At 50.6% G+C, this 241,246-nt stretch overlaps 6 protein-coding genes and 1 long non-coding RNA gene across 23 annotated transcripts; 3 read left to right on the top strand and 4 right to left on the bottom strand.

Annotated features, from left to right (window-relative positions):
- The first annotated feature begins 30,223 nt into the window (after positions 1-30,223).
- Positions 30,224-34,243, top strand: TUBB2A (tubulin beta 2A class IIa). Its single transcript, XM_057698404.1, has 4 exons — positions 30,224-30,357; positions 31,740-31,848; positions 32,160-32,270; positions 32,970-34,243. Exons 1-4 carry the CDS (start codon positions 30,301-30,303, stop codon positions 34,028-34,030), a joined length of 1,338 nt encoding a protein of 445 aa, XP_057554387.1. The 5' UTR covers positions 30,224-30,300; the 3' UTR covers positions 34,031-34,243.
- Positions 34,244-34,642: 399 nt separating this feature from the next.
- Positions 34,643-60,221, bottom strand: BPHL (biphenyl hydrolase like). 4 transcript variants are annotated; one of them, XM_057698934.1, is made up of 7 exons: positions 60,102-60,221; positions 54,630-54,733; positions 52,153-52,319; positions 50,721-50,874; positions 45,395-45,526; positions 42,406-42,529; positions 34,643-35,007 (listed from the first exon to the last, which is right to left on the bottom strand). In XM_057698934.1, exons 1-7 carry the CDS (start codon positions 60,206-60,208, stop codon positions 34,920-34,922), a joined length of 876 nt encoding a protein of 291 aa, XP_057554917.1. In that variant the 5' UTR covers positions 60,209-60,221; the 3' UTR covers positions 34,643-34,919. The 4 variants fall into 4 exon arrangements, with proteins under 4 accessions (XP_057554917.1, XP_057554920.1, XP_057554919.1 ...); XM_057698935.1 differs by lacking the exon at positions 34,643-35,007 and adding an exon at positions 39,990-41,916 and having other exon boundaries at positions 60,102-60,216; XM_057698937.1 differs by lacking the exon at positions 42,406-42,529 and having other exon boundaries at positions 60,102-60,216.
- Positions 60,222-61,836: 1,615 nt separating this feature from the next.
- RIPK1 (receptor interacting serine/threonine kinase 1) lies at positions 61,837-108,598 on the bottom strand. 7 transcript variants are annotated; one of them, XM_057698841.1, is made up of 12 exons: positions 108,584-108,598; positions 107,561-107,789; positions 82,739-82,961; positions 81,817-81,973; positions 79,961-80,098; positions 78,434-78,665; positions 76,305-76,454; positions 71,946-72,022; positions 68,947-69,037; positions 67,499-68,068; positions 66,453-66,605; positions 61,837-64,475 (listed from the first exon to the last, which is right to left on the bottom strand). In XM_057698841.1, exons 2-12 carry the CDS (start codon positions 107,568-107,570, stop codon positions 64,189-64,191), a joined length of 2,088 nt encoding a protein of 695 aa, XP_057554824.1. In that variant the 5' UTR covers positions 107,571-107,789; positions 108,584-108,598; the 3' UTR covers positions 61,837-64,188. The 7 variants fall into 7 exon arrangements, with proteins under 7 accessions (XP_057554824.1, XP_057554823.1, XP_057554826.1 ...); XM_057698840.1 differs by lacking the exon at positions 108,584-108,598 and having other exon boundaries at positions 107,561-108,021; XM_057698843.1 differs by lacking the exon at positions 108,584-108,598 and having other exon boundaries at positions 107,565-108,021.
- A 17,346-nt stretch (positions 108,599-125,944) lies between these two features.
- On the bottom strand, positions 125,945-148,387 carry NQO2 (N-ribosyldihydronicotinamide:quinone reductase 2). 6 transcript variants are annotated; one of them, XM_057698297.1, is made up of 7 exons: positions 146,010-148,376; positions 138,241-138,384; positions 136,540-136,704; positions 130,983-131,113; positions 128,938-129,051; positions 128,051-128,152; positions 125,945-126,475 (listed from the first exon to the last, which is right to left on the bottom strand). In XM_057698297.1, exons 2-7 carry the CDS (start codon positions 138,245-138,247, stop codon positions 126,299-126,301), a joined length of 696 nt encoding a protein of 231 aa, XP_057554280.1. In that variant the 5' UTR covers positions 138,248-138,384; positions 146,010-148,376; the 3' UTR covers positions 125,945-126,298. The 6 variants fall into 6 exon arrangements, with proteins under 6 accessions (XP_057554280.1, XP_057554282.1, XP_057554283.1 ...); XM_057698299.1 differs by lacking the exon at positions 146,010-148,376 and adding an exon at positions 139,256-139,383; XM_057698300.1 differs by lacking the exon at positions 146,010-148,376 and adding an exon at positions 138,972-139,245.
- Positions 148,388-153,950: 5,563 nt separating this feature from the next.
- Positions 153,951-169,023, top strand: SERPINB6 (serpin family B member 6). 3 transcript variants are annotated; one of them, XM_057698295.1, is made up of 7 exons: positions 153,951-154,035; positions 162,906-163,080; positions 165,010-165,159; positions 165,905-166,022; positions 166,922-167,064; positions 168,186-168,341; positions 168,492-169,023. In XM_057698295.1, the coding sequence occupies exons 2-7, from the start codon at positions 162,916-162,918 to the stop codon at positions 168,891-168,893; spliced, it is 1,134 nt and encodes a 377-aa protein (XP_057554278.1). In that variant the 5' UTR covers positions 153,951-154,035; positions 162,906-162,915; the 3' UTR covers positions 168,894-169,023. The 3 variants fall into 3 exon arrangements, with proteins under 3 accessions (XP_057554278.1, XP_057554279.1, XP_057554277.1); XM_057698296.1 differs by having other exon boundaries at positions 153,982-154,172; XM_057698294.1 differs by having other exon boundaries at positions 153,982-154,280.
- Positions 169,024-178,143: 9,120 nt separating this feature from the next.
- On the bottom strand, positions 178,144-185,669 carry LOC130832093 (uncharacterized). The gene is made up of 3 exons (XR_009048187.1): positions 185,279-185,669; positions 182,098-183,000; positions 178,144-181,525 (listed from the first exon to the last, which is right to left on the bottom strand). It is a non-coding gene; the product is annotated as an uncharacterized LOC130832093 (long non-coding RNA).
- A 194-nt stretch (positions 185,670-185,863) lies between these two features.
- SERPINB9 (serpin family B member 9) lies at positions 185,864-194,521 on the top strand. The gene is made up of 7 exons (XM_057700644.1): positions 185,864-185,928; positions 187,314-187,491; positions 188,917-189,054; positions 189,409-189,526; positions 190,859-191,001; positions 192,693-192,848; positions 193,671-194,521. The coding sequence occupies exons 2-7, from the start codon at positions 187,324-187,326 to the stop codon at positions 194,073-194,075; spliced, it is 1,128 nt and encodes a 375-aa protein (XP_057556627.1). The 5' UTR covers positions 185,864-185,928; positions 187,314-187,323; the 3' UTR covers positions 194,076-194,521.
- The last annotated feature ends 46,725 nt before the right edge of the window (positions 194,522-241,246 follow it).

Raw genomic sequence — 241,246 nt, 5'->3', positions numbered from 1 at the left:
GAATTGTTTGGTCTACTGCTTTCCAGCAGCTTTTCCCGTTCGTGAGCAGTAGTTTCCGACCTTGCCTGTGCACGTCTGTTCTCCGCCAGAGACTCGGGAGGCCCTCTCTGCAGACCCCCAGAGCGCTCTCTGTGACGCGCCTTCCACTCCCCCCTGCTGCCCTGTGCCTCCGCCTGACTTGGGCCCCTGGATTCTGACGTCTCCTCCTCCACCCACCGAGACCACCAAGAGCCCTGATTGGTTTCCACCCTGCACCCCCACCCGCTACGGCAGCCTGGAAACTGCCTCCAAATGGTCCGATGGGACAATCACATCCCGACTTCATTTCCCTTTCCTCAGCGGCCACTCGTTCGTTCATTGCCTGGCGTCCAACATCTTGAGAACTGTTATTTCATATTTTGCCCAGTTTTTTAGTTGTTTCAGTCAGGAGGGTAAATCCAATTCCTGTTGCCCCCGTCTTGGCTGAAAGTAGAATTCCTCTCTTCACTTCCTTTTGAGTAAAATATGTTTTTCCCGCCTTCCATCTACTAATTATCATGTGGCAGTATCTGTCCTGTGCGTTTGCTCTTGTATTCCTTTTAGTTTGGACTTTTTCACTTATGATTTTTCTTTCTTTTTACCTTTTTTCTCACGCTTCCACTTCTTTACAAATTTTTCCCCCAAGAATCTCATTTCAGAGTTTTTCTAATTTTAGTGCATTTTTTCTTTCATATCTGTTATCCCTTGCTTGATTTTTTTTCTTTTCATAGATATTTTGAAATTTTAGGTTGCAGTTTTCCTCCATCTGGATCTGCTGTCTTTCTGGCATACTTCACTGCCTGCAGAGACGTTGTTCTGCACCTAATTCTCCTTGCTGCCGCTCATCATTTCATATGGGATCTGAGCACGATCTTTTTCTGTTGCCCTGTTTAAAGTGAAATGGGTTTTCCTGTAGTTTTAAAAGAAAGGCCAGGCCGGGAGAGTTTTGAGAGTTGCATGGCTCTATAGTGCCCCCTTATGCTGTTTTCAGAAAGTGACTTTTTTTTTTAAACCGGCTTACTTTCTGAGCTCTGCTTGAATGAGCCTCTCTCCCTCATCTTTATCCAGATCTTCTCTGTCCTTTGCTGCTGTTACTTCCACCTTTCGTACTATATGGGCTCTGCTTCCAGCAGCGTTTCTTACTGTAAGGCTAGTTCTCAAAGGGAGTTTTGATTTTTTAGTTTGATGAGGGTTAGTTTCTTGGTCTGTTTTTTGCGGGGGGAGGTGAAAGATGGCTGAGGGAGACTTAAAGCTGTGGTCCCACCGCCACTATCTTCCAAGGATCCTGGAACCCACTCATGTCTAAAGTCTCAGTTTCTATCATCTTGCTTCTATTTCGTTATCCATTTCCTTCAACAAATACTCATCAGGCCCCTGCTCTGTGTGTGACACAGTGCGAGGAGTACAGATAGGAATAAGCAGGATGCAGCCCTCAAGGAGCTTCCAAGCCGGTGTGGAGACAAACAGAAACACAATTAAGTGCAGTCGGGCTGCGGTAGATGCTGTGAGGACGCCATGGAAACGCAGAGAAGACAGCACCGCACCCTCATTGGTTGAAATCAGGCCAACTTCCACAGAAAAGCAACATTTACATCCCCTCAAACTGGAAGGTCTAATGTGATTCACATATTAATGAGAACTTCTCGCAGGAGGACGGAGGGCTGGTTTAAACAATAGGTCTTGAAACAGCTGAGCTGTTATTACAGAAAACGCGGCTGTATAATTAGCGCCGTCTCCTGTGTGGAGCTGTGCGTCTCACCACCACCGTCACCATCAGCCTGGCCTCCTTTGTCTTTCGTTTGTCTTCCTCTTCCCCCAGTGACCCTGACAGGTGTCTAGAGGAGGCAGGGTGGCTGTGGCTTGGTGTAGATTCTATCTGCTTCCTTCGTGGGAGACAGCCCAGACTGCAGCTTTCCATCCTTCTGCGGGAGGAGGAGTCCTGCCTCCAGTCCGCCTGCATTCCTGACCCGTGACGAGCCTCCCCAGCCTGGCTCCTCCCGTCACCTGGGGGTGGCCACAGGCTGGCTCCTCGCTGGCATTTTGCACTGTCATGCCCCTTTGTTTGGATATTTCTCATAAAAAGCCAGCGGGTGGATGTGCGTGCTGGCAGGGGGAGAGGGAGGCTGCCGCCGGCCCAGCTTCCTCCCAGAGCAGCCTTGTTGGCAGAGCTTCATCATACAGCACCCACGCGTGTGTCTTGCTTCTATTCATTAGAGTGAATTTTTGTTTTCTGCTTTTCTGTGTTGAATCTGGTATTCAATGATGCAAGGTTAAGTTAGAGATTTTAAAGAGACTGAGAAGATGCAGTTCCCTGGGAAACAGCAGCATCTCCTTGGTCCATCCATGATGTCTTCTTACAGATCCAGGAGCTCGGAAGTAACCCCCGAGGCCGGGAGGTGGGAGAAGGATGGTGTGAACAAGACCTTCCCCTGTGTCAGCCCAGCAACGCCATCGAGGAGGGGAGCCCGCTGAGGGGGAAGCTGTTGACTAAAAGGGGGGTGGGGGAGGACCAGAGTCCAAGAGAGAAGGGGTTGGCAGCCCCCCCTCCCCGGCTCAGCCCCCCCTCCCCAGCTCATGCCCAGGCCTTGAGGAAGTCACTGCAGGGCCAGTGCTGCCCCTGGCCTCTAGGGGTTCAGTGACACCCTAAGTCCTCATCCAGTGAGGGGATCCCTTTGCCAGAGAAATTCTGTAACATGAGGTTAGAAACTTCTTGCAGGAAATCATAAATTCTAGGGCTTAGAAGCAAAGGACCTCCAAGCATCAAGATTCTTGTCCTAATTCAACCATCTCCCACACAGGCTCCCCTCCCACCTCCCCTTCCTGACTTCGACCCGGTCTGAGTTGGGTGCCAACCAGACAGATGCGGTCATTCCGACCACCATGGATCTGTGACGGAGCCCCCAGTCCCCACGGCACAGCTCCTCTCTCTCGCATCCCGGGGCATGGCCCCGGCAGTTCTGTTCTGTCCCCTCAGTTACCCCTGGACCACTGAGGTGAAGGCACGTCCCCTCGGGGGCTTCTCAGACAAAGGCCCCGGCCTGCACTCCTCCCCCGCCTCTGCCCGCGTCCCCGTCCTGTCCAGCCATCCTCGCTCACAGCTGTCTGCAATGGTTGTGTCCTTCAGGGGGGTCCCTCCCTTGTCCCAGGCACATGGCCTGACCGCACTGCAGACGGTGGGGGCTCAGGGGGGCCCTCGGTTCCTGGGAACACGTCCACCCGCAGTGCCATGGACGACCAGCTTCTTTTCACGTCCTCGTTTTCGTCACCCACTTTCAGACCACTCACCACGTCTCCGGCTCCTCTGAGCCTTTAGCACGTATACCCAGCAGGAAGGGACCAGAGCCCTCGCGCTGTCGAGCACCAGGCAGCCCTGCCACCGGGGCCCAGACGCGGGCAGGCATCTCCCACTTACGAGCCACGGGGATCAGCAAGTACTTCACGCCCCGGGGATCTGTTTCTGCGCCTGTGAAGCAGGAACGGTCGGCGTTCTGCCTGCCCCGTGGGTCAAATACAGATGCAGCCCCTAACACAGCACCTGGACGCGGCAGCACTTGAAATTATCATCAGTGGTCATCGTAGTTGTTGGTAACGTTCGAGGCATGAGGAGAACTGTCACCTCCTGAACCCGGTGCCCTTCAGGGAGCCCCCCGCCAGCTCCTCAGGAGGCGCGGCAGGTGCCCGGGCCAGCGCGCAGGAGCCGGGGACACCACGCGGTGACTGAGGAGCGGGCCGCGGACACTCCCCAAGTGAGAGGCTGAACCACGGGAAATATCCAGGTCTGGGGAGAAACTCCAGGTTCCTGCAAATGTGACCCCACGTGTGTCCCGAGCGGCGGGGAGCTGGGGACAGCAGGGTCGGGGTCGCAGACGCCGGTCCTCTCCCAGGTACTCCTGATGACTCTTTACAGGGGCTCCTCCCTGGGGATCACGTTCAAATGCAGACTCGGACTCAGTCCGTCTGGAGCGGCGGGGCAGGAAACCCTGCATCCCTAGCCTGCGCCCAGGGACCCGCTGCCGCCCCACCTGCCTAGGAGGGCCAGGGCCCCAGGATGATGTCGGCGGGTGCCGCGTTCTAGCTCTGGAGTTCCCAGAATAAATGTTTTCCGGGCAGCATCAGCATATTAAAAACAAGGTAAGACAAGGGGGCAGCAGAGTCTGTGACACCCGTGTCACATTTCCACACCCCACCTGTCTGAAGGGTTCATGGTCCACCCTTTCTGCTGCCACCCATTTGAGGAGGCCTGTTCAAAATGATGCTTTCCTTCCGTTTCCTCGCTGCCCATTCGCTGCACAGACATTACTGGGCGCCCCCACGTGAGAGAGGCTGGGCTACCGAGTGTGGGAAAAGGTCTCAGTCATTTGGCATCCATGTCTTTTTGCTGAACTGCGTTTTGGTGTAAGTGCTCTGCCAGCCGACAGGCCACCTGCCTGTGGAGATGCTCGTGGATGTGACCTGCTTCCAGGACCTTCACCCTGCCCGGGCTAGAGCCTGAAATGCTCCAGGGGCCTGTGCGTCATCCGGGGAGGTGACTTTTCACAGCCCAGCTGTCGGGATGGCATCCACAAACCCTGTCCTGGTGAGGACACCGAGCTGGCAGAGGTGGGGACAGGACCGACAGCCTGTCACATGTAGAGAGGGAGCCGGCCAGGGCCTCAGCTCTGCTTCCCCCTGGAAACCCCTCAGCTTTGGATATAGTGAGATGAAAAGGGAGTTCCGATGCTCTGTAGCTTCTAAAACTAGTTGTGTCTTGCTTCACCGGATGTTTGGAGCAGCTAATCTTTCCTAATTTGGCAGCTTGGTAGTCTTTGCACTTTTATGTCATTGAACTGCTAAAAACCCATTCTTTCTTTTTATGAGTAAAGGGTTTTAGAAAATATTTGATTTTCTTGTGCTTATTCTGAAATCCTCCATTCACAACCTCCATACACATTCAAAAACCACCCACACATGGAAAAACAAAAGACCCCGAGTAGCCAAAACAATCTTGAGAAAGAAGAACAGAGCTGGAGGAATCATGTTCCCTGGGTTTAGACTAAACTACAAAGCTACAGTCATCAAAACAGTATGGTACTGGCACAAAAACAGACACACAGAACAATGGAACAGGATAGAAAGTCCAGAAATAAACCCACACCCTTATGGTCAATTAATGTACAACAAAGGAGGCAAGAATATACAATGGAGAAAAGAGTCTCTTCAATAAGTGGTGCTGGGAAAACTGGACAGCTACATGTAAAAGAATGAAATTAGAACATTCTCTAATACCGCATACAAAAATAAACTCAAAAATGGATTAAAAACCTACATGTAAGAAATTTAGGAACATCATAAAAACTCCTAGAAGAAAACATAGGCAGAACACTCTGACAAACAGCAGTAATATTTCTTTGGATCTGTCTCCTAAAGCAAAGAAAATGAAGGTAAAAATAAACAAATGAGACTTAATTAAGTTTAAAAGTTTTTGCATATAAAAGGAAACCCTAGACAAAATGAAAAGGCAACCTACTGAACAGGAGAAAATATTTGCAAATGATACGACTGATAAAGGGTTAATATCCAACATATATAAACAGCTCATACAACTTAACATCAAAAAAAAACCCAAACAACTCAATTAAAAAATGGGCAGAAGACCTGAAGAGACATTTTTCCAAAGAGGACATCAGATGGCCAATGGACACATAAAAAGATGCTTAACATCATTAATCATCAGGGAAATGCAAATCAAAACCACAATGAGATCTCACCTCACACCTGTCAGAATGGCCATTGTCAAAAAGAACACTAATAACAAATGTTGGGACTTCCTAGGTGGCACAGCAGTTAAGAACCCGCCTGCCAATGCAGGGGACACAGGTTCGATCCCTGCTCCAGGAAGATCCCACATGCCGTGGAGCAACTAAGCTCATATGCCACAACTATTGAGCCTGCCCTCTAGAGCCCATGAGCCACAACTACTGAAGCCCACATGCCAGAGCCCATGCTCCGCAACAAGGGAAACCATGGCAATGAGGAGCCCGCGCACTACATTGAAGAGTAGCCCCCGTTCACTGCAACTAGAGAAAGCCCGTGTGCAGGAATGAAGACCCAATGCAATGAAGACCCAACATAGCCAATAAATAAATTAATTAATTAACTTAAAGGAAACAACAAATGTTGGCAAGGATGTGGGGAAAAGGGAGCCATTGTGCGCTGTTGTGGAAATGTAAATGGTGCAGCCACTGTGGAAACCAGTAGGGAGGTTTCTCAAAAACCTAAAAATAGAGCTACCATATGACCCAGCAATTCCACTCCTGGGTATGTATCTGAAAATATGAAAACACTAATTTGAAAAGATACATGCACACCAATGTTCACAGCAGCACTGTTTACAATTACTAAGATACGGAAGCAACCTAAGTGTCCATCAACAGGTGAATGGATGAAGAAGATGTGGTGCACACGCACGCACGCACGCACACACACACACACACACAATGGAGTACTACTCAGGCATAAAAAAGAATGAAATTTTGCAACAACATGGATGGACTTGGAGGGTATTATGATAAATGAAATAGGTCAGAGAGAAAGAAATCAATTGTACACTTAAAAATGATTGACAATCCAACAAGCTTTTGTATATGTAGGTTACAGCTATCAAAATTTACCACGTTATTAATTGAAACTGAGAACAGTTAAAAATAAGTATTTATTAATCCATTAAATTAAATGGATAATTAACCCATTATAAAATCTAAAGCCCACTACTATTTCATGGAGGTATAACTGAAATACAACATTATATTAGTTTCAGGGATACGATGTAATGATTCCATATTTGTACACACTGTGAAACCATCACCACAATAAGCCCAGTTTCCTCCAGCACCAAAGTTACAAAACATGCAACTCAGTGTTACTGGCTATAATCACTACACTGTACTTTTTTACATCCCATGACATTTATAATCAGAAGTGTGTACCTCCTGATCCCCTGCTCTCATTTTGCCTACCTCTCAATCCCCTCCCCTCTGGCCACCACCAATCTGTTCTCTGTATCTGTGAGTTTTATTTTGTTTCATGTTGTTTTGTAAAACTCATAACATATTAACATAAATAACATTTTTGGTAAAAATGTTTCATAAAACAAAAAATAAGTAATAGGAGTAATATTGTTTTACATACTTTCAAATCTCTTTGACTGGCTTAATACAAGACAGCTGGATCTCTGCTTTTGAATTCAATCTGTTTTATTATGTTGTTTTGGTTGAAAAACAAAGTCTGGCCTCACCCAGGCATGTTTTGGGAAAAGAGAGTAGTATTTTTAATCCTGTTCAGATAATTGGGGATATTTTTCTTTGATAGTACACCAAAAACTTACTAATTTGTAGTTCCTCAAAGGTATTTGTGATGTAGAATCTGAAACTATCTCCAAAAATGTTTTATACTCTATTAAAGGCCAGGTAGTAAATATTTTTCCCTTTGCGGGCCATGCAGTTTCCGTGACAATTGCTCAGCTCTGCTAGGGCAGCACAAGAGCAGCAAAAGACATAAACAAGTGTGGCTGCATGCCAATAAAACTTACTTTACAGAACCTTTTGTGTAATCAACTTTTTGTAAATAACTGCTGACTTCTGCTCTATTACATTAAAATCCACGTATCTTGCACTTGGAATGGGTGCTTTTGACCACGCAGATGCCTTGAAAGGGTTTTCGGGACCCCCGGGGCTCACTAGACCACACTTCAAGAACTACTGCTCTAAGATTCTTGTTACACAAGGTAATGAGTTTCTTAACATGGAAGCTACTTTCAGTTGGAGCTTTTGTTTCCTGCAACCAAAAGCATCTTCGCTGATAAACTAGCCAGAAATTGGAACAGCAGGTTCCATCTTGGATCCAGGAAACAGCAGATCAACCACGCTTCCTTCCACCAGTTTGCTGTGCCGCCAGGAGACGAGAACTAGCAGAGGCATGTCCAGACTTGAGAGGTCCCGAGAGCCCCCAGGAGCCTCACTGGACCCCAAAACATTGCAAGAGAGCTTCAGAAAGCTCCCATGTTTTCACTGGGATGGGCAGAGGTCGCTGGGAGAAGGCCAGGAGAACCCAAGACCCTGGTTTAGACAACAGGTGTATTGGTCAGGGTTCTCCAGAGAAGAACCAATAGAACAGACATAAAGAGATTTATTACAAGGAATTGGGAGCCAGGGAGGTCCCGCCACCCGCCATCGGCAAGCCCGAGGTGCAGAGAGCCGGTGGTGTGGTTCCAGTCTGAGCTTAAAGGTCTGAGGACCTGGACCGTCGACGGTGTAAGTCCCAGGCTGAGGGCAGAAGACTGATGTCCCAGCTCACACGGTCGGACAGAGAGAGCACGTTCTCCTCCCTCCGTCTTTTTGTTCTATGCAGACCTCCTCGGACTGGGTGTTGTCCCCCACAGTGGGAAGAGCGTCTGCTTCACCCTGTTTGCTGATTCAAATGCTGATCTCGTCCAGAGTCACCACCCCACACCCCCAGAGTCACGTTCAACCAACCACTTGGGAGCCCCGTGGTCCAGGCACGCTGACACACGCAACTAATGGTCACAACAGGACCAGAAGGACAGGCAGCACCAACTCTCTCCTGGGGGACGACAGGAAGGTGGGTACCCGAAAGGTGTGAGCGTGGGAGTGCAAGACCCCCTCTCTAGGCCGCCGTGGCATCACGTACACCGGCTCTAACTTGGAACCAGCCTCAGCGAGGAGAGGGGAGGCAGAAACCCCGAGGTGGCGGAGGGTCTTCTGAATCAACAAAGATCAACTGACATCGACTACGTGGATGTGGTTGTTTCCAACAAACAGAGCTGGGGGCTCTTGAGATAGAAATTAAGGTCGATTTTAGAAAACTGAAGAAATTTTTAAAAATTTTAATAAACATACAGTTTTAGTTTATATGCTAAAAATTCAACTTCTCCAACAATGGACATCATCAAATTAAAAAATTTTGCCAGCCTGATGAAAAATGATCTGTCATTTGTACTTCTTGGTCATCAGCGAGGTTAAGCACCTCGTATGTCACTGGGGCATTGATTTGAATCCACCACAGTGCTTTTGAATTCTGTGCAATTAACGTTCAGAAAATAGGATACTCCAGGATCTGAAGACAAGCCCGCGGGCACAGGCATGGTGCTGCTATTTTTACCCTTAAATTGAGTAGCTTCACAGTTTGCCCAGCATTAAACAGACCGCGTAAGGGGTGAACTCCTCCAGTTCAAGTTGACCGCCCGTCTCTCCGCATGTGACCCTGCTCATCACGGACGCTGAACTTTGCTCTCACACGCGCCCTCCCGTGCCCTGCTCACTCCGTCCGCGCGCGTGCGTGCTGGAGCCAAGGCCGCGGCATCAGGCTGGGTGTGTTCAGGACTCTGCTACTTCCAACGCCTCTCTCCTCTTTCCCAATATTCTAGTAGGATCTAGAATTCTTTGAATCTGGACTCCACAGGGACTGAGGGCAGTAACTCTCCATGTTGGGCTGTGTCTTTTCCATACGGAACACTCCAGTGTGCTTGCCCACAGGGCCCACACTCATTTATAAGTTATTTTTATTAAAAACAAAATGGGGGGCTTCCTAGGTGGCACAGTGGTTAAGAATCCGCCTGCCAATGCGGGGGACACGGGTTCGATCCCTGCTCCAGGAAGATCCCACATGCCACGGAGCAACTAAACCTGTGTGCCACAACTATTGAGCCTGCGCTTTAGAGCCCGTGAGCCACAATTATTGAGCCCATGTGCTGCAACTACTGAAGCCCACATGCCTAGAGCCTGTGCTCCACAACACGAGAAGCCACAGCAATGAGGAGCCTGCGCACCACAACAAAGAGTAGCCCCCACTCAAAACAACTAAAAGAAAGCCCACGCACAGCAAAAAAGACCCAACACAGCCAATAAAATAAATAAGTAAATAAATAAATAAATTTTTAAAAATGGGATAAAGAAGCTGACTCAAACCTCACCGCTCTCACGCAAGAGTTTCGTTGTTTTTTTTAATTTTAGCATCTAACCCTTCCTCAACAGCACAGACTTTCACTTACTGAGGATGCTGTGTCCTTACCCAAGCGTTTTCCCTGTGAGTGTGGACATCCATCTGCTACGTCTCGTCCACAAACATGGTGCGTCCTAAGAGCGGTGGTATCATGATTCTGCACCTTGGCTGCTGTAGAATTCAAACGCGTCACATCTCTTTACTCTCCTTCTCTTGTTTATTTTTCATGTATTTACGTATTATTCATTTTTCACTTATTTATTTATTCATGTGTTTATTCAACAAACTATTTATGGTGTTGGGCAATGAGGGTTCGCATATCAATAAGACAGACACTGTCCCTGTCCTTAAGAACCTCACAGTCTAGGAGGGGAGGCAGACGCCCTCGTGCGATCTCCATGCATTTACCCATTTGCCCCAGACATTCATGTTATATTTGCTCAAGCATCAAAATCGAGAATACCTATTTTTTAAACGATTTGCTGTTTATGTACAAGCAGCCAGAGGTGCGGCAGTTCTGTGTGTGTTTGGCTGACGGAGTTATTTCCTCAAGGCTAGAAAAGCAGAACCACACAAGGGACCTGAAGACTTGCCGTCCACCCCTGTGGTTTAATTGTCAGACACCACTGCCCCCCTTCCTGCCGCAGGACGGCCAGTCAGAAACGTTCTTTTGAATGAGAAAAACAATTAAGCATTGAAAATGTGAGACCAAGAAAGAGTAAGAACAGAACTCACCCGCCGGCTTTGTGAGACGCACGTCTAAGGGGTGGGTCTGAAGGCAGCGTTCTCACCGGAGGCTATTCTTTCTGGACTCTTCCACCTGAATTAAGGAGGACATTGGCAGAACAGTAACAAACCATCACTTATTCCAGCGTTAAACTCTAGGCCCGCCATGAGGAAATCTGTTTCATGTGTCAGGCCTACAGCTAATCATTAACCCTTAAAAAACTCATTTAAAAAATAAAACTTTAAACCAGAAGCTGGAAGAACAGCAGCCAACCCTAGCACGCTTTCCTCTAATTTCAACAGTTACTAATGTTTTGCCCATGTGGTGGCACTGGCCTGTGGGGGTGGTTTTTGCTGAATTCTTTGAACGTAGGTTTCAGACATCACAACACTCCCCCGTACGCGTCGGAGCACACCTCCTGGGGACAAAGACATCTTCCCCCACCAGACCTCAAGGCCACGACCACACCCAGGAAACGTGTCATTAACTCACAGGACCACCTCCCGTCCAGCAGTGCTGCCCAGGGGCCGTGTGCCAGCTGGAACCGGTTGCCGGCCCTGCACCCTGTCCCCGCCCCATCCACGGCCCTCCAGAACAGAAGCCTGACTTGGGGATGACGCTGCCCAGAGATGTGCCGGGCACCTTCGCCCAGCAGCGCTGACCCCTGGTGCAGACGCCCTCCCACACCCCCCTCAGTGAGGCCACGTCCTCCATCCCTGCGGGCCACCCGTGGCCAGGCCGATGCCTCCCCATCCTGACCTGGGGCCGGGCTGCAGCTGTGCCCCAGGCAAGCGGCAGGTGAAGACGTTAATCGTGTGTCACAGGACTGGACACAGACATTCTGACTTGTTCCTGCACAAAACGCTGCCTAGGAAAACGGCTCTCTCGGCACTCAGCGGCAACGCCCGCGGCTTGCATTTCATTAATATTTATGTCAGAAGAGAGGTGCTTGCAACAGCAAATGCATCTCAGCTTCGTGGAAAAGGGCAAGGAAGTGCTCTGAGTGCTGAAGGTGGGGTGGGAGGGGCTGCTCCATTCTCCTGCCCCTCCCTTACTTCCTCCCTCCCTCCCCAAGCCTGTCCAGTGCAGGGGGTCACATTCCTGAGGTCCCTGCGGCCACCTGCAGGGACTGTCACAGGGCAAACACAATGACAAAGACTCAGCTCCAGGATGACTGGCCCCGTGGCACAGACACCTGCTGGCCCTGGACCGTCCTGGTCACTTGCGGGTCAGGGCAGGACGAGGGCTCTGCAGAGCTGCTGCCAGCGGGGAAGAGGTCCTGGGGTCAAGGCCACAGGCTCTTTGGAGTAAGGAGTTCTCACAGGCTGTGGCTGCAGCAAAGGCTGCCTGCCATGAAGACAGAGAGCCTGAGGGGAAGGGAAAGGCAGGGAGTGAATAAAAATAGAAGCAGGCTCACGGCTCTGACAGGCAAGACACTCAATGAATCTGGTCCTTCAGTGAGCAGAAATGTCTTGCTGGAAATTTAATCCCACGGGCAAGCTTTGGGCTTTCTGTTTTCGCCACATTAACGCCCTGGCAAAGGGCTGCAGCATTGCTGATGCCGGAAAAGAGGGAGAGAGTGGACCCTGGACGGACCACCCCCCTCCTTTCATGCAGACAGTCCTGGGTGGTGGTTACCTAGGAAACAGGGTGGATGTGAAACTCCAGGAAATGCGCAGTCAGGCGGCAGGAGAGGCAACTGCTGATTTTTTTTTTCTTTTTTCCTTTTTGCTGGTGTTGTGTGATGCCAGGCTATTTTCTTAACCCCTCTGCACCAGTTTCCTAGTGTCCAAGGAGATCAGATCAACCTCATGTGTGTGCACGTGTTGTGTGAGCATGTGTATGTAAAGCACCCCGGCTGGCTGACAGACATAGGAGGAGCTCGGTGTGGATTTTCTCCTTCTTTCTACGCCCACTCGCCAGGCACCACTGAGTAACTGGGATGCAGCTCTGACAGAGAAACAGCTTAGGTGATAAATGGGAGGTACTGTGAACTGGGGCTCGCCATCTCCACCACACGAAGAAGCATGACTAACCTGATGGGTGATGGACTGCTGGTCCGGCGGACATTAAGCCGGCGGCCAGACAGGATGGGGAGTACGTCACTGGACCCACAAGCTGCTGGCCACCAGCCCTAGTGAAGCTGCCAGGACACTTTATGTCAGAAGAGAGGTGCTGGCTCAGGACAAAGCGCACCAGCCAGCCCGCAAACCTGTGCTTAGTAATAAAAGCTCTGTCTTCATCCGTCAAATGTGGGAGTGGTTGTTACATAACGAAAGATAGCAGAAATAATCACTATAATTAGGGCTTTCTTCCCGAGATGACCATATTCCCCAGAACATCCTGCTCCCAGGCCTGGCCCCAGGACGCTGAGAGCTGAGAGAGGAGAAGCCTGGGGCGGGGGCGGGCGTGGGGCGTTCAGCTTTCCATAGTAAATACTATGTCCCCTAAATACATGAGGCCAACTACAAAGTTTGGGGGCTCTGCGTCCACAAAGAAGACTGCCCTTGCTTCGTCATGACAGGTACAAGTTTGAGGGGGTCCCCAAACCACCCTCAGTTTCAATAATTTGCCAGAAGGACTCACAGAACTCCCTGAAAGCTGCTCTACTCCTGCCTATGGTTTATTACAGGGAAAGCACGTGATTCAGATCAGCCGAGAGAGGAGAAACGCGGGGAGGCATTCAGGAGGGCCCAGCACAGGACCCAGTCGTCCTCTCCCTGTGGGGACACGGACACATTAACCCCCTGGCATCGATGTGTGACAACACGCACAGAGCACTGGCGACCAGGTCGGTGACTTGAGCCTCTGTGCCCAGAGCTCCTCCTGGGGCTTGACCGCCTCCCGCCCACACGGCAGCCTCTTATCCCAGCTCCTCCTGGACGCTGAGACCTTTGGTCTCTAGCTCCTGGGAGGTCTCACCTGGTACCGTGTGGCCCAGAGCCCCAACCACAAGTCACTCTACAGACGGTCAGTGGCCAAAGCCCCTAAGCGAACAAGGCCCTCGTATCAGGCCAGGCATTCCGGGGTCTGGAAATCACCTCCCAGCAGCCGAGGGCAGAGATCAGACCTCTCTCGGGTGAGGTGAATTCTTCACCACACAGGCCACCTCTGGCCTTTGGCCAAGGCTCTCTTACAGTAAAACAATCATCTCTGAGCATCTCTACTTGAGACAGTATCCATTAGACCGAGCATTAGAAAACAACGCATCGACTCACCCTGCAGGGCCAGGACACGCGTTTCCGTCTTTCTGTACTAAGTTGACTGCTCTTTCCCCTTCTTGATCCACGGCTATTTGTACCCTGTGATAAACTTGTACAGAACAACGCAGCCTAAACATTAGCTGACGGTTGGTCCAACCCAGTTCTTCCCCAAGACAGTCATGTTACTACATCCTGAAGCGGCTGTAGCTCCATTTCTCACTGTAATTAATTACCAATATCAGTATTATCACCAGACTTGTTTACATAAGGCGGTGAGTCTCAACAACAAGGCCAGCGTGACCCCGTGTCACTGTGAGGCAGCCTGAACACGAGAGTCACAACATCACACTTCGTCAGAGCCCCACTGAGTCGTCAGCAAAGGGGTCGCGTCACCACAGCCTGCGGTGCCCTCTGATGAGGCCACTCGGTCCCGCAGGCTTCCACTGGGCCACCCAGGCTCCCAAAGCGAGAGCGTGTCAGCAACCGACGGCCCACCCTCTCAGGCGCGCGGTGTCCCCGGGCTAAGCGGCCCCACCACCTTGCGCTCCGAGTCTCTCTCGAGACACCTGTAGATGTTGGATTTCCTTCACTGCACGAGCCATTTACCTGCTCATTCCTTTATCCTCAGCCCCTGTTCCTGCTTCTCCACATTTATCATTTTATTTTTACCCGACTTTCCCAGCTCCGTCTGGAGAGGATGCTAGGCTCAGTCTACATGATGCGTTGGCAGCAGCAACGCTGGTCTGGCAAGTCCCCCTTCGGTCCCCCCTCCTTTCTCGTAGGGGAGGGTTTGCAGGTCCAGAAGCAGGGGTCTTTGTCGCCCAGTAGGCAATACAGCTGCATTCACTGTTAACCCTGGTTTTGCCAGACAAGATCAAGGCACGACCTACTCTCTATGGCCCTTAGGAATTCTGACATAAAGATGGGAGGTGCAGTCAGAGTTTCTTCCTTAGGCATCACTCTTGCTGCCGGCACGTGGCTGCTGCCCTGGTACCAGGACCACTGCGTCCGGGAACAGGAAGCTGAGGTGAAGTGGGGAATGACGGTGCAGTCACATCAGCGTCCCTCCCACCCCAGATGCCACAGAAACGTGGACCGAGCCTGTGGACCCTCCACGGCCCGCTTCATGATGCGTGTGAGCACACACTCACAAGAGCGTGTAAGCTGGCCCTCTGTGCCTGAATCACTGCCTGGTCCAATGATCTATCCAACTACTTCTCGGGATGAAAGTGTGGTCCTCCATCTGAAGCAACAGGACTCCGTGGTCCAAACTGGTACAGTACCTTCTATTCACATCCTTTTACAGCATTTTGTACAACTGCCCCGTTGCATGCAAAACCCAGCCTAGAGTGTCTATTACCATTGGGGTGTGGGGGCGGAGGGGCCGTAAGCATCGTTCCTGCCCGACGGCTGTGGGCAACACCTCCCCGCAGCTTCTGCCCTTCTGTGCACAGACCGTACGGCTGGCGCTTTGTGCCTCAGGAGGAATACCTCTCGATTCAGCCCCTCTCTGCGCTGCCGTGGTACCCACAGTCCACGTATGCGTGGACCCAGGAGGCCACCTCGAGGATGGCCACTGGCCAATCCCAACCTCTCCTGACCCCACAAGGGGGTTCTTCTCCTGGATAGTGAGGTGCCCTATGTTAGTGCACCCCTAAAATTCTCCGAGTGACTTCTGCAGGGCTGTGCCCCGCGCGGGCAGCCCTCTCACAGCCAGGCTCCGCTGCCCGTCTGCCTGACCCTAGGGCCAGGCCATTGGCCACAACCCATGAGTCATTAAAAGCCCAAACATAGAGGCAAACAGCTCGCATTCCAGTCCACTGAGCTGACTGCTTTCTACCTCCTTCCATCAGGCCGGCAGCTCTCCAGACAGGATGCTGTGTGTTCCCTTCACAACTGCCAGCCAGAAGCCAAGCAGCTCTTTGCTGGTCGACAGAGAGTTGTTTACAGGGCACACCGTGCGGCCGTCGGGCCCAGCAGCGCCTCAGGTGGCTGCAGAATCAGTCCTGGGGGAGGAGAGGCGCCCCCCACTTCATGTTCCGTGGGCACCATGTCCTGTACCTACTGTTTCCACCTATCACAGGACTCTCTGGGTGCTCCCCTCCCTACAGAGCACTTCTCTGTAGCTGCCCAAGACATTATGGGTGTTTCAGGTTCCAGGATTAATTACATCCTTCAACTGTAGGGGCCGTTTCAAGTAACGTCCAATAGCAGGCTAGGAACTGTCTTTCAGATGGAAATTTTCTGGAATTCTCCAACGGGAATCCCTGTGGTCACTGTCAGGTGGGCGGGCGACACGCTTCTGTCATAAGCCCCAGTCTGCAGCCGACTCTGCGTCACTGTAAGACTGTCTGCACATCACCCCATCACATGAGCAAGCTGGGTGGCCTCAGGCAATCTTGGTGACGCCCGCCCGCTCAGCTATCAATCAACAAAAAGCCGAAAGGTGGTTCTACCCGCCTTCTAGGCAGGGGAGGCATTCCCCAGTCGGACACGATATCTGTCCCCACGATACATTTGGGTAAAGGACACACAATTTTCATCCAAACTTCCACCTTCATCCTCCGGACCGTTCCATCCCTGTCTCCTCCGAATCTAATGGCAACTTTGGCAGCGGGGTGCACGAGGCCCTGTGTCAAGGATCCCCCAAAACATCTTCTCCACCCCCCCAGCCTCTCCCCCCTCACATGCAGGTGCCCTGGGCCCCCAGGTGCGGGGGTGGGGGCGGAACTGCCCAAGGGACCCAGACCCTTACTTGGTCTGTGCCTTGATTGGACTGTGGGGCCGTCACCTCAGAAAACTCCTGGTCATCTGTGCCTTCCAGCTTTTAAAGCTCCTCCAAGCCAGGGTGAATAAAGCAGATTTAAGGCGCTTCAATGCGGAGGGACCAGCAGAGGCTTGCCCGGGTCCACGTGACTTCTGACGTTGCCGCAGTAAGGTCTCTATTCTGATCCCATCAACACCTGCTTTATCACCCAAGAGCAACCCGTAGATGCGAATCCCACCGGGATGCCCTCTGACGTTCCCACTGTCTTCTCCCCCACTGTCTTGCAGACCCTACTCACCTGTGGCTTTGGCGCAACCATCCCCTTTGGAGGCGGCCCGGAGTGAGCGTGGCTCAGCCTCAAGCTCCAGCGCCACCCGCACTCGGGTTCTTACAGAGAGCCACCACCAGGGCCGGGTGCTCCCCGGGGTCCTGTGACTCCATGTTTTCTCATGCGTCCAGCGAGCTAACGCCTCAGGCGCTGCCAGAGCCATCATTTCGAAATCCTTCTGGTGATTTTACCTGCAGTAACTAAGTGCAGCATGGCTCCAGCTGCACGCCGAGGCTGACTTGTGGTCCCCCAGGAACCACAGGCTCATCACCCCCCGGCCCCATCATCCTCCCTCTTCTTGAAATATGTTTCTGTGAGTCAGGGTCACATGAGCAAAAGCCACTTCTGACACCAACTGTGAAGCATGTGGATCAACTGGGAGGTTAGAGGGAACGGTCTCCAAAACTATTCTTACTTCTGATACCAACTGCAAGGTCAAAGGTCCCTAAGATCACCCTTAGGCCTGCTAATTCACTGGGAGGACTCACAGAACTTTACTGAAAGCTGCTATACTCAGTTACAGTTCTGTTCTGTTTATTTACAGGGAAAGGGTACAGACTAAAACCAGCCAAGGGAAGAATGCAAAGGGCTGAGTCCAGAGACAAACCAAACACAGAGCTTCTGTCGTCCTTCCACGGAGTCAGGACACGTTGCTTTCCCCGCATTCACACGTGACCATGTGCAGGGAGTACTGCCAACATGGGGCGCCACCTGAGGCTCCGTGTGCAGTTTCTCGTGAGCTTCAGGTGCACATTTGTGGACCTGCCAGCCCACACGTCCAAACCCCATCACCCTCCCCACGCACCGCCTCCCCTTGGTCCTAAGGTGCACATCGCAGACATCTTTTTGTACTAAGTTTCAATAGCCTGCCCTCAGGGAGACCCCAGGAGAGAGGCGCATCCATGTGCTAGAAGTGGGCTTGGAGAGGTTTGGGCAGGAGATTCAGACATCCGAGGATGTGGGACACAGTGCAAGCTTTGGTCCATATGACCTCTTGGTTCTACAAATGTCTCCCATGGGGCAGGCATGGCCAAAACAGGGAAGATCACGTCTACGGTGGGAAGAGATCCTATTACTAGCGAACCTTATTGGCCTTATCAAATCTTTAACCAGACTCCCTTCTTTCATCACCATAACTGTACTATTACCTCTGATTTCAGCTTTCAGGTACTAGATGATCCCAAAACTATCTGTGGCTATCTTCATGGAATACAAGCACGCAACAGCTACAAGCCTCTGTGCAGAATCCTGGCTGCAGAAAGACACGCTGACCTTCCGTCCTTGACAGCTTCTCAAGAAGCCTAGAGCGAGAGGCTAAAGGGCTGCGAGGCTGGCTAAAGGCCTGGCTGCTGCAGAGCGCAGTGGACACGTGTGTCTGCAGCGGCTGCCGGTGGGCCCCTCAGCCAGCCTGCCAGAACCCCCACTTTCCGCCTCTGCTTCAGGAAGTGACCAGCACCACGGACAGTCTTACCCAGGACGGTCACATCCTCACCAGAGAACTCCAGGAACTCAGTGGATGGTCCGCGACAGCTGTCTGGCACTGCACACAGTCCCGGCTGCCTGAGGGGCCCCTGGGGCAGAGGTCTGGAGTAACTGCTGTTCCTGTGACCCCATAACCGTCTATGCCACTACCCTGCACATGAGAAACCCACCAGAGGGCCAGTCATTCTCACTCTGCCACTCAGATACACGTCAGGCCCAGCACCTCAGTGCCTCTCAACAACTCCTTCCCAACTTCAAATTGTGTTTTACTCCCTAATTTAACCTGTAATATTTTAAAAAATAAGTAATATTCCCAAGTATTCCTCTTGTGAAACCCCTGGTCTCTAAGACCCACGGACACCTGTCGGTCCAGGACCGTACTCCACAGATGATAACAGCCGGTCCTCAGGGCCAGTGAGGACCCGGAAGCCAGCCCACCCCGGACAGCGGACTGAACCCACGTCAGCCTCACACTGACTGTTACGCATCCCTAGTAGGGTTCAACCGCAGAGTCCGTCTGCATGAAACAACCGGGACAACGACCAGCTGTTCACAACTGCCCGCCTCCTACCAAACTTCGGGCGGGCTCCTGCCTCCACGGACCCCAGGATGAAACAAGCACACAGGTGCACAGCAGAGCACTGCACCCTCAGCGGTCCCGGCTGGGAACCTGCTGACGACAGAGAAACGCCTTCCTGCTGCGGCAAGCTGCTTCCCCACCTGCCGGGCCCACCCCCTCCCTCCCCACCCACAGAGTTCCTGCCGGCCCTGCACGTTCCTCCCGAAGAAAGGCCTAGTCTCTTTGACTTTGGATGCTCACAGATTTCTGAGATCAAAGCATTCTCCCTACAGGAACAGTCTTTTTTATTAAAATTGCTCTATATCTAAGTCTGAATATATTTTACTTGACAGTAGGGTCGCAGCTCCGGCCACTGCCCCTGGGGGTGACCGGTCCATCAGCTGGGACGCGGACACTCAGCCCTGCCTGGGGGCGACAGCCTCCCCAGCATCCAGGCTGTGCCCACCCTCCTCCTCCAGGGCCCCTCCCGGCTCTGCAGTCTGCCGCCAGAATACGGCTGAGGCTCTGCGGAGTCCCCAGCCCCTCAGCAGCTGCTGGAGGGTCGGGGCGGGCAGCTACTGGTCTGTCTGGGTCTCCTCGGCTGTCTGACCCCAGTGCCGCTGTCCCAAGGGCAGGAGAGGAAGAAAAGGGCCATCTTCGCCGATACTTAGGATGCCAGGCCATCACGCGGCTGTCTTGTATTTCCAGTTTTGGGAAGTCATCAGCGATGAGCATGGGATCGACCCCACTGGCAGTTACCATGGAGACAGTGACCTCCAGCTGGAGAGAATCAACGTGTACTACAACGAAGCTGCTGGTGACTACTGGAGCCCTTTCCGCCCCCTCACCTTGCTTTCCTTCCGCACAGACGCAGTGTGCTAGGCACATGCAAGTGACCAAGAGAGGCTTCCTGCATGCATCTCAGATGTCAGCTGCTCCAGGATACACCTCAGAGTCCTGAGGTCTCCTGCATGTCTCCCTCTGTAGAGCAGAAACCGCCTCTCACCTCCTGCTGTCTCTCGTGTGGAATTGTCTCCCATGCATTCTGCCGTGAGAGGCGCGTAGAGCAGGGTGTTGTCCGTGATCCCTTTGCCAACCCTAGGTCTGAGTCCCGCTCTGTCCCCGCAGGTAACAAATACGTGCCTCGGGCCATCCTGGTGGACCTGGAGCCGGGCACCATGGACTCGGTCAGGTCTGGACCCTTCGGCCAGATCTTCAGGCCCGACAACTTCATGTTCGGTAGGTAGCCGTGGTCCGGGGCACTGGCTCCGTGGGCACTTCCCCCTCAGCCCGGGCCAGATCCCAGCTCTCACTGCTGTGTGCCCACAGAGGCCCCGAGTCCCGGCCTCACTGCCCCCGGTCCACAGGCTGTCACTCCTCTGGCCCCTCTCCAAAGAGCTCAACGGCCGGGGTCAGCCTGCAGAGGGCTGCCGCAGCCCTCCCACTGCAGAGCTGCCAGGGGAGGGCAGAGAACAAAGAGCAAAGCAGAGCTCCCAACAGCAGCTCACGGGCGACTGGTCATCTCAGAGGACCAGTGACGACAGGCCACGACTTCCAGTAGCCAAGGCCAAAGACGCAGGTTACGAGCAGAAGCTGAGACAGCTGCTTAGAGCGGCCTCTTCTGATCACGTGCCTCCGCCCTGCCTGTTCTTTGTAGCTGATTTAAGTACTTTAAATACTGAACACAGGCCTGAGCAAACTGGCTGTGAACACAGGGCCCTCCCCCCAGAACCAGGCCCAGGCTCACCCAGTAATGAAACACCCTTCCCCTACGATCCCAGCACTACCAGCCGAGCGGCAGGAAGGGCGAGATGGTTCTTTGCTGCTCCACAAAGAACCCGCACAGCTTCACATGAATCACCCGGGTGAGGCGGCTGCCGGGAAGCTGATGTGGTTGGAGCTGGGCTGGTCACAGCTCTCGGCCGGGAACACCCTAATCGGTTCTGGATCCAGTGTTGTACCCTGCCCGCCGCCCCGATTGTAAAGGACTCAGATTCCTGTTTCATGGGGGTCCAGGAGGAGACTGGAGATGTTCAGCTGGTGAGGAGAACACCTGAGGACCATGAACATTGCAAGTACCTGAAAGGTATGCAGAAGACTGCATCACCAGCTAAGGGGCCAGCCCGGACCCCAGGCACACGGCACATATCACCAGAGGTGGGGAGCGCCTAACGAGAGTCTCTGCAGCTGACACTGTCCTTCCCTGACCCCTTCTGCATGTCCCGCCTATAACACCCTTTTGGAGGGAGGACCAGTCAAGGACGGACTGGAGACTAAACAGCCCAGCTCCCCTGACGCGGGGGGCACCTCGGGTGATGCGGCCTCCTACAGACCCCCGTGTGCAATGCAGCGTCCTTTCTTCCTTTCCTCGCCCCATCTCCACTGCCCTCCCCTGCTTCCTGGGATCAGCCCTCTAACAAACTTCCCTCAAATCCTTGTCTTAGGCTCAGGTATTCAACCACCTACAGTCAGTTAGCCTTCGACAAAGGAGACAGGAATATACAACGGAGAAAAGACAGTCTCTTCAGCAAGTGGTGATGGGAAAACTGGACAGCTGCATGTAAATCAGTGAAGTTAGAACACACCCTCACAGCATACAGAAACATAAACTCAAAATGGCTTAAAGACGTAAAAGTAAGACATGACACCATAAAATTCCTAGAAGAGAACATAGGCAAAACGTTCTCTGACATAAATTGTAGCCGTATTTTCTTAGGTCCGTCTCCCAAGGCAACAGAAATAAAAGCAAAAATAAATAAGTGGGATCTAATCAACCTGAAAAGCAAAGGAAACCATAAACAAAATGAAAAGATAACCTACGGACTGGCAGAAAATATATGCAAATAGTGCAACCGACCAGAGCCTGATTCCCATAAGATGCAAACAGCTCATCCAGCTCAATGTGAACAAACAACCCCGTCAGTCAGTGGGCGGCAGACCTGAACAGGCATTTCTCCAAAGAAGACACACAGGTGACCAACAGGCACGTGAAAAGATGCCTAACACTGCTAAGTACTAGAGAAATGCAAATCAAAACTTACACTGGTAGCATGGCCATCATCAAAAGTCTGCAATGAATAAGTGCTGGAGAGGGTGTGGAGAAAAGGGAACCCTCCTACACTGTGGGTGGGAAGGTAGCTTGGTGCAACCAATATGGAAAACAGTATAGAGGTTCCTCAGAAAACTAAAAATAGAGTTACCATATGATCCAGCAATCCCACTCCTGGGCATATATCCGGAAAAGACAAAAACTCTAATTTAAAAAGGTAACATGCACCCAATGTTGACAGCAGCACTATTTACAATAGCCAAGATACGAAAGCAACCTAAATGTCCATCCATAGATGAATGGATAAGGAAAATGTGGTACACATATACAATGGACTATTACTCAGTTGTAAAGAAGAATGAAATTCTACCATTTGCAGTAGCACGGATGGACTTAAAGGCTATTATGCGAAGTGAAGTAAATCAGACAAAGACAAATACTGTGTGATATCACTTATACGTGGAATCTAAAAAATAATACAAATGAATTTATTTACAAAACAGAAACAGACTCACAGACACAGAAAACAAACTTATGGCTTCCAAAGGGGAAAGGGAGGGGAAGGGATAAATCAGGAGCCTGGAGTAACACACACACGCCACTACATATAAACTTGACAAGCAACGAGGATTTCCTGTGCAGCACAAGGAACCACATTCAACAACTTACAATAACCTCCAATGGAGAAGAATCTGAAACAAATATAAATATATATACACATATAAATAAAACTGAATCACTTTGCTGTTCCCTTCAAACACAATACTGTAAGTTGACTATACTTCAAAAAATAAAAAAATAAAATATTTAAAAAGAGCATTTTATAATTAAAAAAATTAATCAATAAAATCCTTGTTTCAGGCCTGGGGGACCGACCTCAGATCAAAGGGGAGGCAGCGTTGCACTCTTCTACTGCGCTGCATGTAACACGCTACCGCAAGCCCAGCGGCGGGACCCTCAGAATAAACTTACGGTGTCTGGCAGGGCACAGTGGGTCCTCTGTCCAGGGCTGTGCACAGCCCACTGTCCGGGCTCCATCTGCAGCTCAGGGCCCCCTCCACGGGCCTCAGGTGGTAGGTAGAACCCAGTTCCTCGCAGTCCAGGGTCTGGGGTCCCTGTTGGCCTGCTGGCTGCTGGCCAGAGGCCACGCTCGGCTCCTAGAGGTGCCTGCCGACCCCACCACGTGGCCCACAGCACGGCAGGCGAGCCTGCAAGGCCCCTCAGGAGAGGGTCTCCACTGCGTTGAAACGCTGAAGGCTTCTGCCACCACCTGGAAAAAATTCTCTCTTTAAAGGGCTCACGTGGTTAGCAAAGGCCCGCCCAGGTAATCTCCCTAGTTTAAGGTCAACTGATGTGGGACCGTAACTACACCTGCAGAATCCCTTCACGCTGCACTGAGATTAGCGCTTGACTGGACAACTGAGAAAAGGTGTGTGCACCCCGGGCCATGACCCTTGGGGCTCAGAGTTCTGCCTGTCACGAACCGACAGCTTGGGGAGTGAAACAAACGTGGTCTCTGGAACCTCGGTTCCGACAGCCAGACCTGTGTTCACAGAGGACGTGATTTTTCTACTTAGTAGCTGTGGAGCTTTGGGCAAGTATTTTAATCTCTCCGAGCCTTAGTCCTGTTCAGGAAGCTGCTCAGGACAGGCCTTGTAGCTTCTTGTCGATAGGCTAGTCCTGGAATACCTTTTACTGTTTGAATATTTGATTTTCAGGTCCTTTGACCACAGAAGTCTATGCCTCTATGTGATCATCCCTGGAAGAGTTCATATACTTGCTCATGAGAATAAGGCCTCAATGGGTTGGTGTTAAATTATCTTCTTGGTACAGATTTTCATACGGGGTGGAGCCTGTGTGCTCAAGTTGGGGGAAGAGTAGCAAGAGGTGGGACACATGAAAAAGGAAGCTGAGCCACCCTTACCGTTTCCCTCAGAACTGGCTCCGATGCGGGAGTTCAAGTTTGCAAGCTCAGGAAGTCGGGACGGAATCGTCTGTCCTGGGCTGGACTCCCAGCGGCGGCCCTGCAGGGAGAGGCCCCACTGGAACTCAGCCCTGTGCGTCCCGGCTCCCCTGCCACGCTGTCCCGCCACGTCCTTTCTGCCCAGCGGTGAGGCCGGACAGCAGGTCTGCACCTGCATTCACACCGTCGGCCCCGGCACCTCACCGGCGCACCCGCTCCTGACCTGGGGGGCTGGGCCCCATCCTCGGCTCCACTGCCGCGAGCTCAGTCCCCGCATCTCAGGGGACCCAAACGCTGCATGAATTACAAAATTACACAACCTTAAACGTCACCTGCGAATCTGCACGGCATACAGGTATTCCGTGAGTTTACAAAAACGTGACTGTGAAACACCCAGCACACAGAAGTGTCTGGTGGCACACTGCCTCTCTGTCCTGTAATTCACCAAATCTCTCCCCTCTTCCCCCAAAGCAACCAAGCAGTCCTCCGCAAGGCGCCCCCTTCCGGCCAGTGGGGGGAAACGACTCGTCCAAGACCTCTGGTTTCCCCAGGCAAAGTGCACACACCGGCCTCCCTCCCTCCCTCCCTCTCAGGATTCGCAGCTCTGTTACATCTCTCACGGCATCCTTTTCCTACATATGTATCTATTACATATGTATTGTATCTACGTCTTCTTTAATCTGCTTCTTTCTTTCAGTTATCAAAAATTTAAAATTATTCCTTGGTATCCAACAATGATACTAATTGTGAAGCTTTCTAGGTCCAAGTTTAAGGGCTTTGCAGGTCTAAGATACTTCTACTTCTGGAGACACTACCCACAACATATCAAAAATACTTAAATTTCTGTTTTGTAAATGTTCACTTCATTATAATTTGTATGTTATGATATAAAAGTTAAGTTGCACTTGACTAACTGATGTGATATGTTTCATTTAATTAAACATTTCTCAACGTCACTGCTGCGGGTTTCTTTCCCTATTTCGGAGTTGTCGCCCCCACCCCCATCTTCTTAGGTCCTGAAAACTAGCAGGTGCTCTGCTTCCAGTGCCCAGTAAAAACTGGCTTGGCTGATAAGCTTAAAAACGTGGACCTAACAAACAGTTTTTCAAATGAACAAAAACAAGAGAACGTTGGCATCAAGTTACACAAGCATCAGACTATGAGTGTTCAACAAAATTTGGTATCATCAAATCATAAATTCAACAAAATTAATCCACCCCGTGTTTGAAATGATACTCATTACTAGTTTTGTACCACCTGACAATTAGGCAGAGATAATAACTGATGATAAACAAGTGGCAGTATTTCTTCACAGTCGAATCAAGTATGTCTGGGACTTCGTTGGCAAAGGAGGGAACTGTGAACAAAAACTAATTTGGGAGTTTCTCTGAAGACTCCTGGCTGCACAGCTGAGGACTGGATTTTTCCAGAACTTAAATGCTCAAAGGTTGAGTAAACACTGTGAAGAAGTACCTAATTTGACTTTATAATTAAAAAAGGCACTTCGTATTTGAAATGCGTCGTCCCTAGGGGATTTTATAAGGTTGGTGGTAGGTGGTTGCTGCCCCCACTGCAAAGACTATTCTAGAGAAAGCTGTGCAGACCACACGGGGGGGGCCCGGGTGAGCGAGGGAGCCCCCGGAGCACAGAGGGTGGTGACAGAGGGCGCAGGACCGCGGCAGCTAGATGCCCGGCGCCTACTTGCTGTTCGCCGCCGCCCTGCACACTTTCAGCAGGAGACAGAATTATTAGGCTCTGCCCGACCCACTGGCTTTCTCACCCTGGGGAGGGGAACACTGACGTCAGTCTTTCCATAATCTCTGTTTGCCTTGAAAGTGAACCAGAGCAAAGCCTGAACTCTGGAGCTTCTGAGAAAACGACCAGCACCCTTTCCGCACCCGGCGTGGCCCCACGGCCATCAGCACGGCTGGCCTCACCCAAAGCCTCTGGCAACTCAGATTTTGGTGTGAAGAAAGCCTGCGTTCGGAAGACGGCCGGCGAGGGAGCCGGAAAGCTGGAAAGTGGTGGGAACAGGCTCCGCTGGGTCCCACACGTCCTGCGGGGGCCGGTCCGTGCCCTGCCCTCGGGGTGCTGGTGCTCAGGACTGCCCTGCACAGGGCGGGCAGCCCCGCTGACCTGCAACCGTCAGGATCTGGGGGCGGGAAGACCATCCAAACGGGGCCTCAGCGCCCGCTGAGGGGGTCACACGGCACCTCGCCTGGCTGTGCGCAGTCCCCTGGGCTAGGGGCCAGGACTGTAACATGGAGTTGTGTGCGTTGTATGACAAGGCACAAAGGAGGGCACATCATGGAGAGTGACACTGGAGTTAAGCCCTGGTTTATGGAGAAGAGCTCCCAGGAAGGAGGGAAGGCCACAGTAACACCAACAGTAACAGCCAAGATGGCTCTAACACTTACTGTGGGTCGGGGGGGGGGGGGGGGGTAATTCATTCAGTCCTCGAAAACAGCCCCAGGAAGGAGATACTATTATTATTCCCACTTCACAGATGAGGCAACTGAGGCACAGAGAGGTTAAGTCACGTGCCCTTGGTCACACAGCTCGTAAGTGGCAGGGTCGGGATGTGCGCCCACTCCATCCACTCAGGGAATGTGCGGGGGGCTGATGGGGGAACTTCAGTCCAGTCGCACGAACAGCCTCGGCCATGGGAAGCAGAGTCTGCTCAGAGGATCTGGTACGGTCCAGGCACTCTAGGTTACGGGCAGGATGGCAGCAGTTGGGAGAAGGTCACATATATTGGAGAATTTGTGAGATTATATCTCATTTACATCACAGCATAAGCATAACGTCCAAGAAAAAATTGACTGAAACCATATTTCAAAGGAACAAACAAAAACATCTAAATAACCCATGAAAAGGAAAAAAAAGGAAAACATCAAACACGAATAGTGAAAAAAATACAGACTGGAAAGACATATTCGTGTTCTTTAGTATTTCATAAATTTTCTAATTTTGTATTCAGAAAATATGTATATATGCGATGTATTCTTACAATAAAATATATATGCATATGTAATGTATATCCATACTACACACATACACACACACACACACACACACTATATTTATTTTTCAACTATGAAAGGTCCAGACTGACAATTCTAGTAACAGTAATTCATACGGGAACATGAAACATTCCGGAAAGTAGCTGAAAAACATTACTATATATATACTCCAAATTATTACTGTCTGGTGCAAAAACTTATACACTTTGGTGGAGTCGACATCTTCAAAGTAAACTACACTGGGGTTCAGACTGTTTATACTTTAGACCGTCTTTTTAAAAAGGAAGCACCTCAAGTGCTTTAAGCAAAATTCCTCCATCTTCACAAAGAGATGCTTTTATTAAAAACCTGAAAATGTGTGCAAATGGTCAAAGGAGCAGGCAGGGCAATTTTAGATGTTTCAGGGGAAAGAGAGGCTGAGGTGCCTCATCCCTGGGGCCTTCGCTGAGGGCACAAACCAATAGGATGTGAGACCGTTCCAGAGTGACCTATACCATTTTATTGCAGGGATGGTTCCTGGATTTTCGTTATTCTACAGAGGCAACTGATGTTCTCAAAATCCCAGGACCTCAGCTAAATATATTTCAGCGAGATGATGTCCATCACTTAGAGATGCACCGCCTAGCAGTAATTACCACCATCGCAGCGCCAGGCATTCAGAGGGCACTTTCACTGAGAGGCTCTCCGCGAAGGCAGGGGAGGGAGCAGGGCGGGCAGAGAGAGCCCTTTAGTAAGACGCAGGCCCAGCCTTCCACCGGGAACTCACACCTTCCCTCTCCAGTGCCTTAGGGGTGGCGGTGGCGCCAACAGGAAATGACCCGCGGCGGGAGGATGCTGGCTCCCTTCCCCCACCACCCTGCCCAACAGCCAGAAGAGCTGTTCCTTTCTGCACGCAAAGAAAAAGGGGAAAAACCACCTTCTCCCCAGACCTCCTCAGATCCTATCCCAGGGAAGGGAGGCTCCCGGGCCCCACTTCCTCCTGTCGTCTGCACGGGTGCTTTGGGACCCTGTGGTGGTGTTTGGGACACACACGTCGAGGAGGAGAGCAGCTCAGAGTCCTCGGGTGAGTCACCTTAGGTTGGGCAGGCATTAATTTCAAAGTCTGCCTGTGTGCTCCTTTGATTATGCAGGAACAGACACTGGGCGGGCGCTGGGGAGGAAGCAGCTGGGTGCACGCCGGGTGGCAGAGGACACAGTCTTTGCTGCCAGTGATGCCCAGGGGCCTGGGCCTGCTGGAATCAACGCTGACACTTACTTAGTCACTAAACGCCCAGTTCACAGATACTGTCTCTCATCTTTACAGTGTAACAAATACCACTTTCCATTTTCAGATGCAGTAGCAGATGCTGAGAGATTAGGTGACCTTCTTACCTACCCGACCAGGACACAGAGGAGTGGACACCCTCCACACGTAGGGAGATGCCCACCTGTTGGGGCCCCTGTGTCCCCGATACCATCCCTTCCAGGTCTCATCTTTTAGTTCTACTTGGCCCCAAATTCCCACCTTGAATGAAACAACAGAGACCAAGACAGCACTCTCCAGAAAATCTGTGTGGAGCCATGTAATCACAGAAGTTACCTCTGGAGAGGTTCTCTGGAAGAGGTTCCTGAAGAGCCCAGGGCGTGGAAGTTGGGGGTGGTGGTGGTGAGGAGGTGGAGCCCAGCCCTAGGTACGCGGGCACAGCACCAGTCGGATGGGCTGAGCGGATGAAGCCCAGCAGCACCGGGAGGGAGGGAAGAGGAGGGAGTCCAGGAGACCCCCTCCCACCCCTGGAGGAGGCACCGGGCACCTGTCTGCCTGCAGAGTGACCCCGAGGACTGGCTCTCTGCAGCAGGGGTGATGACGCGTGACCGCCCACCACTAACACGGCAAATGGGTTTAATATGTGTAACGACAGCATCACCTTGGGTTTTATGGGGGCATTTTTTTCCCCATAAACTTGACCTGCTTTCATACAGAGCTTCTCATTTCCACTCACAAAGCTGGCTGCAGGGCACCTGTAATTACCGTTTTATAGCTGGAGAAACTGGCCCAGGTGAGGAAGAGAGAGAAGGAAGCCGTCCCCGGTCTCCGCTCACCTGGCCCCCTGCTCAGGATGGTCCCTGCGGATAATTAAGGCTGGGTCTTACCTCACCCTGATCAAGCCTTTAAAACTCACCTGGGCTTTCTCTTTGTAGAAGGAAGCTAGAAGCCTTCACCTACAAGCTTTGTGGCGGGTCAACTCTGAGCCTCCTGTTCCGAGCTGGGAACTTGGGGGGGTGACAATGTTTACTCTAGAACAGTAGAGACAGAATGTGAGCCCTGAACGTCATGTAAAATTTTCTCGTGTCACCAGGAGTCTAGCAGTCATCGAAAACATTTAACAGAAACCAGTGAAATTAATTTCAGAGACACAGCCAAGCTATTCCGCTGATAAGTAATCAGCCACTAGACGAGCCGTGGAACACCTTCCAGTCTTCAGCTCTGTGAGCCCCCGAGACGCGGTGGGCAGGTCACACGAAAGCGCGTTTCGGCGCAGACTCCCGCGGCTCAGGTGCTCGGGGCCCCCCCGCGGCGGCCGGCCCGGCGCGGGGCCTGGAGGCCGGCACGCCGGCTGCGGGGCCCGGAGCGCGCGGAGGGCACGCGCTGCCCCAGGCCACGGCCGCGTCTCCGCCACGCGCGCGCGCGCGCGGCACCGTCCACGTGCAGGCGGCCCTCGCCAGGCCCCGACCGACCGCCGGCACACGGGGGGCAGACCCGGCCCCGCCCCCCTCGCCCGCCCCCAGGACGGCCGCGCTCGCGCCCCCCCGGGACCCCCGCCGGGGACCCCTTGCTCCCCGCCCTGCCCCCTGCCGCCGCGAGTCCCACCCGGGAAAGCGAGCGAGAGACCGGGCGCCCAGGAGCGCGGAGAGCCCGCGGGGCTGGCGGGGCCGCCCCCGCCCCACCCTCCCCGTCCGGGACCCCGCCGCCCCACCCCCCGGCCCGCACCTCGCGCCGCGCCCCGGCTCCCCCTCGCGGTGCCGCAGTCCCTTCGCCCGGCCGCGCCGCCCCGCCCCGCCCCTGACGTCACCGCGCGGGGGCGGGGCCGCCGCTATAAAAGACGCGGCCGGGCGCGGGGGGACGGCAGGTCTCTGCGCCCGAGTCCGCAGCTCCGTGCCGCGCACAGTCCAGGGCCCGCGCCTCCACCCGCACCGCAGCCGGCACCATGCGCGAGATCGTGCACATCCAGGCGGGCCAGTGCGGCAACCAGATCGGCGCCAAGGTGCGCGCCGGGGCGGGCCGGGGAGGGGGCGGCGGCGGGTCCCCAGGGTGCGGGCCGAAGAGGGGGCGGGGAGGGGGTGGCGGCTCCCCAGGGTGCGGGCCGAGGAGGGGTCGCGGGTCCCCAGGGTGAAGACCAGGAGGGGGCGGGGAGCGGGTGGTGGGGTCCCCAGGGTGAAGACCCGGGAAGGGGGCGGCGGGCCCCCAGGATGAAGACCGGGGAGGGGCGGCGGGTCCCCAGGCTGAAGACCGGGGAGGGGCGGCGGGTCCCCAGGATGAAGACCGGGGAGGGGACGGCGGGTCCCCAGGGTGCGCGCCGCGGCGGGAGAGGGACGGGGAGGGGGCCGCCCCGGGGGGGGGGCGTTCTGGGCGCGGGGCCAGGCGGGGCGCAGGGACCACACAACCTGCGCGGATGCGCGCGGCGACGCAGCTGTGTGTTTAATCGAGGCCCCTTTGAAATGTCGTCGGGCCCGGCCCCTCGGGAGACGTGGCTGCTGTTTCCCTGGTGGGTCACGCCGTGAGCTTGGGCCATCACAACCCAGGGGCTTCCTCTGAAGCTTAGTTAGCGTATCTGCCCGTCGTTTGAATGAAAAAAATGCAGTGTCATTGGGTGACATGGTACGGAGACGTCTCGCGGGTCCGACAGACAGCGGCGTGGCATCCCTTGATGCGGCGCGGTCCGGGCAGGATGACACAGGCCGTCGGAGCCTGGTCCCCGCCTGCGCGGCGGCAGGTGGCCGTCCGGGGCTGTGCGTGCCGCCGCAGTGGGCGGGGCGCGGGGGCGGGGGCGGGCGCCTGCACGAGGCCGTGGGCGCCTGCAGCAGCGCCATGTTGCCGCCCAGCCCCCCTTGCCTGCAGATTCTCAGTGCGGCCCGCCCCGCGCCGTGTCCCGGCTCCTGCCTGCCCTCCCCCACCCCTCCGATGCTGCAGTCAGTGGCCGGGGTCAGTGCGGATGTCAGCGCCTAACACTGCGCTGCTTGGTGGGCCGGGTCGGGTTTGTGCCAGGAGACGGCGATCCCTGCAGGCAGCCGCAGGGTGGGGTCCACCTGTCCTGGGTCCTGCCAGGACCCGACCATCAGCTGGGACGCTGACACTCAGCCCTGTCTGGGGGCGACAGCCTCCCCAGCATCCGGGCTGTGCCCACGCTGCTCCTCCAGGGCCCCTCCCGGCTCTGCAGTCTGCCGCCAGAATACGGCTGAGGCTCTGCGGAGTCCCCAGCCCCTCAGCAGCTGCTGGAGGGTCGGGGCGGGCAGCTACTGGTCTGTCTGGGTCTCCTCGGCTGTCTGACCCCAGTGCCGCTGTTCCAAGGGCAGGAGAGGAAGAAAAGGGCCATCTTCACCGATACTTAGGATGCCAGGCCATCACGCGGCTGTCTTGTATTTCCAGTTTTGGGAAGTCATCAGCGATGAGCATGGGATCGACCCCACTGGCAGTTACCATGGAGACAGTGACCTGCAGCTGGAGAGAATCAACGTGTACTACAACGAAGCTGCTGGTGATTACCAGAGCCCTTTCTGCCCCCTCACCTTGCTTTCCTTCTGCACAGACGCAGTGTGCTAGGCACATGCAAGTGACCAAGAGAGGCTTCCTGCATGCATCTCAGATGTCAGCTGCTCCAAGATACACCTCAGAGTCCTGAGGTCTCCTGCATGTCTCCCTCTGTAGAGCAGAAAGCGCCTCTCACCTCCTGCTGTCTCCCGTGTGGAATTGTCTCCCATGCATTCTGCCGTGAGAGGCGCGTAGAGCAGGGTGTTGTCCGTGATTCCTTTGCCAACCCCAGGTCTGAGTCCCGCTCTGTCCCCGCAGGTAACAAATACGTGCCTCGGGCCATCCTGGTGGACCTGGAGCCGGGCACCATGGACTCGGTCAGGTCTGGACCCTTCGGCCAGATCTTCAGGCCCGACAACTTCGTGTTCGGTAGGTAGCCGTGGTCCGGGGCACTGGCTCCGTGGATCCCCTTCCCCCTCAGCCCGGGCCAGATCCCAGCTCTCACTGCTGTGTGCCCACAGAGGCCCCGAGTCCCGGCCTCACTGCCCCCGGTCCACAGGCTGTCACTCCTCTGGCCCCTCTCCAAAGAGCTCAACGGCCGGGGTCAGCCTGCAGAGGGCTGCCGCAGCCCTCCCACTGCAGAGCCGCTGGGGGAGGGCAGAGAACAAAGAGCAAAGGAGAGCTCCCAACAGCAGCTCACAGGCGACTGGTCATCTCAGAGGACCAGTGACAACAGGCCACGACTTCCAGAAGCCAAGGCCAAAGGTGCAGGTTACGAGCAGAAGCTGAGACAGCTGCTTAGAGCGGCCTCTTCTGATCACGTGCCTCCGCCCTGCCTGTTCTTTGTAGCTGATTTAAGTATTTACAGAAGGTTCTTTGTTCTTAGTTTAACAAAACCCAACTAGTTTATCTTCTTAATAACCTCATATGAACTAAACTTAATTTTTGTTGTATTAGATCTCTAGTGTTTTTGAGGTTTGCTGATATAGTGAAAAGTTTCCTGTGGGTAGAAAGGGCTTCTAAAAAAGAAGAATCTGTCATCTCTAAAACTGTTCCAGTCAAAAACGATAGAATTTAGAACTCCTTACTAAAGTTTTAATGTCTGATATTGTCCTTTCCCTCTGGCAGGCCAGAGTGGTGCCGGGAACAACTGGGCCAAGGGCCACTACACAGAGGGTGCCGAGCTGGTGGACTCGGTCCTGGACGTGGTGAGGAAGGAGTCCGAAAGCTGTGACTGTCTGCAGGGCTTCCAGCTGACCCACTCACTGGGGGGCGGCACGGGGTCCGGGATGGGCACCCTCCTCATCAGCAAGATCCGCGAGGAGTACCCCGACCGCATCATGAACACCTTCAGCGTGATGCCCTCGCCCAAAGTGTCGGACACGGTGGTCGAGCCCTACAACGCCACCCTCTCCGTGCACCAGCTGGTGGAGAACACGGACGAGACCTACTCCATTGACAATGAGGCTCTCTATGACATCTGCTTCCGCACCCTGAAACTGACCACCCCCACCTACGGGGACCTCAACCACCTGGTGTCGGCCACCATGAGCGGGGTCACCACGTGCCTGCGCTTCCCGGGCCAGCTCAACGCCGACCTGCGCAAGCTGGCCGTGAACATGGTGCCCTTCCCGCGCCTGCACTTCTTCATGCCCGGCTTCGCGCCGCTGACCAGCCGGGGCAGCCAGCAGTACCGGGCGCTGACGGTGCCCGAGCTCACCCAGCAGATGTTCGACTCCAAGAACATGATGGCCGCCTGCGACCCGCGCCACGGCCGCTACCTGACCGTGGCCGCCATCTTCCGGGGCCGCATGTCCATGAAGGAGGTGGACGAGCAGATGCTCAACGTGCAGAACAAGAACAGCAGCTACTTCGTGGAGTGGATCCCCAACAACGTGAAGACGGCCGTGTGCGACATCCCGCCGCGCGGCCTCAAGATGTCGGCCACCTTCATCGGCAACAGCACGGCCATCCAGGAGCTGTTCAAGCGCATCTCGGAGCAGTTCACGGCCATGTTCCGGCGCAAAGCCTTCCTTCACTGGTACACGGGCGAGGGCATGGACGAGATGGAGTTCACCGAGGCCGAGAGCAACATGAACGACCTGGTGTCCGAGTACCAGCAGTACCAGGACGCCACGGCCGACGAGCAGGGCGAGTTCGAGGAGGAGGAGGGCGAGGACGAGGCCTGAGAACTTCTCAAATAAGTTGTGCACCCTTAGTGAACTTGTTGTTCTCAATCAAGCATGGTCTTTCTATTCGTATACTATGGTGCTCAGTTTTGCCTCTGTCAGAAATTCACACTATTGATGTAATAACGTGGAACTCCTCTGGAAATTGCAGTATTGTCTAAGATATCTATACTAATAAAAAGCATGTGTCCAAAATGTGTGGTCTCGTTATTTTTACTGCAAATAATTTTTATTCTTTCACTACATGTTTCCTAAGTATGTTTCCACGTTTAGTAATTTTAAGAAAATAGGACTTTTACTTTTAAGCAATAGCCTTTCTGCTCTTTTAGTAAAGAGAGACAAAAAGGCATATTTTTTATCTTCACCAGCCCGAAGTGTTGACGGAAAGGCACCCAGGTGTGTGGAGGTGACCAGAGATCTGAGGACAAGGCGCGCCTTCCTTGTGGGGTCCAGGGCCCCAGGCGAGGGCTGTCGTCAGCGTCTCCACTTCTCTGTGAACAATGTGATGACTAGAAAGAGCACTGCACGCTCGTCCCTCAGATAAAAGGCGCCGTGCAACTTCAGCTCCACTTAGAGCCGCGGTCGTGAACAGTACAAATGCTTCACCAAACATTTACCTGAGAGCAAAGTACCCCATGAGAGGAATTTATTTTTTAAGACAATGGTAGAAATTCACAGCAATATTACAAAATCAGATTTAATTTTTGTAGCTATGAAAGAGGATGCTTATGCCATTATTGGTGATGGATTAGGAGCAGTTTGTGGGGAGACGCAAGGGGCCTGGGAAGGCTGGAGAACTGGAGGGTGACCCGTGGGTGGGTTTCAAAGGCAGCACCAGGCTCAAGCCCCAAGCTCAGGAGTCACAGGTCATGTGTCCTCGGAGACACTGTCATTGTAGGAAGTCTTCTACTAACTTGTTGAATTCATCTGCAAAACGTAAATGCAGGTTGTGCTTGCCTTCTGGCATCAGATGCAACCTAAAAAAAAGCTTATAATTAATGACACATCATTAAAAAGCCTGTTACCTCCCTAACATTTCATGAAAACCTCAAGTGAGAAACTGCCGTTTTTTTTTTTTTTCCCTGTGACTCCTGTTAGGGAGAAAGTGTCAGGTACATCTTATGAACGTTCCCAGAATAGACTTACAGCCCAGAGGTTGACTTAACAGTGACAGAGCACAGACACTGTACTTGAAATTGAATCACCTAAGAAATGGTTTGACTGTAAACCTGACTGAGAGTGGGAGATGCGATCTGGCGGTTCCTTAAGAAGAAAATCATTTTAATAACACTGATCTTGAAAAAGGGTTGGAAAAATGTTAAAAATATGAGTGTCCAGAATCCACTGGATTGGAGCTTCTTGGAGTAAGCCACGAGGGTGAGTCAAAAACTATCCGCATTCCAGCTGTAGAATTTACAGAAGTTTTAGCATAACCGGAGTGCGGATAGTTTTTGACTCACCCTCCTACGTAGTGGGAAAACCCAAACCAGGATTCACAGCCCCCGCAGGCCTGTCATTCAAAGTTCCCAATCACCCACCATTTTGGAGGACTGGGTAAGTCTGCATGCAAGCCACCACACAAAGGGCAAGACAGTGCTCCTGAGGCTCCTGAGGGCGGCAGGAGCCTGCGGCAGCCCCTGCCCCACCGCGGCGCGGCAGCCACAGGGACACCGCGCCATCCTTGGGAGGCTGCTTCCTTTCAACAGGGTTTTGCTCAAATGTGGCTGGCCTGCAATTTCTTTAATAAAGGCCGACTTCATTGAGTTCTACATTTTATTTATTGGCTATAGAAGTGCAGGCAAAATAAGTTTTAAACAAAATAAAGGTTCTAGGATGTAAGCACAAGCGTCCACAATCACAATAGGACTACACTGGGGCAAAATGCCAGTTACCGCATTGCCTGCGTCTCTGCTCTTCCCACAGCGGAGGGCTGAGAGCTCTAGGGACCTCAGTGAACATTAGGGAGGACACGTGGTGGTGGCGGGGCTTGGAACAAAGCTGTCCCTGGGCGACGCTGGGCCTCTTGTAACTGACCACATGGTGCGGGGGGTACCCAGCCTATCAAGATCATCAACTTGAGAGGAGGATCTGTTGCTGGCATCTTTCTGAGGCCCTGGGGAAGGTTAATGATGCCATTAACAATAACAGGGCATCCCCAAGTCAACGTTAGTGCTGTTCAGAAAAGGATGAGCTGGGCTTCCTAGGTGGCGCAGTGGTTGGGAATCCGCCTGCCAATGTAGAGGACATGAGTTCAATCCCTGCTCCAGGAAGATCCCACATGCCACGGAGCAACTAAGCCCGTGCGCCCAAAAAAAAAAAAAAAAAGAAAAGGATGAGCTGCACCACCCCGGAGAAAGGACCAGCTGCCCTCCAGAGGGACAGGGCTCACAGCGACACTCATGGCCTCCGCTCTCAGGAGACAGAAGAGACCCAACAGCGAGGATGCTGGCAGACAGAAGGGCACGTCTGGGTGACCCCGCACTGTCCGACGCGGACCGCGCTTGACTCTGAAGCAGAGGCCCCGCCCTGCCGAACCTGCAAGTCCTCCTCTGTGGGAAGCCAGCCCGCTTCTATTACTTGTTCAGACTCCCAAGAGGGAAGGAGAGAGACCAGCTGTGAATCCCGTCTTTTTAGCCTCAGTGCTGTCTGTGCTCTCCAAGTAGTAACCTCAGTCTCAAGGAATAAAAACGAGCCACCTTGTTAAACTATACGGGAGCCCTCTACTGAGGTGCTGACACTGAGAATGGCTCAGGACGGCACGCACAGACAGGTGGACAAGTCAGGGTACGAAAGAACGGGCTCCGCTCCCTAACAGCTGTGGGGTCATTTCGGGTCCTCAGCACAGCCCTCCCTGAGGTCTGACGCAGGAATCCCCACCCCTGAGCTGCTGTGCTCCTCTCCGGACAGCAGCGCCCGCGGCGCGTGTAGACGCGGGGCTGCCGGGGCAGTGTGGCCGCTGGTGCTGACCCAGACTCGCGCCCAGGTAACAAAGGGTCGAATCACACGCTCAGAGGGTGGTTTTCAAACCATCACACTTTCCAGGAAAAGCAGCAGGAAATTCCCCACCGCCAGACACACCGCCCAGCTGGAGAGGACGCACCCCTCGGGGGGAGAGGCCAGATCCTATTTGCCGGGGCAGGTTCCTCGCTGCGTGTGGTACCTTTAGGAAAAGAGATGTGACTCTGGAGCCCCTCTAAGTCTCCCTCCACGTCTGCTTGAGTCCTTGCAGGGTGCTCCCTACAGGCGAGCGGGCGAAGGAGACACAGGCTGAAGGCGCCGCGCTATGGGGCAAGACAAGCCGGTCTCACCAGCGTGGTTCTCTACTGGCGAGTGACGGCATCTCCCTGAACTGAACCACCGCTGCTCTCCTGGGAAGTGGGGACAGTAACAGCGTCCACCCTGCAGGGTTGTTCTGAAGATGAAATTATCTCTGGGTGCACAGTGAACACTGAACACGTCTGCTATTCGTCCACTATGCTATCTGTACTTTGCTTCAGCATACGAGAGTCCTTAGTAAGGTCCAAGGTACACACAGCGGGGTGACAGCCTGCTCCGACTGGGATGCTAATTACACGCGTACTGGCCACTGCCATCAGCTGCAATGGAAGGTTCCTACCAGGCGCAGTGAGGAACCTGCCCCAGCAAACAGGACCTGGCACCTACCCCGAGGGATCCGTCCTCTCCCAGCTGAGGGCTGTGTCTGGCGGTGGGGAACCTCCACCTCACGCCTGCAAGGGCGCAGCTCCCCCAGCCTGCCTTGGAAGTCTAGGGCCATCTTCCCACTGCCAGCCAGACTGGATGAGGCCAGGAAGCCGCAGAGCGAGGCCCTGCTGTGATCAGACAGAGGCCAGCAGCTGGCCCACGACCTAGGAGACCGGGCACCCTTAGCCCTACCACCGCCAGGCCAAGACCTCTGAGGACAGCTCTTGCCAGTCGCCCTCCGGCAGGGTGAGGGTTGGGTTTATGGGTCAGCTGGGCTGGCCGGCAGGTGCCCAGACATTTGGTTGAACACGACGCTGGGTGTGTCTGCGAGGGGGCTGTGGGATGAGATTCACGTTTGCATCATTCGACAGACACCGCAGGTGGCCCTCCCCACGCGGGTGGGCCTCACCCAATCAGCTGAAGGCTCCGAAAGCACAAAAGGCCGGCCCCACCCTGAGCAGAAGGAACGCCTCCTGCCCGCCTGTCTTCAAACTGGGACACTGGGACGCCGGCCTCTTCCTGCCTTCAGACGCGAACGGATACATCCGCTCCCTGTGGTTCTCAGGTCTTCAGAGCCAGACTGAACCTCCCCCTCCGCTCTCCCGGCCTCAGCGGCGGACCCCTCAGCCTCTGCACCCACACGAGCCAGTTCCTGGTTCCTCTAGGAAACCAACCTTCTCTCTCTTTCTAGGTATGTACACACACACTCACACATCAGCATGGACTGGGACCACGGGCATCGCACCTCAGTCCCCGGGCCTGAGCACCCACCCAACCCAGCACGCCCCCCGACGGAGGCGGCCGCTGTGTGCATGTTCTCACTAGTCTACACGTGCACGTGTGTCCCACTCACTCCTCTGAGCTACCCGAGACAACTGGCATCACCACCCCCATGTGACACCCAGGAAACAGGTACAGACACACACCTGCTCACGGGCCCCAACCCGGGGCCATCAGAATCCCTGCTGTGATGCTAGTCACCACGGCTTGGGACCCCCACATCCCGACACGGCTCCACATGACACCCCGTTTCCCACCCAAGGCGCCACCTCTTGGCCCACGTGGACTCGGGCCCTCGTTCTCACCTGCCGGGTCTGCTCTCTGGCCCCAGAGCCGGCAGGTGGACGCTGCACCGCACTTTCTGGGCTTGAGCCACCACTCAGGGCCCCCTGCCACCCGCAGATGTGGCCGTGTGCTGCTCGCATTCTTTCTTTCCACCCGCAGATGTGGCCGTGTGCTGCTCGCATTCTTTCTTTCCACCCGCAGATGTGGCCGTGTGCTGCTCGCATTTTTTCTTTCCATGTGTACCAAGAGCTCTGAGATGCCATACCAGACTGCAACCAGGATAGAGGCTGGCATGCTCACTGCTGCTAAAAAGGTATCCACAGGGGCCATGTGGCTTCAGAAAGGGGAGTGATTGGAAGAGCATAAGGAGGAGACATCTGCGTTGTGACTGGAAGGAGGGGTGCCCCTGGCCAGACAAGGATGGGGCGAGGGGTACAGAAGGTTCCCAGGCAAGGCCTGTCACGTGATCTCCCAGATCCTGACCTCTGTTGGGCCCCCAATTCCCGAGATCTGAGCACCTCCTCAGAAACATGTTAAGGGCTGAACCATGTCCCCCAATTCACTGTGGAAGTCCTAACCCCAGGACCTTGGGGTGTGACCTTGCTTGGATATCAGGTCTTTAAAGAGGTGATTACGATACAATGAGGTCATACAGGTGGGCCCTAACCTAATCTGACAGGTGTCCTTATGAGAACAAATCAGGACACAGACACACACAGAGACGACCGTGTGAGGACACAGGGAGAAGGTGGCGTCTACCAGCCAAGGAGAGCGGCCTGAGAAGGAACCAGCCCTGCACACACCTTGATCTTGGACCTCCAGCCTCCAGACTGAGGGAATAAATGCCTGTGGTTTCAGCTGTTCACCGTGTGGTCTGTGTTACAGCAGCCGGAGCTGATGCACGCACACACACGGCAAGCACCCCGCCTCTTCACTGGCTGTGTGCTCACATCCACTGTGAAGCCCCACCCTCTCCTGAGCCCGTGGGCCCCTCTGCCTCTGGGGGCCCGTCCACTCCAGCCCCGAAGGGTCTGCTCAACGCAAACTCCGACAGCGCACTGGGCTGCCCCGTGGCCCTGTGTGCTGGCAACAGGAGGTGCCCGAGCAGAGGCTGGCCAGCCAGGCAGGTGGCAGCGCCAGAGCCGTGCAACCTAGGAGGGAGGGCTGGCCGGGAGGGGATGCCCAGGGCAGGGACGCCCAGGGCGGGGCAGGGTCTGCTCCCCGCCACCGCTGCAGCCAGAGCAGCCCTTATCTTAGGCCTTGTATCTGGGACTTCTGCACAAGGGCTGTGAGGAGGAAGGGCTCAACTGCCTGAAAACGAATCTTACAATCCATGAACGTCAGTGATCTCTGAGGCCTCTCTGTCTCCAGGAAATGCTGATTCTTCTCCAGCAAAGAGAACAGAGAGAGACAAATGGACACAGGCAGGAAGCGGGCCTGCGGAACGCCCACCCTTCTAGGAGAGAAAGGCATTTGTTTCATACCTGACATCTATTTGTAGTAAAATCTTTGAGGCGACAGACTGCGTCCTTAACTACGAATGTACATGGCCAGGAAACGAAACCCCAAGTTCAACAGAAGCACCCTGCCCTTGGAGTTGCTTCCCTGGGGTCAGAAGGCCTGTGCACAGAGTGGAGGAGGACCTGGCTGCTCAAGAATCAGCCCTCCTTTTGTGGGTCCAAAATCAACCGCCGTGTTTTAGGGCCACGCCCAACATAAAGCGCTCTTCCGCAGAGGAAGGGGGAGAGCGCGACAGGCGGCCAGCTTTACAGTCACTGCAGTGACACGCCACTCTCTGCTCAGTTTCTCCAGAGTCCTGCTCTAAGAAAACGACCTGCCATCAAAGAGCGCACTGAAACCATTAACATCTGAACAGTCAGGGAATATCTTCCTCCCATATTGATGTGTTCTGTTGCTAGGCGATGGGTCCGCAATAGAATTCCTAAATTAAACTTTCTTGCAGACTTTTACTGGACCTGGCTCTCAAAGGGAACACACTGCATGTACCATGAGTGGCCGTGCGCAAACACCTGTCACTTCTGAGGCTAAAGACAATTAACCAGGTCAACAAGTATGCAAGCCAGGCGTCTTATCACAGTAAAATAAGAGTATGTTTATGGGAGGCAGCTGTGCTGGCGGGGGGGCCACTATACTAGGCGGAAAAAAGCCTCACATTTGTCCTTTACTAGCCATGCAGCCCTGGGAGATTACTTAGCACGTCTCAGCCTTGATTTCCCATCTGTAAATCAGGACGAACACTTCTTCCATAAGGCTGGTGTGAAGTATAATTGGGTATCATATGTAAAATGCCTTTTAAAATATAAAATGCTATTTGGACATAGGAATTACACAGGTTTATAAGTAATGATATTTTACTGTAAAATAAGAAGCATGTTCCCTACATTTAAAAATTCTCTGAGAAATTTTTTAAAATTATCATGGAACAAACAGTACGATTAGGAAGTAGAAGAACTGTTTCTGCGTCTACTTTCCCTGCTGGACTGCGGGAACGCTCAGCTCAGGGACCGCTCCCGAGCTGCCGGGCAGCGCTGGCCCGCAGTGGGCATCAGGAGTGGCTCATGGAGGCAGGAAGGATGTTCCCAGGTCACTACTAAAGCCAATTGCCAAAGAATTCTACACAATTCCAAAGATGTCCTGAGTAATGACAGCATCTCTGGAATTAATATACAGTCTCTGAAGGGGTCAAACCTCACTTGGGTGTTTATTTTCCAGTATCTTTGTTCTGAAAAAAACAAACCCAGGCCACTACCTCCTGGTCACACCTGGTTTTCTCCTTCGGGACGTGCATCACTGCTTATCAAGGAAATACTGAGTTTATTCAAGGTGGGAGTCTCATCTTGATATAAGCACCAGCAGAGGCTGGCTCCCGTGTCAGCCCAAGTGTGTACATTAGAAACTGCTGCTTCGCAGCGAAATAAGCGGGATTAGAGAGCAGAACTTCTGCTGACTTGTCTTACTAGGCTCTCCGGCTCCCAGGCTGTTGGCAGAAGCGAGGCTGCGCAGACAAGGAACATGTCTCCGCCGCTTAATCGAATGGGCCACCAACACGGCCGGCCTGGCAGACGCTGCTGTGTTGTGATTCTGAGTAACAGGTTCTCCTTTGACGTGTACATATTTGAGGTTTAAATAACACAGAAAGTTTACAACATAATTTTAAGTGGGGAAAAAAGCAGGAAACAGAATTGCATACCGAGTATGACTGTATCTATGTTAAAAAAATACTAGAAAGGAGAAACACACAAATGCTAAGAACAGGCATTTAGATGGATAGCAAGCAACACTCGATTTGTCTTCTTCCTTTGATTTCACAAACTCTCTTTACTGGGTAGGTGGTGCTTTCACAAAGAAAGCTCCCCAATGACAGGCGACTGTCTAGGCTGACGTGTGCAGCCCCCAGAGCTCCTGCCCTCGGACTCCGGGGCTCCTCAGCCCCGTTCCCCAAATACAGCGGGACGACTGGTGGACACGGGCAAAATGGGGCGGGGTGCACCTTAAAAACCCAACCTCCGTGCTTCTCCCCCTCCTACAGCTTCTCCCGTTTACCTCCCAAGCTCCCAGGGCAGAGCGCTGGCTAGAGCCCGACTCACCGTGACCCTCTCACGTGTCTGTGTATGAAGTCGGCATGGAAACGGGGGACCAGAGGATCCTTCTCGCCGTGCACGATGAGGGTGGGGCACTGAACCAGGGGCAGCAGGTGCCGACAGATGCTACCTGGAAGACACAGAGGCTCTGCTTTGCCGGGACCCTCCTCGGAGTGGGGAGGAGCGGAGCTCGGGCAGGCAGCCCCCGCCCCGCCCCGCCGCCCGCCCCTTAGCATCCATCTCCAAGAGACTGGCCTGGATCAGAGGGGATCTGAGGGCCTTCAGCTCTCACACTCTTTGGGGTTCCTTTTCTGTTTCTCTGCTGGCTTCTTTTAAGCTCTATTCGTGAACAAGCAGTCTTGCCTGATTTAAATTCACACTTCATGTAAAACAGTTAAAACAAAAAACCTACAAGTCTCTACATTACACGGGGCCGTTCCCTGTTTGCCAAACAACAGTAGGTACCTGGCATCTGAAAAGCTTCTCCTTTGAAATAATGTCTTCAGTGGGGCCCATCTGGCCCGCCAGCCTGTGTCCCTCACAGTGAAGCTACGTCAGACACGTAGAAGCTGCTGTCCATCCCTCCTGCCTCCCGGCACCCCTGACCGACAGAGGCCCTCACCCCGATGAACGACAGCATTTCTCAGGCTCATAGGGCACACGCAGGGCTCCAGTTGCTGTCCTGCCATTTCCTGCTGGGGAATCTTGGTGGTTTCTTAACCCCAGGAGTTTCGGCCCTTCTCGGTCAATCAGGGACCATCACAGCTCCCTGGGGTGGCCATGCAGCTAAGAGGCGATGCCTTGCTCCCAGCAGCCACCCTCCGAGCCAGCCCTGTCTTCTTCCCGCCGCCCTGAGAAAGCCGGGGGCCCCCGGGGGCCGTCCCCTCCTCTGGAGGGCGAGGTTGCTGCCTGCTGGCCCTGGGGTGGCCATGCCTGCTACTGGGCAGCCCCACGCGATGATAAACCCCATGTTTCCAAGCCCGCCCCACGTGTCAGGAGCCATGCAAACGACTCGACACCCGCGATACACAGGAGACGCAGCTGTTAACTCATATAACAGATACAATTACTTGTAATCACGTATTTTTACAATAGTGATGACTCTACACTAGGCACTCTGTAGCTGGTGCCACACAGAGCCGAACACACGTCATCACGTGTGATGTAGCCTCATTTAATAATATACACACACCCTCACGCGTGTGACCTCATGCACAGTATATATAAAACTTTACACATATGACCTCACATCATACATATATAAAACCTCACACACACACACACAACACACATAACCTCCCGCTTTATACACACACGTGTATGGATAAAGACACCTCACCTCACATACAAAACCCTCACAGCAGCTTCCCGGGGGGGGGGGTTCCCAGAACGGCCACTCAGAGGGCGAAGTGATCGGCCTGAACCCGCTCAGACAGCAGCCACGGGGCAGAGCCAGAGCCCACCCCGGGCCTGTCTGACTCCAGATCCGGCCACTGAGCCCCAGGGTGAGCTGAGCTGAGCTGAGCAGCCACAGCCCCGAGCACGAGAAAAGGCCTCGCGCCGAGGGGAGCGGAGAGGGCCGCGAGCGAGCAGGCCGGCGGCAGACCAGGCGCACACGGCCAGACCCTCCACGTGACGACATTTTCTCCCTCACGTTTCCTTTTAAACAGACGTCACGTTCTAGAGTTTTGGGTTTACAGCAGAATTGAGCAGAAGGCGCAGCTCCCGTGCAGCCCCGCCCCCACACCCCCTCCCCATCAGACACTTGCGACAACAGATGAGCCTGCACCGACCGCCGCCAGCACCCTGAGCCCGTGGTTCTCCGCAGGCACACGCTCTGGGGCGCACGCTTGGGGGGTCTGGACCAATGCACACGACATGGATGCAATTACGACACGACAGAGCGCCTCGCTGTCCTGAAGCCCCTGCGTGGCCGTGCTCGGAGGGGCCGTGGGATCTCGCCGTCTGGCCCATCTTTTAACCAGGTTGTTTTTTTATTGTTCCGTTTTAAGCGTTTCTGTATATCTGGATACACGTCCTTCAGCAAATACTTTCTCCCAGCCTGTGGCTGCTCTTTTCATTCTGAAACACGTTTCGAGGAGCCGTTTCTATGGACGGACACTACCTCTGAACAGGATATACTTGCTGTTTTGAACTTAAACCAAAAAAGTAACATTCCCAAACGTCCTTCTCATTATGAACGTTTTGACAAATGACTCACTGTGGAAATGACTGCTGAATAGACCAAACTGGTCCCTGAATCACAACAATTTTCTAATTGAATGTGCTTCAAGATTAGACCTTACCTAGTCTCTATTCTTTCAGCAATTAGAAAAGTGAGAGATTACAAATCTAAATAGCTATAAAAAATAGACTTTAATTCAGAATTTCTCTTCAGGATGTCCATTCTTCCCATTATTGGAAATCATGTTAATTTTTCAGATGCAGACAGGAAGACACTGGTCACAGCTGAAGTGACACGACTTAGCTCTGAAGGTGGGAGAGGACTGAACGCTGTTCCTCATACTAACTCTGGGGCTGAAGGTCATGACAGAGGGTCCCTCCTTTCCTGTCCCAGTGACAGAGGAGGTGGTGGGGTGGCACCTGTAAGTGCGAGAAGGGAGAATCTGGTGTATGTTGCAGCTTTCTGTTTTCTAATTACCCATCCTGAAATCAGAAAGTGAAGAGTATCTGAGGCTTCTGCAGAATTATTTTGCCATCACACACACACAGGATTCAAAGGAAAAAAGACAGTCTATTACAAGAGACTCCACAATGCGACCTTCTGCACACACAGTCCACCTCTGGGGCAAGGCGGGTGTGTCACACAAGAATGCATGTTGTACACGATCACCAGCACCCTCTGTTCACACATCAGTGTGCGAGACTGTGGGTGAGCACGTTGATCCCCGAGGAATCCCGAGTGTCGGGGTGGGGGCCTCGAGGGGCCCCTCTCACGGCGCAAAGGGGCGGCTCAGCGGCTCACGAAACCTACCATCCGGAAGATGCTTAAACTGCTTTATGCCATCCACCCACTTCTCACAGGTTCTGGCCAAGTAGTTGAACCCATAGAGGGCTTCCAGAGGCTTCCTCGTCCTCTCACTCCACTGAGAAACGTCTCGGATACCTGAAAGAGAGACGTGTGGGCGAGAACGGGTTTAGTCTGGGACTAGAGCTCGCCTGTAGACACTCAGAGCCGCGGCGCCGGCTGTGCTGCCGGCAGGGAAGGCTCCCGTCCCCACGGGGCTGGGCTGGCTTCGCCCAGGTCGGCCAGGCCTTCCCCGCCCCGCCCTCTGTCCCTCAGCTCAGCGCGGCGCACTCCCAGGGGCTTCTCTGCGCGTCCGTGGTGAGTGCCGGCTCCCGCCAAGACGTGGGCTCCTGGGTGGGGTTTTGCTTTGTTCTGGCGCCCACTGCGGCCCTCGGGCACAAGAGAGGCACCAGCAGACTCTCCGCAAGTACATGAAGTTAGATCTACATGAATGCTTTCAGTTAAAGGTATAAGATAAAAGCAGACACTCCCCCAGTCAGGGTCGTCTGAGCGAAAACGACATTATTTATGCCAGGAGTTTTCTCGGAACTGCATCCGTGTACGTTGAGACAGGCACACACAGCACTCCCTCTAACCTCTGCCACCGTGGACACACGTGTGGGTGTAAATACTGGCTACACACTCCATCACAGGTGACCCTCTGTCAGCAAAGGACATAATGGCTACAAACCGCCTGTGCAACGAAGAAGTGAATTCAATCCCTTAACCCAGTTTTTTCCATACTTCTTTAAACAGACGGTGATAACGTACAGAATCTAACACTCCTGAGCGTATGAAATCTCGCTTATCGAGAGCTGCACACACAGTGCTTCTCCTCCACGACACAGCGTGAAGCCGACCTGATGGCAGCGACTTCACGGCAGGTGGAACGAAGCCACGCAGCGCTCTGGACGGCGCAGGCACCGGGCAGGCGCCCCCCACGCACGGCGAGGGGAAATACGTGCATGGAGTGAAACTGCTCCTCTCCGCCGCCACTGCCGGCCGAGGCGGGCTCACCCGAGAGAGACCGTGCCTGCCTTTCTCCCACGCACGCCTCCAAACCCGCACACGGACCCGCAGGCGGAGGACGGCGCCCTGCTCTGCACTAAGCTGAGAACACTTCACGCGGGGTGGGTGCTGGGGAGGTGGGAGATGCAGAGAAGAAGCCCGACACACCAGAGGTGGGCGGAGATTTGGGAAGGAGAAGGAGTGGTGGAGGGAGGAAGAGGAAAGAGGAGCCGGCCCAGGGGCGCGGAGCCGGCCAGTGAAACATTCCCTGCAGACAGCTCTGCCCTTGGCTGCGTAGCGGACCACACCCTCTGGAAGGCCCTACTGCAGTGGAACAACTCGCTCTTTCATAATGTAAAATTTCTGTTGCATTGCTGGAGTTTGCAGTAACGGATGGAAACTAGAGTATGAGTTTGAGCGTGTTATGTGTGTGTAAGAGAAAGAGAACCCTGAAAACAGACCAAAGCGTGGTAAGAGCACCCAAAGGCAGGGCTGCTCCAGGGGAAGGTGACTGTTGGCTGGGGGAGGGTGGACACGGCTGAACCTGAGATGGAAATGGCCCCAACCTGGTACCCTCTATGGTTCCCAAGAGCAGCAAATGGACCTCCTCTCTGAAGGGAAGTGTTCTCAATTTACCCTTGCTGTCTTTTTTGTTTTCTCCTCATCAAAGATCACAAGGCAATCGGAATCGTTGTAAAGCTAATGGAACAGCAAAAAGTTAGAAGAGAAAGCTTAAGAAATCACACAGAACCCTACACACAGAGACACAGAGATGAACAGAAACAGGGAGATGGAAAGACAGTCTACAAAGTTCAATCACTGCCTGAAGGAGGGAAGGGGAGGGAGGGGGAAGGAGGGAGGGGGAAGGAGGGAGGGGGAAGGAGGGAGGGGGAAGGAGGGAGGGGGAAGGAGGGAGGGGGAAGGAGGGAGGAGGGGAAGGGAGAGGGGGAGAGGGAGAGAGGGAGGGAAGGGACTTCACTGTCAGAGGGAATCAGCAGGTGACAGTGGTTCTCAGAACTGATAAAAGAATCCAGAGGAAAGTTAAAAGTAGCTCAAACAGGATGCATAAAAAGAAATCCGGGGCTTCCTAGGTGGCGCAGAGGTTAGGAATCCGCCTGCCAATGCAGAGGTCACGGGTTTGATCCTAGCTCCAGGAAGATCCCACATGCCGCGGAGCAACTAAGCCCGTGTGCCAAAAAAAAAAAAAAAAAAAGAAATCCGACAGGGAGTAATAAAACAGCCATGTACGGAAGAAAAAGAGCAAATCTGAAAAAACTGCCAGAGATAAGACAGGTCACTCCAAAGGATGGAAAGTCAGACCCACAACAGCAGGTAAGGGAGGCAGAAGACACCATAATCACCAGCAGAAAAAATAAGTTTCCATTTCTACTTCTGAACTCAGCCAAACAATGTTTCAAGAGTGAGGGTGAAATAGACATTTTAAAGTAAAAGCTGAGTTGACAATTAGCAGATCTGCCCTTTAGGAACTTCCCAAGAGCAACTTCAGGGAAGAGAGACAGGCCCTTAGACGGGAGACGTGAGAGGAGAGGAGGAAAGGAGAGCAAAGAGCTGACCGACACGCTGGCAAACGAAAGAGCGGCTCAGCGCCCCCGTCACTTGTACCTCAACTAAACCTCACCCAGGGGATGAGGACAGCCACTGCACCGCTTCCTCACAGTAAACTTCAATACCTCTGTCCATAAAGAAAGCAAACAGACAAGCCACGGACTGCTAACGCAACTACTAACCAGCAAGGGGTGGGTACAGATTCTAAAACCCCAAAACCAAAACACCTTGCAAACCAATCACACTGTGATAACATCAGAAGTGCTCTAGGCTTGAGGTGGGTGGAGAGTCCTGGGTGCTTGTTCTGCAGTCATACTTCAAAACATACACCCGTGAAACATACTGCATTATTTACCTGTATCAAATATGACACAATACAAATGCAGAAATCAATAGAAAGACATGAATAGGTAAAATACAGAAGCAGAAACCTCTATGGTGCATAAGCACATGAAAAGATTCTCAATTCTCATTAATAACAGGAAAATGCAAATTAAGTCACCCAATAAAACCACCTTACACCCATTTGGTGGGCCAGACTAAGAACACTGATGCTTTCAAGTTCTTGGTGAGGACGTCAGTTGAGGTGGTGGAAGATTAAGTTTCTCTTGCTGGAAAGTGATCTGCCGCCTGTAAGTGGCACGTCTGCAAACACGGTGCCCGCCACCCCGGCAAGGGTGTCCTCCTGGGGAGACCACCACGCACAAGGATGTCACAGCACGGCTAAGAGAGGGAGCCTGAAGGGCATCAGGTGTGCCCAGCGGACACAACACCGCGACATCCTCAGAAGTGAATCTTAGAGACAGCACTCTAAGAAAACTATGTGAGAAAAAGGAGACACAAGGTATGAAAAAATGACATAAGGTATGAAGTCACCTTGTTTAGCTCAAAAACAAATAAAACTAAATTATATGTCGTTTAGGAATAGAAACGTGACAACAGTGTTTTCAAAAAGGCACAAGGGAGCTTCCTAGGTGGCGCAGTGGTTGAGAATCCGCCTACCAATGCAGGGGACACGGGTTCGATCCCTGCTCCAGGAAGATCCCACATGCCGCGGAGCAACGAAGCCCATGCGCCACAACTACTGAGCCTGCGCTTTAGAGCCCGTGATCCACAACTATTAAGCCCACGTGTTGCAACTACTGAAGCCCATGCGCCTAGAGCCTGTGCTCCGCAACGAGAAGCCACGGCAATAAGGAGCCTGTGCATCGCAACAAAGAGTAGCCCCCACTCACTGCAACCAAAAAGAAAGCCCGTGCACAGCAAAAAAAGACCCAACACAGCCAATAAAATAAAAAAAAAAATTAAAAAAAAGGCACAGGGACGGCCGGGCCGCTCAGGCCAGAAGCAGCACGTGGGCCAGCAGTACCCCCCACCCCCCATGCGCCTCGCTGGGTCTGAGGGCGTCTCTGTCCACTCACGCCATGTGTGCTGCAGTATGTGGACTAAATAGTATACAATTAAATTAAAAATTCAATTACAAAATGATCTAAAGAAAAATATTATACAATATATGTTATATATTTAATTTATACATATGCTATAAATATATAATTTATATAAAATTTATAAATATATATAACATCATTTGTATGTGTTATATTAGAGTATATGTTCTATTATATACGATATATATTAAAACCATCTGCACTCTGGCTGTAGAATTTATAGAAATTTTAATACAACTGGAGTGCGGATCATTTTTGACTCACCCTCGTATATATTTTAAAGTTTATCCTTTAATGTATATTTAAAAGGGAGCAGAAGCAAATGATGGGACATCCACCTCAGTGAGGAGACCCTCCCAAGGAGGGTTTTGTTTGTTTTTTAGTTTCGTTACGATAAATTCGGACAAACTGGGGCAACGGGGTTCAGGAGTGGTGGTGATACAAAAGAGGGCAGCCTGGGGCAGGGCTGGGGACTGTCACCGCCCTGGTGTCATCTCCTGAAGAGAAAACAGAGGGGCCAAGGGCTGGACACTGGGGGGGGGGGGGGCTGCCAGTTTCACTTTTTTGGCCCCAGGGACCCCCAGATCTCAGTGAGCCCTCCTCCCATCCTGAGGGCCCAGGGGTCTCAATGTGGGCAGCTTGCTGGGGGCTAAGCAACTCCCGAGTTGCCAACTGGAACGCCACGACTGGGTGCCCGGGAGGTGAGACGGCCACCCGTACAGGCCCCGGGCAGCAACCCCAGGGCAGGGGGGGACACCTCCTCGTGGTCCCCAGGACCCGCAGCGCTGGTCTCCTCCATCAGAGCCTCAGCCTCACACAAACAGGCAGTGGCGAGGTCTGCCCACGGGCTGCCCCCTGCCAGCCCCCATTCTCCCGTCTCTAAAAATTCTCAAAGATAAGCTTGAAGGATAACCTGAAAAAACATGAATGGCACAATCACTCTTTATCAACATGTACGGTTTCACATTTGAATACAACGTTCCCTTCGCACTCAGGGTACTTGGAATGAGGCTTCATGAACACTTCACGCCAACCCCTCCTTCCTTGAGGGCCACTATCACAGCAGGAAGTACACGTGACGTAGCCTTTTCCAGAGTCATAAAAAGTGTCCCTTTTGCAAACAGGAAACTTTAAAACACAGCCTAGTTAAACTGTACTACTTTCCTGAGAACTCATCCTCTTCCCATGAGACGTGACATGTCACCACACATCAAAACGAGGCCTGGGAAGGGGCAGGGGAGGGGGCTGCTCTCCAGGGGGGAGGGACCTACCCTGATAAAGCTCCTCATCCTGGTCAGTCACGTAGGCGTTGGCGCCCCAAATCACCATCTTGTGGATGCAGGACGGGTACCTTGCAGCTGCAATGAGGGCTGTTATCCCACCGTCGCTCCACCCCAGCAGGGAGACTTTCTTAAACTTCAGTGCCTGTGACAGATACAACGAAATGCACAGCACAGGTTACGGCTCCTCGATGCTGAGCGAACCTGACGCGTGATGATCAGAATCAACACGGCTGTGGGGTGTGGCGTGTCCACGGGTCATTAAAGAAAAATCCTAGAGTCCACCACTTAGTGACATAAATGTTTCTCTGTTAGCTGTGGTGTAATATGATTGTCATTAAGACCTGAGGACACAGTATTGTTTTGAATGATGATGGAACTACATCTTCCGGTTGGATAAAGTCTCAAGGAACCGGAAACAACGGAGGTCAGCTGTACTTGGACATGACAATGTGCGTGCGTCCACGCGGGCCTGAGCGAAGACTCTGAAGACAGGCGCGCAGATCAGAGAGTCGCTGCCTCTGGTGAAGCCACTGACTGCACCTGTGGGAAGACCTGGCTCGAGGAAGGCCGGGGGAGCAGGAGGATGGGGCGGTGCCGTTAGTCCTCGGGGGAATCAGCCAGGCTCTGAGAATGTGTTTGACACGGAAAACGAGCAAAGATTCCATCTAAGAGACGCTGCTGAGAAGCAAACACTGAACAACTGGGGAAATGGAAGAATGAACAAATGCCAGTCCAGGACATCTGCTGGTGGGACTACAAATAGGCGTCACTACTACAGATAACAGCTGGGCCCTGTCTTGCGAAATGGATATTGGCATCTCCCACTGCCCAGCAAGCCATCTCCTAGATGTGCATGGAGCTCTCTCACACGCACCCCAGGACAGGTCCAGGAAGTCCACACCAGCACTGTTTACAACAGCAAAACACGAGCGCCACAGCGTCCACGCACAGCAGTGTGTTCACTGCACTTCCGTGAGGCAACTCAGAAACTATCGACCATCAGAAGAGAGGGGAACTAAGACAGAGTATGGACTACTAAGTGCCTATTAGAAGACTGAAGTAAATTTGTTTATTGGCTTGGAAGTATCTCCTCGATTGACTGTCCAATGAAACAGTAAGCTGGAATAGCATCAGGTATGGTCGGATGCCATCAACGCAAAGCTGCGTACTTATATATGTAATAAGTGCATATTATACTATATACGCCCAGAAAGGCAGAGCCTCAGTCTTGGTAGCAGTAGCTCTAAATAGTTAGATTGTGGGATACATCTACTTTCCTCTTTATAACTGTCTGAACTCTTTGAATGCTCTACAGAAGTCACGTGGTATTACCCTTGAAGAAGTAACAAACAAAAACAAAATAAATGAAGACAGGCCCAGCTAACCTCCCCCCCGCCGGGCTCTTGCCTAAGGTACCCACCTTCATCAAATCCACTGCATCTTTTGCATCCCTTTCGAAGAATTCCACTGGGAAATCTCTGTCTGGGGGTCTGGAGAGTCCGTACCCTCGGGGGTCCCAGGCAACCACCGTGAAGAGCTTCTTACTCAGGTTCTCAATCTGAGGTCCAAAATCAGTCTCTCCACTGCCTAAAAGTAGTCACTGGGTTACACGCCAGTAAGCACTTTGTTTCAAGCCCACCACAGCAAAACCAGAAACAACTACAATCTTAAAGTAACTAGTTTCTGCTCAAAGTCAGACCTCAGCTGTAACCAGCACAGCAGCCTGGCAGAGCCGGACCCACCACTTCCTTTCCTGCCGGTTCAGACCTGCCCCCTGCCCCCTAGTGGCCACTCTGAGGAGCACAGAGGCCCTGATTCTTTTGGTCCAGTATTATTTCAGCACGTTTGCTCTCTCTTCAGCTTAACGGTCCTTTTTATACATAAAAAAAAAAAAAGAAAGAAAGAAATGAAAAGAAGAATTCATGAGACAGCATAGAAATAAACTTACTGATTGAAACATGCTTCCGGGTTATTTTCTCTTTCTTTTTTTAAAAATGACTGTTACAAATGAGAGAGCTCTTAATATCTATAGACACATTAATGAGATTTGATTCTACTTATTCAAAGCAGAATTCTAAAATCCCAGATGTCTTTTACTAAGCTAATGTGAATAGCCCTGAAGATTTTATTTTCTGGTTATAACTAGAACCAGAAAATTAAACTAACACACTGAAATGAGGGGGGGAAGGCAGGGTGTGGAGGGAAAAAATCAAATCAGTTTGTTTCATGACAACAGTATGCAACAGTGCGTATTAGCAAGTAGAGCCATGTTCTCAAGCCGGGGGTGGACTTGACCGGCAGTCCCCAGCCCGCCCACAGTCACGGCCACCGTGGGCACAGGCAGGGTTGTCTTGGGTGGTCCCCACAGTGTGGAAGGCCAGCCTCCCAAGAAGCCCAGTCCAGGGGCAAGTCAGCATCTCATTTCTAAGCTCTGCTTCATTTCTGAGGACTCAGCTCAGGCCACAAAATGGATACTAAACATCTTGCCTAAAAAACTGGCTATTATTAGATGTCTTTCAAGATGCCGTAGGATCATTTAACGTCATCAAGGATGCTAATGTCACTCTTCCTGACAGGATACATCTTCCTCGACATCAGGTAAATCATCCAGAAAACCCAAGCCACAGACGTAACAGGATTCAAGAGCATGCCTACTGCTCGGACACCTGAAGCTCCTCTCATGATCCCTGAACTGGAGGGTCTTCCAGGGAACTACCCTGAAGGAGGGCCAGGAGCTGAGAAAGGGGAAAAGGCAACAGTAACTCAGGACCGATTTCAGAAATAGTAAGACCCGCCCTTCCCAGCACACGGGTATACATTTGAAGACCAGTGCAAAGAATACTAAAACCTTAACAGAACTATGTTAAGGAATAGTCACCAGCATATGACACCTGAGGAGGAAACGCACCAACACCTGTGCCCATGGACAGGGACTGGGTGCTGGGGACAGTAGTTTGGGGGGGAACTTGCTGTTTGACTTTTGAATCTGGTTAATGTTTTGCACAAGCAAAAATTGCCAAAAGCCTTTTATACCTGGGTCCTGACAGCAACACTGAAATAATGGCAAGCTAAGCGGGCCAACTGTTCACTGCTGCAGCTGTCAGCCACCGGAGCAAGCGTCCTCCTCCACTGCAATAGCTCGGGGGGAGAAAGCCACTAAACACCATCTGGACAGAGCGGCCTCAGTAGCTGCAGCAGCACCTCAACCAGCGGAGGCTACCCTGGCTGGAACCACCACGTGACGGAAACATCTTAGCGTTTTACTTTTAGGAGATAAGTATATACTGGGATTACTTAACTAAATTAAAAATAAAACAATACTAAAACCCTTGAAACCAAATGTGAGATGCCCTGGGATCACTGGAAATTCCCCCCGAACTTTCTACATCTAAACTGCTCGTCTGTGAGAGGAGATCGCCATCCATGCGGCTTTACCACCCTTGTTCACACCAAACTAATCCTGACCTTCAGAAAGGCTACGTTAAGCCCAGGTCTGTTCTTAGCTCTGATCTTAACTGGACATGGAGTCAAGCAGGGCAGGGTAATCAGTCCCACTTTTAGCAGCAGAAGCCTCACACTCTGGAACCCCTCAATTGCAGGCAAACGGGGCCAGCTGGTCACCCACTCCTCTCCTTCCTTCACCCACCCTTTCCTCCCCCACCCGTTTCCTTGACCCGCCATCCTCCCGAGTTGTAAGCAACTAACAGTGTTGGACTTGCATGGGAGAACACCGGATATTTAAAGGAATGAGAACTGCATAAAGTAGCAAGGTATCTTTCCACATCACCTAAAATTGACCGTAGCAAATATTACTTAAATCATCTCAGCAAAGCACTACAGTTCATCATCAAGCTTGGGCATCTAGGATCGCAGGGCATTTGGTAAAAAGCTGCAGACCCAGCATTCCCGGGAGCAGCAGGACCACGTGCTCGCCGTCTCCGGTCCGCAGGTAGTGCAGGTGGACGCCATTCACAGCCACCCTGGCGGAGGTCACGGAGGAGCTGAAAGACACAAGCCCCACCCCCAGAGGACTGCTGAGCGGCACAAACGTGAGGGCAAGGCCGCGCTTCTGCACCCGCCCCGAGCCACGCGGATTACTCTGACACGTGCTTCAGTTTTCCAGACCTAAGAAGGGACCAGTGTGTTTCTTCCCTACCCCACTGCAAATCTGGGCTGTGTCTTCATGTCTGAACAGCCTACAGCACCAGCTCAAGGCTTACCCCACAGAAGCACCAAGAGGCCTGCTGAAGTCAGTGGCTACACAGGCCACCCCACAGGCCCATGCCTGGGAAGCTCCCCAGGGCATCCAGGTGCAGGCTGACACAGGAGCCCTCCAGTGGAACGCAAGATGGGCACTGACACAGACCCTGGAGCCACTCATCAGGGCCTCAGCAGGTCCAGAGGAGCCACCTGGATCTTCGGATGCATTGGCGGCCTTTCCAAGGATGAGGCTGGTTGCAGGGTCCAGAGGGAAGGCCCTGAGCCCAAGGCTGTCCTCTAGCCAGCCACACGAGGGCCGTGGTCAGGAATGCCCGTCTGCACTGACGTGGCCAGGCGGGTTTTAAGATGTTGAAATGTTTCTGTGTTGACTGTTAAGTAGGCGGGTCCATACCAAGAGCCTCCCCACCCCCAGCCCTCCCTGGCCCAAGACCCCCACGTGGCAGCATCCACCCGTGTGCCACGCCAGGGGCTTTGCCCTGGGCGACCTCCCCAGCTGCTCTCCCGGAAGCTCCAGGACAACCATGTGGGGGTGCCCAGCAACACAGCACGTACAAGGCCCTGCGTCAGGCCCGCAGGGCCTCCTGCCAACTCCCCAGTGGGGTGGGTGACACTCAAGGGGACACGACAGCACGCCAGGCTGGATGCTGGGACGAGCGTGCCGGATGCAGGCACATCGAGTCTGAAACACACGATTTCTGGAAAAATACAACAGACCTGACATAACGACAAGCTCATTATCTACAGAAATATTACGGAGGAGCAACGACAGGGCCACCGAGCCATGGTCGCATCACCCAGACCCTGGCGTTACCCGTGATTAACGCCCAGAGCCCCGGGGCAGCTCCAGGATCAAGATAAAGGCGAGTGATGCTTCCGCTGATGGGGTCGTCTCGGGAAAACGCCGCCTTACTGACGCATCTGCTCTGCGCGCCATCCAGCTGGAGAGACGGAGTTGTCCACACACCCTCTGGGAGGGGGAAGCTGTTAGACAGCTGCGTTCAGCACAGGAACGAGGCAGCTCTCTGGACAGACAGAAAGACGCCCAGCGCTCGCTCGCTCAGCTCAGGGAGACTGTGCACCTCTACCACTCATGCCCTCAAGGTTTTCCAGGGGCCCCCTTCCTTGCAGCGTGAAGGACATGCTTGTAGAGGCATTCTGGGCAGTAAGGATGTCATGTACAATGAGAGGGGCCCCCCCACCGTCCAATCTTTCTCGGTGTCCAAGCCAGTGGGTTTCACGACGGGGAGCTGCTGGCTCTCAGGCCTGCATCCCTCCAGGGCTGGGAGCCGCCGGCTCACATGGGCTTCCCTTTCGAGGTCCGTCTGAGGTCTCTCCTGCCAAAAGCCTCTGACTTCCCTCTGTGCTTGGCTATATCTGTGTTTTAATTCCATATTTCTTTTCCTCTAGTTATCCCTCTCCCACATTCTTCTGGCTGCCTAAGAATACAGAAAAAAAAACGGGCAGTCTAGAATTGGGCGTGATGTCAGGGAAGAGTTACTAAGGCCGAGGACTTTGAAGGCAGCGTCAAAGAGAGAGAGATCCCATCAGGTTTGGGTAGAGGTACCTGGAGAAGACTGAAAAACTAGCATTTGAGATGAACTTCCAAGATGGGTAAAATTCTGGAGACAGAATGTGGTGGGGAGGGTACTTCTAGAAGAACTGGCATGATCAAAGGCCCAGGAGCTGGGGACATATGTGGGGACAAGGCAGGTTCAGCCTGGCAGGAGTGTGGGGGCACAGAGGGAGCAAAGGCTGTGGCTGATGGTGAAGGGGTCTGCAGCAGGCTCTCAGGACAGGAAGCAGGCCTGGTGCTTTGTCACCAACCCCATCTGTCATCACCCCAATCTGCCATCCCCCGGGGTTCACGGAGGCCCCCACACCTGGCATCCAACTCCAGGCTGGGCAGACAGCACAGAGAACTGTTCATGAACAAGAGCAGCTCAACGTCAAACACAAGAAAAAAGTTTTCTTTTAAAAAATAATAGTTATTGAATGACCGTCCACATAAATACACTTGAAATGAGTGTTGCATCTTCACTCCAGCTTATCACAGGGCTCTCCGATGACAGTCCTCCGACAAACACTGTTAGAAGAGCACTGAGAGAACCAGGCTGCAGCGGCCAGGCCTCGGAAGGGGCCTGACGTGCTCATCACCTTGAACCCCATTCAAGACACCACATTTTCTAAACTCTCAGGGAGGAAAAAGGATAGATACAAATACTTCAGAAAACGTAACAAAAATGAACCCCTTTCTCTTGGGCTGTCCGTTTACTGTTCACCACTCCCTCCCTCCCATTAATCGCGTCTCTAACCCAGGTGTTCTTAAGCAGGTGTGTTCATGAGAGTCACCTGTGGTATGGAGACACACCTGTCTGGGACAATCCCGGGAGACCACGGGGCGATTCCAGGGTCGCGCCCTGGCGTGTGCCTTCTAACACACCAGACACTGCCACCTGCCACCCTACTCACTCACTCGCGCATATCCTGGGCCCCCACCTTGTGCTGCGCGCCCCATGTTGCCTGGGGGTTGGCAGGCATGACCGTTCAATGCGCAACCGGCAGGACTCCGCAGTGTGCCAAGTATTATGGCAGAAGCTGGGGGAGACGGGAGGCTCCGGGGTGCACGCGGCAGACAACACATTCACCACGTCTCCAGCAAAGCCTTCAGAGCCGCCCACCCGGCCCCTTTTAGGACAGCACTTCCCGCCCCCACGACGCCAGTGGGGCTCCAGCTGAGATCCGAGTCAGCTGGCAAGCCTCCCACTCTCCGCACACCCAGGCTGCGTTAAGCCGCAGTCGGGGGTGGGAGCCAGGCACCCGCACTTTAAACTCCCCGAGACTCCGAGAGACAGCTAAGGCTGACAAAGAGGCTACCGAGCTGGTTCCTGAGAGGAGACAAACGTCCTCTCTGCTTTTCAAACCCAGCCTGGAGGGAGGCCTGCTCAGCCAGGAGAGCCCAGGTTCGCGGTCCCGGATCCCTCCCCTGGGAGCCGGTGGAGCAAGTCTGCGCAGTGGAAGCGGGTCAGCTGCCACGTCCTTCCTGATGAGGGGCTGAGCTGCCTCCTGATGGGGGAGAGATTACGGTGGGCGCAGGCAAGACTCTAACCGCTCCGGGCAAATAATTAAACTAGAACAAACATCTAGTTTAATTGTTAAACTAGATACCGTCCTCTGATAACAGCTCACTCATCTCGTTCATTTTGCTATGTGATGCACATTAGACTTAACCTAATTTTACCGCTGAGGAAGCTCAGGGTTAGAGCTTAGGTTAGGGGCCCCAGTCACTCTGCTGGTAATTGCAAAGTCAAAATGAGCACCTGAATGCCAACACCTGGAATGTCCACATTTTTGCTCAGGAAGAAAAATGGGGGCCACTGAATAAGATGCGTCCTCATTTTGAAAGCCCTACATATTCTCTGTACCTTTATGTTCAGCTGTTTCTTTTGTAAATTTTTTCCAAGTAACCATTAGCTACAATAAAGTATTAGCAACCCCCATGCTTGAATTAACATGAATTTTGTTGACTTATTTTTACATCTTTTATACACTGTATCATTATTGATTATAACTACTAATTACTTAATTCCTACTATGTCCCAGGCCTTCTACACTCAGGCCTCTTCATTCATTGTCTCAAATCCTAGGCTCGGAGAGGGTGAATAACTTGCTCCTGTTCGTGCTTTTTCCGTAACCTCACGGCCGAACAGTCCCCAGCGGGGCCACCCTCACACTCGCTGCCGGACAGAGGCGGGGGCAGGCGCCAGGGGAAGGTGGGTCACTGACTCTCAGGCGGAGCGTCCCCAGGTTGAACCGGAAAACCTCTCTCTTCAGGCAGGCTGTTAGGGTGTGCACGTTATTCATATTGTAACTGCACGTAACACCCAATTTCAGGTAGAAATGGCTTTTCTGACCAGGCCCTGGGATAAACCACTTTCCAAGTTATGAAACATGAAGAGTCAGAGTTCCAAACAGCAGGCTTACAGAGAAGGTTTTGGAACACAACTCAGCTGTAGGCTGGGCACCAAGTGCTCTGAAGCGAAGGTCTTACAGGAGTGCTTTTACCTACTTACTGGGGGCTGGATTCTTGTTTCAGGATTAGCCAATACCACTGCTTGTCTTCCCCATTACAGGTCATATCAATTCGCAACTGCATTTATAAAACAGTAGTTCAAAATCCAGAGAAACCTGTCTCCAGAGATATTTCAGGAGGAATGATCTGCACTGCTTAGTGGATGCTGCAACCCTTACACAGCCTGTTGCAACCGATAAGCAATCACAGCAACCCTGTCAATCCCGTTCTGCAAACAGGAAACTGGATAAATGGGCATTTTCCAAGTTGACTTACAGAGCTGCAGACATTGACATATTTTTCCATCTGTATCAAGAGTCCTGAAAACCTTCTAAAAGACCTAAAATGATAATAAAATCAACTCTGAAACTCAAGAACCAATCACAATATAAAAGCGTAAAGGTGGTCAGACCCTTCCTTTCTCCTAAATGAGACGCTTCCCCACGAGGTAAAGAGACGCTGTGAAGGCCAGGTACCTTCCCAGGCATGAGCGGAACTGACCCATCGGCGGCTAGCGGGACACACGCCGCGCGTGTGCGCAGATCCACATGTTCTGCCCACTACCACTCGGGACCAAGGGCACCCACGTTGAAGACTGGGGGTCAGGGATGAATCCAGATTTTTGCTGTTGCGCTACCTCAAGGTCGGTGGGGATGGGGGTGTCGGTGGAGAGAACCGCAGGCTCTTGGGCGTCTCCACAACCTGCGCCCTCAGCCGCTCGGGGAGCCGGGCCCAGGAATCTGCATTTTCCCCGGCTCCCCAGGGGACGCCCCCGCACGCCGAAGCCCGAGGCGGGCAAGCGGCGGGCGGAAGACCCGGGGCCCGCGACTCCCGGAGCTGATGGGGCGCCGGCACCGCCGGGCTGGCCGGGAGCGCGGGCCTCGGCGCGCAGGACCCCGGGGCCGCCCCGCCGCCCGCGCTCCCGCGGCCGCGCCCGGGTCACGGCTCGAGGGGCGAGGGGCCGGCGAGGCCCCGACCACGCGCGGCCCCAACCCGGGCCCCGGTCAGCGGCTCCCCTCCCGCCGCCCCGAGCGCGCGGACGAGGACGCGGGCACCCCGGGGGGCCGCGGCGCCACTACCTGAGCGCGGCCGCGGGCCCGGGTCGCGGGACGCGGATCCCGGGCTTCAGGGCCGAGAGGAGGAGCCGCAGCCGCCGCGCGCCCCGGCCGCCCAGCGCCGCCGCCATGGTTCCTGGGCGGGTCCGCGCTAGGAGCACGCATGCGCAGGGTCTCCCGGCCGCCTGCGTCCGCCCCGCCCCGCCCCTAACGCGCCTGCGCCGTGCCCGCGGGCCTCCCTGGGCCCGCCCCGCCGCCCCGCCGCCCCGCCGCCCCGCCGCCCCGCCGCCCCGCCGCCCCGCCGCCCCGCCGCCCCGCCCCTAACGCGCCTGCGCCGAGCCCGCGGGCCTCCCTGGGCCCGCCCCGCCGCCCCGCCGCCCCGCCCCTAACGCGCCTGCGCCGAGCCCGCGGGCCTCCCTGGGCCCGCCCCGCCGCCCCGCCGCCCCGCCCCTAACGCGCCTGCGCCGAGCCCGCGGGCCTCCCTGGGCCCGCCCCGCCGCCCCGCCGCCCCGCCCCGCCGCCCCGCCCCGCCCCGCCCCACCGCCCCGCGCACGCCTGCGCCGAGCCCGCCGGCCGCCCTCGTGCGCCCGCGCGTCTCGCTGGTCCCTGACAGGCTCCTGGGGCGCTCGAGGCCGCGGGCGGTGGAGGCTGCGCGCCCCATGCGCGTCTCCCCGGCGCTGGCGTTTCTCCTTCCGATCGCGTGGCTCGCTCCTCTCAGGGCGGACGCGGTCCCCGCGGCCGAAGACTGCGCGGGAGAGATCCGCCCCTTCCGCGGTCGCGGCGCGGCCTCCCTGACCGGAGACAGCGCCCGGGCCCGGCTGCGCGTCCGGCGGCTCCCTCGCGTCCCGGGAGCCGGCGCCCCGCGCTGGCCCGGGCGTCCTGCGCCCTGTCGCTGCCCTGCGGCCCGGGGCGGCACGGCCGTCTCCTGCGCGGGAGGAGGGAGGCGCGCGGGACGTTCCGTCTCCTGCGGTCTGACGTCCAGAATCTGCGGTGGGGTCGCTAGTTCCTTACTTTGTCCTGAAATGGGGATGGTGATTCCTTGTCATAGAGGATGAGGGTTAAAAATAACTGCACAGCTTTCACACCAGGTCCCCTGCTGCTGAGCAGAAATGGGGTCGCTGGGGTCCTAGGCTGTCGGTGTCCCCCTTTGTAAGTGCACCCTTGAGAAGTCGCTCTGTGTATAAAACGACTGTGTCGCTGAAAAAATAACCACTATTTTTCAGAGTCACAGATGTAGAAAACAGTCTTATGGTTGGGGGGGAGGGATAAATGGGGAGATTGGGGTCGACATGTACACACGATTCTACGTAAAACAGATAACAAGGACCCACCACAGAGCACAGGGAACTCTACTCCGTACTCTGTAATGGCCTCTATGGGAAAAGAATCTTAGAAAGAAAGGATATCCGTGTATGTATAACTGAGTCACTTTGCGGTACCCCTGAAACTAACACAACGTTGTAAATCAACTACACTCCAATAAAAATTAATTTAAAAAATACCTACTGTTTTTTGTGCCAGGCACCTTGTGATGCATTATTTTAGTTTAATCCTCACATCAACCTTATGTACTGTTCCCTATTTACAGATGAGGAAACTGAGGCTAAGAGAAGTTAGGAAGCTGGCCCCAGGTATACAGCTAGAGCTGCAGAGGGGAATTTAACCCTGCTCGATTTCAGAACCCTGGGCCTGGATTATATCATAGAACTAGTCCTTCAGTGATCTCTTTGCAATCAGATGCTTCTAAAAACCTTGACCATAAAGACCTATTTTTATTTAATGATTGTTGTAATTAGAAAAACTTTTTAAAATAAACACATTAAAATGTACATCAAAATACTGCTTAAAATGTTTTGTGAGAAATAACTCCTTTTCTTGTTGCTGAAGATCTAACTTCATATTATGGACCCAAAGCAAAGGTCATCACCGTAGCAACAAGTGGAGACACTGCTGAACAGGATGTGGGGCCTGGAAGTGGGTCTTACTTACAAGCATCAACCTTAGGGTCTGAATACCTTTCTCGGAGCCAAGAATGGATTCTCGTGTTGTAGTCTGTGTTGTCTCATTTAGCTGGTTTCTGCCCAAGACTAGTGTTTCTGTGGTGCTTGCACCATGTATTGAAACTCTTCAGATATAAATTTGGCCCTTTTCAGCCAAGTTTTTAGAGAGTAGGGGCTGAAGGAAGGGCCTCTGAGCCAGCTCTGAAGGACAGCAGTGCTGCAGGCTCACGGGGCAGTGGGAGTTTCATCCTGAAAGCCAAAATGCAATGTCCAGAAGCTCCTCTTTTATCACCACCTTCCCCTCTCCTGCCAGTAGCAGGGGTGAAAAAGAAATGCCAACCCACGTGGTACAGTCACAGTGGAGAATCTCAGACTGTTTCATTTATACAAATACATCATTTCAGTGGCTTATATTTCAGGCACAAAATTTTGTATTAAAAAGTCCATTAAAAACACCTTTTTGCCTCTGAACATGGATCATGCGACCTCTTTGGAATTTAGAGAATTCAGAAGAGAGGTACAAGGGATGCACTGAGGAAAGAAACCATCCAGCCCCCGCAGCAAGCCTGGGGCTGTTTCCCTCCAGTTTTCCTTTTGGGCCATGTGACCCAACACTGTGTGGCAGCTCAGCAGCGAGCCTGGACATGAGTGGGGAAGAAAACAGGTTCACTGCTTTATAGCAGTGCTGTCTTCAGCTAGGGCAGGTTTGCCCCTCCAGGGAACATCTGGCAATATCCAGAGAGAGTTCTGTTTGCCACAACTAGGGATGGGAGGAGGGGGAGAACAGCACTACTGGCATCTCGTGGGGAGAGGCCAGGGTTGCTTCCAAACACCCTACAGTGCACAGGATGCCCCCACGACAAAGAATCATCCGGCCCGAGACGCCAATGATGCCAAGGTTGAGAAGTTTTGCTTGGCCGCACCACGTCAGTGGTTGTGTGTGTGTCTGCTGGGACTGGAGGAGATTTAGAATCAGAACCAACGATACTGTTATTGACCCACCAAACACTAGAATCCGTTCTGGCAGCCAGCGGACCGCACTGCACCCTTGTCTGCCTGCCTGCCTGCCTGCCTGCCTCCAGGGAGGGCTGAGCACAGGGGCACACCCCCTCCGTCCAGCAAAGTGCTGCCAGCAATGCCGGGCGACGTGGCCACGCCCGTCTTCCAGCCCTCGAGTTCCTTCACTCGTTCTTGATCTCAGGCGGGCTCGGAAAGGTTGCGTGCTAAAGGCACAACTAGCAGACTCTGCAGGTGTCCTTTTTCGGCCTAGCTCACAGAAAAAAAAAAAAAAATTTCCACAGTACCCTGGGGGAAACTGAGGAAGCTGCTCAACAGTAACCTGCCCTGGGGCTCCCGCCGCAGCCAGGGCTGAAGAGACGGCTATTCCCTGCGCACCTGCTCCCTCTTCAGGGCATGCAGGTTGGAAACATACATAAAGTGTCAGAATGCTTGGAAAGAACCTTTGTACGCGTCGGTCACCGTTAGTGGCAGTTCCGTGCAACGACAGCCTGGGCAAGTCTGCCACCTGTGTCCCCTGTCCCCTGTTTTACCCCCTTCTTCGTCCTCCTTGAGTTCCTTTCCGTTAATTCACACAGTGAAGACTGCATATGATTCTTAAAGTCTGTAGTGACTCGTACAGAATTTGATCCCGAAGTTAAAACAGACTCGACAATTTTGGAATGAACTGTGATACAAAGAAATCCCATTTGGTGAGAACTTAGCATTTTATGGGACTTTGGTTGTAACAGGAGCCCATGTGGAGGAGACACTGCAGAATTAGATAGCTGATTTAGTTTAGATTCTCTGAATTTCTTTTTTCCTTTGCTCCCACAAAACTCCAAGAAACTGAATGAACAGCATCACCGAAGGTTATGGACCAATCTGAAAGAAAACGATTTTCCTCAAATCTCTCTTCCTTTCAAAACCCAATTAGGCTTTTCTGATTGGGCCTTGGCCCTGAATAGGTCTCCCTGGATAGTGGGCTGTTTGCTGCAGGTTCCGTTTCCCATCCTCGCGCTGTGAGAGGCAGGAAGTGATCTTTTCGCACACACAGAACCCACGTCAGGAGGAAAGGATTCCGAGCGGTCCGAGGCAGTGGGCTTCCCACGGGCTTAGCTCTGGCTGAGGCGGATCAAGCAGTTGAGCAGGTCCTTCCTGGAGCACTGGTAGAGCGCGAAGGCCAGCTTCCCCACGGTGGCCCCCTTGCTGCCTTCCCGCATCAGCCACTTCTGGAGCATCTGGTAGACCTTCTCCCTTAGTCCATCTCGCTCGTAGTCATGGTCAATTTCATCAATCTGAGATTCAGAGAAGCCCAGCTTGCGGGCACACTTTTTCCAGTGCTTTCCCAGATTTTCCCGCACCGGGTCCAGGTGTTTATCGGTCACACTCGTGGAATTATCTGCCGAGTGGAGAAGAAAGAAGGCGTCAAGCTAGCTTCAGAGACCTGCATGAGTGAAGAGTACGGGAGGCGCTGAAAAAGAGGCCTCTTCACGGGCCGGCTGCTGGCTCCTCGGATGGGACCCTTCCCGTCTGCCAGCCCAGGTGCAGGAACCTCTTCCTCCCGGGAGGGGCGGCTCCGAGCCACAGCTTAGAGAACAAAGCCCCTCTGGCTGAGAGGCTGTTCTGTACACCCTAAGCCACAGCCCTTGTTTATATTACACCTTCCTGATGTAAAGGGGGAAAACACTATTTTTGTTCCTTTTGGGCATTTTCTGCTTATATCTGGCCAGAATTAAGGTCACTCAACTCAGGATACCCTTCACCCAAGAGTTCGCTTTCCTCTTTTTTTTTTTTTTTAAGAACTTTTATTGAGATACAGTTAGCATACCATAAACTGCATATATTTAGAGTGTACTATTTGGTATCCCAATCTCCCAACTCATTCCCCCCCAACCCTCCCTGCTTTCCCCACGTGGTGTCCATATGTTTGTTCTGTACATCTGTGTCTCTATTTCTGCCTTGCAAACTGGCTGATGTGTGCCATTTTTCTATATTCCACATATATGTGTTAATATATGATATTTGTTTTTCTCTTTCTGAAGAGTTTGCTTTCCTCTTAATCAAGGAAACGGAGACCACCGCGTGTGAGCTGGTTTGATTGCACTGCCTTGCCCTGTCTTTCAATGGATGAGGTGTTTGGGGGCTCATCCCTCCCCCACCCCAAGCGCTGTCCTCTTTTCTCCTATAGCCATAACCTCTCTCTTTCTACTGGTTCCTTCTTCTCAGGCTTTCATAAAAATAATAGAACGAAGCAAAATGAAAGTACAAAACCAGCACCACACCAAAAACAAGCCATATTCCTTGATCCTCATCTGACCTCAGTAAGCTGAACATAAGGAAGAGACACCTCATTTCCCCCCAGCTCCCCACAAGGCAGCTTCCGCCATCACCACTGGACGTCAGCCGTCCAAAATTTTGTCAATACTTCGCCAGAAGAGGGACCCTGGGTTTAATCAGATTCTCAAAGGTACCCGTCACCCCAACAGTTAGGAAACTCTGCTCTAGTATTTTAAAGACTAGTCTTCAAATGGGTTAGACCAGGGATTATCACACCATGGCCCACGGGCTAAACCCGGCCCACTGCTTGTTTTCATAAACAAAGTTTTATTCGAACACAGCCATGACCATTCGTGTACGCACTGTCTGTAGCTGCTGTTGTCCTACAGTGTCAACTGAGAAGCTGCGACAGAGACCTCAGGGCCAGTGAAGCCTAAAACATTTATTATCTGGCCCTTGATTTTAAAAAAATTGCCAATGCTGGGGTTAATTAGAAAGCTGGGTTCTTTTTTTCTGTGTGTGGTGGAGGAAAGTAAGGTATTTACTGCAGGGCTGAGTAAGGAGAACAGCCAGCTAATGAGAAAGCTGGGTTCTTAAACCCCATTGCTTTGGCCTCACGACTGCTCTTCCCAGTCTGTGTTTTGGGATTAGTGTTACAAGGCTGGGTGGTGGAACCCCATAAGAGAAAGCTCTTAACGTTTCCTATGCAAGTGCAGTGGAGGGCACAGTCTTCTATCTTTTCCAGAATCCCCTCTGAGGAGGACCTGAGGGAGCTGCTGCTCCTAGGTCTAGGTGGTAGTATGATGGGACGATGATGGTGATGAGTTTAACACTTCTATAGATCTCACTACGTGCCAGGCAGTGCATGAAGCTCTTTTATTCCCACTGACTCGTTTAACTTTCACAGCAAATCCATGAATTAGATATTCTAATTATCTCCACGGTAAACATAAATAAGTTACAAAGAAATTATATGGAAATTATAGAGCTATTTTAGAAAGGAAAGATAGGGCACTTACAGGAAGAATAATCAGAGAAATATTAGGTGAGTAAGAAAGTTCAAGGTTACCATACGATGGGTCCTTCAAGGGCATCTTACCGAAGATATCTTGGTACTTAGAAGCTGGCTCTTCTTTCAAGTTCACGTACATGCTGTCCACTAATGATGAACCCATTCCTCCAATGTCCATATAATTATTGTCTCCAATCTGAATGCCAGAACTGTTGTATATGGTATATTTCATAGACTCATCTGATTAGAGAGAAACACACAGGTAAGTACATCTAGACCGAAAGCAAGAGAAAAAGGTACTACATGGTAAAGGGGCAGGGCTTTACTGCAAATGCTTAAGTTGCTTATTCTATGCGACCCTTTGAAATTTTCTTCTTTAAAAAGCAGATGAATGGATAAACAGAATGAGGTCCATCCATACAATGGAACGTTATTCAGCCTTAAAAAGGAAGGAAATTCTGACACAGGCTGTAACATGGAGGAACCTTGAGGACACTGTGCTCAGTGAAGTAAGCCAGTCACAAAAGGGCAAACAATGATTCCACTTATATGAGGTCCCTAGAGTCATCAACTTCATAGAGACAGAATGTGGACGGCTGCTGCCAGGGGCTGGGGGAGGAAGGAGAATGGGGAGTTATGGTCTGGTGGGTGCAGTTTCCGTTTGGGAAGAGGAAAGAGCTCTGGAGGTGGACGGTGGTGAGAGGTGCCCAACAATGTGGTTTTCATGACAAACGGCCGGCTTCGGCCTGCATGAGATGAGAAATGGAAGTACCCAAGACTTATTCCTTACCTTCAGAAAATGGCAAGCAAGCGAAAGAACGCGAGCAGATACCTTCACTACATCAGAGCCTGGACAGAGCGGGGCTCCCGAGCTGCGGGCTGGTGCAGAAGGTGCCCGCCACACACAAGGACCTGTGAGCCAGTGCCTGTGGCAGCTGCAGTGACTCCCACCCAAACAGAGCCCAGGCCGAGTGGCCTGCTGGAGGCTATTCCAGGGTGGCGAGGTGCGTCTGGCAGCTGAAGACGCCAAACAACCTGTCCTTTGTCACCTCACACTGTGCGACAGAGCGAATGGCTGCTTTATTTTCAGGAAAATTTAAAAAATAGAATAGTGTGCCTGAAAGGCCTGTTACCTCTTGATGGCAAGGAGCTGAATGGAATGGTGGGTGTGTTTCCCAGCAGGTTGGTCTCAGGCACTGGAGTTTTATACAGGCTTGGCCTGTGGCCTGGATTTCGCCCATACCAAACTCCTGGACCTGCGGCGCCCAGATCCAGTGGTCTTGCTCCAAAAGTGAATGGCCTACATGATCCGTTGCTCCAGTACAGTACCTGGGGCTGGCTGGTCAGCCCTGTCGGTTGCTGTGCTGCGTTACTGCAATTGGTCGCGCCGGAGTAAGTGAGGCCTTTTAGCCCTGGGTTCTGAGCGTTCTCATAAGGTGTCTGCTTTGCAAAAGGGTCATGGGAGACCCTCCGCCTCCTCTCCTCCTCTCTGCTGTAAGCCACGTTTGGCCTGGGCTGCTCTTCTCTCTGCCTGTCCATGCGGCTGCCATACAGGTGGTAGTGGGCCTCCTCCTCGAGTTTCCCGAGCAGGCGGAGGTCGTCCTCCTCCTGCTGGTACTCTGGGGCAGGAGCAAACCAGGAGTCCTCCACAGGACCCATCCCGAAGCCCTGTGAACTATGCAGCGAACCGGGCTGTTCTGTGGCTGAAAAGAAACGAATCAGCGTCGGAAAGAGTCTTGTGAAACATTAAGAACTGAAACAAAACCTGAGCACCATCATGAATCCTTGGAGTAGCACACTGAAAACTTTGAGAACAAATAAAAAGTGTTTACAGGCGGTCTTCCTCCTGCGAGTTCCATAGGTAGGAAGCCGTCGTCCCTGCCTGGCAGTGTGAGAGCACGGGAGTTCTACCCAAGCAGCAGAAAAGGGGGTGTTGCAGGAATGACCAAGGAAGAGGGGCCTGTGTCAGAGCAGAGAAGGTGTCCCCTTGGTGGGACGCAGGCTGGGAAGGAGGAACCGCAGCAGCCCTGTGCTAAGCACTTCCATAGAGTCTTGCATTCTTTAAAAGCCCTGTAAGAGGAGGAGCAATTATTATCACAACGATGGACGAGGCTTACAAGAAGGTAAGTAATGTGCCCCAGAACAGAGAGCTGATGAGTGGCTTCAGTAGCGTATACTCAGCTTTCCCTTCTGTTATAACAAAAAAAGTATCCCTGCTTGAATCTGAGAGCAACCTCTCCGCATGTACCCTGGACCCAGTCCCATCCCGGACCTTCTCAAGGAACTTTGCTCCCACAAATGTTCCTATCTTTTTCCTGAGCTTTCACTTCCTCCCTATCAAATGTATCAGGCCTCTTGTGTTTAGGATACTTTATGATTCTGGTGAACATGTTGTCACCTAATATTTCAAATATATGTATCTTAACTCTGAATATGTTAGAAATTCCTTTAAGGCAGGTGTTAAATTTTATAGCTTCTTCTGTCTCTCAATATACTTGTAAATAGAATTTTAGACAGCAGAGTGAGTGAATGAGCAAACAAACAAGTGAATACACAGATTTTCAACCACAGTATAAGTTACCTGAATTTGACCTGCTTGGAGATACTGCTACGCAGTCAATTTGGAGGGACAGCATCCTCTTCACGACTTCACTCTGGTCCGGATACTCTTTCTAAAATTGAGAGCATGAAGACATACTTCAGTAAGCAGCAGAAAATACTGGGTTGGCAAAAAAGTTCCAGAAAATTGTTATAAGAAGAACGAATTTTTCAGAAGCTAGGAACGTCACATAGCTCTTACAAGCAGTAAATATTTTTTACTGAAATAAGCTTTTTTCCCCTAAATAGCCAAAACAATCTTAAAAAAGAACAAAGTTGGAGGGCTCACCCTTCCTAATTTCAAAACTCACTACACAGCTACAGTCATCAAAACAGTATGGTACTGGCCTAAGGAAAGACACACAGACCAATGGAATATCATGAACCCAGAAAGAAACCCTTGCATATATGGCCAGTTGATTTCTTACTTTTATTTTTATTTATTTATTTAGGCCACATAGCACGTGGGATCCTGTTTCCCCAGCCAGGGACTGAACTCTTGCCCCCTTCAGTGGAAGTACCGAGTCTTAACCACTGGACCCCCAGGGAAGTCCCCGGCCAACTGATTTTTGACAAAGGGGCCAAGATCATTCAATGGGGGAACACTGGTATCTACATGTAAAAGAATGAAGTTAGAGCCTTACCTTTCAACATACACAAACATATATAAAAATTAACTCAAATGGATCAAATACCTAAGCTTAAGAGATAAAACGACATAACTATAAGAAAACGGGGGAAAGCTTCATAACTTTGGATTTGACCATGATTTCTTGAATCTAACACCAAAAGCACAAGAAACAAAATAAAAATAGGTAACTGGACTACAACAAAATTAAAATCTTCTGTACATCAAAGGACACTATCAAGAGAGAGAAAAAACAACCCACAGAATAGGGGAAAATTTTGTAAATCATATAAATATAAGGGATGAATAGCCAGACTATATAAAGAATTCCTGTAATTCAACAACAAAAAACAAACATCCTACTTTAAAAACAGGCAAAGGACTTGAATAGGTATTTCTCCAAAGGAGATATACAGATGGCCAAGAAACACATGAAAAGATGCTCAACATCATTACTCAAAGAGAAATGCAAATCAAAACCACCATTCATCAGAATGGCTATTATCAAAACAAAACAGAAATCCCAGAAAATGAAAGGTGTCAGTGAGAAGGGAGAGAAATCGGGACCCGTGTGGATTGATGGTGGGGATGTAAAATGGGGTCGATGTTATGCGAAACAGTCTGATGGTTTCTCAAATGGTTAACAGATAATTATTGTACAATCCAGCAGCTCCACTGCTAGGTATATACCCAAAACAATTGAAAGCGGGGACTCAAAAAGATATTTGTACACCGATGTTCACAGCAGCATTATTCATTATAGACAAAAGGTGGAAACAACTCAAGTGTCCATCAACAGATGAATGAATAATCAAAATGGGACACATACGTACCACAGAATATTATTCAGCCTTAAAAGGAATGTAGTTCTGATACCTGGTACACAACGGATGAACCTTGAACACATTACGCTAAGGGAAATATGCTAGACACAAAAAAGACAGATATTGTATGATCCCTCGTCTGGGAGGCACCTAGACTAGTCAAATGCATAGAGACAGAAAACAGAACAGAGGCTACCAGCGGTGGGGCAGAGGGAGGAACGGGGAGTTGCTGTCTGGGACAGAGAGTTTCTGTTTGGATGGTAAAAATGCACATGGATACTGGTCGCGGTGGCACAACACTGAGTGTGCTTAATGCCACTGAATCGTATACTTAAAAAGGGGTTAAGATGGTAAATTTTATGTTATGTATATCTGACTACAATAAAAAAAAAGAAAAAACTTTTTCCCCGATGGAAGTGATAATACTCAATATTCCCTCGTATGCGTGCACCACATCTGCTTTATCCATCCACCTGTCGTCGGACGTTTGGGCTGTGTCCACGTCCTGCCTACTGTAAACAGTGCTGCAATGAACAGGCGGTGCAAACCTGTGTTGTTCAAGGGTCAATGTACTTAAAGCTGTTATCGCGTTCCTGGTAAAATGAAACTTTTATCATTATGAAATAGTCCTGATTGCTGCAGTAAAGCTTTTTTGCCTTAGTGACTATCTTTCCTGATGTCCTTTTGATTACTTTCTTGGTTTGCATTGGATACCTCTCTTTTATAGGGTAGGTACCCCTCAGAAGTCTGGCAATTCTTGACTGTCTGATTGTGTATGTGTGTGTGTAGCTTAAAATCTCTGTCTGCCTGCCTGCTGTATTTACTGTAGCCTCCCTTTCATGACTACAGCAGTATGTTGCTGTGAGACTGATGCCAACAGCTTGTTTCCTGAGTGTGTGAGAGGCGAGGTCGCTGTTCCTCTTTGCTGATGGGCCTCTGACTTGCCTCTCTGACCCAGCCACCAGACTCACTGCTCTGGTCCTGGGCACAGGCTGCTCCCATCTGCTGCTCAGCACGAGGAATCAGGGGGAGGAGCCAACGTTTACACCTGACACGACCATGGCCCCCAATGACAACGCCTGCCAAGGTCCCACGTGACCATCTGCTGTTTCTACACACTGGCCCCAGACCTCCTCGTCCAGTACTTCTTGAGCACTAGGTTTGGGTGTGCCTTTTAAAACTTGTTTCTTGTTATATGTCTCAATGGATATAATTCTGTTGGCTTTTCATCCTTCAAGAATTCCTCAAAATGACTGATCCACCTATGGTACTTTCCATCCTATTCCAGTAATCTTGTGCTTTTGTTTTCATATCGCTAGATTTATTTTCTTTCATTTCATTAGTTCTGACAGGGGAATGGGTCTGGTATGCCAACTCAATGATATCTGCATAAAACTGCTCATTTTGTTTTTTTGTGGTTACCAAACTAGGTTACCTCAAATCTCAGTAATAAAGTATAATGCTTTGGTTTTCATGGTGACAACATATATGCTTTAATATGTTAACACTGTGAGCACCTATGTTACCTACCTTTAAACTCTTCACATCCTCCTCTACGTGTTCTTCTAATTGATTTGAATAGAAAGGCCTAAATTTTTCTTCAATGTCTATAGATAAAAAAAAATAGTACTTTAAATTTCTTAAGTATTTTCTAAAATAAAATTAAAAATTAGCCGTCTATTATTTTTGAATTACTTACCTTAATCTGTGGGCAAAGCAGTAAAATATAAATTTAAACACCAAATCACTGACGTTCATAAAGAGACTAAGAAGATTAAGTATTGTGCAGACAGAACAAGGGACAGAATATCACTGGAAGCCAAGGGCTCCTGCCTAATAGTCTGTAGTTTCTTGGCAGCACAACGCCCTACCTAATACACGTTAATTTCCAAATGAAAAAGGATGGGTGGACTCCTTGTTTCTGTCCCTTTGGCATCAGAGTTATTATAGGATGGAATACTCAGAATAAAGATTTGGTATAAAGTTAGCACTGTTAGCCTTAAAAGAAAAGGGTAACTTCCACTTTTGGGAGGATGGAATAGACATACCTCTCCTTATTTCTCCCACTAAGTACAACAAGAACCCCTATACGTTATATTATATATAAAACAAACATAAGGAGACTCTGAAAGGAGGAGAGACAAAGGCAGACAAGCTAGGGACTCTGGGATCTGAGGAGAGACATGGCAGTGAGCTTACTGGATTTTTTTTTTTTTTTTGCCGCACAGATCTCAGATTTGGACCTGAAGAAGCTGGCAACCCGACAAAAAAAGCCCAGTGAAAGCCTGTTCTTTCTGGCCAGAGGGCGAAGCAAGGGGCAGCCTAGCACGACAGAGCGGTTCGTCAGTAAGCACCCTGCAGCCACGTGCCACAGACAAACCTGTGACTCCATCTCCCACCCCGCCAGGAGACCCTGAGTGGGGAGCTGGGACTGCCACCCTCAGAAGACAGTCACAGGGCGCTCCAACACCGCACCAGGGTGACGTCAGAGAAGGCCACACAGGAGGCCAGAGCACTCCTCCTGGCCAGGCGGTGATGAGCCCTCCCTGCTGCCGTGTCGGTGGACAACAAGGGCAGACTGCCCGTGCCTCCTCACCCTGCAGTGGGGAGGTGCTCCCTCCCCCTCCCAGCGGGGAACGAACAGAAGAGGCCGTGGGTGCGGCGGGACCTTCACATCCGTCGCGGTGTCAACAGAGGCCGTGCGGACTCCACTGGAACCCTCAACCTGGACCAGCAGTGGTGAGGAGCCTCCCGCTTCATGTGTCAAAAGGGCCTGGGGGGAACCTGGACGTCCTTCCAGCTCGCACTAACATGGAGACAGTCACCCTTTCTGTGTCAAAGCCATGTCAGGAAGAGCCAGCTAAAAACAGAAGGCTTACAGAAGATCCAGTATCTCATAACATAGTAAGAAAATGTACAAGTTTCAATAAAAAAGCATTCATCATACTGAGACCCAGTAAGGTCACACACTGAATGACAAAAGACAACAGATGCCAACACCCAGGTGACAGAGGTGTTAGGATTATACATCAAAGATTTTTAAACAGCCATGATAAAAATGCTTCAATAAGCAATCATGCATAAGCTTGAAACAAATGAAAACATGGAAAGCATCGATAAAGATGTAGAAGAAGATGTAGAGAACGGACTTGAGGACACGGGCTGGGGGCAAAGGGGAAGCTGGGATGAAGTGAGAGAATAGCATTGACATATATACACCACCAAACGTAAAATAGACAGCTAGTGGGAAGCTGCTGTGTAACACAAGGAGATCAACTCGATGATGGGTGATGACTTAGTGGAGTGGGATAAGGGAGGGTGGGAAGGATATATGTATCGCCGGAGGGAGGGGATATAGGGATACATGTGTAAACACAGCTGATTCACTTCATTGTACAGCAGAAACTGGCACAACAGTGTGAAGCAATTATACTCCAATAAAGAGCTTAAAAAAAAAAGTAGAAGATATGAAAGAAATTTCAATGAAATTTTAGAACTGAAAAATAAAATAAGCCAAATAAAAAGCTCAGTGGGTGAACTCTACCACAGAATGGAGGAGAAAGAGGAAAGTCAGTGAAATGGAAAACAGAACAATAAAAATGAATGGAAATTCTAGCCAGTGCAATAAAGCAAGAAAAGGAAAAAAAAACCAAACAGATCAGAAAGGAATAAATAAAACTGTCTCTATTTGGAGACAACATGAAAATCCAAAAAAATCTCCCAAAAACCTCCTAGAATCAATCAGTGAGTTCAACAAGGTTACAGGATATAAGACTAACATACAAAAAATCAACTCTATTTCTATATCCTAGCAATGAACAAATGACCACCTAAGTTAAAAATACAAACTACTGGTCTTCCCTGGTGGTTAAGAATCCGCCTGCCAATGCAGGGGACATGGGTTCGAGCCCAGGTCTGGGAAGATCCCACATGCTGCAGATCAACTAAGCCCACGCACCACAACTACTGAGCCTGTGCTCTAGAGCCCATGAGCCACAACTACTGAAGTCTGCGCACCTATAGTCCGTGCTCTAGAAGAGAAGCCACTGCAATTTGAAGCCCACACACCACAACAAAGAGTAGCCCCTGCTCTCCACAACTAGAGAAAGCCTGTATGCAGCAATGAAGACCCAATGCAGCCAAACATAAAATAAAATTAAAAAATACAAACTACTTATAACTGCTGAAAAACAAGGAACTGTATATATAGGACTTGTATGCTAAGAACTATACAACACTGATAAAGGAAATCAAAGACAATCTAAAAAAAATGGAGAAATATTGTGTTCATGGATTAGAAGACTCAAGACAGTAAAGATGTCAATTCTCCCCAAATGGATATACAGGTTTAACACAATTCCTATCAAAATCCCAGTAAGATTTTTTTATTTTTAGATATAGACAAGATTTTTCTAAATTTTATACGGAAAGACAGGAACTAAAGTGTTTAAAATAATTTTTTAAATGAAGAAAAAAGTGGAGGAAATCAGTCTGCCCAGTTTCAAGAACTTGCCATCACTAGAGTAATTACGACTGTAGGTACTGGAACAGGGACAGATGCGTCAGTTAATGGACCAGAACACAGAAACCCAGAAACAGACACACACAAACATCCCAACTGATTTCTGACAGAGGAGAAAAAACAATGTAAGGGGAAAAAGGCATCCTTTCAACAAATGGTGTTGGAACAAGGCAGAAAAAAAAAAAGCGAACGTCAACCTAAGTCTCACACCGTATACAAAAATTAACTCAAAATGGATCATGGTATTTTCCCAATAAGATATAAATCAAATAACTGACAAGAAAGACAACCAAATATTTAGTTCTGTGCTATCATTCTTTTGTTAGCAATAATGAATTCCCAGTTTGGCAGTTTCTTAAAACAAACAAACAAAAAACTAAACATGAAACTACCATATGACATAGCTATTTCACTCCTGGGTATTTATTCCAGAGAAATAAACACTTATATTCACACAAAACCCTGTAACATGAATATTTACAGCAGCTTCAGTCCTATAAAAGAGCAACAGGAGGGAGCCTGGGGGTGATGGAAGTATCTGTCTGTGCCAGTGTCAGGAGAAGAGGTACACGGATGTGACAAACATCCGTGTCCCAGTCCCTCTCCTTCCCCTCCTCCTGCTGGCCCAATCCAGATGCCAAATCACATTTCCAGAGATGCCAGCTTCACAAGGGGAGAGAAACGAAGCAAAAGAAGCTAAGAAACAAGAAGGCCATGGAAGCAACCCCAGCATCCACCACCAAATGAACAGATGGACAAAGTGTGGTCTGCGTACCACAGAGAACCACTCGGCAGTGAAAAGGGTGGAGATTCTGACACAGGCTGCAACACGGATGAGCCCTGAAGACACTGTGCGCAGTGAAACAAGCCAGTCACACAGTCAGGACAAGTGCTGCAGGATTCCACTTATATGAGGTACCCAGAGTAGCCAGATTCACAGATACAACAGAATGACGGGGGAGAGGAGCTGGGGGGTTACTGTTTAACGGACACTGTCTCAGTGAGGGAAGATGAGAAAGTGTTGGAGACGGACTGTGGTGATGGGTGCAAACATTGTGAACGTACTGAAATGCCACTGGACTGTACACCTAAAAATGGTTAAAATGGTAAATGATGTCAGGAATATTTTTAACATAATTTTTAAAAATTTAATTATGGGAAAAAACCCCCACAAAGAAACAAGAGGACCTTCTATGCCCTCATACTTTAGGGAGGGATGGCGACTTTTCATCGAACGAAGTGTTTGGAATCTAGAAAATCAGTCTGAAATCACAAGTGGAGCACACTTTTCTGAAAACTCAAAGCCACTTCCTGTCAGCGTCTGGCTAGGAAGGCCACCACGTGGGAGACACGGAAGACGTTCTCACCAGCGAACGTCGGCCGGTCTTCTGGGTTCACCGCCCAGCACTGCTCCATGATGGCGATGACCTCCCGCGGGCAGTGCTCGATGATGTCCTCCACGTCCGGCCTGTTCCCAGACCTGATGCACACTATCAGCTGCTGCTCACAGATAGCATCTAAAACAAAGAGGAACTTCAGTCTGCTCCTGCTCCTCTCAGGCAGGGGTGACAGGAGCTGGACAGAGCCACTGATCGCTCTCTGCCAGGGTACGCTTTCGGTGCAGCTGCCGCAACCGGTAGGCGCAGGATGGCCCTGGGACAGCAAGCTGATGTGTTCCCCTGCAGAGACGACCAAACAGCAGTTTATAGTGTCTGCAGACGAAAGACAGAATCCACAGCAAAGCTGACTCCTGGCAGAACAAACGGAACATGTGAATAAAGCCAATGCCACAGTCCAGATTTTAATGCAAAGACAAAATATGGGACAGCGCTTGCCTTGAAGGAGCTCAGTTTAATAGGAGTGACTTACAACACAGAGTGGTAACGGCTATTCGAGAAGTAAGTACAAAGGGTTCTGGTACCATGACCATGACTGGAAGGTCAGAGCAGGCTTTGTTGAGTCCAGAAAAATAAGCAGGAATTATCCAGGTAAAGAAGTGGGAAGGAGGACTCGGGGAGGAGGATTTCAGGCCAGGAAAGCAGGATATGAATAGACGGTAAGCTGCAGAGATCACGAAGCATCCGAGAAATTACGAACAGTTCAGTGTAACTGGGCTTAGTGACGAGGGGAAGCGAGGGGAGGAATAAGGTCCGAGAGAGAAACAAAGGCCAAATCAGAAAGGGCCCTCTACTCTACCCCGAGGAACCTGAACTTCATCCTGAACGTCAAGGGTGTCTTGGCAGGACTTTAAACAGATGAGTGAGATGGTTCGATCTGCCTTTCAGGACGACTGGTTTGGCTGCAGTGTGAACGGCAGGCGGCATGAGGAGGCTGCCACAGAAATACAGAGGCTTTGACCTAAGAGGGCCTGTGGCGATGGAGTGAAGGGGATGTATCTTGAGTCAGATACACTTTGAGTTCATAGTTTGTTTGTTTGTTTGTTGGTTTGTTTTTCCAGCCACACCTCGAGGCTTGTAGGATCTTAGTCCCCAGCCAGGGACTGAACCCGGGCCCTCAGTGGTGAACTCGCAGAGTCCTAACCACGGGACTGACCGCTAGGGAATTCCCGAACTCATAGGTTTGGATGTGTGATTAGATGCGGGAGATGAGAGGCAGGGTTGAGTCTGGGATGCCTCAGGGTTCAGGCTGGACCGCTCGGTGGGTGGGTGGAGATGCCATTTTCTGAACATAAGAGCAAAGCTGTGCCACAGCCGAAAATCAAACAAACAAACAAACAAATAGCTAGCAAAGCTGAGTGAGCTGCTAGGACAGTGTGGAGAAGATGGACTTGGTTCTGGGGGACGCTGCTCTGGTACGTGGACTGGGTTTGACTAACAGTGGACATCCAGGCCAGAGCTGGAGATTTGGGAGGTGTCGGCAAAGAGGTGATGGTTAACCTTGGGAGCTGATGATCCCCGTGGAAGAATGGCAGGACAATGTCCATTGGTTTAGGTACTTAACAAACTGAAGAATGGCTACTTATGGATGGATCCATGTCCCTTTCATCTTTATATTCTCAATTCCAAGTAAAGTGCCTGCAGTAAGTACTAAAAAGAAACAATTCCTGAAGGAAGCAGCTAGTGGACTCGTGAGCCTACGGAGTGTGTGCCCTGCAAGAGGACCCTCGTAGGCCGAAGCAGCGGGCTGTCCTGTCCGGGAGGGTTCCAGGAGGTTGCAGCACCTCCCAAGCTCAGACGTGTTATCAAGGCTCCTGTCCGTCCTGTGATCCCTGACTCCTGAACTGTGATTACTCGTGCATTCAACAAACACCTCCTGAGCACCTACTATGTTCCAGCACTGTGTGTGCAGACCCTGTGGACAGAGCAGTGAAGGGACTGGATGTGGTCCTGGCCCTCGGGGAGCTTACAGTCCAGTGGGTAAGATAACGTTAAAAGAGCAAACACTGATAAACAGTCTCAGCCGACGTGACCGAGGCCGCTGTTCCACTGAGCCACTCTGATCGGTACCCAGACCCCACCGCCCCGCCCATCCTTACTCTCGTACGGCTCCTTGTTGGCAAAGATGGCCCAGAGCACGATGGCGAAGCTGAACACGTCCGACTTCTCCGAGGGCCGCGAGTTGACGTCGTTCAGGTGCTCGGGAGCCATGTAGTGGAGGGTGCCGCCGTTCTTCTTCTTCGCGGCGCTGTCCACTTCCCTGTGCTCGCGGCGCTCCTCTTTCGTCAGCTTGCTCCACGTCTTAAAGGAAGCCACGCCGAGATCAGCTATCTGCAACAGAGCAAACCAGCGGGATTGTTGAAGGCTATACGCAAGACAGGTTTGTCTTTAAATGTGGGGCTTCTCCAGTAGATGTGAGGTACAGTAACATCTCCAGAAATGGCTGCACTAGGCAGGTTTAAAACAGCTACTCCTGAACAGGCTGGTAGAAACTGCATGTCCTCCGGCCTCTGGAGAATCTCCTTTAAGAGATGTCTGTGTGAAATTCTGGTATTTCAGTTCTTATGCAATAAAACCTGGGGGTGGGGGGGGATGGGGGGGAGAAAAGCAGAAGATGTTTCTGAGATGAACCACAACAAAACATGTTCGTTCTAATTCCTCATTTATTCTGCATGTATTTTCCAATTATTTCTGTGGCTAGGAAAAAACCAGGTACTTTCTTCTCAGCAGGTTTGTATAGCAGGTGGTACCGCACCTTCTATTTTCCCCAAAGGTGTCCGGAAGCCCACGGATGCCAATTTCCGAGGATCCCAAAGGCACACGGAGGATAAGGACTGCGGAGCTACCTGTTCTGAGTTGGGAGCCTGAACCTAAGAGAAAAAGGCATGAGAAGGAGGGAAAAACAGACAAAAAAGCAAAGAAAAAATACCAAGGTCAGACAAAGAACAGAGAGGGAGGTGGCAGGGCAACATGACAGAACGATACAGTTAAGAAATCAGAGGTGACAGTTTCACTTTTGCCTCCAGGAATCCAAGCATTTGGGGATTATTTCTGGCATGTGATGATCTAAAATCCTCAAGTTCTAACCCAGAACACAAGAGATAAGTTACTAATGTAAAGCAGAACCTTCTTTCACAGACATAAGAATAAAAATCCCCGTCCAGGACTAGAACAGAGATTAGAAGCGGAATCTTCTGGGAAAGGGATGCCTGTGTAAGCAGTTCCTGAGTCCTCCCCCAGACCCCACTTCCCCTTTCGGGTGCTTGAGCTCAATGCCTGTCGCCAGAGCCAGCTAGATGGGATACTCCACCTAGTTAACGCTTGCTCTTGTGTGAACAAGAGAAAAATCCCTTCCCCTTCTTCCTTTTACTACAGTGGAAAGAGAGTTTACGCAAGGAAACTGACTTTTTAAAAAGATGAAAGTAAATGAATAAATAAAAAATATCAACTCCATCACGTCTGTATCTTTCTTTCCATTCCTTGGTAGAGCTTTTTGGTGCCACGGTTATCAGTTATAAGCCAAGCTAGCGCTTCTTTTAGCATATATCATGTTTGAAAGTGGATTTACAGTGCACAATTAAAACTAAAATCACCCCAATCCTCCAGAAGCCTCAATTACGGTTTACCTTAATGTGAAAGTTGCCATCAACGAGGATATTTTCTGGCTTGAGGTCCTTGTGTATTACACCTTCTCCGTGTAAGTAGCACATTCCTTCAATGGTCTCCATAATTATCCTTCCTTTCACAGAGAGAGGGATGCTGATCTAAAATGAGTGAGAGTAAGTCCATGAAATGGAAAGGTAGATTCTCGGTCACTCTCACAACTATACTCCAGTTATATGAATATCAATGTTAATATAGATGATTCCAGTTTCTATTAAAGCAATTAACATTAGTTTTGCTTAACACTGAAAAACACAAATTCTCACTCTGTGTGTGTGTATGTGTGTGTGTGTATGTGTGTGTGTGTGTATGCAGTGCCTAGCTTACAAAAGGCTGTTTCCTAAAAATGTATGTGTATGTTAGTTGTTGATAAACAAGAAAAAACTTTAAATGATGGGAGTTAGATGTCCAGGTCAACCCCCCAAACATCTTAAGTCATCATGTGGCTACCGTATTAGTAGCCTGATCACCAACATAAAAAAAAAAAAAGCCAGAGATTCTGCCTTTTTCCTTGGTATACCTTTGGATTTAGGAAAAAATTATGAGCATGCAAAGTAGATCCCCTTCTTTTCCCTCTTCCTGTTTCTCTCCCGTACATCCTCCTGAATTTCTTCTTAAGCCTCAACTGGCACACTTTATCTTAGCCTGATCCTGCAGAATGTCTCCGGTCCCAAACGATTTATCTCCCAATCAAAATCCCTACTTGCTTCAAGGATCATATCTCATTTGGGGAAGAGCAATCTGCTCAAGTTACAATACAACCTCTAAGTGACTATCTTTACCCTTCCCCACAGCTATCTGTGAGATCTGTCCGGCTTAATAGGAATTGGAAAACTGACATAGCCTCAGGCAGCTGGGGGGTGGGGGGTTGAAGAAGACGGGGGTAACATCTGCTTAAGGACAGTCCTAGCCCCGCCCCGCCCCCCCACGCAATCTCTGCCATGCCCACCCCGCCTCCGTGCCCACCCCGCCTCCGTGCCCACCCCACCTCCGTGCCCACCTCGCCTCCCGTTCCTTCCCTCATGCCCTTTCCCCTGCCTGGAACGCTGACTTGTCCCCAGTTCTCTGTTTGTCTGTCAGACTCCCACTCCAGCCTCCTCCTTGTGGAATCCCTGCCCAACCATCCCATGCTGGGGAGAGAGCCCCTCCTCTGCGGTCCCACAGCTCGCTGTGAGGGTGCCTATCAAAATACCAGCGCACCAGACAGTCACCTCCTGGCCTGTCCCATTACGCGCCTGTGTCACACTTGCTGTTGCTTCCTGAGCAAAGAGCACAAGGCCTTGCTCTTAACAGGTGCATACACTTTCGAAAATGCTTTAAAGTTATTTGTCTTTGGTAAACAATATTAGTCTTCCTGTTCTAGACCTTCCTTATCCAGCATTGTTATTCTAATGTTCTATATTTAACCTATAAGTTTCTTCAATGGCATCAAAATGCAATCACTAATGTTCCATCTTCTCATACAGTCATTTACAGTGTACATCTTCTAATCAATCAACCCACCCATCTTTAACTGTAATCCAGTATGCACACACCCCACATCAGACCATCCTGCTTTCGGAAGACAGTGCCTGCCTCTGAACTGTGGGTCTGTGAGTGGCTGACAAAAGCCACCTATAACCCTGAGATCTAGAGAGGACCCTCCACGGGAGGGATGGACACCTGTCTGCAGGTGCTGAGTGGAGGGCAGGGCCACCTTCTGAGCACGGAAGGTCAAGGAAGATTTAACGAGAGGCTGACCAGACATCCAGAACATCCAGCCACGCACCAAGGATGCTTCCGCACCAAGGCGGCGGCGGGCGGTGCGCACGGGCGGTACCTGGGCCTTGAGCACGTGCATGAGGTTGCCCTTCTCCATGTACTCCATCACCAGCGAGTAGTTCCCGTCCTCCATGATGACGCCCAGCAGCTTCACCACGCGGCTGTGCCGCAGCCGGCGCATCATCCTGCCCTCCTCCAGGAGCGCCTCGTTGTACCTGGGGCAGGGGGTGGGGCTCAGACCCGCAGAGGCGGCCCTGCTCCCCGCCCGCCCGGCGGAGGCGTGCGCGCCGCGGCGCATCACCCCCGCAGCGCAACACCCCCGCGTCCACCCCGGTGCACGCGCCGGGCTCCTCCACACGCAGGCCGCGGGCTCCGGGAGGCAGAGCGGTTTCTCGGCCGCTCGATATTCCTCCTCCCCAGGGACCCGCAGCAACAGCTCGGGAGGTGTTAACACGGAGGCAGGACGCAACGCAACGCAAGCGCACAGCAGCACCGACGTGCGGCCGGGAAAAGGGCTGCGCGGGCAGCCTCGCTCATCACCGCTCCGGCGAGCACAGAGGGGGGCAGGCCACCAACTGCCTTCCAGAGAGGGTTCCCGCAACCTCTAACTCGTGCACCAGCTTTGTGTCCCCATACTTGGGGCTGGTCCTCTCCAGCACCGAAGCAAGGGCAGCCGTCCCTCCTCCCGCTCCCTCCCATCCTCTATCCATCGCCCCCTCCGTGGCCCTCGATCTCCTTCCCTTCCTCTCGTTCCTCCTCTTCAGTTTTCTTCCACCATTTCCCAGCTCTCAGCTCTTCCCTAGCCAGCCTCGGAACCCTCATGAGCGATGCAGGGATGTTAATATCCGCCCTGCAGGGTTCTCTGACATAAAGGCCGGGTGTTGACCCCTGCACCCCGTCGGTCTCATTCGAAAGCCAGTGCTGCCTGTACCCACGGCCCTGGCCAGTCACGGGGCCCACCCGCTTCTGCCCCAACTCACTCGGTGCGCTTGGGGCCCGTGTACACCTTCTTCAGGATCACCAGTCCGTGGGACCTGTGTAAACACAGAGACACCTTTCCGAAGCCCCCACTGTCCAGGTCCTCCTGCTCCAGGAAGTCAGCGGAGTTCATCTTAATGTCATCCAAGGACATGTTTGCTTTCCTTCCCAATACCCAGAACGCTCGGAAAATACACAACTTTTTCTCTCCCTCAGAGCAGTGCCCTGTGAAGAAGATAGAAGAGGACATGTCAGTGCAAAAACGTCATTATTCAAAAAATGTACGCAACGCTCCACCACGCGCTTGGTGTGCTTTTATTTTTTGAAGGTAGATTTATAGTCTCTAAGATGAACGTTTTTCATATTTCCAGAAATGACAGAAGACCACAATTTTTCTTCCCGACTTTCATTTCTACTAACATGAAAGGTTAGAAAACTTTAAAAAACTTTAAAAACTCTTTAAAAACTTTAAAAAGCGACAAAGGACCCATATGTAGTGGGTAACATAATACACACAACTATTCAAACGCATAGCTAGGCTCTGCAGGAAGGAAAAGCCCTCCAGGGACCGAAAACAAACAGTGTGTGGGGCAGGGGCCACGTGACAGCTGCTGTGGACTGAGCGTTTGTGTGCTCCCCAGATTCGTATGTTGAAGCCCAAGCTCCAATGTGATAGTATTAGGAGGAGGTGAGCCCTCTGGGAGGTGATCAGGCCATGAAGGAGGCCTCATGAACGCCATAAGTGTCCTTACAAAAGACATGAGAGGGCGTCCCTGGTGGCGCAGTGGTTGAGAATCTGCCTGCCAGTGCAGGGGACACGGGTTCCAGCCCCGGTCTGGGAAGATCCCACATGCCTTGGAGCAACGAAGCCCGTGCGCCACAACGACTGAGCCTGTGTTCTAGAACCCGTGAGCCACAACTATGGAGCCCACGTGTCGCAACGAGTTAAGCCCGCGTGCCTAGAGCCCGTGCTCCGCAACAAGAGAAGCCACCATACTGGGAAGCCTGCACAACGAAGAGTGGCCCCTATTCACCGCAACTAGAGAAAGTCCACGCGCAGCAATCAAGACCCAACACAGCCAATAAATAAAGTTAATTAATTAAGACATTAAAAAGACACGAGAGAGCTTGCTTCCTCTCCTCTCTCCCTCTCTCTCTCCACCATGTGAAGATACAATGAGAGAATGGCCGGCCGTCTGCAAACCAGGAAGCGGGTCCTCACTAGACACTGGATGCTTTGATTCGGGGCTTCCAGCCTCTAGAACTGTGAGAAATGAATGCCTGTGGTTTAAGCCACCCAGTCTATGGTAATTGGTTACAGCAGCCGAACTAAGACAGAGGCCCCGTGGGGCACCACCAACCTCGACATCCAAAGTTCAGGGTTTAAAACCTGCCAGGAGCTGAGCTCAGGACATGCAAGAAAAGAGGGCTGGAACAAAGACTCCTGCCTTAACACGGCACTTCTCAGTGTGCTACCCTACCCCACAAACAAAGGATGGACTACAAAAAAAGCAGTCCACTAGCAAAGGAACTTGCTTGTCTTAGACCGAGCTTGGGGTATAAAAAAAAAGTCTCCACGTGAATTCATAACCTTGGGCTTGTCTTCAAATACATCTGGGCTTTAAATTTATACTCCTCTTACCTCTTATGACCAGGATCCCCCAAATTAAGAAAGTGGTCACAGGCTGATGGCATCCCTGGGTTATAAGGCTAAAGCAAACAAAACACCCCCAAGCCAGAACAGACAGGATTCCCACAAATAAAGCCTAACTTAACATGAGCTCTCTTTCCAAAATTATAAAACACCGAAAAAAAAAAAAAAAGTTCACCATTAGCCAAACCCAGCATATACAACAGACAGCAGTATTAGGCACCAAAGAAGCTCAGGTAATTAAACTACTGAAGATCCTTAGAAATAAACAGGTTTAAAGTAATTATGAACAAAAGAAAAGGAATTTGAATAATACAAAGAGAAAAACGCGCTATCTAAAAAGAATAGGAAGATACGGACGAGGATTTGGAGACGCTGTACACAGGGCCATGAGGTGCGCGATACATCCAGTCTCAACATACAACTATCTGCTTCATCCATCTTCCCTCCTCTTTCATTCATTCATTTTTCCCAGACTGAAATGAAGGATAAACACCTTTGGGGACCAACATGCAATATCAGTGCACACCCACCAGGGAATCCGGAATTAAAAAGGCCACCACCACATGCAGTGAGCCGGAATTCTCACACACTGTTGGCAGGAACACAAAATGGTACGATCACCTGGAGAAAAGGTCTGGCAGTTTCTTATAAAACTAAACATACACCTATACTGTGACCAAGCAATTCCAATTCCAAGGGAAATGTAAACATATGTCCCCAAAGATGTGCGCAGCGTTCACGGCAACTTCACTCACGATCCCCAAAGCTGGCAACAGTCACCCATCGATAGAAGGATGGGAGAAAGCCCTGCGGTATGTCCACAGATGGACACTAATGATGACCCACTAATGCACACAACAGTGCGGAGGAGTAACAAAAACACTGTGCTGAGGCAGAGCAGGTACAAAAGGACCCAGAGTTTACCACTTTGTCTACAAGAAGTTCCAGAACAGTCAGACTCATCCGTGGTGGGCACTGGTTGCCCAGGGACAGAGTGAGGGAACTTTCTGGGGTGAAGGTAACGTTCTGTCATCTCAGGGGGGGTTTGGGTTACACAAGCAAAATCATCTGTCAATACCCAACAAATGTACACTAAAGAACTGCAGGCAAATTTTACATCTAAAAACATCAGCAAACATACTGGACTCGTTAGTGGTAGGCAGGCTGAAACATTTAGGGGTCCGTGTACTGATACCTGCAGTGTACCCTGCAGATGACAGACAGTCTGGTGGACAGAGAGAGGGTAAGTACGTGGATAATTATACGATAAAGCAAGAAGAGTAAAATGGTACAGATACTGCACATATGAGAGTTCACTGTAAAATCTTCCTTACTTTTTTGTTTCTATGTAATTTTAATTTTTTTCCCATACACCCCTCACCCAATTTCTCCTAACAGTACGTTTGTCTGTACTAAGAAACTATCATTGGTACGTCACCATTAACTAAACTCTCTGCTTTTTTCTGATTTTACCAGTTTTCCTGCTAATTTCCGTTTTTGCTCCAGGATCCAATCCAAGATATCACACTACATTCTGTAGCTCTTGTTTTTTTATTGTTTGTTTCTTTCTTTCTTACCTTGTGCCCCCCTCACCCATTTCTCCCACCCCACCCCAGCTCCCCACCTCTGCAAACCACCAATCTGTTGTCTGTATCTGTAAGCTTGTTTTTTGTTTCTTTAAATGTAAGAGTCCACATAGAAGCGAGATCATGCAGTATTTGCCTTTCCCTGTCTGCCTTATTTCACTCAGCACAATGCCCTCGAGGTCCTTCCATGTTGTTGCAAGTGGCAATATTTCATTCTTTTTACGGCTGAGTAATATTCCATTGCATGTACACACCACATCTTCTTTATCCACCCATCCGTCGATAGACACTTAGGTTGTTTCTGTATCTTGGCTATATAGTGCTGCAATGAACATAGGGATGCATATATCTTTTTAAGTGAGTGCTTTCATTTTCTTCAGATAAATACCCAGAAGTGGAATTGCTAGATCGTATGGTAGTTCTATTCTTAATTTTTTGAGGACCTTCTATACTGTTTTCCATAAAGCTGCACCAATTTACATTCCCACCAACAATGCACATGAGTTCCCTTTTCACCACATCCTCGCCAAAAGTGATTTCTTTTCTTTTTGATAACAGCCATTCTGAAGGTGTGAGGTGCTGTCTCACTGTGATTCTGACTTGCGTTTCCCTGATGACAGGGATGCTGAGCGCCACTGCGTGTGCCTCTTCACCATCTGGATGTCTTCTTTAGGAAAATGTCTATTCAGATATTCTGCCAATTTTTTAAACATTTTTGTTGTTGTTACTGAGTTGTGTGAGTTCTTTATATACTTTTTGATGACATCTCCTTATCAGATATATGATTTACAGATATTTTTTCCATTCAGTAGGCTACCTTCTTATCTTGTTGATAGTTTTCTTTGCTATGCAGCTTTTTAGTTTGATAGTCCCACTTGTTTATTTTTACTTTTGTTGCTTTTACTTTTGATATAAAATTTGAAAAATCATCACCAAGACCAAAGTCAAGGCGCTTACTGCCTATGTTTTCTTCTAGAAGATTTATGGTTTCAGGTCTTGCATTGAAAAGTGTAATCCATGTTGAGTCAATTATTGTGTATGGTGTAAAATAGTGATCCGGTGTAATTCTTTTGCATGTGGCTGTCCAATTTTCTCAACACCATTTACTGAAGAGACAGTCCTTTCCCCGCTGTGTACAGATCTTCCCCAACTTACAAGAGGGTTATGTCTTGATACACCCACTGTAAGCTGAAAATGCACTTAACACACCTAACCTACTAAACATCATAGCTTAGCCTAGCCTACCTTAAATGTGCTCAAAACACATTAGCCTACAGTTAAGCAGAATCATCTAACACAAAGCCTGTCTTATAATAAAGTGTTGAATATCTCTTGTAATTTACTGAATACTGTACTGAAAGTGAAAAAAAGAATGGCTGTATGGGTACAGAATGGCTGTAAATACACTGGCTGTTAACTCTCGTGACTGCATGGCTGATAGAGCTGTGGCTCTCTGCTGCTGCCCAGCATCATGAGAGAATTCCACACCACATACTGCTAGCCTGGGAAGAGAAAAAGATACAAATTCAAAGGATGATTTCTACTGAATGTATATCGCTTTTGCATCAGCATAAAGCTGAAAAATTATAAGTCAAACCATCATGAGTTGGGGACCATCTGTGTTCTTGGCTCCTTTGTAAGTTAATTGATCATATATGTGTGGGTTTATTTCTGAGCTATTCTGGTCCATTGATCTGTATGTGTGTTTATGCTGGTGCCACACTGTTTTGATTACTATAGCTTTCTAATACAGTTTGAAACTGGGAAGTGTGATATCCAGCTTTGTTCTTTCTCAAGATTGCTTTGATGACTTGGGGTCTTTTGTGGTTCCATAAAAAATTTCAGGATTATATGTTCAACTTCTATGAAAAAAATGTCACAGGAATTTTACAGGAACTGCACTGACCCTGTAAGTATGGACATTTTTTTTTTTTTTTTTTTTAATTTTTTGGCACACGGGCTTAGTTGCTCCGTGGCATGTGGGATCTTCCTGGAGCTGGGATCGAACCCATGACCTCTGCATTGGCAGATGGATTCTTAACCACTGCGCCACCTAGGAAGCCCCAAGTATGGACATTTTAATATTAATTCTCCCAATCCATGAGCATGGAATATTTCCATTTATTTGTGTCTTCTTCAATTTCTTTCCTTAGTATCTTATAGTTTTCAGTATACAAGTGTTTCACCTCCCTGGTTAAATTTATTCCTAGCTATTTTATTCTTTTTGATGCAATTATAATTAGGGTTTTAATTTCTTTTTCTGATAGCTCATTATTAGTATACAGAAATGCAAAATATTTTTTGTATACTGATTTTGTATCCTACAACAGGGGTTCCCAACTCCCCCCCCCCCCCCCCCCCCCCCCCCGCCGTCTGTGGACCAGACCGCACAGCAGGAGGTGAGCGGCAGGCAAAGGAGTGAAGCTTCATCTGTCGCGCCCCATCCTTCCCCATTGCTCGAATTACCGCCTGAACCTTCCCCCCATCCCCCCACCCTCTGTCCATGGAAAAGCTGTCCCTGGTACCAAAAAGGTTTGGGGACCACTGTCCTACAACATTGCTGAAATTGTTCGTTAGTTCTAACAGTTTTTTGATGGCGTTTTTAGAGTTTTCTACACATAACATCACACCAGCTGCAAACAGGGACAGCTTTATTTCTTCCTTTCCAATTTGTGTGCCTTTTCTTTTTGTTGCCTAAGTGTGCTGGCTAGGACTTCCAGTGCCACGTTAAGTAAAAATGGCAAGAGTGGGGATCCTGGCCTTGTAACTGAATTTTTTTTTTTTTGGTTTGGCCACGCAGCTTGTGGATCACAGTTCCCAGACCAGGGATTGTACCCTGGCCGTCAGCAGTGGGCGTGCAGAGTTCCAACCACTGGACAGCCAGGGAATTCCTGTCTTGTTCCTGATCTCACAGGAACAACTTTCCGTTTCTCACTGTTGAGTACGATGTTAGCTCCAAATGTAAAGTATTTTTAACTCTGCACTTTGAAATTTTTCTTAATGAAATGCTGAGGACAGGTGTTTTTTCTTCTTGTTGTTTTAAATACCTGAAGGCGTTTCTGAAAATGCCTATGCTGACAGCAGTGCTGTGCAGTGGCCTGCTGCAGTCTGGCTCAGATAACCAACCTTCTACATCCTGTACAAAGGTTTCAGTGGCCCCGCCACCCCAACAAAACTCACAGATCAGCACAGCAGATGACACTGTGAATCATCTTCCCATAATGTGAGCCGTTTCCCTATGGAAAGAAGCACATCTATGGGACAGAGACAGCGGTTGGGGGAGGCTGCCCAGATAAAGGGCATAAAGACGGAGGGGACAGGGGTGAGTCAGGGACTGAAGGTGAGGTACCAGAAACCATTACGACACTGCAAAGAGCACAGACTTTTTGCCCATATGAACTCTAGTTCTAATTTACCAGCCCTGTGTCTTGGGTAACTTAACATAAGCCTCAATTTCCTCATTTGCAAAAGGAAATAATAATGACTGCCTCACAAGACTGGTAAGGATTATGTAAGAAAAAATACGTGAAAACACACTTGTTGCCTGCTTTACGGTTCTGGTCTATGATTGGTTCACCCAGCCATGCCCTTCCATGTTCATCCTGTTTCCCAGGCTTTGAGAATATGAGTGTGCGACTGGGATCACTCTTCTCAGCAGCTCTCTATGGACCAGTCCTCGTGAGGGTGGAGTAGGGGAGACGGAATTATCTGTCCCACGCTCCCCTACGAGCCCTCTGAGGGCACATTCTTCTCCTGGCTAGAAGCTGCTCCTCTTTCGGGTCTCAGAAATGTCATTTCTTCAGGGACGCCATCCTGCATCTTCCCATCAGACATCCTCTATACTTCCCATAGCGCCCAGTGCTTCCCCTTTGAAACAGTTAAGGCAGCTACAACTTGGGAGTTATTTCAATTAAGCTCACAGAAGGCAGGAAACTGTCTATCTTATTCACTGTCTACAGTGCCCAGCACAGAACCTGACATACGGCAGTTGGTTATTAAATGCATAGTATTTTTTTTAACAAAGAACTATTTAATTGTCCAAAAATAAAGAATACAGTTGAATTACAGTACATTCATAAGATGTAATATTATACAGCCAATACATTAACAGGTAGATGGCTAGGTATACATGTAGATATATGTATAGGAAAAAAGACACAGCGAAAGACACTGAAATGTTAGCAAGGATATCTGGATGGTCAGGTGATTTTTACCTCTTCCTTACACTTTTACTACATTTTCCAACTTTTCTACAATACACATGAATTACCTCTATAATAAAATTTATTTTTTAAAAGGGAATGATTCCTTCCCTAAGTAGTACTTTATTCTAAGGAATCAAATCAGAGATGCTGATACTGATTACATACAAGGATGTTCCCGGTAACATTAGATAAAATATTAAAAGCACATAAACAACTGGCATATGCTGAATAAAGGAGAATACGTTATGCCCCATTCACAATATGAAATACATCCAGCAGTTTTCAAAAATGATATTACGTATGAATGTTTAGTGACATTAAAAAAGGCTTGCAGACAAAGTAAAGAAACAGGAAGGAATTATAACCATGCCTGAAATATGTCCATGCGGTATCAGGATTCAGCGGGATGAGGAGTTCTACTTCGACCCAGATCCTGTCTCCTCAGAGCTGCCAAGACCAACCATGACCTGCAGTGCCTCCTGCGAGGGGGATGGAGCTCAGGGGAGGGGCCTCCACGTGGGTCTGCCGCACTTTGTGAGGCTGACTCCTGACCCCAGCTGGTTCTCCTCAGTCTGCGGTTTGTTGGTTTAGTCTGGTCTTACCTAGCCTTATGCACTTTTTTCATGGTTTCCAATGATTTCTTTTGTTTTTACTGTGTCTCGCCGCCCCCCCCCCCCGCCCCCGCCATTTCCCCATGAACGGTTTGACTTTATAAGCACTGAATGTCTTAGGAAAGACTTGTGAGTGACTTAGATACCCAAGAGTCACAAAAACACTGAATGCAGGCAGTAGAAAACCACACTATAAAGCCATGTTTCAGAGTAATTAATGAAGGCACACTAGTCTGTTATATCATCTTATGATTAATTTCACCAAAAAATGTAATTGTATCTATTTCAATGGGATTTCTTAATGTATTTTGCAAAAGTATATTTAATTCAGGGACTTAGGGAAGCAAATCTTTTCCACAGAAATTAATTGAAAATTCCAAGAAACTTCACAAATTATCTTCTAAGGCAGGGTAGGTCTATATATCAAAATATTCATATCTATATTCAGTTTTGTTTGTCAATTATACCTCAATAAAACTAGGGGAAAATACAAATTATTAACAATACGTAATACCAAAAAAACCAGGCAAAATTAATCTATGATATTAACAGTCAAGACAGTAGTTCCTATTAGGTGGAAGCAAGAAGGCAGTGAATGAGAAGAAGCAAAGGGGGTTCAGGAGTGATGGCAATGTCTTATTTCTTCTTAATGTTCACTTTGTGATACTTAACAGAGCTGAACCGTTATCCCTTGTGTATTTTCCCGTGTATGTTACACCTCTAAACAATTTAAAAACTTTAAAAAATTCATATTTACCTGTAAGTGGTAGAGGACTATTTTTTTCAATTTTTCAATAATGATCATACATAATGAATCTCACAGAAAATGCTGACTGCCTACCTATCACTGCCCCCCTCTTCCCTGCTAATAGAGCTCTGTTTTTACTCAGGTACCCAATGGGGATTTCTCAAGGTGCTTTGATTATAACTGCTGATGCTTTCCCCCAGATAAATAAGAGCTCTGAGCAATGAAGATCTAAATGAAGAGCAAGAGAGAAGACTGGAAGCGTTCAACCCAGTTATTAGGTACATTAGCACACTATGACCCTCTGAAGCACCAATTTACGTCGCTCCAATTTGCAAATAAAGAAACTAAAATTTGGAGTTTAATCATTCACCTAAAGTAACAGATCCTGGAACTGAGCCTTTATCTCTTCGCTCAAACTTCTGCTGTAAATTCACTAACACGTGCTACTTCTCTGGAGAGCAGACAATAACCTCTGTTAAAATCAGATGCAGAGACCTCATCGTACAGTCTTGCTCACCTATGCTAAATGAGCACGCTACAGTCAGAAACGCAGGGAACGTACAGACGAAACTTCAAACACACACGAAACTACGCGGCGCGAAATTCACACTCTGCAGGGTAACACGATCATTTCTGCCTGAGGATAACATCCGACCAAAGCGTGGGAAGCTCTGCGTTTGTTTCAAATTCTCAGACGATACCGGCGGCATTAACATGCTGTGGGTTAATAAGCACCCGGTAGTAATTGGCGATTTTGGAAATGGCTACTTAAGGATTTTTTTCTTAATTCTCATTAACGGCCACAATCCTGAAAGCACCACGTACCTCCGCCGCTGCGTACAGCTCAGACGGGCGAAAACGAAAACGAAAGCCGACCGTCATCGCAGTGTCACCGGCACTGACCCCTGCGGTGATGACACCCCCCCCAAACACCTGACACGAGGGTGGCCTCCACCTCCAGCGCCGTGGGTGACTGCGGCCCCCTCCGCGCTCGCACCCACCTGGCGGTCACGGAACCGGACCGGGCGCGCGGTCCCGCTGGGCAGCGCCGCGCCCCCGCCTCGGCTTCGCCCGCGCAGACCTGCGGAGAGGCCGGAGCGCACGGACGGCCCGCGGGCGCCTGCGGGGCGGGCGCGGCGCCGGGCGACCCTCGAGCGACGCGGAAACCGAGAGCCACCGGCCCCTGGGCGGGGTCGCGCCCCGCGCTCGGGAGAGAGGGCCGGGGCTCGTCGGCTCCCGAGCTCCGACGAGATCGCCAGCGCTGCGGAGGCGCGTGCCACGGGCCGCCGCAGACGCCTCCCGGGCGGACGGGGCCTCCCCTCGTCGCCGCGAGCCCTCCTGCCCCGCATCCCGCGGCGGCCCCAGCGCCCCCGCCAAGGGCCCCTCCGCAGGCCGGGCGCGCGAGGAGGCCCGGCCCGGGACGCCCGCGAGGAGCACGCACCGCTGAGGCTCACGACGGCGCAGGAAACCCGCCATCCCCGCCAACACAGCAGGGCCGGCCACGCCGCTGTCGCGCCCGAGGCAGGTCTCCGCCCGGGCCGCGGGGACCCTCACCCCCGGGCAGCTCGCAGCCCCGCGCCCGACTTCCGCGAACGCCGCGGGCCACGCCCGCCGGCCGCCCCGCCCCGCCCACCGCCCAGCCCGGGCGCCGGAAGCGGAAGCCGGAAGCCGGCCGGCGAGACGAGCCGCGGTCCCGCTGCCCTGCGCAGACGCACCGGAGGGTTCGCTTTCGCTTCCGCGGGACCCCTCCCGAGGCCCGAGCCGGGGGAGCGGAGAGGCGGGTGGGGCGGCCCGGAGTCGCTCCGACGACCGGCAGCCTCGCCGGCGCGGGGGGGGTGCCGCGCCCGACGGGGAGAGGGCGGGCGGCCGCCGGGGCGGGGCGGGCGGCCAGGAGGTGGGCCGGGGCCGGGCTCACCGCGCCCGGCTCTGCGGGCCCGCCGTCCGCCGCCTGCCGCCCAGCGGGTCGGTTCGCTCCGGCTCCGCTCGGAGGGGGCCCGCCCGACCCCGCGCTCCGGGACCCGCGCTCCGGGAGGCCGGTCCGGTGTCCGCGACGCCTGCGCGCCGACTGAAGGCGCTCGGCCGGCGGAGGGCGTGGACTGCGCGCCCCGCCTCCGCGTCCGCCCTGCCCCTGCCCTGTCCCTTTCCCGTCCCTGCCGCTGCCGCTGCCCCGGAGGAGGAGGAGGACGGCGAGAGCGCCCGCCCCGTGCCCGGCGGGGCCTCCTGGCCGCGTCTTAAGTCCCGGAGCTCCGCGGCTCTGCCGTGTTTCCCACCGGCTCGGGGGGCCGAGGGAAGCGAGGAGACCGCTCGCAGAAACCTCCCGGCGGGACAGGCGCGCCGTGGGCCCTGGGCCGCCTCCCCGGGGGGTTCCGAGCCCTGCGGTCAGCGGCGCTGGCACCTTAGGCAGCCGCCTGCCAGTCTTTCCCCTCCTGCACCTGCAGAGTGGGGGTCAGCTACTCTGTGGGGCTGCGGAGGACACACTGGGTATTTATTTTGCAGCCCAGTACAGTGAAGGCTGGGGAGTCTCAAGCAAAAGGGGAAATGCTTGCTGTAATGTTATGTTTAAAAGCTAGTTATATACATAGCATGATTATAGACTGTAAAAATATATCTACATCAAGAGAACGAGATGCCACAAACTAAGGGTATTTGCAAAAGGCATATCTGATAAAACTGCTATCCAAAATGTACTAAAAATGCAAGAAAAGGAAAAACGCAATTGAAAATGGGCAAAAGATCTCAACAGATAGCTCACCATTACAGACTGCAAATAAGCATATAAAAAGGTGCTCAATATTATAGGACATTAGGAAATTGTAAGTTTGAAAAACCAGTGAGGTACCACTACATAGTGTTGATCTAAAATAAACTGCCAACTATTTCTCCAGCAAAAACAGGTTTATTATGAAAAGAATTACAATTTGGGGTGTGCCGCCAAGGGAACCTGCAAGGCAAGTCTCCCAGCAAAAATTGAAAGGAAGCTGGGAGGGGTGTAGTAAAAAAAAGGAAAAAGAAGGAAAAAAAGTCCGTTGCTTTTCATTGGCTGAGTTGTTGCCGGGAGAGAAAAGGTCTGTGATATTGTCGCAGGGTGTAAGACTCCCCCTTCCCCGCTTCTGATCTCCCGACTTTTGAGTTTTCTGTTCTTTTTTGTTTTTTGTTTGTGTGTTTTTTACAGTTCCCTCTTTTGATTAAAATCTTTCTCTGAAAGCACCGGATCAAGCATGAGATATTTTTGGTGCCAGTGGCTTTTTGTGCCTCGATGCCAAGGGAGAACCTTTCCTGTGTACAGTCTCACATCAGAGGGAAAGTGCAGATTTCAAACCTATAGAGGTTACATTTAAGTAACGAGGAGGAGTAGCAGAGAGCACTGTGAGGCACTTTTCACCTAAAGTTCACATGTTACCAACATCATAGACCCTGGATATCATCTGAAGCATTCCGTCATCAAAGGCTTGGTGACAGACTACAATAGGCCTGGTCTGGATATTTTGGGAAAGTTGTCTCAAAAGATGTCAGCTGCTTCAGTTCTGGAAGATCTTTACTTTCAGCTCACCAGATGATGTGCATGTCTACTCAAGGTTTGGTGCTTCCTTTAAGTGTGTTACGTGAATCCAAGAGTCAATTCTGTGGAGTTTGGTGGCGTAAGGTTGGTTAGCAGTAGTTGATAGGGGGCCTTTCCAGCAAGGCTGAAGTGAGTTTTTCTGGAGGTATTGACTCCAGTAGATGAAATCTCTAGGTTGCAAGGTGTGACGCTTAAGTTCTTTTTCGGAGAGACTGAAAAGATTGCTCTACCAAAACAGTTATTTTTAATTGAAGTAATTAGGCCTTTACAATATTGGAATCTCTCTCCTTTTATCACTTCTGAATCAAAAGAGACAAGAGCCAAGTGCATTGGGTCTCCTGTCACTGTCTCAAAGGGTGAGAGTTTATGAATTTAAAAAGAACTAGGTCATGGGCTTCCTGGGTGGCGCAGTGGTTGAGAATCCGCCTGCCAATGCAGGGGACATGGGTTCGATCCCTGCTCCAGGAAGATTCCACATGCCGCGGAGCAAGTAAGCCCGTGCGCCACAAAAAAAAAAAAAAGAACTAGGTCAGTAATTCACTGGTGGTCCAGTGGTTAGGACTCTGTGCTTTCACTGCCAAGGGTGTGTATTCAATTCCTGGTTGGGGGGAATTAAGATCCTGCAAGCTGTGGGTGTAGCCTAAAAATAAAAACAAAATAAATTAAAAGGAGTAGATCTAAGATTTAGAACAACCAATGGCGATGCTTTTGACCAAAGTATTTGGAGGGCCTCTGCACATTTTGCCAATTGTGTCTTAACAGCATCATCAGTGCATTCAACTAAACCAGAGGATTGAGGGTGGTAAGTGCAGTGAAAGTGCTGTAAAACCAGCCATACAACACACACTTGTTGAAGTACCTCACCAGTAAAATGGGTTCCTTGATCACTACGAAGTTCAAGAGGAGTTTCCCAGATAGGGATAATCTTTTCCAAAAGGACTTTTACCACAAAGAGGGGTAGTAGTGTCTCTGCAAGGGAAGGCTTCAGTCCAGTGGGGAAACAGGCAGACTGACAAAAATATATCCTTGAGATGGAGGAAATTGTATGAAGTTTGTTTGCCAGACCCGGAATCGTCCATTAGGCAGTTTAAAATATCATTGAAGATGGGGTGGGCACTGCAAAGGCTGGTTAGAAGGCTGAAGGTGCCTAAAGCATTTGAATTTCTAACAGTCTGTTTTCCAACATCTTGGCTGTTTGCAATAATAGCAGAAACTAGGAGGGTTTTGGTTTCATTTAGAGGCCTTTGTTTGCTGCAGTTGACGATTAAGAATTTTGGCAGTCAAATAAAAATTAAAAAAAAATTTTTTTGGCAGTCTTCCTTTAAGGTAACTTATCTAGCGTGTGAGAGAGCTGGTGTGCCAGAGTAACTAAATCTGGAGTTGATAACAGTTTTCCAGTCTGTTGTGGTCCTTCTTAATAGAAGGGAGAGACTCCATTTCTGCCCATTAATAAACATAGAGTTAAAAGCTACCCCAGTGGAATCAACATCTGAAGGAAGATCAGAATTTTCTTTTAAAATAATCTGGAGATGATTCTAATAGTCATGAATAGGTTCAGCAGATTTTTGTGTGCAAGCCTGAATTTTGCTCCAATCAACAGCCTTTTGAAAAGCCCTAGGAATGGCCTGATGATGTCACCGAGTGCCTGGGCCTGATCATGTAATACATTAGTGGTCAGGTGTCGCAGTTATAAATCTAGATCCCTTTTGGGATTTTGCCAATTAGCAGCAAACCCAGTGCTGGGCCTGGCTGCACTGACAACATGTGAGCTAGCTGATACAAGCCAGAGAAACCAGGCTGACAAGTTTGAGTGACTATGCAGTTGCTCAGCAGATGTGTGAGGGTCTTCGGTTACTTTAGGAAAATCTTTGACTATGGCTCACAGTTCAGCATTAGCCCAGAAACTATAGGAAGTTAAGAGTTTAGCCTCTGGATTCTCAGAGGCTTAATTTTAAAGGGGCAGGTTCTGGTAAGTTCAGAAGAAAAGGGGACAACTGGCGAGAGAATTAGTATGGGGAAGCTGAGGGAATAGAGGAGGTGTAGGTGGCACAGAAGGGAAGGAGGAAGATGGCACTGGTGGTGGCCCTGGACATGAGGAGCAGAGGGAAAGATGGTGCCAGGGGTGGAGCCTGAGACAAAAAAGCCAAGGTAAAGAGCCTGAGGCTTTGGGAACCATTTTATCTTTCTTTTAATTGCTTATTTGCCTCAGTTAATCTTAAATTCTTATTTTGCAGAGAGGCAATTTTAGGCTCCTGATAATGTTTGGAAGTCTCAAAATACCTATTGAAATAGGCATTCTGTTCAGTTCTGGAGCTTTTTGAGCTATTGCAATGGATTTAAGGAAATTAAGTTTGGGGATTTCAAAAGTTTCCCCATAATGGCCATTGATATTCTAAATTGCCTTTGGTTAGGTCATTCCATGTAGTTATAAATGCATGTGAGGAAGGATCGTGGTTTTTAAACATACAATCAGCCAGAGAGTCCTTGTAAGGGGGCACTCTTAAAATATTTACACAACTGGGATCTAATTTCTTGGAGGTTTTCCTCTAGAGTAAAAGAATATTTTTCAAACACCTTAAACAGCTAATAGCTTAAACAGTTTAAACAGCTTAAATAGCTCAAGCAGCTCAAACAACCTGCATGCTTAATATCAGCCAGTTCTAAGGGAACAGCCAGGTTCTCAGCCCATTCCCACAGAATAGCCCCTATCCCAGAGGAGTGGGCCAAAGGTTGAACTGGCACAGTTCTAATAAAGCAGCCCCTTTTTCTGAAGGAACTGGCCAATGCAAGCCAGTTCCAGTGAAACTCTGATTTCAAAATCAGACCAAAGTGCCAATGAGTAATCACATACAGAACAAGGCCTTAACCATAAAGAAAAAACCCTAAAATAGATCCCAAATAAAGCATGGAGAGTATCAAAATACAAAGAGGGCAGAAGCTTGTATCCAGGAGAAAGACATACCTTGAAACTTATGGTCAACAAGAAAAGCAGTGAGTGACAGTGGGCTCAACTGTGGGTACTGCACCTGTTTAATCACCAGCCCTGGAGCCATTGGGAGTCTTCCTTGGTCCCCGTAAGGGCCACCAAGATGTTGACCTCAAACAGACAGACTGCCAGCTATTTATTTTCAGCAGTTGGTTCTAGGACAAAGGGATTTACACAGGCAAAGAATTAAGTTGGAGCCTACCTCACACCATATAAAAAATAAATTCAGAAAGGACCAACAACCTAAATATAAAAGCTAACAACTTATAAGCTAACATAAGAACATGTAAGAATAAATCATCGTGACCTTGAGTTTAGCAATGGATTCTTAGACATGACACCAAAAGCATGAGCAACAACAGAAAAGATTGCTTAGACGTCATCAAAATTAAAAACTGCATCAAAGAACAATATCAAGAAAGTGAAAAGACAACCTACAGAGTAGGAGAAGATATTTGCAAGTCATATATCTAATAAGTATTTAATATCCAGAATTTATCAGTCACTTCCACCACTCAACAGCTAGAAGACAGACAACACAATTATAACAAGGGCAAAGGACCTCAACAGACATTTCTCCAAAGAAGACACACAAATGGCCAGTATGCACACAGGAAGATGCTCAAAATTCTTAGCCATTAGGAAAATGCAAATCAAAACCGCAAGGAGATACCACTTCACACCTGCTTGGATGGTTATAATTAAAGAAATGAAAAGTAACACGTGTCGGCAAGGGTGTGAAGACATACACAGCCACTCGTATACCACTGTTCATTGCAGCTGTATTTACAATACCCAGAACAACTCGTGTCCATCAGTACAGGCGCGCATAAATGAAATGTGATCTATACATACATGGAATTTTATTGTCATAAAAAGGAATGAAGTTCCAATACCTGATACAATGCAGGTAAACCTTGTGAACATGATGCTAAGTGAAATAAAAGAACACAAAAGAACAGATACTGTATGATTCTATTTATCTGAATATCTAGAATAGGCAAATGCTTAGAGACAGAAAGTAGATTAGAGGCTATCCAAGGCTGAAGAGAAGGAGAATGCAGTTATTCCTTAATGGCTGCAGGATTTCTGTTTGAAGGTGATGAAAAAATTTCAAAATAGATACTGGTAATGATTGCACAACACTGTGAATGTGAGTAATGCCAACTGTTAAGTGGCATGAAGTCATCCCTCGGTATTTGTGGGATGGGTTCCAGGACCCATCGTGGGCACTAAAATCTGCAGGTGCTCGAGTCCCTCTATTAAGTGGCATGCATATAACCTACGCACATCCTCCTGTAGACTTTAAATCATCTGTAGACTATGCATAATATCTAACAGAATGTAAGTACTATATAAATCATTCCTGGCATGTGACAAATTCAAATTTTGCTTTTTGGAACTTTCTGGAACTGTTGGTTTTTTTTTTTTTTTTTTTGCTCCTGAATATTTTTATCCATGGTTGGTTGAACCTGTGGAGGCAGAACTTACAAAGGGCTGACTGTATATTTTATTATAGTTTTTAACCACAATAAGAATTAAAATCACTGAAGTCTTTTGGTGAGAATGTAAAATAGTCAACCACTTTGGTGGTTTCCTAAAAAGTTAAGCATGCACCTACTATTTGATTCAGTCATTCAACTTCTATGCATTTACCTAAGAGAAAAGAGAGCACATGTCCATAAAAATAAATGTACACAAATGCTCACAGGAACTTTATTTGTAGTGGCCCAAAGCTGGAATCAACCCAAGTGTCCACTGACATGTGAGTGAATAAACAAACTGTGGTGCAGTCACACAGTAGAATCCACTTAGCAATAAAAAGGATGACCTGTGCAGTGATATGGAGGAATCTCAACCTACTTATGTTGAGAGAGAGAATCCAAAGGGGGAAATACATGATTCCATTTACAAAACATTTAAGAAAATGCAAGCTCATCTGCAGTGACAGAAAGCAGGTCAGTGGTTTCCTGGTGATGAGGGGAAGGGAGGGACTGAGGTGAGGACTGCACAGGGGCACATGGGAACTTCTCAGAGGACGGGTATGTCCGTGACCCTGGCTTCGCGAGTGTGTACATGCGGTCGCTTATCAAAGTGTACACATAAAGTACATACTGTTTGTCTTACGTCAGTTATACCCCCAATAAAACTACTTCTTAAACTCCTGCCCCGAGAATTACATCTGACTTTTCATAAGAAATCATATAAGCAGAGAATGAAGTAAAATATGTACTTTTGAAAGACAAAACCCACCAACCTAGAATTCTACACCCATTGACACAATCCTTCAAACATGACGGAGAAATGAAAATGTTCTGAGAAACTGAGAATTTGTCATTAGTAGATGTGCCCTGTGGAAAATGTTAAAAGAAGTTCTCCAGAGAGAGGGAAAGTGATACAGGTCAGAAACTCAGGTCTACATAGAGGAAGGAAGAGTGTTAGAAAAAGAATAAATGAAGGTAAAATCACATCTGTTATAATTCTTATAATAAATAACTGTTCAGATTAATAATAGTAACAATGTATTCACCATACCATATGGATGGGTGAAATGAGTGGCAGCAATGTTGTAAGGGACTGGAAGGGAGAATTAGGAATACTCTGTTGCAAGGTATCTGCATTAGCTGTGAAGCAGTATAATGTTATTTGAAAGTAGATTTAGATTAGTCATAAATGTATATTGCAAACTCTAGGGCAATTATTTAAAATATTTTAAGAAGGCTTCCCTGGTGGCGCAGTGGTTAAGAATCTGCCTGCCAATGCAGAGGACACGGGTTCAAGCCCTGGTCCGGGAAGGTCCCACATGCCACAGAGCAACTAAGCCTGTGCACCGCAACTACTGAGCCCATGCGCTGCAACTACTGAAGCCCCTGTGCCTAGAGCCCGTGCTCCGCAACACGAGAAGCCACCACAATAAGCTGCACTGCAACCAAGAGTAGCCCCCACTCACCACAACGAGAGAAAGCCTGTGTGCAGCATCAAAGACCCAACATCGCCAAAAATAAATAAAATAAATCTTAAAAAAAATATTTTAAGAAATAAGTATAATTGATGGACCAAGAGAGAAAAAATGGAATTATGAAATGCTCAATTAAAACCAGAGAAAGACAAAAAAGAGGAAATTTTTTTTAAAAGAGAAAGAACAATTGCAAAAAATATAAAGTAGTTACAAACATGGCAGATATTAACTCTATTAATAGTCACTTTATATGTGAAAGGTCTAAATATACTAAATAAAAGACAATCAGGTGTATAATAAAACCGGGCCCAACTATATATTGTCTACAAGAATCCCACTTTAAATATAAAGGCAGAGATAGGTTAAAAGTAAAAGGATGGAGAAAGATATACCAGGCTAACTAGCAGAAAACAAACAAAAGAACAACAACAACAAAACACTGACAGAGCTATATTAATTCCAGGCAAAGCAGACTTCAGAGCCAGGAAAACTGCCAAGGATAAAGAGGGCATTACACAATGTAAAGGCGTCAGTTCTCCAAGATGAAACAATCCTTGATGCATATGCATCTAACAGCAGAGGGTCAATATGTGTGAAGAAAAACTGATAGGACTTCAAGGAGAAATAGACAGTTTCACTATTATAGTTTGAAGTTTCACTACTCCTCATACAGTAATTGATAGATTCAGCAGACAAAAAATCAATGCGAATACATTTGGGCTGAACAGCACAGTAATTAACTGGATCTCATTGACATTTCACCCCAAACACATTCTTCTCAAGATCACATGGAATATTCACCAAGACAGATCACATTCTGGGCCACAGTAAATATCTTAACAAATTTAAAAGAATACAAATAAAATAAAATACATTCTTAGGTCATAATGGAATTAAAACAGAAGCAAATAGCAGAAAGAGAGCTGGAAAAAAATCCCAGGATATCTGGAGATTAAACAACACACTTCTAAACAATGCATGAATGAAAAAAAGAAGTCTCAGGAGAATTTTTAAAATATTTTGACTAAAAAAATGACATGGAAATTTGTGGGATACAGTAAAAGTAGTGCATAGAGGGAAACTTACAGCATTCAATGCGTATATTAGGAAAGAAAAAAGACCTAAGATCAATAATGTAATCTTCCACATTAGTGAACTCAACATAGAAGAGCAATGTTAGCCTAAAGATACAAGAAGAAGGGAAATAATAAAAATTAGAGGTAAACCTAATGATGTCGAATAGAGAAAATCAATGAAATCAAAAGCTTGTTCTTTGAAAGGATCATCAAACCAATAAATTCTAACAAGCTAACCAAGGGAAAAAGAGAGAAGTCAGAAATTCAGAATTCAAAGAGAGGTCATCACTACTGACTTCGTGGGTATGAAAAGCATAGTAAAGGAATCTCGAACAACCCTACACCCACAAACTTAATAACTCATGTGACATGAACCAATTTCTTGAAAAACACAAACTACTGAAGCTCACAAAAAATTAAACAATCTGAGTAGGCCTATAACTATTAATTCTCCACAATCTCCAGAAAATAGAAGCAGACAGATTACTTTGTGACTCATTTTATGATGCCAGCATTACCCTAATACCAAAATCAGATGAAGACATTACAAGAAAAGAAAACAATATCTCTTTTAAACATAAATACAAACTTACTTAAAAAATATTTGCAAATCCCAATCCAACAATGTATACAAAGAATTATACATCATGATCAACTGGGATTTATTCCAGGCACGCATTGCTGGTTCAAGTTAGAAAATCAATTAATGTAAACTACCACATCCATACGCTAAAGAAGAAAACTTATATGATCACATCAGTTGATGCAGAATAGCATTTGAGGAAATCCAACGCTCATTCATGATAAATTCTCAGCAAATGAGGAATAGAGGGAACTTCCTTAACTTGATTAAGCACATCTACCAGGTCTTCAGGTAATATCATAATTATAAGAAATGGGCTGCTTTTCCCCTAAGAACAGAAACAAGGCAAGTCTCTTCTCACCACTCCCAGCCAACACTGTACTGGAAGTCTTGGTGCAATAAGACAAGGAAAAGAAATAAAAAGTATACAGATTGGGGAGGGAGAAATAAAACCACCTTTGTTCACAGATGACATAATTATGTATACAGAATATCGCAAAGAACTAGCAAACCAAACAAAAAACTCCATGAACTAATTAGTGATTTTAGTAAGGTTGCAGGACACAAGATTACTATACAAAAATTAGTCACTTTATTCCAGTGATGAACAACTGACACTTGATACCATTTATACTGGCATCAAAAAATGAAATAGGTATAAATCTAACAAAATATGCATAGAGTTTAAATGTGGAAAACTACAAAAAAATTTTCATGAATCAAGTAAAAGATCTAAATAAATGGAAGCATATCCCGAATTCATGGATTGGAAGAATAAATATTGTTAAAATTTCACTTCTTCCCAACCCATCTATAGATTTAATGTAATACCAACAAAAATCCCAGCAAGCTATTTTGTGGATGTTGACAAACTGATTCTAAAGTTTACGTGGAAAGGCAAAAAATCTCAGAATAGCCAACACAATACTGGAGAAGGAGAACAAAGTTGGAGGACTGATATCAGCAGACTTCAAAACTCTATAGAGCTACAAAGGTCAAGACAGTACGGTGCTGGTGAAAGACAAGACACATAGATCGATGGAACAGAACAGAACAGCAGGAGAAGACCCACACGTATACAGTTAACTCATCTTTGACAATGGAGCAAAGGCAATGCAGTAGAGAAATGATACTCTTTTCAACAAATGGTACGGGAATAGCTAGACATCGTTTGCAAAAAAGGAAATCTAGACACAGACCTTATACCTTTCATAAAAAATAACTAAAAAATTAATCATAGTCATAAATTTAAAATGCAAAACTATAAAACTTCTAGAGAAAACATCAGAGAAAACCTAGGTGACCCCAGGTTTGGCAATTTTTAGATATGATACCAAAAGCATGATCCATGATAGCAAAATTGATAAATTAGACTTTCTTAAAATGAAGAACTTCTGCTCTGGGAAGAAACTATCAAGAGAATGAAAAGAGACAACATACTGGGAGCAAATATTTGCAAAGCACATGTCTGATAGAGGATTTCTATTCAAATATTCTTTAAAAACTCTTAAAGCTCAATGATAAACAAACACCACTATTAAAAATGGGCCTAATATCTGGATAGCTCACTGAAAAAAAATATACAGATGGCAAAAAACAAGCAAAAAAAAAAAAAAAGGTGCTGAACATCACTTGTCATTAGGGAATCACAAATTAAAGCAACAACGAGTTGTTTACTTATCGCAGTCATCACTACACCTCTTTCAGAATGGCTAAAATCAAAAACAAACAAACAAAACAATACCAGCTGCTGGAGAGGACATGGAAAATAAGCAGCATTTTCATGGCTGTGGGGTATGTGAAATGACACGCCCCCTGTGTCTTACCTGTGATCCATCAGCTATACTCCTACTTATTCACCCAAATGCACTGAAAACTCATGTCCACACAAAAACCTGAACATGGATGTTTATAGCAGCTTTATCCATAATTGCCAAAACCTGAAAGCAACCATGATGTCCTTTAATAGTGAAGGACGAACTATGGTACATGCATGCAGTGGAATATTACTCAGCAAGAAGAAGAAATGAGCTGTCAAGCCACTGAAACACATGGAGAAACCTTAGATGCATATCTTTCAGTAAAAGAAGCCAGTCTTTGAAAAGGCTACATATTGTTTGATTCCAATTCTATGACATTTTGGAAAAGGCAAAGTATCCATACCATAACAACACCAGTGGTTTAAAAATATATATCAGTGGTTGCCAGAGGGATGGGTACAAGGGGAGGGGGGAACAGGTGAAGCACAGGGGACTGCAGTACAGAGAAACTACTCTACATGACACTCTAACGGTACATACATAATATCAGACAGTTGTCAAAACCCATAAAACTTTACCACACAAAGAGTGAACTTTAATGTATGCACATTAGAAAAATAATAATTTAGGAGGTCTGGAGATTTCAGGAAAAAAAGGTAGAGTGTGACAAGACAGTCTAATTGTATTACAAAAATATGAAACAACCACACCAAGGAGGGTGGGGGCAGGGGTGCTGACCTCAGTCACTTTGGAAAGGAGGGGCGTCCCTAAGGCTAAAGGCAATGGAAACTGCACAAGGGGCGGTGCTCTAACTGATAAAGTCGATTCCCATGGTGCACAGGTTAATTCTGACACGGCTATACATGTTTGCTGGACCTGAACAATCGAGTAGTGGACGGTGGGAGCCAGGTTTCTTGTCATTAAAGGGGATTTACAGACAAGAAAGGGGAGGGAGACAGTCCACGCGGAAGGGACAGAGTTGACGACGGTGAGAACTTAATGTAGATACAGATGGCTACACACAGAAATGTTTACAGGTACACGTACATACACGAGTTGGTCGCACACATACAGGTCTTTGCTCTGCCAGCGAAAGGAGCCTGAAAGAAACCACACTATACTCTAGCAACCAGCACACCTTGTGACCAGATCTTGTTTCTGTGAGGGTTCCCAGTGGCCCAAGCTGGAAGACACTGAGCAAGAGAAGTTAAAAAGTAGCACTGGATTTGAACCTAAAGTAGAAAACAATATCCCTGAGTGCATATTGATACACATAACTGATTGAATAAATAAATAAATGAAGAAGAAACAGAACTCCTATGCAGAAGAATTCCAAATACAGTATGTACGCACTCCAGCCTAACAGAGGTGGAGCGTAACACCCACTTCCTGGGTGTGGCTCTACAAGGTGACTTCTTCCCAAATCACACAGCATGGAAAGCGGGAACAGAATACAACTGATCAGATTAAGTTCAACATCAACAGTCACAAATCATATTGATAGTATGTACCCTTGATATGATGTGATGAAAATGGCGCTTTCCCTCTGTGAGCTTCCACCCCAAAGCCATAGCTCCAGTCTAACCATGAGAAAGAATCAGGCACATTCCATTAGAGGGACTTCCAATATACGGGACCAGTATTATTCAAAACCCTCAAGGTCATCAAAAGCAAGAATCTCTGAGAAATCTCACAGATAAGAGAAGCCTAAGAAGACACTGACAACTAACTGTAACAATGGTATCATGGATGGGAGCCTGGAACTGAAGAAAAGACATTAGGTAAGAACCAAGGTCCTCTGAACAAACTATGGACTTTCCTTAATAATTATGTATCAGTGTTCGCTCATTAATTGTAACAAATGTGTCATACTAATGTAAGGTAATAAAGTGGAAACTGTATCCATGGGGTATATGGAAACTCTGATTTCTTTCAATTTTTCTATAAATCTAAACTGTTCTTTAAAATGGTCTATTCATTTTTAAAATGCTAAAAAACATCAGTCAGCTATACTTGTGTGGGTCTATTCTTCCCTCCCTCCCCTCTTTAGTTGATCTTGTATCTATTCCTTTGCTATGCCACACTGTTCATTTCTGTAGCTTTAAGATAAGTCTTCAAATTGAACAGTGTGGATCCAAATGTATGCTTTCTCAAAATTGTTTTAACTGTTCTAGCTTCTTTGCATTTCTCTATACATTTCAGCATCAACTTGTCTGTATTTACCAAAAATTCTCTAGGATTTTGACTGGAACTGTATTAAGTGGATGTATAAAGGGATGTATACGGAGATGGATAATGGATGGGTGGGGAGAACTGACATCTTAACACTACTGATTCTTCCAAGCCACCAATACAGTGGGTTTCTTCATTTAAAGATCTACTCTAGTTTTCTTTTTATCAGCTGTTTGTAGTTTTCAACATAGAGATGGTGTACATGTTTTGTGAGATTAGTTCATTTTTTCTATCATAAATGTTTTAATTTTGGTTTCCAACCGTACATTCCCAGTATTAAAGAAATACAATTTGCCTTTGCTTGTTGACTTTGTATCTTGTGACCTTGCTAAACTTTTATTAGTTCTAGACAATTTTTTGTAGATTCTTTGAAATTTTCTGTGTAGACAATCATATAACCTGCAAATAGTGGCAGTTTTCGTTTTTCCTTCCAGCATGTGCACTGACCAGCTCTTCCGTTGTGATGTGGAACAGGAGTGGTGCCTTGCTCCTTCTTTTATCAGAAAAATTCACCGTCAGCTCTAGGTTTTAGATGCTCCTTATGCGGCTGGGGACATTTCTTTCCATCCAGGTTTGCTGAGAAGGTAGTGTTTTGGGTTTTCAAGAATGGATTTTATCGCATTAATTAATATGATCATTTACTTCTTCTGCATTAATGCATTATGGATTACATTGATTGATAGTTATTGAACTGCCTTGCACGCCTGGGATATACCCCCACTTTGCCATGCTATTTATACATCCCTGGATCCGAGTTGCTAATTTTTTGCTGAGAATTTTTGCATTCATGTTAAAAAACACATAGTGGCATAGAGATCTACAGGTATAGTGGTATAGAATTCTTACTTACTATTTATTTACTTACTTACTGTCATGGTAACGTTGGCCTCATAAAAGGAGTTGGGAAGTACTCCGTCTTTTATTTTCTGGACGAGACTGTAGAATTGATGCTTTTTTTCTCATTTACGTAGCTGCAACGCTTTCATGACTGGAGCTGCTGCGAAGTCTCTGTCAGGCCATCCCCACATCTGTGTCATCTTGGTGGCAGCATCCCCTGATTTCCTTTTTCCATGCATTTTGAGATCTTCCTGGTCCTTTGAATGCCAAGCAATTCTGAACTGTACTCTAGCTGCGTTTCGTATCAGGTCATGAAACTCTGGGTCTTAGCTGAATCCCATGGGGAATGCCGTGAGTCTCCCTCCAGCAGCTCGCTGCCCTGGTTAGGCTCCGGCCACGGACCCCACGTGCGGTCGGTGGGCCGTGGTCCCCGCGCTCACCTCCCGCAGCCTCGCGGCCGGCCTGGGGCCTGAGCCGCTCTCGGCTCCCGGTCCGCGGACGGGAGGTGGGGCCACGCGCGCGCGCGCGCGCGCGCGGCCTGAGGGCGTGGCCTTCCCGTGCTCCTTCCTCCCTCCCCCTGGTGGGCCCAGTGCTCTGCGCCTCCGCGGGACCTATCTGCAGTCTGCAGAGAGCGCTGGGGCTTTAACTGTTAGAGACTGCCGCGTGCTCCTCCAAGTGCACCCCTGCCTGGAGCCAAGCGATGGGAGGAGGCAGACAGAAAGAGCAACAGGATGTGGTTCCGACCTCTCGGGACCACGGGGTCACTGCCTGGAGAGGAAGGCCTGGTTTCCAGGGTTTGGGCTCTCGCAGGCTCCGTCTGCTACCAGGGCAGGATTGCCTGCAAGCTGGATTGCCAAAGAAAAGAGAAAAGAAAGAATGGGGGATTTCACGCTTTCCCTGAACTTTAGCAATTCTCATTCTTGCCACTCAAGCCAGAACCAGAGGGCTTCTCCTGGAGATGGTTCTGTCTTCAGCCTGTGCCTACAACAGGATCTGGGGCTGTACTGAGTAAAGGCTGGAGGATACGGGAGGGAAGAAGTGGTAAACTCACTGCCAAGGTTGGTGGTCTCCCCCAGTCCGTCTGCTCCTGTTCGCTTTTCACACTCCTGTAATAGCTTCTCTAAGCATTTTTCCGGGCTTTACAGCTGCATTCAGCAGGAGAGACAGGGTGGATTATGTCTTTCTTATCAAACAAAACTTCACATGCAGATGATTTTACTGGAGAGTTCTGCCAAACATTCAAGGAACAAACGATTTCACTCTTAACGAGTTAATTCAGAGTATAGAGAAGGAGGCTGCCCTGCCCAACTCATTTTTTTGAGGTTAAGTTTCCTTTTAAAATCTGACAAGGAAAGGAGAGAAAATTACAGGCTAATCCAACTCATCAACATAAACGCAAAACTTTAAAACCAACTATTAGCAAACAGAATTCATTGGGATATAAAAAAGATAATAATACACAATGGCCAGAGTAGGTTTCCCAGGAAAGCAAGGTTCGTTTAAAATCTGGAAAGCAGTCACTAAAATTTACTAAATCAACATATTAAAGTTAAAAACATGATTATCTCAATATATGTACACAAATAATCCATAAACACAATTCATTGTGCTAATGGTGAGTCCTTAAAAGCTTTCCCATTAAGATGAGTAATGAGATAAGGATGTCCATCTATGTATGTATAGGAGGTTTCCCTAAAAACACAAAGGCAAAAAAGGACAAGAGCTGGGAAAGAAGACACAAAGCTATCACTCACCATTCATGGATGAATGATGCCAGAGCTGGAGCTCACAGGGGCCCCTGGGGAGGCGCAGAGCTGCAGCTGCCCCGTGGAACGTGCAGAGCTGACGTGTCTTCCCTGGGTCTGTAGCGAGGACAGGACGACTGGGGAGGTACCTCTGACAAAGGAAAGCAGCAGAGATGGCAGCAGCAGGAAGAGGGAAGAACTCCCTTCCTCGGTTTCCTTATTTATTTATGTATTTATGTATTTATTGGCTGTGTTGGGTCTTCATTGCTGCGCGTGGGCTTTCTCTAGTTGCTGAGAGTGGGGGCTACTCTTCGTTGCGGTGCATGGGCTTCTCAGTGCAGTGGCTCCTCTTTGTTGCGGAGCACGGGCTCTAGGCGCACGGGCTGCAGCAGTTGCGGCATGTGGGCTCAACAGTTGTGGCTAGAGGGCTCAGTAGATGTGGTGCATGGGCTTAGCTGCCCCACAGCATATGGGATCTTCCCGGACCAGGGATCAAACCCGCGTCCCCTGCATTGGCAGGCAGATTCTTAACCACTGCACCATCGGGGAAGCCCCTCTTCCTTGGTTTTCTGAAAACTGACATCGGACAGTGTTTGCTGCCCAGTCCTTGTGTATAAATATGCTTACATACATACATACATATATACGTAGATGACAAGAGCAAAGAACGATACTAAAGAAACAGTACCACGTTAACAAAATTATTTTCTCATGCTTTTTTTTTTTAGTCTCTATGCTTTTTGCCTAGGTTTTACTTTGTTTTGGGAAAAGGCAGTCCACCGAGGGCACTGAGCTCTCGGCAAGTTCTTGCCAAGTGTGCCAAGAATGCTTGAGTGTCTTTACCTGGGTGATTTCTTAGGGTGTATCTGCAGTGGGCAACATCCGTGGAGGAATTAACTTCTCTGCCCAGGAAACAGCAGGCTTGCCTCTTCTTGCTTTAAAAGCAATGAATCCCCCAAGCTAGGGTTCCTCTCCTGTAATGCTGCCCCTGCCGTGAAGGCATCCCTGGTGAGCCTCATGGGACCTGGGGGGAGGGGGAACCAACATGAAAGAAAGAGGAAAGGAAAGCTCTAGCACTGCTTTCGCTGTGAGTCATAAAGTCCTTTCTCTTGTCTGAAGTCTCATGTCTCCTGCCAGCACCCACAAAACAGGATGTAACAGGCTAGCTTGTGGACTAGTAAGTAGGGTAGAACCCCAGGAACTGCCCCATTCCTGAGGATTGAGAAGTCCTGCTTCACCTGGTTCTGACTTGCCACGAGCAGGTTTACAGCTCATGCACGACACCAGGAATTTTCCTCGAGGTTTACACCATTACACCTGTGTGATACAACATAACTTGTTTAATCAAACCCATATTTGTGATTCTTTTTTTATTTAAAAAAATCTGTAACTTGGTGATTTTTAAACAATTTTCTTCAGATAAGTCCTCAACAATGAAGTTAAAGTATTAAGTGAATATTTTCTTCATAAATTGTCTCCTTACTTCCTCAGAGAAGCAATAGCTATAGTAGAAGAAAATGCAGCTCTATAAGCATATCTGTGACTAAAAACAATCACAGTGGAGGACGTGTCCCATGAAAGCACAGCCATCATGGGATGTGAATCCAGGTGTCTCCAGAACGGCCTGAAGGCTTGGGAAGGTTCGACTTTGCTGTAAATACTGGTCACCCTGATTCATGACAGTTATCTACCATAACTACTAAAGTTATCAGCCATGGGTTTTTACCATGAAGCTTTTGTGCACAAATGAAATGCAGCCGTCTGGATGCAGGCAGGAGGTAGAAAGCATACAATTGGTTAAACAGGAGTTTAATTAAGGAATTACTGACTTTGATAAAAGAGGGACTGGAAGACCTCAGGCAACCCTCTAGGGCCCCAGGGCTGAGGGAGACAGGCTCGCAGGACGGAGAAGGTGCAGCTCAACTCACAGATGCAAAGCTGGTCCCCTCAGGCCCCAGCTGGCCTGGGGCTGCTGGGCTAGCAAGAGGCCACCCTGGGGAGCGCGGGCAGACAAGCAGCACCCGCAACCCCGGGGTGGGGGGGTTGGGCAGGGACAGAGCCTCCCTCTCCGCCATGGCGACTGCGGGCCGGCCAGGGGCTCTGGTCTCCCTGCAGAGAGGCCTGTGCTCAGGGTTTGCCTGGCACGGCCGCAAGTTGGTGTGTTCGGTCCCTGGCTAGGCAGGACCCACTGGGGGTCCCGATACCACCCGTGGACCCCGTCCTCTCTGGAACCTGCCCCAGAGCCAGCAGGCCCCTCTGGTGGGCTGACTGCCTGGCCGGTTGTTGCCCAAAGCACCACAGTGGCCTGGAAAGCCACCACGGCTTTCCTTTCTCTGTTTGATGTGACCTCAGGAGCAAACCTCACCTGACAGCAGGGACCTTAGATGCACGAACGTGCAGCCCACAGCGCCAACGTCACACAGAGGACGGCTGGCTGGAAACCACCCCTCCCCCGTCCGCTCAGAGACACAAGCGCCCCAAAGCCCTTTCAGGTCAGACGAAAAGCCCTTGATCTCAACACAGACGGCCCTCGGGGTCAGGCCCAGGGCACAGGCTACGCGGTGCCTCCCAGAGTTAAAACGCCTGCAGCTCCTCTGCCCTCGCACTGTGGCTGAGGCCAGCTACGCTCTAAGCACCGCGGAGAGAGCAGGAGGCTTCCTGTGGGCTCTCACACTTCCGAATCCTGGCCTCAGAACCACCACCGCTCTGAGCAGACGCGCTTCCTCCTGGAGCCGGTGCGTCTCTCCTGTGTCTGTTCCCCGTAGACCCAGGGGACGCCCCGAGCGCCCGCGCTCTGCTGGCGCGTGTCACCCACGCCCGGCCGCAGCCCGGGGGGGCCCGAGGTGCCACCCGCCGGAACCCGCGGCCAGAAAGGCTGCCCGGGACTCGCCCCGGGGCCTCCGGGAGTCAGCCCTAGGGGCCTCGCCGGAAGGCGCCGTCTTCAGCGGGGAGCCTCCCCACGCGGTGCGGACAGCGGGCCGTGAGGGACGCGCAGCTGGTCACCACCCGGGCCTCGCTGCCGCTCTCCGCTCAGAACCAGCTCTGCAAGACAACAGCTGACCATCCAGGACCTGGCGGCGGTGGCTCCGCTCAGAGCTGAGCGGGAGGTGCAGGGAAGGTCGGGCACGGGACACACCCCTGGGAGAGGAGCCCCGGGGAGCAGGTAAGCTCCGCGGGTCCCGCTTGCGTGGGGGTGGGGGGTGGTTGTGAATGAAAGGAGGGGACAGGACAGCTGGGTGAAGAGCAGCAGTGACGTCCAGCACGAGGTGGGAAATTCACGTGATGGCCCTCCAGGGATGGGCACAAACATGCCCTCCCCGCCAGGTGGTACAGTTACCTGCGCACAGGTGCGTCCCCTCCAGTTAGTAATCCACGCAGAATGTGGTCCACGTTTTCCTCAGCATTGCACATCGTTGCTTAATAAACACTTACTGAATTAAAAAAATACCTACTAGATTGGAAATCTAACTTGATAAGATAGAAAACTTCCTTAATTAACCCAAAAAGTCAACCCATTCCTGAGCCCAAACCTGAAAGAAGCGAGAGTTGCAGCACTTTGGTGGCTTCAGGAGAAAATCCTTTGCAAGCGCTCTGTCCACCCAGCCCTCAGGACAGCTGACCAGGACACCAAGGAGGCCCAGGCAGCCAGAGAGATGGACACGTGAGTATGGAGGGGAGACCCACGCATACAGCCGGCTCCACTCCGCCTGAAAATGAGCTGGTGACGCTCAGAACCGGTCCAGCCGCCGCTCCCCCAGCAGGTCAGGTACTTGGACGTGAATCGGGCTGTCTCCCTCCTCCTGTCCTTGGGCCATGGCCCCTGTGGCTGTAAGAAGGGGACCCCCGGAGGAGCCTCTCCGTCTGATGTCCAAGGAAGACTGTGGGTGGCTGTGCCGGGCGCCGGCCCTGGTCTCTCCTCACACCTTAGACAAATTAGGGCCCAGCAAAGGCAGAGCCCATGACAGGGAGTGGCAATGGTCTTTGCTTTCCTGCCTGGAGCAGTTCGCCACTGGCCGGCCTGGACATCATCTGAGCAAGGTTATGGGTTGAGCCCCTGCCACGCTGGGCTCGGAACCACAGAACCACGGACGTCTCCAGCTCTCACCTCAGCGCACGCACTGCCCGTGTACGGCCTCAGCCCCGGGAGCAGCCACGCATTGTTCTGTTTCCAAGGCCGGGGGCGGGGGGGGGGTGTGTGTGCACGCACGTGTGTGTGCGCGCGTGTGTGGACCTGCACGTGCAGTAAACTCTGTGCGGGAGGCGGTGGAGAATGCAGGCTGTGGGCTTGGGCTCTTGAGCAGCGGACCTGGGGTCTGCTCCCGGCTCCTTGACCCAGTGTCCACCACGCACGCCCCATCCCTCGTCCTTCCACAGGAATCTTAGGGCGACCCCACTTCACAGCCTCGTGGTGAGGGTTAGGGCACAGGGCACAGTGGGCTGCAACCACGGCTGGGATCGGGGTTCACCTTCTGGGCTGAGGAGGCACCCCTTCATCCAGAAGAGGAGGAGGACACAGGGTCCCTTAGACACAGGCCTGAGCCCACCCTTGTCCTCGCTCCCTCCAGGACCCACCACCAGAGGGAAGCGAAGGCACAGACCCGTCACATCCTTGGTGCTGGGGAGGGAGTCAGAGGCCAGGCCTGGGGGCTTCCTTCACTCCGAGTCACTTTAGACCCAGATGCCCTGGGGGCCGTCCACTCTTCCACAGGCATGAGGCCAGGACACGAGGTGCAGGGTGCACCGCGGGCGGCTCCATCGCTCAGGGTGGCCACACCTGAGATGAGAATCGGTACCTGGGAAGGTGTCCATTTGTGAAGAACAGGAGCCGGTGGCAAGCATCAGGGCAGAGATACAGAGGACTTTCCTCCCATCCTTGCTGGCCTTGGGCTTATGAGCTCAGTGACCTTGACGACTTTGGCTGGCCACAGCCGAGTGGAAGGAGCAGGGCTGACTGGGGTGGCCCCCGAGTGTGTTTGGCCTGGAATGTCAGCATCGTGGAACTTGCGGTTCTGACTGCACCCCCAGAACCACCTCCCGGGGGACGTGTCACCACCACTAAAGAAGCATCTGAGCCATTCCCCGAGCACGCGTGTGGCCTCGAACGTAACAGCTCCTGTGTACGGAACACGCACTACGTGCCAGACGGCACACGGCACTGAATGTCTATGGCATAAAAACTTTTTTTTTTTGGTAATATACACAAGCCCGTGAGGCCTCTGTTATCTCCATCCTACAGATGATGACACTGAGCCGCTGGGAAGAAAGTGACTCACTTAATGTCACCGAGTCAGTATCTAGCAGAACTGGGACTTGAGCCCAAATCTGCACAGTCAGAGATCAAAGCGGTTAGCTATGGAGCACGTGCTTAAGAGTTTACAGGTACCGGTTTGTCCTGAGGGGGAATGTCAGAATCCGTTCTGGTGTCATAATTTTTTAAAAACTTTGCTGTCTTCTTTTCTTTTTTTAACCTGCTATCATTTGGGTAGAAAAGAGAGAGGAGAGAACGACAGCACGAGACCTTGTATTTATGAGAAAACATTCCGGCGCTGAGTGCTTCAGGTCACGCGTGACTTCCTGGCTGGTGATATGAGAAATGCTTCATGACTCAATCGACAGCTGTGTGCGTGCACGTCCTCGAGACGTCTATGCTCCACGCTGAGAGAATCTCTGAGAACAGCAAACAGGACCAATACAAGCTGTCGGGCCGAATGGGACCGGCCTGGCTCAGCAATGTTGAGAGTCCGCCTCAGGCCTGTGAGCTTGCTGGCCGGTAGCGCCAAGGGCTCAGTTGCCCGCGCGTGGCCTAGGGATGAGTGTTTGTAGCACAGAGGGCTCATTTGCCTGCATGTGGCCTAGGAGTGGATGTTTGTGGCTCTGAAATATTAAGGGGGTACCTTTCGCTTCTTCCCCTAAACCCCACTCCTGGTCCTTGTTTAGCCATTCAATATGTGGTCACAGTGGACAATTTCTTATGAAAAAAAAAAGGAAACCTCTACAGAATGAGCAAAAATATCAATTGCAACTCACCAGTGGTGCCTTCCCTGTGGCCCTCGGCTCCAAGTCCACGGCACAGATACCAGAAACGGTGCGCGTGAGGCCTGGTCGGCTCAGTTCACCCACGGCCACATCCTTCAAGGACCCACACAGATGACGAGCACGTGCTTACCTAAATCCGGGCAAGAGAAAAATTTTCCTGGGAAAAATTTCCTCTTGGTAGCAATTCAAGGAAGAAGCAAAGCATTAGGGAACATTTAGGTGCATCACTGCATTCGAAGTGGAGCAGTCAGGTTTTGAGTGCACACTCTTAAAACACTGAGGTCGTTTTACACTCAGTGGTAACTGGCAAGGTTTACTTTCCCTCGATTTTACAACACACACAATTGAAAAATAGCACAGAATAAATCATGTCTTCTCAGGATGAAACAAGCAAGCTTTATTACAAACCTCACTTGATTCTGTTATTTTAGGTGAGCAGTTTTGTGATCTTCTGAGCATGAAATCCGTTCACACTGTGTCCAGGATGACGGGGCACTGACTTTGCCCTCCGCCCCGGCCACACCCTGACAAGTATCCACCTGATCACAGGAATGGAATCCTGTTTTCTTCTCCTTCCAGGCCTGGACTTGACCCACAGCGGGAAGGACTGGCCTAAGCTCTCTGAGCCTGAGACCCATTATATTTGGATCAGGGTGGGGTGTGACAACAGAGAAATGGGACCAGGGACGGCCCGCAGGCTTGTTTGTCCTGCACTCACGTCCCTGGCAGGGAGCTCCAGGCTTTCCGACGCCCCCGGGAGACTGTTTGTCCACCCCGGGGGGCAGAATGGCACCCTCCTCCTCCGGATGCTGCCAAAGGCGAACCGCTGGACCGGAAGCCAGAGCAAAGGAATTACATCATAAAGTCTTGATTTTGCATCAGGTCTTAAGAAGAAAATATGTACATAATGCTAAAATAATCTGTTTCAGGTCATCCTTCCAAGAACAGGAGTTTGAGGATCAACTGAGGTTCTTGTCAAGGTTTTTCACCCTTATCTCCCAAAACCCACATGTCTTACCTGCCATGTCTTGGAAAGGTGGTTTTCCTGAAGAAGAGTTTATTTAGGGCTCCTGTCCGGATGTTGCAAAGGCGGGGGGCCCTCTGTGAGCTCTGGCTTGTGTGCCGGCCCGACCCCTCTATCCTGAGGGCCCTGGGCTGGGAGAGGGTGGTCCTCCGCGAGGAGGGGAGGCCCAGGCGGCAGGGCCCTGCTCCAGCAGGAGCTCCATCCTCCTCAGCCAGCCCTCCCCCAGGGCACCAGGTCCCTGCTGCACCAGCCTGGGGGGCAGGGGCACGAAGCCTTGTGTTCTGGTTACTCCTACAGGTCTCTAAAGGCCCTTACTCGCTGGGCTCCCACTTCTACCCAAACTGCACAAGAATCCTGGGGGTCTTCTTGGCGTTTTTCATGTATAAACCGCAGGAGGTGAGAGGCTTTGAAAGTCTGATCTGCCCACCAGCACTGGTGCTTCCGACCCTGCCATCTGGGGGTCACCGTCGGGTCCTGCACGGACCCCTGGACCTGTGTCCACTGAGACAGTCCCATCCTAGGTGGTCCAGGGCCTACACAGCCCCCAGGGCCCCCACAGTGGGCTCCAAAGAAGCCATCTTTCAGCTCACATTCACTCTGAAGGTTTTAAAACAGTATCTAGATTTACTTTATTACTTTCTTGAACGATTTCACATATATAAAAGTAAATGTTATATAATTATTTCTCAAAGGACAGTAAAGTCAATACTCAGGTACTCACCCTCCAGTTTAAAAAACAGAACATTAACAGACCTTCAAAAAACCTGCGTGCCCCTCCCATCACATTCCTATCCTGAATACTTCAGTATAATTCTACCGTTTCACCATGAATCTCCAGATGACTTTTTAATTTGGCGAGTTTGTATACTTAAAGTAATCTTCCAGGACCTGTATTTTTTCCCTGCTCAACTTTATGATTATGAAATGTGTGTGCCTGTGGTTAATGTTTTTTTTTAACTGGGTAGTAAAGTGTGTAAACGCTCCATTTTACACAGTAAATTTTCTAGAGTTGCAGCTTTAATAACCATGAGTGTGTATAGGTTTTCCTGTTGGCTCCCAGTCTCACTAACACTTGCTACGACCCGACCTTTTAGACTTCTGCTGGTCTGCTGGGTGTAAAACGGCACATCCCTGTCACTTCACGTGCGTTTCTCCTGAACAACACCTTTCCTGTGTGCGTCCGCCAGGTGTGCACCCTCTTCTGCGGCAGGCCTTGCATTTGAGCACATGCGTGCGTGTGTGTGCAGGTGTGCCCTTTCTCTACCTCTTAGAGTCCACATTCAGCTTACCTGAATAAGCTTTTCATTCAGTCTTTATTCTTTGTTAATGAGCATCCAGCAATATAAATATCCATCAAATATTATTTGAGCTGCAACCCACAAATTGGATAATACAGTACTTTAATTATTATGCAATGCTAAATACTTTAAAATTTTTCCATTATAATTCTAACTTTGATTTTGAGTTACTGAAAGGAGGGTTGTCAAATTTCAGATGATGTGTTTTTTAGTTATCTTTATTTTATGGTTTCTGATTTAATTATATTTCGGTCAGAGATGGTTTTCTGAATTTACAAATTCTTTGGAATTCGCTGAGATCCTAATTGTTATGATTTTTCCATGAATGTTTCAGAAAATATGGATTCTCACTGCTGGGTGCAGTGATTTTTACATATTAAATCAATTCTGTTCAAATCTTTATTCTTTTGTGTGTTTGACCTTCCACTTACAAGGAGATGTGTGCTGAAATCTACCACTCTGACAGCACATCTGTCAATCTCTTTTTATAACTCAATGTGTTTTATATATAGTTCAAAACTGCTTAGTAAATGGATACAAGTTTGGAATGGGTATAACTTCATATTGAATTGGAACTCTTACCGTTACACAGAAACCTTTATCCCTAATAATGGTTTTTCCCTATTGTCTATGTTGGTTTGATATTAATATAGCTGCTCTACCTTCTTGGGGTCAGGATTGACATGGTACATTCTTTTACTCTAACCTTTCTGCTCTGTTGTTTGCTTGACTCAGCCTTTTAACTGACATTTGTCCATTTTTTTTTTGTGATTACATACACATTAGGATTTTTTCACTATAATTTTCTGCCTCTAATTTGTCTTCATCTTTTTTTTTTTTTTTTTTTTTTTTTTGGCCGTGCTGCGTGGCATGCGAGATCTTAGTTCCCTGACCAGAGAGCGAACCCGTGCCCCCTGCAGTGGAAGCGCGGAGGCATAACCACTGAACCGTCAGGACGTCCCCACTATCTGCTTTCACTGTTCTTCCCTCCAGTCTTACTTTATTTTGGACAATTGCATTTTCTCACTCCGTTCTACTAATTTGATCCTCTATTTCCATCACTTTAATGCTTACCCTAGAAACTTGAATACATATGTTTCACTTAAAAAGCTGAAGTTAACTATTAGTTCTCCTCCTGGAAAAGAAGAGTTGCTGCTTTAATTTAGATCATGCTCCCTTTCTATGTTATTTTCGCTCTGCTTTCTAACCCCGTGAGGCAGCCTGCACGGTGACTGCCTCATACGGTTACAGTTTGTCCGCATTCTCCCTTGTTTGCCCCGCTGCTGGCTCCCCACACCCTGCTGCATCTCAGACCTTCCTTCCTGCCTCCTGGAATCACTGCCCTTCTGAAAGAAATACATCTAGAAATTCCTTTAGTGATGTCTGTTCATAGCAAACTGTATGTTCTGATTTTATGAAGTGTCTTTGCTTTACTCTGATAATTGAGAGGAGGCCGAGGTTTAGTTATCTTGTGTGCAACACATTGATGATGCTGTCTTCCTGGTTCCTGTTGAGAAGTCAGCTGTCAGTTAAGTTGCTGTCCTTACAGGCGACCTGTCCATTCCTCCCATTTTCTTTTCTGTCAGGCAGCTTCACTATGCCGTGTCTGAGTGTAAATTTTCTTTTATTTATCCTGCCTGAGATGTGGTCCTTATGAAATCTGATGAAGTTCATAAATTCTGGGAAATTCCCAGCTCTGGTAGTTTTTGAAACTACGGCACTCCCCCATTTTCTCATCCAGAAATCCAGTTAAAAACATAATGGCCCTTTTTACTCTATTTTCTCTCTTAATCTACCCTTCATCCCTTCCACTTCATTCCTTATCTGTTCAGATCTATCAGTTCACCAGTCCTCCCCCCATGTGTCTCATCGACTGTTTCACCTGTTCACTGAGTTCTTTTTAAGTCTATTTGGTCACTTTTGAATGTCTCTCGTCTGCAGCTCAGTGTTCGATTGCCTTTTTATTTCCTTAAACATTGTATACACTGTGACTTTGTGTTAGGTATCTCAGTGGCAATATCAGAAGCTCCTGAGTGGTAAAACCTCCTGGATGGCAAAATCTCCTGTATGGCGTCTCTGCTGCTTCTCAGTCATGCTGTGTGGTTTCCCGTCATCTGGGGTTTGTATGAGGCTGATGTAACCAGGGAGCATCCTGGCAGGCCTCAGATGATGTTTTTCTCTAGAGCAAATCTGTTTATTTTCCTGTGCCGAGGACATCATCATTTGGGGCCACTTAATTTCTTTAGATTTCCCCTTACTCTGTATGTGGGTAGAATACGTCCCATTCCAGGATCCTATGATACAGGAGAGAGATTTTTCTACCCAGAGCTGAGATGGAGGTAGGTTAGCTTCCTGTTTCCCTGCAAGGGCGGGTGTCATTTTCCACCCACCTTCTCACTGGGGTGGCCCCCTCCAGGCCAGGTCTCAATTGATCTGCCCACATTGCACAGACCCAAGGTCTGGTCTCTTGCTTCTTTTTATGTTGGAATATTAATATCACAAAGTACTGATAATAGAGTATTGATAACATTGATATCTCCATGTGACCCTGAGGCAGCCTCAAGTTTCACACTTCTATCCATTCTGCTGTCAGTAACTCTTTAGGTTTTTGTTATGGGGCGAGGCTGGTGTGGGAGGGGGCAGCAAGGAAGAGTTGGAGATACGCTTAGACATTCCCTCAGTTTCTTATGTCAGCAGTGCATTTAAAAGTGTGTTTCTTGTGACTGAATTGGCCTCTGGAAATGCTGCTGCAGGATGCCTTTCGAGAAATCTCATCTGCTCGTCTGCCAAGAACAGGAAATGAAAGTCTCAGTAGGGTTTTCAACCTCAACCAGAAACTCTGCAAAAGCACTGTCAACCGCAAAACACTAGGCCCTTACTCAGCAGGAGGCTCAGCTCAGATTTCCTCTCTTCGCAGGACGAACCCTCCATGGGGTCTTTGCAGGTCATTTCTCAAAGAGACCTCTCAAAGAGGGCCTCTGTTCAGTGCTAGCCCAACCCCCGGACGGGTCCCTGCACCTGAGTGGTTCTGAGCACAAACTCTGCAATAGGTGCCTGTCTCTCAGCTCGTCTGCCACGTGTGGTGGTGGGACCCTGGCCAGGGTACTTCAACTCTGTGAGTCTCAGTTTACCCATCTGTAAAATGGAGATAATAAAGTCTTACAGACTACCAGCTTGTGCTGAGAGACACTGCACAAAATATTGTCCTTCATCAGTGATTCAGGAGTTCAAGTGACACATGATCGGATTCCTGATAAACTTTGTCCTCAACACATCTTCATAAAACCAATGCGAATATTGATGCATTTCAACGCATCCATCCTGCTTGACAGGAAGAAAGAGTGAGAGGCAAACAGAAATCAGACACACCAGGGACGTCCCTGGTGGTCCCGTGGTTAGGACCCTGCACTTTCACTGATGTGGCCCTGGCTTCAATCCCTGGTCAGGGAACTAAGGTCCTGCAAGCCCCTGCCATGCAGCAAAAAATAAAAAATAAATCAATCAGCCTCAGGACTCAGGGACCCCAGACAGTATTTCAGATCTTCCTGGGACCTCAGGGAAAAGATTACAATGTGCAGAGCTGAGGGGCTCCTGGAATCTTATACAACCAGTGGGGAAACTAAGGAAGGCCAGACTCCCTGATTTCACAGATGGGGAAACTGAAGCTCAAGAAGGTTGATCAGCTTGTTCAAGGCCACTCAGCCATTGCAGAGCTGGGACTGGGCTCCAGGCTCTGAGCCGTCCTAGGGTCTCCACATGGCAGCGTCTCACCCTGTCCTCCTCCTCTGTTCACTAGACACTGCAGACTTAGCCCATTTTGGTGAGAAAAATAATTTGATGTATTACTATACATTTTGTTCTCATTTTGTAAACCCGTTTATGTTTTTATATCATTATAACCATATTCCAAAATCAATGTTTTGTTTTCACTGGAATATTTTATATTTCCATGCAGATACTAACTAGCCTTGTTGAATTATTTAGGATTTCTCTAGTTGCAATTGCTATATAGCCACTTAAGCAAAAAAGGCAATGCACTGCCTCACATGACTGGAGAACTGAAGACTAAAACTCCAGCTTCAGGCAAGGATGGTTCCAGGTGTTAAAGGATGTCCTTAGGAGGTCACCACTGTCTGTGGCTGGGACGAGCTCTGCCTGCAAGACAGCGCTCTCCTCACAGCTCGACCAACCTGCAAGGTCACAGCTCCAAGTCCAGAAGCCAGAAAAGGCTCCTACTTCCTGAGTTTAACCTCATTTTCCAGGGCAGGGACACTGCTGGTGAGGGTGTCAGGTGCCACGCCTGGGCACTAAGGAGCTGTGCTCTGGGGCACCACACAGCTGGCTGACAGGGCATGTTTCCTGAAGGAAAACCCGGTGTGGCAGTGAGAAGAGACAGGCGTGAACATGGCGCACCTGCCATCTCAGCCCAGGGGTGGTCACGCGAGCTGTCACCGCCCGGCCCCAGGCTTGCACGTTGCTTCCAAGGAGGAGCCAGAGGCCCTGGGCTCAACCCTGTACCGGCCCCACCCCAGCCGTGACCTCAGGCAAGTGTCTTAGCCTAATGCGGCCCGGGTTTCTGCACCTGTAACGAGGGGGCACCATCATGCTTGCTCCTGGGGGTGCGATGAGGGTTAGCGAGCTGCTTGCACACGTGAGGAGCATCTAGCAGCCAGAGGTTCGGGCTCAGCGCCTGATACGTGTCGGCTGTTATCCCTCATTACTGGAGCCAGCGCCGCTAAGGAGACAAACCCTAATTCAGGAAACTGCCTTCTCCCTGCACGCAGCACTTCCTCAGCACACACTCTGTACACGGACTTGCGTGGAGCTGCCAGGAGGAGGCCGCCTGAGTCTACACTCCTGGTCGCTTGTGGCCAGGCTGCTCTGAGCTGGCTAACGATGTCACAGGTGGACGGCCCTGGGCTGGGGAGCCTACATGATCCCTGGCCTCTGGTCTTTCTGGGGGAACCTACCTTTACAGGCAACACAAAATCGCCCGAGCACACACCCAGCAGACGGAGGGCCACCTGGGGCGCAAGCTGCCCCCTTCCTTCATCGGCGCCTCACCCCCACCCCCACTGAGCCGCTCCTGTGCCCTCTTTCCTACACCCCTTCCTGCTGCTGCTTCCCAGGCTGCACCCCCCTGGAGACCTGTGTGCATCCCCTCCCCTGAGCGTTCAGGCGGCCGGGAACTGCTCCCACACTCCTGGCACCCTCCCTACATGGAGCAACAGAAGTCTCTTCCCTTTTTTTTTTTAAACCAAACTCCACCCAAACTAGGCTCTGAAGCCTACCTCTGCATCACCAAAGAGAACTTCCTGGATGTAAAAAGGCCCCGTGCTCCTAAGAAAAGCGGCGTCAGGGCTTTAGGACATTTAGGGAGCGCCTCCTGGAGGCATGCAGCTAGGACACGACTCTCCAGGCGCAAACGGTCTGGTGAGGGAGACATGGTCAGCAGGTGAGACGTGTACGAGACGGTCTTCACGTGTTTCTTGTGGAAATAAAACACCACAGAGATGTTTTTAAAGCCGTGAGAAAGGCAGGTACAGGACATGGCATCTGACTCCACCCAAGGGGCCGTGGAGGCTTCCCTAACCAGGTGACACGGAAGGTGGATACAGAGGGTGACGACAGGCGGGGGCACACCTGCGAGGGAGCAGCCTGCATGGAGGCCCTGCTCCAGGACAGGCGTGGGTCCCCTGCAGGAGAGGGGAGTCAGGCACGGCTGGGTGTGGACACACGGGGGCCGGGCCATGGACCCGCTCAAGGATGCCGGACATTTCCCAAGAGCATGAGAAACCTTGGAAGCATCAGTAAGCCTCCGAGTGGTGTGGAGAGTGTGTGTGTGTACGCACCCATACACATGCACATGGTTAAAGATTACTCTGTTTGTAGAAAACGGTGTGTACGGGGCAGAGTGCAGGAGGACAAACCACCTGGGAGGTTCCTGCGATCATCCAGATGAGAAAAGACGGCACCGGGGCCAGCGGGCGGAGGCCAGGGTGCAAACAGCACGCAAGTGTACCGTGCGGAGCAGGGCCCGCCGCGCCCGCGCGCCCCCAGGTTTGGGCCCACGCATCCAGTGACCCTTCCTGCCACTGGCGGAGATGAGGGACAGTAACAGAGGTTGAGAGGAGGAAGGAGCCCCCCGATGACAGGTTGGAGCTGAGGAGCCCGGAAGGCGGTCGGGCAGAACTCTGCAGGGACCTGAAGCTCTGTGGCATTCCCAGCAGAATCTGATCGGGCAACAGCAGGCCAGGGCACGTCCAGGAAACGCTGCCATGAAGGAAATCAGGGCAATGAGACAACACAACACAGACGGCGGACCCTGGAGCCTGGCGGTGAGCTCCCTGCTCCCAGGCCAGGGAGGAGACACGGGCAGCGATGCCTTGGGCAGAACGGGGATGTGGGGGCAGCAGTGAACACAGGAGCTGTGTGGAGACACTGAAGGTGATGGTGACACTGGGGGTGACGACGCCCGGGAGAATCCCAGCGAGACACCAATCCTCCGGGTGGCAGCCGGCTGGCACCTCTGGAAAGAGGGCTGGCTCCCCACCGTGACTGAAGAGCTCAGCTCCACACGTCAGGCTAGCCGGCTTCTCAGTGACGGCAAGTCCGGCTCCTCTGCAGACATACACGAAGATGCCAGCAAAGCTGAGAAACCTGCAGAGAAAAACCCCAAACCCACTGACCTCAAAGAGGGGAGAGAAAGAGGAAGGCTTCAGGCGGAAGACAGAAGTACAGACACGCGTGACCGGTCTGCCACCAGACCCCAGGGTGGAGGCAGCCACGCACTTCCTAGCTTACGCGGCGCGACCTCCAAGATGTTAAAGGTGACGGCTCTGCAGCGGTCTGAGGAGGGAATCTGCGGTCTCGCGTGAACGCTTCTGGATGAAGATGAAACCAGAAGCTAGAGCTTGCATACTGAAGGGGAGGGTGGGGCTGAGGAGAGGCCCAAGCTCCCCGGGAAGCTGTCTCTCGTAGAAGCAGCCGGACCACCCTGAGTGAGCTGAGTGCCAGCCGTCCTCACCAGAGATGTTTCCCTGTGTGAGTTCTGAGGACTGTTCACGGGTGCTGGAATGGGGCAGAGAAAACCTCTGAGGAGGTGTTCAAAGTCTGGGCCAATTAGGAAGTTCCCTTTCTTGGACAGACACCCAGATATGACCTGTGTCCCAAAAATGCAGAGGAAGCTGATGGTTAGATGCAAACCCTCGATGAGAAGGTTTGGTGGCAGACACCTCCCTGTCCCAGCAGGGATGCGACTACAGATGACCAGGCTGAGGAGACCACAAGAGAACTGGAGGTCTTTTTCAATGTCCTGAGGCCACAGAGGTGTTTATCTTTGCTCCAAAGTGCAGGGTCTCCTATGTAAGGCCTTTCCTGAGCATCCCAGCACAGCCAGGATGAAGGTCAAGAAGCTGTAACGAAAATGACATTTAAAGAACCAACACGTGAAAGACATGTGCAAAATGCAGGAGATGGGGGAGATTCTGAAGAAGATGCTTCTGAAAAAGGTGCCCAAGAACAGGACCCAGAGAGAGTCTGAAGGAGGCAGTTCCAAGAGTCTGAAGAGAATGGTCTCGAGGGAACCTAAAAAGAAGAGTCTCAAAAAAGATTACAAAGAAAGTCTGGAGGCGACCCTGATAAGGAACCTGGGGAGGACAGCCCCAAAAAGGTCTGAAGAAGGCGGCACAGAAGGAGAGCCTGTGGACGGCGCTGAAAAGGTCTGAAGAAAATCGTGCCGAAAAAGGGTCAGAAAGAAATCAGGCTCTGATTTGAGGCGACAGCTCCGAGAGAGGGAAGGGTCAGATGAAAATGAGGAAGACCTACTTCTTGAAATACTATCTGCTGATGCATCGGGTGACAAAGAAGAGAGAGAAGATGCAGATGGAACAGGGTCTGAAGGTGCTGTGAGTGGGAGGTAGGGGAGGAGGGGGATCCAGTGGGAAGCTGGGACAGGCTGATGGGGGTGGTGCTGGGATGTTAAGGGCCCTGTCCCCAGGCAGCTACTCTGTCCTGGGCTGTGACGGTGACCGTGACAATGAGGAGGGGGAGGGGTCTATCCCTCAAACCTCCTTCGGGGGAGACACTCCACCTGCACGTGCCCGCACCTCGGGGTCACTCTCAGTCGTATTCCCGGAACTTGTGCACAAGGACGGGACGCCTTCTCACTACCGCATGGAATCCTCATAACCGACACCCAGGGATTGTAAAGATGCATCAAGTGGCTGCTCAATTACAACTTCACAGTCATAATGCAAGTAAAAACAAAAAAAAACAGATGGAAGAAGTAAGTCCAGCACTCAAACACACGCTGTAAACAGATTACTTTCCTTTGAAAACAGAAATTTGCGTTATGGAATAAAACAAAACCTAACGAATCCAGTTCCGTGCCAGGAAAACTACAGAAAAACAACACTACCCGCGAAGGCTGAAGACAGGGAGATGGAAAGATACTAGACACGAAAAGAAAGCCTGGGAGGGTAAGGACATCGTCGGGAGGGAATCTGGGACGACCAGCAGGTGACAGGAGCCGCGAGCCGGCCTACAGGACCCTGGAGACAGTCGCCACGTCACTCCACATGCCCGCAGCTCCGTTGTGCCTCCCAGCCGGCCCCGCGGCTGTCACGTCGTGGTCCCAAGGCTGTCGTGTTGTGGCCCTGCGGTCACCGCCCGAAGTACCAGGGGGGTGAGCAGGGGATGGGCTCCTCCTCCCAGATGGTCTTCAGCCTCTGTGCCCAGGAGGCCACCATCCCCCTTCTTTCTTCTTCTGATGCCAACTCAGGAGCAAAACTGATCTGAGGGGCCAGGACTCGGAATCCACAGAAGTGCAGCGCGCCATGCTACAGCCGCAAAGAGAGACGTGATGAGAAGCCGCCTCCACACACCCGCCGTTCACTCACCCACGGGCAGGCGGAGTGAAACACACCTTTCACGCTGCCCGTTGACTGAAAACAACGGACCTGCCCTAGAACCTCAGATGCAGCCTCTACCAGAGAGGCTGCACGTTCCAAATTCTGCTCTGACAGCTGACATTAATCTTTAATCTCTGCTGTTGAGTCAGACACTGAAGATTATGGCTTTGATTGGTGAGGCAAATTACGGGAAGTCACACGATGGGACACTGTAGAATGAGGTTACCCGAGCTGCAGTGCGCCACCAGGGAAGGCTGTCCAAGACATGTGTTCAGTGTCAACAACAGGCAATGTGAAGCAGTATGTGTGATGCACTATTTATGTAAGAAAATAAACATGATGAGCTCAGCCATGAAAAGTGTGTATTTAAGAGTATATATGGGCTGTAAGGAAACATATCAAATCATTGAGAGTGATTATTTTTAAGGGAGGAATTAAGGGGACTATTTTTATATTTTACAGCCTCGTTTTTTTTCTATAATATGTACTTCCGCAAACTGAAAAAAAGTGAAGGTTTTTTTTTAAAAACGAGAAGAACTTCAGCCTGGCTAGCGGCACCTAAGAGACCCCTCGGCCTGTGCAGAGGAAGTCCGGGCTTGTGGCTGAGCATCGCTAGGTGGAATGACTACCCGTCCGCTTTCAGAGAAGACCGTTCCTCTAGAAACATCACTGTGCTCCGTCTGCACTCCTTCCCTAAACCCACACCCCTGTCCAGCCTGCCCGTCAGGTGGGTGGGAGGCCGGGCCCACACCACTGTTTGCGTGTTTAAAGCTCACAAACCCTTAAGCACTGCTCTCTCCCCCGCTGGACACACATCCCTCCCAACAACCTGGACAAGCAGTTTCCATGCAAGCTGCTGGGTCTCCCGGGAGTTCCCTACAGGACATGGAAGCTTACCCAGAGCCCCCCCTTTCCCTGCCCTGGCTCTGCCCCTCACCAGGGCGCTTCCACGTGGACACCCAGCCCGCAACCTCACTCTGCAGACAGCCGTCCTCGCCGGCTGCAGGCCCAGGGTGCACACAGGCAGCTCAGCGTCCAGCTGGCGTGGCCTGGAGCTGCGTCCTGGGCTCCTGGAGCGGGCCCAGCCCCTGGCTCCACGGAAACGTAGCCCACTCGTGAGGCTGTCGGATGCCAGCCAGGGCACCTCTTGCCAGGGTTCGAGGCGATGCTGCCTTCAGAAAGCAGGGCCAGAGTGTGGACGGCTCCGCCCCTCCCGCGTGCACGGCACACACAGGGCCACCTCGGGGCGCTCGTGTACCCAGGGCAGACGCCAGCCAACCAGGCTTGGCTTGGCCTCCGCCCAAACGACATCAAAGGTTGTCCTAATAATACGTGTTTTCCTCCTGGACCAGCCTTTCCAGTGCTGCCAAGTAAAACATTGAAAAGGGCAAGAGATTATAATTTCCTGCATCCAGGGGAAGTCAGAATGGGCTGGCCCTCAGGCCTACATCACACCTCACGCTGCACCTGGGGGAGCTGTAGGGGAGGAAGGGTGAGGCATACCTGGAGGGGCCACAGGAAGTACCGGAAGTCTCCGCTGACTCCATTTTTCGAGTACATGTTGGCCGTGCCACCCGTGGTTAGGGACAGGATGGCCCGTTTACCCTGCAGAGGACACAGCACGTGCACCGGTGCAGACCCCCGAGGAGCAGGGTGTTAAGGGCCGCTGTGACTCCAGCCCAGAGGTTTATAATGACAGGCAGGGGAAACCTGAGGCACCTCTCTCCGGCCGACTGCAGGTGACAGCCACACCCAATGCAGGAGCAGGGGAAAACCAGAGGGAATGTACGGGACAGGGCGCAGAGCTGACGGGCCCAGCGCTGGTGGAGACCAGGCTTCAGGGAAGCGGGGCAGGAGCGGGCAAGGCCGAGGCGGGACCTTGGGGAGGCAGGTGCCCCCACGGTGCCCGGCTCCCGGCACCACCCCACCAGGGGCAGCATCTCCTCGGGGTCCGAGACGGATCTCGTGACTCCGTGTTTCCTTTATACGCACTTACCTTCTGAGGCTTTCAGAATTTAAAAGTTTGTTTTAGTGGGAAATCCACAGCTACCGTGTACTATGCACCTTGCAGGTCCCCACAGCCCTCTCTGAACGGGCACTGCGGTATCCCGTTCTCAGGGTGGTTACCTGACGCTCGGGGGTGAACCGGTACGCGGCCAGGTGTGAGCCTGCACCCTGGAGCAGGGGCCCCTCGGCAGCCCCCCCGGCCAAGCACGCAGACAGACGTGGATGCTCGGTAACCCTCGCTGGAGGAAAAGCTGGGACCTCAAGACGAGGCTTTCTCGCCCAGAACAGAGAGAGCCCTGCACACAGCTGGAGCTCAATCAGTGTTTGGTTAAAAAGAGCAACCTCGGGGGGACCGCTGAGACGGCCCCCCACCGCGGCCGTACCTTGAGGAAGCCGTCGTCGTAGAAGCCCGGGATGTCGAAGGCGAAGCCCTGGCACAGCACCCTGTCCATCCAGCCCTTGAGGATGGCCGGCACGCTGGACCAGTACAGCGGGAACTGCGGGTGGACAGGAGGGAGCGCTGGGGGCGCTTCTGCGTGAGTCCTCCCGGGGTTTGGGGGCGCCTCCTCCCCAGGCCCGGGCAGGTGGGTGTCCCCCACGGGGGCAGCACGAAGAGGGCGGCGTCTCCCCCTGCCCTGAGGCGTGCAGTGTGGCGGTGACGGTGGTTGGGGCGGGCAGAGCCGACACCATCCCGGTCGCTGTCACCGGTGGCTCTGCGGCCCGTGACGGTCCCCGACGGCTGGCCCCTAACCAAGCGGGCGGGCAGGTGATGCAGGCTCTGCTAGACCCCCGCTCTGGGGCAGCAGTCCCGCGACCCCCAACCACGGGACCAGAGGGAGGGTGTGGGAAAGAGTTCGCCCCTTTCCCAGCCTGGGGGTGAGGCGTGGCACCTGGGAGTCAGGCTGAGGGAGCTTCTGAGAAGCCTGCCTCAGGTTCCACACACCAGCAGCACGTCTCCCTGGAGTCCACCTGCAGAAGCCCTAACACCACATCCAACAATGAAAAGTGATGAATACAGGCAACAAACGGATACCAACACAGGAACGGAGCCCGCGTTTCATGTGCTTTCACTGCAAATCTAATTCAGGACTTGGCACTGAATCCCAGCTCCACACCTACTTCTGTGTGACGCCGGCAAGTTACTTAACCTCTCTGGGCCTTCTTAGCCTGATGTGCAAATCGCTCACAGCCCTGTGGTGTGGAGGGTTTAGGGACACATCGCCGTGCCCAAAACCGGGCAAACCCTCCGTGACTGGTGAGGAGTGGTCCCAGGAGCAGCGGTTGTGATGAGTGACGTTTTTATTAGTGTTGAGCAAAATAAATACATAAATAAATGTACATGTGGACCCTCGGGGGGGGGGGGGAGACACGTGAGAAGGGGCAGGAATAAAGGAAGACCCCGCAGAAAGAACAGGCCTTGGCTGGTGTTCACCTTCCAGTTACAGGAGGGGAGGAGGGGGCAGAGGGAGCTGAGGGGGGAGGGGAGAGAGCTGCACAGGGTTCTGCTCGGACTGGGGTCAGGCTGCAGGGCCACCGTCACATGGCTGCCCGGTCCTGCGAGACTACCAGTGGGCAGGTGGCAGCACGGGCACTCAGATCTAAGGCCTGGGTCCCCTCGGGCGTAAGGAGGATGGAAGAACGTCTGCGCTTGGACCCCACTGCGAGTCACGGTCGAGGGGAAGGGGGGTGGTGCCGGGAGGGTGGGGGAGGCAGCGGGGGTGGGCAGGTCAGAGAGGAGCGGCCGGCGCGGAGGAGGAGAGCTGAGGCCCCCGCGCCTGGTTCCACTGCCCGGAAGCCCGCCACGGCCTGTCCTCCGGCGCCTGGGACCCAAGTGACCCAGGCCCTCGGGATAAATCCCCTTCTCTCCCGGCCTGACGCAGACGTCCACCCACCTGACTCCCCACAAGCACATTTATTCTGCCGCCACGATGCCCGCCGGGCTGGCTGGGGCCGAGCGGCCCCGATGAGCTGAACCCGAGGACGTGGCGCCCTGGGCGGTGTTCGTGCAGGGAACCCCGCCTGGGACAGAGGTGAGTGAGCACCAGGTGAGGGTGGGTGGGGGAAATGATTCTCCGCTCGACCACCAGGATACTTAAGGCAGGAGTCGCTTTTGGCCAGAATTACTCTGACAAACACCCATGCAGACGAATCTGGTTTCCACGCAGCCCCACACCTCCGGGGCTGGGGGTCAGAGAGTGAAGGCCACGCCTTCTTGCAGGATCAGACGTTTCAGGACCAAGGGCTAAAGGGAAATCCCCGCCGTTTGCTTGGGGTCAGGATCTGAATGCGCGGTGTTGGCTCCCTAGGTCTCCTGACCCAACACGACAGAAGCCAGTGAGCAGACGCGGGGAACAGGGGCACCACCGCCAGGCGCGGGCATGCAGCACGAGGACGGCGTACTCATCACAATAACCGGGGGAAAACAAACCTGAAATATCAGCAGGTCGGCCTCCTGGATCTTTCTCTGCTCCTCAATTATGTCGCTGGCCAGAGACTGCTTCTTGCAGGCCTCATACACTTCCACCCCGTAGCTGAAGAACTCAGGGTTGCAGAGGGCGCCTGGCGGCACAGGACAGAGGTTCTCGCTCGAGGTGGGGGGGGCGGTGCCCGTGAAACGTCCCGCCAATCCCATCAGCGTCACTGTTACCTGGACGCCAGCTCCCCACCCGCACGTCACCAGACAGCCACTGAGAGCTGACCAGGTGCCGGGACCTGGGGTCAGACTGTGGACACAGAGGAAGCTATGTCCTTACCCTCAAGGGATTCAAAGTCCAGTAGGAGAGGTAGATGCATAAGCACATGGTCACACACAGAACACGGCCACTCAGCCGGCTCTGCAACGCTGTGCGGACAGGCCTCACCCCCCACAGCCCAGACGCAGGGGCCTCACTGCGCGTGCAACAAGCCCGGAGGCCAGCTCTGCGTAGGCGGGCCAGCAGCGCACCCTGGGGGTGAGTCCATGAATGGGGTTCTGACGACAGAGCAGGAGTTCTCCAGGAGAATTGGAGGGAAGAGGGGGACCTTCTGGGCAGGAGATGCAGAGGGGATGACCTGGCTGGCCCAGGAATGGGCCACCGGGAGCAGAGCCGAGGACCTGGGGTGAGAGGCCGGGAGGCCTGCAGGCGACACGACTGCAGGGATGGCCCAGGCTTGTGAGCCCAGCCAAGGGGCGTAAGCTTTTCCTGCACAGGGGGGCCGCTGCCCAGGCATGTAACAAACGCTCCGATTTGGCTCTGGAAAAGCTCACTGTGGCCCCAGTGATTCAGGAGCAGGCCTGGTGGGGGAAGGGCGCGGACAGCAGCGGGGGTGGGGGTGCAGGCTGCAACCTGCAGAGGGGCCCTCGGCAACGCAGCTGGAAGCCGAGTGAATACGTCGATCCAGCCTCTCCTGGGTTCTCGTCAAGCAGCGTGACGCGCCCGAGGCACCGGCCAGTGTGAACGAGGCACCCGCGGTGGAGGACCCCGTGCACCGCCTGTGCTCTGCACACACCACCTTTCCACGCTCACAACAACCCCACAGGCTGGGTGATTCCCAAACGGCCAGAGACGAGACAGAGGCTGAGGGTCGAGCTCAAGGCCGGGGCTCCCGTGGCAGCAGCCGGGCTGCCGAGGCAGCACGCCGGCCAGCCCTTCAGCAGTCACAGCTGAGCGTGCGGGGCTCTGCTTCCTCTCAGCCTCCCAGGGGTCTCCATTCGAAGCGCCTGCTGCGACCCTTCTGTGCACGAGGTTCTGTGCCCACCGGAGACCCTGCGCAGGAGAGGCTGCGCCTCGGGCAGGCTGTGGGGTGGAGCCCACGGCGGACACTGGGCGCTTCTGATAACAGCAAACCGACAATAGGACGTGGGTGGGCCACGTGTATCCTAGATAAACCTACAAGCAGACATCAAAGCAAATGTGGCGGGAAAACGGGAACATTTTATACGTGGGCGTAATGAGAGGCCTCTCTGAGTAAGACAGGAAATCCAGGGCGGTGAAAACACCCTGACTCTTCACTTGCAAGGAAAGCTGGAGACAAAGCAGCCCAAAGTCCACAGGGGAACTGGTGAGTTGCAGCACGTACCATGAAGGCTGCCTAGGCCTCAGAAAGACCCCCGAGAGCTCTAGTGAATACAGCACATCCCCACTGACGTCTGTATCTGGAGTCTCCCAGCCCTACACGGACATGCACTTTGCGGATATTCAGAGTAAGAGCCACACCAACAAGGCCGCCCGCTCGTCCTGGGGGCCGAGCAGGACCCGGAGGGCGTATGAAGGGGCTTGTCGCTGTCCCCCTCTGCCCCTGTTCACATTTAAAACACTTTTTACAAAGAGCCTGTATTACTCGCTTCACTGAAACCCAGTGGCTCCTCCACTGATACTCCATCTCCCTAGCCCCTGCTCTGCTGTTCGTTCCGTGAAAAGACTTGTTTGGTTTATTAAAAGGGAATAAAGACAGGGACTCCCCTGGTGGCCCAGTGGGTAAGACTCCGCGCTCCCAATGCAGGGGGCCTGGGTTTACCCCTGGTGGGGGCACTAGGTGGCACGTGCATGTCGCAACTAACAGCCTGCGCACTGCAGCTAAGACCCAGCGCAGCCTAAATAAATTTTTTTTTTTTAAAAAAAGGGAAGAAAAACAAGAAAAGACAAGGATGTCAGCTATTACCATCATCACTAAGTACTAAATCTGGGGATCCTGTTAACCCACCTGCAAACAGAAGGAAATTAAAGGTATTTGATTTGCTGGAAATTACTGGGAAAGCGCAGGTGAGATGACCATTATTTGCAGATGATCTGACTGTATATTGGGAAAGCCCCAGAGAATCAGCTGAAAACTGCAAACAGTAAGAAAACTAGTAGCAGCCACATAGTCATACGTGCTGACACGCGCGCGTGCACACACACACACACACACACACAGGTGAATCCTCTTCACAGAGAGGAACAAAGAATTGTTAGTAAGAATTATGTGAGATCTGCATGAAGAAAAGTCGTACACAGACCTGGAAGGCTGAAAGAGCACATGAGCAAACGAGGAGCCACGCCTGTCCCTGGGACAGAAAGACTCAGCCTCGTAAAGTTCATCTGTAAACTTCACGGGACCTCAATAAAAACTTCACCCGTTACCTTCTCAATCTTGCCAGCTAAAGGTGGGCACTTGCCACCTGCCTCTGCAAGGATTAAGTCACAAACTGCCGTGGCCACTGACCTTCAACACCCCCTGAAAGAGGTCAGGGCAGAGATCAGGAATGAGGCCCTCTGTGCCCTGGGGAAACTGGCAGAACAGGCCTTCAGATAGGTATTTTCAGAGTAGATTTTATGAGCCCAACTCTTGCGTCTCCTCGTATCTGGAAAAGCACCAACGTCACGAATGTGCTGCCTGCTCCTCGTGACCAGCAGCAGCCTTCTGCCCAAGTGTGCATGGCTGCACCCACCCCTGCACCAAAATCACGTGTATCCTGACTTCCCACCCCACCTCTTCAGAGCAGTTTCTCAGAGCTCTCTGAGAGGCCGTCTCCCGGGCTACAGTCCTCATTTTGCTGCAAATAAAACCTACCACAACTCTCACGTTGTGCATTTTTTTCCAGTCGACAATCTGGAAAGCTAATTCAAAAGATTTTATGGAAAAGTAAAAGAAGTTAGAAAAAAATAGAAAATAAGGCAAATGAGGGTGACCTAACTCTACCAGATATTAAATAAATTATTTGCCAAAATAATTAAAGCCATGTGGTGCTGAGTCATGGACGGGAAAACAAAACCAGAATACAAAGTGTAGAAGAGAATAAAACACATGTAGAAATTCAGATCACAATGAAGATGGCATGTCAAATCGGGGCAAAGAGCTGCATCATGTGATAAATGGTGATGAGAGAGATGGGTGGGTACTTGGGAAAACCTGGACCCACACCTCACATCCTACAGCAAAACAAATTCTGAATAGAGAAAGTATTTAAATTTAAAAAGTGGAACTTGTCAAATACCAGAAGAAACTATAACACCTTCTAAAAATAAGCTTAGAGTTTATATGACACAAAATACACAGATCAAAAGCCAACTAAGCAAAATAAGTGAAATTCTACGTGAAAAAAAAGCTACCATGGCAAAGTCAAAATTAAAACAAAAATTAGGTAAAAATGTATTTACAATTCATATTCCAAACTTTATACTCAGAGAAAATCTTCCACCTGTCAGACTGGCAATTACCAAAAAAAGAAAAAAACCACACACACACACACAAAAAAAAAAACCCGAGCACTTGCAAACACTGCTGTCTGGGGAGTGAACTGGTACAGCACTTATGGAAAGCATTTTGATATTATCTACGAAAAGTCAAAACGCACATTCCCTCCCACCAGCAGCTCCATTCTAGATATACTTGCACAGGTAGGAAAACACATGTGGCCACGATTGTTTGCTGCAGCTCTGGTAATACAGCAAAAACGAGAAACCAAAAACGCCCATTAGTGAGAGCTATTTAAACCATGGCACCTCCATACAACGGGGGACGTTGAAGCAGAAAAAAAGAAAGTAACATGCAAAACAATATACGTAATATGTTCCCTTCTGTGGAGGGAAAAATGGAGGCTATACCCTTAATTGTTTTAGGTACATCTAGAGACAGCACAGACTCTCTCCAGAAAGATGTGGCGGTTGACGGGTGACACTGGTTTCCTTGGGGGCAGAGAAACCGGGTGGTTGGGGATGGGGGAAAAGACTTGCACTGTAGCCCTTTCTGACTTGAGAACTGTACATCACGTGCAATGATGAGTTTAGTTTTCCAACTTTTTTTTAATTAAAAAAAAAAAAGGCAAAAAACCCCCAAGAATCTGATTTTAAAATGGGTAGAGAATCTGAAGAGACATCTTTCTGAAAAAAAAAAACACACTAGAGGGTCAACAGGCACAAGAAAAGATGCTCAACATCACAAAGCATCAGGGATGCGAATCAAAATCCCAGTGAGACATCACCTCACACCTGTCAGAATGGCCTTCATCAAAAAGACAAGAGACAACAGGTGCTGGTGAGGACATGGAGAAAAGGGGACCCTTGTGCACTGTTGGTGGGAATGTAAAGTGCAGCCACTGTGGAAAACAGGATGGAGGTTCCCCCAAAATTAAAAGTAGAACTACCATCCAGCAATCCCACTTCTGGGTATTCACCCAAAGAAAAGGAACACAGTAACTCAAAAAGATATCTGCACCCCTATGTTCACTGCAGCTTTATTCACAATAACCAAGATGTGAAAACCTTAATGTCCATCAGTGGATGAAGAAAATGTGATATATGCATAGAATGGAACATCATTCAGCCATAAAAAAGAAGGAAACCTTGCCATTTGTAGCAACGTGGATGGACTTGGAGGATATTATGCTGAGTGAAATAAGTCAGGCAGAAAAAGACAAATGCTGTATGATCTCACTTATATGCAGAATCTTAGAAAACAAACCTAACACCATCCCCCCGCCCCCAACAAAACAAAAAAATAACTGAGCTCAGGAATACAGCAAACAGATTGGTGGCTGCCTGAGGCGGGAGCTGGGGGGCGGGTAACACAGCTGAAGAGGCCAGAAGCACAAACTTCCACTTATAAAGTGAATACGGGGGTGGGGGGGGAGTCGGGGAAGGGAGGGAGTACGGGGATGTGTGTATGGAAACAGATGATTGAACCTGGTGTACCCCCCAAAAAAAAAAATAAAAATAAAAAAAAAACGTTATAAATAATAGATATCTTAAAAAAATTGAATACGGGGATGTCACGCACAGCATGGCGACGATAGTTAAGACTTGCATATTTGAAAGAGTGGATCTTGAAAGTGTTCAAGAGGGAAAAAGTGGAACTACATGTGGTGACAAAGGTTAGCTGGACTCATTGTGATCATTCTGCAATGCATACAAACATTGAATCCTCATGTTAAACGAATATCGTGTTTTGTCAATTATACCTCAGTAAAAAGACACACACACAAGGAAGAAAGTTCAGAAAACCAGAGCATTTATCCCATGACTCACCAGTGATGTCCTTCCTTGTGGCCCTCGGCTCAAAGTCCATGGCATAGAGATCAGAAACGGTGACGGTGCAGCCCTGCCGGCTCAGCTCAGCCACTGCCACGTCCTTCAAGGACCCGTTGAAAGACGTGGGCTCTTGGTGCGCGTAGACAATGAGCACTTTCTTACCTAAACCCACACGACAAACCATTTCTCTTGAGGAAAAATTCCTCTCTGTACAAAATTCAACAAGGACTAAGATGACAGTGAGAGACGTGTAGGCGCATCACGATGGCTGAAGCTAAGTACGAAAGAGCAGCCTTTTCATGGGCAACCGTTTTAAAATAATGAGCATTTAAAAAAATCTAGTTATGTCCTAGTTCACCACTACTTAAGTTTACTAACACCCAAATACACAACGAGTCAAGCTATGGTTCCCCAAGAATAACACAACTGAGTTCTTTAAAAGCCTCCATGAGAAGGTTTAGCCATGTTGCCTAATATCATAACAAGAAACTACCGTGACAGATCTTTCGTGCTACCCCTTTGTGCCTCGGCAGGCATCAGCCACGGACGCACAGCTCTGCTTCCTTCCCCGCCATCAAAAACTGACACTTAAGACATCAAAAATCAGATCCCTAGTCCCACGGGGGAGGCAGGCCCTTCACGAAGTCCAGTTTTTGGTGGCGAGGCTGAAAACAAGAGGTTCTAAGAAGACCAGTCTTAGAGGACCTGGCTGTGTCATTAATACCACTAACAGCCTCTGATGCTGTGAGGTTATGTGCCGATTTCTTCAAGAAGGCAGCTGCGGGGATTTGTTTAAATTTCCCTGGGAACGTCCAAGACCAAAATGTTTAAACTCTTGATTTATATTATTCTGTTTAAGCCCTTAAGGAGAAAATGCAAACATCAGTTTGAAGCAAATAGCTTTGGGGCTTTCGGCTGAGTGCAAAGGTTGAATTCTGCAAGCGAGATTAATGACTAACATTTTTAACTTCTCAGGCTTATTTGTCATAAAGGGAACTCTACTTGGGGGCTTAACAGGAAAAAAGAAATGGCCAATGACATATCTACACCAATGGTTCTCAACTGGGGAAAGCGTTGCCTCCCAGGGGCTATTTCACAACGTCTGGAGGCATTTTTGGTTATTGCATCTGGAGGGAGGTGCTGCTGGCATGTGGGAGACAGAGCCCAAAGCTGCTGCTAAACATCCCGCAAAGCACAGGACCGGCCTACAAAGCACAACACAGGGTCATCCGGCTCCAAATGTCAGCAGTGCTGAGACTGAGAAATCCTAATGTACAATATGATGTGTAAAATAAGGTGAATTTTTATGTTCTGAAATGAAAGGATTTTCAGGTTATGTTGTTGAAAAAAAAGATGTTCCAGAATGCGATGTGTGTGAGTCCCGCTGTACTTTATCCATGGTAGCTCCCGGGGGTCATTCACTTGATGTTTATTTACTGAGCACCTACTATGTTCTGGGGTCATCCCAGAGACTGGAGGCAAAGCAAAGACAGGAGAAGCATTATATCTCAGGGCGGCTGAAATGGACAGTAAAACCAGTAAGAAAATACAAAACAGAATTCCAGATAGCAGTCCACATTATAAACAAAACAAGTTTTATACACTTCAGTGTTGTCTGGAGTTTTTATAACACTGTATTCGATTTCTAATAAAAAATTTAATTTAAAAAAGTTTAACTCCCCCATAGCTAATAGTTACCTGCCATGTTCCAGGAAGACGGATATGTTTCTCTCTGGATCCTGCCAAGAGGAGGGTCTGCTATTAACCCTGGGCACAGAAGGACTGGGTGTGGTGGGCCCTGGGCGCTCAGGCGTGGTCACTCTCCTCAGTGACGCCAACAATCTAGAAGAGAAAATGAGTCCTGAGGGAGGTGGGGGGATGCGGTGGGGAGGTCGACATACAGCCACGGGCACGTCGACATACAGCCACGGGCACGTTCAGGCAGAGGGAAAAGCAAGTGTAAGGTATGCGGTGGGACTGGCCAGGCGTGTTCATTCAAGCATGCCTGTGCGATGCACCTGTGGTTAAAACAGAGCGTTGGGGACTTCCCTGGTGGCGCAGTGCTTCAGAATCCCCCTGCCAGTGCAGGGGACACGGGTTCCAGCCCTGGTCCGGGAAGACCCCACATGCCGCAGAGCCACTAAGCCCGGCGACGACTGAGCCTGCGCCCTAGAGCCCCCGAGCCACAACTATTGAGCCCACGCGCCACAACTACTGAAGCCCACGCGCCCAGAGCGCCAGCTCCGCAGCAAGAGAAGCCACGGCGATGAGGAGCCCGCGCACCACAAGGAAGAGCAGCCCCCGTTCACCGCCACTCGGGAGAGCCCGCGCGCAGCCATAAAGACCCAACGGGGCCAAGAACGAACTAGATAAATACATTTTATAAAAAAGCAAGACAGACAAGAAGCCCCAGAGCGCTGGATGCAGACCTTCCCGAGCTCCCCGCCCGCTGCACCGCAGGGACAGTCTCCTCCTTCCCGGGACAGGACGCACCTGCCAGGTGCACAGGGAAAGAGAACCGCATCCACGACGCACGCGCCCCAGCCCACGGCACGGCCGACGGCGTCGCCGCGCCCGAGCCTCCGTCCCCGAGGCCCGCGAGCAGCCGCACGGGCGGCGAGGAGAGCCCGGCCCCCCCCGCTGCGCGCGTCTCCCCGGCCGAGCGGCCCGCGGGCTGAGGTAGAGACGCCGAACCCGGCGCGCGCGCACCCACCTCGGCCGGCACGCGCCCGGGCCAAGCGGCAGGACGCAGGCTCCCCGCGCGAGGACGTCCGGCGCCCACGCTGCGCTCCGGCCGCGCGGGCCACGCGCTCGCAGACGTCGGCGGGCGCGCAAGGCGGGGCGGGCCCCGCCCCCTCCCCGCCCCCTCCCCGCCCCGAGCGCAGCCCTAGCCCTCGCTCTTTCCACGTCCGCCCCGCCCCTCCCCGCCTCCTCCACGCCCACTGCCGCCCACGAACACCGCCCCGCCTCGCCCTAGACCCCGCTCTGTCCCCGTCTCGCGTCAGAGCACGGCCCGGCCCCGCCCACTCCCCGCCCCCCCTCCCCGCCCCCGACGCGTCCGGGCCTCTCAGTCCCGCCCCATCCTGGCCCCGCCCCCCCGGATCTGCCCCGCCCCCTCCCCGCCCCTCGTGTGCGAACGGGCCCCACTGGCGCCGCGCGGCGGTGGCTGGGGGGACTGCAGGGCTGGGAGGAAGGGCGCCGCCGCCCGCGCCCCGCGTGTCCTCCGCCCTGAGGCGCGCGTCCAGGGTGAGCGCGAGGAGACGCACGCACCCCCGCAGCCCCCGCGCTGGAGGGAACACGCCCCTCCCGCGGCGCGGTCGAGGGGAGACAGCCCGGAGACGCGGGGCGGGCGAGGGGCCGTCGGGGGGCGGTGGCCCTGCACGCGGGGCCCCGTGGCGCGGGGCGTGTCCGGGCGCGCCCGCGGCCTGCTGGCGGCGTCGCCCTGCGGTCCGGCCGGGCGCTGTCCCCTGGGAGGCAGCGCGGGCCGCCGCCGAAGGGCCGGGCCGGCGCCCGCCTCTCCTGCCCGCGCGTCCCGGCCTTGCCGCCTCACGTGGAAGCCCGGCGCCCGGCCTGGTCCCGGGCGGCCCGGGGGCCCCCAGAGCGGGAGGCGGGCTCCCCCGCGCGCGCCGTCCCCGGGGGGTGGCCGCAGCCGCCGTCCGCGCGGCGTCGGGGCTCTGCCGGGCGCCGGGTGCTGCCCGCCTTGGGTGGCGAGCCCGCGAGGCTCTGGGGGCCGCTTCCATCTCAGACCCACGCTGCGCGAGGGCACCCTGCAGAGGCGTCTCCGCACGTGCTGGGACGCCCTGGGAGATGCAGTTTGGCCGTCCCCGTCCCCCCCGTGAGACTCACTGAGGTGGTGGCCCCCGATCACCTGTGTGTCCCAGAAGGTAGACGAGGGCAACCGGGCGAGGGAGGGGCAGGCGCGCCGGGACAGCCGGGGGGGCCTTGGCCGCGGGGGGCGGGGGGCGCTGCGGTCCGCGGGGGGGGGGTCACGCCTCCTGCGCCCCGAGGGGCCAGGCCTGCGGACGACGCGGCCGCCGGGGAGCCGCGGGAGCGCTGGGCGCTCGGAGGGACCGCGATGCGACGCCCGCTGTGAGCACCAGCAGGTGCAGCCGGCCCGCTTCCCTTGGCCCTCGGGGTGGTGAGAGCGCCAGGGATGGGTTCACAGGAGCCCGCGGCAGCGGCAAATAGCAGAACTCCCTGCTGGTCTGGCATTTACTGCCGACGGGTCAGCTGGTGCCACATTTGTGTCCTGAGCCCAAGGGGGAAGCGGTGCTATTAAAACGAGATAAATACGTTTAGCCTCCGCAGTGAGCATCACCTGGAGGCGCTCCCCTTGCTGCGAAGAAACGGGGAACACGCTTAGGCATTCCAGGCAGGGAGGCAGTGAAGCCCGCTGTATCCTTCCTCTTCTCGCCAGCGGCCCCTGTTTTGTGTTTCAGATGGAAAGCTGCTATCGAGGGCTACCTTAAGACGAACCAAAGTAGCTTGAACTTTCTCCTAGAGAAGTAGTTGCTTTCGGTTTTATTTAGTGACTTTTCTTTCCCGCTGCTAACAGCATCCCCTGTCTTTTCGGAAACAAACTCTTCCCAATAACAAAGCTGTGTTTTTCTTAACTGTAGTAGACTCTGTATAACGGAAGACCTGCCATTTCAACCATTGTAAGTACACAATTCAGTGGCATTAATTACGTTCACAATGTTACACAACGTCACTGTTTGTATTTCCAAAACATTTCCATCACCCCAAACGGAAACTCAGTAACTACTAAGCAGTAACTCCCAACCCCCGCCTCCACCCGGGTCCTGGTAACCTATAATCTTCTTTCTGTCTCCATGAATTTGCCTGTGCTAGATAGTTCACACAAGTGGAACCACACAACAGGTGGCCTTTTGTGTCTGGCTTTCTTCACTGAGGGTAATATTTTCAAGGTTCATTCATATTGTAACATGTATCAGAGCTTCTTTCCTTTTCATGGCTGAATAATAGACCATTTTATGACTATACCACATTTTGTTTCTCCTTTCATATGTTGATGGACACTCGGGTCATTTGGCTTTTGTGAGTAATGCTGCAATAAATACTGATGTACAAGTATCTGTGTCCCTCTTTTAAAATCTTTTGGGTGTACTCCTAGGAGTGACATTGCTGGGTCATGTGGTAACTCTTTAGCCTTTTAAGGAACTGCCAAACTGGTTTTCACAGCGGCTCTGCTGTTTTACATTCCTACTGATTTCTGCATGTTTCTTATTTGCTATTTGGGGAGGGGGGGGGGTTGTTATAGCCCTCCTAGTGTCTGGAGTGTATCCCACTGTGGTTTTGGTTCGTATTTCCCTGATGACTAATGATGCTGAGCATCTTCTCTTGTGCTCATTGGCCGTTTACACCTTCTCTGCTGAAATGTCTATGCAATGTTATTTAATTGGCCTGTTTGTCTATTTGTTGTTGAGTGATAGGAGTTCTTTACACATTCTGGCTATTATCAGATATATAATTTGCATGTATTTTCTCCCACGCCGTAGGTTGCCTTTCACTTTTTTGGGGGGGAGGGGGGAAGGTCCTATTCCTCTAAAAGCAATTAACCAGAGTTTTTTCTTAGTTCCCTTCCCTTGTTACTTCTGCCTGGCTGCTGAGTTCCTGAGGAAAAGACCTTGGAGGTGGTTTGGAGGCACAGTCTTTGTTCAGGGCACATACTGGTTGTCTGAATGTTTTCATGTTTCTTTGGACATTTCGGGGGTGAGCAGGTGTTTTATGTTTTCAGGGTGTCCTTTGTCTCCAATGGAAGATCATCCAAACTCTGAAATCTCAGGAGGCAATCGTATGGCTTTCCTCAAACACAACCAGAAGACATTGACTCCTGCCAGTTTCACTAAGAAATGAGCTATTATGTTGATTTCCTTACAAACCCCTGGTTTCTGAGAACTTTCACTTCCTGTCCTGTGGTACTTTGGGAACTTCTGCTGCTTGTCACGAGTGATCAGCCTTGATTCCTCAAAAGCTGTGGCTGGAATTCTAATGACAACATATTGTGAATTGGCTTTTTGTATTAGTAAGACTTAAGTGGATATCGTCCCAGCAAAATGGTAATCTAGAGACTAGATTCAAGTCAGATGCTCTTTGTGATTAAAGAGGTTTTGATGTTGAATGGCCAGTCATGCCATGAATACTTGACTCATGAAAAATAAGAACACAGGCTTCTCAGATTTTAACTTATTTTAACTAAAGATTTAGTTGATAACCAAATACTGTCAAATTCAACATGCTTTTTTTTTTTAAGCCCTTTATTGGAATATAATTGCTTTACACTCTTGTACCAGCTTCTGAGGTACACCAAAGTGAATCAGCTGTATTTATGCATATATCCCCATATCCCCTCCCTCCCGTGACTCCCTCCCACCCTCCCCTCAACATGCTTTTTGAAATTACTTTTGCATTTACCTGGATCCAAGCAAAACTTAAATGCTGTATCCCCACCCCAAAGCAATCAGAGTGTTTTGGCAACTGTATGACTAGAGGTGTCAGGCTCTCATGGTACACACTCGCCTATGATGGGTGAAAGTTTGATTAAAAATTACAAGTAGGAGATCAACTCGATGATGGGTGATGACTTAGAGGGCTGGGATAGGGAGGGTGGGAGGGAGGGGATGTGGGGATATACGTATAAATACAGCTGATTCACTTTGTTATACAGCAACAGTGTAAAGCAATTATATTCCAATAAGGAACTTAAAAAATTAGAAGTAAAGGGGACTTTCAAGATTGTACCACTGGAATTGCAAGTGTAATTAAGTCAAAATTCTGTTCTAGGACTTTTCTTCGCACTTTATTTATGACTCAGTAATGAACCTTGGATGAGGAGATGTGAATTGAGTAAGTGTTTGCTGCTATTCAAGGACGAGCTAAGAGGGCACTTGATATTTCTGGGTCATTGTTAGGAATAAGAATAATATGGGATACTGCCAGCTAACACTTACAGAGCACGTGCTGTGTGCCAGCTGTGAGCCAGGTTCTTTATGTGGGTTGTTGGACTCAGTCCTCACAGGGGCACCCATGATGCAGTTTCTGTTATTCCCATTTTACAGATGAGAAAACTGAGGTCCAAAACGTCTAGCAGAGATGCAGCACAGTCCGCCCCAGAGCCCACCGTTTCACTATGATGGTGAATGAAAGAGATGGACCCCCAGTGACAGGGCTAAAAGGGGCTGTAGGGAAGCAGCAGGAATCATTTTTCACAGGTTAAAAAAAAGAACATAAATCAAAACCACAAACTCTATCAAAATGCAGTCTATTTCCAGAGGAGCCAAGAACAGACGGTGTGCTGAGATGGGCAGCTCGTTGTCCCCTCTCACTGCCCCGCTCTGCAGGCGGCAGCAAGCGACGGTGACCACAGAAAGAACTCGGCCACCTCGAAGGGGCCGGAGCAGGCGCTGAAGCCCTTGCACGCGATTCAGAGTAGTAAGTGTACAGCACGCCTGTGTCTGCAGGCATCTTGGTTGACCCTTAATTCAAGCTTGGTTTCCAGTGTCCCTTACTTTCTTGATAATGTCCTCTGACACATACAAATTTTTAATTTTGATGAAATCCAATGTATCTTTTTGTTGTTTTTGCCTTGGGCTTTTGGTGTCATATCTAAGAGCCCATTGCCAAATTCAAGGTCATGAACATTTACTCCTGTGTTTTCTTATAGCAGTTTTATAGCTCTAGCTCTCGTATTTAGGCCGTTGATCAGTTTTGAGTGATTTCTGCACATGATGTGAAGCAAGGGTAGAACGTCATCCTTGTGTGTGGGAATCCAGTCGTCCCAGCGTCCGCAGTGGAAGAGAATGTTTCTTCTCCCACTGAACAGACTTGGCACCCTTAGCAAAATCAATGGACCACAGATGTTTTAAACAGATTTCTTTTATTCATTTTCACGAGATGATCACGTGGGTTTTTCTCCTCATACTATTTGCATGATGTGTGACAGTGACACATTTTCTCACGTTGAACCACCCTGCATTCCTGGACTAACTCCGCTTGGTCATGATGTAGTGTCCTTTTTCTGTCTTGTTGGATGCAATTTGTTAGTATTTTGTTGTGGATTTTTGCATCAATATTCATAAGGAATATTGTCCTGTACTTTTATTTTTTTCTGATGTCTTTGTCTTGCTTTGGTAACCAGATATGAGTTCAGAAGTCCTCCCTCCTCTTTAACTTTTTGGAAGACTCTGAGAAGCGGTAGTGTTAGAATTCACCAATGGGCTACCTGGTCCTGGACTTTTCTTTGTTGAGAGGTTTTCTTTTTACTTTCTTTTTTGAACAGTTAACATTAAACTGAGATATTTGGTTTGTGGGGCATCAGTGAGGGGAATTGGAGGAATTAAGAATTATGTATAGGACTCCCCTGGTGGCCCAGTGGTTAAGAATCTGCCTGCCAATGCAGGGAACATAGGTTCGAGCCCTGGTCCAGGAAGATTCCCACATGCCACAGAGCAACGAAGCCCGTGTGCCACCACTACTGAGCCTGTGCTCTAGAGCCCGTGAGCCATGACTGTTGAGCCCACGTACCACAACGACTGAAGCCCTCGCGCCTAGAGCCCATGCTCCACAACACGAGAAGCCACCGCAATGAGGAGCCCACACACTGCAACGAAGAGTAGCCCCTGCTCTACTCTTTTTAAATTAATTTAATTTAAATTAATTAATTTGAAAAAAGAATTATGTATAATTTGATTCAGGCCCACACCCACTCGTAATGATATATTGTCACAGTTTCTTAGTTTATTTCCTTGCAATAGACTTTCCCATATTCTGGCCATTCCACATATCATGTTTCCTCAATCATTGCTTTTCCTTGCCACACAACACTCAAAAAGCTTGAATGTCTTCCTATTTGCTTGTAGAATTAGATTTAAAAAGTTTAGCATTGCACCCAGTCCTCCCTGTGACTCCTCACCTAAACTCCAGACACGCTGCTCCTCCTGCCCCCCGCCTTGGAGACTGTGCTCCAGGGAAGCTGGGTCACTCAGTCTTGCTTCCGTCCCTACTTCCTTCTGGTTAAACCTGAAGCAGGGAAGTGTTTAGAGCAAAGCCCCACAAATTGTAAGCTGTGATACGGAGCAATCATCCCAGAGACACATGTGTGTGCATTTTTAATCCATGTCAGGCTTTTTCAATAAAGAGGCTTTCAGTGGAGACTCTTTTGCTGATGTTACACGAGCTCCCTCAGTGCAAATGTATCGCCTGGGTTTTTCCCAGACCTCGCCCAGAACAGTAGATAATAGTCACGCTCTGCTGACCTCATTTGTTCTGGGAGAAAGTAAAACAAGTTCAGACCAGTGTCACAGCCATTCATCGCTCGTCCAAGTCAGCAATCTGAAGGTCACGCCTTCGCCATCCACCCACCCAACAACCCCCAGGACCTTCCCGAGTTCTTCTGAACCAGCTCTTCCTTCCACACCCTCCACCCAGGCCACGGCCCTGCTCCCCACCTGCTGCCTTCCATCTGAAGCATCGCAGCACGGAGCCTCCTGACCTTCCACACCCCATTGGTCTGGTTGCTGCAGAGCCCTCTTCCCGACGCATCACTCTGCTTACGTGACCACGCAGCTCCGAATTCCTCAGGGACTCTCTGCAGCTGTAAGATAAAATACAAACGTGTTGGGCTGACAGACGAGGCCCTTCATAGATGTCCAGCCTGAACCGCCTCACATGTAGGGTAAGTTGTCTGTCTCCTCAATCACGAGCACGTTCGTGAGTTTCCGCGTCCCTAGTTTGGAATCCCCTCCTCCTGGGTGTCACTGGGATCATCCTCATGCTTCAGCTCTCGGCCAGGTGTCGTGGACGCCGGGGCCCCTGCTTGGCTCCCCAGCAGTCTCCTTGCTACTTCTTCCCTGCAGGCTTTGCGTCACAGCACATACCACATCCACTTTCATTTATTTGCACATCTGTACAAAGTAGAGCCTCAGTTCACTCTTTCCCCGAACAGGGAGTAACCCATTTCTTCCCTCCCATGTTTCTCTTCCTTATTCCTCACACAAAACACTTCACTGCTGACCCTTCTGGTCACCAAATGTGTGGACGGCTTTCCCACGCCAAGCAATTCTCATGACACCAGCTGGGTCTCCTACAATTTAAGTCACGTCCAACCCTCTGTACTTGGAGACAGTGTCAGATCCCACAGGTTAAGGGCTCAGTTCCACAAGGCTGCTTCCTGTCCCACAGACGATGGTTGCAAGTCCCCAGGTGACCCACAACTTCTGTCGGATTTGGCTACATAGCAGAGGTTCCCATGACCCCCTCCTCAGGTTTGATTAACTTCTTGGAGTGCCTTACAGAATTCAGGGAAACGCGAGTGTTTACCAGTTTATTAAAGGATATGGTAAAGGATACAGATGGACAGCTGGATGAAGAGATGCACAGGGTGAGGTCTGCGAGAATCCTAAGAGCAGAAGCCTCTGTCTCATGGACCCCGTGTGGATGTGCTCACCCACCTGGAAGCTCTCCGAACTCCACACTAGTGGGATTTTGTATACAGAGGCTTCCTCACGTGGGCATGGTCAATTATCAATTCCATTTTCAGACATTCTCCCTTCTCGTGAGAATGAGGGGGTGAGGCTGAAGAGTCCAAGCTTCTAATCCTGGGTAGGTCTTTTGGTGAGCAGCCCTCACCCAGGAGCCACCCAGAGTCACCTCATTAGAACAAATGACACTCCTAGCACCCAGGAAATTACCAGGGTTTCAGGAGCCCCGTGTCAGGCACTGGGGTCAAAGACCAAAGATTACAACGGAAGATGCTCCTAGTGCTCTTATCACTTAGGAAGTTACAAGGTTCAGGAGCCCTGCGCCAGGAGCCGGGGGCAGACTCCAGCACACATCTTTTTCTGTTATCTTACAATATCCACCTGGTATCCTGAGGCCAGGGACCGTGGCTCCTACCACGAAGCCACCAGACCCTACTGTAGCTCCTGGTCTATAGCAGGTGCTCAATAAAAGTGTGTGGAATGCAACTGCTGAGCCCACGTGCCACAACTACGGAAGCCCCCGTGCCTAGAGCCCATGCTCTGCAACAAGAGGTGCCACCGCAGTGAGAAGCCTGCGCGCCGCAACCAAGAGTAGCCCCTGCTCTTCGCTACTAGAGAAAGCCCACGCACAGCAACGAAAACCCAACGCGACCAAAAAAAAAATAAGTGTGGAATGAATGAAGTCATGAGTCATAGCACCAGCGAGTGCGTCACAGTCGCCAGTCCACGAATGCTGGGCGGTTCCGGGAATAAAGTTATTAAAGGTGCTGTGCAAATATAAAGTTAGCCACGAGTAACACTGCGGACGACCCCAGGACCTTGTCCGTGGTCGTGCTCAGTCAGCCCACCGGACGACAGCTCCCCGGGGTCCCTGCGCAGGGCTCACGTGGCCTTTGGAGGTGGGATGGCCCTGGGAAGAGAGAGGAAGCGTGCGTGCTGGTGGGAGTTGGGGTGGGGGAGGGGGAGGCGGCAGAGTGACCAGATGACAGAGTCCCTCCCTCAACCCCTGCCCGTCTTCCCTTCCCGAGGAGGGGCTGACCTTCTCCACCTCAGGGTGGATGGGCGCCGAGAACGTGCTGGAACTGCTTGCTTTGTTTAAAAAGAAGGGAAATGTTCTGACCACCCTCCCCAGGTAGGAGTAATGAAGACGCATAGCTCACGTCTCTCTGGGCTTTTGTCCTGTGACACCTGTAAATCCTTAATGAACGGGAGCCTGGTCAGGAGACCAGCAGGGGGAGCCCTCACCCCCTCATTGACCGCTGAGCTCGCCTGAAGAAAGATGGCCGTGCTCTTCTCCAGCACTCAGCCAATGAAAAGCCCAGGCTCTGCTTACTAAGCCCACCCCTCCCTCATCCCCTCTATAAAAGCGCCTCCTTCCCCTGCCCTGTGGGGACTTGCAGGTGGCTGCCACGCTTGACTCCCTGGCCTGCAGTTCTCTGCTGATCTGGAACAGACCCATCTTTGCTGGAGGGGCACCTGGCCATCTATTTGCTTTAGGTCAACATACCCAAGCCTGCATTTTGGAATCAAACCTCCTGCTCTTTGTGGGAAACCCAGCGCGTCTTCAAGGGCATCCCACTCCCTGAGCACCAAGCCTGGCCGAGAAGGCACCTGCCTGGGTCTCCAAGGCTGCTGCTCTGTAAAGCGGGTCCCATTCCAGCCCCTGTGCACCCCCATGCCAGGGTGGCAGCATCTGGGGGTCTTGGTGCTCCCCAGGCAGCACAGACTGGCTAAAATTGGCCTCGTGACAGCTGCGCCCTGCTCGCCACAGTCTTTGTTTGCTGGTTCAGTTTTAGCAGCTTTGTTGCCACAGGGCCCCATTAGGACTGCTCTGTCAAGCCACTAGGTCTCTCCAGCTTGGCACTTGGGATCTGGGGAGGGAGTTCCTTGAGCTTCTCACGCACATTCATCCATCTCCCTCCAGCAATGACCTGGGCCTCAGGGCAAGGCTGCCCGAGTCAGCTGCACCCTGACGTGCCCCCTCGCGGACAGCAGGTTCTGCTTCATCCTGCTCTTCACTGCACCGTGAAATGGACCATCCAGGAGACTCCAGACCAGCTGAGACAGTCAGCTTCTCTAGCGAGAGAAGAGAGAGGAGTGAGAGAGAGGGAGAGAAACCTCTATTCAGATACTTAACTATTTCTTAAAGTTTTATGATCAGGAACATTAAAAAATCTCAAGTTACAAGATTCTCTTAACTCAGATTTTAAGTGACAGTATAATTGCAAAATAACTGAGTAAAGTAGAATGACTGAAACCCAGATTCTGAAGAAGATCTTCCAGGTTGCAGGTTATTCACAGCACAGGTGAACCCCCTTTAAGCCTCACAGAGCCTCACCTGTGGGCACCTGTCCTTCAGGTGCTGGGTGAGTGCAAATTTCACCTGAGCCATTAAAGACCTAAAATAAAAGCAAATACTTACCAAGCTGGAAATAAGCAGTGTTGCTTTGCTTCACTGTTGTACTCTTGACAAAACAATCATTTTTCAGTTTAGGTTTTCCTTTAAACCAATTCCCTAATTTCCTAGTATTTTATAGTTGTTTCTGATTGTCGCTATTCAGAAAGCGGATGACATGCTCAACTCTGTCCTTTCCTTAAAACACACCTTGCTTCCCGCTTGCCTGCAGCTCTGGCCAGCACTGTCTTCCTCCTCATGGCCAAGTTTCTCCAAGAGCTGCCACCACGTCTCTTTATGATCGGATCCCTCCCACTCACTCCGGCGTTTGTCCCACTGTCATCGAGCGGACTGTCGACCTGGAGTGAGAAGGGGCCTCTCTCTGTCCTAGCTCTCCATGTCCTCCAGGACTAGCTGCTGATGCTCTGGCCTCACCGCCCGTCGTCCAGCTTCTTCCTGCCCTTCTCCTCAGTCTTCCTGGCTTCGTGCTCTTTTTGTAACATGCTGATCGGTGTGGCTTTGGCTCCTGTCCTCAGACGGATGCCTTCCTGACAAACAGGCGCGGCTGGGCCAGGGCCTCCTGCCCGTGGCTTCCGGCACCTACATCCCGCACCTGAGTCTGTTTCTACCCGTCTCCTGGGCGTCACCACCTAATGCCTCCCAAGCACCATGAGCCCCTTTTGACTCAAACCAATTCTCCATTTGACCCCGACCCTCCCCTTCCCTCATATTCTCTCAGTTAATTAATCACCATGCATCCAGTTATCCGAGTTAGACTAGTAAAAGGCACCTGGGACTCCACTCTTTCCCCGGTCCCGCCCCCCAGTCCCCCTGGTCATCAGCTCCTGCGACGTCTGCCTCCAGCACCACCAGCACCAGCACCAGCACTGCTGAGGTTTAGGCCCACCTGCCTGTGCTCTGGTCCCTGAAGCCCACCCCCGATGGGCCCCTGCCGCCCTCCCTTCTGTGTCTGATCCATCCTAAGGGCCAGTGCTAGAGTCAGAAAGCCGAACAAGGGAGGGAGGGCGGGCGGGCAGGACATGAATGAATCAAAGAATGAGCCCAGGGACTCCGCCAGCTGGAAGCCTGCAGGGTCCCCATCGCCTCACCTAGAACCCCAATTCCTCAGAACGGCCTCCGGGCTCTTTCCAGGCCAGCCCTGCCCCACCCTTTCAACCCTACTCAGCCTTACCTTGGCCACACCCTGGCCCACAGCTTCTACCCCACCCTGAAGGCACCTCCCTCCCACGAGCCCTTTCACACCCAGGGACTCTGCCTGGTCGGTTCCTCCTCCTCTCTCCACCTGGACGATCCCTCCACCCCCGAGACCCAGCTCCACTGCCTCCCCCGTGGATCCGTCCTGAGCCCCTCAGCACCACTGGCTCCGTCCTTCTGTTCCCATCACAGCATGTGCGTGTCCATCAGAGGCAAACCCACCCCCCTGAGACACAGTCTCTCTTCCCCATCCGTCTGAACGGCGAGAAGAGGAAGGACCGTACCGGACACAGTACTCAATACAATAAACGTCTAACACGCGGAGCGCGGGGTTTTCCAGCTCTGTGACCTAGCGGGGCTCCGAGGGTGTGAAGGTGCTGTGGGTCCAAGCATCTGGGTATGAAAGGCGGTTTCTGGTTTGAAAAAAAAAAAGTCACTTTTTCTCAATTTAAAAAGTGAGGGTGGGGGTAGGGGTGGGGGGGATGGAGCACTGTCTCCAGAGCGGGAGAGCACCGCCTGCCTGCGCCGCTGGGTCCTGCGCCCCCGCGGTGGATGGTCTTAACTGTGGTTGTGGAAGCAGCACACCCACACTGGATTCCCCAGGAGTTCCAGGGAGGAGACCAAGAGGTCAATGTTAGGTGTGTGTCGAAGGACCGTGGGTTTACCCCACTTGCAGGTCACAGTGACACTTTAGGGAAGCAGAGCCAGTGGGATAAGGAATCCTCTCTAGCACGTGGTCCCCACGTGCCTGGGAGGAAAGCTGGGGTGATCACCCAGAAAAACATGTTCCAGGATTGGTGCCTGAACCTCTGCTAGGTGGAAAGAAGGCAGGGTCTTTGCCCCCGTCCCAGAAAGCACTGGAAGGAAGCCGAGCTCTTTGCAATAAATCCAGGGGCAGGGGGCGTGGTGGGAGCACGGTTGTCCTGCCCTCCCAGGCCGGGATGGAGCTCAGGGTCCTTTCCAAACTGTCTGTCAAGGGGAGATGTGGAGGAGCTTGGGTCCACCTCCCAGCTGTGCACGTGTGGCTGGGGAGATGCAAAGAGCAGCCGGCAGCAGCTTCGTAAATAGTGACCCACAAGTTTTCTGGGGTAGAAAAAATTGAGGGCAATTTTCCAAACACTTTTCTCCTGGGAAGGAAAAGAGGGCGCTCACCTCGCAGAGGAAGGGAGTGTGCATCCTGTACTCACCTGCTGCCTGCAGTCTCATCATTTTACCCACTTTGGGCAGAGTCTGATTTTAAACTGGCTTCTTTGATGACCTGTCACTGGCAGAAGGCAAGGCTATGTGCATTTTGTCCTTAGCAAGGGTCCAGCTCTGTGGTCACGGCCTCAGAACATGCTGTCTGCTTTCCGCCTGGTCTGTGTCTTTCAGAAGTGACCTGTGACTCACATTTTTCAAGTGAATCTCAGGGAGTGGCTGCTCCGGTTTCTTGGGAAGAACTCTTGGGCAATCAGATGTGAAGAGCTCTTAAGGATGGGCGGTTGCTAACAGGATGTGCTCTACGTCACGTGGATGTCTCCTGTTGTTTATAGGAAACATTGCAGTGTTCACTGTCTGTAAGGAAACCAGATAGATGTAGATAGTTGTCTGGAACTTATTTTATGTCCTCGGTTGGAGGGCAGAGGTTCGAGCCCTGGACCAGTCTCAGAGTTCTGCACTAGAGATGTGTGGTAAATATCCATATCATTGGGTTAGTAAGCTATTGACCTAATCGTGGGCGGTTTAACTCATTGGGGTAAGTTTTTGTTGCTCATCTAAGGCTCCAGTTGACTATTTAGAGATGGCCTTTCTTGGCTCATTCACTGTGATCTGACTTTTAAAAGACATGGCTAAATCAACCCACATCCCTCTCTACCACGGACATAAGGTAGAAACGCTCTTCATGTTTTAGGAGTCAATGCACGCAATGCTGAAAAATGCACACGGAACACAATTGTGTTAGTGGCACAAAAGTCACAGTGAGAGGCCTGCTGTCAGGGCCTCTCCTCCTTTTGTGCTGGAGCTGCACGGTCAGCAGGACAAGTACTGATTCAGGGAGATGTTTACTGGCTGCTCTGTGGTCTGGTTGTGGGTGAATGCTCTAATGTCAAAACTGACTTGTGTTAAATGACCCGGACTGTGTCCCACTAGGGAGGAAAAGGAGTCAGGGTTGCCAGACTAAGAACTTCAACTGGAGTGGAGGCAGTAGCTAGTCTTGGCTGAACCTGACTGATCACTGAGGTCATCCCTGGAGGAAGGGAAAAGTCTGTTACTGTGACAAGTTGCAGCTGTTCTTGCAGAGTCCTTGGAGCTTTTGTGGTTTGGCCCAGTTCAAAAGTCCGTGATTCTACCTGGTGAGGCCGTGGCTAAGTCCACCCCTTGACGCCCTTCCAGATCCATTTAAAACCCTGTGACAAAGTGACTCAACTTTATTTTTCATTTCACAATATATCTATGTTGCTTATTTCTGTGAAAAGATAAGCTGGAAGGATAAAACTGAGCTAATAAACTTGGGGTGAAAAGGACTGGAGAAGATAAGGGTAGAAGTGAGATATCTCGAGGCTTCCTCAATGTTTACTACTTTAAAAATAAAATTAGGGTCTTCCTGGTGGCGCAGTGGTTAAGAATCTGCCTGCCAATGCAGGGGACACAGATTCACGCCCTGGTGTGGGAGGATCCCACATGCCAGTAGAGCAGCTAGGCCCGTGGGCCACAACTGCTGAGCCTGTGTTCTAGAGCCCGCGAGCCACAGCTATTGAGCCCACGTGCCACAACTACTGAAGCCCATGCACCTAGAGCCCACGCTCTGCAACAGAGAAGCCACGGCAATGAGAAGCCTGCGCACCGCAAGGAAGAGCAGCCCCTGCTCTCCGCAACTAGAGAAAGCCCGTGCGCAGCAATGAAGACCGAAGTCAGCCAATAAACAAATAAATTTAAATAAATAAAATAAAATAAAATAAAATTAAATTAAAAGTCACACCTGGGGGAGGGATGGCGCGGTTTGCTGCTGGCATCTAGCGGGTAGAGGGGCCAGGACAGCCCTTCCACAGCAAAGAATTATCCGGCTCGGAGGTAAATACAGTGTGGATGCTGAAAGCCTCTGGCTGAGGCTAAGGGCGGAGGAGCCACTAAGCCATCTGAGCTTTCCAGAATTGAACTTATTTTCAAGACGAGGCTAGCATCTTCCCCCCTGCAGTCACCCGAGCCCTTTCCGTTCTCCAGGACTGCTCCCAGGTGGCGCGGTCCCAGCGCTGGGACCGGAAGGGACGCGGCGGCGCCCCTGGCGCCCCTCCGCCCCGCCTCCGCCCCGCCCCCGCCGGCCCCGCCCCCGCCGCCGCGGTATTTGGGGCCCCCGGCGCGGCCGTTGCCTCCGCTGCCGCCCCGCCCGCCCCGACCGCGCGCTCGGTACGTGTTGGGGTCGGGCCTGCGCGCGAGGCCGGGAGGCGGGGAGGCGGGGAGCGGGCGGCCGTGGCCGCTGAGGCCGGAGGGGCGGGCGCGCCCCGCGGGGCTCCCCTCTCGGATCCGGCGGACGTGACGGCGCGGTGAGTGTGACCGCCCCGCGGGGACGCGGAGACCCTCGCGCCCGCCCGCGCCTGCATGGGGGCGGCGCCCAGCCTGCCCGGGGCCCGCGCCGGGCCGCGCGCGCACAGGTGACCCCGCGGGCGCCGGGGGCCCGGGGGGGGGGGGGAGGGGGTGCCGGGGGGAGGGGCGGGGCCGCGGAGAGGCCGGGGGGGGCGGGGGTGCCGGGGGGGGTGCCGGGGGAGGGGGGGCGGGGCCGCGGAGAGGTCGGGGGGTGCCGGGGGGGGTGCCGGGGGAGGGGGGGCGGGGCCGCGGAGAGGCCGGGGGGTGCCGGGGGGGCGGGGGGTGCCGGGGGGGTGCCGGGGGGAGGGGCGGGGCGGGGCCGCGGAGAGGTCGGGGGGTGCCGGGGGGGGCGGGGGTGCCGGGGGGGGTGCCGGGGGAGGGGGGGCGGGGCCGCGGAGAGGTCGGGGGGTGCCGGGGGGGCGGGGGGTGTCGGGGGGGTGCCGGGGGGAGGGGCGGGGCGGGGCCGCGGAGAGGTCGGGGGGTGCCGGGGGGGCGGGGGGTGTCGGGGGGGTGCCGGGGGGAGGGGCGGGGCGGGGCCGCGGAGAGGCCGGGGGGTGCCGGGGGTGCCGGGGGGGGGGGTGCCGGGGGAGGGGGGCGGGGCCGCGGAGAGGCCGGGGGGTGCCGGGGGTGCCGGGGGGGGGTGCCGGGGGAGGGGGGCGGGGCCGCGGAGAGGTCGGGGGGTGCCGGGGGGTGTGCCGGGCGTCCCCCGCCCGCCCGGGGGCCTGCGCTGCGGGGCCTGCGAGGCGCCCCGGCCGCGAGGGTGACCGCCAGGGCCGTTGCGGAGCGCGTGACGTCCGCTGCTGCTGAAACTGGCTGCCGGCTGAAGAGGACGAGAGCGGGCAGCGTCGGGGCCGGGGGGCCGCGCGGGAGGTTTGCGTCGCACCTGGGCTTTGCGTGCTGGGCGCCCTGGGCACGTCGGTCGCTTCCTTCCCTTCCGCCCATGAAGCTCAGTCTGGGGAACAGAGTGTGGAGAATCAGTCTTCACCTGCGGCCAGGAGTGCGCGGCTGCTGGGGGCGGCCGGGGGCGGCCGGGGCCGCGTGGGCACGTTTGCCTCGCGGCCCGCCTGGGCACGCCGCCTGCTGCCCCCCGGGTGGGTGTGTGGCACGACTGAGGTGGGGAGGGCGCGCGTGGAAAGTAACCTTTGGCTTGAGGTCCGGCGAGGCTGATGACCAGGAAGCGCTGCTATCTGCGATCTGGGCGGGTCGCAGCGTTTCCCTACCCCTCCTCAGGAACTGCATCCCCGGCTTCTGCCACCGCGGACAGAGGTCACCCTCTTAGTCATGCTGGGTCATGTACACTGAGGATTGAAAACCGTGTGAGGCCAGTTCCAACCCAAGGCATCTTATTTCAGTTCAGCTTCTTGCTGGTAACTCCAACCAGTAAGAGTAGAGTGAAACGAGAGCGAATGGAGTCACCATTCTCTTCCGTTTATACAAAGAGCAGCCTACGTCACACCAAGTATTTGTCGTTAGACCCCGGCGAAGGCCACACACCTTACATTGCCAAGCTTGCTGGACCTGAGATCAGGCCTGGACGTCAGCAGAAAGAAAATAATGTGTAGTTCTACCCACCAGTTACTGAATACCCGCTCTGTCAGGCATTGGTTTATCTAATCCTCACGGTAAACATATAAAGTAGAAGGAATCACCTATTTACATATTAGACAACACACACACACACACACACACACACGACATTGTCCATTCATGAAACCTCAATCCTGGTTTTTATGTTCATGATTAAATGTCATTTATATTTTTAAAAGGCATATTGTTATTGAAGCAGTAAATAATTTTGAAATATATGATGAACTTTGCATGCGTGTGTGTGCACATATTAAGGGCACTTTTGGCTCTTATATACAGAAGCTAAAAAAGTAGGGGCTTGGAAAGCCGTTGGTAGGTGTTGTGTCTGCAGGGTGGCCCTGTGCAACGTGCAGCCTTGTTACTGATACGTGCGTTGCATGGAGAAGAGCTATCCCTCGATTATAAAAATCCCCCTAGATTGTTTATAATTTTCTTTGATGTCTGGACTGTCTTTGTGGTAAACTGTTTAAATGTGTTCCTGTTTTTCTTTCCTCTTTAGAATTAGGACTTCTTTCATCTTTTTAAGATTGCTTATTGAGGATTTACTTAGTATGCGAAGTGGTAATGAAAGTCAGTTTATGAGTCTGTGGCAGGTTATTTTCAAATTCACATTTCAGGACAAACAAGAAGGATCTTAGTCAATGGTCCTCGGTGTTTGGACATTTATTTCATGATTAACAGCGGAATCAGGTAATAGGCGAGGAAATGGCTTTTAAACATAAAAATATTGTTGTACTCTGCGCATAAAAATAGTGTGTAGATTCATGACCATGTATTTAGCATCTTCCTCCCATAAAACCCTGCTAAAATGACAACAAAGGAGCCTTGTGAAGCATTAAAAACACAAGGACAGAGAACACAGACAAAGAATGGACAAGAGATGTCCGAGGTTTTGGAGGAGGGACGTGCCCAGGGGAGGGGAAACAGCCCGGAAGGGGCCGCAGGCACCACGCGGGAGGCTCTGGCACCAGCAGGGCCAGGGCTGCAGCGCAGGGCTGCAGACGAGGCCTGGGTAGAAAGCAAGCGTGTCTGCACACCGATGCGACCCCCTCAGGCCATCCTGACCCTGCAGCAGACAGCCCCCCACCCTGCCTCACCCGGAACCCAGGAGGAGATCAGGTGTCACCCCTTCAGGATCTCAGGGGCCCCCAGGATTGCGGGTCCCATAGAACCCCCCCAGCCCATACCCTGCCTGCAGCCGGACCGGTGGCGCCTGCATTTGTTGGTTCCTCCACAGAAACAGCTGCTCACCCTGTGATCACACACATCCCACCATGTAAACAATTTCCAGCCTCGTTCTGCGTCTTCTTCTTAAAGACGACTGACATTCCAGGATCGTCAGGCATTTGTGGAAAGCCTGTGTGTGAAAGAGACCCAGATGATGTAACACCAGCACAATAACAGAAGCCCCCAGGAGAAGAGAGCCAACACAACGGACTGTGAGTGACGTTCTCCGGGGAGCTGGAGTGGAGGGCAGTGAAGAAGGAGCAGCAGAGGACAAGAAGTCTTTAGAAATTGAAGATGTAATGGCTGAGATTGGAAAAAATCAGTAGAAAGATTGCAGGAGAAAGTCAGGAGTGTCTTCCAGAAAATAGAACAGTACGTCATTGCGATGGAAAATGCAAGAGACGGAGGCAGACGAGAGCAGAGCTCTCTACCTGCAGAGAGCAGCCGAGCAGTCCCCAGTGCCCTACAAATACCGCTTCTGTGCCTGCCACTCGTGCTGGAAGGAGGTACAGAAAAAGAGAACAGAGTCAACCTTTAGGGAACTGACAAGTGCCTTAAATATTCCCAGAGAGGGACTTCCCTGGCGGTCCAGTGGTTCAAGACTCCACGCTTCCAGTGCAGGGGATGTGGTTCGATCCCTGGTTGGGGAACTAAGATCCCACATGCTGTGCGGTGTGGCCATAAAGTGAAAACAAAAAAGTTTCCCGGGAGGAAGGGAAATTTTCTTGATTTGCGAGATCGAGGGGGCCACCAAGTACACAGCAGAAGGAGAGACGCCCTGTCTGGAGTGACATTCAGAATATCCGGGATGAGGGTCAGATTTCATGAGTTTCCAAAGACTGGGGAGCCGGGAGGAGGGATGGAACTGGGGTTGGAATGTCTTCAGAGGATGTTGTGGGCAAAGGGGTGTCTGGGGGGTTAGCAGGGCTCACACTGAAGAGCAGTGGTTCCGGGGTGGAACCTTGTGGGTGGTGTGGCTGGGAGGCGTGGGATCCACCCATCAGTATAAGGGAAGAGGAGGGTGGGACCCCTGTAGCACAGATGGATGCCTCTGAGTTCAGCTGTGCTTGAGGAAAGATGGGCCAGGCCGGGGTGGTGGGGGGGACTTCACGTGGCGTCCCCTTCACAGGGTGGTGTGCGAGGGACTTTGCCACAGCAGCACCGAGACGCATGCGCTCCTTGAGGATTCGAGGATTCCGTTTTGCGGTTTATAACTTTTCCATGAAAGGAAACCAAGAGAGGGCCTCATACTTGGTATCTTTGGACTGGGGAAAAAATCCAAAATGGATGTAAGACCTTGTTGTTGCTGTAAAGGGAGGGTGTTTGAGATCAACATCTCGAGATAAAGAGAACCCCACCAGCCCAGTTGTGACGGTTTGAGCACAAGGAAGGAAACAAACATCCGCGAATGGAAATATCTTGTTTATAGAAGTCATGAGGCTGTTAATAAACTCAGATGAGGCAAACAAGACGAGCTTTAAAAAAGGCGCGAGAGGGTTTCAGTCCTGGTTCAGGAAATGCTGTCTGCTGCCCCGCGATGATTGCTGTGTAAAAAGTGGTTATTTCGGGTTCTGAGGTTAATGAGCCCGGCAGTTACACAAACCAACCTAAAGGCCTAAAAATTAAACTCAAAGACTCGTCACCAGGTGACAGGATGGAATCTGGATTAGACAACCCGGCTGGAGGGAAACTCTGATAATATTGATACTTCATTTTAAGGAAAGACACCAGTTTACAAGGAACTGAAATTTGGTATTTGCTTGAGCCTTCGGAAAATCCCAGCAAAGTGGGAACTGAAGCTCAGACACCTCCCCGCCCCAGGTCCTGGGCTGTACCTGGCTGTCAGAGTGAGTGGCTCGGGGAGGCGGCTGGGCTGGCACAATGGCCTGTGTGGGGAGGGGATGGTCCCTTAAGATTAATGTCACCCAGAGAACCGTTAAAATAAGCATCGCTGTCACCTTAGGAAAGGTATGAAAAGATGTAGCAGAGGTAAAGTAGACTCATGGTGTGAATACCTTTGTGCTTGACTTAAGTACAGGTGTAGAAATGTTTTGTAACCATTGTACTGTTTTGTGCAGTTTTAAAGGTGTTTGGAAATCGTAGGTGATGCTAGCTTAACTAGATTTGCAGGTCTTGATTTATTAGGTTTATAGGAATTTAAACATTTACTAGGTTTGGTTGTGAAATTTGTTAAGTTCGCTTTAAAAGGTGTTTAAAGCATTACAAATCTGGCATATTAAAATGTGTAGCCAGTGCTTAAATATTTAAGAAAAAATAATTTCTTTGCTGTGTAAACAGTGTGGTTTGTTTGAGAAAAAAAAGATTATTTTTGCCAGACTGACAGCTAACTGACCAATGACTAGAGTGTTTTAGTAGGGAATGTTGTTCCCTGTCTATGAAAATTCCTCTTAGGGAATGAAAATCCCTGCGCCCACCAGCAGGGTGATAGACTGTGCGAGAGGGGGCTGGTAGATCATTCCTGGTATCTGAGAGACTGAAAAAATTACTGAAAGGGTTTGACTGATGTGTCGGATGTTTGGGGAAAGGTTGCCACAGGTATACAGAGAATTAAAGAATCGGGGGAGGCAGTATTCAGGTGAGGAAAAGCAGTGTGGAGTGAAGGAGGGGAAACGCAGCCTTGTGTACTATGGGGCTCAGCACGAACCCCCCCCCACCCCGTTATCACAGAGCAAGCCGTGCGGGGGGCCGGGGGCAGCCGTGTAAGAGGCCCTGTGGTCGTGTGAGATCTCCTTCAGCACTAAAGGCCTTTTAAACCTGGGTGTGTGTGTGTTAATTTCATAAAAGGAAAAATGAACCCCCCCCAACATAACATAGGCATATTGTAAAAATGCGGAAAAATATAAAAAACAACCCAGAAGCACTTGGCGTACAATATTTCCTTCCATTCTCTGCCTATAAGTTATGCTCAATGTGCTTTTCTGCCTAATTTACATAGATAAGATTTTAAAAGTGTATCTATAGCTTTACATCTTCTATTTTCACTTAATTTTGTATATTCGTGTGACATTAGGATGATTTTTTTAAAAAAACTGTTACCTCCACTAATATCCTGTCATGAATGTGGTCCTCTGTTGTTGAGCATTTTAAGATCTTTTTCTGTAGCTTATGAAATACTTAATAGTTGTTTTTATACTCTCATGAAATCCCTGGACGTGGAATTTTTGGTTTGAACAGTATGACTGTTTTCATGGCATTTTCTTTTCTACCTTTTTGTTTTTACATAGTTCTAAACTGCACTGGACATATTGGAGTACCTGTTTATAGCATCATTTGCCTAATGTAGGAAGGAATGCCTGTCTTTGTCAGTACTGGAAATGAATGGTTTCTGAATTTTTAAAGTGCGTGTTTTTGAAAGGGTGTCTTGAATTTGCTCTCCACCCAGCTCTGTGTTTGGGGGGGCATAGTGACTAGGGGGTGAACTCCAGAGCCACAGGCCTGGCGCCCCACCCCTGCTCTGCTGCTTGGAGCCCTGCTGGGCTCGGTTTTTTTTAAATCAGCTCTTTTTGGAGCCATTTTACTCCATTCTCGCAGTTTTACGCGTATCCCCTTGGTTCTGGCTGCTCTGCAGGTCGACCATCACACAGTTTGCTAATTGTGCTTGTTCTGTTATTTCCGATAACTTCCCTCCTCGCTGTGTGTCCTGAGCTGCCCGGAGCCTGAAATATCAGAGCAGTTCACACCTCCCCGAGCTCCTGTTTGGGGAACCAGATCGCTGCCCCTAGTGTCCTGTCCTCAGTGACAGGGAAAGTGCAGGAAGCATAGTTTCCTGTTTGATTTCAGGACCTTTATGGAGAGTGAGCCGTTCAGTTATCTCACGATGAAAGTATTTTCTTCCATAAGAGTATCCGGAACGTTTCCGATACACCTCTGGGGCATCGTTGATTTACTGCTTCCTTTTCGTTTAGTGATTTTACAAGGTGTGGGTATGATTTTACCTTTAACGGCCATCAGCCGTTGTCAGTTGAGCAAAGGATACTATTAGCGGCCTCCCTGTGGCCTCTGAAGACAGATGAATTTTTGCCTTTTTCTGTATTAGTGTTAAGTTATTGGATGTTAAAGATGGAAGAGAGCTGGGGAGGGAGATTCTTCTTCTTTTCTGGGTTCTTTCTGGCCAGTCTAGTCATTAAATTGACGTCAGACAGATCAACGGGAGAAAACCAATCGTGTTTAATTTTGCATGGTGGGCTCCCTGAAGACAGGAGGCTCAAGGAAGTGACGAAGCAGGCAGCTTTTATACCTTCCAGAAAAAGAAACAGTTGTCTGTGCAGAGTTGACAAAACAGCGGGGTTTTTACTTGAGGTAGCAAGTTAGTGAAGAAGTAACAAGCTTTGTTTGTTCGGCCTTTTCGGCCTTGAACTTCCCATCTCTGATCACAAGGGTGTCTATCTACCTCCTGCTACACGGAGGGTATCGTCACATGGAAATTTATTTTCCGCTTTCAGGGGGACAGAGGAGGGACAGAGTGTCCTTTTTGCACCAGCTGTCTCTCAGGTCACTTTCATGCCAGATAATCAGTGTGCTTCAGTGGGGTATTTTGGGGTGGCTGCCCTGAACCCCATCAGGAGCACAGATGGTCTGCTGCACCCCCTCCTCGTGCAGGGAGCAGAAGTCAGGGAGCCGACGCAGGGCCCGGAGCTGGGGCTGCGGACCTGGTCTCCCTGCCTTTTCCTCTGGGTCTCCTGCTCTGTTTTTCCCAGTTTAGTGTTTAAGACCAAAGCCACTTTCTATTGAGGAACTATTGGTCTTTCAGCTATAATTCCCTTCACACGATAAGCAGAAGGGTGCTGATTTCTCTGTGGCCCCAGTAGACACCGAGGGCTGGCCAGGCAGTGCTGTCCTGGTAGGGGCTGAGGGCAGATCAGTGACAGAAAGGTCGGAGCCTGAAACAGATTCGCCAGATGCTGCCAGAGACAGAGTGCTGCATGAATGGCGTGCGGATGGTAAAATGGAAGCTTGGATGGGGGAGGGGGCTCGCGGGACGTCTCCTTGGCCAGGTGGCCTTGCAGCAGACCTAACATTCAGGGCCCTACACCCCTGTCCTTCCTTGGTTCATGGAGGGCCGTGGGAACACAGCCTCTCCTGGTGGACTGGCCCTCTTGGTGGCCCTGTCCCCAGGCCCGAGGAAGACCTGTGTAGTGGAGGGGGCGGGGGGGGGGGGCTTCACAGACACTCGTCTGTGTCCTGATGTCTGATGGTATCAGGGACGCTAGAGACTGTGCGTCTTGCTGTGTGTCCCCAAGTGTCCTCGTCTGGAACGGGGCCAGGGGGGCCTGGGCCTGGGGGCCGTGGGGGCCTGAGGACGGGGCCTACAATTTGGGCTTTGGCACAAGCTGAGGTCTCACTGAAGGAGAACTGAGGGTCACAGGTGCTTGTTTTTAAGGCTTTTACCTCTTTGTGTGTGATTTGTCTTTTACCTTAAGGCTTCAGGTTATCTAAGTGGGGTCTTCGCTCCCACATTACAAAAACATTCAGCCATCTTTTCTTGTGTAACTGTGTGATTGGATTTATCATTTTGAATGACTTTTAAATGATAACATAATACACATAGGCCCTTGAACACACCGAACAACACAGAAATGGAAGTGAAGGCTGACCACACCTCCCGCAATTCCGCCCCCGCGGTGCCAGGATGTGGGTCCCCCCTCTCTCTCTCTGTCATCAGCATCTCTGCAACTGTGTCCACGTAGTGTTGCAAACCCACAAAGTGATGCTGAGGGCCCCCCAAAAGAAACCCAGTTGTGTGCGTGCCTGTTTGCTGCTGGCACCTAAGTGTCAGCGGTGAGATGACTAGCAGACTGAGTCGCGGTTGATGTGTCGCCTGAGTTGACGCGACGCTGTCTTTAAACCTCTCGTTTCAGACTCGGCGCCATGGACGCTCTGTCGGAAGCAAACGGCACCTTCGCCTTGACGCTTCTGAGGAAGCTGGGTGAAGACAACTCCAAAAACGTGTTTCTCTCACCCATAAGCATCTCCTCTGCCCTGGCCATGGTCTTCATGGGGGCGAAGGGAAACACCGCGGCCCAGATGTCCCAGGTACGTCCCTGAAGCCAGCTCTGGTCGTTGAGCTGGTCCTCCGTGCTGCAGATCCCAGAGGCCTTGCTCCGACACGTAACTGCCTCTGCGCTGCCCTGACCCCTGGGCCCCCCACCCGGTGTCTCTTTGGCAGGCGGCCTGGGCGTCCTGACAGCTCAGCACCTGGCTGCCAGGAGGACACGCTTGAATCAGCACGTGCTCCCCCAGCCTCTGCTCTGACGCGCTGCCGAGGCCGGGCCTGCGGCCAAGCCCAGAGCCAGCGGGAGGCTGTGCAGGGCGTGAAGGTCCAGCGCCTGGGGCCATGGTGGCGGCCGTCGTCTGTCCTCTGGCCCCCAAGGGTTCACAGCCCCCCGCACGCGGGGCACACGGACCCCTCCCAAGGCCCCCGGGTCTCATCCCTTCCTGGGGCCTGGCTCGGGCTCCACATCCAGGAGGAACAGGGCTGCTGAGGCTCCCAGGTGCAGCGCTCTGTGAGCTGAGGAGGCAAATTATGTGCCGCCCCAGCCCCACATGCCCTGGAGAGACAGGACGGGTGGCCCCAGGGTGGGGAGGTGTCAGTGCGCTCAGGCTGACAGGTACAGACCAAGGGGCCCTAAACAGCAGCAGTTACTTCCTCACAGGTCTGGAGGCCGGGTGCTGAAGGTCAAGGTTGCTTCTAACGGGTGGGTTTTCTGTATATCAGCTTTAAGTCTGCTTCCTTGAGCAAGCTCGTGCACCCGCTTGTGAGGCGGGGCTCTGTGGGGCTGCGGGACGATGTCCTGAAGCCCTTCTCCTGGCTGAGAGGGTCTCGGGGACCTGCCTTAACCTCCTAGGTTTAACAAAGTGCGCTGATCCTGCCCTTGAGGCCTGTGCCTTGAGTTTGACCTTTCCCTTAAGGCCGTCACTTACTTTCAGAATCATTTGCCAACGGGAGAGCCTGGGAGGGAGAAACATTTTCATTTTCCACCCGGCAAGTCCCGGGCTGTAAATATTTCCTTTAAATTCTGCTTGGAAATGAAAGCGTTCCCTCTTCAGCTCACCCTTCTCTTCCCTTGCACTCTCCAGGTGGCCACCGAGCCGCCTCCTTCCTGGGCATCTGCTTAGCCAGATGCACGAGTGCCCGGGGAGAGAGCCAGCCTTCCCACTGCGGCAGGTGGGGTCTCTCCTGCAGCCGCCAGCACTGGTCTCCGCGCTGTCCTTCTAGCTTTGGCCAGCTGCCGGGTCCAAAGCCAACACCCACACTTTAGCTCTGTGTTACAGCAGAACCATGCCTGGACAGCTGCCTGGACCCTCCTGTGGCTGCAAAACAAAGCGCCACACAACCGAGTGGCTGGAGTGACAGTGAGAATGTCTCAGCCTTGGTGGTCCAGCCCGCAGTGGCCGCCAGGCTCCCTCGGGACCCAGGAAGGGCCTTGGTGCTGGTGTTGGCCAGGGCCTCCATCCTCTCCCCCCGTGCGGTGTGAGCTGCCCAGGGCTGTCCACAAGGCCCCCAGCAGGACGGCTAGGACTTTCTTAGACCATGAGGGCTGGGGGACAGGACGGAGAATGTGGAGCGGCTACGCCTTTTCAGGCCCAGGCCTGGAACAGAGTCACCTCTCCTGTGTCCTGCTGGTCAGAGCGCGTCCCAGGGCCAGCCCAGACTCAAGGATGTGGCCTGTGTGTGCAGAGACGGGAGGCCTGGTGGGCAGCCTTGTCTGCAGACAGACCACAGGGAGTGGGTACACGGAACTGGCTTGCAAAGGGGCATTTCTGCTCCTGCCGTCTCTGCTCGGACTCCCTGCGGGAGGGAGGCTGGGTGGCTTCCAAGACGTGTGTTGTCTTTAACTGGGTGAGTCTTGTTGGAAGCTGCAGTGAGATCAGTGTGGTTCCCTGGCTGACGTTAGCGTTCCATCCATGTCCTGTGGTCAGGGCATCCTAAAGGTGTGGATTTTTATCTGTTTTTGATTTCAGGCACTTTCTCTAAGCAAAAGCAGCAGCGGAGGTGGAGATGTCCACCAGGGTTTCCAGAACCTTCTCACCGAAGTGAACAGGACCAGCACACAGTACTTGCTCAGAACCGCCAACAGGCTCTTTGGAGAGAAGACTTATGATTTCCTCTCGGTAAGTCATACTCGCTGCTTTTACTAAGAAGGTAGAGACCAAGGTGGGGGGAGGGCGGAGGGAGCTTGTGGTGCAGCAGGGGGCCTGCGAGCTGAGCTGCACATGGCGGGGTGACTCAGGACCCCTACCTGCGCCACCCGCGGTGGCAGCTGCTGCATACGCGGCTGCTTATGTCCCAGTGTCTTTAATTAAACTCAGGTGAAGTGAAGTGTTCAGTCCCCCGGGGGCACCAGCCATAGTTCGGGTGCTCGTAGCCGCAGGTGGCACCCTTCTGGACGGTGTGGGTTTAGAGCATGACCACGAACGCCGAGGAAGTGGTGGCGTGGGGGTGTGGGTCTCCCGCATCATGTGGGACCACGGGCCCTGGCTCACGGCCAGCAGTTCTGAAATGCAGAGGGAGCTGTGGCCTTCACCGTGGTAGGATCTCACTGGGCACGGCCTTGGCCCTGCACACGTGGCACGTGTGCATCTCAGAGCCTGTGGCCTGACCTCGCTGGTGCCGCAACTCCCATGAAGGACCGAGCGGTTTGTGGCGTTTATTTGACATCCAGACCATGATTTATGTTTATTATGAAATGGAAATGAAAACGGAGAAACTGGATTTCAGGTTAATCCCTCGTATTCGTTTGTACGTTACATATGTAAACCGTAAAACTGTCGACGTCTGACTCAGCGTGATGAAGAAGTAAGCTGGTGGCGTTGATTGTTCTGTAGCCATGCGATTATGTCCCTCTGTCTCTCCTAGTCTTTCAAAGATTCCTGCCGCAAATTCTACCAAGCAGAGATGCAGGAGCTGGACTTTGTCAACGCTGCGGAGGAGTCCAGGAAGCACATAAACACCTGGGTGGCCCAGAAGACAGAAGGTGAAGATTTGTTATTATTTCTGTTTTCAGAGTACTTTTTATTTTTCTTGGAGTGTAGTTGATGTACAATGTTGTGTTCGTGTCAGGTGTACAGCAAAGCGAGTCAGTTACACATGTACATATCTCCACTCTTTTTTAGATTCTTTTCCCACGTCGGTCGTTACAGAGTATTGAGTAGAGTTCCCTGTGCTGTACAGGAGGTGTTCTCATAGTATTTTAATCAATCTTATTGTCAGTTCCTTCACAAGACCATCAAATGTAAACAGGGATGATTTTGTTTTTCTCTCAGTAGCTGTAAACTCTGAAAATCCATGTCTGAAATGTAATCAGCGTGTACTTATCTTCTCTGGCTTGTCCCTTGTCCTCGTCAGCGCACGGGACATCTCTTCCAGAACAATCTGCACTTTAATTTTTTGTTGCCGTTAATGTTAATATAGTGTTTCTTTTCACAAATAGTGTAAAGAAAAAGTTGGATGCAGGTCTCAAGCTGCCTGCCTGCCCAGCGGTGCTCGTGCCCTGCGGGTCACCCAGCGTCACTGCAGGACACCCGCGGTCCTTAGTTCTCCTCACTTGCTACACCCTCTCACCTGCAGGACAGGCCCCTGAGTCACAGACGTCAGCCCTTGCTTTCTCTCTCCCTGTGAATTATCCTGCACGTGTTGCTTTCTTCATTTTGTGTGTTGTGTTCAACTGATGGTATTTTTCTGACCAGAGCTTTTAAGGTTTCTGTTGCTGCCTTTGGTTCAGGGGCCAGTCTCCCCGCACATGGTTGTTTGGGGGACCGTGAACACCTTGGTCTGTGCACTTGACCCCTCAAGGAGACGGCCCCGTGAGTATCGTCCTGACACCTCCGTGAGGAAGCCCGTCTGGCTCACTGGTTCCTCAATTCTTCCTTTCAGGTAAAATTACAGACTTGCTGTCTCCAAATTCAGTGAACCCCATGACTTGTCTGGTTCTCGTGAACGCCATCTACTTCAAAGGAAACTGGGACAGTCAGTTTGACAAAGAGCACACCAAGGAAAGGCCGTTCAAAGTCAGCAAGGTGAGTGTGGGTATGTCGCGATAACAGGGGAGGGTCTTGGAAACAGTCTCTGCGTTCACGCTGGTTTAGAAAACGTGCGAGAAGGCTGACCTCAAGTAACCTGTGCTCCGTGTGGCCTTAGGCAGCCCGGCCCCCGGCCCCCCAGCCGACCCGGGGCCTGCCCCTCGCCCCGCCCCTCCTCTGCCGCGTCGTCACAGGGGGTCCTCGTCGCTGCTGGCGTTCTGCCTGTACTGCAGACCCCACGGCCTCGCTCCCGGGCTCAGGGTCCTTCTTGGCTTCCCGGAACTTTTGAGATCAGGTTCAAACTCCAGACCGTGGCGCACGAAGCCCTTTGCGGCCCTGGAGCCTGCCCACGTCTCTGTCTTCACCCGTCAGTCCCCGTGTGCACCCCTTTCCCTCCAGCGGCGTCCGGAAGCCTCCCTGGCAATGCCCCGGCCCGGTCTCCGTACCCTCCTCTGAGCTCTCGCGGAGCCCTGCCCCTCACGGTGGCACCCATCTCTCGGGACCCCTCTGGCCCCTGTGCCCGTGCAGGACCAGGGAGGTCACTTGGGAGTTGTCACGATGACCAGGGCTGCGCTGACAGCAGTGGGCCTGGGAAGCACCAGCCAGGTTTTTGTTGTGTTTTAAAAGTGGAGCCACATGTGGTCGTGAAGGACAGGGGTCAGGGACAGGCAGGGATTTTGACCCCGGCATGAATGGTGTCGCCGTCCACCGAGGTGGGGAAGGCTGTCGATGGAGCAGACCTGGGGGGGAGCACGGGGAACCAGCATGGGAGGTGACGGTGGGGGCTTCTTTTATGTCCAAATGCAGGTGGCAGGTGGGCGGTAAAATATAACGCATCTGGAGTGTGGGGGGACGTCCCGGCCAGGAATGTAAACGTGGGAACTCTGTTGAACGTCACGAGGCCGAGATCAGCGGGAGAAAAGCAGCATGAGGCCTGAGCCCTGGGTAACCCAGGGTTTGGAGGCTGAAGCAGAGAAGATGAGGTGACAGGAGGGGCTGGTGTGATGTCCGGAAGCCAACAAAGTGTTTCCAGGGCCCGGAGTGGCCGGCTCTGCTGACACGTCTGGTGTGTCCACTGGGTCTTGTTTCAGCTTAATGTTTCCCGATTTCCTTTACAGGATGTGGAGAAACCTGTGCAAATGATGTTTAAGAAATCCACCTTTAAAATGACCTACATCGGGGAGATATTCACGAGGATCCTGGTACTTCCCTACGTCGGCGGAGAGCTGAACATGATCGTCCTGCTGCCGGACGAAACCACGGATCTGAGAACGGTACCTAAGCGGCGTCGCGCCCTGGGGCCGGGTCCCGTCTGCAGCCCCGCCCGGCGGGTGCCCGCCTCCCAGTGGGGGCTCTTTCTGGAGGCGCCCCGCCGGGCACGCCGCCCCGGAGTCTCCCTGAGCTCTCCTGCCCGCCTCTTGCAGGTGGAGAAGGCGCTCACTTACCAGAACTTCGTCGAGTGGACGAAGCCGGACATGATGGACGAGGAGGAGGCGGAGGTGTTCCTGCCCCGGTTTCAGCTGGAGGAGACCTACGACATGGAGGGCGTCCTTCGCAGCCTGGGCGTCCGCGACGCCTTCGAGGACAAGGCGGACTTCTCCGCCATGTCGGCCGGGAGCAACCTGCGCCTGTCCAGGGTCGTGCACAAGTCCTTTGTGGAGGTCAACGAGGAGGGCACGGAGGCGGCGGCGGCCACTGCCGCCACCATGATGCTGCGCTGCGCCAGAATCACCCCCAGGTTCTGCGCCGACCACCCTTTCCTCTTCTTCATCCAGCACAGCGGGACCGGCGGGCTTCTCTTCTGCGGCCGGTTCTGCTCCCCGTGAGCGGCCGCCGCTGCCCGGCCCCGGGTCCCGCCGGCCCTCTGGCTTCTGCCGCCCCGCCTTCCCCGATGTCCCCTGAGTGCCTGCACCCAGCGTGGCCTCGGTGCCGCCCTGAAAATAAAGGGCCTGCTGGTGCACGCCTGTGTGTCCGTGTGCTCCCGTGTCCCGCGCTCCAGGACCTGACGTTGCCGTCCGGGGCGGTGGTGGGTGGTCGCGCGCAGCAGGTCCCCCTGCTCTGTGGGCGGCCCCTCGCCCTCCCCGTCCAGGCCCCAGGGGCCGGCGGTGCTTCTCTCTCTGCGCTGCGGCCCTGCTGGTGCGGGAGCGGGGAGGAGCGGAGGCTGCGGCAGCCGCGGGGAGCGGGCCTCGGGGCCCTCCGGGGCTCTGGGCCGAAACGTGCCGCGAGCGCTGCGGAGACCAGCACAGACGGGGAGAGCCGCGGACCCGGGCCCGCGAGCCGTCGGTCCCACTCGCCACGGGTCTGCGCCCACAGGGGTCTGCGGTCACACACGTGTTCAAACGCACGCGCGTCCACCCTCCCTGCAGATGCTGGGCTGCCACCAGGGGCCAGCGGCGAGCAGACAGGGCCCGTCCGCGGTCACGGGGGAGGTTCCGGCCGCAATATGGCTGCGCGCCGGGGGACTCTGTCCTGCTGCCCGTGCCCGAGACAGAGGAGACAGAGGCAGCTAAGGTGTCCGCGGCCGCCCGTGTTCCCCGGTGCCCAGCTGTGCCCGTTCCAGGCCAGCCGCCAGGCCTCCTCCGCGGGCCTGACTGCGGTCACAGGAGCTGGCCCCTCTCAGAACCAGGCCGTGCACGTTCATTCTGTCTCTGGCCCACTTTCCCTGACGGGCCCAAGCCAGCGACTCAGCCGTGGGAACCGACAGCCCGGGGAGACGCTGCGGTTGGGAACGGGCGGGAAGGGGAGGGCCGCGGAGTCCGCGCCATGCCGTCCCCCCCCCGCCACCGCCGGCACAGCCCGGGCGGCGGCTAGCGCAGCGGTCTGACCATCCGGACTTCCAGGCGTCTGTCCTTCCTGTCCCTGGGTGAGAACCCTCAGGCCCATCCGCAGGAGGCTGTGAGGATGAACGCGGTGGACCTGTCTGTCGCGCACCTGTGACACAGACCTCTGCCACGTGACGCTGCGCGAAGGGGCTCTCGGGTCCCCCCGAGTTGTTCCACTCTCTCTGTCTGTCAAATGGCCTTTGAAGAGTTATCCCCCAATATGTGATTTTAGAAAAAGGCACAGCCACCTGAATAACGCTCCCACGCCTTTTATGAAATTCCACCAGAAGACAGTTCCGTTAGGTTGTGCAGTGTTTCTTGTAAGGACCTACAAAATAAAATCCTGGCAGGATTTAAGTCTGGGGAAGAGTTGGTCTCACCCCTGTACAAATGTTTGCTGAGCACCTGCTTTGCATAGGTGGCTTTATTTAATCCTTAGCAATGAGTAAGCCCAGGGGGGATATGAGGTCCAGGGGGTCAAGTAACTTGAACGAAGTCTTGCAGCTGCCAAAGAGGTAGAACCAGGGTCTAAGGTCAGTACTGACAACCCCAGGTCTGGTGGCCTCTCAGAGGGGCCACAGGCCCACGGTCACAGAGGGGTCCCACCGTGGGATCCCTGGAGGCCCAGGGCCTGCAGGCGGTGGCTGGACCCTGGAGCCTGGGTGGAAGGGGCTGGAGGAGGGGGCTTGTGCACGAGATGGCCCTGATCTCATACGCTGACTGTGGGCAGCCCAGGGCCGGGGCCCCAGCACTTTCCTGGGGCGTCCCTGCCAGGTGGGGACAGGGCACAGGGAGGGGATGGGGAGTCCCAGGAGGGGTGGGCACAGAAGCCGGGGTTTGCATGCACCTGCAGAGGCCTCTGGGGTCTGTGCCCAGCGGGGCTCCCTTCCTCTCTGGGGCTTCTAAAGGCCTGTCCACTGTGACAGGACCCAGGATTGGCTGTGGGGACCATTCTCAGCAGTGATCCGAAGTCCTCTTGGGTTCTGGGTGAGTAGAAAAGCTGCAAAAAATCTAAACAACTTTTCGAGGAACCTTCATACTCTTCTCCATAGTGGCTGCACCAATTTAGATTCCCACCTACAGTGCAGGAGGGTTCCCTTTTCTGCACACCCTCTCCAGCATTTCTTATTTGTAGACTTTGGTGGAGACCACTGGGAGGTGTACTTTTTAGACCCTTTCACCCACTTTGCTGCATTCCACCCCGTGCCCCACCCCCCAGTCTGTTCTGTGAATCCATGAGCTTGGTGTTCTTTGTTTTTGATTTTTAGATTCCACACACAAGTGAGATCATACAGTATTTGTCTAATTTACTTCACTTAGCATAATGCTTTCAAAGTCTGTTGTCACAAATAGCAGGATTTCCTTCTTTTTATGGCTGAATAATATTCTATTACATATATATACACCACATTTTCTTTACCCATTCATCCATCTTATTTTCATGTCTTGGCTATTATTTAAAAAGCTGCAGTGAACATAGGGGTGCAGATACCTTTTCGAGACAGTAATTTCCCTTCCTTTAGGTAGATACCCAGAAGGGGAATTGCTGGGTCATATGGCAGTTCTATTTTTAATTTTTTTGAGGAAGCTGCATGCTGTTTTCCATTGTGGCTGCACCAATCGTATATTCCCACCGACGGTGCACAGTGATTCCCGTTTCTCCGTATCCTTGTCAGTACTTGTTATTTCTTGTCTTTTGATGGTAACCTCCCTGAAGGTGTGAGGAGGCAGCTCGCTGTGGTTTGATTTGCATCCCTAATGATGAGCGATGTTGAGCATCTTTTCATGTACCTGTTGACCACCTGTACGTCTTCTTTGGAAGAATGCCTGTTTAGATCCTCTGCCCATTTCTTTGTTTGTTTTCTGTTTGCCCATTTCTTAATCAGATTTTTTTTTGCAGTTGAGTTATATAAGTTCTTCATACATTTTGAATATTAACCCCTTATGAAATATATGATTTTCACATATTTTTCTTCCATTCCATAGTTTGCCTTTTTATTTTGCTGGTGGTTTCTTTTGCTGTATGGAAGCTTTTTAGTTTGATGCAGTCCCACTTGTTTATTTTTGGCTTTTGTTGCCTTTGCTTTTGGTGTCATTTGCAAAAAGCCATTGCCAAGACCGATGTCAAGGAGCTTATCACCTGTGTTTTCTTAGGAGTTTTACGATTTCAGGTCTTATGTTCAAGCCTTTAATCCTTTTTAAGTTAATTCTTGTGTATGGTGTAAGAAAGTGGTCCAGTTTCCCCAACACCATTTATTAAAGAGCCTATCCTTTCCCTATTGTACATTCTTGGCTCCTTTGTTGTAAAGGAACCATATACGTGTGGGTTTATTTCTGGGATCTCTATTCCGTCCATTGATCTATGTGCCTGTTTTTACGCCAATATTACACAGTTTTGATTACTACAGCTTTGTAATATAGCTTGAAATCAGAAAGTGTGATGACTCCGGCTCTGTTCTTTTTTCTCAAGATTTGTTTGGCTATTCAATATCTTTTGTGATTCCATACAAATTGCGAATTGTATGTTCATTTTCTGGGAAAAAGTACCATAGGAATTTTGATGGGATTGCATTGGATCTCTAGATTGCTAGGGGTCATATGGACATTTTAACAATATTAATTCTTCCAATCCATGAGCATGGAATATCTTTTCATTTATGTGTCTTCTTCCATTTCTTTCATCAACTATAGTTTTCAGTATACAGGTCTTTCACCTCTTTGATGAAATTTATTCCTAGGTATTTTATTCTTTTTGATGCAATTGTAAATGAGATTGTTTTCTTAATTTCCCTTTCTTATAGTTTGTTATTAGTGTTTAGTTCCATTCAGGGACCTTCATGAGGATTGTAGCCTGGGGAGACCACCTCTCAGTAACTTCGGGGGACGTTTCTGAAGAGGGAGGGGAGAAGATAGCTTATAAGTGATTTTGGCTCCGGGAATGAGTGCAGGAAGCACACATCTTGGTAAAGGATTAGCAAGTCACAAAGAACAGGTATCTCCAGTGAGTGATGTTAGTGCTTTTCTCTGTGTGGGAAGGTGCAGGAATCTGGGGTTGTCACAATTCTTCCTGAGGTATGTGTCTGTCTATCTAGGGAGGCTGTCTTTCCAAAGCAGAGTGCCTGCCCCGTCTTCCTCCTGAGCCCCGGTCAGCGTGCACGGTGGGTCGGCTGGCGGTGTGTGTCTGGGATTTGATCCTCGTAGACCTGGTGGTGAGCAAGCGCTCTGTTCTTTGTTTGCACCGTTCTCCCTGCAGCCCATGGTCCCCAGACCCCAGCACTGGTCGCAGATAGGCTCCCAGCTGCCTTTCCTGAAACTCCAAAGTGCTCACATCCAACTTGGTTTACAACGCTGCATGGCCTTCCGGACGGCAGATCAAGGGACCACGTTGCCCTCAGCACATCTCTTGCAGGAAACCACGAAAACCCCTGCCCTTTCGCCCTCCCCCAAGGCTTGCTCTGCCTGAAGATGCAGAACCCTGACTCACTGGGCTCCCTGCAGTCCCCTGCCTGGCCTCACCTGGGCTTTGAGCTCTGGCTCAGGACCTACGGCAACTCGTTTTCATTTTCATCCCCCAAAACGTGCAGGGAGGGTCTGCGTGCGCCCTTTGAATAAACTCGCTGACGGCAAGGCGTGGAGTGGGCAGTTCAGGGGCGGGCACGGCTGCCCGGGGGGATGGGGGTGGGGCGCCCATGTGCTGAGAAGCAGAAGCCTTGCTTTGAGACCTGCCACTCGCTCTGTGAAAACTGTCAGTGAGTGAATTGTCCGGGCCTTATCTGCTCACCTGCACAAGTGATGGGATTGAGTAGGGTGATCAAATCGTCAGCTTAGAAGCCCCGTCGCAGATAGGCAGGGAACTTTAAGGGACTTCGGGAGACCACAGTAGGATTAAGGACCCCTCAAGAAAATCCTGAAACAGTGCGGGCTTGCTGGACTCACACAGCGGAACAAGTCGCTCAGCATCAAGGCCAGGTTGGCTTGCTTCACAGCCAAATCAAACTAGCTTGAGTATCCACAAAACCATAAACAGAAGCACGAGACCTGCCCCCAGACAACAAAACAACAGGAGTGTGAGGCCTGCATCCTGCCCAGTGAGCTCAGGGAGTTGACTCCCAAAACATGCCCTTCACACAATGTCCTAAAAACAGTAACACAACAGTGGAAAATAAGTCCTACAATCCGCCCAGTGGTATCGTCAAGTGAGTGACCCCCAGCCCGTGCTCTGCGCGCACACAAACACAGTCATTTATGGACACGTGACATTTACTGAAGAAAGACAAAGAAGGCCTTGTCCCCGTCCCCGTCTTCCTTTGATTATAAAAAATGGAACCCACCGAGTACGCGGGGCAGCGCGTTGCTCGCCCGCCCGTGTGGAGACCTCACAAGGGTCCTGTTCTGAGAAATCACTTCTCTGCCACTTGGCCTCGCACTGAATTCTTCCTGCACTGAGACATAAAGGACCAGGCTCCTCAGAGCCCCCTGAAACCATACCTATCCGTTTCACAAGGAAAACTAGTTTGATGCCAATTCCTTTTTTTTTTTTTTTTTTGTATTAAAGTGTCAGATTTTATTTATTTATTTTGGCTGGGTTTTTTTTGTTTGTTGGACGTATAGTTGATTTATAATGTTGTGTTATTTTCTGCTGTACAACAAAGTGACTCAGTTATACATACATATATTCTCTTTTTCATATTCTTTTCCATTGTAGTTTATTTCAAGATGTTGAGCATAAGCTCCCTGTGTGCTACAGTGGGCCCCTGTTGCTTAGTTTATGTACAGCGCTGCGTACGTGTTCATCCCAATCTCTAAATCTACCCCTGCCTCCCGCCACTTCCCCTTTGGTAACCATACGTTTGTTTTCTGTGTCTGTGAGTCTGTTTCTGTTTTGTAAATGAGTTCATCTGTGTCCTTGTTTTGAATTCCACATATAAGTGTGTTGACTGAAAAAAAAATGCACAACCTAAAAGCTGAGCGTTATGTGTTGTTTGCGGGAATGTTTAGGCCTTCAAGCCCAGGAGGCAGCATCTCAAGTACCCCTGAGAGAACACCTCCGAGGAGGTGGGGGGACCCAGGGCATACAGGGGTTTTGTGACAAAGGGCAGGCAGTCTGGACGTCAGAAGATTCCTGTAAATTAAAGAAAACCAGATATTCCAAGGTAAGGAATTTAGTGCTTTCCCACGTGTGAGAAGATGTAAGCGTCACGGAAATCACTCCTTTGATACCACCTCCGCTCTCTGGGGCCAGTAGCGCGCGTCTTCACCCCTGAGTTCCCTCAGGGCCCGCCGCAGGGAGTGGCCGCCGTCTGAAGGCTGTCAGGTGGCAGGGGTTCTTTTCCTTCCTGAGTTCCCTCAGGGCTCACCAGCTCACCATCTGCGTGGCTGCAGTCACTGATGGCTGTGACATCCTTTATTTACTGATATGGCAGGAAATACTCCATCTCTCAAGTGACGGCGTGTAACACTTGTTTTCCTCTGTCAGGTTTACGTCGCTTAGTGGCACCATTTCCACGTCCACCTGTGTTGCTGTGAACGATGCCAGTTCACGTCTGTGGCTGGAAATCCCACCTGCCCACAGCTCAGGGTATTTATGTTGCGGCAGTGCCGTGGCCTCCGCCCACGGGCCCTGTTTTCTGTTGTGCTGAAATGAATTCCCGTTCAGATTTCTTGGGACGGCTCCATGCTGTTTACACTTCCAACCCTCTCGAAAGCTTTCCCGTCCAAACAGGACCTGGGGGGATGGGGGCACTCCGTCACCTCCTGTAGCCCTGCTGACGCGGGTGTGAGCTGGACGCACCCCAGAGGCACACGTGTGTGTGCGTGCGGCCCTCCTGTGTGTCATCCCCCTGGAGCAGATGACGATGGGACAGACCACGCTGCGGACCAGCACCTGGATGCTGAAAAGAATGGAGGCGAGGACGTGAGATGCAGGACGAGGAGGACGAGAGACCAGACGTGGACGCCCGCGAGCGCCTGACAGCGGCTAAAACACGAGGCTGAGATGCACGGGATCCTGCAGTCCATCCCTTCACCTGTCGGACAGGACAATCTCACGTGCGCACACACACGCACACACACACGCACACACCGGCCCAGGTCTGTGCCTGCCTCATCCAGGTGGCAGAGAGCTCACGCTCAGGAAGGTCAGATGCACATTCTATTTGTGCCTCTGTCACGTCTGTTTTACCGAACTCGCTCTCTCTTGGAGTCTCTTTGGTTGCTGTCACACCCTCCCGTGGGCCCAGTGCTTCCAAGGTGACTCTACATCTCTGGCTCCCAGCCCTTTATTTCCTGAAGTGCCTTCAGGTGTAAGGTGGGGGTGGGGGTCCCACGGCCCCGGGCCAGCCTTGCAGCCAGTGCAGGCCCGCCACCCCCACCTGGGCCCCCGTGGCCCCCGTGCAGCCGGGGCTCCGGAGAGGCTCAGTGACCGATTACTGTCGGGCACAGCTGTGCAAACAATGCCACCATTGTACTCTCTTGGTTGACATACACTTTTGTAAAACTGAAAACAATTTGTACTGGTTTGGGCTGTTGTTATACATTTAGAGAGTGGCCTTTACACTTTATTTTTCTAATGTGAGACCCTCGCTCTCAAACGATTTTTAGGAGGAGGCTTAAAATAAAACGTCGAACAGCGGAGCTGCTCTGGTTGAAGCAGTTGTGCTCCAGCCCTCAGTCTCACCCACCCCACTTTGCTCTCCTCCCGTGCTGCCCCAGAGATGCAGAAGGCCCTCCCCAGGCTCAAAGGAGCAGTGTCAAAGCTGCTATGCCCAGCACCTTGCTGTCCGCTGGGAAACGCGAACATCCGGTGGTGATCCGTCTGCTGATGAAAAGGAATCTGTAGCCACGTGGCAGTTCCTCAAGAAATTAAACACAGAAGTACCATGTGAGCCACAATCCCACTTCTGGGTGTGTTCCCAAACGAATTAAGAGCAGGGTCTTAAAACTGGGAGATGGGGATTGCCATATATACATTGCTAATAAGAAAAAATATCAAATTGTACACTTTAAATACATGCAGTTTATTGTGTGTCAGTTATATCTCGATAAAAATTCTTAAAAAAAAAAGCAGGTCTTAAAAGAGACACCTGTGCACCCGTGTGCACAGCAGCCCTATTCACAACAGCCAAGGGGTGGAACCAACCCAAGTGTCCTTCAAAGGATGAATGGGTAAACAAAATGCAGGCTACACGTTCAACGGAAGCTCATTCAGCCTTGGAAAAAGGAAGGTACTTCTGAGAGAAAGAAAGTCAAGTTTGGTTTCCAGGGGCTGCGGAAAGGGAAGTGGGGAGTTAGTGTTCAGTGGGGACAGTTTCAGTTTTGCAGGATGGAAAGCGTTCTGGAGAGGACGGAGGTGATGGTTGCACGAAGATGGGAATATACTTAATGCTACAGTGTCTCGAACTGTACTTAAAAGGGTTAAGATGATGTATTTTTTTTGCATACTTACCACAATCTATGTCTGACATGGCTTTAAAACTGTGTGCTAAAAATAGACATGCGTTATCAAAAGGATAAAATAATAGAGAAAAAGAGCTTGTAGGTTATGGGATCAGGGGTGATTTGTCTTCATTCCCCAAAACGTCCTCCAAAGCAAGCGACTCAGGGAAGCAGGCGTGCACGGATGAAATTAAGTATTGTATTCAGTGGCAGCACAGTCAAAAAACCACCCCACTCTTATGAAGTAAGGCTCAATGCAAACAACCATTAGAGCTGGACTTACAGTGATTTGCTAAGCTTATAAAAACCAAGAGTAAACTGTAATGACTTTTGATTTCATAACAAAGCTTCTTCCGGGGCACCTTTTCCTACTTTCCAGGATACCTAAGGATGGGTCCTTACCTGGGCCCCTACGTCGGAGCCACTGGGAGAGTCACAGTGGCTGGACCCCATCAGCACCTCTGGAGGAAGTGCCCTCCCCAGGGCTGCGGATTCCAGCTTGGCTTTTGTCATCCCTGCCAGGCACCCACGGAGGCCACCCAGCCCGGTTTCAGCCACTCAAGTAAAAAATGGGTGTCTCTTTGGGGTTCCCCAGATTCAAAGTAAAGTTTATCTTTTCCACATAGCCCCATTTTAGGTCAGACTGGTTCAAACCCGCCCTCCAGGTTTGGTGAAACCTGCCCAGCTGTTTCCACATGACATCGGGAGCGAAATGTAGTTTTTATTTGCAGAGACTCCCTTCTTTATTGGTAGAGCACTGTCTGTGATGATATTCCAGACACCAAAGTGCAGGCGAGCCAGCAGCACTTGGGGGGTGTGGGGGTGGGGTGGGGGCGCGTTAGGTAGCGGTTCAGGCTCTGGAATCACACGGCAGGTTCATCAGTGACCTCCCTGTAGCTCAAGCGGGGTCACACCTGCACGGCCCCCAGCATGGGTTCGTGAGAGTCTGAGAGATGAGCATGTCTGGTGCCGGCTCCGAGAAGTGCTGGCCACTGCGGTAAAGGGGCAGGGGGGTCTCCAGCCCTCAGGGGTCCTGTTGCCCAGGGACACCAGTCACGAGCCCAGGCAGCCAGGTTGCTTGTGAACAAACAGGTGTATTTGTTTCCTATAACAAAGTACTGCGAACTTCCTGGCTGAAAACCACCAAAGCGTATTATCTTACAGTCCCGGAGCTCAGATGTTCAGAACAGGTGGGCAGGGCTGCTCCTTCTGGAGGCTCTAGGGGAGGAGAACCCACTTCCTTGCCTTTTCTGGCTTTTAGAGGCGCTTGATTCGCTTGGCTTTGGCCCCATGTCACTCTGACCTTTCCTTCAGTCCTCACCTCTCCTGCTCTGCCTCTGGCCCCCTTGCTTCTCACTTATAAGGACCATCTCCCCATCGCCAGATCCTTGACTTGACCACATCCACAAAGTCCCTCTTGCCACGTAAGGTGGACCAGTCACAGGTTTGCGGGATCAGGACATGGACTTCTTCGGGCAGCCCTTATTCTGCTGACCACACCCGGCGTCCACTGGCAGGGGTGCTGATGACCAGGTGACTACAGCAAGGCTTGGCTCCAGACCTTCCATCAGGGAAGGTCCTCAGGACCACAGACTTGCCTGTGTGGAGGGTGGCACTTCTGCCATCAGCTTCTGGAGAATGCTGGGTAAGGAGGGCAGCTCGGGAAACTTGCTTTTCCTGCCCCTGAGCCTCTCTCTGCCCTGGCCATGGTCTCCTGGGAGCAAAAGGAGACACAGCTGCCCAGATGGCCCAGGGGTGCGTGCCCACTGCACAGGAAGCACCAGGCACGTTTTCTCCTGTGATTCCGTAAAGCTGGTCTTTCCACACCTTCACACCAGCTCATGAGAGCCAGTGGGGCCTGCAGGGGGCAGGAGGGCCACCATGGTGATGGAGAAAGGGCAGGCGTGGGTAGAAAGCTGAGCTGTGGAGGACAGGACATTTCCCAGGGTCTTGGGAGAAATCAAGTCATCGAGTCATGTTCTCTGGTCAAGAGCCTCCGTGTGTTACAGCAAAATTGCATCTCTGATAAGTAAGGTTAAGACTACAGTTCTGTTTACAAAAAGACCAAGGATTTCAACCTTGTTTTATTTTAAACTTTGGCTAAAAGTAGACTTAACACTGAAATGCAGCTGAAGTGAACTTTGTGAAAAACGGGTCTTTTTTTGTAAGCACGCATGGTGAAAGAAGGACCCAATGCAAATGCGACCTTACATCTTCCGGAAGTATTTAGGGGGCTATAGTTCACTGCTCTGAAAGGTTTTGTGACCTTGTGTACGGATGATCATACCTTAGGGAAGGGGTTAGCCTCTTTCTGTTTTAGGGTTCTTTGACGATTTGGTGAAGGTGTCCTAGAAAATTGCCATCTGTACAACGCTAATATAATTAACGTAGATCAATATAATACATATAATTAATATGTAATACAATTAATAATAAGTAATATTGGGGTGTGTGCACGGTCCCCTGAAGTGCATCCGTGGATCCCAACCGGGGCTCGCTGGGGTCCCTTCTCCCGGCTCACTGGCGGATGTAGTCGCCAGGCTGGGGTGGGGGTGGGAGAGGATACAGAACAACTGAAATTCTCATTCTGACTTGACACATAATCACTGTCGGGTCTGGGGAACTTCTGTAAAATTACTGATGAAACATTTTCATTTTTATTTATGCTCTTTCCTGTACTCCCTGGGCCATGTCAGATTCAATCCCAAGCGCTCACTTTTCTCTGTGTCTCTCTGTCTCCTGGCATCACGCTCTCCTGGCCTGAGTGAGTCTGCTACACCGGTTCTCAGCCAGGGGCTACTGTCCCCCCTTGCAGACCTGTGGCCATTTCTGGAGGCGTTCTTGGTTGTCGTAATTGAGGGAAGTGCAGCTGACGTCCAGTGGGTGGAGGCCGGGGTGCTGCTAAAGAAGAAGGCCCCCACAAGGAAGGTCATCTGGTCCCAAATGTCAACAGTGCTGCCTTGGAGAAACGCTGTGCTGGACGAGGAAATCAACCCCCTTGTCGTGAAGGAACCCCCACACCTTCAGCACAGAGACCTGCGTGAGGCTGCTCTTTGGGGGATTAGTGGGTGATGCTCAAAGCCGGTGGGGTTATTCTCTGTTAACAAAGGTGGAGACGGTCACCAAGGTCCCCATCACGTCTCAACAAAGTTGACAAACGAGACATGCAGTGTTTTCTTAGAACTGCCGACCAGCTCTGTGGGGCAAATACATGGAACTGCTGTCAGGAGGTAGTGTTCACACAGCCCTGAAAAGGAAACTGAAAGAAACGACAGAAGAGAAGAGAACGAAGTAATCCTCTAGTGCCTTAAACGTGTGCTTAGAGACACACGTCTGCAACTACAACTTTGAATTTTAACATTGTTTCTTTTTGTATTGTTTCTGATACCTGTCTCCCTGGTGTCACTCCCAATACGTCCATCCTCCTGCAGCCAAACCTGTGCCATCCGCCCCTTGGCTCCCTGTTCCCCACCGTGCTGCAGAAGCGCCACCTTGGGTCCTCCCCAACATCACCTCGGTTGTTGCGCAGGTCCCCCATCCCCACCAAGATCTCTGAAATGTGTCCCCTTCTGAGCTACACCGCTGTTGCCTGGATTCAGAGTCTCACCGTATCTTCTCCACCACCATTTTAATTGCTTCTTAACTGGTCTCTCCAAGTCCGCCTGGTCCTCGCCTGTGTCTCATAAATCCAGACACTGACAAAACAGTCTTTCTAAATAAAAATCTCTTCGTGAAACTGAAGCTTTAAATATGAGTAGCTTCTATAAAATGTCTTGGTCCAGAAAAACCCCTCCATAAGGCAATGCTTAAAGTCAAATCATTTCTGCATGTAACATGCAGGGTGGTGGTGTTGTGAGATTACTGAGCCAACGGGGGGATCCTGCCCTCCGCCTGGGCGGCAGTGCCAAGTGTTCTTCTGCGAGACTCCAGGACATCCTGCATCACGACTCTAGGTGCCATCCCATGGAGGGCCCCGCTCTGGGCTTGATCTCACGGGGGGTGGTACCGGGTCCTTGCGTTGGCTGGGTCTTCCCGGACGAGCACTGGTGACTCCAGGAATCTCCTGGTTAACTGATGTTCATTTTCCAACATCAACCTGATCTTTCCTTCAATGTTGGGGAGTGCTGGGACACAGGGACGCATCGCCACCTTCTTGGTCACGTGGCTCCTCCTCCCTCCACCTCCTCTTTCTTCTACAGAAGCTAGAATATTTGAGAGCAGGAGGTGAGCAGGGGAGGGGAGGCAACTGCCACATACTTTACATCTGAAACCAAGGAATGGCGGGCACTTATCTCCGAGTTTCACAGTACTGGGTGCAGGCCCTTCCTAACTTGGCCTAACTTACATTTCGAGGTTCCTTCCCTGCCATGTGCCCTCCCCGACCCCCCACCCCCCGACACTCCCCCACCCACCCAGACCTCCCAGGCCTTTCCTGGAGGACCCTCCTTGCTCCCTGTTCTCTTAAGTTGCTGGGAAGACCCGGATCCAAAATGCTGTTTCCCTCTCTGTCTGATGGAAGAGCTATAACATTTTTTGATAACCACATCTCCCTATGAAGGCTCAAAATCATTTAACAAATATGTTTCAGACACTGATTGATGTTACAGACACAAAACGAGTCAAGGAGGGTCAGGCTGTCCTACGGCTGGTCGTCTAGTGGGGAAGACAGAAGGGTCTCCGGAAAGTCCACCCGGAGTTGTGTCTGACGGGGATTTTCTTGGGGTATTTGGGTGTGGCTGCCACCACGGGTTTTCTCATAACATCTAGAAAGTACCTCTCATGGGCACTTTCGGTGCCTCTCGTGAGACTGTGAGCCACATCAGGTCAGAGGTCGTGTCCCCAGCGGGGTGCCCAGCGCCCGGCCAGTGCCGGGCGCGTGGGAGGGGCCGAGAGGTCTCTGCAGGCGCACACGACCTGGGTGGGCACTCATGGAAGAAACGTGTTAAAGGGGGAAAGAGGTCCTCAATGCTCTGGAAGGCTCTGCAGAATAGGGCCCAACTCATGTGTGCTCCTCGTAGGCCGCTGAGAAATCACGTCTGAGTGCCGCAGGCAGAGCCGCGGGACCTGTGTTTTGCCAATGAAACCCGTAAATGACACAGGAAGGGCTGCCAGCGTGACATGTCGGCCTCATTGGACATTACAAGGGAAAGAGGGACTGACCTTGGCTGTGACCCGGTTAGTGAGGCCTGTTCGTCCGTGCTTGCCAGATTTTCAGGCCAGCAACACAACTCTGTTATTTCTCTTGGGCCTGTCCAATCATGAAATAGGGACTTTGAGAAACACTTAAACCTCCTCCCTTCTGGACAGTGCTGGAAGATCCCCTAAAAGTGCTTCCTTTTGGGGCCTTGCTTTTCTTTTTTTTTTGGGACACAACATCCAACCAGATACGGAAATACTTTCCAGATACAACCCTACTTAAGACAATAAGATGAGAAAGATTTTGATGGGAAAAATAAATAACATTTCAAAATCTCTCGATTTTTAATCTATTGCTGAAAGGATTTCACGTCCCCTGTGTATCTTTCATTGGGAGGAGAGGGAGAAAAAAACGAAAAGCGTTTTCATATTGAGAGCTCTGTTTTTTCATCCTTGGTTAAATCCATCTTCTATTCCTGGGGATATTATCTGGATGGGAGGGAAGGTTCCTCAGGCCTTGGTACGCACAGGCCACTCAAATCTGTGTTAGAGGAGAGAAAAAGCAGAGAGCTGAGGACAGAGAAAGTAAGCTTGCAGGAGGGGGCTGCAGGCTCCAGGGCAAACTGGCTCAGCAAACCCAGAGGTGTTGGGGGTGTGGGCGGGGGAGGAAGCCCTGCTCCGTGTTTGCTGGTTCTGGGCATAAATGCCCTCACCGGGGCTGACTTGAGGTTACCAAATGTTTAACAACTGGTTTGCAAAATCCTCGGAAGCTGAAGGAGGGACTCTCACTGCGGTAGGAGGGCAGGACCAGGTCCAGGTCGTCACTGCACAGGATGCTGAGGTGGGCCTGCAGAATTCCTGCCTCTCCTCCTGGGATCAGAAGGCTATTCACTTATGGGATCAGGAATGAGATCTACCATGGCCGCTTAGAAGAAAATTTGGAGAGGCTGGGACTAGAGCTAGTGTCTAAGCAGCTGTTACTGGGAGAAGCGTCCACCTGGATTCCACGTGGCACGAGAGGCCCAGATGCAAGTTGAAGCCCTCTCCCTCCTTTCCTCCTTCCTTGTGGACGTAGAACAAGGCATGACTCCCAGACGGCTAGACACTAACTCCCGGGCAGGCGGGTAGTTGGTGTGTGTTGGCAAACAGGGATGCCAGAAGCCGAGACCCCTCTCCGGAAGGAAGCACCCCATCCTTCCTGTTCTGGGGATCCCGGACGCCCTTTTCTTCTCCAGTCGGATTCCTGAGTTGAGACTTTGTCCCTCCTCTGTCAGACCATCTTCTGATTCACGGTAACGTGTATGACACAAATATAAGTACAGCAATTGGCTGTGAGATTTTTGAAATTAAAGAAACATTTTAAATGAGGTTAGGGCAAATTTTTCTTTTTAAAATCTCTGCTTGTCTCGGATGTTTTCTAGCTGTTTAACACTTGTGTCCACAGGTCAGGGAAAACCCGAGAATTTGGAAAGAGCCTTGGTGTGTTTATATAAAGAAAAAAGTCTGCGGATTGTCTTGGACCCAAATTCAGCGCCCAAGTGCTCTGGGGTCGGGAGATGAGGAGTAGAGGGGGGTAACAGGTGTGTGGGTGGGCGTGGGCTGTTGTCTGGATTTTAAGATTCGACTCTGTTTTGCCAGGTGGAAAAGGCACTTACATTTGAGAAGTTCAGAGCCTGGACAAATCCAGAAAAGCTAAGTAACATTTAAGTTTTCTTCCCAGATTAAAGCTGGAGGAGAGTTACGCCTCGGAATCTTTTCTCTGAAGTTTAGGAACGACTGGCTTGTTTGAGGAGGCCAAGGGCCACTTCTGGAAAGTTCGCTGAGAAGCACTGTCCAAGGTTGCACACGGCGCTCAGCACTGGCGCTCGGCTTCCCTCGCCCCACCAGGCACCACAAAACCAGCAGCATTTCGTTCTCTTCTCCAGAAAGAGGTACACTGGCTGTCCACGCACCTTCTTCCTTTCTACCAACCTTGCCTTAATTTAAATCGGTGGTCAAAGGAGTGCAGCCATTGAAGTGGCAAAAGAACTGTGTGCTGGGTGGTTTGTGAACACTGGTGCTGAGCACCTGCAGCTGCTGGGCGTAGCCGAGGCCTCAGAGGTGTGATGGGTGCGGCTCAGAAGGCCGTGTTTGTCCTGGAGCGTTTGGGGTGCCCCTGAGTGGTCCTGCCCTCCCCGTGTACCCAGGACGGCTCCCCTCCCAGGCTGTGCCCGCTGTTGGTGGGCATCCTTGAGCACCTCAGGGATCCATGCACCAGCCCTCTGCTCTTGTGTCCTGGGGTCTCCTCCAAGCTCTGGCCCCACCGCTGCCAGGCTCATCAGGAGATGCCAGTGTCCAGGCTCCCAGCAAACACGGAACTGTATGTTTTAAGAAGGTGAATATCATATACCAATTCTATCTCAATAAATTTTTTTTTAAAGGGAGGCACCTAGGGTGCAATGTATGAGGATGCTGTGGTCCCGAGGGTCACACAGGTGCAGGGGCTGGCCCCTAGATTTAGATTTTGTGCCCTAGGCACCTGACTCACCTCTTCCTAATTCAGGGCCCTCAGGAGAATGCTCTAATTCGGGGTCATTTGAAATGGAAAGAGAAATCTGCTGAGGGACGAGGCTTCTGGAAAATCTCCCTGCATCAGACAGAAAGTCATTGGGTCTGTTCTCTTGCTCTAGACCTCATCCCCGCCAGCATGCTTCCGGTGGCTGGGGCCATCTTACACAGGAGGATGGGAGGAGCGTGTGTCCCTGATGACCGTGAACCACTGAGACCAGCACGCCTGCCCCCCTCTGAAGCCCTGCGCCCGAGCCCCTCCAGCGCCCTACCTGTTTTGCCGCTTGGCTCACACGCCGGCGGCACAGCTCAAGCCCCGCGGCGGGCAGGGGCTGCCACCCCAGGAGCTGGGCGCTGGCCCCGCATCTGGGCTCAGGACGGCTGGTGAGCGGCGGGCCTGGCAGGAATCCTCTGTTCTGGCCGAAACCTGCAGCCGTTCCAAGACCGCCCTCGGGGTGAAGAGCCCCCGGGCCCTCCCCAGCCACAGCACGGCCCGCCCCGCCGCCTCGGCCTGCTTCCTGGACGTGGAAGGGCCCAGGGCTCCGGGTCTGCACGCGCCCCCGGCGTCCCTTCTTCGCTGGACACACAGCCGGCCCGGCGGTGGCGCCGGGGGACCGCGGGCGGTCCCGGTGACTCGCTTTCCCTTTCAGAGCCGCGCCTGCCTCGGCCCCCCGCGCCCCCCGCGCCCCCCGCGCCCCCCGCGTCCCCGCTGCGGGTGTCCCGGCGGCGCCCCTGCGGCCCCAGCGAGGCGGGGGCGGGGGCTGGGCGCCCGGCCCCTCCCCCGGCCCCGCCCACCGCCCACTGCCCCTCCCCCGGCCCCGCCCACCGCCCACTGCCCCTCCCCCGGCCCCGCCCCGCCCGCCCGCGGCGCCGGGAAGTCCGGCGTCCTGGGCGGTCGGGGTCCCGCGGAGCCAGCAGGCAGGTGGGCCCGGGCGCGCGTGGGGCCGCCTCCCGCAGAGCGCGGGGCCGGGGTCCAGGGCTCGCGGGTGGGGGGCGCGGGCGCGGAAGGGCGCGCAGCGGGGGGCTCAGAAGCCGCCTGAGGCTGTGCCGTTGCGTGGGGAGGGAAGGCTGCCTTCAACCGGGGACGGGGTGGGGCGGGATGCGCGGCGCTGCCAGAGGCGCACACGTGGCTGGGGGGCCTGAAGGGGTCCTGGGGGCCGGGGCAGGAGGATGTCACTTCGCTCAGGCGCCTTTGAGCCTATCTCTGCGGCCGCGGGCCGGTGAAGAGCCGGATGAAGGGCCAGGCGCCGCCCGCCCCTGCGCAGGGTCTTGGCCGGAGCGTGCGGACAGAGGCAGGGCCCGGGGATGGGTGTGGAGGATGACGGGGGCCTGAGGCCAGCGGTGGGGGCGGTGAGGGTCTCATTTCCGAGGCAGGCCGGAGACAGTGGGCGGGGGGACCACGGCCCTGCGGCGCTCGGTGCCAGGTGTGCCGCGGGCAGCAGCTGTCCGCCGGAGCGCACTCCGCTGGCCTCGCTGCTTCGCGGGCGCGGCCTCCCGCTTCTGGCTGGCCGGGCCCGTCGCCCCGACTGTTCTCTCCCGGGCCCAGCCCGCTTCCTCCTTGCCTTTCCACTCCGGCTTCCCACGGGCACGGGCGGGAAGCTTCCAAATCTGCGTTTCTCAGCCCGAAACCAGAACAAAGCAAAACAAAAAACCCCCCAAACTGGAAAACGAGACAGAGCAACACACACAGAGTCTCGGCCCCATTTCCAGTGCCCCAGAGTCCCGAGGTGTGGGTGACAGGAGGAGCGGGCACTCTGAGCTGGGCCACGGGTTACGGGACAGTCGCTGGCCTCGGGAGCTGAGGGCCCGTCTCATACCCGTCTCCAGCCTGTCTGCGTGCAATTCAGCATCTCACACGTGTTTCAGTCATCAGCTGGCAAACGGGGGATTTTTCATAAACAGACGTGGTGTATGGGGACCAGGCAGAGCACCTGCGAGGTTTTCATCTGGGGTTTCCTCCGCCTCCTCCTCCCTGACCCTGTCCTCCGCTTCAGATGGGGAAGGACAGGACTTCACTGCTCCTGTCGGCGTGTGTGTGTGTGTGTGTGTGTGTGTGTGTGAGCCATTTCTGTTGATTTTCCCAAGGCTCTGAAGCCGATGGACCCACTGCCAGTACCGTACTTCACTAATTACTTAACGTTGGACTTAATTTTTGAATGGGGAGCAACAGCAACTGAATCTTCCTCCATAAAATATCTTTGAGATTTAAGATGAAAAAAAAAACTGCAATTCAAAAATTGCCATGTGTTAGGTCCACAGCATTCAGGGTTTACTGAGGCGGCCTTTCTCTTTGCTCTGTGACTCCAGACCCGGCACCATGGACGCTCTTTCCGAAGCAAATGGCACCTTTGCCCTCCGCCTTTTAAAGATACTATGTCAAGATGACCCTTCACGCAACGTGTTTTACTCTCCTGTGAGCATCTCCTCTGCCCTGGCCATGCTCTTCCTGGGGGCAAAAGGAGACACCGCTGCCCAGGTAGCCCAGGTGAGCCCGGAGAAGGGACTCTTCTCCGTTGTTACGTTCTGTCACCCGGCTTCAGACCTCCTTCTCCAGAACTGCCTGCAGCAGGGGGTGGATGCCTGGTACACACGTGTGCTGTCTCAGGGAGCTGGGGCTGCCTGGGGAGCCAGATGCAGAGGGCAAGGCTGAGGTCTCCTTCACTGAGATTTTTTTGGGTGAAAACTTTCTCCAATTAATAACCCTTATATGACTATCAAAATTTTGTCCTAGCACTTTATCTGTGTTTAGGAAATGATACCAAAATTATTTGAAGTCTTAGCAGCTAAGATCTGTCTCATTTTTAGAGTAAAAGACTTTGTAGCTATAATTATTCATTGGTAAGAAGGGTAGGTTAATATCTATTTCAAATCGATGATCTACCAACATACCTTCCAGCCAAGTTGGGGGATAAGCAGAAACATGCAAAGAGGGAGAAAAGGCGTGTGATTGTTACGTGTACAGACTGCAGAGGTGCTAGTTAGTTTACCAAATATTCAGTGACATCAAAATGAGTCTGTCCCTGTCTGCAGGGGATTTTATAGAGTGAGTGAGAGACACGTGCCCAAGAGGAAACCAGAAGTGTGGAGGAGCCCCTACCCAGCCCACAGGGCCCTCCCCCCCAGGGTGCTGTTCTGTTTTCAGTATTGTCAGCATGTCCCAGCTTATGTGCCAGGGTGCGAAGGTTTGGGTGTAGAGGGGAATTCTTTATTCTTGATGAACTTTCCTACGTTTTAGGCAGGCCATGAACCCTTGCAGCACTTCCTGTGGGAGCTCCCAGGTTGTGTGGTTACTTTACGAGGCGTGAGACGGAGCGGTCCTCGCCCTCCGTGTTCAACGGGAAAGTAACAGGCCCTCCGTGTGCGGAATCCACGTTGCTGCTTGCTGCGTGGAGGGAGGGACGCTGTGTGAGCCGGCAGGCTCTGAAACCCGTCTTTCCCGCTGAGACTGTGCTGATGCTCATTTCTCCTTGAATTTTTCATGCTTTTCACTACATCATTTTTTTTGGGGGGGGGGGAATTTTAGGGGTAAGATTTCCTCCATTTAGGGCACACGCACTCACACTTTCCTTGGATGCAAGACTTGAAAATAGCTCCTCTTCTGAATCATTCTGGTCCTTTTCATTCTTTCCTGTTGTTCATCTTTAAACGAAAGATCTACTGAGGCAGAAAAACCAACTCTTTTACCCACTTGTGTTTTGTTTTCTCTCTCCCCCCACTTTCTCTCTGTATCTTCCCCCCTACCCCCACATGGTGTTGCTTCTCTGGTATGTATGAAATCCACGCTTAAAATAAAAATAATGTCCTGTTAAAGGAACGTTTTGTGAAGTATTTGGGAAAAAATTTTGCTCACAGTTCTTTTTTTGAGAGTGAAGAGCAAGGTTGATAATTTTTAAATTATTTTCCTCAACAGGTGCTTTCTTTAAACACAGAGAAAGACTTTCACGAGGATTTCCAGGCACTTCTCACCGAGCTGAACAAGCCTGCCACTCAGTACTTGCTCAGAACGGCCAACAGGCTTTTTGGAGAGAAGACTTGTGAATTTCTCTCTGTAAGTTGAATCAACAGAACAATAAAAGTTGTAATCAAAATACAGAGTCTGAGAGAAAGACCCCAGAGAACCAAAACTTATGAATACTATTTTAAAAACGTATAATTCTCTAACTACGCCATGAATCATTTAAAATTTCACTACTTCTAAAATTCATTTATCCATTTCTGGTTATTCATGGCTTAGTACTTACCTGTTTATAAACGCTGATCTTTTCATATCTGGCAGACTAGAATATCACTTTTAAGGGCTGTATGGTCCTTTTAATATAAAGTATGTAATGCTCAGAGTTTTTGGAGACTTGCTGACATTTATTTAGGAACATCACCTCACTGACCGCTTTCTCCTCCAAAGGCCTTCAAGGAATCCTGCCTGCGGTTCTACCACGCTGAGCTGGAGCAGGTCTCCTTTGCCAAAGCTGCAGAGCAGTCCAGGAAACAGATAAATGCTTGGGTCTCAAGAAAGACTGAAGGTCAGAATTACATGTTGCCGCCCCTCCCCGCCCCGCCCCCCCCCCCCCCACTCTTCTGGTGTCACTCGTCTTTCAGTGGTCAGCGCCTTTTGGGCTGGGCCTCATGGCATATCTGAGCCTTAATGGACTCCCAGAGGTTCTGATCAGATGTTCAGATTTTCAACAACAGAGACTTGATTTTGTCCATTTGCCCACTCGCACCAGAGTGACTGATACGAAAAGAAACTCATAGGCCAGGTTTCCAGTTTAGTAACTTGCAGTGAAACGTGCTTTCACTTGGTCGGTAGTGTTCACACGTTGGGTGAGTCCAGCGTCTCTGTAGGAAGGAGACTGATGGTCCGATCCTGCCCATGGGCTCCTCTGTCTGGAGTCCACGTGGACCTCCATCACGTGACGCTTCCTTACCCTCCTGCTTCTCTCATGCCTTCCACCTTAGACGGGATAAACCTAGACTTGATAGGCCAGCTGCAGAGCCTATCTTGGGGCTGATGGGTTCTGCAGACTGAAATCACTGTTTTGGGGGTGTGGGATGAGCCTTATTCATTTCTCTTTCGGAGGGTAGCATGCTCTGGTCTTGGCCCCCACGATTGCTGTGTGATGTTGGACCCACACAGGCCCCTCTGCACCAACTACACTTAGTACCACTAGGAATGATGCTATTTCTGTTAATAAACGAGACTGTAAAGAACAAGAGGTTGTCTTTCCTTGAAGCAGTCATCTCCCCTCTTCCTCCTATGGCCTCTGGAGGCAGTTACTAGCAGGGACGCTCTTCGTTCATTGAAAAGGTTCCACTTGATCTCCAGGGGGAAGAAGGGAGTACCTTTCACTTACCACCTGCCCTTTTCTGAGAATGTCTGGAGGATCAACTAGTGAAATCTTTCCTAGAGGCTTCCAGAAGCTGATCAGTGCACCCACACTGCCCATTGCTGGCGATTTTCCCCTCAGAGCCATTCGATACGTCTGCCTGTGCTGCGTGCACGTGCAGTTGTGGCATGTCTGCCCTGGATGTAGCTTTGGGGTGCTGGACCACCTGAGATACCCGTAGCCTCTCCAGCCCATCCCTCGTTTGCTGTGTGTCTTGTTCTCCCACCTGGAGCGGAGTTTTCCTTGAGTGACGGCCGGAGAGGTGGTCCACGTCACCGACTCTGCAGACATCCGGAAGCGCCGGTGGTTGTCAGTAGCACCCGTGTGTGTGATTTCTGTACATACCAATCCAGACTTGGCAGATCTGGAAAAGGAATGTTTGGTTCTAGACTCATAACCAGGGGTCTTCCAGGGAGCCTTGTCGTGGTTGGTTCTTCAGCCTTTTGTGCGCTCTACTTTTCCCTGCAGGTAAAATCCCGGAGCTGCTGCCGGGTAACTCGGTTGACGCGCAGACCAGGCTGGTTCTCGTCAACGCCGTCTACTTCAGAGGAAGGTGGAACGAGGAATTCAACAGGACGTACACAAGGGAGATGCCTTTTAGAGTCAACCAGGTGGGGGATGCTTTCAAACTTCACCCAACTTCACTCCTGGGAGTTTGGTGAAGAAATTGAATGCAAAAATTTAACTTTGTAAAAGCAGACATGACTGGTTAAAAAAACTTGAAACATATTTCTGAATGAAATTTTAAATTCAGTGGAAAAGAACTGAAGGTATAAACAACACTTTCTACCTGTACTTTTTTTGCATTTTATTACTGCTCCTACTGCCTCGACAGTTTCTCATCCAATCATTGCTGTATGAATGTGTCTACCGTACATTCATTTCTGGGAACTTAAGCTTTTCTTTTAAGCCCAACCTGCTCAGATAGAAAGCAGAAAAAAAAATTTTTTTTAAATGGTATTAAGGAAGTGTGATATATGTGTGGTGTGGGGGAGGGGGTAGTGGGAGAGAACATGAAAACATATTTCTTTAATCAGGTATTTTTATTTTTTTATTTATTTTTATTTTTGGCCGTGTTGGGTCTTCGTTGCTGCACGTGGGCTTTCTCTCGTTGTGGCGAGCAGGGGCTACTCTTTGTTGTGGAGCACGGGCTCTAGGCTTTCAGGCCTCAGTGGTTGTAGCACATGGGCTCAGTAGTTGTGGCTCCCAGGCTCAGTAGTTTCAGTGTACGGGCTTAGTTGTTCTGTGGCATGTGGGATCTTCCCAGACCAGAGATCGAACCCATGTCCCCTGCACTGGCAGGCGGATTCTCAACCAGTTCACCACCAGGGAAGTCCCTGATCAGATATTTTTAAAGTTAGAGTGTATATAGACTTGATTTGCTGTTAATGTATCATAATTTGTCATCATTCATTCAGTATTTATAGCTTTCTGATATTAAAACTGACAGAGACTTTAGTCTTGACACTGAGGTATAACTTCAGTTTAGGCAGGCATTAAAATAGTTTGCCAAACTCCTCAACCGCTAAAAAAAATGCCTTTTTACTGCAATTAGGAAATGTATAGGAGTAAAACCCCTTTCTTAGAATAAGGTGTACTTTAAACAATCAACCTTCTAATTGCAAAGGGAGGAGTGGGAGAATGACTTTTCTGGCATGGATTTTAGAAATGATTTTAATTTTTATAATAGATGACCTGTGTCAACATTTTAAAATGAGTTTGGTCAGTGTAGTATTTCAGTTAACTTCGGCATGCATATAGCATTTCTGTAGTTAAAAAAGTTATTTCCTCGACTTAGAGTATCAGAATTGGGACAATTGGATTTAAGTGCATTAAGATGTACATGGTTCTTTACATTTGCTGCCACACTGCTTCCTGAGCTTGTACACCTGTCTACATTCGGAACACATTGCTGTGAAACTATAAGTTTCATCCCACTTTGTCATAAAACCTTTTTCTAATTGAACAGAAATAATTTCCTATGTAACTTCATTTGATTACACTGTTCCATTAGATGCACACGCTGGCATATTTTAACTGCGGCAAATCTGACTTCCTTTTCTGGAAAGCGCAGAGCGTCACATTTATTTTGCTGATGGAAGCATCTCCTTTCCCTGGCCAGCATCCGTCTGCGTACAACAGATGCCTTGAGAACAGGAAGAAGGTGGTGGACGGTCTATAACTATTAATTAGGCCAAGGATCCTGTTTCCATCACGGGGTCAACTGCAGCTCCTAGAAATGCGTGTTGCCTCTTTCGAGAGTCTGTCTTTAATTCTGCGCTCCTCTGTTCACTCCTGGCAGAAGGAGCGAAGGCCGGTGCAGATGATGTTCCAGGAGGGCACGTTTAGACTCGCCCGCGTGGAGGAGGTGCAGGCCCAGGTGTTGGAGCTGCCCTACGCTGGCGAGGAGCTCAGCATGCTCATCCTGCTCCCCGACGACCACGTGGCCCTGAGCTCGGTGAGCTGGACCTGTGACACCTTTGCGTCCTTCCTTCTAGGCCAGACTGGAGCCTCTCCCCTGCTTCTGGGGTGCACTTTCAGGCTGGGATGCGGGGACCAGGCAGCCGGCAGTGCTCAGGCTCTCGGGCTCTGGATCCAACGGTTATTCCAGACCCACTTCTCCCGTTATCACCACGTGGCCACGCCATGTCACTCCTCCTAGCCCCTGTCTTCTCATCTGTGAAGTGGGGATGAGGATGTGAGAGCGTGATTATGAAGGTGAAATGGGGGCACTTCAGGCAACAAACGTAGCACAGTGTCTGGTCCGTGACGAGCCTGTGTGAATACCATCCTGTTAGTATCATAATCATGGTCACGGGCATTATATTAAAAAAGCTGGGAACCAGTTCAGAACCTGAGACAGTGAATGACCTCACTTGGCGGGAGGGGGCAGAGCCATAAACCTGGACACGGCTCTCCCCGGCCACCTCGCTTCTTCCACGTGGAGTCCTCGGGGAGAGCCGACCACTGCCCAGGGGTTCCAGCCGGGCACTGGGTGGCAGGCAGCGTCCCAGAGTCAGCTGGGCCTTGACAGTTGTCAGGATGACGTTTGTCTCCTGGAAGCTGTGGGTGAGGAGAGAGCAGCCAGGGCCCGGGGGCTCCGGGCCTCCTGGGCACCCCCCGCCCCGGCTTGGAAGGAAGCCGAGTGTGAACTAGCTCTAGTGCGAGTAAGGAGTTCACACACCTGTCCTGCCAGGTGACGGGGGCGCTGGTCCTTCCGCGAGCGGAGAAAGGGTTGGGGGTGCCTGACGTGTGCTGAAGTAGGAATCTGGTCTTTCAGGTGGAAAAACATCTCACTTTTGAGAAATTCCTCGCCTGGACCCAGCCAGACTGCATGAAGAGCACAGAAGTGGAAGTTCTCCTCCCGAGATTTAAACTGGAGGAGTCTTATGACATGGGGTCCGTGCTCCAGGGTCTGGGGGTGGTTGACGCCTTCCAGGAGGGCAGGGCTGACCTCTCGGCCATGTCGGCCGACAGAGGCCTGTGTCTGTCCAGGTTTGTGCACAAGAGTTTGGTGGAGGTGAACGAGGAGGGCACGGAGGCCGCGGCCGCTTCGGCCATGATCGTGGTGGAGTGTTGCATGGAGTTTGGACCCAGGTTCTGTGCCGACCACCCCTTCCTGTTCTTCATCAGGCACAACAAAGCCAACAGCATCCTCTTCTGCGGCAGGTTTTCCTCCCCGTAGGGGACGCGAAGGCGGGAGTCACGGTCCTCTGAGCCCTGAGCTCTAGTGCCTGTGGCAGCAGTAGGCAGCTTTGAGGACAGCCACGCTGGACTAGGGGATGCCCTCAGACTGATCGTGGGACCCCTGGTAGGCGTCACACCTTTCTTCCTGTTACTGTATTTCTCTACCTCCAGCTCTAATGGTAAAAATTCCATCCAACCCTTAAAGCTCATTCCCAATGTCGTTGTCTTAGAGAAGTGTTTCCTTTTTGGCACAACCAGACATGTGTCTTTGAACTTTCTCTGCACCCTGATGGGGGCATGTCTCTTGTGGTAGTTGCTTCAGTTATGAACCATCTGATTCTCCAGCTGGGCTTTAAGTTCGTTAGTGGTTGGGACTGTGTTTTACACATTGTGTGCCACTCCCAGTGCACGGGTAAACAGCTTGATCGTTGATGAGGTCTGTGACTTAAAAAAAAAAAAGAGGATTAGAAATCAGTGCTTTTATTCTTTTTTTTTAAGAATTTTTTTATTGGGGTGAAATTCACATAATATGAAATTTATGTTTTTCTAAATTTTGCAAGGCAGAAATAGAGACACAGATGTAGAGAACAAACGTATGGACACCAAGGAGGGAAGGCAGTGAGGGGGTGGGGCTGGGATGAGTGGGGAGATCGGAGTTGACGTATATATGCTAATATGTATAAAATAGATAACTAATAAAAAATTAAGGAAAAAAATGACATAAGAAAAAAAAGAATTTTTTTCTTGAGGTGAAATTCACATAACATAAAATGACCATTTTAAAGTGAACAGTGCATTGGCCTTTAATACATTAAGAACCTTGTGCAACCACCACATTGATCTAGTTCCAAAAATCCTTCTCATCACCCCAGTGGACAAGCCTGTACCCACTAAGTAGCGACCCCGTTCCCTCCTCCCAGCCCCTGGCGGCCACCGACCTGCTTTCTGTCTCGTGGATATACCTACGCTGGTAATTTCACGGATGTTGAATCACATCAGATATGATTTTTCTTTCACCCCGCATAGCGTGCTCAGCGTTCGTCCACGTCGTAGCAGGTGTCCACACCTCATCCTTTTTCATGAGTGAATAAAACCGCATTATTTGGGCAGAGCACGTTTCGTTTATCCAGCCGTCCACTGATGAGCACTTAGTTCGCGTCAGCCTTTTGGCGCTTTGTGAGTAACCCTGCTGCGAACATGCGTGCACATGTATTTATCTGAATATTTGTCTTTCACTCTTTTGGGTCCATACCTGGGAGGAAATTGCTGGGCCGTGTGGTAACTCTATGTTCAGCTTTTTGAGGAACCACCAAACCTCTTTCCACAGGGGCTGCTTTCCACTGGTGCCGTACGAGGGCTCCAGTTTCTCCATGACCTTGCCAATACTTGCTATTTTCTTTCTTTAAAAAAAAAAATTACGGTCACCCCAGTGGGTGGGGAGTGATACTCCTTATTCTGAGTTGCATATCCCTCATGACTAACGGTGTCGCGCTTTTCATTTGCTTACTGACCATTTTGTGTATGTCTTCTTTGGAGAAAAGTTTGTTGAAGTCCTTTGTTCACTTTTTCCCTGGGTTGTCTTTTGGTTGTCAAGTTGCAAGAGTTCTTATATATTCTGGATACTAGGCCCTTATCAGGTAGGTGATTTGCAAGTATTCACTCCCATTCTTTAGGTTATATTTTCCCCTTCTTGATAATGCCCTTTGATGCACACAAGTTTTTAATTCAATGAAGTTCACTTTATTTTCTTTTTCTTTTGTTGCTTATACTTTTGGTGTCATATCTGGGAATCTGTTGCCCTATCCAAAGTCATGAAGATTTACAGCTATGGTTTTTGCTAAGACTTTTATGGTTTTAGCGCTTAGTTTTAGATTGTTAATCCATTTCGATGTCTATGATAGTAGTTAGGGCTCCAACTTAATTTTCTTGCATATGGGGTATCCTGTTGTCCCAGTACCTATAACTGTTTTTGAATTGAAAAAAGTGTTGATAATAGTCACAAGAGAAAGGTAAAATCTAAGCAATTGATAAGGTGAAAAATTACTCAGTTTTGAAGAACTCCATAATCAGATTGAAAGGAAATATTATAAAAATATTATTAAATATCTATAGAAATTATATTTGCAAACAATATATCTGATAAGGGGTTAATTTCCAAAATATACAAAGAACTCATACAATTCAACATCAAAAAACAAACAGTCTGACTAAGAAATGGGCAGAGAACCTGAATATATGTTTTTTCAGAGAAGACACACAGGTGGCCAACAGACACATGAAAGGCCGCTCAGCATCGCTAATCATCAGGGAAGTGCATCAGTTTCCTGAAAAAAATTAAACGTAGAACTACCACACGATTTAGCAATCCCACTTCTGGGTGTTTTCTCAAAGAAAACAAAACACTAATTCAAGGAGATGTACGCACCGCTCTTTCACTGCAGCATTCTTCATAGTAGGCAGGAACAACGGAAGCAACCCAAGTGCCCATCGGTGGATGGGTGGATAAAGATGTGGTATAGACGTACACACACACACACATACATGTGTATATAATGGACTATTACTCAGCCATAAAAAAAAGAAACCTTGCCATTGGTGACAGCATCGATGGACCTAGAGGCATTATGCTAAGTGATACGTCCATGTGGAATCTGAAAAACAAATGAACAGATGTAATCAAATGGAAACAGCGTCTTAGCTACAGAGAACTAACGGGCGGTTGCTCGGCGGGGGAGGGGGGTTGGGGGAAGAGAGAAGTAGGTGAGGGCGATTAAGAGGTACAGACATCCAGTTACAAAATAATTCAGTCAATTGTAATGTAATATCTTTGGTGACAAATGGTAACTAGACTTATCATGGTGACCATTGTGAAATATATAGAAATATCGAACCACTGTGTTGTACACCACGGACTACCATGGCATGGTAGGTCAGTTATAATTCAACAGACAAACAAACTCATAGACAGAGAGAGAAGACTTGTGGTTACCAGAGGTGGGGGTAGGAAGAGGAAGGGAGGTGGTCAGAACGTGTAAGATAAGTAAGTGCTGGGATGTAACGTACAACCAGATGAGTATCAGCTCTGCTGTGTGTGTACGTGAACGTTGCTACGCGAGTAAATCCTGCGTTCTCATCACAAGGAAAAACATCTGTGTGACATGACGGGTGTTCACTGAACTTACTGTGGTGATCATTTCATGATGTATGTAGGTCAAATCGTGGCAGTGTACCCCTTAAACTTATACAGCGCTGTATGTCAGTTATATCTCAGTAAAATTGGAAGAAAAAAATAAAATTCAATTACAAAAGTTTTAAAAATCAACAAGGAATTGATACCAGTGTATGCAAAGAACTCCTGCAAATCAAAGAGAATAAGGCAGGACGTTAGTGATCAGAGAAATACAAACGAAATTCTGTGAGCTACTACTCTAGGACCATCGGGGATGATTGGCGTTAGAAAGTTGGATGCAGGGACGTCCCTGGTGGCGCAGTGGTTAAGAATCCGCCTGCCCGTGCAGGGGACACAGGTCCGAGCCCTGGTCCGGGAAGATCCCACAAGCTGCAGGGCAACGAAGCCCGTGCGCCTCAACGACTGAGCCTGCGCTCTAGAGCCCGAGAGCCACAACGACTGAGCCCACGTGCCACAACTACTGAAGTCAAGCACCTCGAGCCCGAGCTCCGCAACAAGAGAAGCCACCGCAGTGAGAAGCCCTCGCACCGCAATGAAGAGTAGCCCCCGCTCGCCACAACTAGAGAAAGCCCGTGCGCAACAACCCAAATGCAGCCAAAAAAAATTAATTCAAGAATCGTATGACTTAAAAAATAAAAAGAGAAGAAAACAAAGAAAGAAAGTTGGATGCAACCCCGTGAAAGCCAGGAAGTAGGGGAATAGCACTTTTGGGACAGGAACCGAGATGCCCACATAGGAAGTAATCTGTCAGTGTTCTCAGTGGGCGTCTCTCCTGGGATCCAGGTGACTCCCTTCCAGGTCTGTGGCCCAGTGATGTCATGGCCAAGTCCCTGAATCCACAGGGACTGGGATCTTCACTGTGGCCTCATGTGTGGAACAAGGAGTTGGAAGCTACATAAGTGTCCATATCAGTGGGAACAGATCATGAAAATGTAGGGCACACTTTGGGATAACTACGTACATAGGATTTGTGGACTAGAGGGCAGACTAGGTGCACATCCAGTCTGGTGGCTAGATAATTCTGAGTGAAAAAAGAGGTAGAGGAGGCGTAGAATCCAGTACCTTTTACATACATTAAAAACATCTGCAACATTGGGGTTCCCACAACCCCTCCTTGGGTTCACACTTGCCGGAATGGTTCTCAGAACTCAGGAAAATGCATTACTTTCTATTACCAGTTGGTTTATTGTAAAGGCTCCAACTCAGAAACAGCCAGATGAAGAGACAAGTATAGGAGGTGTGTGGGGAGGGGCGGGGCTTCCAAGCCATCTCCAGGTGCCCCACCCTCCCTACCCCTCCGCGTGTCCAGCAACCTGGGCGCTCTCAGAAGCCCTCATTTAGGAGTTTTTATGGTGCATGGTCGATTATTAATCTGTACCCCCTCCCCTATCTGGAGGCTGGGGGGTGGGACTGAAAGTTCAAGCTTCTAATCACGGTTTGGTCTTTCAGGAGACCAGCCCCATCCTGCAGCCTTCCAGGAGCCACCAAGATTGGCCTCCTTCAAACAAGGGATGCTCCTGTCACCCAGGAGGTGCCAAGGGATTCAGGAGCTCTGTGTCAGGATCTGGGGGCAGAGACCAATACATATTTCTTGTTATGTCACAACATTTATTGTGTATTTGGGCAATGTGGTGAACTCTTAGTCGTTTAAGAGTTTTCAATACATTCTTTTGCATTTTCTGTTCTGTGGTTCTGCAAGAGACGAATGGCGCACTTCTCCTCTCCACGCCCCTGCTTCCTGATTTTAGAATTTGCTTTTTGTCTCATTTTGTCTTGCTCATTTTTGCACTCTCCAGAAATTCTGAGAGTGTGCAATCACTGTAGGAGTCCACGTGCTGCCCTTGTTATAATTTAGAGGTTCACCATTCCCAGTCCCGGTGAGACTATGAGGAAGTGGCTGTAAACTAGGCTGTTGGATGGAAGTCAGTAAGACTTTTGGGAAGTCTTTCGATCTGGAACGAAAGTTCCTTGGGACCAACACTCTCACTTTCAGACTGTCTGTTGTACAGAAGCATTTGCACACATGCCCAGATATGCTCCAGGTTTTTTCTTCAGCATTATTTTAAAAAATTCACATCTACAGGGTTTTTGAATTATTATTTTTAATTATGGTAAAAACACACATAACAACATTTATCTTAACCATTTCTAAGTATACAGTTAACATTATTTTTTAATAGCAAACAAGGAAAGAAAAAGAAAGAAATGAGGAAAGAAAAAGAAAGAAATGAGGAAAGAAAGGAAGGGGGAAGGAGGGAGGGTGGGAGAGGAAAGGAAGACAATGAAATGGAATTAATCCAATTTTAATTTTTTCCCCATCGGAGAAGAATGCAAGTCATTTATATGATGGAATATGGTGCAGGACATTAAAGAAAAATTGTGATTGGTCTGTATGCAGTTCCTGAAAATGGTCATGAAAACAAATTAAGTGAAAAATGTATTTTGCAAACAGTGGGTATAGTATGATGTCATGTTTGTGAACCAAGCCCTGCGTGTGTACCTGTGAGTTTACATATATACACCTTCACGGCTAACAGCGGTCATCTCTGGGATAGGCTGGAGTAGGGAGTACAGGAGGATAACTGACACTGTTTTGCTCTCTGTATTTCCATTTATTTCAATTTTTCACTAAGAAAATATAATTCTGTAATCTGCACATAATTTAAGCAAGATTTCCAGGATACCACCGTTTGTGTAACTGAGTGACAAAATACTGAAAATGAAATAAAATCTACAGAAATGGTTTTAAAAATATCCTTTTATCCTTGGTTTTTATAAGAGTTTTTAACAAGAATGGCAGTCAAATACTGACCTTTCTCTTTTCACGAGTAAGGTTTATTTTCATGTTTTTTCTTGTCTTTCAGAGCTATTTCTCATTCCCTGTGCTGTGAACTGACTTCCTGTCCTTCACCCATGTGTTGCCTAGGGTTACGTGACTGCATAGGAGCGTTTTATACATGAGCGAAAGTCACCTCTTGTCTAGGAAATGAGTTATCCATATGGCGCTAGTTTATTTGTCTTTTATCTTATTTTACACCGTGTTTTCGCCATGTAAAAAAAATTTAAAGTTCATACATGGTTAAAGGTATCAATGTCTTAGTTTGCAGGTTTTGTGAATTTTTAGAAAGTCTCCTTTCCTCCGTTATTTTAATGATTTGTTTTGCAAGTTAGACCTTTGATCGTCTGGGAAGGAACGTGAGTAGAGTATGAGATGGGTGTGCGCCTTTCCCTGCAGACCGCTGCCTGGCCGCAGGCAGCATCCCCAGAACACCTGCAGCCATGGCCTCTTTCCACTGCCAGCTCAAGCTGCACAGATGGTCCCCAACACCCTCCTTATTCCTAAATTCAAGCGGCACCTGACTCCTGGGCAACGTGTGACGCGGTTGGTGACTTCCCCTTCGACGGGGGCCTGAGCGTCCTCGCACCTCCCTGCGCTCTTCTGCTGGGTCTCACGTCGCGCGCTGTCCTCCGTCCCGTCTCCCAGTGCTGCCGCTCCCCGCAGGGCCGGCCTGGCCCTCTCGCGGCCTCCGCGGCCCGAGCCGATGCGCACACGTCGCTTGTCCTCCTGCCAGCCCAGCGCTGACGCCTCCGGCTCGGGTCTCTCTCCGGAGCCCCGGACGCACGTCTCCAGCGCCCGCTTCATCCGCCATTCGGACACAGACAAGCCCTCTGTCTCAGTTCACGCAAAGGGGATCTCGTCGCCCAGCTTCCCAGCCCTGCGTTCGTTTCCAGCTCTGGGACCGTAAGAGCCACGAGAGCAGCACTCAGGTTCAGGCCACCAAGTCTGCATCCCAGGCACTGGTGCCTGACGCTCCTGTTAGACGCCAGCTGGAGTGACCTGAAGGGCAAGGCATCCCCACTCCGGCTGCCAGACCAGACGCGGGGCACCTTCTCCCCTCAACCACCCCGGCTGCAGATGTCGAGGCTGCAGGCTTCCGTAGTTGTGGCACGTGGGCTCAGTAGTTGTGGCGCTCCGGCCGAGTTGCTCCGTGGCATGTGGGATCTTCTAAGACCAGGGATGGAACCTGTGTCTTCTGCATTGGCAGGCAGATTCTCAACCACTGTGCCACCAGGGAAGTCCCCAAATGTCCTTTTATTGATTAATCACAAAGGATAAACACAAACACATGAAATTTACCTTCACATACTTGTATCCATCCTTTGTGGTTATGTAAGCCTCTTGAAGCTGGCCCTGCCTAGAGAACCCCTGATCGCACAAGCCAAGTACACACTCTGGGTTTTGTAAGCGTTGAGATACACTGAGGTTTCGAGCAAAACTGAAAGAGAAAGATTTCCACTCTAACATCCTGTTGTGACATGAGTCAGGAAAATTTGTGGTTTCTCTGTCCCTTTTGAGCCAAGATATTTTTCTTTAGAGTTTTTATAATTTTATTTTTTGTTATTAATTCATTTTGGAATTTATTTCAAACTAACATATGAGAGACCAGATTTTTAAGAGGTTTTTTGTGTTTATTAAAAATAGGGAAGATATTAGTCAATTCAGTTTTATTGAACAAAGACATGGTACAATTTCCCCCAAATACCCTGAGTATATAGCTCTGTCTTGAGGGACAATTCAACTTGCACGACTGGAACAGAGAGCCCACAAAGTGCTCCAAATGTCCTTTCATTTATTTATTTTTTTATTAAAAAGTTTTTTTTTAATTTTTGATTTTTCTGGGCTGTGTTGGTCTTTGTTGCTGCGTGTGGGCTTTTTCTCTAGCTGCCGCAAGTGGGGGCTACTCTTCATTGCAGTGTGCGGGTTTCTCATTGCGGTGGCTTCTCTTGTTGCGGAGCACGGGCTCTAGGCACACAGGCTCAGTAGTTGCAGCACGTGGGCTCAGTAGCTGTGGCTCGCAGGCTTAGTTGCTCCCCAGCATGTGGGATCTTCCCGGACCAGGGATGGAACCTGTGTCCCCTGCATGGGCAGGCGGATTCTGAAGCACTGCGCCACCAGGGACGTCCCCAGATGCCCTTGTATTAATTAACCACAAAGGACTAACACAAATACGTGAACACAACACTTTTATGATAGCGTGTGCTCGAGGCACTTCTGGGCACATTCAGATCAGGTGTTCTGATCATCGTCCTGGTTTGTTGCTGATGAGTCCGGAACAGAGCATGTTTCCAGCTACCAATGTTAACCCTGCTACTTTGTGGCTCTAATTTTGTCAGGTGATCTTTCACAGATGAATGAACCTCCCAGAAAGAGTCAAAGCACCTCTCTGCTGAGACAGGGAGAGAAGGAGTGGAGCTGAGTGGACGCTGCCCTTGGTGAACCATCCCTGCTCTTGGAAACCGGAGGGCAACACAACAGACTGCATTTTCCTCTCTTTGAAAGGTGCTTTCTGTTGATAGAGGTGAAGGTTTCCAGTCATTTCTTACTGACCTTAGCAGCCGCAAACAGAACTTGCTTAGAATGGCTAACGGGCTTTTGAGAGAAGACTTTAATGACTGATTTCCTCTCAGTAAGGCTTGCCTCATGAGACCATGACTAATAAGAAAAAAGCAGCTATGAACTTAGCGACACTGTGAGTAGGTAGGAGTAAAGATGCTTGAGAGGTTTCTTCTCACACCAACCAATTCTCCAGAAATTCAACTCGACTTTGTACGAACTACCCAGAGGTAGCTCAGCTCTCCCAAGTTAAAGAGCTCAGCCCCAAGAGACGACCCCCTGAAGGGGGGACTCCAGCTGCCGACGGGGGGCCTGGGACCCCTGCCTTTCTGCCCCGCTTACTACAAACTCAGCGTTCCCGCAGCCCCCTCTGCGTTTGATAATTGGCGAGATGACTCACAGAACTCAGAAAGGCCCCCTACGTACAGTGCGGTTACTGGCCTCTTATAAAGACTGTAACTGCACAGGCGAGGTTCAGGGGACGGGTCCACAGCTTCCCGCCCTCTCGGGTGCCACCCTCCCAGCACCTCCGTGTGTGCACCAACCTGGAAGCTCCCCGAACCCCAGCGCTGAGGGGTTTTGTGTGAGTGTGACAGTCATCACCAGCCACGTGACGGTACTCGGTCTCCAGCCTCTCTCCCTCTCGCGGGGTCAAGGGGTAGACCTGAGAATTCCAACCCTCCAATCACCCTGGTTTTAGGAGCTTTTTGCCAGAAACTGGGGACAAAGACCAAATGTGTTTCTTTGTTTTTATTTTTTTTTTAATTTATTTACTTATTTATTGGCTGTGTTGGGTCTTCGTTGTTGCGCATGGGCTTTCTCTAGTTGTGGCGAGTGGGAGCTACTCTTCGTTGCGGTGCGCGGGTTCCTCATTGCAGTGGCTTCTCCTGTTGAGGAGCACGGGCTCTAGGCGCGTGGGCTTCAGTAGTTGCAGCACATGGGCTCAATAGTTGTGGCTCGCAGGCTTAGTTGCTCCACGGCATGTGGGATCTTCCCGGCCCAGGGCTCAAACCCATGTCCCCTGCATTGGCAGGTGGATTCTTAACCACTGCGCCACCAGGGAAGTCCTTGTTTGTTTTTAATTATATCACAACCGTCAGTGAAAATAACCTCTTAGGGAGTCTGGAAAAGGACGGGATGACTATCGATGAGTCCAACGCTAAGTGAGCTCCGTGCTGGGCGTCGGAGGCAAAGCGCACGACGGAACCCCATCTTTAAGGACCTTGAATCCAGCCACGACATAAAAGGGCCACAACGGCTACCTCTGTCTCTCTTGGTGTGGCGGCCAGGCATGCAGTGACCGCCGTCCTCTTTACAGCGTGGGCCCAGATGCATGACAGTCTGGGACGGTCGGTCGGAAGCTACCTCGTCCGCACGATTCTTAGGATTTTCATTTCTCAGAAAAGTTATCAACTATTTAGGGGTTAGAAGGATTGACTTACTACTGGTCTTTCCCCCAGGCCTTTAAAGAATCTTGCCAGATATTTTATCAGACCGAGCCAGGGGCGTCCACATAACACACACGTGCCTGGGAGGCGGAAAGGGCTGTAGGGGAGAGATTTCATTTTCCTGTTGTCATTATAATTTCCACGAATGTTTCTGCCACACATCAATTGGTGAGTTTGTTACAGAAGGGAAAGTGCTCTATTTTTAATTATTCTGGGAGACAAAACAAAAACAAAAAAAGAAAAGCTTTATGGCAACAATCATCAGCGAATGAATTTCTGCTCAGTTCTCTGCACTTAGCAGCAGAGCAGGATATGCCTCTTTGTTCAGTAATGTGCTCATAGGAGCCAAAATCTGCCTGGTATTTGAAGCAGTTTCCTCCCTTTTTTAAAAAAATTGAGTTATGGTTGATTTACAATGTTGTGTTAGTTTCAGGTGTACAACAAAGTCCTTCAGTTATACATACATACAGATTCTTTTTCATAATAGGTTATTACAAGATATTGAATATGGTTCCCTGTGTATAGTAAGACACTGACATTTATCTATTTTATATACAGTAGTGTATATTTGCTAATCCTTTTTTAATTAAATTAAATTTTTTTCTTTAAGAACTTTTACTGAGATACAATTGACATACAATAAACTGCATATATCTAAGGTGTACAATTTGATATTTTTTTTCTTATTAGTAATCTGTATATATGGCAATCCCATTTTTTAAAGCTTAGTTTATGAACACTTTGAATGTCGACTTTGGCCCAGATACTGGGGATATAAAAATGAAAGAAAAGAAAAGAAAAGAAACTTGCCCCAGTATTACCTGACATTAGGAGTGGGAGAGGCTCCTGGATCCAATGCTCGAGCCTGTGAGATGCTTCCTTGCTCTGCATCCTGTGGGGATCAAGGTAGGACCTTCCTCCCAGGGGTTGAGTAGGGAGGATTAACTGCATTGCTGCATCTCCAGCCCTGGGGGTGAGGCCTGGGACAGGATGGTTCCCGGCGGGGTCTCCGGAGTCTAGGCCCAGACACCCCACCTTCCACAAGAGTCCTCGCCGCCACGCCAGTCCCACACAGGTGCCCTTTCCTCCCAGTCCCACTGGCTTCGTCCACACCTGGAGCGGCAGGCGTCTCGTCATTCTGTCCCAGAAAGCTTTCTTCATCAAGCCAGATGCAGCTACCATCTCACCGTACCCAGCCTGCCCGTTTATTTTCTAGACAGTTTCTCTATTTTATGAACTATTTAATATTGTTCTTCTGTGAATTCCTAACTTCATCTTAAGAGGATTACAGTTTGCCTTCTCGTAGAGACCCCAGACCAAACTCTCCAAACTCCAAGGTGTTCATTCTTTCAAACACGCTGTGAAAACGCAGGAATCAGGGTTTGATGGCAAGAGCGAGTTTATGCGAATCTGGCTTCTGGGCGTGATGACCATGACACAGCTGGAGAAGGGGGCCCTCAGCTCACGGTGTGTTCTCGTGGGCGTTATCCCAGCGTGTGTGATTTCATATTACTTACACCTATTCTCTTTCGTTTAAAGTTTTTTTTATTATTTATTTGGTTTCCTATTTTGTGGGCCACGCTGCACGGCATGCAGAATCTTAATTCCCTGACCAGGGATCGAACCCACGCCCCCTGCAACGGAAGCTTGGAGTCTTAATCACTCGACCACTAGGGAAGTCCCTTTCTTTTTTTTTAAAAAAGGCAAAATTGTAAATGTATTTCCTGCCACGTCAGTTGATTTATTGGCAACACGGGACCTTATTAATGCTGCAGACTTCAAAGGAAAGGAGCCCCAGCAGTTTGATGAAGAGTATATTGGAGAAACGCTTTTTAAAGTAGCAAGACAAGGCTATGTCTACCTGTGCAGAAACTGTCTTGAGACATTGAGATCCTGTTATGGGCTAAACTGTGTCCCTTCCAATCTGTATGTTGGAGACCTAACCCCCAGGACCTCAGAAGAGGAAATTCGGGCACAGGCGCATCCAGAGGGAAGAGGATGTGAACAGACCTGTGGGGAAGACGACCGTCTGCAAGCCAAGGGGAAGGGCTCTCAGAAGGAAGCAACCCTGCCCGCGCCTTGATCTTGGACGTCCAGCCTCCACCACGGAGACAACACATTTCTGCTGGGTAAGCCCCGAGTCTGCGGTACTTTGGTACAGCAGTCACAGAAAAAGGAACTCAGATTTCAAGAATCACAGCGATTTCTTTTGGGTTTCTCAGTGCAAATGAGCGCCTAAGCACAGAGATGATTTTCTGTTTATCTGCGTCATGTGAGTCTTTCAAGTTCAAGGGTAAGTATTTTTTGCCTTCCTCTTTCAGTCAGTCGGTTGAGATCATCTGGTTTCAATGTCACCTGCTTCCTTTTAGAATGTGAACACACCGAGGCAGCAGACGCATCATGTCCTGTGTGGAGGAGACCCGGGCCCACGTCCTGGGTTGCCCCGTGTGGCCGGGGAGCTGAGAGTAGTCATTCTTCTCTCTGACGACGTTGTGGACCGAACGTGTGACTCATCGCTTGGTGGTGTGCTCTGTATACCCACATCTAAAACACACCCTTCTGAAAACCTGATCTCGGGGTTGGAGATGGTCTAAAATTTAAAGGCAACATAAGCTGTGGCAGAGGAAGACAAGCCCATTTTCTGAGATGTTCGGATGCCGTCCTGGAGGAGGGGAGGGTCCGTACAGCCCCGGGGGTGCCCTTCCCGATGAGTGTGCCGGCGTGCACTCCCGAAGGTGGGTAACCTGTGGCCCTGAGGGGCCTCCGGTTGAGACCTGAAGGCTGGTTGAATCTGCTGCAACTGGGAGAGATGCATGGTCCTGTTCTTCAAGGAGTTCACAACTTACGAAAGGAAAACAAACCCACCGTTAACATGAGATAGAACGCAATCAGAAAATGTACGTGTGGAGTACTCTGCAATTCAGGAAGCACTTGCGATCCGTGTGTATATTTGATTTCCGTAATAACTCCAGGCCGCGGGCAGAGTGGGAGCCATTATCTTTTTTTTTTTTAAAGCTCTTTATTGGAATATAATTGCTTTACATTGTTGTGCCAGTTTCTGCTGTACACCATCGTGAATCAGCTGTATGTATGCATATATCCCCACATCCCCTCCCTCCCGCGACGCCCCCCCACCCTCCCTATCCCAGCCCTCTGAGGCATCACCCGTCATCGAGTGGATCTCCCTGTGCGATGCAGCGGCTTCCCACTGGCTATCTATTTCACAGTTGGTCGTGTATATATGTCAGTGCTGCTCTCTCGCTTCATCTCAGCTTCCCCTTCCGCGTTCCCCGTGTCCTCAAGTCCGTTCTCCACATCTGCATCTTTATTCTTGTCCTGTCACTGGGTTCATCGGAACCATTTTTTTAGATTCCGTATATATGAGTTAGCATATGGTATTTGTTTTTCTCTTTCTGGCTTACTTCACTCTGTATGACAGACTCTAGGTCCATCCACCTCACTACGAATAACTCAATTTCATTCCTTTTGATGGCTGCGTAATGTTCCATTGTATATATGTGCCACATCGTCTTTGCAGCCACTATCTTTATTTGACAAATGAGGAATTCAGGACAAAAAGGCTAGTAACGCGTCTAAGATGGCACAGGTAGTACATGGCAGAACTGGGACAAAAATTTAGGTGTTTGATTTCAGAGAGAGACAGACAACACGGGAGGAGGGAGGTTAAAGAGAAAAGCTGAAGAAGGCGGCTGATGAGCTGTGTCGGGTGGGACGCAGGTGTGGAGAGAGGAAACCCAGAGAGGGGCCGAGGTGGGAAGAGCCGGGAGGGCTGGAGCCGCGTTTCGTTCGTACCTGCTTCCAGGCCGTGGATCGCGTGCAGCGGAGTAACGCGACCGTGGAGGCTGGACCTCTGTTTCCATCACTCTCTCCCCAGAACCTGGCCTGATTCCTGGCACTTTAATCAAAAAAGCTGTACAAATGTTTGTTGTATAAACAATTGACGCTCTGGCCGAGGAGGAGGACCCGGCAGCTGGACGCGACCGGTCTGGGCGTGCGGAGGAGGCAGGGAGGGCCTGGGCCAGAGGCGGCCGTGGGAAGGGGTGCGAGCCGTCACCCCTTGAAGCAGCAGACAGACGGGCCCCTGGGCTGCACAGCTGGTGTCTGTCAGGTGGAGTAGGACCGTTCTCACCCAGACCCTCCGAGGACAAAGCTCGTGGCAGAAGCTGAGCGCTGCTGAAGTGAAGACCAGAGGCGCCCACTCCTGAGGTCAGGGACACGTCCCTGTCTGCGCACGTGCAGGGAGGCTCCTCGGGGGTCAGAAAGGGAGGGGCGCCACCCCATAGTAAGTGTGGACGTGCACCCGCAGGCCTCGGCGGTGGGGTCCCCCTTCGCAAAGAGGTGTGTGCACGTCTTGGGGAGGGTCCTGGACCAGTCAGGTGTGGAAGCAGAAGCAAGGGAACTGGCCAAAGGGGAGCAGCCCCGGAGGGACTGTCCTGCGTGAGTGGGTTAGATCACCTCCCGCCTGCGCCCTCCTCCCGGACGCCCGCCCTCCTCTCGGGGCGTGTGTCTCCCCTGGTCTCTGACTTGCTGCGCTCCTGCTGGTTGGAGAGGATGCCCACACCCGTTCTCTCGGGGAGTGTCTCTCGGCCTTGCTTCTCTGCACGCTCTCCCACACATTGTGCTGTGTCTCTGATAAACCGCATACCTGTTTTTACCGTTTCTGCCTCCTTGAAACATTCTTGCTTTCAAACTGGGGAAAGAGCCAGGGCTGCTTTGCCTGGAGCCTGGAGCCCCTGGTGGACCAGTGTTTGGATTCTGGTTTCTGGTTCTCACCCAGGCTACCCAGGTCCAGTCCCTGGGCAGGGAGCTAGGCTCTATCCACAGGACCTCTCACTGCTGTCCCTCGGAGATCACCCTGACGCGAACTTGACCGTGTTCTGTTTGCTCTGGGAGACATAGTGTATTTTGACCAGAAAGCTGCTTGCTGTCCGTTGAAGACAAGGAAATGAGGCCGAACTATTTTTTGCGGACCTTGGGTCAGAACTGTCCCTTTTTCTAATTGCCTGATAAAGACAAGGACGGGAGGGAGGAGGGAAAGAGGTCGAAATTCTTCAGGCCTGTCACCTCCCGCGCTTCTTCTCCCGTTGACCATAAGCACAGCTGACCCAAGGCCCCCGTCTCCTCACCCTCCGGGAACCAAGTTCCTGGCTATTTTCACTCCAGCCCTTACGAAACAGGAAACCGGTTGATAGCAGCTTGTTTATATTTGTTGTTCCAGGTCCAGCTTAAACATCCATTCCTCCAGGAGGCCTGGCAGGCTCCCTGGAGGGACGGCCCCCACTTCTTGACCTGCTCCATCCTCCAGCGCTCCTTCCTTTAAATCCCTGCCACCTCCAGGGTCTGCCCTCTGAGGGCAGGAAGGGTCCACCTGGTGCCACTGCGGGAGGGGCTTGGCACAGGGGCTTTTATCAACAGCTTGGAATCCACGCTTCCCCTTTAAGCCAGCATCTACATTTTCCACCGTCTACCTCTTTTTATATAAGGAAAGGTACTTTCCATCTCTGAGTGTGTTTCTGATAACGAGGCCACGAAATTTCCTGCTGCAAAATGTGGTGGCGGGCCCGCCCCGAGGGAGCGGTCTGGGCGGCCACAGTCGCTCTGGCCTGTGACGCGTCCGGGCGGCCCTTTGGGGATGCCCCGGGTGCGGAGGGTCGGAAGCGAGGACCCGCGCTGCGGCTCCCCTGCCCGCCTTGCACGTGAAACAGCGCTTTTCGGGGAGAGCAGGAAGGGGAGGCTTTAGCTGATACCGCTGAGGCCACGTCTTGGGAGCCCTTTCATTTTCTCCTTTACTAATCTTTTTTATTTTTTCTAATTTTTTACTGTGATAAAATACACATAACTTAAAATTTACCATTTTAACCAAGTGTAGAGTTGAACGCCATTAAGTACATTCATGTCGTTCACCACCGTCCGTCCACAGGACTTTCTCATCTTCCCAGCCGAAACCCTGCCCCATTAGCAGCAACTCCCCCTCCCCCTCCCTCCGCCCCAGCGCCCTCCGTCCTACGTTCTGTCTCCGAGAATCTGACTCCTCTAGGAACCTCATCTAAGTGGAATCATCCAGTATGTGTCCTTTCGTGACTGGCTTATGTCGCTGAGTATGCGTCCTCTGGGTTCATCACGTCTAGCCGGCGTTAGGGTTTCCTTCCTAATGAGGCTGAACCACACTCTGTGTGTCCTGCATGCTGTTGGCGGACACTTGGGGTGTGGACACTCGGGGCGCTTCCACCCGTTGGCTGTTGTGAATAGGGCTGCTATGGACACGGGTGCAAAGATATCTCTTCAAGACCCTGCTTTAATTGTTTGGGGGAGATACCCAGATGTGGAATTGCTGGATCATATATTAATTCTTTTTTTTTCTTTTTTGAGGAGGCTCCCTGCTGTTTTCCACAGGGGCTGCACCATTTTACATTCCTGCCAACAGTGCACAGGGTTCTGGTTTCTCCACCTCCTCACTCGGGGACCCTTTTTGAAAAGGCATTTGTGCTTCTTCTTTGCCCACTTTTCAATGATGGGGTCCTCCCACCTGGCCTGGGCCCCATCAGCAGGCTCTCCCGCCTTCCCCTCTGCTTTCTCTCTGCGGCTGCCTGGACCCAGCCCAGAGCCTGCGATCCCCTCCCCTGTCCAGACACTGCGCAGCAGGACCAGCGCTGTTTTCTTTGGAGGACGTCCTGGGACCCTCTTGTGCTTCCTTGGCGTCTGTCCGGCGGGGCCTCTGTGCTCCGAGGACACTTGTTCTGCGTCACTGGCTGGTGGATGCCATTCAAACACACCCCACTGTTTATTTTATCCTGACAGCAGACCTCCCTGTGAAGAGTATCCCTGAAAACAAAGGGAAAATGGGGCTGCTTACCCCTGCCTTCCATGGAAATGCCTTAGGGGTTTAATTCTCCACAAGGGCAGCTGTTCTTTTTCTGACAATCCAGCAGTACACAGCTAGCTGTCTCCTTGTATAAACTCTTTGGCTACTTTACCATAGCATGCACTTTTGTATCAAGTTTCATTTTCATTTTGAGATGCAAAAAAATACACCAAGAACAAATCCTCTTAGCCCTTCGTGACTACTCAAATGTCAGATGCAAAACTGCTGACAGGCTCAAAGATACAGGTGAAATTCTTTGCCAAGAAGATGAGACTCTCTTTACGGTCAGCTATACAGTAGTTCATGGATAGATTTGCGTAGCTGATAATATGTAAAAAGATAACCAATTACTAATTATTTATTGGAAATCAGTTACTCATCAATTCTTTGAAATCAGCTTGACTGCTATCTTAAACCAGCTGTGGGGTGTGGAAGACTCAAACATTCTTGAACTCCACCTCCCCTTGACCTGTGGCTTACAACTACATAAACGCCTCCCTGCAGGACCCAGGTAGCCGATGGGGGCTAACGCTGGGGTCCTTGGGGACCTGGTATCATTTCTAGGCCTTGAGATGCCAGACCGCAGAGCTTGTGGCTAGGGGCCACTTACCTTGGGCCTCAAAGTTAAACTGTAAAATTATTTCATAATGAGATGATACGTAGAGTCACAGTGAAAAGGTGGACCAAAATACTTTAATTATAAAGCTTAAGCTCATGTCCCAGAAAAGAAACTGCATGGCGGTTTGATAAATCCTGTAGCTGACACAGGATTATGCGTGGGTAACAGAATTGTACTGAATTGCATCTTTATTTTTTATTGTTTTACTTTCCTGGCCGCACTGCAGGGCTTGAGGGATCTTAGTTCCTGGACCAGGGATTGAACCCGGGGCCATGGCAGTGAAAGGGCCAGGTCCTAACCACTGGACCGCCAGGGAATTCCCTGCATTGCATTTTCAAAAGCATCCATTTGTCAGATACAAAATTTGAAAATTGCTAAAATGTTCACTAAATACATACTAAAATTTCTTCTTCTTTTCTTTTCTTTTTTTAATTAAACCAGGAGACTCAAAAAATGATAGTGGCCTGGGCTTGCCTGAGCCTGTGTGAGGCCCTGCCTGAGGGACAGAGGACTTGGGTGCTGTGTCCTGGTTGTTACACGGGTGGCAATGTGGGCCTGAGTGTCTGGCCCATCGGCCCCAAGGTTCTCTCCTCTTCTTCCAGGTAGAAAACGAGCTTATGAATGAAAAGCTCAGTGATGGACAAAGCCAGGAGCAAGGGAACTACAAGCCAAGGCAGACTTTTCTGGAATGTCGCCCAGGAGAGAGCTGCCCCTGTCCAGTTAGAGCTCAGGCCCTTCATGGAGATCAGTCAGGAAGGCCCCTGGGTGCATTTCAGCACAGAACAGAGAGCATTCTGTTCTCCTCCCTGTAAGCCAAGTCCCTCCAAGTCCCCCCAGCGGCTTTGCTGCTTTGGTTTCTTCTCTTCCCATCACAATGTGCGTACTTGACCTCAGCCCCCTTCCCGCGGGGACAGCCCCCAATAGAGGAACTCGTTCGGGATTCTGAGCTCAGAACTTAAATGATTTGTGGACTCTCTCCCTTTGGGTGGCGATTTCTCAGCACCTTTAGGATGCTCTGGGGTACCATGGAAATGAGAGCAGGAGTGGGCTGTGAATTTGGGCTTAGAAAGGAACTGCCTGTTTAGATCTGGAGGGGCAGGCGACTGTTGGCAGGTTGTCCTCAGACCTCCTCTCCACAGATGCGTCTCCAACCCCTGGGGCCCTCTGCCAGCAGGCACACCTCACAGAACCCTGCAGGGCTTCACCTCTGAAGTGACAACTACTTCCTGAAAGATGCCTCCGTGTTCAACCCTTCAAACAGCTTGAAAATGCGTTTGAGATCATTTTGCGAGCAGAGGAACGGAAGTAGTTGTCACTTGAGTGAAGACTGCCGGCTTGCAGCTGGTGTGTACCTGATGCAGCGGGCCCATGGTAGGAGGCATCTGTGGAGGAGGTCTGGGACAAGCACAGTGCTGCACACAGAAATAGGAGACAGGAGTTCTAAGACTTTTTTCACACCCACATAAACCCAATAGTCTGTGGGTTGTAGGAAGAAGCTACAAAGGCCGTTTTTTACCCAGGAAGTTTGATTTCTGTAGAGTAAGGATCAGATGCACTTTTTATAACTGAATAGGAAATGGTATGCTTTTTTTGTGGGAAACTCCCCCCAAAATTGAATGTTGGCATCTTATACAAACTTTCCAAGTTCAACATTAACTACAAGGTTAATGCTTACTCCCAAGGTCACCAAGCAGCCTCAGTAATTAAGTAGATTGAAGATACTGAAATGAAACTTGGGCATTTAAGGGGATTTCACCTGAGGAATTGTGACTAGAAGACATTTCTTGCCTGGTGTCCATATCAAGGAGTCCGAGGGACTGTCTGCAGCCCTCTCTCAATTAAAAGTGATATTACTAATTAAACAGTTAAGTAAATGCACGGCGGGGAGTGGGGACCAGGCTTCTCTCAGCTGGAGGGTGAGGGTTAGAGCAGAGAAACATGACAAAGACTGCCCTGGCTGGGGGGTCAAGGTTGACATCAACCTCATCAAAATTAATTGTTTTTTGTCTGCAGAATACTCAGTGAAGAGAAGGAAAGAAGTTACAGACTAGGAGAAAACGTTTGCAAATTGCATATCCGACAAAGGACTTTTATCTAGAACGACGTACGAAGAACTTTCAAAAGCCAACAGAAAAACAAAAAATCTAATTAGAAAAATGGGCAAAAGACAGGATGCCTGGAGAGGCTTTACAGATGGCAAATAAACATGAGAAAAGCCATTTGACATCACCAGCCATCAGGGAAACACAAATTAGAACCACAGTGTGGTGTCCCTCCACATCCAGGGAAATGACTAGGATAAAAAAGAGAGATAACAGCAAATGTGGACACAGATTTGGAGAAACTGCATCACTCGGACATTTCTGGTAAGAATATAAACTGGCACAGCCACTTTATTTTTTTATTTTTTCATCAATTAATTTATTTACTGGCTGCGTTGGGTCTTCATTCCTGTGCGAGGGCTTTCTCTAGTTGTGGTGAGTGGGGGCTACTCTTTGTTGCAGTGCACGGGCTTCTCACTGTGGTAGCTTCTCTTGTTGTGGAGCATGGGCTCTAGGCATGCGGGCTTCAGTAGTTGTGGTATGTGGGCTCAGTAGTTGTGGCTCTCGGGCTCTAGAGCACAGGCTCAGTAGTTGTGGTTCGGGGCTTAGTTGCTCCGGGGCATGTGAGGTCTTCCTGGACCAGGGCTCCAACTTGTGTTCCCTGCATTGGCAGGTGGATTCCTAACCAGTTAGCTACCAGGGAAGCCCAGTACAGCCCCTTCAGAAAGAGCTGGGTATTTTCTTAAAAAACTAAACCCGCACTTATTATGTGACCTAGTAGCTGCAGCTTGACCTTTATGCCAGGCAAAAGAAAACTTTGGTTTACAAAGAAACCTGTACATGAATGATTATAGCAGCTCTACTTGTGTTTGGAAACCACCTAAGTGTCCTCAGTGGATGTACGGTTTAAAAAGTGGTGGTGCTTTCACACCACAGAAGATCACTGAGCAATAAAAATGGATACAGGCGACAACTCAGATGTGTCTCCAGGGACGTGTGCTGAGGGAGAGGAGCCCATCTGCAATTGTTGCATGCTGTACGATTCTACTTACATAATACTCACGAAATGAGAAGATTATAGAGTTGGAGGAGAGACTGGTGGGAGAAGCGGAGAGGAAGTTCAGGGTGGATACCTACGGGGACCAGAGAGAGCTTTGTGGTGAAGGAAACATTCTGTACCCCGATTACACGAATCTACACACGCGATCAAGTCACATAGAACCATGCACTGCTGGGGAAATACAACTAAAAACAAAATTCCTACCAACCCAGAAAACCTCTCCACAAAGGTGAGAGAGACAGGAACCAACTTTATGATTGAGCCAGAATGCAGCGTGCATCGCAATAAACGCAGGCAGTCTGCTAAGAGGTTGCAAAGATCGAAAGCAAGCTCACCTTCTAATATAATAACCAGGCAGGTACAGCCCATTACACGCATGTTCTCAAGATAAACCATAACTAGTCCTCAAGTAAGAGGACCCGACAGCACCATTCACGACACATAGTTCCTCAGCTGGTAGTTGGAGTGATCCTCTGGGTTAGCGAACTGGCTTCATCCAAAGGGAAAATAAACTTACATCTTGATGACAGGAGGTAGGTTTGCAGCTGCTGACATTGGGCACCTGCAGAAACTGGCCAGGGAAGTGGGGAGGGGGCTGCAGGGAGGGTCAGTGGACACACCCTCAGCCAACATCTACAATCCCGTCTTAGCCCCCGACTTTCCAGCAGAAGCGTTTGTTTTCTCCTCTCTCTTCTCTGGCCAGGGCCCAGCCACTGACTGTGCTTCCAAACCCCAATTCCCCGCTGTCCATCAGGCAGGACGATTCACCCCCTTCACACCCTGCCCGCTCCCCTCAGCACCAGTGGGGTCTGTCCCCAGGCCGCCTCCTCTGAAAGCATCCCCCTTTCTCGACACTGCCCTTTGGTGTTCCTCCCCACTCCCACCTCTCATCCCAAGCAACTCCACAGAAGGTCTCGGCATGGACCTCCCAGGCGCTTGAAGAACGTTATGAGGGCTCCTGGACACTGTGGACACGGGATGGGGGGCCCCCTCTGCTAAGGCAGGCTCCTGGGAAGTGCCCTCGGGGAGGTTTTGCTTAGGGAGTCAACGCACCACTGTAGAGGTGATTTGTATGGTGGTGATGACACAGCGGCAGGGCTGGGAAAGTACCATCCACTGCAGAACTTGGGCAGTGTACGTACGCTTTGCGCTTAGACACGTGGGCGACTGTCTCTGAATTCCTCTGCTCCCCGGCTGTCTGTCAAAGACGTGGGCTGGCATCCGTGATGGTCAAGGACCTCTGCAGGTCCAAGTGGACTTTCCAGTGATGCTGTCAATCGTTCTCAGCCCCTCCCATCGGGAGGGGCCATTCGATCAGGATACTTGGAGCCTGGAAGAGCTGAGTGATTGGTAGGGTTAGCTGTGATGTAACAAAAATACATTCTGTCTCTGTCCCCTATTGCTGACACAGAGCTTCAGAAGCCTGTGGGATCTCCTGAAGGGTAGGTGGTGAGAGTTATTTGTAAGGAGGCTGTCTCAACCAAACTTGAGTTTACGCTAATAAAGTGACTCACGGTGGCCTCCAGATACTCTCAGTGGAGGGGCTGGCCACACGGGGAGACCGAGCCCCTAAAGGTTGGGACTTTTGCCCTCCCCGCCGATCTCTGAGGAGGGGAGGGGGCTGGAGAGTGCGTTTAATCACATGGTTGATGATTTAGTCAATCATACGTTGATTTAAAAAAAGAAAAACACTAAACAATGAGATTTGGGGAGTTTCTGGGTTGGGGAACACACTGGGGTTCTGGGAGGGTACACACCCTGGGATGGGGGCATGGAGCTCCACGCTCACCCCCACCTCCAATCCTGTCCTGTGCGGGCTTCCATTTGGCTGGTCCTGAGTTGCATCCTTTATAATAAACCAGCAGCAGTAAGCAGAGCGCCTGCCTGGGTTCTATGAGCCGTCCTAGACGATCACGGGAGCTGAGGAGGGGTGAACTTGTAGCCAGGTGGCCAGGAGCACAGGTGGCCCCTGGGACTCGCGGCTGGTGCCTGCAGTGGGGGGCGTCTCGAGGGGCTGAGCCTTGAATCGGTGGGCCCCGCACTCACCGCAGCAGCTAGTGTCAGAACGAGCTGAATTGCAGGACCCTCGGTTGGTGCTGGAAGGTAACAGGGGACAAGGTGCCTTCCCAGCTGAAGATGCTCCCCTAACACAGCTGAGCTGTGGGTGCGAAAAGCTTCCAAATGACATCTTTCTGAGCACAGCGGGAAGTAAGGAGCTGAAAGAAGGGGCTGCGTGTTTTGTCCTCAGTGTCCCGTGAAGGAGGCGGCAGAAGCGGGGAGGGAGCCCTGCGGTTGGGCTCAGGCCCAGGCCACCCCGTCAAGCAGCCACGCAGAGCCGGCCGGTGCCCCCGGACCCAGGAGCCGGCGGCTGGCTGCGCTGGGTGCTGAGCCCGTGTCATCACGGAGCTAAGTGGCTGGGACTGGAGGCTGTGACTCCTGGGACGGGCGCTCTTGTGCGTTGCGTTTCCTGTCACCACACCCCAAACACACCTCCCTATCTGTCCTGGGTCTCTGCGACGAGCTCCTGTCCCTGCGCTGGCTCTGCACCAGGCGCTGCGCCGGCCCTTCTGTGCCTTATCTGGTGGGTTGCGGTGTTTAGGGATGTTTCACTGAATCCACCCCAAATCTTAGGAGGCTGCTGCTATTATCCTCAGTGTATAGGGGACCTTAAAGGTGTGAGACGTTTGCCTCAAGGACTCAGCCCGTAAGAGGCGGCACTGGGCTCAGACCTGGGTACCACGGGCTTCCGTACCAGCTGGCATACTCAGTCGCCTGCATCACCCGATGGTTTCCTCCCCGCCCGTTTCAGAGTCTTACTCTCTTTGAATTCAGCCTGTCCAGTTCCTCCCAGGTCCCTGGCACAGCACCACCCTCGGCCCCTCTGGGTATCCATGGCGCCCACATCCGAAAGCCGGTCTCTAGACAGATCAGGCCAGGGCATGGGCGGTTAAACTCCCCTCTCGCCGAATGTGGACCATCTGCTTCTATTAATTCTTAGACCTTTATAACCGTATTGAGTTTGTGGTCAGTTAAAATTTCAGAATATTTTTTCACGTGAACTTCTACTCAAATAGGCCTCTCGCGTCTGGTATTTGCAAAACTGATTTTTAAAAAAATTTTTTTGTTTATTTGTTGTGTTGGGTCTTCATTGCTGCGCCCGGGCTTTCTCTAGTTGCAGGGAGCAGGGGCTACTCTTCGTTGCAGTGCTTGGGCTTCTCATTGCGGTGGCTTCTCTTGTTGTGGAACACTAGGCTCACAGGCTTCAGTAGTTGTGGCACTCAGTAGTTGCGGTGCATGGGCTTAGTTGCTCTGTGGCATGTGGGATCTTCCCAGACCAGGGCTCAAACATGTATCCCCTGTATTGGCCAGAAGATTCTTTTTTTTTTTTTTTTTAAGCTCTTTATTGAAATATAATTCCTTTACACTCTTGTACCAGCTTTTGAGGTACACCAAAGTGAATCAGCTGTATTTATACATATATCCCCACATCCCCTCCCTCCCGCGACTCCCCCCCACCCTCCCTGACCCGGTCCTCTAAGGCATCACCCATCATTGAGTTGATCTCCCTTTGTTATACAGCAACTTCCCACTAGCTATCCATTTTACAGTTGGTAGTGTATCTATGTCTATGCTACTCTCTCACTTCATTCCCAGCTTCCCCTTCGCCCCCTGCCCCCCAACCCCGTGTCCTCCAGTCCATTCTCTGCATCTGCATCCTTATTCTTGCCCTGTCACTGGGTTCATCTGGACCATTTCTTCAGATTTCATATATATGAGTTAGCATACGGTATTTGTTTTTCTCTTTCTGGCTTACTTCACTCTGTATGACAGTCTCCAGGTCTATGCGCCTCATTACATATGGCTCCATTTCATTCCTTTTTATGGCTGCATAATATTCCATTGTACATATGTGCCACATCTTCTTTATCCATTCATCTGTTGATGGGCATTTAGGTTGCTTCCATGTCCTGACTATTGTAAATAGTGCTGCAGTGAACAGTATGGTACATGTTTCTTTTTGGATGATGGTGTTCTCTGGGTATATGCCCAGGAGTGGGATTGCTGGGTCATATGGTAGTTCTGTTTTTAGTTTTTTAAGGAACCTCCAAACTGTTTTCCATAGTGGCTGTACCAGCTTACATTCCCACCAACAGTGCAGGAGAGTTCCCCTTTCTCCACACCCTCTGGCTGGAGGATTCTTAACCAGTGCGCCACCTGGGAAGCCCCACAACTGATTTCTTAACATCTAAATTTAAAACATCTATGTTCTCTTTATGACGTTGTTCACATCGGTTTGAGATGACATTTCAGCCAGTGGAGTTCTGGTGAATCTCAATGCTGTCACCCCCTGCAAAAGAGCTGTGCTTTTTGCAAATCTATCGTCCATGTCCTTCTAGGCCTCCACTTACGTTGCCTGTGACAGGGTGAGACCGGACCACACCAAAGGCACCGCCCGGGGGACACCTCCAGCGAGCCACACGTTGGGTCACTCCTACAACCAGCAGGCAGTGCTTTACCATCATCCTGCCCGCTGAGTAATAATGAGGCCTTTGGCAATGCCCTTCTTGGCTGTGAGCTCCCGGGGCAGAACTTTGCTCCATTTTCGGTTGTGTGTATCGTTTTCTCTCGTACGTTACAGTTGTTTATACTGGGACTTGAACGTGTCTTCTTTGGGCTCCACTTTTATTTATTTATTTATTACTTCTTTTAAAATTTATTCTTTAATTGAAGTATAGTTGACTTACAATGCTGTTTAGTGTCAGGTGTATAGAAAAGTGATTCAGTTTTTTATATATATGTATGTATACATTTAAGGAAATTATATATAAATAAAATTTTTCAGATTTTTTTCCCTCATAGGTTATTACAAAGCACTGAGTAGAGTTCCCTGCACTGTAGGGCACGTCCTTGTTTTCTCTGTTTCGTGCACGGTCGTGTGTACCTGTTCTTCCCAAACTCCTAATTTACCCCTCCCCGCCTTCCCCTCTGGTGGCCATACGTTTGGTTTCTGTGTCTGTGAGTCTGTTTTGCCAATAGGTTCATTGGTATAATGTGTTTAGATTCCACACATGTGATGTCACACGAAGTTTGTGTTTCTCCGTCTGACTTAGGTCACTCAGTAGGACCATCGTCAGGTCCGTCCATGTTGCTGCAGAGCCTCCACTTGCATCTAAGTTGGCGTTGGTCTGTCCTTTTGGTTTGGAACCTTACCCATCAATACCCCCTCGCCTGTCCGCGGGGCTCGATTTGCTCTGGGTTGGGACCTTCATTCCCGTATCCGTGCATCTGTCAACAGCAGTCACTGACTATCTCCTCGGTGCTGCGTGCTGTTCTGGGTCCTGGGGTCCAGCAGCCAGAAGCCAGGTCAAAGCCGTGTCTCCGTCATGTGACATTCTGCTCCTAAACAGGATAATTTCTGAGGGCGACAGATGCTAGAAGCAAAAGAGAGTAAGTAACATGGCAGGAGAGGAGAGGCCAGGGAACCTCCGGAGGGGTGGTGAGAAGAGACCAGAACTGGAAGGAGTCGGTCACTGCAGGAAGAGGCCACAGCAGGACAAAGACCTGGAGAAAGAGGTCTTCTAACCTGAGACCCTGAAGGAAGGTCTACGAAATGAGAAGGAGGAGGTGAGATCGGGGAAAACCTTGCCTGAGTTATTCCACGGGAGTGGAAATTTCAGCTACCCTAGTAGGGGGAACTGAGCATGAACGAGAAACACTCTCTGTGTGTTCCTGGTGTTTAGGCATCTCTGCAGAAGTCGGTGGTGAGTGTGTCGTGATGACATGATGCCCTCTGGAGGATAAAGCGATGTTACAGAGCTGCAACTTTACTGCTAGGTTTGTTTTGTTCCATTTTATAACAGAGAATAAAAGGACTAAAAGAAACTCTGAGATGGGATTGACATACATGCACCTAATACATATAAAATAGGTAACCAGGAAGAACCTGCTGTGTAGCACAGGGAACTCCACTTCGCTGTACAGTAGAAACTAACACAACATTGTGAAACAACTATACCCTAATAAAAATAAATTAAAAAAAATAAAATAAAAAAAGAAACTCCAAGAGGTTATTTTTATCTGTTTCTGTGGCCTCAGTCACTTACATTGCTCAAGACATGATACTGTAACTGATTTACAGTTTCCTAGGAGGGTCAAGCCAAGTTCAAGCACAGCCCAGGTTTCAAAATCATTCATTGTCAGGAAATTACTATGTCTCACCTAAAATTCTCAGACTATTTTTAGGAAAACATTAGTACTTGTAAAGTGATTTTGGCTATTTTTTTTAATAAATTTATTTTATTTATTTATTTATTGTATTGGCCGTGTTGGGTCATCGTTGCTGCACACGGGCTTTCTCTAGTTGCAGTGAGCGGGGGCTACTCTTCACTGTGGTGCGTGGGCTTCTCATTGTGGTGGCCTCTCGTTGCAGAGCATGGGCTCTAGGCGCGTGGGCTTCAGTAGTTGCGGCACATGGGCTCAATAGTTGTGGCTCACGGGCTCTAGAGCACAGGCTCAATAGTTGTGGCACATGGGCTTAGTTTCTCCGCGGCATGTGGTATCTTCCTGGGGCAGGGGTCGAACCCGTGTCCCCTGCATTGGCAGGTGGATTCTTACCTACTGCGCCACCTAGGAAGTCCTTGGCTATTTTTCTTATTGTTTTAACAAGTTAAAAATAAATTCTTACACACGTGTTAAACAATTATTTAAGTACATAGCAAGTTATTTTCACATTTCTCTCTTAATTATAGTAAAAACAGCTCTTGGTATACAAAAATTACTTTTTAAGTTTAAAATGTTTGCATGCTCACGGACTGTTATAAATTTTGTTCATGTTTAGAGATTGAGTAGCTAAAATAAAGTAACTTATTATCTAGAGAGCACTCTACCAGGGAGCTACTGTGCTTATAGTAACCTCATTCCACACATTTGCAAAACAGCCCCGAGACACCTCTAACTCCACTGCACTCCAAGTCGATCAGACGTATAATAATTCACTTATTTAATTTATTAAACGGCATCGGAAAACAAGTGAATTTGAAATTCCTTTTGAAGGGAGGAAAAGAAAATCCAGATCTTTGTGGGGTTCTGGATGACTAGCAGTCAGCGGCTTCCGTGTCAGGTGGAGACGTGTCTGAGCGGCGCTCCCTTCCACTGCAGGCTGTGCGGGCAGGAGAAATAATCTGGCCACGAGGAAACCGCGCAGAGGGCTGACAGTCCCCTTACTCTTGCAGGACGAGCCGCCAGGACGGTTTGCGGGGAAGCAGTGTGGGTGGGGTCCACGCATACCACAGAGGGCAGGGGCGCGACGAGGAGCCACCTCGAGGACCTCAGCTGGAAGAAAGGGCTGCAGCTGTGTGTTCTCCTTTCCGCCCAGACTGGCCGCTGCTGAGGGACGGGGTGGGAACGCTCACTCGCGCGCGTGTCCTGTTTGGAATCAGAGTCACCTTCGACTGTGTCCTTATAACACCTCCTATCCTCGGTTCACCTTGTCTTCAGCACCTGCTTCTTGTTTTTCCCAGTTCCTTTTCTAGAACGTCTTCTTCACTCTGGGGAGCAGAGCTGGGGGCGCTCGGCTTTGCACATGGTGACTTGGTATTGCAGACGGCCCTGACTCAAGGCTGGCAGTTTTCCAAGACAAACCTAGGGCTTAGTATTCTTATAAGAATGCTAAATTCGTTAGTTTGTACCCTCGATGACCCAAACGTGCACGACACGGGAAACTTTCCTACATTTTCTTCTAAAAGTTTTTTTCATTTTATTTCTGATGTTGCTTTTCATAGATCTTAAATAACTGTGGAATTGTTTTTTGGTATAGTGTAAGGAATACTTCCTTCCTTCCTTCCTTCCTTCCTTCCTTCCTTCCTTCCTTCCTTCCTTCTCCCCCTCCCTCTCCCTTTATTTCTTCCTCTCTCCCTTTCCTTCCTTCCCTCTCTTCCCCGTCTTTTAATTTTTTTGCATATATTCAATTGCCCCTACTGTAACCAAAGGGTCTGGCTGCTTGCCACTCAAAAGCCAATAAAGAGGCCAGGATGGTGGAAAGGAAAGCTTGCTTTATTTTGGATGCCAGTAACTGGGGGGGGGGGGGAGGGGGGAGGGTGGACTCCTGTCCAAAGGCCGACTCCCACCCCCACCCCCCCGGACCATCGGGGGTCAAGAGCTTTTATAGACAGAGGGAGAGGGCTACGTGCAGAAACAGCACCATCGGCTCTGACAGTCACCTTGAAATCGATCATCGGTGGTCTGACCAGCCTCATCTGGTTGTTTTAGGTACAGTTAACCTTCAGCTCCAGGGTCGGTGTGTTCCCATTTCCTTGAGGCCAGTTCTTGGAACGGTGGCAGCTGATGTCACGGCGACAGCCTGGTCATCATGTCGTTAACGTCTTCCACCTGGTGGGGCTGCAGTATCTACAAGACAGGACACCACTCAGAAGATTATCTATAGCCCTTGAGAAGGAACCAAAGGTCCTTGACTTTGCCTAATGACTAAACTATTATCAGTTGATCTCCTTTGACTGTTTTCCTTTGCTTCTGCATTTTCTCACTTCTCTGATTAAACTTATTCTTTGGCTAAAGTTTTCCCACAGATGAAAGGCAGGCTGAGGACCTGGGTGGGGCGGGGGGTGGCAAGGACCATAGTGTCCTGCTCCGTTTCACTACCATTTATGAAGTACTCTGTCATCTCCCCTCTGATGCCTTGTCACCTGTCACACATCAAATGTCAATACCAGCAAAGACCTGCTTCAGCCTGCCTAGCTTCACACACACACACACACACACACACACACACACCCTTTCTTTGGAATATTTATTGGGATTGGGATTGATTTTAAAACATCAGTCAGAGAAAAATGACTGTGTTTACAATATTGAGTTCCACTTAATGCACGTGATATATTTCTTCATTTAGTTCGATTTTTTAAAAATTTCTCTTAATGTTTACAAAGTTTTTTGTATAGAGGTTTTGCATATGTTTTATTAGCTATATTTCCAGGTACTTGATTTTTTGATGGTATTTTAAGTGGTAGTCTTTTGATTTCATTCTCTGTTGCCAGGCAATAGAAATACTGATATTTGGTCATTGTCTTGCTAAACATGCTTAGGAAAGCTCAGCACCGAGCTGGATAAAGTGGTTTCTGCACTCACCCTCATGGCCATGGAGAGAACATGCCCCTCATGGATTTAGGATGTATCTGAATACAGCGGGTATTTACAAAAATTGACCACAGACTGGGTCATTAAGCAAGTCTCAAAACATTTCTCAAGACTGAGATAACACAGGGATCATGTTCCGTAATCACAATACAATTAACCTGGAGGTCGGTAACACAAGGACGATTTGTTCTCAAACACCTGTTGGTGACCGTTTGGAATTTTCTCCTTACCGTGGGTGTTACGAACCTAGCTGTGGATCTTTGAAAAATTTACACTGCACCTTTCTCATCTGGCACCTTGAACCAAGGACTGACGTGTCCTCACATGAGAGAGTAGATGGGAAAGCGTCTTCCCTGGAACTGGGGGTTTACGTGTGGCTGGGTGTGGGAGGAGAGGAAGGGCCTGGGGTCATCAGCTCCTCTGAGTCTCTCCGGCACACCCAGTACAGTTAGGGGCGTGGACACGCTGGGTGGCACAGGGCCACGGCCAGCTGCAAGCTGCCTAATCCTGGTCAGGGGGTGGGGGGGAGAGCAAAGACAGGAAAGCATGACCAATATTTCATATGTTTTGTTGCTACTTTTTAATAATTTCTGTGAAACTACAACATACATGCAGAAAAGGACACAATTTATGTATACAACTCAAAGCATTATCACAAAATCAGCACACCCGTGTAACCACGCGTGTCAAGTAATGCAGGCTGCCCGCACCCCGGAAGCCCCTCAGCCAGCTGCCCCCACTCACAGCCCCTGTGCGAAAAACGAAGGGGGGGTTGCTCTAATCGGGCCTCACGAGACAGCAGACATGGACGTGAGTGTCATGAAAGGGGTTTACAGGCACAGATCTCCAGGACCAGGAGGACGCGATGCCACGCCACGTCGCATGGGACCCAGGCAGCAGCCCCGTGGGCCAGGAAGCAGAGGGGGGGAGGGCAGCGGTGGGGGCGCAGAGCCTTCATTGGATCATTCCGGTGGGCTCTGGCTGTCCGGGTGGGCTCTAGCAGCCTGGTGCTGGGCTGGTGCAGGGCCAGTGGGGGTTTGATAAAGGAGACAGTTGCGAGTGAGGTCACTGAGATGGCTGGTTTGTATGCCGAAGGTGCCCTTGCAGGGAGCCGCACCGCCTCTCTGGGACCCGACCTGCCCTGGGCTCAAGGCCCGGAAGGCCAGAGCATCAGGGAAACAGAAGATGGGAAAATGCAGTCAGTGCGAGCCACCTCCCTCCCCTGGGGCCCCTTCTCTCCTGACCTCTAACACCACGGCTTGGTTCTACCTGTATCTCAACTCTGCGTAACCAGAACCACGCAGCTCCCACCAGCGCGGACGCCTTTTCGCTCTCAGCACGCTCGGGAGATGCGGCCACGTCGCCTGCGTCGCGGTGGTTTGCCCATCTCCGCGGTCCTGCGCGGCCCCGGTGGGTGACGTCTCCATTCTCCTGCGGGACCTGACTCGAATCCCGCTGTCACCAACGTGCTCGCGCTCGTCTCCGGGCGCCCGCCCTCACACGCACTTTGCTGGGCTTGTCGCCGGGGACGAAATGGCTGATCCGGCCAGGGCGAGCACCAAACCGGCCGTGCCATCAGGTGTGTCCCGCAGTCTCTGTGCGACCTCGGACAGGGGACGTCTATACTCCGAAGCCCGCCACATCCCAGGCCCTCTTAGCCACGTCACTGCGTTCTGCGCCTCTTCCCTTCTGACGCCTCATCCTAAAATCTACTCGGTGATTTAGAGAAAATCGTGTTAATCAAGTTACGTGGGCCCCACGCAACCCTGCTCAAATCTTGCTTTTTGTGTTTGAGGGAACAGGTCCACGGACTACCAGTCAGTTGTTGACGTCAGAACAACCAGTAAGTTCGAGAGCAGAGACTAGATCCAATTCTTCTTCTTCTCCTTCTTTTTTTTTTTTTTTTTGCCTCACTGTGTGCAGCGCAGGAGCTCTTGGTTCCCCGACCAGGGACTGAATCAGGGCCCCCAGCAGTAAGAGCATGGAGTCCTAACCACTGGACCGCCAGGAACTCCCCCAATTCATATTTTATGTGGAGAACGTCTACTTCTCACAATGATGAAACTGGTAACTCAGAAGCCTCTTAAGAGCAACTGAAAAACCAACCAAACAAAATAAGCATGAGCCCACGGGGGGAAGGTTGACACACTCATGAGCAGCTACTGGGCCGAGATCCAGGAGAAACTGGTGCAGATGGAAATCAGGGCCTCTCTTGTGCCCTGCGCTTTCCCAATCCAGAAGAGACAAGTGAGCGTGGAGCAGGGATTCTGGCCATGTTCTAGGCCAGGTAGGCTGAGTTTGGACCTGTCAAGAGTGGGGCCCCCGTTATACCTCCTGTGCTTTTGTTTGACGCCCTACAGGCGTGAGGGAACCGTCTTGGAATGCAGTCCTGCTGTAAGTTGCTGGACAGCCTGGAAAATTCCAGTGCTTAGAAGTGGGTCACATGCATCCTGGTTTGCTGCAACTCAGAGGTATATGGCAGAAGCAAACAAAGATCATCTCTGCGGAAAGATTACCCATAAACCTCAAATTATTTTTTTAAGCTCTTTATTGGAATATAATTCCTTTACACTCTTGTACCAGCTTTTGAGGTACACCAAAGTGAATCAGCTGTATTTATACATATATCCCCACATCCCCTCCCTCCCGCGACTCCCCCCCACCCTCCCCGACCCGGCCCTCTAAGGCATCACCCATCATTGAGTTGATCTCCCTTTGTTATACAGCAACTTCCCACTAGCTATCCATTTTACAGTTGGTAGTGTATCTATGTCTATGCTACTCTCTCACTTCATTCCCAGCTTCCCCTTCGCCCCCTGCCCCCCAACCCCGTGTCCTCCAGTCCATTCTCTGCATCTGCATCCTTATTCTTGCCCTGTCACTGGGTTCGTCTGGACCATTTCTTCAGATTTCATATATATGAGTTAGCATACGGTATTTGTTTTTCTCTTTCTGGCTTACTTCACTCTGTATGACAGTCTCCAGGTCTATGCGCCTCATTACATATGGCTCCATTTCATTCCTTTTTATGGCTGCATAATATTCCATTGTATATATGTGCCACATCTTCTTTATCCATTCATCTGTTGATGGGCATTTAGGTTGCTTCCATGTCCTGGCTATTGTAAATAGTGCTGCAGTGAACAGTATGGTACATGTTTCTTTTTGGATGATGGTGTTCTCTGGGTATATGTCCAGGAGTGGGATGGCTGGGTCATATGGGAGTTCTGTTTTTAGTTTTTTAAGGAACCTCCAAACTGTTTTCCATAGTGGCTGTACCAGCTTACATTCCCACCAACAGTGCAGGAGAGTTCCCCTTTCTCCACACCCTCTGGCTGGAGGATTCTTAACCAGTGCGCCACCTGGGAAGCCCCACAACTGATTTCTTAACATCTAAATTTAAAACATCTATGTTCTCTTTATGACGTTGTTCACATCGGTTTGAGATGACATTTCAGCCAGTGGAGTTCTGGTGAATCTCAATGCTGTCACCCCCTGCAAAAGAGCTGTGCTTTTTGCAAATCTATCGTCCATGTCCTTCTAGGCCTCCACTTACGTTGCCTGTGACAGGGTGAGACCGGACCACACCAAAGGCACCGCCCGGGGGACACCTCCAGCGAGCCACACGTTGGGTCACTCCTACAACCAGCAGGCAGTGCTTTACCATCATCCTGCCCGCTGAGTAATAATGAGGCCTTTGGCAATGCCCTTCTTGGCTGTGAGCTCCCGGGGCAGAACTTTGCTCCATTTTCGGTTGTGTGTATCGTTTTCTCTCGTACGTTACAGTTGTTTATACTGGGACTTGAACGTGTCTTCTTTGGGCTCCACTTTTATTTATTTATTTATTACTTCTTTTAAAATTTATTCTTTAATTGAAGTATAGTTGACTTACAATGTTGTTTAGTTTCAGGTGTATAGAAAAGTGATTCAGTTTTTTATATATATGTATGTATACATTTAAGGAAATTATATATAAATAAAATTTTTCAGATTTTTTTCCCTCATAGGTTATTACAAAGCACTGAGTAGAGTTCCCTGCACTGTAGGGCATGTCCTTGTTTTCTCTGTTTTGTGCACGGTCGTGTGTACCTGTTCTTCCCAAACTCCTAATTTACCCCTCCCCGCCCTCCCCTCTTGTGGCCATACGTTTGGTTTCTGTGTCTGTGAGTCTGTTTTGCCAATAGGTTCATTGGTATAATTTTTTTAGATTCCACACATGTGCTGTCACACGAAGTTTGTGTTTCTGTGTCTGACTTAGGTCACTCAGTAGGACCATCGTCAGGTCCGTCCATGTTGCTGCAGAGCCTCCACTTGCATCTAAGTTGGCGTTGGTCTGTCCTTTCGGTTTGGAACCTTACCCATCAATACCCCCTCGCCTGTCCGCGGGGCTCGATTTGCTCTGGGTTGGGACCTTCATTCCCGTATCCGTGCATCTGTCAACAGCAGTCACTGACTATCTCCTCGGTGCTGCGTGCTGTTCTGGGTCCTGGGGTCCAGCAGCCAGAAGCCAGGTCAAAGCCGTGTCTCCGTCATGTGACATTCTGCTCCTAAACAGGATAATTTCTGAGGGCGACAGATGCTAGAAGCAAAAGGGAGTAAGTAACATGGCAGGAGAGGAGAGGCCAGGGAACCTCCGGAGGGGTGGTGAGAAGAGACCAGAACTGGAAGGAGTCGGTCACTGCAGGAAGAGACCACAGCAGGACAAAGACCTGGAGAAAGAGGTCTTCTAACCTGAGACCCTGAAGGAAGGTCTACGAAATGAGAAGGAGGAGGTGAGATCGGGGAAAACCTTGCCTGAGTTATTCCACGGGAGTGGAAATTTCAGCTACCCTAGTAGGGGGAACTGAGCATGAACGAGAAACACTCTCTGTGTGTTCCTGGTGTTCAGGCATCTCTGCAGAAGTCGGTGGTGAGTGTGTCGTGATGACATGATGCCCTCTGGAGGATAAAGCGATGTTACAGAGCTGCAACTTTACTGCTAGGTTTGTTTTGTTCCATTTTATAACAGAGAATAAAAGGACTAAAAGAAACTCTGAGATGGGATTGACATACATGCACCTAATACATATAAAATAGGTAACCAGGAAGAACCTGCTGTGTAGCACAGGGAACTCCACTTCGCTGTACAGTAGAAACTAACACAACATTGTGAAACAACTATACCCTAATAAAAATAAATTAAAAAAAATAAAATAAAAAAAGAAACTCCAAGAGGTTATTTTTATCTGTTTCTGTGGCCTCAGTCACTTACATTGCTCAAGACATGATACTGTAACTGATTTACAGTTTCCTAGGAGGGTCAAGCCAAGTTCAAGCACAGCCCAGGTTTCAAAATCATTCATTGTCAGGAAATTACTATGTCTCACCTAAAATTCTCAGACTATTTTTAGGAAAACATTAGTACTTGTAAAGTGATTTTGGCTATTTTTTTTAATAAATTTATTTTATTTATTTATTTATTGTATTGGCCGTGTTGGGTCATCGTTGCTGCACACGGGCTTTCTCTAGTTGCAGTGAGCGGGGGCTACTCTTCACTGTGGTGCGTGGGCTTCTCATTGTGGTGGCCTCTCGTTGCAGAGCATGGGCTCTAGGTGCGTGGGCTTCAGTAGTTGCGGCACATGGGCTCAATAGTTGTGGCTCACGGGCTCTAGAGCACAGGCTCAATAGTTGTGGCACATGGGCTTAGTTTCTCCGCGGCATGTGGTATCTTCCTGGGGCAGGGGTCGAACCCGTGTCCCCTGCATTGGCAGGTGGATTCTTACCTACTGCGCCACCTAGGAAGTCCTTGGCTATTTTTCTTATTGTTTTAACAAGTTAAAAATAAATTCTTACACACATGTTAAACAATTATTTAAGTACATAGCAAGTTATTTTCACATTTCTCTCTTAATTATAGTAAAAACAGCTCTTGGTATACAAAAATTACTTTTTAAGTTTAAAATGTTTGCATGCTCATGGACTGTTATAAATTTTGTTTATGTTTAGAGATTGAGTAGCTAAAATAAAGTAACTTATTATCTAGAGAGCACTCTACCAGGGAGCTACTGTGCTTATAGTAACCTCATTCCACACATTTGCAAAACAGCCCCGAGACACCTCTAACTCCACTGCACTCCAAGTCGATCAGAAGTATAATAATTCACTTATTTAATTTATTAAACGGCATCGGAAAACAAGTGAATTTGAAATTCCTTTTGAAGGGAGGAAAAGAAAATCCAGATCTTTGTGGGGTTCTGGATGACTAGCAGTCAGCGGCTTCCGTGTCAGGTGGAGACGTGTCTGAGCGGCGCTCCCTTCCACTGCAGGCTGTGCGGGCAGGAGAAATAATCTGGCCACGAGGAAACCGCGCAGAGGGCTGACAGTCCCCTTACTCTTGCAGGACGAGCCGCCAGGACGGTTTGCGGGGAAGCAGTGTGGGTGGGGTCCACGCATACCACAGAGGGCAGGGGCGCGACGAGGAGCCACCTCGAGGACCTCAGCTGGAAGAAAGGGCTGCAGCTGTGTGTTCTCCTTTCCGCCCAGACTGGCCGCTGCTGAGGGACGGGGTGGGAACGCTCACTCGCGCGCGTGTCCTGTTTGGAATCAGAGTCACCTTCGACTGTGTCCTTATAACACCTCCTATCCTCGGTTCACCTTGTCTTCAGCACCTGCTTCTTGTTTTTCCCAGTTCCTTTTCTAGAACGTCTTCTTCACTCTGGGGAGCAGAGCTGGGGGCGCTCGGCTTTGCACATGGTGACTTGGTATTGCAGACGGCCCTGACTCAAGGCTGGCAGTTTTCCAAGACAAACCTAGGGCTTAGTATTCTTATAAGAATGCTAAATTCGTTAGTTTGTACCCTCGATGACCCAAACGTGCACGACACGGGAAACTTTCCTACATTTTCTTCTAAAAGTTTTTTTCATTTTATTTCTGATGTTGCTTTTCATAGATCTTAAATAACTGTGGAATTGTTTTTTGGTATAGTGTAAGGAATACTTCCTTCCTTCCTTCCTTCCTTCCTTCCTTCCTTCCTTCCTTCCTTCTCCCCCTCCCTCTCCCTTTCTTTCTTCCTCTCTCCCTTTCCTTCCTTCCCTCTCTTCCCCGTCTTTTAATTTTTTTGCATATATTCAATTGCCCCTACTGTAACCAAAGGGTCTGGCTGCTTGCCACTCAAAAGCCAATAAAGAGGCCAGGATGGTGGAAAGGAAAGCTTGCTTTATTTTGGATGCCAGTAACTGGGGGGGGGGGGAGGGGGGAGGGTGGACTCCTGTCCAAAGGCCGACTCCCACCCCCACCCCCCCGGACCATCGGGGGTCAAGAGCTTTTATAGACAGAGGGAGAGGGCTACGTGCAGAAACAGCACCATCGGCTCTGACAGTCACCTTGAAATCGATCATCGGTGGTCTGACCAGCCTCATCTGGTTGTTTTAGGTACAGTTAAGCTTCAGCTCCAGGGTCGGTGTGTTCCCATTTCCTTGAGGCCAGTTCTTGGAACGGTGGCAGCTGATGTCACGGCGACAGCCTGGTCATCATGTCGTTAACGTCTTCCACCTGGTGGGGCTGCAGTATCTACAAGACAGGACACCACTCAGAAGATTATCTATAGCCCTTGAGAAGGAACCAAAGGTCCTTGACTTTGCCTAATGACTAAACTATCATCAGTTGATCTCCTTTGACTGTTTTCCTTTGCTTCTGCATTTTCTCACTTCTCTGATTAAACTTATTCTTTGGCTAAAGTTTTCCCACAGATGAAAGGCAGGCTGAGGACCTGGGTGGGGCGGGGGGTGGCAAGGACCATAGTGTCCTGCTCCGTTTCACTACCATTTATGAAGTACTCTGTCATCTCCCCTCTGATGCCTTGTCACCTGTCACACATCAAATGTCAATACCAGCAAAGACCTGCTTCAGCCTGCCTAGCTTCACACACACACACACACACACACACACACACACCCTTTCTTTGGAATATTTATTGGGATTGGGATTGATTTTAAAACATCAGTCAGAGAAAAATGACTGTGTTTACAATATTGAGTTCCACTTAATGCACGTGATATATTTCTTCATTTAGTTAGATTTTTTAAAAATTTCTCTTAATGTTTACAAAGTTTTTTGTATAGAGGTTTTGCATATGTTTTATTAGCTATATTTCCAGGTACTTGATTTTTTGATGGTATTTTAAGTGGTAGTCTTTTGATTTCATTCTCTGTTGCCAGGCAATAGAAATACTGATATTTGGTCATTGTCTTGCTAAACATGCTTAGGAAAGCTCAGCACCGAGCTGGATAAAGTGGTTTCTGCACTCACCCTCATGGCCATGGAGAGAACATGCCCCTCATGGATTTAGGATGTATCTGAATACAGCGGGTATTTACAAAAATTGACCACAGACTGGGTCATTAAGCAAGTCTCAAAACATTTCTCAAGACTGAGATAACACAGGGATCATGTTCCGTAATCACAATACAATTAACCTGGAGGTCGGTAACACAAGGACGATTTGTTCTCAAACACCTGTTGGTGACCGTTTGGAATTTTCTCCTTACCGTGGGTGTTACGAACCTAGCTGTGGATCTTTGAAAAATTTACACTGCACCTTTCTCATCTGGCACCTTGAACCAAGGACTGACGTGTCCTCACATGAGAGAGTAGATGGGAAAGCGTCTTCCCTGGAACTGGGGGTTTACGTGTGGCTGGGTGTGGGAGGAGAGGAAGGGCCTGGGGTCATCAGCTCCTCTGAGTCTCTCCGGCACACCCAGTACAGTTAGGGGCGTGGACACGCTGGGTGGCACAGGGCCACGGCCAGCTGCAAGCTGCCTAATCCTGGTCAGGGGGTGGGGGGGAGAGCAAAGACAGGAAAGCATGACCAATATTTCATATGTTTTGTTGCTACTTTTTAATAATTTCTGTGAAACTACAACATACATGCAGAAAAGGACACAATTTATGTATACAACTCAAAGCATTATCACAAAATCAGCACACCCGTGTAACCACGTGTGTCAAGTAATGCAGGCTGCCCGCACCCCGGAAGCCCCTCAGCCAGCTGCCCCCACTCACAGCCCCTGTGCGAAAAACGAAGGGGGGGTTGCTCTAATCGGGCCTCACGAGACAGCAGACATGGACGTGAGTGTCATGAAAGGGGTTTACAGGCACAGATCTCCAGGACCAGGAGGACGCGATGCCACGCCACGTCGCATGGGACCCAGGCAGCAGCCCCGTGGGCCAGGAAGCAGAGGGGGGGAGGGCAGCGGTGGGGGCGCAGAGCCTTCATTGGATCATTCCGGTGGGCTCTGGCTGTCCGGGTGGGCTCTAGCAGCCTGGTGCTGGGCTGGTGCAGGGCCAGTGGGGGTTTGATAAAGGAGACAGTTGCGAGTGAGGTCACTGAGATGGCTGGTTTGTATGCCGAAGGTGCCCTTGCAGGGAGCCGCACCGCCTCTCTGGGACCCGACCTGCCCTGGGCTCAAGGCCCGGAAGGCCAGAGCATCAGGGAAACAGAAGATGGGAAAATGCAGTCAGTGCGAGCCACCTCCCTCCCCTGGGGCCCCTTCTCTCCTGACCTCTAACACCACGGCTTGGTTCTACCTGTATCTCAACTCTGCGTAACCAGAACCACGCAGCTCCCACCAGCGCGGACGCCTTTTCGCTCTCAGCACGCTCGGGAGATGCGGCCACGTCGCCTGCGTCGCGGTGGTTTGCCCATCTCCGCGGTCCTGCGCGGCCCCGGTGGGTGACGTCTCCATTCTCCTGCGGGACCTGACTCGAATCCCGCTGTCACCAACGTGCTCGCGCTCGTCTCCGGGCGCCCGCCCTCACACGCACTTTGCTGGGCTTGTCGCCGGGGACGAAATGGCTGATCCGGCCAGGGCGAGCACCAAACCGGCCGTGCCATCAGGTGTGTCCCGCAGTCTCTGTGCGACCTCGGACAGGGGACGTCTATACTCCGAAGCCCGCCACATCCCAGGCCCTCTTAGCCACGTCACTGCGTTCTGCGCCTCTTCCCTTCTGACGCCTCATCCTAAAATCTACTCGGTGATTTAGAGAAAATCGTGTTAATCAAGTTACGTGGGCCCCACGCAACCCTGCTCAAATCTTGCTTTTTGTGTTTGAGGGAACAGGTCCACGGACTACCAGTCAGTTGTTGACGTCAGAACAACCAGTAAGTTCGAGAGCAGAGACTAGATCCAATTCTTCTTCTTCTCCTTCTTTTTTTTTTTTTTTTTGCCTCACTGTGTGCAGCGCAGGAGCTCTTGGTTCCCCGACCAGGGACTGAATCAGGGCCCCCAGCAGTAAGAGCATGGAGTCCTAACCACTGGACCGCCAGGAACTCCCCCAATTCATATTTTATGTGGAGAACGTCTACTTCTCACAATGATGAAACTGGTAACTCAGAAGCCTCTTAAGAGCAACTGAAAAACCAACCAAACAAAATAAGCATGAGCCCACGGGGGGAAGGTTGACACACTCATGAGCAGCTACTGGGCCGAGATCCAGGAGAAACTGGTGCAGATGGAAATCAGGGCCTCTCTTGTGCCCTGCGCTTTCCCAATCCAGAAGAGACAAGTGAGCGTGGAGCAGGGATTCTGGCCATGTTCTAGGCCAGGTAGGCTGAGTTTGGACCTGTCAAGAGTGGGGCCCCCGTTATACCTCCTGTGCTTTTGTTTGACGCCCTACAGGCGTGAGGGAACCGTCTTGGAATGCAGTCCTGCTGTAAGTTGCTGGACAGCCTGGAAAATTCCAGTGCTTAGAAGTGGGTCACATGCATCCTGGTTTGCTGCAACTCAGAGGTATATGGCAGAAGCAAACAAAGATCATCTCTGCGGAAAGATTACCCATAAACCTCAAATTATTTTTTTAAGCTCTTTATTGGAATATAATTCCTTTACACTCTTGTACCAGCTTTTGAGGTACACCAAAGTGAATCAGCTGTATTTATACATATATCCCCACATCCCCTCCCTCCCGCGACTCCCCCCCACCCTCCCCGACCCGGCCCTCTAAGGCATCACCCATCATTGAGTTGATCTCCCTTTGTTATACAGCAACTTCCCACTAGCTATCCATTTTACAGTTGGTAGTGTATCTATGTCTATGCTACTCTCTCACTTCATTCCCAGCTTCCCCTTCGCCCCCTGCCCCCCAACCCCGTGTCCTCCAGTCCATTCTCTGCATCTGCATCCTTATTCTTGCCCTGTCACTGGGTTCGTCTGGACCATTTCTTCAGATTTCATATATATGAGTTAGCATACGGTATTTGTTTTTCTCTTTCTGGCTTACTTCACTCTGTATGACAGTCTCCAGGTCTATGCGCCTCATTACATATGGCTCCATTTCATTCCTTTTTATGGCTGCATAATATTCCATTGTATATATGTGCCACATCTTCTTTATCCATTCATCTGTTGATGGGCATTTAGGTTGCTTCCATGTCCTGGCTATTGTAAATAGTGCTGCAGTGAACAGTATGGTACATGTTTCTTTTTGGATGATGGTGTTCTCTGGGTATATGTCCAGGAGTGGGATGGCTGGGTCATATGGGAGTTCTGTTTTTAGTTTTTTAAGGAACCTCCAAACTGTTTTCCATAGTGGCTGTACCAGCTTACATTCCCACCAACAGTGCAGGAGAGTTCCCCTTTCTCCACACCCTCTGGCTGGAGGATTCTTAACCAGTGCGCCACCTGGGAAGCCCCACAACTGATTTCTTAACATCTAAATTTAAAACATCTATGTTCTCTTTATGACGTTGTTCACATCGGTTTGAGATGACATTTCAGCCAGTGGAGTTCTGGTGAATCTCAATGCTGTCACCCCCTGCAAAAGAGCTGTGCTTTTTGCAAATCTATCGTCCATGTCCTTCTAGGCCTCCACTTACGTTGCCTGTGACAGGGTGAGACCGGACCACACCAAAGGCACCGCCCGGGGGACACCTCCAGCGAGCCACACGTTGGGTCACTCCTACAACCAGCAGGCAGTGCTTTACCATCATCCTGCCCGCTGAGTAATAATGAGGCCTTTGGCAATGCCCTTCTTGGCTGTGAGCTCCCGGGGCAGAACTTTGCTCCATTTTCGGTTGTGTGTATCGTTTTCTCTCGTACGTTACAGTTGTTTATACTGGGACTTGAACGTGTCTTCTTTGGGCTCCACTTTTATTTATTTATTTATTACTTCTTTTAAAATTTATTCTTTAATTGAAGTATAGTTGACTTACAATGTTGTTTAGTTTCAGGTGTATAGAAAAGTGATTCAGTTTTTTATATATATGTATGTATACATTTAAGGAAATTATATATAAATAAAATTTTTCAGATTTTTTTCCCTCATAGGTTATTACAAAGCACTGAGTAGAGTTCCCTGCACTGTAGGGCATGTCCTTGTTTTCTCTGTTTTGTGCACGGTCGTGTGTACCTGTTCTTCCCAAACTCCTAATTTACCCCTCCCCGCCCTCCCCTCTTGTGGCCATACGTTTGGTTTCTGTGTCTGTGAGTCTGTTTTGCCAATAGGTTCATTGGTATAATGTTTTTAGATTCCACACATGTGCTGTCACACGAAGTTTGTGTTTCTGTGTCTGACTTAGGTCACTCAGTAGGACCATCGTCAGGTCCGTCCATGTTGCTGCAGAGCCTCCACTTGCATCTAAGTTGGCGTTGGTCTGTCCTTTCGGTTTGGAACCTTACCCATCAATACCCCCTCGCCTGTCCGCGGGGCTCGATTTGCTCTGGGTTGGGACCTTCATTCCCGTATCCGTGCATCTGTCAACAGCAGTCACTGACTATCTCCTCGGTGCTGCGTGCTGTTCTGGGTCCTGGGGTCCAGCAGCCAGAAGCCAGGTCAAAGCCGTGTCTCCGTCATGTGACATTCTGCTCCTAAACAGGATAATTTCTGAGGGCGACAGATGCTAGAAGCAAAAGGGAGTAAGTAACATGGCAGGAGAGGAGAGGCCAGGGAACCTCCGGAGGGGTGGTGAGAAGAGACCAGAACTGGAAGGAGTCGGTCACTGCAGGAAGAGACCACAGCAGGACAAAGACCTGGAGAAAGAGGTCTTCTAACCTGAGACCCTGAAGGAAGGTCTACGAAATGAGAAGGAGGAGGTGAGATCGGGGAAAACCTTGCCTGAGTTATTCCACGGGAGTGGAAATTTCAGCTACCCTAGTAGGGGGAACTGAGCATGAACGAGAAACACTCTCTGTGTGTTCCTGGTGTTCAGGCATCTCTGCAGAAGTCGGTGGTGAGTGTGTCGTGATGACATGATGCCCTCTGGAGGATAAAGCGATGTTACAGAGCTGCAACTTTACTGCTAGGTTTGTTTTGTTCCATTTTATAACAGAGAATAAAAGGACTAAAAGAAACTCTGAGATGGGATTGACATACATGCACCTAATACATATAAAATAGGTAACCAGGAAGAACCTGCTGTGTAGCACAGGGAACTCCACTTCGCTGTACAGTAGAAACTAACACAACATTGTGAAACAACTATACCCTAATAAAAATAAATTAAAAAAAATAAAATAAAAAAAGAAACTCCAAGAGGTTATTTTTATCTGTTTCTGTGGCCTCAGTCACTTACATTGCTCAAGACATGATACTGTAACTGATTTACAGTTTCCTAGGAGGGTCAAGCCAAGTTCAAGCACAGCCCAGGTTTCAAAATCATTCATTGTCAGGAAATTACTATGTCTCACCTAAAATTCTCAGACTATTTTTAGGAAAACATTAGTACTTGTAAAGTGATTTTGGCTATTTTTTTTAATAAATTTATTTTATTTATTTATTTATTGTATTGGCCGTGTTGGGTCATCGTTGCTGCACACGGGCTTTCTCTAGTTGCAGTGAGCGGGGGCTACTCTTCACTGTGGTGCGTGGGCTTCTCATTGTGGTGGCCTCTCGTTGCAGAGCATGGGCTCTAGGTGCGTGGGCTTCAGTAGTTGCGGCACATGGGCTCAATAGTTGTGGCTCACGGGCTCTAGAGCACAGGCTCAATAGTTGTGGCACATGGGCTTAGTTTCTCCGCGGCATGTGGTATCTTCCTGGGGCAGGGGTCGAACCCGTGTCCCCTGCAATGGCAGGTGGATTCTTACCTACTGCGCCACCTAGGAAGTCCTTGGCTATTTTTCTTATTGTTTTAACAAGTTAAAAATAAATTCTTACACACATGTTAAACAATTATTTAAGTACATAGCAAGTTATTTTCACATTTCTCTCTTAATTATAGTAAAAACAGCTCTTGGTATACAAAAATTACTTTTTAAGTTTAAAATGTTTGCATGCTCATGGACTGTTATAAATTTTGTTTATGTTTAGAGATTGAGTAGCTAAAATAAAGTAACTTATTATCTAGAGAGCACTCTACCAGGGAGCTACTGTGCTTATAGTAACCTCATTCCACACATTTGCAAAACAGCCCCGAGACACCTCTAACTCCACTGCACTCCAAGTCGATCAGAAGTATAATAATTCACTTATTTAATTTATTAAACGGCATCGGAAAACAAGTGAATTTGAAATTCCTTTTGAAGGGAGGAAAAGAAAATCCAGATCTTTGTGGGGTTCTGGATGACTAGCAGTCAGCGGCTTCCGTGTCAGGTGGAGACGTGTCTGAGCGGCGCTCCCTTCCACTGCAGGCTGTGCGGGCAGGAGAAATAATCTGGCCACGAGGAAACCGCGCAGAGGGCTGACAGTCCCCTTACTCTTGCAGGACGAGCCGCCAGGACGGTTTGCGGGGAAGCAGTGTGGGTGGGGTCCACGCATACCACAGAGGGCAGGGGCGCGACGAGGAGCCACCTCGAGGACCTCAGCTGGAAGAAAGGGCTGCAGCTGTGTGTTCTCCTTTCCGCCCAGACTGGCCGCTGCTGAGGGACGGGGTGGGAACGCTCACTCGCGCGCGTGTCCTGTTTGGAATCAGAGTCACCTTCGACTGTGTCCTTATAACACCTCCTATCCTCGGTTCACCTTGTCTTCAGCACCTGCTTCTTGTTTTTCCCAGTTCCTTTTCTAGAACGTCTTCTTCACTCTGGGGAGCAGAGCTGGGGGCGCTCGGCTTTGCACATGGTGACTTGGTATTGCAGACGGCCCTGACTCAAGGCTGGCAGTTTTCCAAGACAAACCTAGGGCTTAGTATTCTTATAAGAATGCTAAATTCGTTAGTTTGTACCCTCGATGACCCAAACGTGCACGACACGGGAAACTTTCCTACATTTTCTTCTAAAAGTTTTTTTCATTTTATTTCTGATGTTGCTTTTCATAGATCTTAAATAACTGTGGAATTGTTTTTTGGTATAGTGTAAGGAATACTTCCTTCCTTCCTTCCTTCCTTCCTTCCTTCCTTCCTTCCTTCCTTCCTTCCTTCTCCCCCTCCCTCTCCCTTTCTTTCTTCCTCTCTCCCTTTCCTTCCTTCCCTCTCTTCCCCGTCTTTTAATTTTTTTGCATATATTCAATTGCCCCTACTGTAACCAAAGGGTCTGGCTGCTTGCCACTCAAAAGCCAATAAAGAGGCCAGGATGGTGGAAAGGAAAGCTTGCTTTATTTTGGATGCCAGTAACTGGGGGGGGGGGGGAGGGGGGAGGGTGGACTCCTGTCCAAAGGCCGACTCCCACCCCCACCCCCCGGACCATCGGGGGTCAAGAGCTTTTATAGACAGAGGGAGAGGGCTACATGCAGAAACAGCACCATCGGCTCTGACAGTCACCTTGAAATCGATCATCGGTGGTCTGACCAGCCTCATCTGGTTGTTTTAGGTACAGTTAACCTTCAGCTCCAGGGTCGGTGTGTTCCCATTTCCTTGAGGCCAGTTCTTGGAACGGTGGCAGCTGATGTCACGGCGACAGCCTGGTCATCATGTCGTTAACGTCTTCCACCTGGTGGGGCTGCAGTATCTACAAGACAGGACACCACTCAGAAGATTATCTATAGCCCTTGAGAAGGAACCAAAGGTCCTTGACTTTGCCTAATGACTAAACTATCATCAGTTGATCTCCTTTGACTGTTTTCCTTTGCTTCTGCATTTTCTCACTTCTCTGATTAAACTTATTCTTTGGCTAAAGTTTTCCCACAGATGAAAGGCAGGCTGAGGACCTGGGTGGGGCGGGGGGTGGCAAGGACCATAGTGTCCTGCTCCGTTTCACTACCATTTATGAAGTACTCTGTCATCTCCCCTCTGATGCCTTGTCACCTGTCACACATCAAATGTCAATACCAGCAAAGACCTGCTTCAGCCTGCCTAGCTTCACACACACACACACACACACACACACACACACACCCTTTCTTTGGAATATTTATTGGGATTGGGATTGATTTTAAAACATCAGTCAGAGAAAAATGACTGTGTTTACAATATTGAGTTCCACTTAATGCACGTGATATATTTCTTCATTTAGTTCGATTTTTTAAAAATTTCTCTTAATGTTTACAAAGTTTTTTGTATAGAGGTTTTGCATATGTTTTATTAGCTATATTTCCAGGTACTTGATTTTTTGATGGTATTTTAAGTGGTAGTCTTTTGATTTCATTCTCTGTTGCCAGGCAATAGAAATACTGATATTTGGTCATTGTCTTGCTAAACATGCTTAGGAAAGCTCAGCACCGAGCTGGATAAAGTGGTTTCTGCACTCACCCTCATGGCCATGGAGAGAACATGCCCCTCATGGATTTAGGATGTATCTGAATACAGCGGGTATTTACAAAAATTGACCACAGACTGGGTCATTAAGCAAGTCTCAAAACATTTCTCAAGACTGAGATAACACAGGGATCATGTTCCGTAATCACAATACAATTAACCTGGAGGTCGGTAACACAAGGACGATTTGTTCTCAAACACCTGTTGGTGACCATTTGGAATTTTCTCCTTACCGTGGGTTTTACGAACCTAGCTGTGGATCTTTGAAAAATTTACACTGCACCTTTCTCATCTGGCACCTTGAACCAAGGACTGACGTGTCCTCACATGAGAGAGTAGATGGGAAAGCGTCTTCCCTGGAACTGGGGGTTTACGTGTGGCTGGGTGTGGGAGGAGAGGAAGGGCCTGGGGTCATCAGCTCCTCTGAGTCTCTCCGGCACACCCAGTACAGTTAGGGGCGTGGACACGCTGGGTGGCACAGGGCCACGGCCAGCTGCAAGCTGCCTAATCCTGGTCAGGGGGTGGGGGGGAGAGCAAAGACAGGAAAGCATGACCAATATTTCATATGTTTTGTTGCTACTTTTTAATAATTTCTGTGAAACGACAACATACATGCAGAAAAGGACACAATTTATGTATACAACTCAAAGCATTATCACAAAATCAGCACACCCGTGTAACCACGCGTGTCAAGTAATGCAGGCTGCCCGCACCCCGGAAGCCCCTCAGCCAGCTGCCCCCACTCACAGCCCCTGTGCGAAAAACGAAGGGGCGGTTGCTCT

The sequence above is a fragment of the Hippopotamus amphibius genome, chromosome 11, assembly GCF_030028045.1.
Source record: "Hippopotamus amphibius kiboko isolate mHipAmp2 chromosome 11, mHipAmp2.hap2, whole genome shotgun sequence".
NCBI lineage: Eukaryota > Metazoa > Chordata > Mammalia > Artiodactyla > Hippopotamidae > Hippopotamus > Hippopotamus amphibius.
The sequence above is the reverse complement of the archived record's forward strand: the minus strand, read 5'-3'. Positions and strand labels throughout refer to the sequence as shown.

Bases quoted from the DNA above. Each gene is read 5' to 3' on its own strand.
- TUBB2A (XM_057698404.1), top strand. From the start codon at position 30,301: ATGCGCGAGATCGTGCACATCCAGGCGGGCCAGTGCGGCAACCAGATC. The intron at 30,358-31,739 runs GTGCGCGCCGGG...TTGTATTTCCAG, and splicing joins GCAACCAGATCGGCGCCAAG to TTTTGGGAAGTCATCAGCGA. The intron at 32,271-32,969 runs GTAGGTAGCCGT...TCCCTCTGGCAG, and splicing joins GCCCGACAACTTCGTGTTCG to GCCAGAGTGGTGCCGGGAAC.
- NQO2 (XM_057698297.1), bottom strand. The intron at 128,153-128,937 runs GTACGGCCGCGG...TGTCCTCTGCAG, and splicing joins ACGACGACGGCTTCCTCAAG to GGTAAACGGGCCATCCTGTC. The intron at 126,476-128,050 runs GTATGCCTCACC...TTGCGGCTGTAG, and splicing joins ACTTCCTGTGGCCCCTCCAG to CATGGCGCGCTGCACTTCTG.
- BPHL (XM_057698934.1), bottom strand. From the start codon at position 60,208: ATGGCGGCGGCGCTGGGCGGCCGGGGCGCGCGGCGGCTGCGGCTCCTC. The intron at 45,527-50,720 runs GTAGGTCCCTCC...TCTCTCTTTCAG, and splicing joins GGATGAGGAGCTTTATCAGG to GTATCCGAGACGTTTCTCAG. The intron at 42,530-45,394 runs GTAGGTTTCGTG...TGTGTCTTCCAG, and splicing joins GTTTAAGCATCTTCCGGATG to GTAGCATCTGTCGGCACCTG.
- RIPK1 (XM_057698841.1), bottom strand. The intron at 76,455-78,433 runs GTAAGGATGGGC...TCTTTGTTTTAG, and splicing joins CAACAAGGAGCCGTACGAGA to ATGCTATCTGTGAGCAGCAG. The intron at 69,038-71,945 runs GTAGGTAACATA...TCTCAATTTTAG, and splicing joins AGGATGTGAAGAGTTTAAAG to AAAGAGTATCCGGACCAGAG.
- SERPINB6 (XM_057698294.1), top strand. From the start codon at position 154,228: ATGGGGGCGGCGCCCAGCCTGCCCGGGGCCCGCGCCGGGCCGCGCGCG. The intron at 165,160-165,904 runs GTAAGTCATACT...TGTCTCTCCTAG, and splicing joins AGACTTATGATTTCCTCTCG to TCTTTCAAAGATTCCTGCCG. The intron at 166,023-166,921 runs GTGAAGATTTGT...TCTTCCTTTCAG, and splicing joins GGTGGCCCAGAAGACAGAAG to GTAAAATTACAGACTTGCTG.
- SERPINB9 (XM_057700644.1), top strand. From the start codon at position 187,324: ATGGACGCTCTTTCCGAAGCAAATGGCACCTTTGCCCTCCGCCTTTTA. The intron at 187,492-188,916 runs GTGAGCCCGGAG...TTTCCTCAACAG, and splicing joins CCGCTGCCCAGGTAGCCCAG to GTGCTTTCTTTAAACACAGA. The intron at 191,002-192,692 runs GTGGGGGATGCT...CACTCCTGGCAG, and splicing joins TGCCTTTTAGAGTCAACCAG to AAGGAGCGAAGGCCGGTGCA.